The sequence below is a fragment of the Lepidochelys kempii genome, chromosome 15, assembly GCF_965140265.1.
Source record: "Lepidochelys kempii isolate rLepKem1 chromosome 15, rLepKem1.hap2, whole genome shotgun sequence".
In the NCBI taxonomy this organism is placed as follows: domain Eukaryota; kingdom Metazoa; phylum Chordata; order Testudines; family Cheloniidae; genus Lepidochelys; species Lepidochelys kempii.
In genome coordinates this window covers 13,244,930-13,480,511 of record NC_133270.1, presented here as the reverse complement: position 1 = coordinate 13,480,511, position 235,582 = coordinate 13,244,930, and the positions used below count along the sequence as shown (strand labels likewise).

The 235,582-nt window shown below is 41.5% G+C and overlaps 2 protein-coding genes and 1 long non-coding RNA gene across 6 annotated transcripts; all 3 read left to right on the top strand.

The window, feature by feature from the left end:
* The first annotated feature begins 4,155 nt into the window (after window positions 1–4,155).
* Window positions 4,156–5,900, top strand: LOC140898906 (uncharacterized). The gene is made up of 2 exons (XR_012155133.1): window positions 4,156–4,694; window positions 5,364–5,900. It is a non-coding gene; the product is annotated as an uncharacterized lncRNA (long non-coding RNA).
* Window positions 5,901–18,058: 12,158 nt separating this feature from the next.
* Window positions 18,059–21,727, top strand: DDT (D-dopachrome tautomerase). Its single transcript, XM_073312845.1, has 3 exons — window positions 18,059–18,286; window positions 18,993–19,168; window positions 20,863–21,727. The coding sequence occupies exons 1-3, from the start codon at window positions 18,179–18,181 to the stop codon at window positions 20,933–20,935; spliced, it is 357 nt and encodes a 118-aa protein (XP_073168946.1). The 5' UTR covers window positions 18,059–18,178; the 3' UTR covers window positions 20,936–21,727.
* A 7,240-nt stretch (window positions 21,728–28,967) lies between these two features.
* CABIN1 (calcineurin binding protein 1) lies at window positions 28,968–235,265 on the top strand. Of its 4 annotated transcripts, none has more exons than XM_073312661.1 (38): window positions 28,968–29,314; window positions 30,153–30,235; window positions 33,766–33,819; window positions 34,376–34,468; window positions 36,575–36,688; window positions 36,861–36,995; window positions 38,928–39,108; window positions 41,709–41,838; window positions 43,771–43,920; window positions 45,012–45,295; window positions 46,756–46,924; window positions 49,294–49,430; window positions 49,874–50,091; window positions 51,118–51,196; window positions 51,459–51,646; window positions 53,507–53,656; window positions 54,749–54,943; window positions 56,332–56,568; window positions 65,222–65,381; window positions 65,639–65,754; window positions 72,896–73,057; window positions 74,549–74,755; window positions 75,033–75,178; window positions 77,971–78,232; window positions 82,824–83,102; window positions 83,915–84,066; window positions 84,715–84,893; window positions 104,637–104,819; window positions 110,673–111,004; window positions 124,087–124,200; window positions 193,994–194,157; window positions 196,191–196,287; window positions 197,779–198,423; window positions 199,257–199,331; window positions 213,117–213,402; window positions 230,095–230,259; window positions 233,190–233,416; window positions 233,948–235,265. In XM_073312661.1, the coding sequence occupies exons 3-38, from the start codon at window positions 33,817–33,819 to the stop codon at window positions 234,089–234,091; spliced, it is 6,558 nt and encodes a 2,185-aa protein (XP_073168762.1). In that variant the 5' UTR covers window positions 28,968–29,314; window positions 30,153–30,235; window positions 33,766–33,816; the 3' UTR covers window positions 234,092–235,265. The 4 variants fall into 4 exon arrangements, with proteins under 4 accessions (XP_073168762.1, XP_073168763.1, XP_073168765.1 ...); XM_073312662.1 differs by having other exon boundaries at window positions 45,012–45,304; window positions 82,842–83,102; XM_073312664.1 differs by having other exon boundaries at window positions 28,969–29,314; window positions 82,842–83,102; window positions 84,715–84,806.
* The last annotated feature ends 317 nt before the right edge of the window (window positions 235,266–235,582 follow it).

The following is a 235,582-nucleotide window of genomic DNA, read 5'->3' as shown; positions in this document are numbered from 1 at the left end:
GTTTCCTTTGAGGATGAGGACTGATAAGTCAGATATAGAGTGATCGAATTGTGAAAAGTGTTCACCCACCATGCTACCTACACACATTAGGGCACCCCACCTTTTCCCAATTCGTAGGGCCCTTTAAATCACCCCCGAGCTACCAGCTGCAGATGCGGCTGGGAACCCTGGGGCTCGGGGGTGATTTAAAGGGCCCAGGGTTCCAGCTGCTGCTACCGCAGTTGAGCCCTGGGCCCTTTAAATCACTGAGGAGCCCTGGGGGCTCCCAGCTGCCACCACTACCCCGGGGCTCTGGGCTCTGGCAGAGCTTTAAAGGGCCTGGGGCTCCGCTTTGGTAGCGGCTGCCAGATCCCCGAGCCCTATAAATCCCAGCCTGAGCCCTGCTGCCCGAGCCCTGGGGTAGCGGCGGCCAGGCTCTGTCGGGGATGTAAAGGGCCCCGGGGCTTCAGCCGCCACTACCACCCCGGCCCTTTAAATCCACTCCGGAGCCCTGCTGCCACTAACCCAGGGCTTCGGCAGCAGGGCTCCAGTGGGGATTTAAAGGGCCCTGGGGCGGTAGCAGCGGCTGGAGCTCCAGGGCCGTTTAAATCCTCGCCAGAGCCCCCCCACCCCTACCCCAGGGTTCAGGCAGCAGGGCTCAGGCGGGGATTTAAAGGGCCGGGGCGGTAGTGGCGGCTGGAGCTCTGGGACCCTTTAAATCCCCGCCAGAGCCCCACCGCCACCGCTACCCAAGGGCTCGGGCAGCAGGGCTCAGGCGGAGATTTAAAGGACTTAGGGCTCCAGCAGCCCCTACCGCCCCGGCCCTTTAAATCCCCTCCGGAGCCCCGCCACCGCTACCCTAGGGCTTCGGCAGCAGGGCTCAGGTGGGGATTTAAAGAGCCCCGGGGGGTAGCGGTGGTTGGAGCTCCGGGGCCCTTTAAATCTCTGCCTGAGCCCTGCTGCCCAAGCCCTGGGGTAGTGGCGGCGGGGATTTAAAAGGCTGGGGCTGTAGCAGGGGCTGGAGCTCGGGGGCCCTTTAAATCCCCGCCGCCGCTACCCCAGGGCTTTAAATTGCCATCTGGGAAAGCCGGTCCCGGTACGGCGCACCAGCTCTTACTGGTACGCCGTACCAGGGCGTACCAGCTTACTTTCACCTCTGCCCGCACCCTTTCCCAGTACATAGGGCTCTGGGTGTATACTACTTCTGCAGGTTTTCAGGACCTTTTACCAGTGAAAGAGCCTTACACATAACCTCTATTTATTAACAATCACCAAAAACAGATTGTACATGCTACACATACAGTGCTCACCACTCCCAATAAGACAGATGAACGTTTCCCTGCTGGCCAGTCAGGATCAGGTCCCATCTCAGGGACTCCAGTTTCTGCACGGTGTCCTTGGCAGAGTGTTGAGGTCTGGCCGCTCTGATCTTTGGGGCTGTGCCCTGGAGTTGGTTCCCAAAGAACTTCCATTTGAACCCCAGTTTACATAGTGAAATTTGAGTCCTTTTTAGCTACACCTTAACCAATCATTATACTAAAATTTTACTAACCAATCCCAACATAGTGTAATAAAATTTTCTAACCAATCCTATCCCACCACCTTAATTAATTTACACCTAGCAAAATTAATTATACAACACACAGAAACAATTAAAGAACCAGACAGAGATCATACACACAAACCATAGGGAAATGGGGACCATAATGATAGAACAATAATGAAATGAGGATTTCACAACCAACTATTGATAAGTAGTTTCTTGTCAGACAGAATGCCATCACACTAACTTTTCATTAACCATCTTAAGATCTGTTTCTTTATCTGATGATAGTATAGTGGGGGGCCATTCGGACGGGGTCTCCTTTTTAGCAGCCTGATATTACATTGTTTTAATGTAATTTAGATGGAATGTGAGGATGTGACTTCCTGGTTCTCAGCTAATGGCTGCTGCTTGGCTGCCCTTTTAATCTGGCTGCAGACAAAGGCCTTAGGCTTTAGGCCTTACAATACGGCTGCAGACAAAGGCCTTATCCTTACAGGAAAGTGCTGTGCAGGTTCCCTTTGAGGATGAGGACTGACAGGTCAGATATAGAGTGATCGAATTGTGAAAAGTGTTCACCCACAGCTTTTATCATTTTCCTATGCGAGTTTATTCGAAAACATAGTGTTTGTCCGGTTTCAACCACATAATTGTTTTTGTGGCCTTCAGTGCACGGAATGTGGTGTACCACATGTTGTAATAGGCATGTATAGGACCCATGGATTTTGAAAGGTGTGTTGTTTGGGGGTGTTTGATCATAGTAGTAGTGGAGATAATTTCTGCAGATTTTATATGTATTGCTCTGGCGGGGTCTGGTGCCACTTTGAGTTGGTGTGTCCTGGTCTGTGGGGAGCTTACTTCTGATGAGGAGCTTGGAGAGGTTGGGAAGGTTGTTTGAAGGCCAGAAGAGGGGTTCAGGAAAGATTTCTTTCAGGATAGGGTCCCCATTGAGTATGGGTTGTAGCTGTTTGATGATACCCTGTATGGGATGGTAGGTGACAACTAGGCATTTGCAGTCAGAGAAGTTTTTATTTCTGTATTGAAGCAGTTTCTCACAGAGTATTTGGATGGCCTGTTCCATGATGGAATCTATTTCTCTGGTGGAGCACCCTTGTTTGGTGAAGGCAGTTTTGAGTGTGTTAAGGTGTATATCTCAGACTTTCTCCTTGTAGCATATTCTGTGGTATTTGAGTGCCTGGCTGTAGATAACAGATTTCTTGGTGTGTTTGGGGTGGTTAGTGGCTCAGTGAAGGTAGGTGTGGTGATCCAGGGCTTTCTCGTTTATAGTTATCTGTAGGGTTTCATTGTTGAAGCTGATCATGGTGTCCAGGAAGTTGATACTAGTGTGGGAGTGTTCCAGAGAGAGTTTAATGGATGTGTGGTGGTTGTTGAAGTTGTAGTGGAAATCTATGAGGGAGCGTGTGTCGTCTGTCCAGAGGATGAAAATATCATTGATGTATCTCAGATATATCATTGTTTTCATGGTTCATTTGTCCAGAAATTCTTCTTCAAGGTGGCCCATAAAGAGGTTGGCATATTGGGAAGCTGTCTTAGTACCCATGGCTGTTCTGATGGTTTGGACAAAATGTTAGTTATGTTAATATAAAATTGTTATGGGCGAGGATGAAATGGATGAGTTCAGCAATGTGTTGAGGGTGGATATCTGAGGATTGTCCATTATCTTGTAAATATTTGAAGTAGGCAGCTATGCCATCATTGTGAAGAATGTTGGTGTACAGTGATGTAACATCCATGGTGGCAAGGATAGCGTTCTGAGGCGGTAGTTAATGTTGCGGAGTTTGTGGAGGAAGTAGATTGTGTCCTGGAGGAAGCTGGCCCTTTGTGTGGTGAGTGATTTGAGGACTGTTTCCCAATATTCCTTCAGTGAGAGTGCCATGGCCAGATATAATGGATCTGCCTGGGTTCCCTTGTTTGTGTGTCTTGGGAAGCATGTAGAAGGTCCCTGGGGTGGGTTCTTGGGAGATGAGTTTTGTAGAGTTTCTCTTGGAGTTGTTTGGGGAAAGATTTGATGATATCCTTAAATTCCAGGGTAAGTTGTGGTGTAGGGTCTTCTTTGAGTTCTTTATAGTAGGAGGTGTCGAAGAGTTATTCGTTGGCTTCATTTGTTTATTAGAAAGTAATAACCTATTATAAACTATTTGGAAGCATGGGTTGTGACCTGAGGCACTGACAATCTGCCACTCACTCTTTTGAGTGTAAAGGGGAAAGTGTATAATTAAAAATGTGATTGTACATTAAAAAACTGCCTTTTGGCGACAAAGCAGTGAGCACGTACGCACTGCGATGTGAGTTTTGTCAGGAAAAATGCCCCATTTTGGCGACAAAATACTTCCACCCCATGAGAGACTTTTTTCTTTTCCCTTTGTTGATAATAAAGGAAAGAGCCACTGTAGACACCACACCTGTTTTAATCGCTTTATTTAGCCTCCAGGAAGTGTCCCACAATGCCCATCCTGACCATTCTTGTCAGCAGTTTGAACTCAGCTGGCCTGCAGCCAGGTAAACAACCATCCGCCCCTCCCCCTTGCAAGCCCCAAGAATTTTAAATTCCATTTCCTGCTTGCTGGTTCGGCCTGGGGAGGTCTCATCGCGTCTTCCCAGGTGACCATGGCTGGCTATCACACCAAACACTCTCCTATCTGGACCACCATGGAGCTGTTAGATCTGATCAGTATATGGGGAGAGGAGGCTGTGCAGTCCCAGCTGCACTTGACTCATGGAATTGGGATACCTATAGGCACATTTCTTGAGGCTTGTGCAAAAAGGCTGAGCGGGACACGCTGCAGCGCAGAGTGAAGATAAAGGAGCTGAGGCAGGTGTACCATAAAGCGAGGGAGGCAAACTGCTGCTCCGGTGCTGCACCTAAGACCTGCCGTTTCTCTAAGGAGCTGGAAGGTATCCTCGGTGGCAACCCCACTTCCATCACCAACAGCCCCCGGGGATACTTCAGAGGGAACAGAAGCAGCGGAAAGAGGACCTAATCCGGAGGATGAAGTTATTGATGAAGAGGTGGAGTTAGACGAGAATGTGCAGCTCCCGGTGGGGTCGCCCGGTGGGGCAGGCAGCCAGGAACTTTTCTCCCCTCCTGAGGTGCCTAGCCAGTCTCAGCAGCTGCTCTCCAGCGAGCAAGAAGCAGGAGATGAGACGCCTGGTAAGTAGCTGTGGCTTGTGTAGTGCAGAGGTAGGTTCAGGGCACAGAAATGTGGGAGGTTGGCTGTGTTTCTGTGAGCTGGATATTTCCCTGGGTAGCTGATCGGTACGGTGGAACAGGTGTTGATGCACGCCGAGCTATCGCAGGAATCCTCCAGAGAGATCTCCAGGAAAGTTTCCTGTGGGTACTCAGTAATCCTCTGCCAGAGGTTGCGTGGCAGTGCAGCTTTGTTCCTTCCCCCATTGTAGGACACTGTCCCACGCTATTCGGCAAACACTTGTGCAGGGACCAAAGTAGCACATAGGTGAGCTGCATATAGAGCAGGACGGAAGCTGCAAGCATGCAGTACATGTACCCTGGTTTCCCTGCTTACCCTCAGCAGTGACATGTCTGCTAGAATGATCCCTGCCTATGGAAAAGTTTGGGATAATTTTAGAATTAGTTCCCTGTAAAGCTGTACCACAACCCCTACAAAGTCCTTCTGTCCAGGTGCAGCCCCCTCTGGTCAACACTCAGCATGTTTTGTGTGCTTGCAGAGATGTGTGCCTGGCAAGGGTCAGTGAGAAAGTGATTGGTATATTGCAAAAGGTGCATATAAGTGAAATGTTTCAATGCTGTGCGTGAATTTAACAATCCTGCTTCTGTGCATTGTCCCCTGTGCTTCACCAGATGTGGCCTTCAGGAACACCACACACACTCTTGCCAACCATCTCCACCAGATAAGAAAGAGGCCAAAACACAGCAAAGAAGACATGTTTCGGGAGGTACTGCAGTCCTCCACTACAGAGAAAAGGGAACAAAAGGAGTGCTGGGAAGCCGAAAAGTAGGATAGAAAAGAGAATCAAGCATTTGCTAGGGACGCAACAGAGTGGATGATAAAAGTAATGGAGGAGCAAGCAGAAATGCTCACGTCTTTAATAATGCTGCAGAGTGAGCAGGTCCAGGCTCAATCTCCACTGCAGCACATGCACAATTCTTTACCAGCCCCCCTCCACTCTGCCCACACATTCCTTTCCACTTTCTGGGACTCCTCAGTTTCCTCTTCACTCCACCCCCTCACATAACTTTCACGATGATAACTGGACCTACACACAGTTGTGAGATCTGCCCTTTCCCAGTCCCTCCTTTCCCAGCAAGCATCTGTGTTTTGGTGAGTGTCACTGTGCTTTTACTTGATCAATAAAGGCAAAGTTTTATAATGGTAAATCATCTTATTTTGTTTTCTACAAATTCACATTGCAATCACTATGAGTACATGTACAGGCATTTTAATCATTTTTTTACTGGGATATGTGGCCCCAGATGTCAACATAGCCCCCTAGGGGAAAAAAATGGAATGCACCATGGAAGCAACTCTAAAAAAGATATACATTACTGCTGCTCATTGTCAAAGTGCTTCCTCAAAGCCTCCCTGATTTCAATTGCTGCCCTCTGGGCTCCTCTGACAGCCCTGGTATCTGGCCGCTCAAACTCAGCAGCCAAGCATCCTGCCTCAGCACTCCACCCCTGAGCAAACATTTCATCCTTCACAGAGATTATGCAAAGTGCAGCACACAGCTATGATCATGGGAATATTCTCCTCATTAAGGTCTGACCTGCCATAAAGGCAACATCAGCATGCTTTTAATCTGCCAAAGCACATTCAACTGTCATCTGGCACCTACTCAGCCTGTTGTTGAAACACTCCGTACTGCTGTCCAGGCGTCCTGTGTAAGGTTTCATGAGTCAGAGCTGTAAGGGGTAAACCGGGTCTCCCAGGATCACTATGGGCATTTCCACATCCCTCACTGTAATCTTGTGGTCTGGAAAGAAAGTCCTCGCTTGCAGATTTCTGTATGGCTGGTGTTCCTGAAGATGCGTGTGTCATGCACCTTTCCAGACCACCCTGCGTTCATGTCTGTGAAACTCCCATGGTGATCTACAAGCGCCTGCAACACCATGGAGAAGTGCCCCTTCCTATTGATGTACCTTGTTGCGAGGTGGTCCGGTGCTAAACCTGGAATGTGTGCCATCTGTCGCCCCTACACAGTTAGGGAAGCCCATCTCTGCACAGCCGTCCACTATTTCATGCATATTTCCCAGAGTCACAGTCCTTCGTAGCAGGATGCGATTTATTGCCCTGCACACTTGCATTAATGCAGCCCCAACTGTTGACTTCCCCACTCCAAATTGATTTGCGACTGACCGGTAGCAGTCTGGAGTCGCCAGCTTCCAGACAGTGATTGCCACAAGCTTCTCTACCGAGAAGGCAGCTCTCATTCTGGTGTCCTTGCACTGCGGGGCCAGCTCAGCATACAGTTCCAGGAAGGTGGCTTTACGCATCCGAAAGTTCAGTAGCCACTTCTCGTCATCCCACACCTGCATGACAATGCAATCCCACCATTCAGTGCTGGTTTCCCTAGCCCAAAAGTGATGGTCACCCTATGCAGCTGCTCTGTGAATGTCAAAAGCAATGTAACGTTGCTGCTATCCATATCATGCAGAATCATCTTCCTCTGCCAGTAATTTCACAATTAACTGCAGTACCAGGTGCCCTGTCCTCATGACACTTAACAGAGCATAAAGGAGAAATGCGGGATCCATCCCTTCTCATTACAGATGTTGGGGTGCACAGCAAAGAATGGCCATTGAAAAAATGGCATGAAAGAAAGTCAGAAGCCAATGGAGGGCAAGGACACAAAGCAATGCATGACAGGACATTTAGCATGATCCCAAGATGCGCCGTGATCTGCTCCGCCTTTCCACAACACCTAGCGACAGAAGGTGTCACCCTGCACTATGGGACACATACCCACAATGTATTGCTCACACTGTCGATGATGGTGCCCCCAATGCGGATGATGTGCCGCCAGAGGGGGCTAGTGTGAATAAGCTTTTCCGATTTTTATCAAGTCGACTTTTGGGTGTTGATGTAAGTGTAGTCGACAAAACTGGGTAGTGTAGACAAAACCTAAGCCAGCCCTGGTGACCCCATTCAAAGGGGATTGCAACCCACTTTGGGGTCCCGACCCACAGTTTGAAAACCTCTGCTCTAGCAGGTTAACATATCTTGTCATATCTTCTGTTTAAATGAACAAGATTTATTTTATCAGCAAACTCACCCTGGCATCTGAGAGTTAAGATGGGTTATTTCCTCTCATCTTTATTCTCAGCAATTAAGAGCTTTAGGTCAAATGATTTCCTTAGTAATACACTAGCCTTCATTGGGATTGCACTGGTATAATTTGAGGCATAAATTGGTGAACATTATGTTTATTGATGATTAAATTGATGTTTATTAATGATTTAGTTGGGGTTGGTCCTGCTTTGAGCAGAGGGTTGGACTAGATGACCTCCTGAGGTCTCTTCCAACCCTGATATTCTATGATTCTATGTTTCTATGACTATGCTGGGCTGGCAGGTAGAAAACACTATATTTTTCTTGTAAACTTTGCAAATTTGATCAGTGGTTACTGAGATACAGTAAAGATTGGGACCTTCAAGCATAATTCATTTCATTCATCCATAGAGTCATTTTTCAGAATAGCATCACTCTTCAGACAACCTGTCCTAGTCCTAACATTTTGTTATGAACTAATGAAATTCTATTGCTGATCACTCTTTGAGACAATATGAAACCCTGGATTATGCTGTCCATCAGTGCCAGTCTGCCAGGGTCATCTTTATTGATCTGGGAAAACAAACTCCAATCTCAGTAGCTGACCTGACTTTTTAAATATTTGCTATGGCAATAAGCCACCATGCTGCCTTTTCACTTTTTGTAGAGAGGATTGTTGTGCAAAAGCCAATCTATTCCAGTCTTGGACCGCAAACATGTGATTGTATGTGCAACAATGACCCCCTGTGTAGTCTGCTGAGTAATCAACCCTTGTGAATTTACATGCACTTGCGGCTGTTGACGGCTTTTTTCTTTCTGAGACGCTTTTAAAAACAGAGGTGAAGGGTCTAATAAAGGAGAGCAAAGATGTATATGCCTTGCTTTCTAGGCTGGCCTGACCTGTCATGAGGATTCTTTATCCATCCTAATACCACCTCTGGAAAAGCAAATTGAAAGTAGAAATTTCTCCCTTACTTCAGCCTACCACAACTCATTGTTATTAATTCATTCTATAAAGTTAGACATGGGTTTTTAACCTGTGTGATGTGAAAATCCCTTGCAGAAGGCAGTTGTTTAACACTGTGTGCACATCTGCTCCACTGAGGACTAGTCTGTCCCCTCATTTCCCTTCTTCCTTACTTTTGGAAAATATGTCATAAAAACATTCATCGGCCTTTATTGAAATCTCCTCCTTCTTTCCCTCCTCCAAGATCGGAGGAAACGCTCTTCCCAGTTCAGAATGGCCATTTGCGGGTAACTTTTTTCAGCGTGTTTCACTATTGCTAGCATTAACAGGAGTAAAATGACCGAGTCCCTGTGCAACGTGCTGAAAAGCTTGGCATGACTGTCAAACTGCAAAGACCCTGGCTGGACATTTTGGCTTTTTATGCTTATGTTCCTTCTTTAATTTGAAAAGCACACCTCTTGAAAACGCCCATTGACTTATTTATAACAAGGTGCCTCTAAGTGTCTGGCAGTGGCAATAGCAAAGTATTGCCACTGGTTTGACTAATCCCCATTAACGGGTTCCAAATGGGCTACACTGACAGCTCAGCTTGAGCTTCTATTGGTTTCTCCACCACTAATTATAATTCTTTTAGGGCTCAACATTCAAGAATTTAGCAACATAAACTCCCTGAAGAAAGTACCTATACTGAAGGATGGAAGCTTCACCTTCGGAGAGAGGTTAGAATGCAGAGGTAGAAACCTCACATCCTTATTGCAGTATTTACAACCGTAACACTTCTGAGCGGCATGTTTGTCTGCTGCAGTCCGCCTCTACAAGGATCCTGGGATGGTGTTTGGTCTTGCAGTGTGCTAGGACATGCCGGTAATAAGGCTGGTTTCAGATTCCCAGAGGCACTGAGAAGAGCAGGCTGGCTGAATGTTCTCCTGGGGCCCCAGATTGGAATCTCACCAAGGCGTGGGAGTGTTAATGCCAATCTGTCTCTCAGTAAAACACACCTGGAGTGTATTGAGAAAAAAGTTGTACGTGCAGGGGGCAGTGTGGCACTAGGCATTCCTTTTTCATTCAGCCTGTGACCCGCCTGAAGGGATCTTAGCACCTTTCCTGATACTAAGATTCACACAAATGTAGGTGGCTCAAGACCATAGGCGCCAACTCCATGGGTGCTGAAAAAAAAACAGTGAGTGAAGCACCCACCGGCCACGCCCCCAGTCAGCTCCTCCCCCATCCCCCCAGTGCTTCCCCTGCCGACAGGCCCCGCCAATCAGCTCCTCCCCCTCCCTCCCAGTGCCTCCTGCCCACCGAGGATCAGCTGTTCAGCAGCATGCAGGAGGTGGGGGGGAGCGATGGTGGAGTACACTCAGTGGAGGGGGCGGTATAGGGCAGAGCGGGAGTGGGAAGAGGCAGAGCAGGGGTGGGGGCTTGGCAGAAGGGGTGGAGTGGGGGTGGGGCCTGGGGTGGAATGGGGGTTGAGCACTCCCCCGGCAACCTAGAAAGATGGTGCCACTCCTCAAGACTGCAAGTGAACAGAGAGCAAAATGAGAAAGCAGTGTTTCAAGAAGCCAAGGAGAAGGGTTCCCTGAAAGCCTCATTAGAATCAGTCTGGTTCTGAGAGAGCTTTGATTTCCACAAGGCTTATCTTCTTTGCCAGGACACAATCTGCAAGTTCTAAGTTTGTTTATATTTGTGGGGTGGGGAACAAGTGGTGTATTTTTGAGAGAATGAATTCTCTGAGCCATGTCTTTGTAAGGAATGTGTGCAATATACTTTTCATAGCAACAAAAAACTGACAAAATAAAGGCCTGGTCCAATGTCTGTTGAAGTCAATGGAAGGTTTCCCATTGACTTCATTGGGAATTGGATCAGGCCCTAAAACAGCTGAGAGGGAAAAGGAAATGCAGAAAACACTACATTATACTGCATGATGATAGTTTTATAAAATATCTGTCTGTGTTAAGGTCTGTGGTTCTTAAAGTGTAAAGGTGCTGTGGGTTATCAGCAGAACAAGCAGTGCTGACCTTCTAGCTCCTGCGCTGTTCTCTGACCCCTAACATTACCACACTTTCTAAATGGAAGCGATGTAAGGAGACGAGGAGGATGTAACTGTTCTCTCCTTAGCTCACAGACCTACTGTTTCCCCTCTTATCTGGGCAGCACTGCGATTCTTCTGTACCTGAGCAGGAAGTACAACTTGCATCCAAGAGTTTTTAAAGAGTTGGCTGAGGAGCTCTCTGGACTATTGATGTTGCTTTTCAATAGGTCTTGGAGTACTGGGGAAGTGCCAGAAGACTGGAAGATAGCTAATGTGCCAGTTTCTAAAAAGGGTAAACAGGATGATCTGGGTAATTATAGGCCTGTCAGCCTGACAGCAATCAGCAAGATAATGGAGTGGCTAATCATAGAATATCAGGGTTGGAAGGGACCTCAGGAGGTCATCTAGTCCAACCCCCTGCTCAAAGCAGGACTGATCCCCGACTAAATCATCCCAGCCAGGGCTTTGTCAAGCCTGACCTTAAAAACTTCTAGGGAAGGAAATTCCATCACCTTCCTAGGTAACGCATTCCAGTGTTTCACACCCTCATAGTGAAAGTTTTTCCTAATATCCAACCTAAATCTCCCCCACTGCAACTTCAGACCATTACTCCTTGTCTGTCATCTGCTACCACTGAGAACAGTCTAGAGCCATTCTCTTTGGAACCCCCTTTCAGGTAGTTGAAAGCAGCTATCAAATCCCCCCTCATTCTTCTCTTCTGCAGACTAAACATCCTGAGTTCCCTCAGCCTCTCCTCATAAGTCATGTGTTCCAGTCCCCTAATCATTTTTGTTGTAATAAGGGACTTGATTTAGAATTAAAGGAGGGTAATGTAGTTAATGCAAATCAACATGGGTTTATTGAAAACAGGTCCTGTCAAACTAACTTGATATCTTTTATGAGATTACAAATTTGGTTGATAAAGTTAATAGTGTTGATAGGACATACTTAGACTTCTGAAAGGCCTTTGACTTGGTACCACATGACATTTTGATTAAAAAACTAGAATGATATAAAGTTAACATGGCACACATTAAATAGATTCAAAAGTGGCTAACTGATAGGTCTCAGAATATAATTGTAAATGGGGAATTGTCATTGGATGCGTGTGTCTCCAGTGACGTTCTACAAAGATCAGTTATTGGCCCTACAATGTTTAACATTTTTATTAAAGATCTGGAAGAAAACATAAAATTAGCACTGATAAAGTTTGCAGATGACACAAAAATTGGGGGAGCGGTAAATAATGAAGAGGACAGGTCCCTGATTCAGAACAATCTGGATCACTTGCCAAATGGGATGCAAGCAAATAATGTGCATTTTAATATTGCTAAATATAAATGTATAAATCTAGGAACAAAGACCATATGCCATACTTACAGGATAGGGGACTCTATCCTGGGAAGCAGTGACTCTGAAAAAGATTTGGGGTTGTGGTGGATAATCAGCTGAACATGAGCACCCAACGTGACGCTGTGGCCAAAAGAGCTAATGCAATCCTGAGATGCATAAATGGGAATCTCAGGTAGAAGTAGAGAGGTTATTTTACCTTCATATTTGGCACTGGTGTGACCACGGCCGGAATATTATGTCCAGTTCTGGAGCCCACAATTCAAGAAGGACGTTGATAAATTGGAGAGGGTTCAGAGAAGAGCCTCTAATGATAAAGGATTAGAAAATATGCCTTATAGTGATAGACTAAAAGAGCTCAATCTATTTAGCTTAACAAAGAGAAAGTTAAGGAGCAACTTGATCGCAGTCTATGAGTATCTACATAGGGAACAAATATTTAATAATAGACTCTTCAGTACAGCAGAAAAGGGTATAAAATGATGCAGTGGCTAGAAGATGAAGCTAGACAAATTCAGACTGGAAATAAGGTGTAAATTTTTGACAGTGAGTAATTAACTACTGGAACAATTTACCAAGGGTTGTGATGGATTCTTTTTAAAATCAAGATTGGATGTTTTTCTAAAAGTTATGTTCTAGGAATTATTTTGGAAAAGTTCTGTGGTCTGTGTTATATAGGAGGTCAGTCTAGATGTTCACAATGGTTCCTTCTAGCCTTAGAATCTCTGATTCTTGCCTTGTGTGCTTTGGTTTGTTGGCAGACTTCCTCCGGAGACATTCTTGCTTCTGTAGATCTCTTGTTCTGGGGACCTCCCCAGAGAGAAACCAGTTTAGCCTTTGTAGCAAGTCATGGGGCAAGATTCCCTACTTAATCCAGGCTGCCAAGTACCACTCCCCGATTTGGTCATTTGTAGTTAGTTTGAGTATTAGCAGCACTCCTGAGTTCCATACAGAGCCATGAGGGGCATTTAACGTCTTTATTTTTTTAAGTGCTCCCACATTTTTAAGTGCCTGTGTGAGGTTAAATAGCTGCATTTTGGGGGTGGTTGTCCATATGTCTTGTGACCATAACCAGCCAATTGGTGAACATACAGAAATCCATATTTAATATGTGTATATACAATATACATACACATACAAATCACTTACATGGTGCTATGATAATACAAATTATAATAAAAAACCGAGGAGTGCTTGTGGCACCTTAGAGACAAACAAATTTGTTAGTCTCTAAGGTGCCACAAATACTCCTCGGTATTTTTGCTGATACAGACTAACACGGCCACCACTCTGAAACAAATTATAATGATGATGCCATGTGGTAAACTACATGCACCTGGCTCTTTTCTCCCTCTAGTGGTCTCATGGAGAACAGCAAGATCATGCAGGAAAGCCAAGAGTCTTTGGGAGATTTGGTATGTCTCCTCTTAGAGGGTAAATTAATGAAACCAAACTTGTAGGGATCCTAGCGCTCCACTTAAATTAAAAGGTTACTTCACCTACTAAGTAGGAGCAAAAGACAGTACGAGAAGTGGACTATGAAACCTGATGCATATGCTGCCAGCATTTGATGTAAGGATATCTGAGATCCACAGATTATTCTCAGAAATGCAACAGAACAACATCCAGCTGTTTGGAGGATCCCATTAAGTCTCATTCTGATTGCTGATACTTAGAGGTACAGAGAAATAGAGGATTCATACAGCTGGGTTCCAGATTAGCTCTCCTGTAAATCTATGGAGCAAATTGTGCAGTTCCCCATTTGGTGATGACTAAATTTCATTGCATGTGTATGGAAGCTAATCCTATTCCTTCCTCCTCATGCAGATGGTGATTCCCCTATTCACAGGAAAGCCAATACCTTTACAGAAGCTGCAGGAGGCTTTGGATGAGCTGAATAATTCCCTGAAAAAGTTCACAGAGAAGTTCCTGCAGGACAGGCCCTTCATTGTGGGCAGCGAGATTTCTCTGGCAGACCTGGTGGCTATCACAGAGCTCATGCAGGTGAGTGTAGGAGTGTTGTTAGTGAATTTTCAGCATCATGAAAAACTGGTGTTGTCTATACTGCCTGAAGACCAGCATGTGGTGCTGCTGCAGTTTCCCTGGAGATGGGAAGGGGGGGGGGGTTGATGCAGCACCACATGACTGAGAAGGGAAGCAGGATTCAGCTACCTCACAAAGATGGCAGATGCTATAGAAGAGTCTGATCCAGTGTAGCTCTGCCCTGCCCCCAAATCCTATGTTTTCATTCATGTCGTTCCCTCCTCATTACAGTTTTCTATCCTTCTTGTGAAGAATTCAAATCCTAGGAAGGATAAATGAGGAGCAATGGGGAACTGATGTTTAGATTAAAATAAAGAGCCCAGCCCAAGGGGGGGCAGGCTTCCTCCCCAAGTAATTTCCCTGCTCTCAGTCTGCAAAATACCAATCAGTGACTTCACAAAATACAGCATGTAAAATGAAGTGGCTCCCATATGGATCCATCACTTGCCTGGAGTACTGTGTTACAGCACTTTCCACCTCTCCTCCAGATGCTTTACGGGGCAGCACTGCCTCCCTCCAAAGAGCAGGTCACCCTGCAGATAAACTTTTGAGAGGGCAAGAAAAACTGCTGATGCTGCAATTCTGATCTTAAATGATGATTTTGTGTTCTCTCATTGATCATGCCTTAGTGCATGTGAGAACTGTTACAGCTATTAAGCCAAACTCTCTGCTGATGTAACTTCATTAGCTTCAATGGTATTATGCTGCTGGAGAAATTGGCTCATTATCTCCTGACTTAACCTCTAGTGGCTGAGGTTTTGCAATAAGCACCACGTGAATTGCAATGAGGATGTACCTCACCCTTCAAGTCAGGCTCAGACATTTAGGTGCTGGAGCAGATTGAGGATGACACTGACACTAGTCAGCAAATTGTCTTCCTACTTGTGGCAGATACATGGTAATCCAGGGCAGGATTCTGCTGTGCACAGTTACTTGAAATGAATCCCTCTCCTTTTCACCATGTTTGGCTGTTGTGTCTTTCTCTCTTTAAAGTCCGTAGGTGCTGGTTGCAACATCTTTGAGTGCTGACCCAAATTGGTGGCATGGCGCAGCCAGGTGGAGGAAGCTGTGGGGAAGGAGCTCTTCCAAGAAGTGCATGAATGGATCCTGAATGCACAGGATTTGAGGAAAGTCCAGATTGACCCACAGATGAAGAAGGAAATGAAACCTCTGCTGCTGAAGATGCTGAAGTAGGAGGAAATGTGAAGTATTCCCTCACTGCTAGACTTTTCTGAATGTATTTCTAAATCCAACCCCCAAATTCCCCTGTTATGTGCAGTTACCCTGTGCCAAGAAGAAAGAACTTTCCACAGGTTTCACTTGAGTAGTGGAACTTTTCCGCATGTTCTGTCTTTATCCTCTAACAGTGAACCACTGAAGGGCACTTTAAAATTAGAACTTTTTTCCCTTAACCATTGCCTTTTTGTCACTTGAAGGAGACAGTGTGTGGTCCCCAGGAAATTCACCCATTACTATCTCTCACAGGGCTTCCTCGTCGCAGTCCTCTTAAATATCCTCATGCTGACTGTCAGCTTCTCTGCTCCTTGACAATTTTGAAAAACTCAAAAAGAATGCAGACTTCTAGCAGAGAGTCTTCAACCCCTTTCCACACACATGCTCTGGATTTCTCTCTGTGAAAGCTTACTAATCTCTGGGACATTTTAGCTTCTTTGGGCAGCACACGTTCTTATTTTCCTCTCGTCATCCTGTAATTGCCAGTGCCACTCTTCACAGAGAAGTGACTCATCCCTTGGGGAATTTTCTGTTCTAACCTCCTGTGCCCCATCAATCCAGGATTTTGTGCTCTTAAAATATTGCTAGAAATAATGATGCCATTGGACACCCAAAGCAGTGCACTTTCTGTGCAGTTGCATGCCCAGAATACCAGCCATCAGGTGTCTTCTATCATGGGAAGTGCCAAATCTTTTGTGCAAGTCTTGGAAATGCACTGTCTGATATGTTGTTACTGCTATAAAATAGAAATTAAAAATAGAAACAAGCATTTACTGTAGCTTATTCACACGGATAGAACAGTCTTTCAGCCAGACAAGTAACTCTGGCATTCACAGTAATGTCACTGCTTGTGCTTCCTAGACAGCTCAGCGCAGGAGTTGTGTATTTTATGTACCGATATTTTCTGAATCTGTTTAGACTATATCAGACATTTACCTCTCAGATTCATCAGCTGCCAGTGTGCGTCTTCAGAATATTGCAAAGTATACGTTCAAAATAAAAATGCAGCAGTCTTCTGTCTTTGAGTGTTTCATTATCTTTGCTTTTAGAAGATCTGGGTTTGAAATGCCGTCAACTTAAAGCAGAGCTTTGTTCCCTTCTCCTACATACACACTTTCCTTCCTTAAGAAGCTCTAGTTAGGGTTAGTGGGTTTTGTTTTGTTGTTAAATGCCCTAATCTTCTGGAAGTGTCCATTTTTACTGAGGTTTTTCCACTCAAAAGCTGTACATCATTAACTCCCCATCACAAAATTCAAACCATGGGCCAGTCTCAGATTTTGTAGCTGAACTTTTTTATAATGATAGTGTTACCCATTATCACAATTACCACTTCAGCATAAAGAGTCGGGTATGATAATATATATTATAAATAGCCACATCAGTTGGACAGTAACGTGGGAGACGTAACCTCTAAAACAGGCTTCTTGGATTTTAGCAACCACACATGGAGCAGCTGTTAGTGAAAAAGAGAATATTTTCTTCACCCCATTTCTCCATGTGGAATATCTAAATAAGACGAGATATTGAAGTGAGAAGAAGCAATGAACACATGGAAGGCAGAGAGCCCCAGCCAGCTGTAGGCCCATCAACCCCTCTATCCATCTTCCAACAAAGAGTAGAAATAATTCCCCAGTCTTTAGGGAAGGAAAAGCAATATGAAAAAGGCTGCCAAAACAAGAGAAATTAAGTATCACAATAGGTTGCATTCACGCAGTCACATGCATATTATTACAAGCACTCTGTTAGCTGGTAGGGTGTGATAAATCAGTCGTGCCATGGTGATCATGCTGCCCATCAAGACTTACTGTTACATTTCAGTGTTCAGGTTATTAGTGTGTGTATGTGTTTTATGCCTTTCCATCCCCTCACCTCTATTGTCCTTCTCAGGGCATTCAGGGTGCGAAAAATAAACATTTGTTTCCAGCAGACAAATGAAAGCCAGGGTAAACTCCACTGGCATATTTCCATTTGTGGCTTTGTTAAGGACACCCTTGATCAGGGAATTGCATGAAGCAGGTGAACTGCCTTCCTGATAAGCAATCCATATAGCCTGTTTGTATACCTTGCCTGCCAGTGTCCCAGGAAATGAAAAGAATTGAGGGTTTCCTTTTGTCTTACTCCTTTCCCTGGGGGGCATGGATCAGCGTTCACGTCATGCTCCGGGTCAGTACCTGGCCCAGGCTGGGAAAACTAATGATCCAACCAGCGGACCAAATTCAGTGATGAATCCTGGTCACATGCCACTAGAGGCACATTGCACGTATGCTAAGGCAGACTCCAAAATTCCCCTAGCAGAATCAGATTTCTCTGCCACGTGGAAATAAATCTCACAAAAATCAGGGCACCAAATCCATTGTACTATGTTTTATTGCACGATCTGGTAAACAGGACACCCAGCTTTGGAGGCTGGGGAACTGCTTTTCCTGTCCTGTCTGGGCAGGACCAGCGCTGCCTACTAGGCAGCATCACCGTGACAGCTGGCACATCCGTGGCTGTGGCAAGGTGTTCATAAAAGGCCAAAGCAAATCTTCCCCCCCATCCCCACCCCCAGTCACCGGGAGAGGAGCGAAGGTGGGCCAGGTTGCCCCTGCTCCGCTCAGGGATGGTCCCCAAGGACCAAGGGGTCAGGGCGGAGAGACAGGCAGAGGAGGGTGTCTCCAGACGCAGCCAATCGCGAGCCCCGGCGCTCGCTCCCACCCCCTGCTCTGCAGCCCGCGCCGGCCGCGCAGGGAGTGACCCAGCAGCCCGCGCTAGCCTCGGCCATGCCGTTCCTGGAGCTGGAGACCAGCCTCCCGGCCGCTCAGCTGCCCCAGGGCTTAGCCGGCAAGCTGTGCGCGGCCGCTGCGGCTATCCTGAGCAAGCCCGAGGAGGTGAGTCTCCTGCCTCGGCGTGCGCAATGCTGAGGCCTTTGGGCCGGCCGCGCTGGCTGCGTGCGCCCTTGCTGCCGGCTGCCCTGGGGGAGCAGCGGGGCCTGCGGCAGATGCGCGGAGCTTGTCCCTGGCCCCGCACCCCCTGCGGGGTATGGGCTAGATGAGAGGGGGTCCTGGTCTAGGAAAGACAGAACCACTGGTCTGGGGTCCCCCTGTGGGGGCCGTGAGCAGGTTGCGGGGGTGCCACCAAGTAGAGCCAGCCTTGGGCTCACTGGGGCCCAGGGCAGAAAGCCAAAGTCCTGCTGCATGGGGCTGAAGGCTGGGACCCTGCTCCCCGCCACCTGGGGCTGAAGTTGAAGCCTGGGCAATGTAGCTTTGCGGCGGGCCCTGCAGCATGGGGTCCCGGACAGCTGCCCTGCTTGCTACCCCCTAGTGCCGGCCCTGGCTTTTCTATGCAGAAAACTAAGTTATTGTGGCACAGGTGGGCTGTGGAGTTTTTGTAGCATGTTGGGGGGAGGTGTCTCAGAAAGAAAAAGGTTGAGAACCCCTGGACTAGGGCAAGGCAGGGTTCCCCTGGGGTGCACGGGGTGAGTGGCCCAGGGCACCAGCGCCTCCTCATGACACACACTGCTCATATCTGTGAGGCTTGTGTCCTGTGTTTCCTTCCCTCCCATGGCTGTTTCCCTGGGTGTGCCCGGCATGGCAGAGGATAAACGTCACGGTGAAGAGCGACTTGTCCATGGTGGTTGGAGGCTCCGCAGCGCCCTGCGCTCAGCTGTTCATCTCATCCATTGCAGTGGTGGGAACTGCGGAGCAGAACAGAGGGCACAGTGCCAAGTTCTTTGAGTTCCTTACCAAGGAGCTGGGGCTCGGTGCAGACAGGTGAGTGCAGTGCAGGGAGAGTAGGAGGAAGGTGTATTCAACAGGTAGAGGGGAGTTTCATACAGCGTCCCAGTGAGACCCAGCTCAGTGCTGTGGAGCTTCACTAATCAAGGTTTGTGTTTAAGTACAAATAGGGGAAGCTTACAAGAGGCCTTGGCAAGGAGGGTCTCTCCTCCAGTCCTCCTGATTTCCCCCCCCTGCCCTGTCAGTAATTTCCTGCACTCCTTAGACTGGGCATCTTCCTTCTTGCTCCTCTCCTGGCTTTCTAAGGCTGAGCCTAATTGTGAGAATGCGGGGTGAAGTCCCAGGTGTAGTCAAAGCAGAGTTACCCCCAAATGCCCTGAGAGCCTGGTGGCACATGAGCAAGGATTTCAGAGTAGAGGATTTAGAAGCAGAGCTGCATTGGAGTGAAACCAGAGAAAGAAGAGAGATGGCAATTGAATGTCATCATTGTTAGGGCTGGATGAATTGGGGGTTCCCCTATTCTGGTACTTAGCAGCTCTGACTCCACATCCCCACCATGTCACATAAAGCTTGCTACACCATTAGTCATCCTTGATCCAAATAACTCCTCAGTAGGGCTAATTACTGTCTTGGCTGTCAGAATTTATTTAGTACAGGAAAAATAAAATTTATTTTTTTATTTAAAGGCCAGACATGTCCACCATCACCCATCAGTGCCAGGTGGTAGCAAAGGGGTTAGTTTGCCTTTCAGGTGGATTTGTCAATCTTTTTTCTCTGCCCCTTTCTCTCTTGTTCTCCCATTACTCCAACAGTAGCAGAGAGAGAAAAACTCGCTCCATGTGTATTTCATAGCTCTGGGGAGAGGTGAAGTCTTATTTTTCCCTTTGTGTTTATATGGAGGAGAAATTGTCTATTGAATTATTTATGACTAGCAGAAATTTTTTTTAAAAAGTCATACAACAGAATAAGAGAGAAATATTAACTAGGTTCTAGGCCAGTTGCCTAACTGGCTGCCCCTGGAATCCTGCTGCTACTAGGTCTTGCCTCCTAGGCAGTAAGGCTGGTAAACAAAAGCTTGGTGGACATGGATGGTGGTTATACACTGGTTATTTTCAAACAGCTAAGGGGAATACAGAAACACAAATAGGGCAGATGCCTGAAATGAAAAGGCAGTGAATTCCTATGGTTTCCATGTGACTAAGGTATTTTCTACTTCTAAGAATAGCTCTAAATTCAGCATTCTGTGTAGCTGCACCAATGCTGGCACTGTTTGAGCTGCAAGGATAGCCAAGGACATCCAGGACTTTGCACTGACTGAACTGGGTGGGGCGTACTCTATTCTGACCAGGAGTAACCCCATTTAACATAAGCAGCGCAAGCCCCAGTGCAGCTTTCTCTTCTCTGTGTTTGGGGTCAGCAGGCGCTCAGATACAGCAATGAGAATTTACATATACAGCAATGAGAATTTACATATAAGTACCTTGGATAAATAGATAGTTAACAGTTTAACTTTTTGCGGGTGTGGACAGGACTTTAGAACCCGTTCACACACTGTCCCATATAAAAAAGCCTGCTCCTATTACAGTCAGAGCGTTTAAGTCCCGACCACTGAGAGCTATGTTTAATGGTGTGTTTCTGGGTTGTTGAGAGAACTTACTGGAGATAATGTTCTATTATAAAATAATAAGCTTTCCTTTCCTCCTCTGTTCTCTCCTCTTTCACACGCAAAGGATTGTTATCCGTTTTTATCCACTGGAACCTTGGCAGATTGGCAAGAAAGGAACTGTCATGACTTTCTTATGATCTCTTCAAGAAACCCATTAAAAAGAAACCCTTGCGGAGGAGGGCACAACCCAAGGATGGCCAGCTCTACCTGTTTATTTCTATGCAAGATCTGATATGTATCCTTCTGCACCTCCACTCATATAGTTCCTTTCTGTTTCTGCTTCCTATGTGCACACATCTCCAAAGCGGGGCTTACCAGCCAAACTCTTTGACAGTAACAGTTGGAGGTCTTTGTCTCACACCTGTCTTGTGGCCCAGAGACAATGCAGTTACCTATGATCTCAAACAAAACTTGAATTGTGAGCTTTGTTTAGCTGGAAGTTTGTTTTGTCATCAGCAGCGTCATGATGGCCTTCCTTATTTGGATCCAGTTAATCCAAGTTCTGTAGTCTTTTCCTTTAGCAATGAACAGTTCTTTCTTTCTGTTGCGTGACTGGCATCATTGATAACTGACAGGGGAGGTTCTCCAGTTTTGTTCAGCCCGAGGGCCGCTTTGCAAGAGAAAGACAGATCCTGTCATGTGCCAGCCTTTCCTCTTCCTTGTGAAATTCTGTTCTAGGAGTCCCTGGGCCATAGCTTGAGACTTTATGGGGTTAACTTCACCACCAGATAGAATGCTGACTGGGACCATGTCCCTGTAGACTTTTCTACACCAGAAGTCACTAAAAGTTGCTTATTAGTCTGGCAATAGGCACTAAACTAATTCATCGAAGTTAGCCTACTCGCTGCCAGTGGAGGGCAGAGAGAGTCAAGGGGACCTGAGATCTTTCACTTCCAACTTCTGTGACCATATCTTCCATGCTAAACCTCCTACCCCACCCCCATTTCTGGGAAGAGAGAATATTGGTCTGAGGGAAGAACCTTTTAACTTGTATGGGGTGGCTGGGCTAGGGCTCCTTTCTAATCTCCTGCTCTGAGCTCTGCTTCACTAGGATCATTCTCTTGCACTGGTGGATGTTCCCATGTTCAGTCTATAGACTCCTGTAGTTTAATATCAGTGTGCATATTGTGCACTGGGGTATGTGTGGAAGAGGGCTACTTATTGCAGAATCATTTCATACCCTAGGGTGTGGAGCCCAGGAAATTGTTTTAGAATCATAGAATATCATGGTTGGAAGGGACCTCAGAAGGTCATCTAGTCCAACCCCCTGCTCAAAGCAGGACTAATCCCCCATCTACCAGATCCCTAAATGGCCCCCTCAAGGATTGAACTCACAACCCTGGGTTTAGCAGGCCAAAGCTCATTTTGCTGGTTCTGGTAATTGGTTTCAATTCCTGTAACTTGCCTCCTTGTTCACAGTACTTTTCCTCAACCCTCTCACTACAGTGAGCAATATCAGAACACTTTTTCTTTTACAAATGCTTTCAGTGTTCTGTGGGTGGTGGAGAGGAGCCACGGCCTTGCTACATCTGCTGTAATGCCCATTCTCTTAGTAGGGGAGTTTTCCCCTTGGCACCCTTCTAGTTGGTCACTTTTTAACTGGATTATACACAATATTTTATTACAAAAATCCCCTCAACCCCCCTAGTTATCGTCTATGGGATTTTCTTACTTTTGCATTTCACTCAGCAGAGATAATGAAGATAGAGTTGTCAGTTTCATTTTCATTTGTAGTCACTTTTTAAGGTCCAAATCCTGCAAACATTTAGGCATATGAATAGTTGCACTGAATTCATTGGGATTACTCATGTGAATAAGTGTTTTGAGGGTCAGGATTAAATCTTTCATTTTCTGGTTCTGATGTACCACTACAGTGTTTAATTGTCAGGTATTTACAGCATTGCAAGGGAATAATTACATTTAAAAATGAACTAATTTCCTCTTTCATTGCTCACAGAATACTTTTTATTCCATTAGGTTTTGTAATTTTTTTTAAACACAATAAAAAACTGTGGGTGTCAAGTTGGAAGTGTCTTTCATTTATTCAAAAATAACTGAAACCAATTAGGTTATTCAAAAATAATTAAAACCAAATGATTTATTAATATCTGAAGCTAGTTACTACACATGCAGCATAACTTTCTTCCATTGTTGCAATATCACTGTCCTCTAAATAAAATCTGCACTAAGTGCAGATTTATGTGTTAGTGTCATGAGTTGGGTGTTTATCTGGTCAATAGAAGTTGTATCAAAATATTTTTAGTGTGTGTCGATTCACTAGATTATCGCAATACTTTCACTCTGTTTCCCTTTCTCCTTGTATCTCACTCACTCTTAAGCACAGTTGTAGATAACACAGCTATCCACGCTGCCTATGTTTATTTTTCTCATGAGATCTTTTCAATTAAATGCTTTTAAAACTAGGATAGTAAATGAAACAATTGTGTATCACTGAGCATATGACCAGTGACCTTAGAAATCCGTTTGTCATGGAAAAAAAGCTGAATTTGCATTTTTACAAAGAATCTTTAGTTTTTACTTTTTGTGAAAAAATAGAATTAAATTTTACTGCAAGTACTTGTCACTTATTCAGTGTGTGCAACCTCCTCCTCTTGTGGTTAATTTTTGAACACGCTTTATATTTACATAGCTAAACATATTCCAATAAACTGCTTCCAGCGTTTCGAGGTTATTCAAAGGCGGGGGGGCGCTTCATTTTTTAATGTATCTCAAATTTCACTTCAGCCTCCAGATGTGAGTGATTAAAGTTATGAAAATATGCCAAAAACTTTAAAAATCACCCCAAAGACTGTCTCTCCATTTGGCAAGGACAAATTTCATGTTGATGGTAATGTTCTGTCTGTACTGTATGCAGCAAGGCTGTAGATTACATCGAAGGCAGACAATTGTAGAACACATGGAAAACGATAAACATAAACTGAATGAAAACAAGACTGAAACAGCAGGTCCATCGACAACAGTAAAGAAACAATGCATTGTGACTGGATCATACCAGTGTTTTTGTGCATTTAAAAAAAACTAATTTTCTGAAAATATACCATACAGACAGAACTATTTGGTATGTGTATGAAATACAAATTGCAATGCTGTTAATTTTCTTATAATGATTGATGGCACTGGTAGGCTTCAAACTCACTTAAAAATTGTAAATATATCAAAATACTGTGTTCAACTGTTACGTATATATATTGTGGCTCGGAAAACTAAAGTTCAGCATTTCACTTTAATCATGGAAAATGTGGATTTTTATGTTTTTTATCAGAGAACTTAGGGAAGTTTACTAGGGAAAACTAGGAGCCCTCCATAACTTAAAGCTTAACTGATCCTATTACTACCCTCTCTCCTGGCAGGGGGACGGTACTGCCCATGTCCCTATGAGTGGCTCAAAAAAGTGGAGGTGAACCCTTTGTGACAATCTGAGAAAACCCAGTAACCTCAATGTTAGCATTACAGAAATGTAGCTTTAATTATGGTTTGTAAAGGACTTCCCGTCTTGGAGATGACAAGTTTTGACTTCCCTTAGGACAATCCTGTTTTTTGCCCTATGTCCCAGCTCGCCTTGCCGGCTTCCTACCACTAGTTGCTTTTAGAGGCTGTTTCTCCTTCGTTGCTTCTCCCATTAGCTGCTTCCTGGCTTTGCGTGTCTCATTGCTATAAAAGAGCAGGCACAAGAAGAGGCAGGAGCCTCCACACACTCTCCAGCTCTCAGCAGCAGCTTCACTCCATTGCCCTGGGGTGTAGAGATACACAAAGGAGTGGAAAGGGGATAGATACCATCTGGAGGAATTAAAAGTGGGGAAAGCTTGGGAAGGAGGTTGCCATGCGAAGATAGCACAAGAGAATGACTTCTGAGCTCGTTCCAACTGCTGGAGGGGATTGTAGGCAAGAGGGCTCCCTGCCCCCTAGAAGACAACAGATAAAGGGGGAGCAGGGCATATTTAGAGGAGTGGTACGTTTGTGGGAAGAAAGTCTTGGGTGTTGGCGGGAGTCTCAGTAAGTTCAGACAAGCACCTGAACTACCATTACTTTGGTTTCTCCAGTCACAGACTTTCTGTGCAATGTTGACCATCTCTTTCACACTCCCAGTATGTCTGTGACATTATATTAGTGACAAAACATCCGTACTAATGCAAAATCATAAAGCAAGCTGGGGCAGGGAACTTTCTGAGAGCTTCGTTGCTCATGGACTTTGCATCTTTTGTAAGATAGCAGTTAAAATATTAAACCAAAGTGAGTGAAGGGCTGGGACAGATTGGTTTTTCTCAGCCAGAGCCCTCTTACCATTTATTTGGCTCTGGCCAATGCAGGGGGTGGAGTGGGATCAAAGCAACTGTTATGAGTTGGTACTATAAATCACTGTAGGCTCTCCTACTCCACTAACTGCTAGTGCTGAATGTTCTCTATGATCATGTTGGCTAGGGAAACAGCCATTTAGCTCCATTTCAGAGTAGTAGCCGTGTTAGTCAGTATCCGCAAAAAGAAAAGGAGGACTTGTGGCACCTTAGAAACTAACAAATTTATTTGAGCATAAGCTTTCCTGAGCTACAGCTCAATGTTTTGGGGCTTGAGGAGGAAACTGGCATAGGGAGGTTATGCAGGCCCCTTAAATCCACAAACTGAAATAAGTATACAACCCTGCATAGTACAGTATAGAGAAACCAAAGGAAGCTGTAAGCATTTGTTTACGCTGTAACAGCCCAGTTGCTTAGATCTGTTACTCTGGGTCTAAGAAAAGCAAATGTATCAACTGCATAGTTCTCAATAGGAATTATTTAAACTTCTGTTCCCCCAAATTGTCGAGCTTTTCTTGTACACAGCTTGCCAGACATCTGATCCCCAACATCACCCAGCAAGAGATCTTTTTACAGTTTCTAAATATTTCAAGCCTTGAACGTCAAATAATTTGGCTGCTGTTTCTAAGGGTTAGTGATCTTTATTGGATTGCTCAAAATCTCTGTACTAACATGTTTGTATGTCCAAAATCTTAAACAGACTGATTTAAGGGCTCCAAGATAAATTCTGAGATTCTCAAGTCTTTGGGACAAGGATTGTGTATGTATTTAACCAGCACAAGGGGCCTGATCCTGTCGAAGACCTTTGGACACTATTGGGATATAAATATTAAATAATAACTTTTGAGTTACAAGAACAACCATGTGGGGAGATTGCTTTAAGGTGTATGAATATCCCATCCCCAATTATCAGTTTATACAATAGCTGGTGGTGGGGATAGTCTGCTTTCTTAAACCTGGAGTCAAAGATTTTGAGATAAATATGTGTACATTCTACACAAGGGGAACTATTCTTTATATCACTGAGGGTTGGAGATTTCCTTGTAGTACGAGGTGGCATGGCTGCAGACTGATATGATTCCCTGAGATTTCAACAATATAAACTAGAAAGCAATATAAGTCATCTACGAAAGCTTCCTCCATACAAGCTCTCCAAATGCATCTGAAACTTGACTTAAAACACCCCTGCTATTCCAGATCTGTCTTCTCTGCCCATCCCTGAGATGTTTCTGTAATAAGCACAAAATGGGAGACTACAATAAAATATTTTAATTTGACAAGCCAGTTTGAACTCAGACATACATGGGTGGCAAGCCAATGCACTAACCCACTGCTCATTATCTACACAGCCTTTTCCACATTGTAAACAAATGCCCATTCTACAATCAGATTTGCAATTAATATGTTTTAATTGTAAAAATAATATACAAATGAAAATACCAAACCCAGACTGATGAAACATATTAATTTCTCCTTACAATCATGTTCTTAATAGGTTTCCTACATCACCCTGCCAGCATACTTCAACACAAACCCATGACTGAGAGGGTACTTCAGTCTCCACACTTTCAGTCTTTGGGTTCCACTGCAGGTTGTCAACATGGATGCTTGGTAGACATGTCTACCAGGACTGACAGCATCAGCTTATTCCACTTTGGTGAGCAAACAGCTATCAGATGGTAACATCTGGTCACTGTAGTCCAATGATCTGCTTGACAGAGTCTCTTCATCCTATTACCAGTCCTCTACTCTCTCCAGAGTCTCCCTAAACAGATATCTTCATTCTCTAATAATTTACCAGATGATTTTATCATAAAATCATCACTTTAAGTTTAGTGAACATATTTGATACACAGCTACAAAAATGCCTTTTAGGGGAGGTTCATATTCTGAAAAAGATCAAAGATCTAGCACCAAAAAATGACTAAAGCTTTGATGTGTATGTTTCAGCTGTATGCATCCAATGAAGTGACCTGTAGCTCAGGAAAGCTTATGCTCAAATAAATTGGTTAGTCTCTAAGGTGCCACAAGTACTCCTTTTCTTTTTGCAAATACAGACTAACACGGCTGTTACTCTGAAACCTTTCAGCTCTTGTTAGACATTTGACTATAGGGTGATTCAGTGTAATGCACAAGTTATGATATGCCCTTTAGTGACCATCAGAGTAACTTGATAAATTGCTCACTTTGGTTAAAGTGATTGTAATTAACTGGACTTTGATAACTTATCAATTGTTCTTCATGTCCACAGAAACTAGGACAAGAAGTAATCAGCTTAATCTGCAGCAAGGAAGATTTAGGTTAGATATCAGGAGAAACTTTCTAACTAGAAGAGCAGTTAAACTCTGGAATACATTACCAAGGAAGGTTGTGGAATTCCTGTCAATGGAGGTTTTTAAGTACAGGTTAGACAATCACCTGTGAGGGATGGTGTAGGTATACTTGGTCCTGCCTCAGTGTGAGAAGAGTGGACTAGATGACCCCTTTCAGGTCCCATCCAGCTCTATGTTTTTTATAATTCTATAAGAACAAAGCATCATGTTTATTATTACAATCCATTTACATAGTGCTCTAACTCTACACAATACTATATACATATAGAGCAAGGGCTTGTCTTCATTGCAATGCTTAGCTTGAGATATAACTCAGGCATTACACCCAACCTGACTCCAGTTCATAGACAAAAATCTCTACCTTGAGTTAAAGTGATGCTTTAAACTTGAGCTAGCTGGTCTGTCAGGTGGTATATGCTATTAATGCGGTGTGGATGCAGCTACAGCTCAAGTTAGCACAATTTATCAGATGCTAATCCAATCACTCTTTGCTGCTATCACAATCATTCTCTGCAGGTGAAGTGTGATGCTGCAATATGGCCACTCTCCCTTGAGCTTAGCTAGCTCAAGTGGAGTAACTTGAGCCTGTAACTCAAGCTAACTGGTGAAAACTGAGCAATTGACAGGGAAAGGATTTTTACTCACACTTTTTAAAACTCTGCTTTTTGTTAGCACAGATTTAACTTAAGTAAATAACATTTTGGAGAAAGGACAGTTTTGTTAAAGATTCAACAGCTCACTTTCAGTTAAGTTGTGAGAACATACAATAAACACTGGAATGATGGGCTGGGGAAACAGGGAGGATTGTGTAGTTGTCTGTGAATACATAGAATAAAGGAGGGCAGCTGAGAAGGACTGGAAGGAAAGAAGAAAACTTCAGTGTTTGAGAAAATGAGTTTCAGATGAAGCTAGGCATCCATGACGAAATGTCAGAAACGCACCCAGAGAGAGAGGACTGAACAGACCGCTAGCACAGAGAAAAGGCAGTAGTTGAATGCATGAGCGGTAAAATCCCAGAGATGGGATATAAAAATGAACCTGATGGGCACTGGCAGAAAACAGACGGCAGCAGGAAGAAAAGCCAGGAAAGGAGATAGTGAAGGAGGGCCAGCAACATGCCGCAAGCAGCACCAGGGCCCTGGTTCAACAAAGCGCTTCGCCGCTGCTTTACGTTAGGCATGGTTATGTCCAACCCCTCAGGCAATGCCCTCAAGCTGACGTGTGGCTGCTCCAGGCCGGGGGGTGAGGACGGTGCAGGGGGACGTGGCGCGCTCTGGAGAGAGCCAGGGACACAGCACCTGGACCGATTCGGTGATTTAGACGCACGGTGACAGGAGCTCCAGCCGGGCCGGCTCTGGTCAGTCACTGGTCGAGCCCCGAGGCCGGGCGGCGGCGGCGGGGCCGCGTGACGGCCCCGTGCGCGCGCGGGACGGGCTGACAGTGACGCGGTGAGAGAGGGAGGGCGGGACGCACCCCGACGACACGAGAGAGCGGGCAGGACGAGTCATGGGACGGTGGCTCCCGAGGGCCAATGGAAGGACAGCACGGCGCGCGCTAAGGTCGTGACGGCAACGACGTGCCGCGGTGACGGCATCATGGCAGTCTCCGACAACGGGGTCCCGTGACGGCACCCGGGGGTCCCGGAAGGGGCGGGGCGGATGTGGGAGGCACAGCCCCCGGAGTGGGGGGCGTCACTGCGGGAAGCTGCTCCGCAGCCGCCTCGGCCCCGCCCGCTCCGGAGGCAGCCGGGCAATCTGTATCCAGCATCTCTATTGGCTGGGTAGGGAGCCGCAGTTCAGCCAATGAGCGGCCGTTGTATTGGCCTGCTGGGCTCCAGGGGCCTGGGAGGAGGTTGCCGTGGAGACTGCAGGTGAGGCTCCCCCCTTCCCTGTAGAACGGACTCCTCTCAGCGGCGCGTCAACCCCCCTCTCCCCGTCTTAGGCGGGCCGCTCTGCCCGCCGTTTACCCAGCCGGCCCGGGCTGCACGCCGGGCTGGGGCGTGGGGAGCTCTCTCGGGGAAGCAGCGGGGCCGGTGCCCGTGGGGGGGGGGGGAGTGCGGGCTGGTACCTGGCGCCTCTGCTGAGGGAGCGGAGGGCCCAGTGCTGCCGGACACCTGTATGGAGAGCGGGGGTGCAGCCCTGTCCCCGCCCGGATGGGGGATCGGCATTGTGCGGGGAGGAGGTGCCGTGGGGGAGCGATCTCCGTGGGCCAAGCCTTGCTTACGTTAAAGCTCCCCGGATAATTGGGGAGCCCTCTAGTTCCAGAACCCACCGACGTCCCAGTTTCCACGGAGGGGCCCCGTTCCGCCCCTCTGTCTGCAGTTGCCTCTCACAGGCCTATGGCTGGATGGAGCCTCCTGTGACGATTCTGCCGGGCTCTTGCACCCTTTACAACAGGGTTTCTCAAACACTTGGACGCTGAGCTTCTTTCAGGAAATGTAACAGATCTTCCCCCTCCCCTTGCTAAAAACCTACCCATCATCATTTATGCATCTACCTCTTCCTCTTCAGTCACTCCCTCACACCCGTGCTCTGGAAAGTGGCATTGTGTACACGATAGACCGTGAAAACGATCCCTTTAGCATGTGGTCAAAAACTAGTTTTGGAAGAATGAACTTTTCTAAAACCTAAATCTAGTAGAAACACTTTTACAACTTTTTTTAAAAAGTCACTGAAAACTGCTGACTTTAAACAAATATTTCCTTATAGCGTTTGACACCTAAACATAACTGCAATGAGAACCTACCGTGAAACTCACAAGAACAATGCAAAATGAAAATGGAGCATAAATAGTTAAGTAAATTAGAATTAGAAAATTATTTTGGTTTTAATAATCTAAGGAGCTGTGTGAAACAAGTAAATTTATTTTTGCAGTACCTGTATATGGTTTTTAAGTTGGAAGGCTTAAAGTAGCACTATTCTATTAAGTGTCTCTGTCTAGACATAAAGTTTGCAGGTGCCTAAGGCTTTGTCTTGCACATAAAATTTGCTTTAATTGTACTGGTATATTACGTATACTGGTATAGCTAAAGTGGTACAAGCCACTTTCTATGGATACAGTTATACTAGCGTTAAAATGCTTATACTGGTATAGTTTATTCCTGTAGAGTATTATTTTGCTATAAAATAACTGTGTCCGAATTAGGAATTGTACCAGTAAAAAATCATACCCCTAACTGACATAGTTATGCCAGTACAGAAACTCTGCTTTCTATTTTACTGTATTTCTCTTCTTCTGTCACCATTTGACTGTACTAGAGCTAAAAGTAACTTGACTCTTCTTTAAAAGTTTCTATTTGAGCAAAATGCAGAATTAAAATTGTTGCCATCCACATATTTTTCTTTCGCTTTGGTTGGTCTAGTCCAGGGGTCACCAACGCGGTGCCTGTGGTGCAATGGCACCCGCCGGGGCAGTTGTGTGCGCCCGCAGGACGCTGCACTGCCGAAATGCCGCAGCCGAGCGCGGCCGCCGGAGAACCGCCCACCGAAATGCCACCGAGAAGCGTTGCCGTATTTCGGTGGCGATGCTTCTTACCACTGCCGCTTTTCCCACAGAAAGGTTGGGGACCACTGGTCTAGTCTCTAGTGCAATATCAGCCAAGCTACTGAGTTCTAATCCTGTGTCTACCAATAGGGTGACCATATTTCCCAAAGGGAAAGTAGGATACCATGTGAGGCTGGCCTGAGGATCCCTGTCCCCAGGATGGGGCTGGGGTTGACAGCCCACACCCTGTTGTCGCTTGCCCACCAAACATTCCCTTGGGGGCATGCTCCACTTTTTTGTTAAAACTGGGCATTTGTCCTGTTTGTTTGCTCTTGCCCTCTGATGATCAGTTGACAAGAGCAGATGGGACAAATGCCTAGTTTTGCCAAAAAAGTCAGGACATCTGGGATAGAAGTTAAAAAGGGATCTGTCCCATCCAAAATGGGATATGTGGTCAACCTATCTATCAATGACTTGCTGTGTGAGCTTGAGCAAGTCACCATGACCCTGATTTAGTCCGGTTCTTAAGTATGTATTTAAACTTAAGCTCAAGTAAACTTAAATACTTACCTAACTTTAAGTATCTCACTGAAATAGGGCCATGGAGCCCAATGTTTTTTTCAGAGCTGGTGATAATTTAATTTGGAGTCATGGATGTTCAGTAGGTGAAAATTGGACTTTTGGTTTCATTAGCAATTTAAAAAAATTAAAAAAAAAATTGTTTAAGGTCAGTCCAAAAATGAACATTTAATTTATTTTTTAACAAATTTAAAAAAAACAACTTTTTTGGGTAAAACAAAATATTTTGTTTTGAAATAATCAAAACATTTTGTTTTGAGCATTTTAAAATGTTTTTGAATTTTTAAAAGTAAAAATAAAGGAAATTTAGAGACAAAAAGTTTCAGACTGAAAATTTTGCCCAGCTCTAGTTCTGTAACTTCTGAAAATCAGGCCTCTGTTTCCTCCATTTATAAAACGGGGAAATTACGTGCATGTCTTGCAGGGATTTTGAAGCTTTGTTAACTAATGTTTATGAAATGCTTTGAAGACGTAAAATACTTTATATTATTGTTCAATTTTCTGTATAATTTGGATGCAAGTGATAGAAGTTTTAGTTGAGGAGGGAAAATCAGTGTGTGTGAACCAACAAAATGTGATCACTTCTGAATGAGTTAAATTAAAGTAAAAACATGCTTTCTTTACACGTGAAAGTGCTCATCAATGATATCTGAATTCATTCAGCTCATAGTTCAGCACTCCCACTGCTTCCTGCTGTGGTTAATTCTGGAGTTACCTTGCTATTAATATGGTCTACAATATAAAAGACTGTTTTTAGCCTGCTGTGCACATGTCATTTTTTTGTATGTCTGCTGATGTGAGGGATTTGTCTCATGGCAGTGAACATTTAAAATAAAACATGTACAAATTCCTTTCACGTTCTTTTGCCATTACTTGCATCATACTTCAAGAATTTAATAGAATGAAAATTATAGGTTTAATTTAAATGAAAAATAACTGGTTTTAAATGTGAATACCAGTTTTCAAATTTTCTATCAATGTTAAAATTGCTAGGGATATTAACCTCCCTCCTTTCAAAATGGAGAAGTTTTTATCATAGAAGTTTAGCTTCTTTTTGTTGCCAAATATTTACTTCATAGACCTCTATGGGTATGCAGCTCTAAAGTCCTGCCTTTGCAAGAGAGATGAGAGACACTGTGTTGTCATTGGCCCACCTACACTCTGTATAGGGAACGTTTTAAAAAAAAAAAAGTGCTCCACTGATACTTGCACTAGTTCAGCTTCGTAAAAGTTAGCAACAGTAGCTGGGAGCACTAGTATAGAGGGCCTGCCAGCTTGCTTTGAATAGTAGACCAATTGGATGTGCTCTGAAAGAAGCCATGATGGCTGCCTCCTCTGACACTCAGCACCAGGACAACTTTTTCCTTGATTTCTGTCTTGTTCCACAGACTCTCGTTGTGGGAAGGGCATTGGGTTCTAGCCCCAGAAATGCATCTGTGAACAGGGATTCTGGTCTTGTGCTGCTGATACAGGGGCAGGAAGTCAGCCCTGCTCTGAGAAGGGACTTTTTCTATAATTTTAAAAAATGATGCGATGGTGCAGGTAGACTATAGCAATGCACCGCAAGGAGGCAGAATTGAGGCTACACAGGCAACTTTATCTTCGTCATTGTCTGACATTTAAAGGAGTACTTGTGGCACCTTAGAGACTAACCAATTTATTTGAGCATAAGCTTTCGTGAGCTACAGCTCACTTCATCAGTATGCATCCGATGAAGTGAGCTGTAGCTCACGAAAGCTTATGCTCAAATAAATTGGTTAGTCTTTAAGGTGCCACAAGTACTCCTTTTCTTTTTGCGAATACAGACTAACACGGCTGCTACTCTGAAATCTGACATTTAAGTGATTAATGTGGCAGCCTTAACATTCGTTTAGTGTAATGTTTTTGGATGTTCTCAAGAATATCATATCTAACGTAGGGATTATCTTTAATATTACTGTTACAGTACACATAAATCTCCAGCTGACTAATGTACCATAGTTATAAGTGCATTGCAAATATTCATTTTTTTCTAGTGTTTAAAGTCTTAAAAGCAAAAAGAAAATAAGGAACAATTGCATTTCCTTTCATCTTAATTATTTTAGAACTTTATTTACAATTGTTTTTAAGATTGTTATTGTCAATTCTCATTTATATTGTAAGGTGCTATGACGCTTGTAAAAATTTCCAATTAAATTGTTAAATAATGATTATATGTTTTTAATAATAAATGTTTTCCATTTATAGTAAATATAATTGCAATCCCTGTTTGCTCTTCAGACCTATGTGACTGGCCCTCCACCTGACTCTAGTGGGAGAATCTTTCTGAACATGGTAAGGTGGCAGTCCAGCACAAGCTGCTTATCAGACATCTTGGTGGTATGGCTCTCTGAGAGAGCAGCGAATTCTCGGTGCCACATGTTGCTTGAATCCTTTCATGTGTTTGATGTGAGAAACCAAAAACAATTTTCCATATTTCCTTATCCCAAGACTTAGCCGCTCTCTGTGGAGTGTTAATTGGCACAACTAGAACATTGCATTTTCAGTAATTATCCTTGTAGTGATTGGTAAATTAAGGAGCTTCACTGTAATCCATATGTCCATTCTACTGGCTCCAGGATTCCTAGGGATGGTTTAAATGTCCTCCCCTGCCATTAAAGGAGATTCCTTTGTCTTGCTTGTCATATTCTGCAGTTAGTGGGTTGATAAAGTAACCATTATATACTGAAGTAGTAATAATTTCTTACATTTGCAGTGCTAACCTGGGTTTTATTGTGAGATTTTCAACTAGAGAGAGAAATGATAAAAATTCTGGTGGCAAGAGTGAGATGAGGAACTGAGCCAGATATGAATTTCATGTATGTAACTGTTTCTTGATTCTCATTCTTAGATCCGAATTGCAGCATTGAATGCCAGCTCCACAATTGAGGATGAGCATGAAGGTACCTTCAAAAGTCACAAAACACAGACAAAGGAGGCTCAAGTAAGTAAAACAATTTTAATAATGTGGAAAATTGACATTGAATCTCTTCTGATATGTTCTAATCTCCCAACATTGGGTCTGTTCTCTCGTAATTTTTGGTTCTAGGGGGAAGAGCTACATTAATATTCTCATCTCCTAAACTCAGCCCTTAGCATACCATGACTCTACTGAAATGGGGTACAGTGCATCTGTGTGGCTTATTTGTGAGTAGGCTGCATTAGTTTAGGAGCTGAGTTTCCTGTCTGCTTACTGAACAGATGAAGAAATATTAGCTGTTGAAAGAGAGAAGTTGCCTGACTCTACTTTACGATACAAACTGAAGACATTTTGATAGGAATGATCTCAGTGTTTCAGCTTTGTGAATCATTCCAGTCATGTTAGTTAGGTAAACTAAGCAAAGATAATCTACGGAGGCCAAGTTCAAGGTGCTGATTTATCTGGCTGATTATATCTCATTCAGAAATATAATTATAATTCATTTAATTATAGACAACTAATCTGAGCACAGTTTGTTTCTGTATAATACTCTCCTGATTTACTAAGAATGTCTCATGGGTACAGATTATTGCAAGAGAAAACATAAAGAGTGTGTATTTTTAATTGATCTTGCAAGGCCTTACACTCAACTTGGTGGCTTTTCTCTGTTTGGATGTAATGTGATAACTTTTCAATACTGCAGCTGATCAATTTGAATGTTTCAAGAATGATCTAGGCTTCAGTAGACAGAACCTTATTGACCTTGGTGAAAATCAAAAGGAGAAAACTGGGGACAGCGGGAACCACAGGCATCTTGGTTAGCAGAAGTAGCAGATTAAACCACCTCTCTAATTGTTTATAGACCAAAGATCTTGTTGATGGCAGCTGTCAATCTTCCTTCTTCTCCAGACATCTAGAAAGACTTATGTTCAGTGTTGGAGAGGAGTCAAGGGTTGTGATACATGTAGGTACCAATGACACAGGGAAAGGTAGGAGAGAGATCCAGTCTAAATTTGGCCTCCAGGTAGGTTAGAGATTAAAATAGAGGACCTCCAGGGTGGCATGTCTCTGATATGCTATCAGAATTGAGAGCAATGGAACTGCTCATGTGGTTCTCTCAATATAAATGAGATGGTGCTGCTGGCAGGGCATTCTCTTTGAGAGATCCTTGATTTTGGAAGTCCCTTTCCTTGGTCTACCAGAGCCCAGGTTTGTTAACCACCTGAGCATGCTGCACACCCCATCCTTTTCCGCTCCTCTTTGTTTTGCCTGTTGAGGAGGCAATGAATTATTTAGCTAACATTATTGATAAATCATCATATTTATCAGATAGAAATATTTAAAAGAAAAGAACGTGTATTTATTGTTAAAACCTTAGATTTTACAGCTTCACTTAGGCCTTGTTCATACTGTTTATGAAACCATTCTAGCAGCTGCCATATTTAAGTAGAGTCGTTACTAGCAACAACTGAATTAACTTTCCTGACCAGTGTAGACTGGGTTTTTTCTATTGTAAAACTATGCTGAATACTAACCACTTTGACAGGTAGCTTTTAGTATGGTTTTATAACTAGATTCACAAAAAATATTTTACAAACTGCAAAGGTGATAGACTCCTAATAATAACAACTGCGTTTAGCCTGGTTACAACTATTGGACCCAATTCAGAAAAGCCTACCTATTCAGAGAGGGTGCTTTATTGTTCATATTAATGAAGAAATATACTTATTCCATTGAAGCCCAATGGGACTTAAGTATGTGCTTAAAGTTAAGTATGTGCATGAGTGCTTTCCTGAATAGGATTGACAGAAATGCTTTCCTGAATAATGGCCATGGTATGCACATTGTTTTAAGGCTGTATTAAACCACCTTCCCCCCCACCTCCCTTCTGCCCCCCCGGCAAATTGCTTTTGACTTCCACATATTTTCTTAAAATCTCTAATTTTATTGCAAGGATTCTCCTTGGTTGTTCTAGTATTTTTTTCTTTTATTTCTGAAGACTATTAAATAAAAAGTTAATAGAAAAATCAGTAGAGAAAATCCATTATATAAATCTTCTCTTATTTAAGTGTTACTTCTGCATAAGAGTTGTGATGATTATGTTGTTAATTTTGTTACTTTGACCCACAGGAGGCAGAAGCTTTTGCTCTGTATCACAAAGCTTTGGACCTTCAGAAACATGACCGATTTGAAGAGTCTGCCAAAGCTTACCATGAGCTGCTTGAGATTCGTCTTCTGCGAGAGGTCAGTGAAATTAGCCACATCTTTACTGCATTTTGTGCTATTCCATTGTGTCTTGGCCATGGATGACTCAAAAATGTAATGCTGGTTGTCAGTTGGCTGGTTATTTGCTGCTGTTTATCACTAGTCTAATTCCTGATGTCAAGGGTACATTTGTTTTGTTTACCATTTTCAGGCAGTTCTCTCTGGTGATGAGAAAGAAGGGTTAAAACATCCAGGCTTGATGTTAAAATATTCCACCTATAAAAATCTAGCGCAATTGGCAGCACAGCGAGATGACCTGGAGACAGCCATGGAGTTCTACTTAGAGGTACAGTACAGTCTGAGTACAATATGAGAGTCTCAATATTTACTAGTCTTGCTGAAGTAGATGTGAGAGACCCTCACCATATTTTGTATAAATGATTTGCATTAGGGCTGTCAAGTGATTAAAAAGATTAAGCGTGCGATTAAACAATAATAGAATACCATTTATTTAAATATTTTGGATGTTTTCTACATTTTCAAATATATAGATTTCAGTTACAACGCAAAATACAAAGTGTAGAGTGCTTAATTTATATTTTTCTGATTACAAATATTTGCACTGTAAAAAAACAAAAAATAATATTTTTCAATTCACCTAATACAAGTACTGTAGTGCAATCTCTTTGTCATGAAAGTTGAACTTACAAATATAGAATTAAGTACAAAAAATAACTGCATTCAAAAATAAAGCAATGGAAAACTTTAGAGCCTACAAGTCCACTCAGTCCTATTTCTTGTTCCGCCAATTGATCAGACAAACAAGTTTGTTTACATTTGCGGGAGATAATGCTGCCCGCTTCTTGTTCGTAATGTCACCTGAAAGTGAGAACAGACATTCTCATGGCACTGTTGTAGTCTGTGTCACAAGATATTTACATTGCAGATGTGCTAAAGATTCATATGTCCCTTCATGCTTCAACCACCATTCCAGAGGACATGTGTCCATGCTGATGACAGGTTCTGCTCGATAACAATCCAAAGCAGTGCAGACAGATGCATGTTCATTTTCATCTTCTGAGTCAGATGCCACCAGCAAAAGGTTTATTTTCTTTTTTGGTGGTTTGGGTTCTGTAGTTTTCGCATCGGAGTGTTGCTCTTTTAAGACTTCTGAAAGCAGGCTCTACACCTCTTCTCTGTCAAATTTTGGAAGGCACTTTAGATTCTTAAACCTTGGGTTGAGTGCTGTAGCTATCTTTAGAAATTTCACATTGGTACCTTCTTTGAGTTTTGTCAAATCTGCAGTGACAGTATTCTTAAAATGAACATGTGATGATGGGTCATCATCTAAGACTACTATAACATGAATATATAAGGCAGAACGCTGGTAAAACAGCAGGGGACATAAAATTCTCCCCCAGTGAGTTCAGTCACAAATTTAATTAACGCATTATTTTTTTAATGAGCGTCATCAGCATGGAAGCATGTCCTCTGGAATGGTGGTCGAAGCATGAAGGGGCATACGAATGTTCAGCATATCTGACACGTAAATACCTTGCAGTGCTGGCTACAAAAGTGCCATGCAAATGGCTGTTTTCATTTTCAGGTGACATTATAAATAAGAAGTGGCAGCATTATCTCCCATAAATGTAAGCAAACTTGTTTGTCTTAGCGACTGACTGAACAAGAAGTAGGACTGAATGGACTTGTAGGCTCTAAAGTTTTGTATTGTTTTGTTCTTGAGTGCAGTTATGTAACAAAAAAATTTGACATTTTTAAGTTGCACTTTCACAGTAAAGAGAGTGCACTACAGTACTTGTATGAGGTGAATTCAAAAAGCCTGTTTCTTTTATCATTTTTACAGTGCAAATACTTGTAATAAGAATAATATAAATTGAGCAGTGTACACTTTTTATTCTGTGTTGTAATAGAAATCAATATATTTGAAAATGTAGAAAAACATCCAAAAATATTTAAGCAATTTCAATTGGTATTCTGTTGTTTAACAGCGCAATTAAAACTTCGACTAATCACAAATAATTTTTGAGCTAAATGCATGAGTTAATTGTGATTAATCGACAGCCCAAATTTGCATGTATTGTGTGTATGTTTAGGTAATAAATATGGTATTACTTGCTCACCTTTTCAGTCCCAAAGAACAATAGTGTTCCATCATAAACCTCAACTCTAGCAAATACAAACTATATTAGGCAATGTGTACAGACACACACATGCATGTGTAGACATGTGTATATGGTGTGATATTTTTGTTTTCTAGGCTGTAATGTTAGACTCTACTGATGTCAACCTGTGGTATAAAATTGGTCGTGTTGCAATAAGGCTAATCCGTATGCCACTGGCACGACATGCTTTTGAAGAAGGGCTCAGATGTAATCCTGATCACTGGCCTTGTTTAGATAACCTCATCACAGTCTTGTACACGCTCAGTGACTATACAAGTAAGTACAGTTAGTTTTTGTATAATTTTTCTTAAAATATGCAATTCAAGTAAAAATCAATATGATCAGAACAGTACAGTGATGCAGTCTTTCAGACAATATCTTAAACAAGCAATGTATTGAAATTATAAGACACTAATGTGTAAGTTTTTCAAGGTAAAGTACAGTGATTTGTAACCGTTTTTAATTACAGGAAAAATCCCTATCTGCTGCTTTTATTTATTGAAAACCATCATTGTGCTCATTTATTTTTATTCAGTTCTTTTCTCTTTTAGAATTCCTATGACTTTTTTAAATAATGGAAATAAAATTAAGTTTATATCATTTTATGTTACAAGGGATCCCAAACAGAACACACAGACGAGGGGCAAGGAAACAAAAGTTCCAACCATGGATATTGAGTTGAAATGCGTTTTGTCCCCTGGTCCCCCCAAAGGATTTGCTTTTCTGTAGGAAATGTTTGAGGTGGACTATGAGCAAGATCCTTTTGGGGGAGGAATTTCTTGAATTCAGTATCCCTGGTTGGATTCATGAGTCTGGATTCAATTAAAAATTCACAGAAACAGCATTTAAATTGTTTGTTAAATAAAATAATCTTAAATATGTTGTATACATAAAAAAACATTTTTATCAAAAATGTTTTGCATTTAAAACCAGCTGATTTATTAAACAAAGGAAGTATTATCTGCAGTTAGTGACTTGAACTGATTATCTATGGTCTCTAGGTCCTTTAAGATTTTAGAAACAGGAGATCTCATTCTCTCACACCTAAGTTTTATTCATAGAGTGGAAGAGGAAAACAAGCCTTTACTGGTTTTTCAACTCCCAACTGGTTTCTTACCCTTGCATGAGCTAGTCATTGAGCTGAACTAGTTAAATAAACTGAGGAGAAGAAAATATTCGCTCTGCAGCACACTGTTTTCCTTCCTCTATAAATAGAACTACAGTACAACAGGATACTCTCTAAGCTGGTTCCATTGTAAATATTGATCAGTGTGTGGTAGTAGTTTAACTATTAAGGACCAGGTAATGCACTCCATGGAAAAATACATGTAAGGAAGTTTGTGTTGTAGCTTGTGGAGTTTCTGAGATACCTTGTCAGTAGACAGGGTTTCTGTGGCCACAAAGGGAGCAGGGGACGAGGCCCAGCACCTGTGTAAATGTCTGAAGATCTGTGAGGAAATTCCACAGAGGACCAGGGATCCATACTACTTCCTGAGCCACTCCCTTTTTTCCCAGCAGCACAGCTTCCTTAGGAGCTGCACCTTACCGCTCTACCCACCTAATGGGAAGATAAGGTGGAATGGGTTTGTGCAAAAGTTCCAGCTGATAAAGTCACCATTAATTTCTTCTGGAATTTTAGCAAAGGATGATACCGTGAAGAGCAGCTATCCTTAGACATGCTTCCCTCCAGAAGGTCACACAACTCCAAAAAACCTTTGGAGTACCAACTACATGCTGTTTCTGAGGAAATTTCTCTGTGATCTCGGAAGTTGGAAGATGTAGCATTAATTCCCCTCTCTTCTGCAATTTTAGTCCATAAGGACAGGATATCCACGTCTTCTATCCCCTCTGCCTCATGCAGCAAGAGAGATATGGCCCTGCACCAGTCTGAAGTTATGAATGGCACTCTTAAACTCTGCTTAATCAGATAAAAGGATGAAACAGCAAACATTTCAATTAAGTTCTTTTTTAATCCATACTTTTTTTTTCTGATGGGAAGATGTTTGTCTCTATGCGGAAGGACATTTAATTCTTTGGGTAATAATCTATTCTCCTCTGCCCCACAATACTTAAAAAATATCTGTAGGATTTAGAGTGAAAATATGATCTGGAGCTGTGATCTATTATACATCAGAGTGCATGCAAGAAGCTTCCCTGTAGACCTCTCTCTCACTCTCATGCATGTTCTTTGTCTTTGTTGTCATTTCTAGCAAGTTACCTCCAGGATTTGAGTATAAAACTACAATATAGTTCATAGTTATGGTTAATTATGCAGCAATTGATATAACTGTCTCTCAACTTTCAAATTCAGGTTTCATGTGGTAGATGAACCAATACAAATTAAGGTTAATAGGTGACTCCAAGGTAAATTAGAGATGTAGGGCCTGATCCCGTCGTCCTTCCTCATGAGAATAGTCTTAATGGAGTAAATGGGATTACTCCGGTGAGTAAAGAATGCAGGATATGGCCTTTCCTGCTGTAATGCAATTTGTAATGCAGTGATCATGATAAATGCTGAGGAATGGTGTAAAAACACTGAAGGATTCCTGTTTTTCAGAAATATGGGGTTTGAAACCAAAACCTGATAAATGACTTTGTTAAGCTGTTTAGCAAAGTTGTAGATTTGTTTTTAGGGGCTAAAACTTGAGAATGTGGGGTTATGATTAGGATGCCCAGGTAAGTTATTTTATTTGTATATCTATGTGTTTAACCATTTGCAGAGAGAATTACAAATCAATGATTGTCGAAATGTTTCATGTCCAGTTGAAGATTTTAACAATCTTGTTAGTAGTTTATATTTATCCCAGAAGTGGGAACTTTTGAATGATCCAAAGTGTCAAATTGCCCATAATTCTTATTTCTGTTTCCTCTATTAGCATGTTTGTATTTTATCTGCAAAGCTCTGGAGAAAGACTGCCAATACAGCAAAGGACTGGTATTGAAGGAGAAGATTTTTGATGAGCAACCTTGCCTCAGGAAAGACTCGTTAAGGATGTTCCTCAAATGGTGAATCTCATTCTTAGTCATCCTATAGTTCTTACATTAGAATTTTAGGATAGAAGTAGTTCAGAAAGCCTAGTGAGGTCCAACATTTTAAACTAATATAATTGTACCATGTAGTTTTTGTCTTCTGAATAAACCTTATTGCTGTGTTAGGTACTATTTTCCATGTTAATTACTTGTTGCAAGAAGAAAATTCTAACTTTTTCTTTGTAGTGTTCCAAAATTATTTTAATTCCCAGACTTTTTTAAATTCCCATTATTGTGTTTTGCTTTTATATATAACTATAATTGAAACATGTACATCCACCTCCCCTGTCTGTTCTTTTCAGGATTTACTTTCCTAATTGAAATCACTTCTTAATTACCACCTTTCCATGGCATTTGACTTGGGACCAGCTCTAGCTGTCCCTGAAATCAATGTAAAGACTTGCATTGACTTCAGTGAGAATTGTATATGGTTATTAGTTTTGTAAGCTTCTGTCGTATCTGAGATGCAAGAATCCTGTAAGATTATGTGAGCATTTGGATTATTTATTTCTGAAAACTGTTATTGAAACATTATGGTTGAGATTTGTTGTTTTTTATTTATTTATTGTTTATATGAAGTTTGGGGTCCCGTTGTGCTAGGCATTGTACAAACCTATAGTTAGAGACTTCCCCCTTCCTTGAAGATTTTATAATCTCAAAGGTGGGAGAAACAGTGACACAGAGAATTGAAGTGATTTACCCAAAATCACCAGCAGATCAGTAGCAGAGCCAGGTCTCCTGACTCCCCATCTAACATTGTGTCCATCAACAAAACTCAAGAAATTGAAAATTAGGATTTTAATTCAACTGTAACTCAGTCCCATTGTGCATCTGTAATATTTTATATTCCTGCGCATGTGGATAACATCATTGCCTTAATATGTGTGTGCTATGTGGATGAAGTAAAGTGGAATGTGAATCTTGGTGCACATCTATTGATTCTTTGGTCAGACATGCAAATAGAGTTTTTCACTGTATCAGCACTGTACTCTACACAGCCTGCAAATTTTGAAACATGAAGTGTGGGGGATCATCTGAAGGGATGCAGATGTGTATCACTGGCTTTCTATAGTATCCTGAGAGAGTCATTTTAAAATTTCATTTTTTAGAGCATAGCAAACTCTTGAGTGCTCAGCATCTGAACATGTGAAACTTGATTTGAAAGTTAATTTTTTGTGGACATACAGTTACAGACTCAAATAATCCTAGGTAGTTAAGGTGGAGTGTGTGTACTGGCAAAGAGCAGAAAGGCTGCCAGACCTATTTGGGCTGCTGATGCATCTTAAGGTAGAAGTTTAGTGTAGGGATGGCTTTATAGCTTGCAAGGAAGGAGCTAGCGAATCTTAAAGGAAGGACAGTCTTGTTTTTGACTTGGGCTAGATATAGAAAATAAGGGCCTGTGACGTAGACTTTTGGTTGGTTAGTTACTTAGGCCATGATTTAGCAAAGCTTTAAGCACATAAATTCAGCAAAGCATTTAATGATAATTTTTTCCCCACAGTCTGATATTTCAAAAACAATGGAATAGATATTTTTCAAACTCTCAAAAAATTCACTTCTGGACTGAAAACATGCAAGAGAATTTTCAACCCTAGATGTTATTTTTGCTGAAACTTTGAGTTGCTCAAAATGGGACCCTGGAACAAAAGGAGTTTCTCAGCCATAACAATAGCATTGCTGTAATCGATCTCACTGCTTTCCTATTCATTTCCCACTTTTTAGAAAGTGAAAGAGGAGAATCTGCCTTGAACCATCTAATTTTAGAATGAACTGTGAACAAATGTATATGTGCTTTTATATGTGATTACTGTTTTTGTACCCTACATTAGAGGAGAATCTTAAATTAATCTCTTTGATATTAAAAAAATAAAACTACCTATGTTGTCTTCCTTTCTCACCACCTCTCAGTGACATGTCGATCCATGATGTGAATGTGAGTGTAGCTGAAACAAGAGCAATCATAGATGAAGCATTGGAGCTACGTAGAAGGAGGCAGGCTCTAATGGTGCGAGAGAGAGAACCAGATCTTAAGCTTGTCCAGCCAATTCCCTTTTTCACGTAAGTCATCACTGTTTCTGTTTCGGAAAGTCATGGCCATAGTTCATTGGAATCTCTTCAGCATGTATTTTTCCTCATTACATGTATTTATTTTTTTTAAGTTTCAGTAATCCATAAGGAGTGTGGCTCTGTTCATGTTTCCAGATTAAAGTTGATACATACCAGTTAAAACATGCTGAAACAAAATTGTGGTGTGAACTAGGAACAAGTAGCTAAATTCAGGATATCTTCACAACAGAAAATTTGAAATTTTCCTGCATTGATTGGTTTGCATCTGAAATTTAAAGCTTTTTTTTAATTTATGTTTTTAATATTTTTACCATTTGGATAATGGGGATTTATAAACTAATTACTATTCTACAAAAATGTTCTATTGTGCATTTGGATAGTCTAGGAATTCTGTTAGAATACATTGTGTGTTTTAAATACATGTGTTAGAGACTTCTGTGATCTTATTTAGGGCCTGTTTCTGCCACCCTTATTTGCACTGAATAGTTTTCTCTGCAAGTAGTCCAATTTCAGAGCAAGTTACTACTAATTGTATAAAAGGCTGACAAAATCTTGCCCTTACCCATTGAGTATAATGCTAGACCTGAAAATTCATATTAAACTGGGTTAATGTTTTTGTTTTTGAGGTGCAGCAATTTCCTCTGCAATGAGTGGTTTCTCTTGGGGTGAAGCATATCGTGAGCTCCATTTTCTGTCTATTATACTTAAAGCCATTGTTGGGAACAGGAAAATTAATGACTGTGATAATGTTAATCCTACTCTTTGGTTCAACAGTATGTTCCAAATAGGAAGCAAGACCCATGAGACATTTGCTGCTGAACTGAAATCTCTAGGGGACAGGGTGCCAAAAATCGTATTCTCCAGCTTTTCTAGTTGCGTGACAGATTTTGACTCCATGAGGAATCTATTCCTCTTACACTGATAAAATCGCTTTTGATACCCTCAGTAATTCTAACCTTCTATAGAAGAACATCTTCACTGTAATTCCTACATCCTGCAGTTTTTAACTGTAATATAGAAGGTTATGTGGCAAAAGCTAATGAATAAATGGATAAAATAAGTGTTTGTGTTTTTACATGCAGGTGGAAGTGTCTAGGAGAAAGTTTACTTGCTATGTATCATCACCTGACAACATGTGAGCCTCCTCGACCTAGCCTGGGGAAGAGAATTGACCTCTCAGAGTACCAAGACCCAGTCCAGCACTTGATTCTTTCTCCTACCTCTACTCCTGTCAGTGTTATCCAGCCCAATCCTGTCAGCACTAATCCAGTGGTTACAATGAGTGACCCATTATTAACTTACACTCCAATGACACCCAATTTTTCTGGTCATAGTGAGAATTTACTGGAACCAGTAATGCCTATAGGTGAGCAAGGTACTTTAGTCTACAATTCCAGATGACACTGTTGTCTTTGCAGACATAAACGAGACTGGAAAATGTCTGTTGTCTTTAGAAATGAGTGTTTTCTAAACTGTCTTCTAGCTGATCCAATGCATTTTCAAAGTACGTATATTCCAAGTCAGAAAAAGAAAAGTTCAGTCATATAAAGCTGTGATAATCTGTAAAACAATTACTTTAAAAAAGAGAAAGCTGTCTAAATGATCTAGGAGGTACTGGATAATGATTAGCTCTGAGTTCTATCCATAATTGATTTTCTATAGCACTCATCACTGTAGTATTTAATCCCTTCTATTCTTGACTGTGCTGCTGTCTCATGCCTCAGTTTCCCCATCTGTAACATAAGGATAATAATGCCTGGGTGATATGTGGCTTAATCTGTTAATATTTGTAAAGCGTCCTGAGGCTGTCAGATGGAAGGAGCCATAAAGAAAAAAATATTATTACTATTAAATAAGATCAGCTGCTTGGCCTGTTTAATTCTCTGCCTTCATATGTACTTATTTGTTTGCAAGATGATATTCATATTCTCAGATGTTCTAAGGTATATACTGTGTAGGGAGGTGTGCGTGTGTATATCTATCTATCCTATCTATTGCTATTGTTCACAAGGCTACCAGTCTTTGGTTGATGTTTATAGGAATTTACAGGTGTTAGAGCGCTAGCCAGAGTCCTATGTTTTCCTTAAAAACCACAAAATTGTGCTGAAACTTAGAAGATTAAAAGAAAGTATATTTTAAAAAAAATCAGGTTTTCAAGCAGTCTGCTTCTTAGTTCTGACCCAGAATTTACATGCATACAAAATGTCATGAGTATCAAACTTAATTTACTTTGTATTCAAATTAAAAGAAGAAAAATTAGAATGTGAGCTATGCATTTCTTAATGAAGAGATGCAGTCATTTTTGCACGTTGTAATAGAATGAGTAGATTTGTGTAAAAATAGTAAAATCATAATGCTTGTTGTTGTCAGGGCAGTCCTCAGATTCCCCATCATGTTTGGTCCTGTAGAAATACAGTGTAGGGTTCCCTATCTGCCTTGACTCAAGTTACTACTGTGACTCTTCCTATCTGATATTTGCTATTTTTTTATGGTAACTGTTCTGTGAAACAAAACATGACTTAGGCCTAACTGTAGTTTGATCAGTGATAAATATGGTTCTGTTTAAGGGGCTACAAGGCCAACATCAAATATAAGCTTTGAAACCTGGTCACTAACCAGACTGCTGTTTAAATGATTCTGTTCCCCTTTAAGTTAAAAGGAATTTTGCCATTGTCTTAAGTAGGAACAGAACTGGGTTCTTGATGTTGCCATAGAATAAAGTAAATTTAAAATATATTTCATAAATCACCGTGATACTAAGCAACATTATCCATTGTGTGTTATTTGGCAATTTGAGTTTTGAAAACGTTTGATTCTGTTTTCTAGGTGACACAACTGTTAGTGATAAATCCAAGAAAGGGGTGAAGCGGAGGAGAATCACAGAAGATAGTGGTGAAACTGCAAAAAGGCGGTCTGCTCGAGTCCGAAACACCAAGTGTAAAAAGGAGGAGAAAGTTGACTTTCAAGAGCTGTTGGTAAAGTTTCTTCCTTCAAGGTACAGCAGACCTTCACTTGCAATGAGAGTTGTTGTCATTATGTGAAGACCACAGGCTTTTTTGTTGACCTGCTGGTTATCCACCCAGATCCTCAGAGGTACTGGACTCATGTTGCTTATTGACAGAAATGTGACTCAGTATCTTTTTATAAATTGTATTAAAACTATTAAAAATAAAACTGTAAAATCAATAAAGCAACAAGTTAATCTCAGTGGTGGATTGAATTAAATCATCAATTTAGTTAAATCATCAGATTAATACAAAATATAACCAATCCTTATACATTCTAAGGAGGTGGCTATACCATTTGGTTAGAAGTCACAACTAAAGAGTTTGACAAAAGTCCATCAGTTCTCTCATTTGAATGGTTAGGTATCTCAATATCGAAACTGAATTATTGTCTAACATCTGGGGTACAACCTCAGATCCAGTTATCAAACTTTTCCTCCTTAAAATTCAGTCTTGTGTGGTGGCTAACCTTTACCCCCTTCCCCTCCCACTCCCAAAAATGAGACACATTATAAAAATACAGACTGCTACAGAACAAGAGACATTGGACAAGTAGTCAACTTTGACCAGAAATGACGGATGACAATCTCAAATCCCTTAAGACTTCAAGACATAGAATATACTCTAATGGATAATTTTTATGAGACAGTATTTAGGACTGTTTATCTGAGGCACTTTTCTTTCAGGTGCCTTCCTTGCTTGGGTGTTATGGGTGCTCTCACACACATGCATGCACACAGCTACACTTTTCATTTCCACATCCTAAAAATAAAAAGTCTGAATTGTCTGGGTCATCTGCCAACTAATAAGAATAACAGATAAAAACAGAAAAAGGAAAAATAATGTATTAAGGTAACGGAATTTGCAAACTCCTTCAGCTCTCACAGTCTTCTGGACACTCTTAGTAGGAGCTGGAACTGTAGTCAAGGAATTAAACGATGATGTTCTGCTGGCAAAGTGCTTCTCACTAGCGGGCCTCCTTCCAGGTGGGAGTGGCCTGATTATTGATGTCATGAATTGTTCTCCTCAAGTTGTTTAGTCTTGAGGATTCTGAAATGTCAATCTTTCCTCTGGTGTCTTGGAACCCAGAAGATGAGAATTCTTGGCCTTATCCTTGATTCTTACAGTTTATAAACTTTACTTACTCTGTCTTACAGTGCCTCCCTCAAGGTCTTTGAACAAGACATGTGCGAGGCCTGCCTTGCAGCCATGTATCTTGATCCAATCAGGTTCAAATGAGGTCATCCTTAGCCTCAGTTTTAGGAAAAGTCCTGTTTAGATCAGCAATTTTAAAAATACTCAGTGTTTTACATATTACACCGACTAAGTCTATGACCCCCCCCAGACACACCCCCAAATATAAAAAAAAATCTGGATGAGACCACTTGAGGAAGTTGGTATGGTCTTATCCTGGTAAAAGGGCATTGAGATGACATTGTCATTAGTTTACAAAAATTTCAACACTAAATTCCTGTAAAAATAGCTGTTTGGAAGGGATGTTCTTCAACAACCAGTCACTCAACATTCATTCATGTGCAAAATTAAAAATAAGTTCAGATTTATGATCAGTTTCATCATATCCATTTCTCATTCTTGAAGCAAGGCAATTAGAATATTTTCCAGTTTCAGAACTGGGTTTTTATAGGTCAAACAGCTAGTCTTCTAGAATCTATGCCTTGATAGAGAAAAGTAACTTGAAAGTAAAGAAATGCTTTTTTTTTTTTAAGTTTGTCAGGTATTCTCATGTAGGTTATTTCTCTCACTGTTTTTTCTAGAGAAGAAGCAGAAGCAAGTCATAAACTTTTTTGCATAGTTAAGAAGTGGGTATGATTTACACTGTATTGGGTCTGTATGGACCCCAGTGTCATTGTCAACAAATCAGATCAGCGTTTCTCATTAAATCCGAAGGCATATTTGTTTTTACATTGATTATTGATTTGAGTGGGATGATTTCAAAAACAAAGATCCTTCTGAAAGGAAAATGTTAAGTTGCATTGCTAAAAGGGTTTGGATCTGCTCATACTTAAAATAATAATGCTGATAACACTGTTTTTTTTTTTTTTAAAAACAATTCCAAATGTTGTGGAGTAGTCTTGTCAGTTTCTGAAGCTTATTTGCTAGGATTTGCTCTTTTCTGTAGGCTGTTTCTTTCCATTTTTAGGGATAGCATGCTTGAGGCTTTTTACTCTGATGAAGTCTGGGAATAAATTTAAATTTCTGATGATGAACTCCAACTAGGATACTTCCATTGTGAAAATATACATAACACCTACACCCGGCAAGCTATTTGTTATTGAAAATAATATTCAGACTCTCTCAAGTACTGTTCTTTTACTTGTTTTCACCCCTTTTCACCCAGGCTGCGGAAACTGGATCCAGAGGAAGAGGATGATCCTTTCAATAACTATGAGGTGCAATCAGAGATCAAACAAGAGAATTTCCAGCATATTGGACCACATAGAATGTCATTTGACTCTACAACATTCATGGAATCTGGTAGGGACTTCAGCATATCCATTTTTCTACTTGTTTTCTTTTTTCCCTTATGTCTGCTTTTTTACTCCCACTTCTGTTTTTTTTCTTTTTGTGCACAAAAGAATGTTATTTTAAAGGATTTATTTTAATACATCAGTTGACTGAGCTTCACTGTATTAATAAATTATTTTTGTTTTCATTGGGCTGCTTATTTACTCTGTGTGATCTGTGTTGTGTGCATGATCTCATTTAACCATTTCAGTGTAGTCACTTTATTCTGCATAAATTCAAGGCTACTCCTGCAAAAGGAGAACCACTGTGTCATAAAGGTGTTATGGGTGTTCTTTATGCGAGATGTATGCTAAATGTCACAAAGCATTAAAAGTAGTATTCTCAGAAGCGAGGCAAGGAATTAAATGTGGTTAGTTTCAACAAACAGGTCTCTGTGCTCATCTGCTTTCCAGAGAAGCAGGATGTTCATGAATTCCTATTGGATAACCTGAACAATGGTGGCATCCTAGAACTGATGATGAGATATCTGAAAGTAATCAGCCAGAAGTTCCTGGTGAAGTGGCCACCTGGCTTGTCTGAGGTGGTCCTTAGTATCTACAATAGCTGGAGAAAGCATAGTAGTAATTTGCCCAACCCGTTACTGAGGGACTGTAGCAACCAGCACATCAAGGTAAGGAAACGCTCTATTTTTTGAGCTTCTTAATTTACCACATCCACCGTATATTACTCTGTGTGTCTTGAATGTGCTGCAGCCTCAGCTCAACCCTTAAAAGCAGAACACAAAGCTGTGTGTGCACCATTTGAGATGCAGGAGGCAGCTCCAGACACAGAGTGAAAGATCGAATTATGTGTAAGTACTGTAGGACGTAGCAATTTAATGACAGAAACAACAGTGCCAACTGCAGTGCACTCAAGTTGTGGGGGGGTTTGGTTTGGTTTTGTTTTTTGTTTTTTTTAGCCAATCAACAGTGCTGCACAGACCATAAGATTTTTGGGTACAGAGATTTTTGAACCCATGTCAGGAGCCTTCACCCTCTTCAGATGGAGCTGCAGTTACAACCCTGGTTACTGTGGAAAAAATGTAAAAATAATTTTCTCTTTAATCCACACAACCACATCTGTAAGAGCTGTAACAGAACATCCAGTGTTACTAGGAACAACTCATATCCAGTTTTGTTTTTTTTTATCCACCCATCTTTATGCAGAAAGCATTAATGAGCTGGCAAAACTAGCATATGTGTTCATTCTCCTTGATTCCTACAATTTCTTGAGTATTCATCTCAGCCTTTTGATGTTTTTTTTCAGATGTTCTAACATAAGGTATTAATGATGAAGCAACTTAAAATGGTTATATTTTAGGTTGAGGATGTTGCTCTTTTTCAAGACTGGGCCAACTGTTCCCTTCTTATCTTCTTCCCCACTAGATCGTCTTATCTTCTCATAAACAGACTTTTTTCATTCCTTTTTCCAGTTGTAAAAGGCCAGGGGAGTCTCTTTAATCCTACTGAGCATCATAGAAAGAGGGCAACCTCCTTTCCTTAGACAGAAGAAAGCCACGATGGGTGTAGGTTGGAAATGGAAATCACAAAAGAGGATTAATTAGAAAGCTTCCTTTCAAGTGATTTGTTAACTTCTTTTTACTTTCCAAACAAGGTTCTTCGTATTCTTCCCTGACCTTTTCATACCTTCATTGTAGGATATGATGCTGATGAGTCTGTCTTGCATGGAATTACAACTTGACCAATGGTTGCTGACGAAAGGGAAGAGCTCTACAGGTGAGAATTGGTTTTTCTCTGCTAGCCTATTCTTACAGTGTAAATTAAACTTGTAAGAAATTTTGTGAATCATTTATTAGAATACTGAGCTGTTACTTCTCCAGATGTAGGTCTGATCAATGGATGTGTACAACAGTTCATCTTTTTTTTTATTAGTGTTTGTGTTAGAAGGGTGAGCTGAGTGTTTGCAGCTGCTGCACATGGAACTGTTTGCATAGGGAGAATGTGATTTTATACTAAACTGTAATAAATTAATTTACAGTTTCCCCTCGAAATTGCCCTTCTGCCACTGTGAACGGAAAGTTTGGTCCTGATTTCCCAGGATCCCATTTTCTGGGGGACTTGTTGCAGCTCTCATTTGCATCCTCCCAGCGAGATCTGTTTGAGGAAGGTTGGCTGGAGTTTGTGGCTCGAGTGTATTGGCTGAAGGCTCGCTTTCTAGCACTGCAGGTTTGTTTTCATTTTGAGTTCAACAAATAGAATTTTTCACACTTAGCACAGTTTTTAAACAAATGGACTTAAGAATTATTATAAGCAGTTGAAGTGGTGGGTCTATGTTAAGTCATCAACACATTGGAGTCAAGTAATTCAGGAATAGCTTGACCTCTTTGAAGACAAAGTAGAGGTTACATTTGTCTATTTTATTTAGTTTCATTAACTGTCCCTATGAACGTTCAGTAATTAGATGCAAAGGATCTGGCCAAAATCCTTATGCATTGTACCAGAATTCAGTCATTTTGGTACATACAAGTGTTTAAAGTAGTTTGTCTTCTGTCCCCAGAAATAAATTTCAGCTGGAATTATAATGAACAGCTGCAAGACACAAATTCACTAACAGACTGAAGCCTGGATTCTAGCTCGTAGAATCTGTAATAGAAGCCCAAATAGCATGTCCAAAATGCAACTGTGCATTGAGTCAACATTTATATATTGTGATTGATTCTTTTCTTCCAATGGAGCTTGATCCTTCTGTTGACAACAGTTATTCATTTCATGTACAGATTTTCAAGCAGTTTGTCCTAGACCGATTGCTCAAGTAAACAGTCCAAAGAAAAGTTATTTATTGGATCCCAGACTTCATCATTATTTTATTTCAAGCATCGGTTTCTTAAGGCAGCGAAGAAAATGTTTACAGATTGTCTGTACTTAAGTCTAAACTTTTGAGAAGAAAAAAATGTGGGTTTGACTAATCAAACTTTAATCTTCAATTGATAACGTACTATATCAGTTGATTTCATATACACACACTGAGTAATTCATTTCCTTTTTATTTTCATATCTCAAAATCCTTCTTTAAGAAATCCATCTAATGAAAAACTGGATTGTTCCATAGAAAAATTAGTGGGGACAGAACCTTCTTCTCATTTATGAAGTATGTTTAATCATTTTATACAACTGAAGTAGAGACTCCTTTAAGTCATTTTATTTTCACTCAAAAATAAAATTTCTTTAAGTTAAAAGGATCTTCTAATTCCTTTTTCAGGTGAAGACCATTCAAAATCAACTGTCACTGCACAGTCCCAGTAACAAAGAAACATATAGACTAGACTGAAAGATAAAATTTTTATGATTATGACACACATGTAACTCCTCTGTTTCACAATAGATCTAGATATTTCAATTAAAAAAAACAAAGATGGAAGTAGAAGGATAATCTGAAACATAAATATACGTTTGGAATCAGAACCAGCTCCGCTTAAACTGAATGCAGGTTGTCCAGTCAAAATGTATTGATCATCTTTATTAAACAGACTGTCTTTATGGCTAGTGCTGTATCTCTTCAGCTTTAGTGAGTTATATTTTCTCCCTCTACAGCCTCTCTTCCTGTCCTGATCCTTCCCTTTTAGGAAAACTCAAATCTGTTTAAGATGAACAAAGTGGGTTGTTCACAGTTTTACTTTCTCTTAACTAGTTAGCTGTACATCTCAGTAATGTTACCCAAATTTATGGTTCTGGTCAGCATAAAAGGAAGACTTACTTCTGGATTTAATCTGCCTCCCTTCACTTTCAGAGAAAGGGAATGTTAGTCAATTTATACAAATAAATTTTCCTGTTATGTAACTTGAATACCTAGTGTCCGGTTTCCTCCCCTTTTCCCCCCAGTGGTGATGAAGGTAGCAGGTAGAATAGACTGGTAAACTGTTGGTGATGACTCTTTTGGTTGATATTCTGATTAGTTAAGTACCCCCCCAAATAATTTGCCTATCTCTCACTGACAGTGTACTCACAGAGTTAGTGATTCAACATTGCCTAGCTGCTTTTGAAGAATCTCAGGTAGCATTGTGTGATTTCCTCAAACTGTTTCCACAGGGTGACATGGAGCAGGCATTGGAGAATTATGACATCTGCACTGAAATGCTGCAGAGTTCCACTGCACTCCAAGCCAAAGCTGGCAATGAACACAGCATTGTGATCCGATTACCTAACCTCCATGTTGATTCTGTTGTTTCTCTAGAAGAGGTAGGGATCAGTTTGTTTGTTTGTTTGTTTGTTTGGGTTTTTTCTGTTTCTAAGTTCATCCAAAATTGAGGATTCCAGTCTACTTAGTGTGGTTTTGATACATTTCTAAAGAAGAGCTAAGTCTTGTGAGAAACTAGAGATTTTATATGTGTGCGCCATTTTCTTGTTTACATTCCGTTTTCCTTTGGGCTGTAATGTGATAATTCTGGAGGGAATCTGAGATAAAGATGCTAAGGGACACGTTCCCTTTGGGGATAAAAAACACGTTTTATGATTTAAAAACAAACAAAAAAAACTAGTGCGGCTTCTGTATCAACAGTGCTCAGAAACAATGCCGTAGCTGCAAGATTCATTTCAAAATTACTAGCACTTGCCCTGATGGAAAAGTAGCATGTATAACATCAGTAGCAGCTGTCTTAAAGTGAAGAATATTTTTACAAACCAGTTTAAAACCAATAATGATTGTGTTTTATAGTTAATTGATTTGAAAACCATCCTTCCCTTTTTCAGTTAAATGCTTTCTTTATCTATTACTGGTCCCTGCACAATTCAGTCTTGCTTAATAAATAGAATGAAAAATATTGCTATCAGGGTGCTGCATATACAGCTGTTAGTCATTAGACTAGAGCTTTGTTTCAGAGGGTTTCTTATGCTTTAATTTCACTGTTCAAATGAACTCTTGCCTTCAGCAGTCAGAATTTTCCAGTAAAACATGCAAATGAATTTATAAATAAAAAATTAGACATCATTGTTGTTTTTCTGTTACTGCTTATGGGGGAGGGCTTCAAACGCAGGCAATGCCATCTGATGATTGCTCTTTCTCATAGTTCATCAGAAAAAATGTGAGGTTTTGAGATTTATGGCTTAAATACAAAAAACGATAGTACTAATTTTTTAAAAAATTAAATACAAGTTGGGGTAAGTGATAATGGTTGGAAGCTTGTCTACTTTCTTCCTTGTCGTTTCTCTTCCTTCCAGTGCTGTAAATTTTACACATCCTACAGCTATAGTTTTGTTGTTCATAAGAAAAGTCAGTCATTTGCACATGAAGGTGAAATGTAGGTTGGATTGCACTATTTGTGACTTTTGCAGATTGACAAGAACCTCAAGTCTCTGGAGAGATGCCAATCTTTGGAGGAGATCCAGCGACTGTATGAGGCAGGGGATTACAAGGCAGTGGTGCATCTGCTTCGCCCAACCTTGTGCTTTAGTGGATATGGTAGGGCTAAACATCTGGAATTTGTTATATCTATACCAGAGAGACCAACACAGTTACTTCTGCTGCAGGTTTGTTATGTTTCTTTAAAAAATGCTGTTTAGTGAGGTTTTGAAAGCCCTGCATCTGCTTTATTTCCAAGAGCAACATAAAAAAGATTTGGAGGGTTAGTGTTAATGATGAATAGCGTTGACTCCATTTAAGAACCAAAACATGGGGCCAGTGTGTGTGTGTGTGTGTGTGTGAATCCACTCTCTATATATGTGTAGAGAGAGAGAGTGGATTCACCCAAACCTCTAAAACTGATCCAGGTTCAGTCTAGTTTGAAAACTTTAAGACTATATAAACTTGAGTGAACTTGGATCAGTTTTAGAGGTTTATTATGGATGAACCCACTTTACCAATGGCCTGCTACTAGGACTTGGAGTTTTTGTTGCCCTTGACTATTTATATGGTGGCTCCCAAGCATCCTATGCACCTGAAAGTTGTTGGCCAACTGGGTGTGAGGCAAGAAGCACTGGTGTGATAACTTCTCATTAGTCTGTCCTGCTTCATAGTCAGGTTGCTGCACCAGCTGTAACCTCCAGGGTGGCTTCACAGGATATTACAAGAGTCCAACCTAGAGGTGATAAAAGCTTAGATCACCATGGCAAGATCCTTATCTAACAGAAAAGGGTGCCAGATATTGCCCAGCCATAGATTTTTTTTTTTTTAAAAAGTTATTGATCGCTGCTGCAATCAGGAAGTACAGGATAGGAGATTAGTCTAGCAAGATCAAAAGATTATGCACTACCATGACAATTAAGGGACAGATGTCCTCTGCTGAGGGAGCAGGATGCAGTCTGTCAGTTCCTTAGTCTTTCTCTGTGCTGGCTATTTTTACTGCTAGTTTGACTAGAGTGAGCCTGGGCCAGTTGCTTTTCGTCCACATTCCTATTTTGTTGTGATCGTGGGACATCAGATCTTGTTTTCCATACTCAACAAGAAAGAATCTTAGAGCTGGGGATCATAAAAATACGTTGGGCATTGTAACCTTTATCATTGTAGAAACATAGCTTGTTTTCTAAACCAGCAATAAAATAGTAGCATGGCTCCACAGTGACTCAAACTCTGATTCTGTTGAACCTCCATACACAGCAGCATATGGCTAGAGAGCAAGAGGCTCATTGCTGCCTCTTCCCTGCAAAATAGGCTCATGTAGAGTCTCTTTGTATTCAGAGAATGGGACTCAGTGTTGCTTCCCTGATGACACTCAGTTGAGGAGCATGGGTTCTGGGGTCTCTTGTATTGTCCATTTTAATGCCACATTTAGAAACTTCATACTGAATTCTCAGTAGAGTAAACATGAGCTGCTAACTGTGTACCTTCTTCCATTCCCCTTTCCCCTTTATTGTGCTTTTATGCTTTGAAATAAACATTAGATCCATATAAAAAAAATTTTCATGTTAACATTCACTAGGATTCCCTGCTGAAACAGAAGGATTACAGACAATGTTTTGAATGCTCTGAAGTTGCCTTGAACGAAGCAATTCAGCAGATGATTAACCTGACAGTAGCGTCTGCTAAAGAAGAGTGGGTTGCTACAGTAACACAGCTGCTCATGGGGATTGATCGCTCACTGTCATCAGACAGCAGCATCCTGAAGGAATCTTCTGTAACGCTGAGCCTCATTCGACTAACAAACAACCTCATTCAGGTAACCTGTTCACCTACACTAGCAAGCAGCCACTGTGCACGACAGATCTTTTTTAGGCATGATACAGCTGCTGCCTGAATTGCCACCCACTTGCAGAGTCTCTCTTGGGTTACATTTCTGTGTGGGCTGTTTCCTTTCACACTCCTAGTTTTCACTGCAAGATGTCGGATGCATTGAGAATCTCTTCTGAAATCAGTAATGGCTGCTAATTCTGAGCACTGTGTCTGCTGAAATGAGCAAGGAATAGTAATAAGGTGGCTCAGGAAGAAGTACTGCTGGCTATGACTCTGTTTCTAGGGGCAGCACTGCAAGGTTTGGTCCAGCTGGCTGGGCGGGCCCAGTTTGTTTGTGGCACAGATCTTGCTGCATATTCGCTGCATGTGCCATTCGCATGAGGGATGGTAAGAAAGATCCTATGAACCTGAGGAACAGGGTACATACAGTCAGTTGGTGTTGTTGGTATGTTACATCATTCAGCTGAGATTCTAGTAGCTGTGGCCGCTGGTTAGTTCTTTAGATTCTTATACAGATATAGGACTTAAGTCAGAATTGGGAATCTGATGATTATGAAGGGTATTTTCATCCTCATTCCTCTTTTCCTTCCTCTTAAGGACAGAATTAAGTAAAATGATGGTTATTACCTCTTTCCAGTTTTAAAATTATGGGTAATATTTAGCCTTTTTGTAGAAGTTCTGAGATTTTGAAAACTGTTTACTTTTCTCCTGAACTTCTCATTTAAGTGCCAGAATTGTAAACTACTTTCAATATTATTTCCTCTTTAAAGACCCAAGCTTGATAATTGCTATCTGCAACATTCTGAGTGCCCTCAATTTTCATTAACTTCAGTGGGACCTGAGGTCACTGGGCACCTTGCACAATCTGACCCTAAGGTTTTAGAGCAATGTGCACAATGATGCCTGTATATATTTGTTCTTATCTGTGAAAATATTTATGGTATTACAAGAAATTTTTGCAAGAAGTGGCACTAAGGGTAAGGCTATTACAGGGAAATTGCAGGAATTTCTTGTAATACCATAAATATTTTCACAGATAAGAACAAATATATACAATTTATATGTGTAAAATATATCTCTAAGTGTAATATAATAAAATAAAGAAGGAATTTCCAGAAGTTTTAGAAACACCTGTCATTGTTTCAGTAACTGGGGCTGTTACCTTGGAGTAAGGTTAGGGCTACTGTTTTATTGATGGGGCATTGTAGTGCTCGCCAAGAGGCTCTCTCCCTTGAGGTAATTTGGGAGTGATAAATCAATTTCCCATTTTGGGTGGGGGGAAAGGAAAAATCAGAGAATTTCAAATTAGCTAGAGGTAAATTCCTTAGCAAAAAAATGGTTTTGGTTTATAGTAGAGGGTTTTCCAGAAAGTTTCTAATAGTCTCTGAATTTTCTCAATCTTACATAATTTCAAAAAATTGTCAAAATGCTAGCTTCCTATTTATTTTATGCCGAATTGATTACTTCTTTTTTTGTTTGTTTTTAATTGCTGCTTGATTGTCAGGGGGTTTATTTTTTTAGTTACTGATTAGACAGTTAAAATTGTGTAGGGGGACACACTCATTTTGAAATAGATATAGCTGTTGGAATACCTTTTATGTTACAGTGGAGTTCTCCTTCCAAGAGATTTTAATATTAGAAGCCAAGAGTTGGGTTTTATTTCTTACATTAACAAAAAATAGAGGTGATGATAATACTCTCTTATATAGATCTTTTTATCTGTAGCTCTGTGTCCTTTACAAAGGATTGTAAATATCATTACTCCCACTTTTCAGTTGGTAAAACTGAGGCACAGAGAGTTGATGTGACTTGGGGTATGTCTACACTACAAAATTAGGTCGGATTTATAGAAGTCGGTTTTGTAGAAAGCGGTTTTATACAGTTGATTGTGTGTGTCTCCACACAAGTGCTCTAAGTGCATGTAGTCAGCGGAGTGTGTCCACAGTACCGAGGCAACCGTCAACTTCCGGAGCGTTGCACTGTGGGTGGCTATCCCACAGTTCCCTCAGTCTCCGCCGCCCATTTGAATTCTGGGTAGAAATCCCAGTGCCTGATGGGGCTAAAACATTGTCGCGGGTGGTTCTGGGTACGTATCGTCAGGCCCCCGTTCCCTCCCTCCCTCCCTCTGTGAAAGCAAGGGCAGACAATCGTTTTGCGCCTTTTTTCTTGAGTTACCTGTGCAGATGCCATACCACGGCAAGCATGGAGCCCGCTCAGCTAACCATCAACGTATGTCTGCAGGGTGCTGGTAGGCATGGTACTGCATTGCTACACAGCAGCAAATTGTCTTTGGCGGCAGACAGTGCAGTGGTAGCCGTCATCGACGTAGTCCTGGGCACTCTTTTAATCGGGCACCTGGGCAAACATGCGAGTGACTCAGCCAGGTCATTTCCCTTGTTTCGACTCGTGGCGATTCAGTCCTACCAGCAGTGCACTGTGTTTTAACCTCCATCCAGCAGAAGATGATGGCTAGTCGTCATACTGCACTGTCTTCTGCTGAGCACCCAGGAGATGATGATGGCTAGCGGTTGTACTGCACAGTCTGCTGCCAGCAAGATGTATAAAGATAGCTGAAGTGGCTCAAAACAAGAAATAGACCAGATTTGTTTTGTATTCATTTTCTCCTCCCTCCCTCCTTCCCTCTGTGAAATCAACGGCCTGCTAAACCCAGTTTTGTGTTCTGTCCTTGAGGTTTTGAGTTCTATCCTTGAGGGGGCCATTCAGTTTTTTGCAAAGCCACCCCCTTTGTTGATTTTAATTCCCTGTAAGCCAACCCTGTAAGTCATGTTGTTAGTCGCCCCTCCCTCCGTCAGGGCAACGGCAGACAATCGTTCCGCGCCTTTTTTCTGTGCAGACGCCATACCACGGCAAGCATGGAGCCCGCTGAGATCACTTTGGCAGTTAGGAGCACATTAAACACCACGCGCATTATCCAGCAGTATATGCAGCACCAGAACCTGGCAAAGCGACACCGGGCGAGTATGCGACGTCAACGTGGTGACGTGAGTGATGGGGACATGGACACAGACTTCTCTCAAAGCATGGGCCCCGGAAACGTGGGCATCAAGGTGCTAATGGGGCAGGTTCGTGCCATGGAACGCCGATTCTGGGCTCGGGAAACAAGCACAGACTGGTGGGACTGCATAGTGTTGCAGGTCTGGGACAATCCCCAGTGGCTGCGAAACTTTTGCATGCGTAAGGGCATTTTCATGGAACTTTGTGACTTGCTTTCCCCTGCCCTGAGGTGCAAGAATACCAAGATGAGAGCAGCCCTCACAGTTGAGAAGCAAGTGGCAATAGCCCTGTGGAAGCTTGCAATGCCAGACAACTACCGGTCAGTCGGGAATCAATTTGGAGTGGGCAAATCTACTGTGGGGGCTGCTGTGATGCAAGTAATCAACGCAATCAAAGATCTGCTAATATCAAGGGCAGTGACCCTGGGAAATGTGCAGGTCATAGTGGATGGCTTTGCTGCAATGGGATTCCCTAACTGTGTTGGGGCCATAGGCGGAACCCATATCCCTATCTTGGCACCGGAGCACCAAGCTGGCGAGTACATAAACCGCAAGGGGTACTTTTCAATAGTGCTGCAAGCACTGGTGGATCACAAGGGACGTTTCACCAGCATCAACGTGGGATGGCTAGGAAAGGTACATGACGCTTGCATCTTCAGGAACTCTGGTCTGTTTCAAAAGCTGCAGGAAGGGACTTTATTCCCAGACCAGAAAATAACTGTTGGGGATGTTGAAATGCCTATATGTATCCTTGGGGACCCAGCCTACCCCTTCATGCCATGGCTCATGAAGCCATACACAGGCACCCTGGACATTAGTCAGGAGCTGTTCAGCTACAGGCTGAGCAAGTGCAGAATGGTGGTAGAATGTGTATTTGGACGTTTAAAAGCACGCTGGCGCAGTTTACTGACTCAGTTAGGCCTCAGCGAAACCAATATTCCCACTGTTATTACTGCTTGCTGTGCGCTCCACAGTATCTGTGAGAGTAAGGGGGAGACGTTTATGGTGGGGTGGGAGGTTGAGGCAAATCGCGTGGCTGCTTGTTTCGCACAGCCAGACATCAGGGCAGTTAGAAGAGCACAGGAGGGTGCGGTGCGCATCAGAGAAGCTTTGAAAACCAGTTTCATGACTGGCCAGCCTATGGTGTGAAAGTTCTGTTTGTTTCTCCTTGATGAAACCTACCGCCTCTTGGTTCACTCTACTTCCCTGTAGGCTAACCACCCTCCCCTCCTCGCTTCGATCACCGCTTGCAGAGGCAATAAAGTCATTGTTGCTTCCCATTCATGCATTCTTTATTCATTCATCACACAAATAGGTGGATAACTACCAAGGTAGCCCAGGAGGGGTGGTGGAGGAAGGAAGGACAAGGCCACATGCCACTTTAAAAGTTTAAAACTTTAAAACTTATTGAATGCCAGCCTTCTGTTGCTTGGGCAATCTTCTGGGGTGGAGTGGCCGGGTGGCCGGAGGCGTTCTTGGGCATCTGAGTGAGGAGGCTATGGAACTTGGGGAGGAGGGCAGTTGGTTACACAGGGGCAGTAGCTGCGGACTGTGCTCCTGGAGCTCAACCATATGCTGGAGCATATTGGTTTGATCCTCCAGCAGCCTCAGCATTGAATCCTGCCTCCTCTCATCATGCTGCCGCCACCTTTCAGCTTCAGCCCTCTCTTCAGCCCACCACTTACTCTCTTCAGCCCGCCACCTCTCCTCCCTGTCATATTGTGCTTTCCTGCACTCTGACATTGTCTGCCTCCACGCATTTGTCTGTGCTCTGTCAGTGTGGGAGGACAGCATGAACTCAGAGAACATTTCATCGTGAGTGCGTTTTTTTTTTTTCTTTCTAAGCTTCACTAGCCTCTGGGAAGGAGAAGATCCTGTGATCATTGAAACACATGCAGCTGGTAGAGAAAAAAAAAAAGAGGCAGTGGTATTTAAAAAGACACATTTTCTAGAACAATGGCTACACTCTTTCACGGTAAACCTTGCTGTTAACGTTACATACACAGCACATGTGCTTTCATTCCAAGGTCGCATTTTGCCTCCCCACACCACGTGGCTAGCCCCTCCCCCCCCACCCCCCCGGCTAACAGCGGGGAACAGTTCTGTTCAGCCACAGGCAAACAGCCCAGCAGGGATGGGCACCTCTGAATGTCCCCTTAGGCAGCCTTGGGTGGGTTTGGGGGGTACTGGCTCCAGGTCCAGGGTGAGAAACAGTTCCTGGATGTCGGGAAAACCGGTTTCTCCGCTTGCTTGCTGTGAGCTATCTACAACTTCATCATCATCATCTTCCTCATCCCCAAAACCTGCTTCTGTGTTGCCTCCATCTCCATTGAAGGAGTCAAACAACACGGCTGGGGTAGTGGTGGCTGAACACCTAAAATGGCATGCAGCTCATCATAGAAGCGGCATGTTTGGGGCTCTGACCCGGAGCGGCCGTTCGCCTCTCTGGTTTTCTGGTAGGCTTGCCTCAGCTCCTTCAGTTTCACGCGGCATTGCTTCGGGTCCCTGTTATGGCCTCTGTCCTTCATGCCCTGGGAGATTTTGACAAATGTTTTGGCATTTCGAAAACTGGAACGGAGTTCTGATAGCATGGATTCTTCTCCCCATACAGCGATCAGATCCCGTACCTCGCGTTCAGTCCATGCTGGAGCTCTTTTGCGATTCTGGGACTCCATCATGGTCACCTTTGCTGATGAGCTCTGGCCAGCGTGGTAAGCTGCAGGTGACCATGCAAACAGGAAATTGAAATTCAAAAGTTTGCGGGCCTTTTCCTGTCTACCTGGCCAGTGCATCTGAGTTGACAGTGCTGTCCAGAGCGGTCACAATAGAGCACTCTGGGATAGCTGCCGGAGGCCAATTGCGTCCACAGTACCCCAAATTCGACCCAGCAAGGCCGATTTAAGCGCTAATCCACTTGTCAGAGGTGGATTAAGGCAATCGATTTTAAGAGCCCTTTAAGGTGAAAAAAAGGGCTTCATCATTTGGACAGGTGCAGGTTTACATCGATGTAACACTGCTAAATTCGACCTAAACTCCTAGTGTAGACCAGGGCTTGCACTACTAATTTCTATCAGATTCAAGAGATTAGCCTTCCTTTCCTAGGCCTTTGTCTCTCCATTCCTGCTGAGACGTTCAGTAGGACATAAAAATCAGAATAAAATATGACAGGTTTCAGAGTAACAGCCGTGTTAATCTGTATTCGCAAAAAGAAAAGGAGTACTTGTGGCACCTTAGAGACTAACCAATTTATTTGAGCATGAGCTTTCGTGAGCTACAGCTCACTTCATCGGATGCATACTGTGGAAACTGCAAAAGACATTATATACACAGAGACCATGAAACAATACCTCCTCCCACCCCACTCTCCTGTTGGTAATAGCTTATCTAAAGTGATCATCAAGTTGGGCCATTTCCAGCACAAATCCAGGTTTTCTCACTCTCTGCTCCCCCCCTCCCTCCCCCCCCCACAAACTCACTCTCCTGCTGGTAATAGCCCATCCAAAGTGACCACTCTCCCTACAATGTGCATGATAATCAAGGTGGGCCATTTCCAGCATAAATCCAAGTTTAACCAGAATGTCAGGGGGGTGGGGAGGTAGAAAAAAGCAAGGGGAAATAGGCTACCTTGCATAATGACTTAGCCATTCCCAGTCTCTATTTAAGCCTAAATTAATAGTATCCAATTTGCAAATGAATTCCAATTCAGCAGTTTCTCGCTGGAGTCTGGATTTGAAGTTTTTTTGTTGTAAGATAGCGACCTTCATGTCTGTGATTGCGTGACCAGAGAGATTGAAGTGTTCTCCGACTGGTTTATGAATGTTATAATTCTTGACATCTGATTTGTGTCCATTTATTCTTTTACGTAGAGATTGTCCAGTTTGACCAATGTACATGGCAGAGGGGCATTGCTGGCACATGATGGCATATATCACATTGGTGGATGTGCAGGTGAACGAGCCTCTGATAGTGTGGCTGATGTTATTAGGCCCTTTGATGGTGTCCCCTGAATAGATATGTGGGCACGGTTGGCAACGGGCTTTGTTGCAAGGATAGGTTCCTGGGTTAGTGGTTCTGTTGTGTGGTATGTGGTTGTTAGTGAGTATTTGCTTCAGGTTGGGGGGCTGTCTGTAGGCAAGGACTGGCCTGTCTCCTAAGATTTGTGAGAGTGTTGGGTCATCCTTCAGGATAGGTTGTAGATCCTTAATAATGCGTTGGAGGGGTTTTAGTTGGGGGCTGAAGGTGACGGCTAGTGGCGTTCTGTTACATTTTACACATACACATTTTAAAGAGAGTGGTCACTTTGGATGGGCTATTACCAGCAGGAGAGTGAGTTTGGGGGGGGGGGGCGCGGAGGGTGAGAAAACCTGGATTTGTGCTGGAAATGGCCCAACTTGATGGTCACTTTCGATAAGCTATTACCAGCAGGAGGGTGGGGTGGGAGGAGGTATTGTTTCATGGTCTCTGTGTATATAATGTCTTCTGCAGTTTCCACAGTATGCATCCGATAAAGTGAACTGTAGCTCACGAAAGCTCATGCTCAAATAAATTGGTTAGTCTCTAAGGTGCCACAAGTACTCCTTTTCTTTTTGAGAATAAAATATAAATGTTCTGAGTTTATGGACATTGGTTCATTTTACTTTTGAGGCCAAAGGAAAAGCATAAGTTCCATAAAAACATACTATCTAAATAATATATGGAATGTGTTACTAAAGCCTATGCTTCTCTGAATATCACAGTCCTGAATAGCAACTCCACCATGTGAACTAAAAAAGGGCACTATTTTTAGTAACAGATTTGTAAAGTTGCTGTGTGGTCCTCAAGGTGTGATTTTAGTAGACACTATAGTGTAGTCAAATATGCTTCAGTAGATGAAGCTTTCAGTAGGGCTCTTCTAGCATATGTTCTGGAGAAGTAATCTCACCCTGTTGGTTAGAGGGAGAGCCATACAAATCCCTTTTCTTTGAGTTGTTGTCTTCTCTGTTTCAAGAATAGGCAATTTTTCATAGGTAAATGATACTGGTATTTCTCTACCAGACTGTCACGCACCCACCCATCCCTTATTTCTAGTCTGTTATGCATTATTCACTTGTTAACTACTATCTCTGAAATATCTCTCTTCAGGAGAATCTCTGTTCATAATTCCTAGTTGGCTCTATCTGGCTACAAGATTTTCATTGTATTTAAATTTGTTGGAACTAACTTTTGTCCAGTTTCATTCTAAGCAAGTATGTCTCACCTTCCAGGATGTAAATACATCGCTTTATAGTCATCACTAACAGGAGCCTTGATTCAGCTTCTGCTAGTGCTCAAAAATTCTGCTATTCCCTTAGTCATTTGTGCTTGTTTTAGTGTGATATTAGGACAAACATACCCAGTTAGAAAACTACCTTACAGGTAAGAAAAATGGGCTTTTCCCATATTATCAAATTCTGGAAATTGAGAGTGTCTTCTCTTTTTAGTACTTTCAGGCCCAGCCAGCACAAGAAGCAAAGCTACTTAAATTTAGATTTTTGTTTGTGTATGAATAGGATGCAGTACCTGCTGAGTCATCTGGACTTGTGTAAATTATTTTTCTAATATGTATATCTTTGTGTGTATAATGGGTATCGTATATTTCTTTATTAGATTATAGATTGCAGCATGGCAATCCAGGAGGAAGCCAAAGAGCCATATGTCTCGTCAGTGCTTCCCTGGATTATTTTGCACCGGATTATCCAGCATGAAGAAGATGCCTTCCGATCCCTTTGCTGTCAGCAGCAGCAGCTCCAAAGCCAGGGCGAGGAAGGTAATAGTTTAATTTGTCAATGTTATATGTTGTTAAACCATTGCTCCTTATCCTTTTCTTCTTTGGCATGTGTATGGGAAATGGCTAGTGTTCTTTTGTCCCTCTCACTTAGGGAGTCTCCAATCTTCATTCCCTCGCCACAGTGGACAGTCGTTCTGAGGAAAGGTTTCCTTACCAAAGCATGGAGAAATAAGTAGCTAGGTAGGTTAGCTCAGTTTTGTACTTAGGAGATATAATTACTGGCATCTTTCTTCCAGTGAGTCCTGACACACCTATGCTGCCTCCTTCCCTCATGTTACTGAACACCGCCCATGAGTACTTAGGAAGAAGATCTTGGTGTTGTAACTCAGATGGCGCCCTTCTCAAATTCTATGTGAGTATTGATGCCTAAATATTAAAAATATTTTTAAAAAAATCTGTTTTTTCTCCTGTTCCCTACCCCCATATACATGTATTGGAATGGCCATTTTATCCTAGGTAATGAAGTATTTAAGGATTGTTCTTCCCAGCTGTTGTCTATCATAACTTTTTCAGATTATCTGTCTTTCCTAAACAAACAAAACCATGTCATTTGCCTGGGATAACAGACTGTCTTATGATTACTCAGTCACTATACATTTCTTTGAAACTGTAAAGCACTGTATAAATGTTATTACTGATTTGCCTGAAAAAATTATGCTCTTGTATCAGCCTGTGTTCTCAGTGGTCAACACAAAGTTTAAATTATGCAACTTAAATTTTAATAAAGCAATGGTGGTTTCTGTAATTTTTTTTTTAAGAGAGAGGAAAAAAAGAATTAATTGAACTGAGGTTTTCTGAAGTTAGTAGAAACCATGTTAATGAATGGTATCGTCAGCATCCATCAACATTACTTGTAACCTGATGACTGATCATGATAATTTTTTTTTTTTTAATTGTGCTCTGGTCCAGATATCTGGTTCAAAGGGCACTTGTTGCTCTGCAGTGTGGGAGCAGAACCAGACCTGTCAATCACTAGCTGCAAGGGAATACCGTGACCCTGAAATTTTTATCTGCCTTTGCAGCAGCCGGTGGTTCATCCAGATCTTCGTGCTGCAGAGCTTTACTGAAACTTTGTTTCAAGTTTCTGAATAATTTTTGGCTTAGTAGTGTGTCTTATTTTGCTGCCATCTCCTTGGGCTTCTTCCCTCCTTTTGGGGGAAATTGTCCCCCAGCTCTACTTCTCCCTTTGAGGCATTTGCAGCAGCTGGCACCCCTACAGGCTTCAGGGGAGACAGCTAAACCAAGGAAAGGCAAAAGGCGAGGTCTGTATCCTTCCTCTGTTTATTGAGTGTCGCGTTAGGGAACTCAGCCAGCTCTGTGGACAAGATGCTCAGTCTGAGCAGGTTTGCCTTTGCTGCTATTCCCTGGGCATGAGGGATAGATGAGACCAGCTCTGCTGGGCAAGACACACGCATTGTCTCAGCAGCTTAGTCTAGGTGAGGTCACTTTGGTTCCCCTCCCCCAGGCAGGAAAGGAGGCAGCTAGGATTAGAAAAACCAGCTCCAAAGGTTAAGCAGCTCTCCCCCCCCCATCAACTCCATGAGGGGAGTAATGCCAGAATGGCATCATGACTTTGTCTCTAGAGCCCTCACCAGCAGCATGCTGCTGACTGCAGAATTCAGCCACTTCCTACTCCTCAGGCCATGGATGGAGGACACTGGATACAATAAGGATGCTGCTGACACCAGACAGTGTGATAAGGGACCTTCATGCCCAGCTCCCTTCCCCTGCTACTGACTCTACAACAGGCTTCCCAGGGGTTCTATACTGCGGGCTGGAGCCTCCTAGGGAAATATAGACCTGTCTGGCCCATGTGGCTCCAATGTAACAAACAGGAGTCCAGTCCATCCTGAACTCCAGGCCAGTACTGAAAGAGGGCTCATACGGGCTGGGTGGGGAGAGACAATCAACAGAGGGAGTGCTAGTCACTAAATATTTTTGAAACCGTATTTGAGCCCAGATTTGCATCTTCCTCTAAAGCAGGATCATAGGAAAAATACCCAAAAGGGAAATAAATAAATAAAATTAGTGCTGTTTTCCCTGCTCATGTTCCTGGGGTACAGCAACAGATAATCCTCAGCACCTAATTCCCTTGCTCATATTCACAGAGTTCAGCACAGCAGATCAATGCAGAAAAGACAGGACCACAGAGATGCACTGATTCCTGTGGGCATGCACACATACTTAAACGCGCACACACAGGAGGAAGTCTAACTGTCCACATCAGAATTTGAGGCTCAAAAAATAAAATGTGTATATTAAGACAAAAAAACCCAAAACACTTTCAGGTGGAGTTCTTTGAAACTATGCTAGGACTTCTGCAGCTGCCCTAGACAATTCTTTAATGATTCTAGGTTGATCTGAGGAGGAAATAGGTTTTGTTTACCTTGTCCATGCATCATTGCTTAGTGCCTACTGTCTTACTGGAAAGCTTTTCTTCATTGCATTAATGTTACAGCTAGATAGTATTATAGAATCCAGGAGTGGATTTTAAGGCACTAGTACTGCAGTATTAGTAGATGAAGGGAGGGCTGTCAGATCACTGGTGACTTTTATGATGATATATAGTGGTTTAGTTAATGCTGGGGAGAACAAGTCTCCAATAGCCAGCAGTAGAATTTTTGTCAGCAGATGCTTCCTCTTATCCAACTAGAATTTAGAAGGTGCATCGCTTACATTTAGATTAGCACCCCACATGTGTTAGTGTGCTCTGAAACAAACCCTAATTCCAATACTTGAGTCATCAAGTACTTTTAACAAAAGCCATATTTAACATTTTGTAGCTTATTACAAGTAGTCAGTAGCAGCTTTCAGAGCCAAAAAGGAGTTGAAAGGCTGAAAATCAGGAAGATATTCCAGTGTGGAAGAAAACATTAGAAGAGAAAATGGGCTTCACAAACATGCTAGACACAGGTGTGTGTTTTACACAGTATCCCATCATAGTAAATTACCACCATCTGTAGGTGAACCATCTGCTGGCACACATTGCACTGCTGGTGGCTGAAGGATATTGTGTAATAAAAAATGTTAATATGGCATTAACACATCTACTATAGCCACACTTTGAAGCATTCATTACAAAATCATTCTGGATTGTTGCTAAGAAAGACTATTATTAAAAGCTGAGTAAGGGCACGGGTTGTACTTGTCACTGTTCAAATAATTTTGTCAAGTGGGTATTTTAGTGTTTATACACTTTGCATTGTGTAGGCATGTCATGCTTTTACTACAGTTTGTGGTAATAATTTACTCCTTCCTTTCATCCTGGTCACTATTTACCTCCATTGCACACTTTTAATTTTCAAAAATTGTTAATCACATTTCCTATGACACACTCTGCTGTGATAAAGTGACTACTGTGACTCAAAGCTTCATTGAAATACATTCTAAAATTTCTCATTTCACCCTAATATATGTATTCTCAGCTTCTAAAAAGCGCTGTATGGTTTGTAGCACAGTTCTGCTAATAGGAAAGCCAGGCTGTCAGGAATCGAGGCCTGCAACAGAGCCAGTCTCTGGGCAACCTAACAAGTGCAACTGGCCATAGTAGGCTGCCTGATCGGCTACAGAGCCTTACTTGTCGGAAATGTCAGAAGACCAGCTCTTAAACCCAGCAATAGCTGCAGTTCGATGACTGCTCAAAGCATTCACCTAGGATTGTGATAGTTCCTGTGACTGCTTGTTGCCAGCTTTTGTCCCTTAATTGTTCCAGCCCTGCTTCTGCCTTGGATCCAGCCCTGCTCCAGCCTTGTCTCGCTCCAGGTAACCTGGCTCTGATCCTCTGCTCCTATTTCTGACTGTGTCTCTGCCATCTGGCCTCTGACGCCAGCTCTGACCCTAGGCTCCTATTCTTGGCTATGGACATCTGCTTTAAGTGCTGGGCCTGAGTCCTGCTCCAACCACTAGGCACGGACGTCCACATCCCATCCTTACTGCCCTACTGCTGAGTCATCAGGTCACTCATATTTTCTCTTGTATAGCAAAGGGTTTCTGATATCCCTTTTGGCACCGTTGTTTCTCTACTTTCTTGTACCCAAATGACCATTTCCTCTACAATCCAGTTTCACAGCAAAGAATAATGAAAAGCCTAGACACACAAACTAAGAAAATCTAGGCCACTACTCAATTCTTTATAAGCAGGTATGAAGTTTGCATTACAAGTACAATTTTGTTCTGTAGCCTTTCACCTCTGCTACTTGCTTTAGAGTCTCTAGGAACACAAAGACCAAGGGTAGTGACCACACATACATTCACAAGTATGAGGTCTGGTCTATTTTAGAAGTTTTATTAAAGTTACAATTAAAGTTATTACCTAAGCATATAGAAGTTCTATACAGACCTCTGCACGAGTTACAAATATAGTTACACACACCTCATTAACAATAGTGTTAGGGTCTGATGGGTCTCTTATGGATTGATCATCAGTAGAGGGATGGTTCCAGCTGGAGTGTCCCATAGGGAGTACAATTTTCCCACTCTGGGCACCCTCTTTTTATGTGTCTATATCTACATTCTGCACATGTGCATAAAAATGTGAACCCTCTTTTTCCGTATTGGTCTGATGTCCTGAAGAAACTACAGGGACCCCAATTTCTATAGATTGTGTAGGCTCTCATTATTCTCATTAGCATTGACACACAATCTGTATCATGTGGTTAAGATACATGTTGGAGACAAGATTTGCCTTTACAGTATTTTTATGATTTAAAATTAATCTTCTGGCTAATTTTTTGCAATATTACCACTTGGTACCTCTTTTCCCATAATCTAAGGGCATCGGGTTATTCTTTGGTCACTTATTTGGTCAGCATTTCTTAGCTCCAAAACCTAAAATAGCTAAGCTAAAATCTTGCAGGCCTCCGCCTATAGGCCTTGAGTTTCAGCCCTCCTTGCTTAGATTCCTAATACGTGATTATTCCCTCTACATACCAACCAATCTTGTACTTCTGTAGTCCTACAACTTAACTCTATTTAGCATACGATTATGTATAACATGTTAGTTAATTACACACAATAAATGAACAATAAACTAAAATCATTGGCTGTAGTTCCTGTTGGGGAAAAATAAAGGATCTCATCGCTTCCAGTGCTAATTCTATGGTTACCTTTCTTATTTATAGTATGATGGCATTTTGCCTTGTATTATTATTACTAGTTTCTATTGCAGTAGTGCTTAGAGCCCCATCCTGATCCCCAGACAACTTGTTGTCACTGAAAGGTCTATTTGCATTTTTTGTGAGAACAGAGGTATTAAAGAAAAGTTACCGATCATTATAAAGGAGGACTACAAATGGTGTGAGACTTATACAAAGTAGAAGCAATTCATAATGGAGAACATAATTCTTCCGTGCCTGTAACCTCCCAAAATGATTTCACTAGCAGCTTTTCTTTCTTCTTATCCCAAGTTAGTCTTTACTTAAGCTCATAGAGATGCTTATTTCCCTCATTTTTACTTCTGGTACTACAGTGCCTCTTACAGAGAAGAAATGGAGTAAAGTTTCCAACAAGCATTTGACATATTTTGAATGTAATTTCCATTATCAGTATGTATTGAAATGTGATTTATAAGATTTCAGTTCAGCGGCACCGACTTTCTAATGTGCTGGGGGTGCTCAACCCCCCCAGCTCTGCCCCAACCCTGCCTCTTCCTGCCCCACTCTGCCCCCAAGTGCACTATGCCCTCTCCCCTCCCCTCAGCGGTTTTTGCATGCTGCGGAACAGCTGATCCGTGGTGGGCAGGAGGCACTGGGAGGGAAGGGAAGGTGGTGATCTGCGGGGCAGCCAGCAGGTTGGAGATGCTGAGGGAGTGAGGTTGGAGCTGGCTGCTGGTGGTGCTCAGCACCTACCATTTTGTCCCTGTTGGTGCTCCAGCCCTGGAGTCGGCACCTATGCTTCAGTTGGTGGTTAAACCAGTCTTTCATACAGGGGCAGAATCAAAAACACAGATTACTCTTGGTGAAAATGCCTGTAAATGACACTGAAAAAATCAAGACCTTCACAAAAATGTTCCCTTTAGGGATCTTATTAAAGATCTCATAGAGCCACCTTTTTTACTCTTCAGCCTTCTATTGCAGATCTGTCCCCAAAACGTTGTAGAACTAGGTGTTATCCTTTTTAAAAAAGGGGGGGGGGAAGGCAGCTGATGGCTACCCTCTTCTCCCCATAACTGTGGAGTGAGAGCTGATCAATTGTAGCCAAGATAGGTACATTTGCAACATATATTCACACTGTGCATTTTGGGGATAATATTTGTGTAAATTTTATATGCAAAACTGACATTGCCTTTGGCCTCCTGGTAAACTATTAATGCAGCCCTTGGTATCCTAATATGTGAGCATCCTTACCTGGTACATAGTTAAAGTTTTTCTTTAGAAAAGGCTTTCCTGTTTTCCATTATTTGGCCTGCAGAATTACAGAACTTCAGGCTGTAATTGGTATTACTTTTTCAGTGAGAATCTATAAATGATTTTTTGTAGGTTCTAATGGAACTTCCAGACCTAAGGGGATTTGTAAATATGTAGCATAAACTTTGAGATCAAGCTTAGAAGCTCTTTGTCCAAATCTCAGATGATATATCCTCTTATCAGTCAAGGTTAGGTTTTCCCATCTCTAAACGTTCACTGGGAAGATGGAGAATTTTCTCTTTTAAAGAGAATTATTTCATATAACATGGCTCCTTCCCATCTGTAGTGGAGCTCACTCATCCAGAGCTGTGGATGCCTGTTGGGTTGAGATTTGGAAAGTTCTGTTAACTGATGTTTGTGAGATCTATCAAACTTTCAGTAGCCATTACAGACTCCTCTGAGGTTCAATCTTCTCAGCAATAATCCAGCTGCCTTCTTTGACCCCTAGTGTATAACTAGATCATGATATCCTACATGTGTAGTTGAAATGTGGTAGAAAAGAAGGGATTACTGTGCAAGACAACGCCCTTTTTTTTACTTGCATGAATTTCATTAATTATTGCAGGTATTCCTCCACATCCTTTGAACTGGGGCCTCTTCTTTCTCATTTTTCTGTGTCTTTGGTGGTGATATTCTTCCTGAATGTCAGGGCTGGTAAAATGTAATGCATTTGTTAGAGTAAACCACCTAAATGTGCAGAGGGAAAGGTAATGAGAGAGCTTTTCAGTGACTTTTAGAATTTGGGAACATCAAGCTGAGACACCAGTCTTCAGTAAATGAAACTGGAAGAGAACATAAGTATCACAAATACAGAAGGTAAAAGAATGGTATTAGGTTACAGTGTAATGGAAATGGACATATTGCAAGAGTGATGAGCATGCAGAGACGTGGAGAACATTTGGGTGTGAGTAACAGAGAAACATTAAAGTTGTTTTCTGCATGTTCTGTTCCATATAGGCTTTTATTCTGTGTTCCTCGCCGTAGTATCTGAGTGCCAGGGTTAGGAAAATTAAAAATAGGAAGCATTTAATTTAATGTGAAATTCAGTTATCAGACCTTGTTTGACTTACGATGCTTGTGATGTTCTAGGTGTGGGTACTGCAAAAGGAGCTTGCAGTGTCTACCTCTGAAGATACTCATCCCTACAAAGAGGAACTGGAGACAGCCCTGGAGCAGTGTTTTTACTGTTTGTACAGCTTCCCAAGCAAAAAGAGCAAAGCAAGGTACCTGGAAGAGCATTCTGTGCAGCAGGTAAGATAAGCACAGTTTACCTTTAGTGTAACACCTTAGAATGCTGAAGAACGTGGTTTTCTCCTGTGTCAATATGTTGAGCTGAATTAATGGGAAGGAGTCATAATTACTAGGGCCTTTTTTCCGGACCTGAAATTCATTTCCTTTATATATGGTGAAAACTCCCTGGATCCCTAAAATAAGTATGGAACAAGAGGGCTAGATGTTGGAAATAAAGCCAATTGTAGCTTTATCCATGCTATAAAAAAACCCCTAAACACCTAAAACACCAAACACCTGATCTTACAGTTGATGAATATGGAAAATGCAGGGTAAAGTGAAGCTGGTAAAATATTAAAATTTTTATCTTGCCAAAGCTCCGATGGAAAATATTGGTTAGTACTGATTATTAAAACTTATAAAATTCAGTTTGGGAGAAGCAGAGCTGTGTCCAATGTCCCGAAGACATTTCACTCATTGTTAGACTGTATAGCTTTACAATTTACCAAAAAACAGATGGTCATGAAACTGTCTCTTGTGTCTGGATTTTACCCAAGAAAACACTTAATAGGTTAGTGCCTCTGAAACCATAACATAATGAGCCTGTTAAGAATTTTGTAGTGCAGTCTGCTGAGTGTTAGTATTTTCTTGCTCATAGTCTGTCTGTGAATTATTCTTCTCAACCTCACCTCGTCCAATATGTATGATATGCTAGAGGGCCAAAAGAAGTGTCTCAGATAGACGATTTTGTAAGACTAATAAAAAGGAGGAGGAGATGAATGGGAAGGGCAAAGAAAGGGAAAAAATAAAAGGATTGTGGGAAAAGAGAATCCCTCCTGCTGGAAATGGCACTTCTTGTCTAAAGAAGGTGGGAGACTCTGGGTGAAATCCTGGCCCCACTGAGGTAAATAACAAAACTCCCATTGACTTCATTGAGGCTACCATTTCACCCTGTCTTCAGAAGAGCAGATTGGGGAAATATGACTCAATTAGCTTAAGATAGGAAAACTACAAACACCTGAACATTTTTTTAAAAATGAAGAAAAAAGGTGATGATGCAAGGATGTGACTGGCTATTTTATTGTTTGATTTGAAAATGCTTCCAACTCTGTAATTGCTGGGGACGCATTTGGAATTTTCCTTCTCCGTTACCGGGATTTGAGTTTCAAAATCTACAGCAAATGTAGCTCTTTCCTTCTATCTCTTCTCACATCCTCCATGTCAGTCTCCAAATCTCCTGTTTCCCAGGCAGGTCTAAGCAGACTCTCCAACTCTTCCAAGTAAAGCTATCCTTATTAAAAGCATTTGTTAAGTTACAGTTGAGAGCCTTAGCCTGTAATCACTGTGATGAACATTATATCTTAATAATGCCTTTGGGTGTTCCATTCTGGGAAGGTTGCACTGGTTTTCAGCTGATGTAATGTTTTTTTTTATCCTATTCTTAAAAAATGTCCCTAGCTTTTGACTTTGAGATAATTTCGCTCTCTCTTTCTCCCACCCTCTTCCCTTAAGGTGGATCTGATGTGGGAAGATGCGTTATTCATGTTTGAATATTTTAAGCCCAAAACCCTCCCTGAGTTTGATAGCTACAAAACCAGCACTGTATCTGCTGATCTGGCCAACCTTCTGAAGAAGATTGCTACGATTGTTCCTCGAACAGACAAGCCCATGTTAAGCCTAGATGATGTCTCTGGCTATATTGAAGGAACCTTCAGCAAGGTACAGTTAGTTGTGTTTAAAAAACTTCAAGGGAAGGAAATGGCTATATTGTTTCATTTTCACAGTAAGGGATTGTTGGCTGGTGTCTGATTTGACATTCAATGCTCACAAAAATCACATTTTAATTGGATTAGAATGGCCTTTCCAAAGCTTATAGTTTTACAAGGAAGAGGTACAATGTAGATGAATATGGATAGATTTAGGGATGTGGGGAAGTAGTATATACAGAGCTATTTTAAAATATGTTCCTGAGTCATCTAAGGTTTTCTGTGTTCAGGTACCATCTCTCCCAGAGGGTGCAGACTACTCTCCTCCAGTGGTGACTGAGCTGTATTACCTCCTGGCAGACTACCACTTCAAGAACAAAGAGCAATCTAAGGCCATTAAATTCTACATGCATGACATCTGTATTTGTCCAAACAGGTCAGTGTTGTTCATTCCCTTCAGTTTATCAGTGCTGAAATGAGGGACAAATCAGGGGTTTTGTTCTGTTTGGAAAGAAAGAAAACTTTCTGGTGTTTATTATTAGAAGTAAGTTTATCTTAAGGAGCATTTTGGGGAAAAAACCATATTAATTATTTGACATTTTCTTTTTGGTTTCTGAAATGACCAGAATTCAGAGAGAGTGGAAGAAATTGAATTATAATTAGGAAGAGCAAGAGGTATGATAACTGACTTGACTTTCTTTTCTCTTTTGCTCATTGGTTTCCCTGGGGCAGTGAGAAATGGAAACTATATGTCAGTGGTTAACTGCATAAGAAACACATACCTCTCTCGATGGATTAACTGCTTGGGCTGAGTTTTTTAAGTTCATTTAGATTTGCTGGCAGAGAGGTGCTCTAAAATGGGTCAAAATGGACAGAGCTGTATTGTTCTGATGACCACTAGTTAAACTCAAAAATATTTCTCTTGTCTGCCTTTTCAGTCTTCACCATCTCAAAGGAATTCTTTCTAAGGTGAATAAGCTTCACAGTCCCTCATTTTAAAAATTGTATTTTCTATTTTAAAATTCCTCCAAAAAATGAGCTGTAATAATCTTAAAATACCAATCGATAAACCTAGGACATGCAAATTAGGCTTTTTCCTACCAGTTTCCTTCTAATGCGATGGCAAAGGGATTGAAGTTGACTAAAACTTATTCTGAAGAGCAAAAATATTGTTAAATTAAGTCATATAACAAAGCAACAGGGAGATTGTAGGCACAGAACAAAGTTATATGTGTAAATCTGCAGTCAGAACAAACCTAGCATCAATGGTTGGTCATGGTTGAGTCTTCCAGCTTAGGAACTGGGATTTTTCAAGTGTTGAAATCTTGATTTGATGGCTTATGATAAAACGGCAGGAACATTTAATACAAAATGATGATTTTTTTGGAGGGGGAGGAGTAAAGCCTGTCAGCATTTGAGAGTGTCACTTTAAAATTCTGCTCCACAGGCTGCATTAATTTGTTACAATTAATTACCCAGCAAGGAATATCTTATATAGCAACATAGTATTTTCACCCCAGTTACTTGGCACATTATCTTTTCAAAATATCTAATTTTTAAAACCCCATGGAATGTGGGTCTTCAGATCACCTTTCAATCTGGCATGGAGTGAAGTTTTAAGTCAATGTTGGTAAGCAGAAACTTAAAAGTATTATAAATATGATTAACCATCTGGTGCTAGAATCACATTAAAAAGTAGAAGCTCTATACCATTGCTAAAATGTTTTAGCAATTTGGGTTCATCCAATATGGAGAATACCCTTGAATTTACTGTCACTTATAAGTAAGGATATGATTTAGTCACGGAGGTCATGGATTTCCTGACTTTAATGGACCTCTGTGACTTCTTCAGCTTCAGCCCCCTCCACAGGGGCTGCAGGCCAGGGCTGGAGCTGTCCTCCCCACAGCAGACAGGGCTGTCAGTCCCACTCTTGGCAGTCGGGGCCGGAACTTTTCCCCCCACAGCAGCAGGGGCAATCAATCCCCTCCTGCTGGTGATTTTTAGTAAAAGTCATGGACAGGTTGCAGGCTTTTGTTTATTGTCTGTGACCTGTCAGTGACTTTTACTGAAATAACTGTGACAAAATCTTAACCTTACTTATAAGCATAGTGCTGAATCTTGAGGTAATTCATTGCAAGGTAGCTTTTACCCTACCATAGCATGGCATGCACTCACCGCCGCAGCGCCTCCTGCTGGTTACCTCGGGAATTAGCTCTTCCAGCTCCAGAGCGCCTCCTGCTGGCTGGTGTCTTCCTACTGGTACCTGCTTCCTTTCAATCTCCACCACTGTACTTCAGGCCCCGCATTCCCACCCCAGCCCTCGGTGCCCCTTCTCTGGGGTACTGCGCCACAGCCCTGCCCCCAGACCCAGGGGTCATCCCCTTCCTGGGGAACCTCAGTCCTAAGCCCACCTCACCTCAGTGACCTACTGCCAGTCTTCATCTACCCCTTCCCTCAAGGGCAAACTGCAGTCTGAAATGGCCGTTCATCATTGGCAAGGGGGTTGGGCCTGCTGCTGCTTCCTTCCCTGGCTGCTTCCCCACAGCCCTAGTACCTCCTCCAGCCCTGAAAGCAAGGCCTCTGCCTGCGGGTTTGCCAGGCTGGTGCTTCCCTACCTCCTCCTGTCCTTCCCCAGAACTGCACTGTCCAAGGTACCCTTTTCTCTATCCAGGAGCCAGGTCCATCTCTTTCTCCAAGGCTGGAGAGAGACTGGCTACCCTTTCTGGTCTACCTTCTTTTATACTGGCTTGGCAAGCCCTGATTGGCTGCCTCCCAGCCTTTTCTGATTGGCTCCCAGCCCCCTCCAAGGGCTGGGTTTTAACCCTTTCTGAGCTGAAGCGCGGTGACTGCCCCACTACACATACATCAACATTTTCCTGGAGGGAGATTTTTTGGTTCCTACTAAGTCATGTTTCCATCAAAAAAGTATAATGATAGTAAAGACCGAGTGCCATCCAGTCCTGCCATCCAAAATGTTGTTGTGAATACCGGGCTGTCTGTTAGACAAGATTTGATCATGTTTAGAGGCTAGGATGAAAGGTGATGTGTACAGTGTCTCTCAGAATGTCACCACCGTGGGAGGATGTGCAGCGGGATTATTGTTTTGGAGAAGCCTGTGATGTAAGAAGGAAACATCTGGAGAAATAGTAAAAGGAATAATCACACTCGTGATTCAAAATGCTTTGCAGCGAGTAGTTTATTTGCCGTGTTTGTTCTTTCGTGCATAGGTTTGATTCTTGGGCTGGCATGGCGCTGGCTAGAGCAAGTCGAATTCAGGACAAATTGAACTCCAATGAACTGAAGAGCGATGGCCCCATTTGGAAGCACTCTACTCCCGTCCTCAACTGCTTTAAACGAGCCCTGGAGATCGACAGCTCCAATCTCTCTCTCTGGATAGAATATGGCACCATTTCCTATGCCCTGCACTCTTTTGCATCCCGACAGCTGAAGCAGTGGAAGTTAGAACTTCCCCCTGAAGTTGTGCAGCAGGTGGGGGTCTAAGTTAGAGCTGTGTGAACTTTTTGAAATGCATATTTAAATCTTATAATGTTTCTGATTAAAGCATTCAGTACTATTGGTGTGGAATTGCTACACTGCATGGTGACTTAGCAGCATTGCTAGTCACAGCTTCCACCCAGCTCTAGTAAAAATAAACATGTAACTTGCCAGCGTGAGCACTTTTTGAAATTTTTGTTAGTTTCTTCTCAAAATTAGTCTGTCTGAGATTTGAGCCTACTTAGACTCTTCCTCCAAAGATCACTCAAAAATGGCAGAACCAGCAGGAAAAAAGCCAAATACTTATGAATTTGTAATGAACTGCAAGTATCTACAATACATTTACTTTCCCTGTTACTAAACTTCATACAAATTACTTCAGAATAAGATGAAACACCTCTTTTTAAATAGGCAAAAGACCAGAAAATTGGGCAGCTCACATTTGTACCCACACATCATCATTTCTCTTGTGTCATAATGAGGGTTCTCTTTTTGTTACATTTGAGTTATTTACTTAAGCTCATGATCAAAACTGTTCAATGACAAACATCTCAATAGCATTTTCAAGGAAGTAATTTATGTGATAATTGACCCCTGACCAACAGCCATGCATAAATTATCTTGATTGTGAAATTTTCTGCTGATCCAAGGCAGAAAAGCAACTTTAATCTTTATAAACTTGGTCACTAGATATAGATAGTGTTGTATCCCCCTCTTTCTGACTGATACATTTATCTTCCATCCTGACTCTCAAGTATCAGATTACAGTGAAGGAATGGAAATTTGAAGGAAAAAAAAAGAAGGTGAATTGTCTCTGGTCTGTGAGCTGTTAAATACTCAACAAAATCTAAAGTTCCCCAGTATATGAATGGAAGAGAAGGTGCAATGAGAACACCTTCTCCTCTTGCCTTCTCGAAGGCTCTCGTCCATCCTGCAAAGGTTCTGAGAAAATGTGCTCTGAATCCTATTCCTCAGCATGAAGTTAAACCGTAATTACTTTTCCAGCAAAGGTAACTAAAGAATATGCCAGACAAAATATGGAAGAGGAGACTCAAAGAAACAGTACTGGTGTGAACCACTGTGTGGAATTAAAATGAACTTTCTTCCATGAGCTGAGTGGAAAAAAGGTCTTAAAATATCCTGTTGCAGACAAGTAGATAAATCACAATCTCTGGAAACAGAGAGAGACTTTTTTTTAGATAACTTTAAGCATCAGGAATCATGTAGGGATATATGGCTTAGTTGATCTTTCTAACTGAAAGTTAGATGGCTTCTCAGTGAATAAGATGAGCACCTTGAAGTGAATCAGTATAAAGAGTACTTGTCTCGCTCAGGAGCATAGTATGTCACTGGAGAGATTTGGAAATCATAGAATCACTTGCTGTGTTCAGACTGCAATAAGAGGCATGCAACGCGAGCCAATCAGAGTTTGTTTTGAATCTCTCCCCCACTTTTTTGTTGCTTTTTTGTTGCTTTTTTTTTTTTTGAATCTCTCTCCGCTTTTCCATGTAGTTTGTTCAGAGGCATATCTTCTCCTAAATCTTACTGGGGTTTTACTTGCGGAATGAGATATGAATTACTCAACTTAAGAAATGAGGCACTGTCTTAAAGACCATTGTTCCACCCAATATCGCTACAGATGAAGACCAAATGGCCATTACTTGAGTTTCTGAAGAGATCCATTAAAGTAATACTGTGAAATGGAAGGTGTTTGTGTCCTGAAAGCAGGAAAGAGTTAGGACTGCCTGATAACTTAACTGCACTGAAAGTTAATTGGTTATTTTCTAATCTTTTATATTGTCAGAATTTTAAAAATACCATTTTGTGATCACACAGTGCTAGATGTGTGAAAACCAAACTCTCAGTTAACTCAAGGTAGTGAATCATTTTCTTCAACACTTCTTGAGCTAGGCACAAAAGGAGCTGAAAATCTCATTTGGAAAACATGGGTCTTGGGAGGATCCCATGTTCAGAGAAAACGTATCTCAAGAGGCATAGTCATTCTTCTTGTCTTTTATTCAAAAGTCTCTAAGAGGCTCTAATCCTGAGTTAGGTGAACTGCAAAGAAAAATAAAAACTTGAGCTGAATTTCTGTGTTGAATGCCCCCATTAAGGAAGTTCTGAGGGATGTTCAACACAGAGTGGTGTTCGGCCGTCTTGGTAGATCTTGGTTCATGGAAGCTATCCCAGATGTCTCAATACAATTCATGGTATTTGTGATGTCACAGAATGATGCATTTTGGCATGTCTTCAGTGAATCAAGAGGTTATAAAAAGGTTCCACTAAGGTGGGGAAAGAACGTCTAAAAGGTTAATTATAACGTTGAATGTCTCCCACAACTTGGTTAGTGCGGAGCTTAACAAATAAATCTGGACTTAAATTTTTGCTTTGCAATTTGTCTTTGTATATAAAATGTTTTCTAGAGCAAATTTGCCCCAAGGGTTGGAATTCAGATTTTTGTCTTGCAGTAAAACAATCAGAAATGAACAAGGGTGTTCCCATGAAGCAAAATGAACATTATATGAGCTGTTGATAATTTGGATTATAAACAAAGTGGTGGCTGTCAGCAGCCATACTCCATAGCAACAGATGATTTACTGAAATAGCATCTCTAAACAAACATGTTTGTGGAAAATGCGCTGAGTTGATTTGAATTCATGAAGGCTAACTTCAGTGAATCTCTGTGCCTCCCAGAAAAACAAAATAAACATACAGTCAAATTTACTCATCCAGGTTCTTGCTGCTCTTTAGTGGATGCTATGAAAAGTATCTTAGCGTGTTCAGGATCTCAACTTCTCAATTCCTATTTATTCATAAAATATTAAAACTAATGGTGAAAGGTCAGACACCTAACCAAGGAGATTACACCAAATCAATTTTTCGGATCCTGTTTTTAGATTTCTTGCCTCTTCTAACGATAATTTGGGAAGGTGGTCATTGTAGAAAGGGAAAGAAATCCAGGGCTCTTTCCTAGCAAAATTGTGCCTGATTGGCATGAGTTCTCGGATACAACAGTGCCAGAATTAGTTATTTATTTATTTGCAATTTTGTAGTTAGACAGATTCATCTTTTTAGTTGGCCACATACAAATTGTGATGTAGTTATTGAGAGGTGAGAACCATAGGACATGGTGATGTTGATATTAGAGTAATTAAGAGTATAAACATTTGCTAGCACCTCTACTCCCATCTCTTCCAAAGCTCTCGAGGTGTTAGCATCCCAAATGTTAATGGGAGGAGATTAAATTACATTTTCACCTTTCTCAGTTTTGAATGTTCCCAGGTTTGAATATTTACCACCTTCCCATTCTGTATTTATATATGTAGTACCACCATAGAAGTGTGCAGAGCTTTACACACATAAGAAAAAAAGGCTCTTGACTATGTTACTGCTCTTAGTTACATTGTAACCATACAAGGTTTACTGTGGACTGCCATGTAACAGTGTGTTATTACATCTCTAAAGATTACTTGGTAATGAAATCTAAGAACTCCAGAATTAATTACCTTGAAGCCTCAAGTCATTACAGTCCATGCCATTCTTCACAATAAAAACATGCTCATTACTGTCTTGTAAACCTATCACAGTAAGGTACTTATTAAGGAATTGAATGGACAATACTTTAATTACCATTTGTAACAGAGTTATAATGTGGGTACAGACCAGCCAACTTAAGTTTCCATGCACCAAACCAGAATTTTTTTTTTTAAATGGTTTCACTCTTCTTTTTAAAATGAATGTGTTATAAAGGTATAAACCTTTGAAAAGGCTAAGCTTTCAGTGTAACAAAAGGTGAGTTAGAACAGCATGATTCTCCCTTTTAGGGATATATCGGTTTAAAAACAAACACAAAACCACTGTTGTTGTATACCAAACCATAATCAAAGGGATTCTTCTTAAATTAATTATGTAAAAGGGGACAGATGTGTTTTCTGTTCAAGTTCATAATTAATATTTAACATTATATTTAAACTCTGTAAAATAAAGCAACACGTTTCCAGACAGTACTTAAGACGCTGTCATTACTTTATATTCTTAAATATTTTTTAGTTCATCCTCGGGGAAGGCTAACCTTAATTTATGCTGTTTCATTTTGTAAAAATCAATACTGCTGCCCTGCTTATGAGGCTCAAAATCAGATTCTTACCAACTATTATAAAATGTATTTTTTGTGAATTCTAATGGCCTGTGTTCTAGTAGACTATTAGTTGCAGAGTTAGGTAAATATCCTTAATTCTTATTTTTAAATATATGTGTTGAGAGAATTGCTTACAATGATGGAAAAGAAACAGAATCACTGTCTGTTAATTTCTCCACAAGTGTTTTACATTTATACATTTTTTTTCCTTACCACTTTATTTGAGTCATTAATGTGAGAAGGCCTTTAACCGAATGAAACACAGATTCATATGCACCACATTTTATGAGTTTTCAGAAGCCATTTGGGTAGTTGGATACATTTTATATGCTCTGCCATTAAATCCAAAGGATTTTTAAATAACCTATTGCTTTTGTGAACTTTCATATGCAGCAGAATAAATTTCAACATTGTTCATCCCAGCTAAGGGTGAACTCATGTTTTCAGCATCTTGTCCCATTGCAGATGGAAGAGCGTCGAGACAGCATGTTGGAGACAGCCAAACTCTGCTTTACTTCGGCATCTCGCTGTGAGGGAGATGGAGATGAAGAGGAGTGGCTTATTCACTACATGCTGGGAAAGATTGCAGAGAAGCAAAAGCAGTCTCCAGCTGTCTATCTGCTTCATTACAAACAGGCAGGTCACTACCTCCATGAAGAAGCTGCCAGGTATCCAAAGAAGATTCACTACCATAACCCACCAGAACTGGCCATGGAGGCATTAGAGGTAAAATGGAAAAACACACACAAAAGCTTGGTGCCAGGTCTACTTACTAAACTGAATCAGAATTTAACAGCTGTTACCATGTTTTCAGTGTGTTGAAAATGTTGCCACACACGCATAGTTTAACCAGTAGACACCATTTTCTGTTTTTAAACCTCTGTGTTTTAAAATTTTGTTTTTTTCTCCCATTAGTTGAAATAACGATAATCATTATTATTAGAGTAGTGGCAATAGATGTGCATTGTACTTTCGAGATGGAAATATATTCAAGGCAAAAACCAGGAATCAAATGGAATTCCTAAATGCTTGCATTATAAAGCCAGTTTATAGGTATGGTACTGGTATCAGATAATGCTATTATTTATCACTTATTTAATAAGAGTCAAATTCACTTTACCCACATAAAACTCATCAGTCAGACTTTGAGGTTGAAATATAGGTGATTGGGGTGAAATCCATCCCCTCGCCCAGAGGCAGGGCATGAGCCCATGGGCTGATGTAGTAGTCACAGACCCTCTGCATCCATGGTGCAGCTTGTTAAGGACATTGGCTGTAGTATGTATCCAATGACCTCCTCCCATGTCTGTCCTCATTGCTTCATTCCATTGCCTGGAGGGAGCACATTTTTGTTCTGAAAACCTGTGCCGTTTACTTGACTGGGATGAACAGGAAATGTCCTGATGGGGTACATGTGACAGCAAATAACTTGCTCTGCAAATCTCAGAAATTTTTGTAGAGCAGGGCCTACTTCTTGGAACTAGTTTCAGAATTCTGAGCTCTCTCCTGATTTAATGGACTGTGTTTTGTTTTCCTAGGTTTACTTCCGGCTTCATGCCTCTATTCTGAAACTTGTGGGGAAGCCAGACTCTGGGGTGGATGCGGAGATATTACTTACTTTCATGAAGGAGGCTTCTGAGGGACCATTTGCCAGGGGTGAAGAGAAGAACACTCCAAAAGTTACAGAAAAGTGAGTGCTAACTTCCAGAAAATACTCTGAAAACATGCTTTTTCCACAACAAGTAGGCTTTTAATGTAAAGATTATTATTTGTGTAGACATCTACATAGATTCAAAACAGGTGTGCCACAAACTATTACAGTAACAATGAATGTGCTGTAAACCAACAGAAGTCCCAAATTGTTAAGACTTTAACTCACTCTTATGACATCTAGTGTTCCACATCATAGAACTTACATTATTGATTTTTCTGAGATCTCTGCAATATATAGGCACAATGTAAGGAGGAAGGTTAACAAGAGACGGGGACAAGCTCATCTTTGGATACACTGGTGAAACCATTATTTTTGATTAATTAGCAGATGCTTTACTTAAAAATCCAGCTTAATTTATTGACAGGAGCCCTCTAGCTTTGGTTTGTTAATGGCTATAAAGTAAGATGTCTTGACACAAACCATTGATGGGGATCCAGTTTGCCCTTTTTCATTTCTTTCCTGTGTCTTATGGTGAAAATCCATCTTGTTGATGTTGCTCATAGATTTGATTATATACAGAAGATAATGATGCAAGAGGAGCAGTCTGTTTCCATTTAATTTACATAGACACTGACTATGCTAATACTCTTCCTTTTCATTTTTGTCTTCTTCCCATCTACCCAGGGAAAAGACTTGCATGATTGATGAAGACTCTCACTCTTCTGCTGGAACAGTACCAGGCCCTGGGACTTCCCTCCCCTCATCCTCTGGTCCAGGTCTGACATCCCCACCTTACACAGCCACTCCAGTTGACCACGATTACGTCAAATGTAAAAAACCCCGTCAGCAGGCAACGCCGGATGGTACAGTCCCTGTTCTCAATACTGCCAGCACAGGGAGGTGCTTTAATCATGGGGGGCTTGACCTGGGAAGATCAATCTGCTCATTTCAAGGAGGGTGATGGGTCTGTGGTAACACGGGCAATATTGCTGCTCATTAACTTCATAAATTCACAGTGGTCAGAGCTTTAAATAAAACATTCAAGGTCGTCACCTCCCACCCAAACTAAATGGGAATGGGAGTGGGATGGAGTATGTGGCTATTAAATGGTCCTTCAGTAATGTGGCATATCTCTAGAGCCAATCATGTACTACTTGAGCTTATGAGGAAAGACTTGGGTTTAATTGATACCTGAGGTTGTACCATTTCAGTGCTTCCTTGACTTGGTGAGAATCTGAGCAGTTCAGTTAACTTTTTGTGATGTTCCATCCAAAAAAATCTCACCAGAGTTTATCCCATTTGGAATGAGGCAGGTGGCGACTGTCTGAATATATTGCTTATCAGCACAAGGTGATTTGCATGGTGGTCTAATAGACTTCATCTTTTAATTTTTTCTTTATTATTTACAACAACTGGCTAGCAGCACATTTCTGTGGATCATAAAATAACAGCTGATTGGTTTAGAAAGAAAAGTAGTAGGGCAGTGTAGTGGTGTCGTTGCAATACAAATTAATAGAAATCTACTATTTAGGAAACCTGACACTATCTTTTGGCAGGCAATTTTGTTTCAACATCACCACACTGGTGACCAGCTTAGCTATCTGTCCCTCTAGATTTGTGGCTACCAACATTCATGAATAAAGTACATATTCTGCAGAGTGCTTCTGCAGGTGAATGTTGATGGATTACAGCATCCTCCTTGAGGAACTGCTCTTCCTGATCTGAACTTATTTCTTTTGGGTGGGCTGCTTCCATGCCTGTCAACATTTCAAAAATATTTAAACCATAAAAATGTGACCCAATTTTGAAACCAGTAGCTAAATGTCCAGTACCCGACAAGGTGTATTTGTTTGCTTTTCTTCCCTACTAATAAATAACTTCTCGATTAAAACCAGCAGAGGGTTTTTGCATTTCCTTCACTAACCTGAATATTTAAAAGTTTGTTTTATCCAAACCTTCATTTCAGTATGCAGTAATTCATTCACGGTTTTAACAGAGAGACGGACAGAGAGTGTGTGTGTGTGTGTGTGTGTGTAATATGTATGTACATACACACGCACATTAGTGTGAATGAGTTGTATATAGGTAGGCACTTATACTGCTTTAGCTGCTCTGTGTCCTTTCTCTACCAGTCGTGTGTGTGTGTGTATATAAGTAAAATATAAATGAGAGAGAGAATAGGGATAAAGATTTAGGGCCTGATCCAAAGCCTATTAAAATCAATGGGAGTCTTTGCATTGACTTCAGTGGGCTTTGGATCAGATCAGACTCATACAGGATGTGCCTGGAAAGCAAGAAGTTTCTTTATGTAGCTAGTATGCTTTGGAAATCATTGGACAGTCACCTCTATTTGTTGGCAGGTACATTATTTACTTCTCTGTTGTCAGCCACATTCATTAGCAGATAGTTTTTGCCCTGTTAGTCAAAGATTCTTCTCGAATAATTCTGCTGTTACTTGGATGTGGGGCCAGTCATGACCTGCTTTTTTCCCCCCACTCGTTGTGGAGACTGACATTGCAAACGAAAAATGTAAAAAAAATTAAAAAGTATCCTAAAATAATATGCACTGTGCGATCCAATTCTCTGTCAGACTTCATATGCATAGGCCCTACAGCTTGCTGAAATGTTTTGTGGAGACAAATGAGTTGTTGCAGTTCATGTCATGAGTGCATTCACTCACAAGAAGGTATAATGGGTGATGGCATACTAATTTCCTGATGGGAGGAAGGTGGGCTACTTAGCAAAACCAAAAGGTGCAAGCTAAGGAGCTGCTACATCCATCAGGGCTGAAGCAGCAATTATAGGAGCTGCAAGCCTGGCATAGCATAGCTGTTGTCACAGCTATAGAGATTGTCAATTTGTAGAAGAAGCCAAGTTAGGGTGACCTCTTGGAAGGTAGAGTGTGACTATTACAGGTAGAATTGCAAAGCACTGCACCAATCATAATGCCTTATAAATTGCTGGCAAAGCCAAACTACAGCAGCAGCACACTGAAGAGCCCCAGGAAATTAAAATGTTTGCCTAGGGCTGCTGTTGCAGATGGAGGAGTGCTAACAGGTTGGGAAGCTCAGAAGTGACTCACCTTTGTGTGTGTGTGTGTGTGTGTATTACTAATATTGCATTGCTTTGCATTAATTTGCATAATACTTTTGTTAAAATATGTACTTTTTAAAGTAAAGTGCTACTGACATCTTTAACGCAACCTAATTGCCGCAGAAGTGTGGTGTCTGCATTTCCATTATACTGTTCCTAAAAATAGTCAATTGCTTTCTTTTTTTTTTTTTTTTAACTTACTACTTTGGGGAAACTTTTTGCTATTCTGACACCAGTTGAAATGGCCCACACTGGCATTGTTTGTGAATGAAATAGTTTGGCCCAAATTCAGTTCAGTTATCTACCCTAATTGTCTTAGTATTTTTATGTACTTTTTACCATGGCACCTGATAAAGGACAATAATATAAGTGACTACAATAGATCCCCCACACAAAAATCCCCTCTGCCTGAATTGCCAAAAGCGAACTTAGTAAATAACTCAGCAATGGTCCATAGTCAAACAAATGCTTTACCCAAGATATCTTGTACTGTACCCTGAGGTCAGCAAACTGGCTGACTTCTAGAGAGAGTGAGTTCATCCACAGACAGGAGCCCTTCACTGAAAATCACTGGACTCCAATCCTCAAGTGTGCACCTCTACACAGCTAAAATGTAAAGGGCAAGCATTTATTTTCAGGTGATGTAGCTGTAATGTCCATATAGTACTATGTAGTGTAGTTGTATCCATTTTGGTCCCAATATATTGGCGAGATAAGGTGCGTGAAATCATATATTTTAGTGGACCAACTTCTGTTGGTGAGAGAGACAAGCTTGCACCTTATCTCTCTCATATTGTACTATAACTGTCCAGCATATTTCTATATCTGTGAAAAGATGGACACGAAATTTGGAAATGACTGCTATAGTGTAGACCGTTTTGAATCCCTTTTGCATTGGTTTAGAATATCATGCTTTAGACAAACTGGAAAATATAGAGCAATAAAAGCTTGTAGAGTAGTACAGTACTTTACTGTACAGTACAGTACATACATTTCTAGCCCTGTCTCCCTATGGCAGCTGCTGACCTGCATCTTTCCTTCAGGAGGCAAGAAATATAGCTGAGCTGCAGCTAGTGTTTGCTGGCAGTTGTGCATGCACAAAACAGGTGGCTGCTTCTCTGTGCTCTTTCTTACTCATTCACCAGGCAACATCTCCTTTTCCCCTTTGTTGTGTTAGCCCAGTCTCTCCTTTTCCCTCCCCTTCACATTGCTGGTTTTGTAACCCAACAGAGTAAAAATCTGAATTTAACAGTGGATGAACCAAATGTAGACCTCTGTTGTTTACTATTTTAAAATAGCAGTCTGGGATTAAATAGGACATTTGCCTCACCTAGGATATCACTATGATTAACTTACCCAGCTAGAGGGCCAACTTTCTACTGAATGCACAGTGATTAAGCCGTGGATATGTGCAGCTCTTCACAGAGAGACGGGGAGAAAATACAGACTCTCAACAGTTACAGTCTCAATGTATTCAGCTAATCCCTGTTTTAAATATTGAAGTTAATTCAGAAAGAGAAAAAATAAAAGGTGTATCTAAATAAAAACAGTTATCCAAATAAGAAATCTAGTTCCCAGAGAGAGAACTGAAAAGTTTGTCCTTTTGCTGTGGCATCTGTCTTTTGAATATGTTGATGTTCAGCTATGTATGTATCTATCAATGAAGTGTTGTGAGACAGTGCAGAAAATGCATGGAATGCCCATTGCTACTGTAATGCTGAAACATTATATTATTGTTGTCTTTACCCTTGTCATTTACTGCCTTCTGTTCAATTATATGTGATTATCCTTTTTTTATGTTTATCTTTGCTTGACTGCTTTTGCAACCAATATTGCCCGTGCTGCCCCTAACCTTTATACAGTTCTGTTCCCTAGACATTTTCTTCCTGCTTTTACCTGTCACGGCTTGCTTCAATAATTGGCAAAAACTGCATGTTAAGCTCACTGGGAAAGGCTACTTGCTTCGTGCTGTGGGAGGAGTCCCACTTCATAATCCGCTGGTCCTGTGATTCTGCAAATGATGTAGAGGTGTGCAGTTTCTGTGAGAGTGGGATTCTCAAGATATTGATGAGTCAAAGGTGATCCATGAGGATATTGTGCATCAACTTGTCACTGGTGCCAAGAATTTAGTGAGACTCAAAGAGAGCGGACATTTAGATGGATAACCAGAATATCCAGAGTTATAACAGTTAATACAAACAGAGTTTTGGAAGGGATACAAAATCCTCATGCATCAGAGTTTAAACCAATCTCTCACTATTAGAGATTAGAATGAAACCTTCATGGCGGGAGATAATTGTACATTTGACTACTGTTGTGATTTGCACCTGCCTCTGTGGCATCTGGAACTGGATGCTCTTGGAGACAGGACATTGGACTAATGGATCCAGGATGGCAATTGCTATTATCCTGCTTTTTTATCCTTTCTGTAATTTAATCTATTTAGCGCCCCTATTTTAATGGGGTTGAATGAGGAAAAAATCTGAAATTGATATTCAGTATAAAAATTTATAAGAAGAACCTGACCAGATAAATGGAATGTTGATGAGCCTCTGTGCTCTGAGATTGTTGATGGTAGAAGTATAGCAGTTGTTAGAGTTACTAGTTACTAACATGTATCTAATGATTTGATGAAACTAGACCCAATCCAGGATTACATCTTTGACTCATTTTGTAAGGGAAGTCCCTTCTGTACGTGGAGAGAGACACTCTGCCTCAAGTGGTGAAGCTGCTCCAGTGCAAAACTCAACTTTTTATCTTTTTCTTTTAAAAAAAAAAAAAAATTAATTACATGAAAGTGCATTTTGATTCCAGATTTGTGTAGTGTCAACTATTATGGCTGGGGTCTATTTCAAGAATCACAGTGGTATGAGGCCAAGTAATCCCAAATGTTTCGACTGCATACCATTGAAGATAAACGTGTGTGTAAGCTAGAGTTCTTTGAGTGATGGTCACTAAGTGTATTCCAGTCGAGGTGCATATGTGTTCCATGCACCTGAGATGGGCAGATTTTTTGCTTGTGCTGCGCCTTTCTCCTCCTCCCACTCTGAACCAAGGGCATAAGGGGTGGTGCAGACCTACCACTTTTCCAGTTCCTTTCTACTGCATGTGGTCTGAGACAGAACTTCTCTAGTGTCCGTAGCTTTAGCTAGTGTTCCTGTTCAAAAAAATCAGATGCTGTTAAGTTTTAGCAGTTTTAGATAGTGTAGTTAAAGTAGTTCAGAGGTCTGGGGGCACCCCCACACAAACACCTCTCCCCCCATATGGGGGTGCCCTGTATGCCCAAGATCCCAGGGTGTGCAAGTCCTATCCCTGGGTCTTCCTGGTCACCGACTTCCACACTGCATGCCTCTATTGCCTTGGGGAAGCTCATAATCCTTCTAAGTGTAGTATCTGCCCTTGCTTTCCTTGCTGAACCCATCAGTCTCATGAATTCAGGCTTTCAAGATTCCTGATGGACAATTGTGTGAGACTTCAGTCTTATTCTGGCCCATCACACTCTTCTGCACATCAGACAGAAGCATTGAGAAGCACCCCTTTGATCATGGTGGTCTCCGCCTCCAGGGCTGCTCAGGGCAGAGTTAAGGACTCTTCCAAACAGAGACATGAGGAGGGTAAAAGCAAACACTCTCACAAGACACGTGCGAAATCTCCTGCCAAGTCCTCACCGAAAAAGAAGACCTCCTTGCTGACAACTTCTAGGTCAGTAAGACCCCACACCTTGATATGGATGTGTCTGGAACTCCTAAGGAGCATGGTACTGGTTCCTTGACAGGGAGAATCAAGAGTCCCCCAAAACAGTTGATAGCCAAAGGGACAGACCTATCTCTGGTAGTGACAATGGAAAGAAGAACATGGACACATCCTACACTGATGGTACCAGCATGAAGAGATAAGAAATCATTGTTACTGAAAACCACTGTCCTTCTGAAACCAGCACTGCTAAGGGACAGAAACTGGGTCCACTCTCCATCAACAGACTAGATACTCTATCCCGGAGGACCTTACTATCTTTGCAGATCTGGAATCGCTGATACTGTCAGATCCGGTCCTAACCACGGACCTCCTGACACCATCACTTCACCACTCTCCTGTACTATCAGCCAACCAATACATAATGAGACCTGGTACTGATGGCGCCACCCATCAACATAGAGGCCTTATTTTCTTCCACTTAGTCTAGAATTAGCGGGAGAGCTTCACCAGCTTTAAGGAGGCAGGAAGTCAGCCCTGACAGAGTCTCCAAAATATCATGGGTGCCTTCATATTCTCATAGGAAGGACTGCCCACCTCAGGACCAATGGTACCCTCCTCTCTGGAATCCACCCCATTACCTCTATTATCCCTCGCACTAGCCTTATTAGTGTCCCTGAGATCCGTCTTTGTGACTCCCAAATTTTTGAGATCTCAATGAGAGGCAAGGCAGGATTGCCACCTGGGAAAGAACCTCAACTTAATCAGGAACACTCTGAAGAAGAGGAGAAACCCATATAGCTGGAATCATTCACCCTGGTGGGATGATTATCATTGTCCTCATCAGATGAGGTGATCACACAATCACCATCACCACCTGACTATAGGCAGTTCCAAGACCACCTTGGGAGAATTGCAGACACGCTGCAGATACCTCTGCATAAAATGCAGGACATCACTCATGAGCTGATAGATATCTTCCAAAGAGCTGGTCCGAGGAAGGAGGCACTGCCTATTAATGAAGCCATTTTAGAACCAACCAGAATGGTCTGGAATACTCCAGCTACTTGTGCTGTCATTCTGAAAAGAGCAGAGAAGAAATATTTTGTACCATTGAAAGAGATGGAATACTTACTTACTTTTCATACTCCGAACTCTGTAGTGTTGCAGGCTGCCACCAAAAGTGACAAGCAGCATCAAACCAGATTTACACCCACAGGTAAGGAGGCCAAATGTGTAGACCTCTTTTGAAGAAAGAACTTCACTTTGGTGAGTGTACAGTTTCATTTAGTGAAATAGAACCAAGCTTTAAAGTTGAAATATGGTTGTATTAATTAATTAGCCTCCTAGTCAATGGCAGCATCTATAATTATGAGAAGGGATTCATGGCTCCAATCCTCCATATTTACCAAAGAAGTCCAATCTACTGTGCCTCTGGATCTGCCTCTTGAGAGAAATAACCCATTCAGCATGAAAAAAGATAAATTTGTTACATACCCTTAAAGACCCATGAGCAATTCTTCACCCTCTGGGTATCTATACCCTGGGGCCACAGAGGAAGTATCTTAAACCTCAGTCTTACAGGCAGCGTCCAGCCCCATAACCATTCTACCATCAAAGGATTTATGAGTTCCTAGCAAACACCAAAGATTACAACCCAGTAAGCAGAACTTCTCCTCTTCATTCTCCTTCCAGCCCTAGCCTCCCACCAGGAAATCCTTTTCATGGGGCTTTCAGAAGCCAAGAATCAGGCCTCTGACACATACACAGGACTCCTGCACCCTATTTGAAGGTCATCTAGTTCACTTTTTCTCAGCATGGCACCGAATAACGTCAAACAGATGGGTTCTAGAGGTTATCACTACTAGTGATATGACAGAGTTCCTGTCTGTTCTCCCTTCAGAATCCCCTTCCATGTCCCTCTTCAGTGACCCCTCTCAGAAGAAGATGCTCAGAAAGGAAGTAGAGTCCTGCTCCATCTGTAAGCCATGGAACTGATACTGCTTCAGCACAAGGGAAAATATTCTACTCAAGATATTTCCTCTTCTCCAAGATGAATATACCAAGATTAAAAACTAGGAACAATATAATCCACAAACTAGTTTGGACCAGTTGGGGAACAGATGCTCACACTTTGTAGACAGCCACCTTGGTCTCCATCTTAAGAACATAAGAACGACGTACTGGGTCAGACCTATGGTCCATCTAGCCCAGTGTCCTGTCTTCCAGCAGTGGCCGGTGCCGGATGCTTCAGAGGGAATGAACAGAACAGGGCAGTTACCAAGTGATCCATTCCCTGTCATCCAGTCCCAGCTCCTGGTTGTCAGAGGCTTAGGGAAACCCACAGCATGGGGTTGCATCCCTAATCATCTTAGCTAATAGCCACTGATGGACCTATCCTCATGAACTTATCTAATTCTCTTTTGAACAGTTATTCGTTTGACTTTCATAGCATTCCCTGGCAATGAGTTCTCCACGGGTTGAATGTAGATTCAATGAAGAAGTACTTCATTATATTTATTTTAAACCTGCTGCCTATTAATTTCATTGGGTCAACCCGGTTCTTTTGTTACATGAAGAGTTAAATAACGCTTCCTTATTCAATTTGTTCATACTATTAATGATTTTATAGACCTCTAATATATTCCCCCTTAGTCGTTGTCTCTCTTCTAAGATGAACAGTTCCAGTGTTTTTAATCTCTCCTCATATGGAAGCTGTTCCATACTCCTGATCATTTTTGTTGCCCTTCTCTGTACTTTTTCCAATTCTAATCTATTTTTTTGAGATGGGGCAGCAAACAGAACTGCAAACATTATTCAAGGTGTGGGCATACACTGTGGATTTATATAGGGGAATTATGAACTTTTCCATCGTATTACCTAACTCTTTCCTATGGGATCCTAACATTCTGTTCATTTTGGTGTTTGTTTTGTTTTGTTTTGTTTGTTTGTTTGACTGCTTCTGCACATACAGCAAATGTTCTAGGAGAACTATCCACGATGACACCAAGATCTCTTTCTTGAGTGGTAATAGCTAATTTAGACCCCATCATTCTGTATGTATAATTGGGATTATGTTTTTCAGTGAGCATTACTTTGCATTTAGCAACATTGAATTTCATCTGCCATTTTGTTGCCCAATCACCCCGTTGTGTGAAATCGCTTAGTTAAATAGAAAGCTGATTGCAAAGAGTTACAATCTTGAGTAATTTTGCTTTCTCGGCAGTTGAATATCTGGCTTCCTGTCTTCACCCATATTTTACTATTACTACTGAAGAGAAGCAGCAGTAATACAAGGGTACAATCATGCAATAACACTCATCTATGGTGATCTCAAAACTCCTCCAAAATGCTGCCTTTGGTCCAGGAATCTTTTCTGGTTAGTTGCCAAGCTCTCAAAACCTTGGGACTATCAGCAAAAACCAAGTGGTGCAGAGGCTTTGGGGAAAGTAATGGAGGTAAAGAATCAAGGCCTGATCACAGATCCTATAGACCAGCCATCTAGCTTCACCATGGCACAAAAGCTTTGGATCACAGCAGACCACATCAGAATTTCAAACAGATGTTTGTAATTACCACTACTCAAATGGAAAATGAAGTATAGCCTGATATGTGAATGTGGAGAAGACAGCCAAACCAGGGAACAAACTAGTGAACCACTGCCCTCTAAGATCTTTCTCTGAAGGGAAAGCCTTGATTTATTCCAGGTCACCTGAAGCCACAGAGCAAATGACAGACTTGGATGTTGACCTTTTAATGTTGCTTTTCAGGTTGACATACAAAAGAAAAAGAATCCTCAAGAAGAAAGTAGGCTGGAGGCCCATACTAGATTTCAGACAGCTGAATGCCTTCATCTGCCTCCTGTGGTTCAGATGATCACCCTGGCCTCTATATTTCCCTCTCTAAACAAACGCGACTGGTTCACAGCTCCTGATTTAAAGAATGCTTATTTCCACACCAACATCCACCTAGCACACAGGAGGTTCCTTCAGTGCACCCTCTGTTTGGACCATTACCAGTACGGCGTGATCCCCTTCTGTCTTTTGATGGTGCGATGAGTGTTCACAAAGGTGACACTGGTAGTGGCAGCACTTTTGAATGATCAGGGCACGCCGCTATTATTCCGGTACCTTGAAGTGCTGGCGACTCCTGGGGAAGCTGTACCGAGACGTTCAGAGGGCAGTCCTATCTTTAGTCCAAGTCCTATGTTCATTAGGACTCCAAGTAAATAAAGAAAAGTCCATTTTAGCTCCTGTGCAGATTATACATTTTATTAGAACAACCCTGGATTCGATCAGAGCCAAAGTATACCTGCCTCTGGACAGATTCCAAGCTATGAAGGAGCTCATCATCAGCTTCAACTGTGCCCTCAGACAACAGTATGATGCTGTCTCTTCCTCCTACATCACATGTCCTCTTATATGTATGTGACACTCTTTGAGACTTCATCTCTGATATCTACATGTGTGGTTGTGGACAAAGCAGTCTCATGTCCCCACAGTGTTCTGACTTAGCTTATCTGGTAGGAAAACAGATTAACTGTGTGTGTGTGTGTGTGGTAGTGGGGTCTCTTCGTCCCTCCCCAACCCATGAAAAGATGGGTCACAGACACCTCCGTACTAGGCTGGGGAGGCCATCTGAATGAACATGTAGCACAGGGTAGTGGTACCCAACAAGAATCACAGTTACACATCAACCTCCTAGTTCTGCAGTCTGCATGAAGCCTTCACACGATTTCTACCACTTATTCAGACCCTACATGTTCAGATCATGTTAGACAACAGGGCAGCAGTTTATTATATCAATAAATAGGCAGGAGCAAGATCCAGCCTTCTTTGCATAGGATCTGTCAGTGCCCTCCTTCCCCTCTGCTGAAAATACTTCCAAAGGTTATTTGTGGTACAAAAGGAACTGGAGGGGTAGTAAGTTTTCACCACCCCTTATGCTCTCAGTTTGGAGCATGAGGAGAAGGATGCAGACCTGGATCAAGGGACATTGCTAGCAAAAATTTCTGGTCTTCAGAAATGGAGCGCACACATACCTCAAATGGAATACACATAGGGGCCACATATCTCAAAGAACTCCAGTTACTGCCAAGGTAAGTAAAAATACTATATTCCACATGCAGTAAATCTGTGAAACCACAGCCTTTGAACAACTATCCTTATGGAGTGGGAAAGACTGAGTCTGACACTTTTGATAAATGTCATCAGTTGCCACTCCATAAATATGATTGTTCAAAGGTTTTTCTTTACTTTAAAATGGAATGGAATACATATGTCACATACCAGAAAAGCTTTGTGTACCGCTCACCTGTGTTTAAGGCTCTTAGTTTTAGCACCTTTTTCTACTGCTATCTGAATGTCTACCCCAGTTGAAAGATCTTATAACTACTAGAACCCATGCCCTTCCTTCCGATGTCCAGGATAGTATTCTAAAGAGGAAGTTGTATGTTTTACCCTTTCTTCTCTTTGAACCTGGTATCTTCCCACAGATATAGCTACACCTAGGACCTTCTCCCCATTCTCTCTCATCTCAAAAAAGAGTTTCATGGGGTGGAGTGTGGGGAATCTGTCAATCAAGTTGAATAGCAACTTCATTGATAAAAACTAAATACCTCATTAATACAACTGTAAAAAGGCTTTACTTTCTTACTTTTCTCAGTTACTTACTACTTCCTTTGCAAGGACCTTCACAGTTTCATAATGCAAAACAGATTCTGCCAGTCAACATGCTATTCTAAGAGGTTTACTACATTATACTTATGCCTTTGCATGTAGCCTCTTGTCCAGTGCTATTGTATACTTGCTATTTCAGGCCAGTCTCACATTTTTACACACCATTGCCCTCTTCTTTTTTCATTCCTGCCATGCTAGTGAACATCCACAGTTCAGATGACAAGGTATATTCCATATGTATACTGGTATATGTAAAGAGTTCACATCAATGGAATAGAGTGTTGACATAGAATAATGATCTCCTGGTCCTAAAGAAGTGCTGAGACAAAGAGAGACACTGATCCTTTTTCAAAGTTACATTAAAACATCTTTTTTTCCAAATAACTGATAGGCACACACAAGTGTTTTTATTTGGATATTAGTGAAATAGAGTGGCAATGGCTTCCTGTGCTATTATAGAATAGCACTATTCTACTTTGGTTTATGGATCAGCCTTGTGAACTTCAGTCAATCAGAAACTAGATTAGCCTTGGCATACTTTTAAGAAGAGAACTGAGATCTAATAGAAGTTCTAGTTCTTTAAAATGTCATAGGTAAATACTTTCTCTTCTGCCACCTGAATGACTAAAAAGGGTCTTCACCAGATACAATGGAATGGAAATTACTGCAGTGTTTATGAAACCTCCCTTCCCTTCCTTGCAGTCTATGAACAGTGTTAATTCCTAAGTTTGAAACTTGTCTGTAAAGGGTCCATCTGCATTAATTTTTCAAATCCTGAAATTATCTTTCTAGCAAGACCTATATTCAGATATGTTTCTGTAACAATACGTAAACAGGACAAAAGGCACTTTTCCTTTCTGCTTGTCCCTCCTGCACACTGGGGCTCAATGTCCGAAGATATGAGGAGAGAATTCTTTGCTGGAGCAAAGCAGAATTTTTAAATATTATTTTTATATGTAAATGTACATCTGAAGTCAACTGTAAAAGTTTAACACAACTTTGAGGTCTGCTGAATTCCTCTACTAAACAGCTGTGTTCACTAAGCAATATACGGTGTCCTCTGAGAAAACATAAATTAATTTTAACTGGTGGTGTGTGGAAATAATACACTTATAAATTTTCACTCAATACTCTTTTTCATTTTGTGACCCAGATAGTTTTGGAGTTTTTGTAAAAATGTCTAAGAAATGGCCATTTTCATATTGAAAACAGATGAAATTTTAAAAATTGCATATTTTTGTTAAAGTTTGAGGTTCCTCTCATTGTAAAATGGTCATATTTTCAAGTAAAAAACAAAGTTTACAACTTTCCTATTTGAAGTTATTTTACATTTGGGAAAAGGAAAGGGCTTGTTAGTTTTTGTGTTTTGAAACAAAAATTACTTTTTTACTGAGGTAAAATTTTATTTTAACTTTTTTACATCCTTCTAGTCTTAACCAACCAATTATTTTTCTTTTGTTTCTGGAGGATAATAGTAAACAGAAATCTTAACCCTTCTGGTATGTGTGATATCCCAAAATTATGCACTTTAAGATGTCTCTAGTGTTGCGAGATTAGAGGATTTTCATGGAAGAATAATTGTCCTGGATTCTTCATTTGCAACACGGCGGACATCTCTCTGTTTCCTCTCCTTAGCCTCCTCCTTTGGACTCTGATTCAACAAAGCACGTAATTATGATTGGGATTTAGTCAAATTTAGTGGGACTGTTCACAAGCTTGAAGTTAAATACATGTATGTTTGCAGGATTGGGGCCTGGGTCTTTACCAAACACTGCTTGCTCTCTGATGTTTCTACTGTATAACTGAAATCTTCTCTCTGTCCCTCACTTGCTCTTGATTCACATTTTTAATGTTTCCTGCCCAACTGTACGAATTAGACATTTAAAAGAGTTCTTATAATAAAGTTTAGATTTGTGCGCACAATTCTGCAGTACTTACCAGAGCTGCAGAATATATGGCGCATTGGCAATTGTTCTCTTCCTCTGCTGGATTCCAACCACAAGGCTCCCCTCTTTTAACAGAATGTATTAAATTACCACAAGCAGTAGATAACAAAAATTTATCTCAGCTTTTATTATAGAAACATAATATCAATAAAAAGACACAGCCGTTTTAAACTTCAGTCTTCAAGACCTGGGCGTGTGTTTGTCACATATCTTGCCTCAAATAGGCAGAAATTCTGTTCCTTTCAACGTTTCTTCTCATTCACCTCGTCACTCCTGAAATGTCTCAGTGTAGAATTACCCTTTTCCCAGTACGCTTTTCTAATAGGTGGCCTTTTAAATTTGGTGAAATTTGACCATTTGGCAGTCGGGTGATGCTTGCTGCATATCTCTCCCTTTCAGCTGGTAAGTGTTCTGATTATGCTTTCCTTTTCTCATACCACTGAAGAGAGGACACCGCTCACACTCCCCTTTGCTCTCTTCTCTTAACCCATCAATTTAAATTCTTAATTCTAATCCTTAAATAACTTATTTTGCCCCTTTCTACATTTCTGCTCTCCTCCTCTGGCACACACTCTCTAAATGTCTTCAAACGCTTTTTTCTAAGGTTGGTACCTTCACTTTTACTACCCCCATGCCAGGAATTGGCTCCCTCTTCTTGTTTACCTAGACTCCCTTTCCTCCTTCAAATCCCTCTCTAAAGTGCAGTTCTACTCCAAAAGGTGAATATGTAAAAAGACACCTTCATACTCCGCAGATCTGCTCCCTTTGTCATGTCTACTGAGTTTAGTGACAATGGGTAAGATTTTCTAAAGTACCTAAGTGACTTAGGCACCTGAGACGCAGTGATTTCTCTCCCACCCCCCATTGACTTTTAAAATTTTACCCTATAAATTTTTATGGTCTTGTACTACTGTTAGTGCTGCAGAGACACTACAGTTGTTAGGATGTGAGTTGGATTCCATTCCTTTGCATGCTCATCAACAAATTGATTCTTTCCTGTCAGTTACACCTGTGCAAACATATTGAAGGCATTTGGTGTGATTCTTTGCTAAGTCTCTTCGAGGCACAGCCCAGAACTCACAACCTTGGAAGTGGGAGGGCAAAGGTGACTTTACCCCACCTTTTCATCCTCCAATTCTGGGCTGCTGAGAGGACTGTAATGGTCCTGTAGGATAACATTGGGATCCCCAGGGGCTGCTTTAAATAGAATCCCCATAATGACCCCATCCTCGGCATACTCCCTTCACCAGGCCTTACAGTGGGGACTACACAATTGTGTGTACATTGACTGTAGCAAAGGAGAGAATCTCTCACATTGAGTTTGTGCAAGTGTTGCTGAAAGCATAATTTGGAGTTCTATAGGTGTCAAGAGTGCTTAATTTGGGACCTTCACCGCTGGTGCTGGTGGATGAAATAGAAAGAACACAGCTTGATTCGCAGATTCTAGGCTGAGTTTGCGGGACTGGCAGTCAGACAGCATGCCTTTGCTTGTAAACTGAGCACATTTGATATAGAAGTTATTGGAACAATAAAGAAGTAGCTTTACAATGCCACATATGCTTTACATAGTCACTTCTAAAGTTGTTTGAGAAATGGAAAAAATATTCATGAAAAATGTATCCCTTCCTATCAGAAAAATCCTGAAACTTTTCAGTCAGCTCTAGTCATTTCTCAGAATAAAACTGCATTTTAAAGCTCATGTATTGTTATTACAGTTGTGCCAAAAATGTATTAGGTACTGTACAAACATACAGGAATGTACAACTCCTGCTCTGAAGATCTTCTAGTCTAAGCTTTCAGGGGTCTTTCCAACCCTTAATAGTAATCCCCTTTCCTAAACTACTAGGCCATATGTTACCTTTTTTCTTTCTTAGCTCTTAAGACTTTTTTGGCAGGGAATGTTTGTAAATTTCTAGATAAACGTAAAGCACTGTATATGTTTTAATTATTTCTTAATAATCAAAGCTAATATAGTCTTGACACCAGTCTCTCTCTCTGGGCTCCTGCTCACACTCTCAAACTGAACCATGCAGATGGCTAGTCTGGCAGTCTGACATCACAGTAAACTCTCATGGAAGGATCACAGTCCAGAACCTGAAATTGTTCCTGGCATGGGAGAACTGAGAAAGTGATTCGCTTGTCTTTTCTGGGGGGGAGAGAGTTCCTGGTGTTGCTCTCTAGCAGTCATCTCTGCTTGATTAGAGGAGTGACACTGATAGGCTGCAAAGAGAGCCATGTACAGCCCTTCTTGACAGTGGGACAGTTGCAGCAATAGGAGGCATTTGAGGGTAGGTAAAGAAGTAAAAGGAAGTGGGGGGAAATGGGGATTCCTGGAAGACTCCCCCTTCCCAAAATTATCCATACAGTCAGTGCTGAGTTGTCTAGTTTCATGGTTTCTCCTATCAGTAATGCATGCCTGTTTCCATAGCACTGTCCTACAGATTTTAATTACTGCTAAGGTAGTTCACTTACATCATGACTCACAACACCCTGTCCAGAAGAACTCTAAGTCTGGAGTCCTTTTATTCGTAACTAATGTAGTGTCTTTGGAGAGGCCTAATTTTGGAACCCCTCGCTCTTGTTCCCATTGTTATTTGCAGTGCAGGTTCAAAGTGTGTCCAGTTTAGGAACTTCTTCAGATGGCGGCTGAATCTTGATGCACTAACGTATATGTTTTAAGGTATTTTGAGCAGAGAATATCTGTAATGTGTGAATATTAGCACTTCCCAGCCTCTGAATTACTATTAGTTGAATCCTGGCAACAACCTAATAATCTCAGACTCTCATTTTACAACTTTTATGCTGAATTTCAATAGCAGCTGGGGGTGGAGTGCATTGAATATGTAAGTTTTTTCATTTCTATTCAGACCACCCCTTATCTTATCCTAGTGTCACCTTGGTGTGTACTCCAAAGTAATGCACACCACCATGTAATATATTAATGGTCAAAGCAAGTGAAGGAAAATAGCCATGCTCACATGCCCTCTACACAGTAACCCTCTCTTCTGTGGTTGCTTTGGAGCCCATGAAAAAGAAATGATGACACCATATTTACCCATATCTTCTACTTAGCAGTCTTGATTTATTTAAATATTAAAAAAATCAAGTGCCAATCTTTCTAAACATTTTTTGGAAATGTACACTGAAAATGAGGAAGTTGACTCAGAAGAAATCATTAAAAATGTCTTAGATGCAACAGTACAAAACATCCTCTTTCTCCCCTTCCCCCCTCTCCCCCCAAAAAAGAAGCTTGGTCTACACTTGCTTTACTTCTGAAAAAATTTCTGTTGTTGCAGCCCACCATCTCAGCTCCATCAGCAGAAGCAATGTTGAGAGTCATTGGATGGATGTTTGTGTTTTTACCACTATGTTGTGTGCTCAGAGCAGGGTTAGATGATGATGTGGTTGAAATATTGGGTATCTGTCTAGCTAGTGTAGGAATAGCCCAAAGAGAGAGTGGCACATACACTCATGCATACCTACATATGTACACTTCTTTTTAGCAGAAACTTCAAGCTGGGATTGCTAGTTAGGATTTGAAAAGGAAGACTTCACGTTTGCTCCCTTGGGATGAAAAACTTCATTGATAAGCGGGTATTTGAAATATAACATGCTGGCTCAGAGCATCTGAGCATCATTTTTTATGCTGAGAGAGGTTAGTTAATTTCCTAGTAACTGATGTAGCCCTCACAAACTCACTGTACACCAGCCATTCTTGATTCCCATTCCAACATTTTGACTTTTTATCTGTCACAGGCTGAACATCAAAACTAACTTCAGTGCTTATGGGATAATGAAACATTTATAGTCTCGCAACTGCTGTATTTTTGCATCTTCAGTCTTCTAACTCAACCTCTAACCTGCTTCTGAAGCAGATGCCTGAGTTTCTACCATTTAAAAAAAAAATCTGTCAGATGAATTGCTGTAAATGTGGAGTGTGTTGGTTGTCTATATCAGGGTTTTTGTTGTTGGTGCTGTCATTCAACCAGTCTTTCTGGATGTTACAAAACTGCTAAGAACCACTGTGGACAAGAGAAAATATCTTTTATTTTATCCCCCAAAACTTTGCAATCAATTTCCAAACCTTGGAAGTTTAAAACATAACTTCTTTCCCCCCTGACACCGACCAGGCGTTCAGCTATATCCACATATATCAAAGAACATTTTTAAAGCTCTACAAATGAGTCATGAAAGTTTGACTGACCTCCGTTCAGAATCTTTCCTCTCCCATTCTTTTGTAATGATATCATTTCTATATAAAGTCTGTCATCACTAACAAACTGTAAAACTTTCTATTAGGAAGCCAGGAATGCCCTCCCCCAGTTCCTTTTTCCAGGTGCAGTTTCATAGGACCTATTCACTGGATAGACAGGTTTTCTTCATGTGCCAAATGAAAAACCCGTAGATTGAATCAAATTGCATTATAATCTTTCTGGAATCAAAACTAGTAATACCTGTACTATAAGTTGAGGTCTGGGGAGAGGGTTTATCTGGTTAAGACAAATCCATAAGGAGCGTCTCAGCACTCTATTTGTACTGTGTAATTTGTACAGAAAGGGAAGGAGTTATTTATACTGTCAGCTCCTCTCTGTTGAACCTCTCTGTTGGTGAGCATTTTTCATTTTATTCTTGATCATATCATGAATAAGAATACAGAGAGACTGCATTGGTCTTCAGTGTCAGATACGTGTCAGCCTTTCTGCATGCTGTTAGTTGTATGCAGCTTTTTTATCAGTTGAACTAATCCTGTCCCTGGTAAAGGGACTAAATTCATCCATGGGCTTTAGATATAGAGAGAGATCTGTCTGCTAGGATTTCACATCAGATATTGAATTTTGCTGGTGGAAAATTGTAGAAAAACGTGTTTTTTCCCATCTGAGGAAGAAAATATGTATCTTTTTCTGTAGTTGTGTTGTAGTTTTAGAGCCTGCACATGGATGGGCTGTTCCAGTTCCAATCATGAAGATATGCTAGGTTGTCTCTGCCAAACCCTGACATAGTGACTAAGGATATATTAGACTGGTCTCAGAGGTATCTGAGAAGTTTTCACTTGTTCCTTTATTCTAGGGTACAGTTTTTATCCCACTGTAATCACCACCTTTTACAACTGTTTCATGTGCTGAAACAACTATGGCTGAAAGGGCTAACAACCCCCTCCAAACTGTAAAGCAGTCAACAGGTGCGATACATTACTCTAATCAGCTGTACCCACCAAAACTGAATCACTTCCCTCACACTTCTATCTGCTAGCCATTGCTTTATTTGTGCAAGGGCTTACCAGGGCAGAGCCCTGGCACCTCTAGTCTTGGCAGTTCATAGCCCTGGCTCCCTTGGGTTTGCCACATCAGTTATCAAAGTAAAAAAATTGCTTGTGCCCCTGCACCTCTTTCATTACTAATTAAGGTTTGCTGCTAGCCTGAAGTCCAGGAATCTTGATGTCTATCTCAAACCGAAATCTTAGCAAGATGCTAAGCAGATGACCGTTCCGTGGACTGTATCAAACTCTTGTCAAGTGGATGATGTCAGTGATCATTCTGTTAGGTCTTTTGCATCTCTAATTACATTGATCTTCTCTCCTTTGCAAGAACTGCTTCCAAAAATTCTTAGAAATCTTGATGTTCAAGGTCTTTCCCTAGCAAATGAGTTCTGGTGGACTCAGATTTTTACCTAGTGTACCAAAGTTATCCCACCTTCCTTTTGAGATGCCACAAGTGGCACAATAAAACTGCTGAATGTTATGAGTGTAAAGAGTTGGCTACATTCTGTCCTAAAGGTGACTGCTTATCAGGGTTATGCATCAACTCCCTTGTACGAGGTTTCTAACGTGCTGAGATATCCCAGGAAATCATTCGAAAAATGAAATCTACATGAATACTTAACAACTGCTTATGAAAGAAAACAATTACATATTCAGTTCTTGGAAAAAACAGGTGAGGAGATGAACATAGCAATAAATTGTAGAAGACAGATTACAAGAAAATAAATTTATCTTTTAGACAATAGGCACATTGGTTGGCATAGGTCCATGTGTTACAATAGAGAAAGTTTACAAAATGGTTGAAATCATTATGCTACTTAGATTGAGGAGAAAGCACTAACGCATGGTTTAAGATGGAGGTCTGTTTGGTCCTAATGTCTCCTGTGGTGTGGATGAAGTAGCACATTCATTCTTTACCTCGTTCTCCTTTTTTTGCAGAAAGGAGTCAGGACAGCACAGCAGTGGTGCTCTCTGATTCTAGCTCCACACAGGACATCTTTAATGAACCTGCCAGTTCTCAAGACAGTTCGAGGAAGCCTTACTCAGAGAAGAGGATTTCCACTTCCTGTTCAGATGTGATGGCATCCTGCAAAGAAACTCTAGGATCTGAAGACGAAAGAGGTAATCATTTTATTATGTAACTCACAGCAGCTTGTGTGATGATGATGACTAGGGCTGTCAAGTGATTAAAAAAATTAATCACAATTAAAAATATTTATCGCGATTAATTGCACTGTTAATAATAGAATACCATTTATTTAAATATTTTTGGATGTTTTCTACATTTTCAAATATATTGATTTCAATAACAACACAGAATGCCAAGTGTACAGTGCACACTTTATATTTATTTTTGATTACAAGTATTTGCACTGTAAAAATACAAAATAGTATTTTTCAGTTCACCTAATACAGTACTGTAGTGCAATCTCTTTATCATGAAAGTTGAACGTACAAATGCAGCATTATGTCCAAAAAACCTACATTCAAAAATAAACAATGTAAAATTTTAGAGCCTTTAAGTCCTCTGTCCTACTTCTTGTTCAGCCAATTGCTCAGACAAACAAGCTTGTTTACGTTTGCTGGAGATAATGCTGCCCGCTTCTTGTTTACAATGTCACCTAAAAGTGAGAACAGGTGTTCTCATGACACTGTTGTAGCTGGCGTTGCAAGATATTTATGTGACAGATGCGGTAAAGATTCATATGTCCCTTCATGCTTCAACCACCATTCCAGGGGACATGCGTCCATGATGATGGGTTCTGCTCAATATCAATCCCAAGCAATGCGGACTGACGCATGTTCATTTTCATTATCTGAGTCAGATGCCACCAGCAGAAGGTTGATTTTCTTTTTTTGTGGTTCAGGTTCTGTAGTTTCCGCATCGGAGTATTGCTCTTTTAAGACTTCTGAAAGCAGGCTCCACACCTCATCCCTCTCAGATTTTGGAAGGCTCTTCAGATTTTTAAACCTTGGGTTGAGTGCTGTAGCTATCTTTAGAAATATCATATTGGTACCTTCTTTGCGTTTTGTCAGATCTGCAGTGAAAGTTTTTTTTAAAATGAACATGTGCTAGGTCATCATCCGAGGCTACAATAAAATGAAATATATGGGAGAATATGGGGACATACAATTCTCCCCCCAATGAGTTCAGTCACAAATTTAATTAATGCGTTATTTTTTTAACGAGCGTCATCAGCATGGAAGCATTTCCTCTGAAATTACTCTGCACAGAATTGATGTCCCCTGCAAATTTCTAGGCTTCCCCACAGAAAAATGACTTTCTGTCAGGGAAGCAAAGGGAAGCTGCAAGAGCAGTCACACACCACTCCCTAGCAGCTCAGGTACATTGTTTCAGGCACCCGGAGTAACCAACAGAGAGGTAAATCACCACAGGGCTGGAGACACCCTAACCAGTGTCTCCTACCCTGAGCTGGGATCAGCTGCTAGTCCTGGGGGGAGGGATAGCTCAGTGGTTTGAGCATTGGCCTGCTAAACCCAGGGTTGTGAGTTCAATCCTTGAGGGGGGCCATTTAGGGATCTGGGGCAAAAACTGGGGATGGGTCCTGCTTCGAGCAGGGGGTTGGACTAGATGACCTCCAGAGGTTCCTTCAACCCTGATATTCTATGATTCTGGCTGGGCTGGAGTCAGGAGGGGATGGGACTTACTCTTCCGTTGCAAGGAGTGGCTGGGTCTGTGTCAGACCCACACCCAGAAACCTCCCCCAACTGCAGGAAGTTCAGCATCCTCCCCTGCTTCCTGCCCCCATCACTCCTCAGCTGTGGAGGGAGAGGTCACTGTATGGGAAGATGCTCCCCCCATCCTCTCAATCCCCATGCAGCCAGACCTTCCATACCCAGACTCTCCTGCCAACCCTCACCCCATACACCCAGAACACCCCTAGCACTCCATACCTGAACCCTGCCCACTGAACCTCAACCCCTGCATCTGGAGCCACCCTGCCTCCTGACCCCCACCCCTGCAGCCCAGACCACTGCCACTCTGCTCCCGGCACTCAAACCCCCACCCTGATGAGCCTCACCCCCCCCCCCATCCAGAGACCCCACATCTAGACATCCATGTCACTGATCCCCAACTAACTGCACCCAGACCCCCACCCCACCCCACCACACTCCCCTTGCATCTAGACTCCCCCGCTGAGTTCCAACCCCCTTCACCTGGAAGCTGCTGTAGAGTCCCATTGTCCCTGAATCTGGAACCCCCTCAACAAGCCTCTATGCATCCAGATCCCTCCACAATCTGCCTGCATCCAGACTGTCCCACACAGAACTCTCTCACCCCACACTTGTATCCCCCCACACTGAGCCCCTTCACACTTGGATCCTGCCTGGTTGAGCCTGCCTGCCCCACACCTGGTGTGCCTGGCACAGAGGGGCAAGGCAGGGCCCCAGGATGTTTCTGGGGCAGGCCCTGGTCTTGTGCTGGGGCAATGTCAGGTGCAGCCTCACCACTTAGTCCGTGTCCCAGGGGTGGGGGTGGGGAGGCTGCAGGGTGGTCTCTGAGCTTCATGCAGCCAATGGCCTGTGCTCCCCACTGCCATGCTGGAGCCCCTGTATTTATTTATTGACAAATAAAACTGGCAGAATTTTAAAATATTGTGCGCAGAATTTTAAATTTTTTGGTGTAGAATGCCCTCAGGAGTATGGAATGGTGGCCGAAGCATGAAGGGACATACGAATGTTTAGCAAATCTGGCACATAAATACCTTGCAATGCCGGCTACAAAAGTGCCATGCAAATGCCTGTTCTTACTTTCTGGTGACATTGTAAATAAGAAGAGGGCAGCATTGTCTCCCATAAGTGTAAACAAACTTGTTTGTCTTAGCAATTGGCTGAACAAGAAGTAGGACTGTGTGGATTTGTAGGCTCTGAAGTTTTACATTGTTTTGATTTTGATTGCAGTTATGTAACAAACAAACAAACAAAAATCTACATTTGTAAATTGCACTTTCACAATAAAGAGATTGCACTACAGTATTTGTATGAGGTGAATTGAAAAATACTATTTCTTATGTTGATCATTTTTACAGTGCAGATATTTGTAATCAAAAATAATATACACTTTGATTTCAATTACAACACAAAAAGAAAAGGAGTACTTGTGGCACCTTAGAGACTAACCAATTTATTTGAGCATAAGCTTTTGTGATGCATCCGATGAAGTGAGCTGTAGCTCACGAAAGCTTATGCTCAAATAAATTGGTTAGTCTCTAAGGTGCCACAAGTGCTCCTTTTCTTTTTGCAAATACAGACTAACACGACTGATACTCTGAAACCTGTCAATTACAACACAGAATACAATATATATGAAAATGTAGAAAAACATCCAAAATATTTAATACATTTCAATTGGTATTCTATTGTGCGATTAAAATTGGGATTAATCACGATTAATTTTTTGAGTTAATTGCAAGTTAACTGCAATTAATCGATAGCTCTAGTGATGACATTAAAATGTTTTGTCCAGCATGCAGAAGTATTGGAAAGATGTTGAGCTATGCTTTTGAACTTTTGTTGGATGCCAGTGGGGTGTATATGTATAGTTTGTGTTTTTTAAAAATGTGTATATATAAACTTTATATTTATATCACCCATGTGGTTGTGATACCACTGACATAAGTGATAGAACCCTCTCATAACCTGCAGAATAATGTGGTAAATCAATTTTTATCATGGTCTTTTGACTTCCTCACCTGTACTCTGGCTTCTAATATTTCAAAGTCCTGAGCAGTTGAAGGAGCTGTTATTGTAAAACAATCACAAACAAAAATTTTTCTCTCTTTTGCCCATACTTAATCCTGGGCTAGTGATAGCTTATTATTCAATATCTTGCGAATCATAAATACTGGAATTGAAAGCTTATTCACAATGGAGAACTTGAAACCACCTTCTGCCATCCTTTTCCCATGGAATACAGCGGTTATTTGAGCTCCAATAGATCATTTGATATCAGATGTTATATATGGAAAAGTGATTTTAAATAATTTTAGATCTTCCAAAATCTATTAGTTAGAATTTCTCTCTCCATCTGAAGCCTGTATAGTTGAATTCGGTGCTGCGGGAGCTGGGCTTTACAAGTAGAGGGATATGAAAAACAAAACCAATACATTAGTTTAAAACTCTCTAAAAGTTAATGTTTTTTTTCTGTAAAATGTGAGGGTGTAGCATAAATATTATTGGCGTGTAATTTGTTCACCTTTGTGAGTAATGCTGCCATCCAAACTTAGGCTCATAAAACTTTCCTATCACATCACACCATTGTTTAGTCTCTCCTTCCATAATATCATATTTTATGGATCCACAAAATTTGATGCTTAGCAGGTCCTGATCCATTCCCTTATTCTCATTGGAGAGAAATGTACAGTAAACGTTTATTTCAACATTGTATGTATCATTGATATTTTGATAACTTGTTTTCTTCTTTTGAATTATGCTTTTTCTTAGGGTTTGTCTAAACTAGGGAAACTTGCGCCAGAGTGACTATACCAGATGTGGGCAAACTATGGCCTACCCAGCCCATAAGCTCCCGGCCAGGGAGGCTAGCCCCTGGCCCCTCCCCTCCTGTCCCCCTGTCCGTCGCCGCTGTAAATTAATATAAGATTTGATAACATTATTTTGTAATATGTAATATGACCCAGTATTAGAGGCGGGGTGTATGTTTTGTACTTCCACTTCTAACTACACCCATTGCTTACAACACAACACAAACCCACAATTCAAAAATAATTCAAAAATATTTGAATTAGCTTTCCTACAATTAATTTAAAAAAGCCTATTTTGAGGGAAGGGACATAAACGTTTGCTTTGGATACTTTAAAAAAAATTAAAACAAATTTTAAGTCCCCCAGATGCTATGGGTATAAATACAAAATAACATCAGCGAAGCATGTAAAAGAGTTTTGCTCGTGTTAATTTTGACAGCTTTTTTCCTCTGCTTCTGGGATGATTAAGGCATTGGAATGACTGAAACTTTTTGAGTTGAGAATTAAAACATTCTGGTATTACTGAAACATTGTATGAATATGCTGTAGCTTGAAAAATCTAACACTTTTTAAGTTAAAAATTTTAAAAGGTCTTCCTCAAACTTGGGATGGCTCAGACGCATCAAGTGTGCTAACAATTCTAGGTCAGAAGGTGCTGATTGTAAAATATTTAATGGTTTAAAAAATTAAATAGAAATATTTTCCCCAGCCTTCAGAAGTTTCTGAAAAACATAGTACATCCTGCTGGAATACTGTGTCCATGTCTAGTGTCAACACATTCAAAAGGCTGTTGAAAAATTGGAGAGGGTTCAGACAAGAGCTTCAAGAATGATTCACAGTGAGGAAAACACACCTGAAAGAGAGACTTAAACTCAGTTTATTTAGCTAATCAAAGAGAAGGTTAAGAGGCGATTTGATCATGGACTATAAATAGCTACATCAAGTGATAGTAACTGATATGAGAGGGCTCATTATTCTAGCAGAGGGCTGTAACAAGATTCAGTGGTTGAAAGCTGAAAAAATGTTAATTGCAATAGGTTGCAAATTTTTAACAGTGAAGGTAATTAACCTTTGCAACAGGTGACAAGGGATATTGTAGAGTCAGCATTATCTGATAAATGAAGATTTATCTTGTAAAAATGTTGGCCTGGTTGAACCACAAATTATTGGACTTAATGGAGAAATCCCTGGCCTGTGTTATTCAGGAAGTCAGATTAGGTGATCATAATAGACCCTTCTGCCCCTAGAGCCTGTGACTCTAAAGTTGCCTTCCTCTTGATAGATGGTTATATATATGTTTCTCTAGGAGCTTGAAGGTGTCTTGTTCATTGAACATGTAGAACAGAACAGTCACACGTATATTGGGAAGTTCTGGAATTATTCTGAATGTAGTTTAATGGAGAAAAAGTTTTAAGTTTTTCAGTATACATCGGTTCTAAAACACAAATGCTGAACCTTTGTTCATTTGTAGGAAAGTCAGAAGAACCCTTGGAGAACTCTGAATCTTATCATGCAGCTGAGCATAGTGTCCAGAAAGTTCTTTTAGATGCCCAAGTATCATCTGGCATCCCTATCAAGGCTACAGTTCCCCCACCTTCACAGTGGGACTGTAAGAAGAAAGCTGAATCTTGTGGAGACGCATCTGAGTTTCCCCAGTGTCTTCCAGCAGATCTTGAAGAGCAACGCAAATTCCTGACAGAACAATGCATCACCTCCTTCCGTTTGTGTCTGAGCCGTTTCCCCCAGCACTATAAGAGCCTCTACAGACTGGCCTTTCTGTATGCGTACAGCAAAACACACAAGGTAAGACATAGCACTGGCACAATGACTGGCCAGCTGTGTTTAAAACTATTTATTTCTTATAAATATAAAAAGAATTATATCTTACCTGTAACTAAATAAGTGGACTGAGCAAATGGTTAGGAACTCCTCAGTGTTGACATGGACCTGCTGTGTGACCTTGATCAATTCACTTAGCCTTTGTGGCACCTCAGATTCCTCATCTGTAAAATGAGGATAATAATGCTTACCCACATCCAGGGCATAGGGAAGATTAGTAAATTGGATCTAAATTTTAAAAAGTACATGTGCAGAATTGGACAACTACATTTGCATGCATATGTATGGTATGCACAAACCAGTTGATGCACATACACATGCTGAGAGATCTGAATGCAAAAAGATATACTTTGCGTGCACACTTTTTAAATTTTAGGACTTTGTGTTTATGCAGCTTTTTGAAAAATAAAAGCAGTAGATTTATTAATAGATACTTACTGATACTAGAAGATTACACATCCTTAATATATTAAAACAAGAGGAGCTGTGTTCCAGAAGGTCCCCTCAGTATGGTAAGAATTAGTTCTCTTCCCAACTCCCTCAGTTTCTGGCTTGTGGCATCTCGGGGGCCAGATGTAAGATCACTATCAGATAGAAGACCAGGTTTGGTCTCTGACTCTTGTGCTGCCTTGTCTTGGGAGTACTGCAGAGGTTGTGTTCTCCTTTGGGGATAGGGAAATCTTGTCTTCCTCAACAGTGATATTTTCTAATCAGTCAAGAATAGTTTTAACAGAGCTCTGAGAGGAGCACAGTTCCTCCTTACTGAAGCATTTTTATGGAATGATTTGGAAAGGGGAAGGTTATATAAGCTAAATATGAAGACAGAAACATTACCTCTGCCTCCCTTCACACAGCTGAAAAAGTTCAAGATTTTGTAACCGAACACATTCTTCCTATCTTATAGGAATGCATGTTTTCTCTAATGGCATTCACTAGACGGGTAGGGTAGTCAGACCGTGGCTATATGGATGTAGGATCCTAGCTATCACTAAGTGAAGGTCAAAATAAGAATTAAGGCTTGACGGAAATTTCTTTTCCCCACTTGATACTAAACCCAAATTGCTGTGCTAGGGTATTGCGTTTCTAAATCTCCTGCTCCTGTAATCTGTCATTACTTCCCCCTGAGTAGACCAGTTACTGGCTGTTAGAAATCACTGAGTGAAAGTCACTCAAGGATCCTACTGCAATTCCAAAGCAGACTGACGCACAGGCCTGTGGTCTTGGTTTAAACGGGGCAGAAAATGTCTTGGTCGCTGTGTTGGAATTAGTGCACATTTGGCCTGAGAGAAGCAGAACTTTCCTCCTCCAGCATGACCTAAATGTGTTCTTCATGGTTGAATTACTGTGAAAGGACTTTAACTGTCATGAGTTATCTCTTTCTCTGTTTTGAACTGTAAACCTCCTTTATTTTAGATTTAGCATGTTTATTTTGCACCCAAAACAAGTATGTTTTGCAGAGAACTGTCTCCCACATAATCAAGCAGCATACAAAATGTATTGAGCATTGATCTTTGCAACTATGGATGTTTTGAATAACTCTTGCATGTTGTAGCTTCTTTTTTTACGAATTTGGTGCTCATGAAAATTATAGATGGATAATTCTAGCCTAGACTGAGGCAAAATGCACTACAGTCAGGTTCTGCGAAAGTTTCTTTGTCACAGTTCTGTAGTCCACCTGAGTTTTGGCCTGCAACACCACTGCTATTCTAGCCCTGGGCCTTTCTTGAGCAGCAACCGCCTATCATGCCAGCTTGTAAAGTAAGTTGTAAAGTATCCATGAGTAATAAGTTGAAACTACCAAACTTATTTCTCTGTTGGTCAAAATCAGCATTTGAACCCAAGTCTCTTGATTTGAAAGCCTAGTGCAATGACACACTGTACTACCTTACCCCCCTAGTATTCCTTCCCCACCTACACCGTACCTTCTATTAATTGAATTTCCACTATGCATTCTAATAGCAGTGAGGGTAATGGAAAAGATAATGGCAAAGAAATGGAAAAGAAAATTATACTGCTGATCATAATTATCGACCTAACTGCACCTCCAATAACTTATGGCTTCTTGAGCATGCCCCCTCTACCCCTCAAGCTGTCACCTTTTTCTTGTGATGGAAACACACATTTCTCCCAATCTCAGACTAGGTGATTCTGATGGCAGTTCCCTGTGTCTCAACTGTGATCACCTTACCAGGTCTGACTTGGGCTCAAACCTGTAGTTTTGTTCCCAGTGACAATGGGGATTAGTGACCAAACAGCTTCCTTAAAGCAAAATCTTTATTTAGAACAAAAGCATTTCAGAGGAAACACATCTTAACAACAATAAAGCATACTGTCTGCATAGCTAGTTCTTCTCTAAGGCTTGCCATTCCCTAGATCTGGGAGACCCATTTCCTTCATACTGCTCCACTTGGAAGCCAACAGCTGTCTCCCTTGTCTTTTTTGTGTGTACCTATGTATTCTCATCTGGGAAGCCACTGTATTGCCTTTATGTACAGTTCCCATTGAATTCAAGTATTATAGGCATGTAATAAATGTTCAGCTAATCCCAAGACAAATTAGATCAATGCATTCACACAGGAAAGTCTTATAACCCAATATAGGATAAGTTTCCCTCATTGCTCTGGTCATATACAGTGTTCATGTCATTATTACATATATGTATTCATAGATTAATATATAGCAATTTCTACAGTGTTCATAATCTTATTACATGTGAGCTCAATTTCTGTCATACTGTAGTACAAAAATATTAACAGCACAAAAGACGCCAAATTGATCTGTAACATGTATTACGAATCAAGTGGAATGTGTCCAGCATTCAGACTGGCTATAAAGTAGTCATTTTCTAGCAAAACATGACCAGTTTTTAAACACAGGCAGTTTTGAAAATATTTTCACACTGTTTGTATATGACAGCCATTAATTTCTTCATAAAAATCCAATCATTAAGAGCAGCAATGGATTTTCACAATCTGTCATTACTGTTGCTGACAAACTGGTTGTATCATCTTCCAGTAAGAAAGCCTGTCTATCTTCAAAGCAGTTAGTCAGAGGGTAGCATATCCTTGCCTGAGGAACTCCTCACAAAACGTTTTCTTAATGTTTTTCCCTTCTTTTTTTCTTTCTTTCTTTCTCTCACAAACTAACTATTTATATGCACTTAGTTATTCATTATGTTTGGCTATTGGCTGGGCAGTAGATAGCATAGAAGAGAGAGGATGGGTACAGTAGTCTAAATATCGTGTCAAATACCTGTCTTTCCTGAAAGCCATAGGGTTAAATCTCATCTTTGCCAGTTCCTCCCTTCCTCATTTCTAGTAGATAGGTTAATTTCTGTGCAGTCTATAGAGGGTTATATATATTTTTTACATTTGGTGCATAATTAACTGTCACTCAACTTCCCAAAAAACTTCTATTACTTTCTGCTATTATGACAGGTTTCAGAGTAGCAGCCGTGTTAGTCTGTATTCGCAAAAAGAAAAGGAGTACTAGTGGCACCTTAGAGACTAACCAATAGCTATAGCTCACGAAAGCTTATGCTCAGATAAATTGGTTAGTCTCTAAGGTGCCACTAGTACTCCTTTTCTTTCTGCTATTATGATTGCTTATACCACAGAATTTCCAGAGGACAGAATTTTCTGTCTTGGACCATTGATTCATATTCTTTTAAACAGTTGCTGCCTCTGGTTAGGTAGTGCCAAAGAGTTAAGATATCTGTCTGTCTATTATGCCCTTTGTGGGAGTTTTACCCATAAATAAATTTAGAAAGTAAAATATATCTGAGCATATGTAGTAACAACTGGACTGAGAAGGATACTTAGATACTTAGAATAAGGAAAAGTTATTTACTTGTTCCCATAATATAAGAACTAGGAGCCACGAAATGAAATTAATGGGCAGCAGGTTTAAAACAAATAAAAGGAAGTTCTTCTTCACTCAGCGCACTGTCAACCTGTGGAACTCCTTGCCTGAGGAGGTTGTGAAGGCTAGGACTATAACAGGGTTTAAAAGAGAACTGGATAAATTTATGGAGATTAAGTCCATTAATGGCTATTAGCCAGGATGGGTAAGGACTGGTGTCCCTAGCCTCTGTTTGTCAGAGGATGGAGATGGATGGTGGGAGAGAGATCACTTGACCATTACCTGTTAGGTTCACGCCCTCTGGGGCACCCGGCATTGGCTACTGTCGGTAGACAGGCAACTGGGTTGAATGGACCTTGGTCTGACCCAGTATGGCCATTCTTATGTTCTTATACCATGGTGACAAGCGTGGTCTGAGAACCTTGATAAATAGATTAGGTACAGGTGGGTTGCTGTGTGGCTTGAATAGATTTCTGGTGAGGTTTCAGAGAGCTAAGCGTAATTTTAAATTGCATAAAATCTTGTTGTGAAGTTCAGCATTTGTGTCCATTGCCAAAAATTTGCATGAAGAACCAAGGAGGGCCAAAATTCATGGCTGGCCAGAAGAGACGATTGTCTAGCCTCCACAGTGCATAGAAAAGTAAGTTTCTCATGCACTGGTTCTTTTCACCCTTTTCTGTCATGTCTCTGTACCATTGATTTTGCTGAATCAGGATGTTGGTAAAGGGACAAGCTTTTTTACCAAGTCCTTTTCAGGATCTGTTCTACATTTTATTTGGCCAGACACTCCACTTTCCACCTCAAAATGTTGCCTCAAAATGTTGGTGGTTATTTTCATCTCATGTTGTCATCGAAGCTAATCTGTGTTTAGCTGCTAAATTTTGTTAGATGGGACTTTCATACTGGTGGTGGGGGGAATATAAAAGTGAATTTTCAAAAGCTATTTTTTCTCTACAAACTTGACTGCCAGTTTTATTCCCCCACTAAACCTGCTTCTCTGCCTTGCAGTGAAGTCCTAATGCTTCCTTTGTGACTTCCATCTTTTACCACAAAAATGAAGGCAATGCCACAATTTGATCTTTATAACTTAATCCAGGGTGAAATAGGAAGGACAAGATAGGCAGAGAAAAAGTCAAGGCTTTGTTCACAAATACGGATAGCAAGTACTACCTAAAATAAAGTGAAAGTGAATAGTTCTCTTATGTTGTGGGGGTCAGTCCAGGCAGGGGTATAATATCCTCCTACCCATAGGCAGTCAGGAAGTGTTTTAAAAAAAAAAAAAAAAAAAAAGTTGTGTATGTATAAAATGTTTTAGGCATATCTTTCTTATAATGTCTTTCCCAGGAGATGCTTTTTTTCCTGTCCTTAGGTTTTTTTTAATTTATTAATGCTCATACATTATCTATCCTTAACAAGAACCCTTAACAATTTTTAACACCTGTTTGCCATTAGGAGAATGTAATATGAGCCGTAGTTACATCAGGCCGCCACCGGACATGGTATAAAATGCATGAGTAGTAATTTAAAGCCAGAATCTTTGATAAAGTGATCCACTACTGAGTTGTTCATCATCACCGACTTTGTATTTAACAGACAAATTAGTTTGTGGAAGTAGGAAGTTTTGACAGTTTTCAGGAACTTTGTAGTACAAATCCAGTAATACACCAATATTACAGCTGCTCTGGGTCTAGCTTTCAACAGCTTCAGGGACTACTCTTTGCTACATTCCTGCTGCAAGATGACATCACAACTGTGGAATCAAAAAAGCACTTTGAGCTAGTTGCCTTGGAATTCTGTCAAATACTGTGTATAAAGGACATACATCAAATATTAGGAACAAATTCTGACAATGTAAACTTGCATAGCTCAAGGCTGCAGTTGATTCACATTCCACTTTGAAATCTAATAACCTTGGAACACTTTGGAACAGATGTTGCATGGCTGGTCTACATTAGTATCCCAATTATGTTGGCAAAAGTGTGTTTATATGTCATTGTAGCTAATAAGTTGCTAACAGTTTCTCTGATCAGTGCTGTTCTTTAAAACTCTTTCCAACACAAACAGTACAGCTCAGAGAAATTGTTAGTATCCCATTAGTAATAATCATGTATATTTGCTGCATCGTCATATGTTAGGTCAGTGGTACTAATTTGTTTAAAATGTCTCCCTCCAGGATCTTTCACTTCTACTCTATCCCCCTGCATCTTTTACATCTATGCAGCAGCTTTAGTCCTTGATAAGAGAGAAGCTGCTAAATAAAATGGAGCTATACAGAAGTTATTCATAAAGATGACAAACTGGACTGCCACCTGTTTGCAAACGGCAACTTATTCTCTTACCTGTTCAGAGCTAGTATTTCCATTAGCAATGGAAGCTAATTTTAAAATATCTATTGTATGGCCTATGCGTTTAGATCAAACAATGTAACATCACTTTTCCTAATATAATGCACTTGCCAAGCCTGGCATATTGGCCGATCTCAGCCCATAACAACAGTACTAGGGATCCAATAAAATCCATCAGATAGGTTATATTGGTGCTTCTCATGGTTTTCTCCCAATTTCTCTTTCCAAAAAAGCCCCCAAACAAGCCCACACAACACATCAACCTACTGCATGAAATACATAGTGGAAATCTTCACAAACAAATAATCAATAAGGAGGAAATGTTTATAGACCAAAAAAAGGTAGATTATGTTTTTAAAATAGCAAGGTGCATTGGAGATGAGGTCTTGTAAAATACATAGCTTTGATGCAAAGTAAAATGTTGTTGTTCACTTGGGGAACTAGAATTTTCCTATTAAATATGCCTTCTATTCTGAGTACATTCAAAAGTTCTAAAGAACCTTCAGACTACTCAGCAGTCTGTTACCTGCCACCACATATATACACATTATACCCTTCCATATCAAATAATATCTTGAAGAGCGAAACATAGTTTGTTTTAGGGCTGTCAAGCGATTAAAAAAATTGATCTCGATTAATCGCACTGGTAAACAATAACAGAATACTGTTTATTTAAATATTTTTGGATGTTTTCTACATTTTCAAATATATTGATTTCAGTTACAACACAGAATACAATATATATGAAAGTGTAGAAAAACATGCAAAATATTTAATAAATTTTAATTGGTATTCTGTTTAACACTGTGATTAAAACTGCGATTAATCACAATTAATTTTTTTAATCGCGATTAATTTTTTTTGAGTTAATAGCGTGAGTTAACCGCGATTAATCAACAGCCCTAGTTTGTTTATATACCGCTTAAGTTTTAAATATGTAAAAAGGAATAGAATATAATCCTTAGTCTTAATTTGTTGCATTATTTGGATATTAATTTATGGCAAATTTCAAATGTGAAAAATGGCTGCCTGGCGCTCCTGAAAGCCTGGTATTAAAATTAAAAAATATAACTACAGTAAGAATGTTTTCAAATCTGTACGCCATCGGAGGATCAGAACCGTGTATGGCTCTGGGAGACATTGGAATGCACCTGCACAAACACTGCCACTGCTTTAAAATCAACATGGCTGCATGTTCTCCCATAATGGAGGAGGGTCAACTCCAGGCTTCCTTAACAAAATCAAACTTGAAAAAATGTTTTCTACAATGAAGAGCAACATTTGAAAGTGTTGTTAGAGCATCTACATTGATGCTAACCCTGCAGTGTTCTCAATGAGAGCTTTCTAGGTCTTCTCTTGGCCGTATGCTGAAGGAGGAGTTGGGGGCTTGGCTCTGAGGAGTATTAGTTCTTGTAACTAGTAAAAGTGATATTTTTGGGTGAGTATCATAATTTTTAACTAATTACAAGCATTGGCAGTGAAACAGATATTTAAAAATATTTGGGAGGGGTAGGAAGTAGCAGATCATTTTATGCAACTCACAGCCACACTTCCTGTGGTTCCTTCCCTTGTGGAAAGGTGGCTTTTGACACCTTGGAGTTAAGAGGTATCCACTTCTGAGGTGACTCAGATTTCTAGCAAGATGATCTTTATGGTAGTCTTCTTTTCCATCTTAGTAATATAGGAAAACAGTTCTGCAAGGGACTGTAACCTGTCAAAAGGAAAGGAGTACTTGTGGCACCTTAGAGACTAACCAATTTATTTGAGCATGAGCTTTCGTGAGCTACAGCTCACTAGAGACTAACCAATTTATTTGAGCATGAGCTTTCGTGAGCTACAGCTCACTTCATCGATGAAGTGAGCTGTAGCTCACGAAAGCTCATGCTCAAATAAATTGGTTAGTCTCTAAGGTGCCACAAGTACTCCTTTCCTTTTTGCGAATACAGACTAACACGGCTGTTACTCTGAAACCTGTAACCTGTCAGTTAGTCTGCCTTTGAATCTTGGAGTGGTGAGGGAGTGGGAGGTGGTTGTTGAACTGGAAACAGCTCTTTATAATTGGTCTGAGTCACAGTTAAATCCAGTGCTTCAGACTGGTAAGAATAAATCCCTTTTGCTTTGTCCTGAATCCCTTCTTCCGCTCCTAATGACTCCAGTTTAAAAGGTAAGCAGAGCAGAGTCTTTGAAACCAATGAGTTCAGATCCACTCAAGTGTATTTACTGGGAATTACTGATTATCCTGATTTAAGGATAAGGACAGTGTAACATCTCTAACTTCACCCTTTACTCTCATTACATACAGTTGTGTGAAGATTACAGAAAAATGGCATTATTTGTCTGGATGACCTTTTTTGCTTTTGGCTAGATCATCGTCATCACTTTGCAAAATATGTGGATTTCCCTAGGAATAATATATTCAGTGTACATATATCATACACTACTTGAGCAGCACGAGAGCATGCCACTACAGTTACAGCTCTGTCAAACTATCTGGTGTAAATCCTGGTTTCAGGAATATATCTGTAAGACACCTCCTAAGAGTCATTCAGGCCTGGGATTTTATATATAAGGTTACAGCCGTGTGATGGTGGCTTTTCTGTTTTTGTTTGTTAAACATATTAGATTGAGGGGTTTTTTTTACTGTAAGTAAAAATCCACACGGCCATGTGTGTTGAGATGCCCTGAGATTGCATGTCACTTTCATACACCTCAGATCATCACAGATTGGATTGAAACGGATGCATGCAAGCAAAGCAGAAAGTACAATATTTAAACACTTGGCTTTTTTTGGCCTTATTTAGCCTTGAACTTTGTGTCTTTCCAGGAGCAATGTGAAGCACTAACCACTGAAACATGGGTTGCCCCATTGTTCTGTTGTTTGATAGACTGGCAATTCTGGTTCACTGCTTTTACAGACTCGGCCATTTGTGAGCGAGTCTTTTTGCTGCCAGAATATTTTTGAAGTGTAATATAATACAGCAGTCTTCTTACATTCTCTGCTAGGTAGCCAAATGCTGGTGTCTTGTTCTTTAGAGGAAGCCAGTCTTTTGATGTGCATGTAACCCAGTGTAGTTTCAATGTATAAATCAATAGAGAGCTGACATTGCAAAGTGACAGTTTGGGCTTGGAGGATGTAGACTGGTCTATTAGGGAAAATAAAATCTATGATGGGCATTGCCAGCATTTAGAGTAAGTAGAAGTGGAGTTTAAGATCAGACTTGAAAGCACCTACTTTACTATGGTGGCTGGTGCTATTAAATACCAGAGATAGAAAAACAGGCCGATATATCTGAAAGGGAGAGCCCAGAGTTGAAATGGACAGGAAACACTAGGTTTGTTGTTTTCCTGCTCCATTCACAGCTTTTTGCATTTGATGTGTGTGAACAGTGTAAAAAGTATTCATGTGCCTGCTTCTTGAGAGATGTGAAGAGCTGATTGTAATAATTGTCACTTGTGCTGTATGCTGACTTCATTCAGAACAGAATGGTCAGACACCACACAAACTAAACCTTGGGTGTAGTTATTGTTCACATGGCTTATCCTCTGTTTCACTACCAAAAGCAGTAAATGAACTGTTCTTTTTGGAATTTCCATATTGTGAGATAGATCTCAATCTTGTGCGGCTAAGGAGAGGAATAATGTAAGGGGGCCCTCTGTGAGGCCCTCAGCCCCTGATTTTGGGGGCATCTGGGTGCTGGGAAGTCCCTGGCGTAGATCAGAGCTACCTGAGACTACTGCCAGTAGCCCCAGAGGCCGTTGTCACCTGGGGATTGCCCAGGCATAAAGCAACCTTATCCCCAGCTCCTTTTTTCTGGCCATGATTCCTTTATCAGGAAATGTGGGAGAGACATAGAAGGTGACCTGGGAGCCAGTATAGTGGCTCAGTGTCAGCCCAGGATCCCCTAAATTGTGGGAACTCTCAAGTGACCAGTTATGTTGACTTTAGTATTGTTTTGCACCACCATAGCAGTGCAAAGCAATCTTAATGCAGGGCAGAATCTGGCCATAAATGTTGTCTTTCACAGTTCATTGGAAAGCCAGGAGTTGTTCTGTAAAGCATATATTGTGAGATATGCTGCCATCAATTATTTTAGGTTCTACAAGAGTAAATTTTAAGACAAGATTCACACAATCGCAACACCTTAAAAATTACTGTGTCCTGAAACATCAGACACTGTGATCAGATAATAGCATTGCTGCGTGACTGATATGTTATAGAAACCTTCAGATGAAATTTGCAAGAGAGAGGCTTTAAAAGAAAAGGTACCTTCTCTCTGATCATATTCTAAATGTAATTATGGTATATCCACCTCAATATGACAATCAGCCTAGTCCATAATGATAAATTGCTGCACTTTTATAAATTTTCTGTTAGCAATGCAACTTTAAGACTAATCCTTCACCATGCTGAAATCAATGATTGTTTTGCCTTTTTTTCAGTAAAAGCAGGAGCAGGCCCTTTTTTGCATAGCTTTTTTTATATCTTTGGTTTTCTACTGTCTGTAACTTAAAAGGTTTTACAGATTTAGATCATAAAAGTCAGTGAGTGGTTATGGTATAAATTGCAGAAAACAGTGCTATGGAGAGAGAGCATGGTGAGTCAAAGCATTTTATTTTCCAGTCATAACACCAGTGAACCTTTTATTATTCATATGTCTCTGTGGTAATAAATGTGTGTATTAGTCCTCATAAAAGCCAGAAAATGCCTAATGGTATTTGTAAAGTAACATGCATTTATCTCATACTCAAGGTAAGCTCATCAAATTCTGTCCAGTGTCAGATGCTGTAATTACAGAGGCCCAATATCTGTTTCTCCCTAATTTCTAACAATCTTTCTAGTTTATCTGGAAGTGTTTTGACCCCTAGCAGCAGCTGATTGGCATTTCCAACATTATGCTTTGTTACACTTGATTCTAGAAACAGTAAGTAACCTGTCCAGAGGTGAGACTCCAATTCTGAAAAGACACGGTGGGTTTCTGCATGACTACTATAACTGAAGGACTGAAAAAGTTTGCAACTAGATAGGGTTTATATATGAGTTATGCATATTTCAGCAAACACTCACAGGATGGAAAGGAAAATCAGCAGAGAAATAAGGTAAACATCAGTCTAGAAAAAATCAATAATGTTCACAGAAGATAAAGCAAGAGGAGAAAGGTTAAGGTGGTATCATAACCAGAATACAGTTTCAGGACGTACATGGGTTAATCAGATTTATGGTTTATAGATGCAGCTCCCAGGTCCATAGAAAGAACACCACAGGCAGGTTATAGCATTGTCACTTGCCTCTCAAGAGATATCAGTGCATTCTCTTCCTTGTTCTCTGCCTTTTGTTTGCTCTACAGCTTTAGTGCTCTGGGGAAAAAACAACCCAGTGCTCAATGCTAAAGAGATCATGGAATGATTGAAGGAAAAAGTAGAAGTAAACCAGAGATTTAGCCTGTCAGTGAAACTTTACAATTAATAATTGTCCCTTCTGTTAGTACTCCTGGGTGGCAGGTTTGCTCAGGGCCAACAGCTGCTGTTCTTCTGACCAAAATAAAGCCTTGATAAAAGCTTTCATATTCATATATTCATGTCAGGCATTGAGTTCTCTTGAACCATATTTTTTTCTTCCTTAGGAGACTGATCCTGCAAGATCTTACTCTAGGAATATTTCTTATTCTCACATGTTAAATGTTTCTGTGTAAATCAGATATGACTGGTGCTTGCCAGACCAGGCCCTAATTTCTTAATTTATAAAGCCAATTTATGGCTTATCTACACATAAAAGGTGTATTCCTTTAACTATACTGGTATAGCTAAGGTGTTACAACATACCTAGTGTGGGAACAGTTATACCAGTATAAAGTTGCGTATAGCAGTATAGCTTATTCCCATAGGGAAAAAGGGGGAATAAACAACATTCATTTAAGGCACCTTTATACTGATATGAATGTGCCCACACTAGTGGTTGTACTGGTATAATTATTTCAGTTAAAAAAAAAAAAACTATCCGAAATAGTAACAACAGTTAAAAAAGAAAATCTATCCATAGACCAGGCTTTAGTTGACAGAGCAATGGTGAGCTTTCTTGCCATCTGAAAGATGAACATTTCATTCTCTCACTTGGTCTCTCATTTTTAGGGCTGACAGGGTTTGCAAGTGTAGTCATTGAAGTATGGTGATTAGGCACACAGACACACATCCTAGGCAACCAAAAAAAGGGCTGACGGGTAAACTGCTATATATTCAAGGGATCTGGCTAGCTGTTTAGTATTTATGGACAAGAAATTGGTATTAGAAATCAGTGACTTTTTGTTCTGAGTTTGGTTGCTATCTAATCCTTTTATATTGTTAATGAAATTATGACAATTATTCCATAAAAAATACATATAGTCATTTTTTTAAAAAACAGGTAGAAAATGTGTGTACAACTCAGGCTGCTCTAAGTGACAGGAAATGGAAACAGATTTCAGTGGCATTGAGGAAGCACAAAAATGAGTCTAAGTCAGCGCAAACTATGAGGGTTTGAGACTGAATTTGAAGCTTTAGGGGGATTTAGTAATCCTCTGCCTAGTGCCAGGGCCAGTCAGTCTTAGGGCTTGTGCTGTTAAACCACCGTGTTTTCTGTGTAAGGGTTTTTTGGGGGAGATGGGATAATCTCACCTCTGAATTACATTATTGCCCAAAATGCACAAATATTAGCTGACCTGACTCTGGCTGCCATTAGACAGATTTCTCTGGAAAAATTATAACTGGTAATGTATAAATAAAAGCAAGAGAATGTTTTGTACTTTTACCTGCATTAACAAACCGTTCCTGTCTCCTACTCATTTTCTTTCTTGCTTGCTTCTGTAGAACCTCCAGTGGGCCCGAGATGTGTTGCTAGGCAGCAGTATCCCATGGCAGCAACTGAAGCACATGCCAGCACAGGGTCTCTTCTGTGAGAGGAACAAGACTAATTTCTTCAATGTAAGTTAATACTGTTGACAAACATACCACTACTTGGACATTTTAACACCTGCTTCCCATATGGAAGGTTTGTTGAGAGAGAATGTTGGGGGAATTCAACAAGAGAGGGTTGAAGGGGCGACACAGAAGGCAAAGAAGTTGGATTTGTACTACAGCAAAATTTACCAGTATTGTCCCATCTAAGAGGATGCATGCATAGTGCTTATTCCTTATAAGCTTGAGAAGCTATCATCTTACAGTATTAACATGAATGGGGGGCGGGAGAATCAATGGCTTACCATCATGTGATGGTCACTAAATGCTGCTGGGATGAAAACTGTTTAAAATTCTAATTCTGTTCATTTCTGCATGTGCTCTCTCTCTCTCGGGTAAGTCCTTTTGCACTTTTTGGAACAACCAAAAATAGTACTATTTGTTCAAAGGATTTTTGAGGTTGGTGGGGAGTACTGAAGTACTGTATCTAAATGTGAGCTACTTTATCAGCAAGAACAGAAGTTCTAGGTAATCTCATGAAGCCCAGTCTCTAGCAGAGTCTCACTGTATGGCAAACTAGCTGTCTATACATATGTAGCCAAGGAGTCTTTCAGGCCATTACAATGCTCAATGTTTGTTATCGCTGTTTAATATTATTATTTCCTGTATGAAACAGTTTTCTCATAAGAATTGATTTCTGGTTTGCATCTGTTTAAAACAAACAAAAAGGCCTCTTCTGAAGACCATTTGGTGTTTTGTGCATTTTGTTCTGAGTAGTCCTCCTGCACAAATTTCTTTTGATGTATAGTATACGCTCTTCTCCCACTGTAATCTACTGGAAGAACATTAAATGAAATTTCAGGTGTTTCAAAACTGTATCATGGACCAATCCTAAATTCTATCTCCCTCTCTGCTCCTGAAGAGAGGTTTTTGTTATAAAGACTGCCATGTCTGGGAGGGTGTAGACTTAGTAGTTGTGATGTAGTTGGTGAGCATGTGCCTCTGTGCCATGCTAGTCTCCTGAGTGCCTGCCTGCTTTTCCTACAAAAATCTTGCTCTGTAAATGCTTAATCCTATAAACTGTTGAACACTCTGGCTCTGATCTAGCAAATAGAATCATAGAAATGTAGGGCTGGAAGGGACCTCAAGAAGTCATTTAGTCCATCTGCCTGCACTGAAGCAGGACCAAGTATATCTAGACTATCCCTGACAGGTGTTTGTCTAACCTGTTTTTAAAAACCTCCAAAGACTGGGATTCCACAACCTCCTTTGGAAGCCTATTCCAGTGGTTAACTAGCCTTCTAATTAGAAAGTTTTTCCTAATACCTGATCTAAATCTCCCTTTCTTCAGATGAAGCTGATCATTTCGTGTTCTACCTCCAGTGGACATGGAAAACAGTCCTCTTTATAATAGCCTTAAACCCATTTAAAGACTGTTATCAGGTCCCCCCCTCAGGCTTCCTTTCTCAAGATTAAACATGCCCAGTGTTTTTAACCTATCCTTATAGGTCAGGTTTTCTAAGCCTTTTATCGTTTTTGTAGTTCTCATCTGGATTCTCTCCAGTTTGTTGGCATCTTTCTTAAAGTGTGGTGCCCAGAACTGGACACAGTACTCCCGCTGAGGCCTTACCAGTGCCGAGTAGAGCAGGACAATTACCTCCCGTGTTTTACATACAACACTCCGTTATCTAAGTCATTAATTAAAATATTGAATAGTACCAAACCCAAGATAGACTCCTATGGGACCCCACTAGATACATACTCCCAGTTTGGCAGCGAAACATAGATAACTGGTTGAAAAACTGTACTTAAAAGAATAGGTATGTACCCATCTTACAGTGATTTAAATTAGACCACATTTCCCTACTTTGCTTATCAAAATGTTATTGGGACTATGTCAAAAGCCTTACTAAAATCAAGATATATCATATTTATAGCTTTCCCCCATCCACTAGGCCACTAACCCTGTCAAAGGAAATTAGGTTGGTTTGGCATGATTTGTTCTTGACAAATCCATAGTGGCTATTACTTATTACCTTACTATCCTCTAGGTCCTTAGAAACTGATTGCTTAATAATTTGTTTCAGTATCTTTCCAGTTATCGAAGTTAGGCTAACTTATCTGTAATTCCCCAGGTCCTCTTTGTTCCCCTTTTTAAAGATATGTACTATGTTTGCCCTTCTCCAGACTTCAGGGACCTTACTCGTGCTCCTTTTGCTCTCAGAGATAATCGCTCACGGTTCTACATTTGCTTCAGCTAGTTCCTTAAGTACCCTAAGATTAATATCATCAGCCCTTTCTGACTTAAATGCATCAAATTTTATTAAATATTTTTTAATTTGTTCTTTCCCTGTTCTGGCTTGTGTTCCTTCCTTCTTTTGTTAATGTTACTTTTGCTAAGTATCTGGTCATAATTAACCTCTTTAGTGAAGACTGAAGCAAAAGAGGCATTAAATATTTCATTCTTCTTGCTTCATGCTTAGCTTTAATCACATGAGTGTTCCTAAAGAAGTCAATTGGACTGTTCATATGCTTAAAGTTAACCATGTTCACTGGTGGATCAGAAGCAGAGCATTCAGCACCTTGCAGATCAAATCCCAATGGGTGCACTAAACAGACTGGAAGAGCCAGTCAGGAGGGAACTGTGCAATTTGTGTGAGAATTGATTTCTACTTAAAAACAGGGATTTACTGTATAAAGAGGTGAGTGGTCCACCTAATTTAGTATCTAGTTTTTGAATGCCAGTGTGAGATACTTCAAAGGTAGGTATAAACCCTCATAATTCCCTAATTGTATGGTGCTGTGCCATGTGAGGGAAATTTCTTCCTCACCCCCTGATGAGGCTCTGTTTATGCCCTGAAGAATGAGAAATGATAGCCTTGTTAATTTTATCCTAGATATTATACATTTACATATTTAGTAAATTTTTAAAATTACAAAAATAAGTTCCCACAGTTTAGGATGTTCATACATTATTAACAACTTAAACGTTATAAGAAGAAAAATAAGAATATAGTCTCCAAAAGAAAGCTATGCTCCAATTCAACACAACTCTCAAAAAGTAGCATTAGAAAAGTGATGATCCTTGTCCAAAGGACAACAGACTCCACTAAAGCTTTGCTTCTGCTGTTGGTGTGCCTATGCCAGTTAAGAGCCCTCATTTAGGATCCTGTCTTCAACCATGAGAGATTTAAATCTAGGGACTCTTAACTCAAGTGCCCCAGCGTCTCTCAAATGCCATGATGGCACGCTAGGGTGGGGTGTGTCTTGGAGAGCTATAATGTGAGCCATTTAGGGGTTTATAGATCAGTGCTAACACCCTAACACCTACATGCAAATAAAAAGTTAATACTATTATTAATATAGGCATAATATTAATCTTGGTGCTAACTCCGCATAACAGGCTGACAGTGCGTTCTGCACCATCTGTATCTTTCTAGTCCTCTTCAGGGGGATTACCATATAGAGCAAATTGCAGTAATCCAGCATAGAAGACACGCAATCATGGACCACAGTGGCAAGATCCAGATCCAAGAGAAATGGTTATAGTTACTTTGATATAGATGAAAAAAGACACCAGTGGCACCTGAGATTCCAAGAGTGAATAATGTTCAAAGAACCTCCAAATTGTGAATCATTTGTAAAACTCCCTCCATAATTGAAATAAGAATCACCCCTCCCACCATACCCTAAAAATCAAACCCTCTTCTCACTAGCATGACATCCATCTTGTCTAGGTTAAGCTTCCGCCCTCAGCCAACTTTCTATCTTGGCCAAGCACTAGGAAAGCAAAGGTGCTGCATTCTCTGGGTCTGGCAAAAAGGAGATACAGAGCTGCATGCCATCTACCACGTACTGATATCTTTACAGCCCACTATCCTCCTTAATAGCAGCACATATATGTTGAATAGGACAAGGTGGAAACAAAATAGAATTTTGCAGAACCCCATAAAAATAGGCAGTTTTCCAAAGCTTCTCTCACACGAACTTTATTCATATGTCAAATATTTTTAATCTTACTGAACTCAGTAATATCCTGCAGCAGTGATTTCCACAGGTTAATAGTGTTGCTTACCGTATTTACTTGTATCCACTTAAAGTGTATGCCCTTGACATAGCGTGCTCTTTTGTTCTCATCATAGGAAAGATTAAAATGAATGCCTGAGTGAGTTTCTCCATATGATTCACTGTTTAGATACCATTTCCTTCCAACGTGAATAGTCCTACTGTTTTTAATCTGTTCTCATATGGAAGAGTCAGAGCTGCTGAAATTGTAGCTGATCTAATTTTACATATACAAACAACCATCGTGTGAGAATGAGAGCTAGCAGCTCAGAGATTTTAGTAGGGACCTTGCCAACCTGCTCTTCCAGACATTTTATAAATCATGCATATTCCTGGTGGAATTATTTATGAAATGAGTGAGAGCAGTATATGAAAAGGAATAAACAGGGTAGTGCTGTCTCCTATTAAATTTTACTGCAGGACTACAAGTCTGAATCTCAGGATGTCCTGTTCTGTTACCTAATTCGTTAGCCCTTGAGCAGCTGTGAGTGAGATCTCTTTGTATTATGCTCTGCTGCCTTGAGGAACAGCAAGTAAGCTTTGTTTGCTTAGCCTTGATGTCACCTCACTGACATTAGACTGAGCTTCAAGGTACTTAAAATTCAGGATTCTAAATCTGAAGGAAATATGCTTCTTTGAGTTGATACAGATGTGTATTCCACTTAAGTGTGAGCACACCCCGTGCACTGGAGCTGGAAAAATTTGCCTAGCAGTACCTGTAGAGGGGCAGCTCTCATGCTGTAGCCCCTCCCCTGACTATATTCGGCACCGCTGCCCCAACCCTCCGTCAGTTCCTTCTTACCATTTGTGGCTGGAATCAGAACTCTATGTGCTTTAATCCCACATCTCTCTCAATTAGTGTTTCCTGTTTTACAGTTGTTGTACATAGTTAGTAGTGCCTTTGTGTACTGTTAGCTAAGTTTTCCCAGTGATGCCTGCACCAGGGTTTAAACATTGTCCTTCATGTGGGGAAGCAATCCCCAACAGCAATTCCCCACGTGGTGCTTACTGTGTCTTGGTGAGGCCCATGTTAGAGGGTGCTGTGCAATCTGCAGGTCATTTTAAAAAGCAGACTCAAGTGGCTGGAGACCTTCCTTTAAAGCAGCACCTATTTGAGCAGCCCATGTGGCTTACTTTGGTACTGAGGCCCTCATCTGGTCGGAGGTCACCCTCGGGTTCTGAGAGTGCTCTGGCTTCACGTTCTGGAGCAAAAGTCTCTCCCATGAAGTGGAGTCATTCCTCATTGTGTACGCCAAGGAAGAGGTTGCATAAGACTAATTGTGAAGGTCCCAGGTCCTGTGGCGACACTCCCACCTCCCCCAGAAGGAGCATGGATCAGCACCGGGTCAATGCCGACATGCAGGATGGCACAGGTACCTGTAACACTGCCCCGGTACTGATAGGGGGGGTTAGAAACCCTGTACCATTGACTCCAGTTCTGGCTTCTGGGTGTGCATTGAGTCTGGTACCCATGAAGGACTGTTCCTTCATTGGTGGCATGTCAGGTGGCTACAGACCGCTGCCTTTCAGTCCCGACCTCTCCTTTGGTCCTGGACTTTGCCAGGACTACATCATCTGTAGACTAGTTGGCTGATTCGGTTGAGTCTGTCAGCACCAGATCGTAATGTTCCCCTCCGGCAAGTCATGGAATTGGGGCTTGTATTAGGATTGGTATGGGACACCTTTGTACCACCACAGTTGGTAATGCAAATGTTGCTATCGCAGTTCTCACTGCCATCGGACATGTCGATACTGTTCCTGACTTCAGGGTTGACTTCATTCCCACTGGTGTGCTCAGCACTGACGGTACCACTTCTACTTTGTTTAGTTAATTTTGTATATTTGCCTATATTATATTATATTACATTATATTATATTTTTTTACTTATAGTGTCTACAGAAAGGTTTCTATAGTAACTAAGTCAGAGATTAATCCACAGGGAGGAGAGGAGGAGCATTTTCTTTATATAGCAGGCAGCTTTTTCAATTCAGATTCTATGCCACTATTAATAATAAAAAAAAAATTTCAGCTCAGTGCACAGAAGATAGTATTCACCAACATGTGGATGGCTGGTAACTACATTTCTTAAGTCTGAATGGAAAGGAGCACTATGAGGGGTTGAGCTCCGTGTATCAGCAGCTGCCCATACCACGCAGTCTGATGTCCAGGATTTGCAGTTTCACTGTATATCCCTCACAGCATTAGTAAGTTTAGGGACTGAAAAGGCTTGCAAATGTTCAAGGTAAATGCTCATAACATTTTACAAAAATGATTTCATGCTGTTTTTCACAAGTCTGAATTTCACAATAAAATTCATTAGCCCAAAATATCTTTACATATTGGCTTACAAATGTCTAGTTTGAAATATTGGGGGGGGGGGTTATATTCAAAATTTAAGAACCCTGATAGCCATCTTTGACAATTTTTACTTGGGAGGAAAAGACAGGAATAAAGCACTGTATACACACATACAATGTACTATGCATAGGGAGACAGGTATACCAAGTCATGTGGGGATGGAAGCTGCCAAGGACTTCAGCACTCTTTCTATCTCCAAAAGTGACACAAAAATGTTACTGGGTTTTGTGTCCCCAAGGTTTCCCATTCTTCCTTCCATACTCTGGCAAAGCAGAGCCAAGCATAGGCATCAGCCTTCATAGGGCAGCAGCTGTCTGATCATTCCGGCATTCTGAGAGGGAGCAGGTGATGGCTCAGATTAGTGATTTTTTTTTTCGTTGCTTTGGGACTGTTCACGCTAAGTATGATTGGGCATTGGCACACTGTGAATTGGCCCTGCAGGACTGAGAGTTCTGGCTGCTATGCAGTCAAAGAATGAAGTCCTCTATGTGTTGGTGCTCTATGTGTACAGGATGCTCGTGGGGGCAGAATTAGTCAACATAGGCCCTCTGCTGTTGCTCTGCCAGTCGTGGGGTTTCTCTGGCCCTGCTACTGGTCCTGCCTGCTCTTACAGTTCTGTAAGGAAGCAGTTGGTTCTGAAGAGGGGATCTAGTAAGGAACCATGTGACTTTGGACTGGAATTTTGAGTAACCAGAGCTGGACACATGAATTTGAGGCTGATGGCATTATGATTGTTGTTTTATATGGTTGGGCAGCAGGGAAGCCAGCCCTGTTCCCACCAGCATTCCACAAAGTACCCAAAGCATTATTGACTCACATGGTTCTAGAGACAGGGTGTTGAACATACAGCTGCAGGCTGGCTCCAGCCCTCATGATATATTTATTAAAGTCAGATTCTCCAGAATCTAAACTTTCATTAAAAAAAAAAAAAGTTAATTTCTAGACCGTATGGCTGCAGAGATAACCTTTTAAATGTGAACTGAGTGAGTGATGTAGATATTTGCCTGAGTCTGCAGACAGCTGAAATGATGACTGTGATGTGAACTGTCCTGTCACCTATTAATCTGAAAGGAATATCAACTTTAAATGACACTTGGGTCAATATTAGCTATTTAGTCACCAGTATAATGGGGAAGAGGCTGAGAATGAAGCTTGCAATATATAGTTTATAAAAAGACTTGCTGCAGGAAGCGCACAGTGTGGAAGGGGATGCTGAATGCTCCGAGATCAGACCCAGGAAGGTCGAAGCTGTGTAAGCTTCTTGCCCTGGTGACAGTGAAGGCATGTTACCTCAAAGTCCTGACTGGCTCCATATGGAGTAGTTCCAGAGCATCGCCCAGTGACTCCATGACAATGACACCTGAATCTGGGACAGTTCCTCAGATATGTCACCTAAAAAGAATGGCTCAGGTTTGGAAATCTCCCTCACATCCTCAGCCGTGAAAACCGATGCAAAGAAGTCATTTAGTTTCTCCGCAATGGCCTTATCGTCCTTGCGTGCTCCTTTAGCATCTCGATCATCCAGTGGCCCCAGTGTTTGTTTAGCAGGCTTCCTGCTTCTGATGTACAGTACTTAAAAAAAAAATTTTGCTATTACTTTTTAGTCGGTGGTTCTTCACATTTTTTTTTGGACTTCCTAATTTTTTTACATTTCATTTGCCAGAGTTTTTGCTCCTTTCTATTTTCCTCACTAGGATTTAACTTCCACTTTTTAAAGGATTCCTTTTTGCCTCTCACTGCTCTTTTACTGCTTCTTTTACTTTGTTGTTTAGCCACGGTGGCACTTTTTGGTTCTCTTACTATGTTTTTTAATTTGGGATATAAATTTAAGTTGAGCCTCTATTATGGTGTCTTTAAAAAGTTTCCATGCAGCTTACAGGGATTTCACTTTTGGCAATGTACCTTTTTAATTTCTGTTCAACTAACTTCCTCATTTTTGTGTAGTTCCTCCTTCTGAAATTAAATGCTACAGTGTTGGGCTGCTGTGGTGTTTTCCCCGCCACTGGGATGTTAAATATAATTATATTATGGTCACTATTACCAAGTGGTCCAGCTATATTCACTTCTTGGACCAGATCCTGTGCTTCACTTAGGACTAAATCAAGAATTGCTTCTTCTCTTGTAGGTTCCAGGACTAGCTGCTCCAAGAAGCAGTTGTTTAAGGTGTCAAGAAACTTTATCTTTGCACTTTATCCGTCCTGCTGTGACATGTACCCAGTCAGTATTGGGATAGTTGAAGTCCCCCATTATTACTGAATTTTTTATTTGTATAGCCTCTCTAATCTCCCTGAGCATTTCACAGTCACTATCACCATCCTGGTTATGTGGTCGTAATATATCCCTACTGCTATATTCTTCTTATTAGAGCATGGAATTACTATCCATAGAGATTCAATGGTACAGTTTGGTTCCTTTAAGATTTTTACTTCATTTGATTCTATGCTTTCTTTCACATATAATGCCACTCCCCCACCAGCACGACCTGTTCTGTCCATCCAATATCTTTGGTTCTCTGGTATTACAGTGTCCCATTGATTATCCTCATTCCACCAAGTTTCTGTGATGTCTGTTAGATCAATATCTTCATTTAATATGAGGCACTCTAGTTCACCCATCTTTATTATTTAGACTTTTAGCATTTGTATATAAGCATTTTAAAAACATGTCACTTTTTAGCTGTCTGCCATTATCTGATGTAATTGAATGGGACTCTTTTGCATTTGACTGTTTCTCATCAGATCCTACCCATATTTTATCATCTTCCATCCTCTCCTCCTTACTAGGACATAGAGAATCTCCATTAATAGATCCTCCCCTAAGGGATGTCTCTGTCCAAACCACGTGCAACTCTGCATCTGTCTGCTTTCCGCCAGCCCTTAGTTTAAAAACTGCTCTACGACCTTCTCAATTTTAAGGGCCAGCATTCTGGTTCCATTTTGGTTTAGGTGGAGCCCATCCTTCCTGAAAAGGCTCCCCCTTTCCCAAAAGTTTCCCCAGTTCCCAATAAATCGAAACCCCTCCTCCCTACACCGTCATCTCATCTGTGCATTGAGACCGTGCAGTTCTGCCTTTCTGACTAGCTCTGCACGTGGAACTGGAAGCGTTTCAGAGAATGCTACCATGGAGGTCCTGGACTTTAATCTCTTACCTCACAGCCTAAATTTGGCTTCCAGGAGCTCTCTCCTATCCTTCCCGATGTCATTGGTACCTACATGTACCACGACCACTGGCTCCTCCCCAGCACTACACATACATCTATCTAAATGTCTTGAGAGATCCGCAACCTTTTCACCAGACAGGCAAGTCACCATGTGGTTCTCCCAGTCATTGCAAACCCAGCTATCTATGTTTCTAATGATCGAATCCCCCATTACTAATACCTGTAATGATATGTCATTTTACAAATGTACAGTGAATAAATTCTATAGTTTGTCTTTGCCAGCTGTGAACAGAGGATATCAGTAGAAGGAAAAGAAATTAAATGGTGTGGCGTCTGTGTCACTTTAAGGAGAAACTGTTGAGCAGTTTACATTTAAACTACTTCAAATTCCCTCCTTTAAAAATTTAACCTAATGGGACACCTTCAAATTCTGAAAAATGATAGTTTCACTGTGACTAGAATTTTGAAGATAATAATGTGTGATAGGTCTTGGTCTTTTTAAAATATATATACTTTTATTTTAATATTAGATTTGTATGCCCACTCTCTACCTGACAGACAAGTTCTCTACTCTTCCTACTAAGTGAGCTACTTATTCTGGTTTACAGCAGAAGTGAACTATGGCAATGATTTTCTCAGAACCTTGTTGGCATCAGTGGAACTGGTGCATAAGCAAAGAAAACAATAAAAAGAACCACATTAATCTTTCCATATTTTTAAATTAACATTTGCCAGAAATAGTGTATTTTTAAGCTTTTATTTGGGTGTTTTTAAAAAGAGAATTAAGAAAAAACAAGCAAGTTTTAACTTTTTTTTTTTTTTTTTAAGTAGCTGGCATCAGCATTCTTCTTTCCCCTATAAACTCTTCTAGCCTTTGTCTGAAACCCCTAACATAAGAGTTACTCATTTGTTAAATTCTATAGCATCAGATGTGAGCGCAGGCAGGCATGTGGCTGTGTATGAATGGAGAGGAAGTGAGTAACTTTGCTAGGTGAAACTTCATTGACTTTAAATATGCTTGGCTTTTTTTACTCCTTTTTATGAGGATGATGGCAGTATTCCCTGTGGAAAGGGAATTTAATGGATGCACAGTCAGATTCTAACAACATAAGAATGGTCATACTGGGCCAGACCAATGGTTCATCTAATATCTAATGGTTCAGCCTAATATCCTGTTTTCTGAGAGTGGGCAGTACCAGATGCTTCAGAAGGAATGACCAGCACAGGACAATTTTGATTGATTCATCCCCTGTCATCTAGTGCCAGCTTTTGGAAGTCAAAGGCTTAGGGATCATGGGGTGGCATCCCTGCCACCTTTGCCTTTGTACATTGATGCACCTTTCTTCCATGAACTTATCTGAGGACTGTTCACTGCAAAGCAATTTTCTTCCGTCCATTTCTAAACAGAAGTACTTTTTTCTCTTTGTGAATTTAGGTTGAGATGTTTTCACTAGCTATATGTTGGTTTTAAGAGGATTCTAAGAGAGTAATCAATGTAATTCAATGTCATTTCCACTACGCATTCTGTGTGTATTGTAACTGTGAGAATGCTTTTGAGGCAGACTTGAGCTTCTGTCTGAGCTTGCATTGAAGGGAACTGCAAAGCCACAGCCAGTTTAGTATTCTTTTATTTTGTGCTCAGAATTTATCGGCAAGATTTTTCAACCTTGCACCTTGTCGCTGTAAGAACTGGTTCTATTTTGGGGGCTAAAGGAGCTGATCCTTAGCAAGTAGATGCAAAAAACATCCACGATTGGGCAGATTGTATTACCTTTGTGAAATCCTGACATGACCTGGGGCTGCAACTGGGACTATATCCCAATTTACTGGGCAAATAGGTCATTTATTGGAATTTTCAGCCTTTGAAAGAGAAGAGGACCTGTATTGAAAAAGTATTTTCCTTTATTAAAGCAGCATATGCCATCAGAAATATTCCTGGCACTGCCAGATCTTGGCTGAATGTTTTAAGCACCTGCCACAAATAAATATTGTCTAGTGTGAGGGAGCCTGGGAGACTATGTGGGCAGAAGAAAGCATAATGATCCAAGACAGGATTGTTCTGCTCACAGTACTTTGGGAGTATGTATGTATCATAATGTGAAGGGCCTAGAGATGAGTGAATTTTTATTTAATGGCTTTAAGATGATGTGACTGGTCATATGGTGAAAATTAAGATGGAGGAAAGAGGAGATGTGACAGAGCAGAATATATTTTGTTATTGTGAAGTAGTCAGAGAGCCTTTTTGTGGGTGGATGCGTTACACATGTAAACATTGAAGCAGAAATACGCCTCATGAGTGGAAGTGCACTGGCTTTGGCAGCATTGCTGAAATTAAGAGAATAAAAAGTTTGACAGTTGTGTTGTGTGTGATTGTTTCATACTCTTTGGCTCCTGAGGAGAAGGTGGGAATTCCTGCCATAATATGCATACATTTTGCAGCTTGTATGATAACTAGTAGTTGGAGCTCCAAAGGGTTAACAAATCAATCAGATAACTTTGTGAGCCTCTTGGAAAGGGGATTGGGGAAGGTGTAGGAAGAGAGGAACAGAGAAAGAGTCCACTTGTGGTCAGCATTATACATTTACTCGTATGAGTCACTAAATTGGTTACATCCTCTCATTCAGCAAGGAAGTTCCAAGTACAGCTTGAGTGAGAAATGGCTCATTTCCAATATTTTCATGGCCATACTAATTTGCAGTACTTCTGTCAGTGCTACCACTCAGCAGGTGTGTGCACACACCTCCTTTCAACAGACAGTTTCACAAACTTGGCTTTTGTGGATTTGCTTTATTTTTCTGTAGTTCAAAGGAAGCAAGCTGAGAAAAACAAACTCCTTCTACGTTAAACCTTTCCTAACAGGTTATTCAGAATGAATTGGGGTAGTTGGCTATTTTGCTTTTATTTGCTGTTGAGGTTTGCTGACACAGAATAGAAATTAGAGATGGAAGGTCCTCTTGGGGTATATTGTTAAGATCTTTGCCAGTGAAGGCGAAGTATCTCTTAAGAATTTTGTCCAGTCTAATTTTAAATAAACTGATGGGAATTCCTCTAATTCCCTTGGAAGACTATTTGTCTGATTGAGCTCACTGAAACAATTTTTCCTGATAGTCAACCTAAATTTTCCATGGCTTTCAGTTACACTTGTTTGGACAAGCGAGTATGGACAGAGACATCTAAATCTACACACAAAACTGTCACTCTGTCATCTCTTTGGTTCATTGGTCTACTGAAGCATTTGCTCTGACAGTCCACAAAGAGATAGTGTAAACCATCTGCTCTGTGAGAGCCTGGATTGTATTCAGATTGTTTGGATTGATATGTGACTTCTGAGTTGCTTCATCGTTTGCATTAGTGACTTGCTGCTTTGCATTGCGAAATCTGTTTCAGATTTACTAATCTAAGTACTGCAGAAATATGGTTTAGGGGAATGCTTATTCACAATTCTCTATTTTTCTTATGTGTTCATTGTTTGAGATCAGAAGGAGCCTGGATAGTGGCTAAAATGGATTCTGCTTACACATACACAGTGCATTCCTTCTGACAGAATGTACCAAAAAATGTGCAGTGAAATCATAGAATCGTAGGACTGGAAGGGACCTTGAGAGGTCTTCTAGTCCAGTTCCCTGCACTCATGGCAGGAGTAAATATTATCTAGACCATCCCAAACAGGGGTTTCTCTAACCTGCTCTTAAAATCTCCAGCGATGGAGATGCCACAACCTCCCTAGGCAATTTATTCCTGTGCTTAATCACCCTGACATGAAGTTTTTCCTAATGTCCACCCTAAACTGGCCTTGCTGCAATTGAAGCCCATTGCTTCTTTTCCTATCCTCAGACGTTAAGGAGAACCATTTTTCTCCCTCGTCCTTGTAACAACCTTTTATGTACTCAAAAACTGTTATCATGTCCCCTCTCAATCTTCTCTTTTCCAGACTAAACAAGACCAGTTTTTTAAATCTTTCCTTATAGGTCCTGTTTTCTAGACCTTTAGTCATTTTTGTTGCTCTTGTCTGGACTTTCTCCAATTTGGCCTCATCTTTCCTGAAATGTACACATACAAAATGTGCTGGACACAATACTCCAGTTGAGGCCTAATCAGTGTGGAGTAGAGCAGAAGAATTACTTCTCATGTCTTGCTTACAGTACTCCTGCTAAAACATCCCAGAATGATGTTTGCTTTTTTTGAAACAGTGTTACACTGTTCATTCATATTTAGCTTGTGATCCACCAGGACCCCCCAGACACAGGCAGTGTCTTCCTCCGGGCCTTGGGACTGCTCTGCTCTGCCCCAGGCCCTGCCCCCATCCAACTCCATCCCCCAAGCTCCCACCCCGTCCCGTCTCTTCACGCCTTTACTCCGCCCCTGCCCCACCTCTTCACGCCCAGTTACAACCCTCCCCCGAATGTGCCCCATCTCCGCTCCTCCCGTTTCCCCCAGTGCCTCCTGCATGCCGTGGAACAGCTGATTGCAGGAGGCACTGGGGGGGAGGGAAGGGGAGGAGTTGATCGGCAGGGCCTCTGGCAGATGGGAGGTACTGTTGGGGGAGGGAGGGAGCTGGCTGCCGGTGTGTGCTAAGCACCAACTATTTTTTTTCCATGGGTGCTCCAGGGCTCAAGCACCCACGGAGTTGGCGCCTATGCCCCCGGATCCCTTTCTACAGTACTCCATTTTAGGTGGTCATTTCCCATTTTGTATGTGTACAGCTGATTGTTCCTTCCTAAGTGGAGTACTTTGCATTTGTCCTTACTGAATTTCATCCTATTTATTTCAGACCATTTCTCCAGTTTGTCCAGATCATTTTGAATTTTAAGCCTATCTTCCAAAGCACTTGGAACCCTCCCAGCTTGGTATCATCCGCAAACTTTATAATTGTACTGTACTCTCTATGCCAGGGGTCTCCCAACTTTATGAGATGAGGGCCATATTAGATTTTTGAAGGGGCTTTGCAGGCCAAAGCGACTGGGAAAAGAAATTAAATATATGCAAAATTGTTAAAAAAAACACTACTCTGCTGTGTCAGTGTTGCATTAAATTAGAAATCAGGCTCCCCTTTTTGGGTCTGCTCTGCCCCGTGCCTGCTCCCTTCTCCCTGTGCCTGCTCGGCTGAAGAAAATGACAAAGGATTGAAAGTTTGGCTGTACTTTGGTAAGAGAAGCTCCAGGTTCCCATTGTTGGTTGGGACTGTTTGGTTCTATTACTGCTGTAGTTAAAATTTAACCATTGTGAAATTGTTAATTTCCATCTTCTTTACTCCATTTATTGGAGATGTAATCAAGCATCTGGCTTGTATTTTTACTCTAAGGCAGGGGTCCGTGCCTGCTCGGCTGCAGCAACGACTCTCCCCTAAGTTGGCTCCCATTTTGGGGGGACACTGGCTCCCGGAGGCACTCACTCCTCTGCACAGCTCAGCTGTGCTGCCGTCCCGCGTGAGCTGCTGCCGGCAGTCCCTCCCCCTGCCTGCTCGGCGCACCTACTCAGCTGTTCACTTCTCCGCTGTTGGTTGGTTGGAGGGCTGGACAAATGGAAGCCCCGGGCTGGATGCGGCCTGCGGGCCGTAGTTTGGAGACCCCTGCTAAATCATGGATGAAGATATTGAACAGAACGAGACCCAGAACTGGTCCCTGCGGGACCCCACTTGATATGCCCTTCCAGCTTGTCTGTGAACCAATGATAACTACTCTCTGGGAATGGTTTTCCAACTAGTTATGCACCCACCTTATAGTACCTCCATCTAGGTTGTATTTCCTCTAATTTCTACTTTTCCCTAGAAGTGTGTTAAGTTTTGTTTGTGTGTGTGTTGCTGTACTGTACTTGGCACTGGTGAGGCATCAGCTGGAGTACTTGTCCAGTTTTGGGCACCACACTTTTAAGAAAATTATGAACAAATCGGATAGAATCCAGAGGAGAGCAACAAAAATAAGAGGCTTAGAAAGCATGACCTGTAAGGAAAGAGTTGGGCATGTTTAGTCCAGAGACGAGAAAACTGAGGGGGGACATTAGTCTTTACATATGTAAAAGGTTTTCATAAAGAGTGTGGTGATCAACTGGTCTCCATGTACCCTGAGGGTAAGAGTAGTAGTAATTGGCTTAGTTTGCAGCAAGGGATATTTAGGTCACATGTTAGGAAAAACTAACTATCCTTATAGTTAAGCACTAGAACAGGTTACCTAGATAGGTCAGGAAATGCCATCATTGGAGGTTTTTAAGAACAGGTTAGACACACACCTGTCAGGGATGGTCTAGTTAGATCTAATCCTGCCCCAGCACAGGTGGATAGGCTAAAATGATCCATTGAGGTCTTTTCCAGCCCTGCATTTCTGTGATATCAATGTGTAGGGTAGATGGACACACTATATACAATATATGGTCATGAAAGCCAATGTATTTTATACATTGTTTCAAATCCATGGTATAATATTCAGCTGCAACTGAATTCAATGGGAGCTGTGCTTTGAACAGATAAAATGCTATATTATGTTAAATATTCCAAAAAAGCAGGTCCTATGTGTCTCTAACTGGACACCCAAAACTATTGCATTTTTTTAACCTTAATCTTGCTGTGCCTTAGTTTGCCATCTGTAAAATAGGTATAATATGTATCCCCTTCTAGGGAGGTAAATAGCATTTAAAAAAGTAATTGTTTATTAAAATTGTATGGGTTAACTGTTTAACTGTTAACGAGTTCACAATGACTCTACCCCACATATATATTATCTTTGTCAAGTGCCTTTACTAACAACAAAAACAGACAGTCTTATGTGTAAAACCCACTTTTTTGTTTAACCTTTTACATTGTATCCCTGAGGCGCCAAAAACACAAAAGGTCCTATTAGAATTTCAACTCTACTGCTGATTTTTGTTAAGAAAAATTAACATGTTTACATGCTCTGGTTTCAGTCTTGTATGCAGCCGATTAACAGGAAGGCCAGCATTGGAAAACACACTTTCTGCAGGCACAGATGATCCTGGAATGCACAGGTAACTCTTTGCCAGTTTTCCAAGCCTTGGAAAACGCTGTGCATTGATCTTCCACCACTCCCAATGGACTGCATTTCAATGAAGGTCAAGGCTCCTTGAAGTAATTTTCCAGTTCATTTTCTACTGCATTCTCCTCATTCTCCTTTTTGGTATAATCTTCATCTGAATGCATCATTACAGCACTCTTCTCAGTTTCACACATTTTTTGGTGCTGGCTGTATCGGCTCATCCAGTTCAGCACTTCTTGGTTCAGCCCTAGCACTTGGAGGTTCTTCTATTTCTAACATCGATGCAAGTTGCAGAAGCTTTGATTTAGCAGCAATCTGGACACAGCCTGCCAGACCCCATTTTTCCACCGTAGCGTTTAATTTTTCAGCAAGGATTTCCACTGTATGTAGTTCTGCCATACTTTTGGTTTATAGAACTGCGGATCAAAGCTCCCAATTTTCAATATAATGGCAAGTGAGTCATGTACTTTCTGTAGTTAATGCTGTCCAGCAGTCAGCGGTGAAAGCTACTTTAACGGCGTTCTCCAGTTTTTCCCAGACAGACCTCACACAGTCTTCATAGCACTTCTCTAGTTGCGAGGTTATAGTCTGTCGCACAGGCACACAGTATTCTGGTTCTACAAAACTCATCAATGCACAGAAACGTGTACCTCCAACAACACTTACAGATAGCATATCTGTAGTGATCATGGTGCACAACAACTCTTAGTTTTTCATCACATTGTGTGTGCCATTTTCATGAACTGCCAGAAACAAACGTTATCAGTGTTTGATTTTTTTGCCGCCTTTTTCACACGAAACAGAGGGATGCTTCAGCTTCAAATGGTTCAGCATTGCTCTGCTGCTGTTTACATACCTCAGCTGTGTATTACACAGTTTACATTTAACAGTGTCATCTGTTGTTTTTGTGAAATGATTTCAGGCATTACTTCTTTTCGATCGCTCCATCTTCGCTATGGACCAGTAGTTACCAAAAATCACGATAACCTACATGATATTGTTTGAAGGTTTAATGCTACCAAAGTGTGACATCAGTTCCATATGGTCAGCAATGGTCCTGACAATGTGGAACCTAGTTCCGCGCACTCTATGAAATGGCATTGCTGCAGCATTTTTAATGTGCACATTAAACGTTAACTGAATACATTACCGGTAAGACCGATGCTTATCGGTGAACCGGTTAACATTTTACATCCCTGCCCCCTTCTCTCACAGGAATGCCATGAAAATAAATTCATTAATGTTTGTGAAGCACTCCGATACTATAGTGATGAGCACACCATAGAAAAGCATATGAGGAAATGTAATAATTCTGGCTTCAGAGTAGATTTTGGATAGTGTGTAGTAAATGAGGCATGGAGCCACACTCTAAACAAGAAGAAATCAAAATATTGGATAGTTTGTTTGTTTGTTGCGCTCTGTCCATCCTGTGCACTGAACCGGGTATGGGTCCTGTAGAAAAAATAGCATGTGATCATGTAAATAAAGACTATCATCATAGTGCATACACACAAGGGAGCTGAATAAAGTTGCACTTAAAAATTCAGAAATGCCACTACTGAAGTGCTTGACTTTGGAACCTTAATGTTCTTTTAATGTAGAGTTTTTTGTGTGTAGTTATACATGACATGCACAAAAACATATACCCTTACCATTTATCTCCTTCAATGTTCAAAGGTTTTAATGTGAGTGCTATGTAAGAGCTTTGAGATAAAGTATCCTTCTATTTACCAGACTGTAAAATCCAGTGGTTCCCAACAGAACCCCCCTAGAAGAACTTGTCTGAGAAAACACTTTCTCTTCAGTACAAGATAAAAAAACTAGTAATTGGAACTGTTTCATAGACACAAACATTAAAGCAAGAATGCTCTGAATACCTCATTAACTGAAGTACTGGCAAGGGAATAAAATTTAAAATGACAGTTTCTCTCTAGCAAGACTAAAAGCTGAGGTTTCCCCACCTGTAATGCAGTTGCTGTTCCAACAGGCTTAAGAGAGGATCGTTTGGTTGTTTTTTTGGTTGTCGGGGTGTTTTTTTGGGGTTTGCCTTAACCTGGCAGCCCCATGCTAATGGATGGCTGTGTTAAAATTTCCTTAGCTAACTGAAGATTTTAATTCTGATCATTTTTCTTTTGATTTCACACTCCTCCCCACAGAAACCAACAATGAAAAATGTTTTATAAGATGATAAAACTAACAATACATGGGTTTCAAGACTGAAACATTTTTTACTTTAAAAAACATTAAGAACATACTTTTGCAATTTTGTAGTATCTTTCATCTCAGGATCTCAAAATGTATTACAAATAGTAAAAAGAAAAGGAGGACTTGTGGCACCTTAGAGACTAACCAATTTATTAGAGCATAAGCTTTCGTGAGCTACAGCTCACTTCCTCAGATGCATATCGTGGAAACTGCAGCAGGCTTTTTACTCTGAAACCTACAAATAGTAAGTAATCAAAGAAATCCTGTCAAATCCAATTAGGCCCAAAATTTAGATTTTGTAAAAATAAGGTTTCACGGAATTAAATGTCAAATAAATATTTTCTGGTTTGTTTTTTAATTCCATTGGCAACAGCTTTCTGTGAATAAATAATTGCTATCCTACATTGTTTGCAACCTAAACACTGCAGCATAAAATGAGTATAAACAAAAGTGACCTGACTAAGCTCTTTTCATTATCCAAGCTGAAAAACTTGTAAAAAAATAGACAATAAAAAAATTTAGAATCTTTCAGTTATAATATTCTGATGTGTTACCTGTCATAGAGGTAAGAAGCTTTTGGTTTTGAATTTTTTTTAACTTGGAAATGCCCCTTTAAGCCCCATAACAATTCTGTAAAGTGTAAGGCACATTCATAGCAGCATAGCCATTTTATAGCAAGGTATGCAGAGGCACAGAGATTAAGATCAGTATTTTCAAAGCTGACTAGTGATTTTGGGTTCCTTGGTGTTTGGATATCTAACCTGAGATACCCAAAAGGGTCGGTACTCAGCACTTCCTGAAAATCAGGAAAACTTTAAGGTTTCTCAGGAATTAGACACTGAACTTCACTATTCACTTTTGAAAATATTGACCTCAGTGTCTAAAGCTCTGGCAGCAAGTGACTTTTAGAACTAGGAATCGGTGTGTTCAAACCATTAGTTCCAGTTTCACAGTCCCTCCCTTTTCAAGGAAGAAAATGTATCTCCTCCACCATTTTTAGAGTGGTGTATGTTTGCTGCTTTGGGTTTTAGCTTTTATATTCACTTTTACAAAATGAAATTCACCAGCCAATGCAAGTACATGATGGGTTACATTTTAAACTTTGTCTGCTTCCTTCAGGTGCTTTTGCAATTGTTATGTGAAGCTGTTTCCATCTTACTCTTGCAATAGCCACCTCTAATAACAATAGCACAGAGGGATCCTAGAAATGTTTCACAGTCCTGTAACAGCTCTGCGGCCCTTGAGCACAATGGTTCCATATCCCAGGGAGAAAACATCACTTTCTCCAATTAAAAAATGATAGAAAAATATATCTTTATTGCGTTGGCATCCACATGAGACAGGTTTTTCCAGGCTGTGAGTTCTTCTCCTGCAGAGATGAAAGGAGGAGCTATGCAGGAAACTAGCTCAGATTTACTCCCACCTTCAAGGAAAATATGAAAGTATGTGTCCATCAGTAGAGAGCATGGAAGAGTCCTCTAATTAAAGTTTGGGGAAGGGAGTGAAGAAGACATCTCTTCTAAGTTAAAGATGTCAGAAAAAGTTTGAATTTTAATGGAAAAGGAAATATGTAACCCCTAGCTGGTAGTTAGCTAGAGAAATCCTGAAGAAGAACTGTACAGAGTTAAAAGAAAAGGAGTACTTGTGGCACCTTAGAGTCTAACAAATTTATTTGAGCACAAGCTTTCATGAGCTACAGCTCACTTCATCGGATGCATCAGAGTTAAGAGGTTCAAACCCCAATAGGATTATTACAAATGATTCTTTTTATAAACTATATATTGCATGTAAATTTCTCTAGAAGTGGGTGTCATAGCTGATCCTAATTCTTATATATCTGCCCTTTCATGTGACTGGCTGGTCTTCCGTAACTAAGTCTCAGCAGAAGACAATAACAGGATGATGTGATCCTGCCTCTTCTTGAAATCGTAGTGTGCCTTTAACAGTTCCTTTGATATTATTACTGTGATGAGCACTATAAAGCAACCTAAGACAATCTGTTCTTTTCTAACCACTGATGGTGAAGGAACTCTCCATAGGAAGTTCAGAAAAACTTAGGTCCTGTGTTAGGACTAAATGAACTTCTTTAGAAGGAAGTTAGAAGATAGGTTTACAAAAGCTAAAAATAATAGGTCACGCTTCATTCCTTTGGCTCCATTGTTCAATCCTCAGCCGTTTCCCAACACAAAGGAGGAAAAAGAAAGCCACTTACCCAGAAAAGAATCTATACTTTAGCTTTGGCTTCAAGGGGCACCCAGTATTCCCAGAGTCAGGTCACCAGACCTCACTACAAGCAGAGGAAGAAGGGTCCAGATGTTCCAACTGGAGAAAAGTTAACGGCCTTTGCTTGCCTCAGACACATGGATTATCAATGTTGTAAAACTGGACTATGGAGTTCGGTGTAAAAAAAATCCTTCAAACTGACTCTTTCATGAATGCTCTTGAGACCTTCAACATTAGGATGAGAAACTTTAGGGAATTCAGTCCAAACCTGCAACTCAGAAACCTCAGAAATACTGTGTGGCAAAAACATGTGAATGAATCCATGCCACCCAGCAAAGGAAGGAAGGGGTTTTATTCTGGGTAATTCGAAGTGCCCAAAAATGTAGGAGACCCGAGGCCCAGTCTGAATCTCAGAAAACTCAATTACTGTCTGATAGAAGAAATACTGCAAATGATATCTCTTGAAACAAACTGATCTCATCTAGATGATGATAATGGGATGCGCACTCTGGCCCCTAAGGAAATGTTTATGGATGATGAGGGTACATCTAAACTGCCAGCTCTATATCAAATTTCTTAGAGTACACTATCAGTGCAGAGCATAGCCTTTTGAGCTGGTATCAGCATGGCATGTGTTTACAAAATGTTTTTGTAGCTGTAGCATTTCTAGAAAGAAATGGAGTTCATTGAACCATATCTGGATGATTGGCTGGAGCAAAACAGTACTTCAGAAGGGAATGTGACATTGCTGCAAAGTCACCAAGTTTATCTTAAACTACCCCAAAATCTCATTTTGTTCTCTAAAGACAATTGGAATATGTAGAAACCCTATTGGACACAATTTGCCCCAAAGTCTTCCCTCTTCTGGAAATAATCCATGAATCTTAGTGCAGTGCTTGAAAATTACTTGACACCTAGTAGCCAAAGGACTACATCTAATATCCAGAGGTAGATATGACATATTTGTTGGTAGAGGACCCCCACCCTTAAAGTCCAGGGTTAACATACCAGTGAACAGTCCCCTTACCTCTCCCAGCTGCTTAGAAGGGAGAAAATGTTAAGATTTGTTTCAGGGAGCTTTACCTAGACGTCGCTTGTGGATTCCATTCTTATCAGTTTTTTGGATATTAAAAGATTTGATAAATTTTACGCTCTGCCCCCTCTGGCTACATGCGTCTGAGGAGAGGTTCCCATTACTCTGCGTCTTCCTCAGTCTCCATTTTTGGGGTCCTCCATCTTCGTGAATAACTCCAATGCTTGCTTCTCAGAGCTTTTGGAAGCATCAACAGCGTGAAGTGGATATGATTTCTGACAGTTTTGCTGCTGCCCATAGGGTTCAGAAAAAGAGCAAAGAAACTGACCACCAGAGTCTTGTTAATTTCACTCAGGTGCTTGGCAAATCTATTATATGAAAAGTTCCTTCAGTTACTGCTGCCTCTGGCAAATTATACAGCCCTTGGAATATCCATCAGCTTGTCATTTCTTTGACCCTGGATCAATAGGTCATTCTGTATTAAACTGTAACAAAAGGGTAGTCTGGCTGCATCTCTGTTTCCTAAGCAGACCTCCAATGTCAGGGTCAAGTTAGGTCACATTCAGTCTGTGGAATGTCAAGTATCATAGTGTGACACTTCAAGGGTTGCTTCATTGTTGCTCATTTTAAACTTCCTTTTTCTATTTCCTCACTCAGAATAAACAGAAAATAATAAAATTGTAACCTTTCTCTAAAACCGTTCCCAGCCTTTTCACTTGAGAATCACTTAAAACTATTTTATCAATGCTTGAAGCATAAACCTCAGTTAAATAGAAAGGTCTGTGTAAATTCTGTTCGATTACACCAATGTGGCACTTTGGGGGTTCACACAGAACAGTCGGGGGTTGTCACTGCCTTCCTTGTAACCCTGGATGCTTCTTGCTATGCATCTGTGACTCAGAGCCCTGACAGCAGCAGCCTGCTCAGAGTACAGTGACCTCACCCTGGCTTCCACCAGCTTGATTACTCCTTGCAAAATAACACCAGCAGCCCCTCCAGACCCACATCTACTCAGAACCATCTACTTTGCAGTGCTCAACCTCTCTTGCTGTGGCACTCACAAAACCTTTTCAAGATCACTGCTTTTTTAAAAGAGGTAGTACACAGCACCAGCCTGTTAGTTTGGCGAAGGATTTTACTCTTCAGTTTGAAACACTGCTCTGAGATGGTATTGTAATAAAACAAGATTAAGTTTATTGACAAAGAGCAGGTATTTAAGTGATAACAAATAGAAGGAATTGAGATGGAAATAGTTACAAAAAACAAAAATAAAAATATGTTTCTAAGACTAAAATCTAACTTAACAAACTAGAGCCTTTTGTTCAAAGTAGTTTACTCACCACAGTTGTTCTTCCAGCATCACTGGCCAGTTCTTCACCAAGATCCAACACAGAGCTCAGAGCACTTGGTTTCTTTGTTTCTTCAGGTGAAGGATGCCAAAGTGGCTTTCTCCCTCTGCTTACATCCTCAAAGTTTATCCTTGTTTTCAAAGTCAAGGAGTCTGTCTTTCTGTGTTCACTAGGGAGCTGACACCATGTTAATTTTTGCAGTCTCCTTCCCCTCCCCGCCCCCCCATCGAATTAGTTAAGTTGGTATTTCCCCTACTGTGTAGTTTGATTTTGTTTACCTTTTATGTAAAGATACTTCCATCATCTGTTTTTGCTCAGTTTACATTGGAGACAAATTCAAGCAGGCTGGACCACATTTTTCTGTTTAGGACGGTATACCTTTAGCCCTACCTGCCAAACACATTTTAGGAACATATTTCCAGCACATGTTTATGATTTTTTATATATCACCTGTACATACACCACGCAATAATATTAATGCCCAGAGTATTACCAGTTTGCATATGTTACCTTACATGACACCTTTTAGATAGTTTATGAGTTGGGGCACACTGAGCTGGTCAGGCCAGCTGAGACTCACTGAGAGATAACAGGGAACCTCTTGCCCTCTGGCACTGGGGTGCTCTAAGGGAAGTGGTCCCCAAACTTTTCAGGGTCAGCCCCCTCCACTCCCCCGGGAGCCAGGGCTGGGAGCGGGGCGTGACGCAGACAGAGGTAAGGGGGCCAAGGCTGGGGCTGCAGCTGGGGGTGGGTCTCAGGCTGGGGTCAGGAATGGAGCCAGGGGCCGAGGTTGGAGCTGGAGCCATTGCCGGGGCTGGAGCAGATCTGGAGGTGGAGATGGGCTGGGTGGTGCTCCCTTCCTGCCCCCAGTGGGGGCTGGCCTGGGCCTACCACACACCCCAAATGTTCCTCCATGACCCTCTAGGGGGACAGCATGTCCCACAGTTTGAGGACCACTGTCTTAGGGTCATACATAGCCAGCTTCAGGTTAGTTCCCAGCCAGACTTGCAGAGTAGCCACATGGAATTTTCCAAGGCATCATTAAGTAGACTCTCTGTACTGTGTTGTATTTCCAGGATTGCCTTTCAGTTACAGAATCTGTTCCAATTATTTTATTGGTTTAGTGATTTGTCTGTGCTTTTTTACATTATTGTGTTTCTATTTTGGAGAAGCTTATCAATCAAGTGATATGTTGTATATTTTTCTTTTTGGGAGCCTGATGTTCCATCGTCCTACAAAAAGAAAAGGAGTATTTGTGGCACCTTAGAGACTAACCAGTTTATTTGAGCATAAGCTTTTGTGAGCTACAGCTCACTTCATCGGATGCGTACTGTGGAAAGTGTAGAAGATCTTATTATATACACACAAAAAGCATGAAAAAATACCTCCTCCCACCCCACTCTCCTGCACCTGGTAATAGCTTATCTAAAGTGATCACTCTCCTTACAATGTGTATGATAATCAAGGTGGGCCATTTCCAGCACAAATCCAGGTTTTCTCACCCCCCCCCTTTTTTTGTGTGTGTGTGGGGAAAAAAGAATTTTAGTTATAAGCTAGGGACGCATCAACTAGAAGTAACGGAGGAGGAAAAGGACCTTGGAGTATTGGTTGATCATAGGATGACTATGAGCTGCCAATGTGATATGGCTGTGAAAAAAGCTAATGTCGTCTTGGGATGCATCAGGAGAGGTATTTCCAGTAGGGATAAGGAGGTTTTAGTACCGTTATATAAGGCACTGGTGAGACCTCACCTGGAATACTGTGTGCAGTTTTGGTCTCCCATGTTTAAGAAGGATGAATTCAAACTGGAACAGGTACAGAGAAGGGCTACTAGGATGATCCGAGGAATGGAAAACTTGTCTTATGAAAGGAGACTCAGGGAGCTTGGCTTGTTTAGCCTAACTAAAAGAAGGTTGAGGGGAGATATGATTGCTCTCTATAAATATATCAGAGGGATAAATACCAGAGAGGGAGAGGAATTATTTAAACTCAGTACCAATGTGGACACAAGAACAAATGGATATAAACTGGCCACTAGGAAATTTAGATTAGAAATTAGACGAAGGTTTCTAACCATCAGAGGAGTGAAGTTTTGGAATAGCCTTCCGAGGGAAGTAGTGGGGGCAAAAGATCTATCTTGCTTTAAGATTAAACTCGATAAGTTTATGGAGGAGATGGTATGATGGGATAACATGGTTTTGGTAATTAAATATTCATGGTAAATAGGCCCAATGGCCTGTGATGGGTTTTTAGATGGGGTAAGATCCAAGTTACCCGGGAAAGAATTTTCTGTAGTATCTGGCTGATGAATCTTGCCCATATGCTCAGGGTTTAGCTGATCGCCATATTTGGGGTCGGGAAGGAATTTTCCTCCAGGGCAGATTGGAAGGCCCTGGAGGTTTTTCGCCTTCCTCTGTAGCATGGGGCACGGGTCACTTGCTGGAGGATTCTCTGCTCCTTGAGGTCTTCAAACTACAATTTGAGGACTTCAATAGCACAGATATAGGTGTGAGGTCTTTTTTAGGAGTGGTGGGTGAAATTCTGTGGCCTGCATTGTGCAGGAGGTCAGACTAGATGATCATAATGGTCCCTTCTGACCTAAATATCTATGAATCTATGAATAATCCATTAGAGGCACTGTGGGTCCCCAGGATTCCAGACAAGGGCAGGCATGGGCTGTCCTGCTGATGGTTAAAATTCGGCTATGGGATTCCCACTATTCCCATACAAAGGGTGCAGATCCAGGTGTTTGCCAACCAGGAGACAAAATCCCTCCCCCAACTCTCTGACATGCATGTGGAATGTGCATGTAATGCCGTCTTTCAGAATGGTGTAGCCTGCATTCCCCCATGTACCCATTCATCTCTGTGGGCCCATTGGAGGGATAGGGACAGGGCTAATCCCTACTTACCCCCTTCGGGACAATTTACCCATGGTTGTTCCTGGCCATTGCCTGGAGTGCACAGTATGGAAGGAAGACTTCTTGCACTCTGCATTGCCATCTGTTGTTGAATGGAGCTGTCTCATGGCAACTGGAGGGTGGCAGCTGTGCTCCAGAATCTGTTTCCAGCTAAAAGAAATTAATCCTCTAGCTACATGGTTCTGAAGATCTTCAAAATGTGAATTGAGTATAAACTGTGAAGTCTGCAGGCAACCTGCTGTAATAGTTCTGAGAAACATGAATTGCTCCATTCATCCTAGTGTGATGTCAACTTGGAAGCCTAGTGATCAACACTGAAATAGTTAACAATGTTGGCATTTTAATGATGATTAAAGTGCATGAAGTATAGAAAAAACAGGACATTCTGAATATGTGACCAGTCAAGTATTATTATAATTTATTACTATTGTAGTGACATTAAAGACCCCAGTTGGAGATCAGGACCCCATTATACTACAGACTGTACAGAAAAATAACACACAGTTCCCAGAGAGCTCACAATCTAGGATTTAGACAATACCCAACTGGCAAATCAACTAATAAAGGATGGGGGAAAAGAGGGAGGAGAAAGTATACAGACATATTTGGTAAATTAGTAACTACAGTGGTATCAGTAGTGCCCCCCTTTCAATAATCCTTGCTAGTGCTCACAGGCAGCATATTCTGGGCACAGCATTGCTGTGGCAGTGTAAGTAGAAACACCATTTACATGTAGTCCTATTTTGGGGGGGTTGTTTTGGTACTGTCCTTTCAGTGTGTCACTCTTCTCTCTTCTAACTCTGGCAGGTTGCTGCATGTTTTTTTGTAAATAATAGAGTTGGAATAAAATTTCCTGACTCTGTATGTTCTAAAATTGATAAGCTAAAGCAGTAGAGAAGGAAAATGTTTTTTTTCCTGAAAAACTTCCATCTGAAACCTGCCTCCAATGGTTGTCTGAAGCTGACAGAATGAAAGACCCACCAGGAGACTAGTCTGAATCTGAAGTTCTTTAAATATTCAGGCAGCAAGGTGAAGATGGCACGGTGATATGCTACAGATTTCTGTTCTGATTCTACTTCTATCATCTCTACCTTTTGACCATATTCCTCTGCTTATTTTCCCATTTGCCATTGGGTCCTTTTTCTTGTTCCCTTTGTCCTTTAATGAGCACATTTTAAATGCAGTATATAGACAAATAATTAGGCACCTGAATATTGGAGGTTCTATCGGTAAAAGAGACAGCACACTGAGCATGTGCAATTACCAAAATAATGACTTCATCCTTAGAAATAGCTGCTTTTTAACAAGATTCTGTGATAGTTTCATGGCATTTATCAAATAATGTTGTAAAACAATGCTGAACTGGCTGAAATAATAATCACTTTGATGCAGAAGTTGTGGTTTCCAAATACTAAACACCAGTTGCCATAAGAAATTAAATTATCACCAGTACTGAATGGGCATACCAATAATAGGGCCAGGTATTAAAAGGTTACCTCTCCATTACAGGCCCAAATCTGGCTTTTGCTGGCTCTGCTAGTACATCTTCATCCTTGAGACCCAAAGGGAACATAATGGAAACAGAGAACTTCTGGATCTGCATATCTTGGTGACTCATTTAAGTGGCAAAGAATAAAAACTTGTAGATGAATTTAAGGTATTAGAGTGCAGACTGAATAAAAAGGACAGCCATTTCTTCAAAGCTCAAAATCAGTGCAGACTTCACTAAGAACTGCATTTGTTGTTTTCTGAGCTGTTTCTGTTTCCACTTCCACCACCTTTTAAACTATATCCTCTGTTCTTTGCTGTCACCACACAGGCTACCTGTGACTTTTAGCTCAAAGGCAGGTGTCCTTTTTTTAAGGAGCCATAGTGCTCCATTTTAGATCGCAGCAACCCTTTTTCTCTGCTAGCCAAGCACTTTACTTTCTTGGGTCATTTCTACAGCTGTCCCCAAGCTGCTCACCTTATTTTAGTAGGACTCAAACCCTCCTATACTTCTAGGATCCAATCCTGCAAGGTGCGCTGCTCAGCAGGACTGAACTTGTAGTGTGTCTCAATACTGATAAAGGGAGAAATTGGGCTGGAAGTTACTTCTATCAGAATATAAAATGTGCCATGCTGGATCAGAGCATTGGCCTCTGGCAGTAACCACCACCTGATGCTTCAGAAGGAAGGTGAAAAAGCCCCTTATTAACCAAGCCAGCTGTGCTGTGGGGATAGGAGCGGGGATTTTTTTGAACTCCTACTGGTGATCAGTTATTCCCCTGAATCTTGAGATTTGATTAGCTTTATCTCTAAAAGAAAACAAGAACCTCTTACTACTTTAAAACAAAAGATCACATCATGTCTTTTTAATGGAAGAAGAGTTCATGTTGTACCTGTAGTGAATGTCTGCTGACCTGAAGAAATTCCATTGAAAGTAGGAAAGTTTATCATATCCATGACTTTCATAAGCTATTCCATAACCAACAGACATGTTCTGCTTATGTGTATAAAGTCTGTCTCCTTATCGCCTTAGTGCAGAGAGGTGTGGAGATCTCATCTTTCTGAACTTTCATATTTTAACCCAGAAATTTCATCAGGAAATCCCAATGCAGAAGGGTTAAAAGTGCTAAGAATCTAAAATAGGTTTGCTCTGGCTCCTGCTATTGTGGACCTGGAGATTGAGGGCTAGAGTTCAAATCTCAGCAGGCGATTCTGGCTCACTAAGACATTCCATATTCTTTCTTATATGGCTATTGATTTAAAGGATGCAGAATGCTAAACCCAAAAAAGAAAGCTATTTGAATAAGAGATGATTTTAAAGAAAGCAGTATCCAAAAAACCATGAGTGGGACTTGAGAGAAGAATGGCGTTTGAGGGATTACAAGTTTCCTGTGTCGTATGCAGGTATTAACAGTTGCACTATTCTTTCAGTTCAGAGAAGTGTTTGTTGAACTGAGGGTGTTTACTTTAAATTTTTGGTTTTAAGCCAGCTGTTGTTAGAGCCCTATTGCTGACCCTGGGAGTGTTTAAAGTTCTTTGTAATTATCTTGTTTTCTCCGCCCCCCCATCATTTCCCCCACACTTTTGTCTTTCTATATTGCAGTTGACAAGCCTCAAAAGCAGCAGCTCTGTCTATCTAAGCTGTTTAACTGAGGCCTCTCATCTCTGTAGTATCTGAGCACCTCCCAAGTAATTAAAAATTAAAAAATAACAAAAGGGATCTCTCTTTCCTTCCCAGCCTGCCAGAAGAGTAAGGAAAGGGATCCCAAATGCAGTATTAAGTGAGAATCAGTGTAAAGGCCTCAAATACTATATAGGCTTATGCTTCAGGTCCCAGTGGTAGAAAGGTTCGTTTAGAAGTACAGTGGCACAAGCCGTCCACAGCCTGTTTCAGCAGGGAGCATGGAGCCAGTTGGAGAGGGATCAAAGTCAGTCAGGAGATGTGATGAGTCAGTGCATCCCTGGTAACAATACCAATGCCTGTCCCCACAGGCATAGTGGCTGCCATTTGCACATCACTGAAGCTTCTGTATTTCATAGAATCATAGAATATCAGGGTTGGAAGGGACCCCAGAAGGTCATCTAGTCCAACCCCCTGCTCAAAGCAGGACCAATTCCCAGTTAAATCATCCCAGCCAGGGCTTTGTCAAGCCTGACCTTAAAAACCTCTAAGGAAGGAGATTCTACCACCTCCCTAGGTAACGCATTCCAGTGTTTCACCACCCTCTTAGTGAAAAAGTTTTTCCTAATATCCAGTCTAAACCTCCCCCACTGCAACTTGAGACCATTACTCCTCGTTCTGTCATCTGCTACCATTGAGAACAGTCTAGAGCCATCCTCTTTGGAACCCCCTTTCAGGTAGTTGAAAGCAGCTATCAAATCCCCCCTCATTCTTCTCTTCTGCAGGCTAAACAATCCCAGCTCCCTCAGCCTCTCCTCATAACTCATGTGTTCCAGTCCCCTAATCATTTTTGTTGCCCTTCGCTGGACTCTCTCCAATTTATCCACATCCTTCTTGAAGTGTGGGGCCCAAAACTGGACACAGTACTCCAGATGAGGCCTCACCAATGTCGAATAGAGGGGAACGATCACGTCCCTCGATCTGCTCGCTATGCCCCTACTTATACATCCCAAAATGCCATTGGCCTTCTTGGCAACAAGGGCACACTGCTGACTCATATCCAGCTTCTCGTCCACTGTCACCCCTAGGTCCTTTTCCGCAGAACTGCTGCCTAGCCATTCGGTCCCTAGTCTGTAGCTGTGCATTGGGTTCTTCCGTCCTAAGTGCAGGACCCTGCACTTATCCTTATTGAACCTCATCAGATTCCTTTTGGCCCAATCTTCCAATTGGTCTAGGTCCTTCTGTATCCTATCCCTCCCCTCCAGCATATCTACCACTCCTCCCAGTTTAGTATCATCCGCAAATTTGCTGAGAGTGCAATCCACACCATCCTCCAGATCATTTATGAAGATATTGAATAAAACCGGCCCCAGGACCGACCCTTGGGGCACTCCACTTGATACCGGCTGCCAACTAGACATGGAGCCATTGATCACTACCCGTTGAGCCCGACAATCTAGCCAGCTTTCTACCCACCTTATAGTGCATTCATCCAGCCCATACTTCCTTAACTTGGTGACAAGAATACTATGGGAGACCGTGTCAAAAGCTTTGCTAAAGTCAAGAAACAATACATCCACTGCTTTCCCTTCATCCACAGAACCAGTAATCTCATCATAAAAGGTGATTAGATTAGTCAGGCATGACCTTCCCTTGGTGAATCCATGCTGGCTGTTCCTGATCACTTTCCTCTCATGCAAGTGCTTCAGGATTGATTCTTTGAGGACCTGCTCCATGATTTTTCCAGGAACTGAGGTGAGGCTGACTGGCCTGTAGTTCCCAGGATCTTCCTTCTTCCCTTTTTTAAAGATTGGCACTACATTAGCCTTTTTCCAGTCATCCGGGACTTCCCCGGTTCGCCACGAGTTTTCAAAGATAATGGCCAGTGGCTCTGCAATCACAGCCGCCAATTCCTTCAGCACTCTCGGATGCAACTCGTCCGGCCCCATGGACTTGTGCATGTCCAGCTTTTCTAAATAGTCCCTAACCGCCTCTATCTCCACAGAGGGCTGGCCATCTCTTCCGCATTTTGTGATGCCCAGCGCAGCAGTCTGAGAGCTGACCTTGTTAGTGAAAACAGAGGCAAAAAAAGCATTGAGTACATTAGCTTTTTCCACATCCTCTGTCACTAGGTTGCCTCCCTCATTCAGTAAGGGGCCCACACATTCCTTGGCTTTCTTCTTGTTGCCAACATACCTGAAGAAACCCTTCTTGTTACTCTTGACATCTCTGGCTAGCTGCAGCTCCAGGTGCGATTTGGCCCTCCTGATAACATTCCTACATGCCCGAGCAATATTTTTATACTCTTCCCTGGTCATATGTCCAACCTTCCACTTCTTGTAAGCTTCTTTTTTATGTTTAAGATCCGCTAGGATTTCACCATTAAGCCAAGTTGGTCGCCTGCCATATTTACTATTCTTTCGACTCATCGGGATGGTTTGTCCCTGTAACCTCAACAGGGATTCCTTGAAATACAGCCAGCTCTCCTGGACTCCTTTCCCCTTCAAGTTAGTCCCCCAGGGGATCCTGGCCATCCGTTCCCTGAGGGAGTCGAAGTCTGCTTTCCTGAAGTCCAGGGTCCGTATCCTGCTGCTTACCTTTGTTCCCTGCGTCAGGATCCTGAACTCAACCAACTCATGGTCACTGCCTCCCAGATTCCCATCCACTTTTGCTTCCCCCACTAATTCTACCCGGTTTGTGAGCAGCAGGTCAAGAAAAGCACCCCCCCTAGTTGGCTCCTCTAGCACTTGCGCCAGGAAATTGTCCCCTACGCTTTCCAAAAACTTCCTGGATTGTCTATGCACCGCTGTATTGCTCTCCCAGCAGATATCAGGAAAATTAAAGTCACCCATGAGAATCAGGGCATGCGATCTAGTAGCTTCCGTGAGCTGCCGGAAGAAAGCCTCATCCACCTCATCCCCCTGGTCCGGTGGTCTATAGCAGACTCCCACCACTACATCACTCTTGTTGCACACACTTCTAAACTTAATCCAGAGACACTCAGGTTTTTCTGCAGTTTCGTACCGGAGCTCTGAGCAGTCATACTGCTCCCTTACATACAGTGCTACTCCCCCACCTTTTCTGCCCTGCCTGTCCTTCCTGAACAGTTTATAACCATCCATGACAGTACTCCAGTCATACGAGTTATCCCACCAAGTCTCTGTTATTCCGATCACGTCATAGTTCCTTGACATCACCAGGACCTCCAGTTCTCCCTGCTTGTTTCCAAGGCTTTGTGCATTTGTATATAAGCACTTGAGATAACCTGTTGATCGCCCCTCATTGCCAGTATGAGGCAGGAGCCCTCCCCTCACAGACATTGCTGCCTGTGCTTCCTCCCGGTATCCCGCTTTCCCACTTACCTCAGGGCTTTGGTCTCCTTCCCCCGGTGAACCTAGTTTAAAGCCCTCCTCACTAGGTTAGCCAGCCTGCTGGCAAAGATGCTCTTCCCTCTCTTCGTAAGATGGAGCCCGTCTCTACCCAGCACTCCTCCTTCATGGAACACCATCCCATGGTCAAAGAAACCAAAGCCTTTTATATCATATATCTTGGTCAGTGACACCAGATATTCTGACTGGCTACAAAGGCAGTAATAGAGGACTAATTTAGTTTGCATGACCCAGTCTCAGCCAGTTGGATTTTGTTTGGAATTCCAGTGGTGCAACACACATGCACGTAACTCAAGTATGACCCTAGGACCTCTTCATGCCAAGTGATAGAGGGCACAGAGTTACATAACGGTTACAATGATCCCATAGGTCTGATACCTACATACTAGTCTCCCAAAGAATATCATGTAAGGACTCTAATGAAAGCCTGTGGCGCAACAGTCATCATAATCACTATGAGATGTATGTTCAGAAAATATGTGGGGAGGGGTGTGTGTGTGTGTGTGTGTGTGTACACACACACACACACATACTAAAAATTATGTTCATAAAATGAGAGTTCAAACAGGTCCTCAAAAGGTGATCCCTATACTCTTGTCAGGCAGGGGGGAAGAGATGCGTCTTTCTCTCTCTCTCTCTCTCTGGGTGGTCATATGCAAATCGAGTATTGTATGGTTCCCAGTGGAGGCCCATTTACAGTCTGAACAGAATGCTAATCAAGAGTTTGCAGGGTCTGCGGGAAAAAATAAAACCAGCTGGGGGTATCCAGTTTAGGACTGAGACAATGAACTTTTGGAACTATATCTGGCGTACATATGAGCCTTCAGTCTGTGAGGTGAGGTTACCGGGGGATTGATCTTGTGAAAGGGGGATCTCAGCCAAACTGGTTGAAAACACTGGGAAAAGGGTAAGCTATCTGGTAGGAGATAGACGAAAGCCTTGTGAGTTAAGTTTAGGCTTTAGAAAACGTTATGATTCTGTTTTATATGTAACTATTTGTTTCCAGTATTCTTACTTTCTGTCACTTGAATCTCTGTTCTTTGATGATAAACTTATTCTTGTTTTCATACATAGACGACCTGTGCCTCCTGACAGTGGGGAGGGGGAGCACAACCCCAGAAATAACAGCTCGAGGCACACAAGTCCGTCCCTGGCAGCCCCTCCCAGAAAGCAGCAGCCCCTCAGTGCAGCTCCCAGATTTTCCTCTGCTTCTCCCAGCAGAGTTAAAGCAGCAGACATTCCTGCAGCTCTGCCTTTCCAGGCTGGGTCCGCAGGGAGGGGGCATTGTGACTCCGCATGTCCCCCCCTCCCCACGTGTCACACCTCTGTGTGTGTGTGTACATTTTTAAGTGCCGTGTGTTAAGTAGAGTGATGATCCTCAGTTAAAACAAGTAAGAGGCTGTGTACTATTCCTTTGGGAGTGGAATCTGAGTTCTGTGACTGCTCAGTGGAACATGAGTTGGGCATTCCAGAGGGACACTCAGAGAGTTTGGGGGTTGGTGTGTACCTATCGCTTGCCTGCAGAGGGCCAGCAGAACCCGCAAGGGCTGAGAGGGCTAATTGTGCTGCCTATGGCCAAGGTTTTCGGGCAACTGACCCTTGGCAGGTACAGACAGGGTATGCTCACTCTAAGTGCAGGTGGTAGGTAGCAAGGTGCCACACAACCCTAGAAAGAATCACAACAAGCAAGGAAGGGAAATTTCATTACAAATAAGCAAAATGCTAATTGAGAAAAAAGATGGGAGGCTTTTGGTACTAGATCAATGGGAGGATCATTTGTGAGGAGCACGCCATAGTGTTAAACTTTAGGCAGATAGTGTTTGCCTTGTATAATTTGAGTGAGTGAATGACCTTTGCCAAAAATACTTCTCCTGTTTAAAAAAAAAAATCATCAGTGTATAGTAAGTATCCCAGTGAATAAGATAGGAAATCAAACTCTTAGAGTATATGTAAAAAACAAATGTATGATGTAAGTTTCTCCATCTGTAAAGTGGGGATAATGATATTTGCTCTGTTGTAAAGCTCTGTGAGACCTACAGAAGAAAAGTGCTATGTAAGAGTGAGGGTATTATTATATTAGTCTTAGTAGTGATAATCATTCATATTTACTTATTACCAACATTTAAAGTCACATATGTTGTTTTTATGGCACCATAACTGTTCACCACAATAGGTAAAATGTATTAATTAGAAAAGAAAATCTTTGCACCTCCAAGCTTACAATATAAAGGCAAAAAGCCTCTGCAGCATTTCTATATGACATAATTTCCAGTTTCTTGAGCACCCAATCCCTAGGCTATTAATTTTTAAATGTTTTAAGGTGTGTTTAACTCCAGGTACAGCAACCATTTAATTTGCATAAATAAATGACAACTCAGTAGGAACAAACTCCAGTGCAACAGAGAGAACAGAGGCTCTACGAATAAACCAGTAGATTGCCGTTTTTAATCAGAAAGAAGCTCAAGTACATTAAATACATAGAAAGTAAATACATATTTTGGATCTGTATGTAAAACATATGTTTATGCTAAGCAGTCTAAAGATTAAAGGTTAACAGATTTTTGGGGTGGACTGCCAGAGTTGCTCTGTCATAAGTGCAGAATGGGCAATTGTCTCCAGTATAGCAAGATATTGGAGGCAACAAAATGTGTGGTGTTTATTTATGGCAGAGTGCTATGAACTTTCTAAAGAAAAAAGGAAAGAACGGTTCCTGCTCCAAGAAATGCACAATCTAAAGAGAGTCCGACCAACAGGACAATTTGGTATGGGCACAACATGTAAAGAAGCTAACTTTTAAAAAAGATAAATAAAGTGTATAAACCAGTCCCAGCTATTCTTCAAATGTGCCATTATCAGCTGGTTAGTTTCATGTAGGTATCATGTCAGGAATAGATTCCAAGTGTGGAGAGGGTAATGACCTTGGAGATCACATCAGGAAGGGTATTCAGTACAGTGCATAGGGATTAACATAGAAGAAGGCACAGATATATATCTTAAAAGCTGTCTTAAATGGGCAGACAAGGCTGGCATCCTTGGCAGAACTGAAGGGGCAACACAAACGAAGATAAGGATGAAGAAAAGGAGTACTTGTGGCACCTTAGATGTCCTTAGGCACCTTAGGATGTCCGATGAAGTGAGCTGTAGCTCACAAAAGCTTATGCTCAAATAAATTGGTTAGTCTCTAAGGTGCCACAAGTACTCGTTTTCTTTTTGCGAATACAGACTAACATGGCTGCTACTCTGAAACCTGAAGATAAGGATGGATAAGTAAGGAGGGGCAGACATATGCAGGGTTTTTAATATGACAAAAACTTAGACTTGGGAAATGGGAAGCTAGTGGAGGGATTCAAAGATGCTGGAAACTGGAATGTGGTTAAAATGACTGGAAGGAGGATGATTTTATCTGTTGAATTTTGTAGGGACAGGAGGGGGCAATATGGGCATCAAGCAGTAAGTAAACCTGTTTCAGTAAGCAAGATAAATTTTGAGTGCCTGAACCAAGAGGCTTAACTATAGAGAGAAAGAAAAGGAAAGTTCTAGGCTGTCTACACTACCACTTATGTCAGCAAAACGTATGTCGCTCAGGGGTGTGAAAATACACCCCCCCAGCAACATTATTTATATCGACAGAAGAGCTAGTGTAGACAGCATCTCCCGTCGACATAGCTACCGCTGCTCGTTAGGAGTGGTTTAATTATGTCGACAGAAGAGCTCTCTTCCTTTGGCATAGAGTGGCTGCTGGAGAGATCTTACAGTGGTGCAGCTGCATCAGTACAGCTGTGCTGCTGTAAGCTCTCTAGTTTAAACGTAGTGATGTTGAGGAAGAGGGAGAACTTCAGCACAGCTTGAATATCTGGAGCAAGGCATCAGGAGAAGCTAAAGCTAAAAGCAGGTTACAGGCATGGGTAAAGGGAAGATGGTGATGTTGGTGGCAGTGACAGACTGATGGGAGTAGAGAGGCACTGGAGAGAAGATGAAGAGTTTGGTTTGGGCTGTGTTAAACATGAGCTGTGAGTGAGACACCCAGGTAGGGATGAGGGAGTTAGAGATGCAGGATTGGATTGATGGAGAAAAAGTCATGAGTGGACAAGTAAATTTGTGAGTTGTCAGCATAAATATGGTAATTTATGCGGTCACTCACAGTAAGATGTAAAGATGAGGGGGAACCCTTCATTTCCTGCACAGACAGTGGGAGAGAAGAAAAGGAGGACTCACCAAACAAGATGCTAAAGGAATGGACAGAGAGGTAGAAGACCAGGCTATTACAGTATTGCAGAAGCCCTGGATTGATAAAGGAGGGGGTGACTGACATTGTCAAAACCAGAAGGATGGGGAGGGAGTATAAACCCTGCAATTGGGTGATTCTCATCTCCTTGGTGAGAGTAGTTACCGTGGAGTGAAGGGAGAGGAAGCCCGCTTGGAGGGCATCAAGAATGCAGTTGGAAGAAATCTGGCAATGGTTTTAATTGGCTCTTTCCATACGTTTAGAGGTGAAGAGAAATGGACCACTCTTAGAGGGTTAGGCTGGGTCAAGGGATATTTTGGGAGGGATGGGGGACAGATAACTGTTAAGTATCAGTATGGGCATACCTGTGGGGGTGAATGCATACTCATTTGCTACAGGGCAGCAGACCCCTTGGAGCTGGCCCTGAGTAATATTCTGGTCTAATATCCTCTGCTTTAATATTAGGAAGAATGTTTATGCTTGGCAAGCAGGTCTCTACAGCTCGTGCCATTTGCACATTCTTTCTCTGGCCACCTTAAAACAAGTGTTGCAAAAAACCATGCAGCAGGAAATCTAAGGTATGTGGTTTCCAGAGGCTGATCTACTCCCATGTAGAGAGGAAGTATGTGAAAAGTAGGGGAGGGGGAGTACAGGAAAGAGACGGGCGGTTAACACCAGGGTACGAGGCTGTGTTTGTCAGTGCAGTTTCTTTTCTTTGTTGTTGTTGTGTTGTCTTGGATCACTCTGAGTTCCAGTTGTACGCTCTGCTTGTGCAGTCAGGTGGGTTGGATTTGTTTAGTGCATTTTATGTGGGTGGATGAGTGGGTGGATTTAAAGTCCCACCTGATTGGCCGCCTTCAACCTCAGGGCGGCCTTAAAAAAAAAAAAAAACCCACCGAGAGAGAAACACGGTGGCTCTCACACACACTAACGAAAGCTGGAGGAGTCCGGGGTCGGGGGGGGGGAGAGAGCGAGCGCAGGGGTGCGTGGGTGTGTGATGGAGGGCTCGGAAAGAGAGAGCCGAGTGTCTGTCAGAGGCTTGCTGTCTCTCCTAGCCGCTTCTCGCTCCCTGCAAACACCGGGATTGGCAAGCCCCCTCTGCGGGCCTGGGGGATTTTAATGAACTTTCTAATTGCAGTATGGCTGACTGTACACGCGGGTGAAGTAAAACCCAGCTCTGGAGGTGCCCTTTCCCTTTGTAATGGTGAGTTACCTGCCCAGACGCAGGGCTTTGGCTGGGCTGTCCTGCTGGAGTGCTTTTATTTTGAAGGCTATAAATAGCACTTATTAAGGGGGAGGGGAAATGGAGCGAATCCTTTGTATGGCAGCAATTCATTAGGGCAGGAGAACCGCCGCTGGGGCTTTTCCTTTCCCCGATTGTTATGTTCCTTCGCCTGAACTTGTTGTGAAGGTGACAACGAAGAGGCTGCAGCGAAACTTACCCACGAGGGGGAGGGGAAGAGAGGCTGAGAGCCAGGCAGAGTCATTGTATCGAAATGGTGTTTATGTGCCGCTGCGAGTATGAAGGGGAAAATGTGTCCTGTTCCTTAGCGAGAGAATATGTTTGTGCTTCTGGTTTTAGCCTGAATGTTTTGCTATTTACGTATGCCTGTGTTAGAGACAGAAGGAGACGTGGGGAACTGCTGTTCAGAACAGGGAGAGATGTTTGGTTAGAAAATGAGAGGAGAAGAGAAATGTAGTATCTGATCTGCCCTCTCATGGGGGCCTATAACCTGCAGTAGGAGAGGAAGAGACTTTATGCTTTGCTAACGTCTTTTCCATCTCTTTATGACCCTCTAATGTAAATAACTACTAGCTTATTTACATTTCAGGTTTCTTACCCCATCTTTGTTCTAGTTGCCTCTGGTTATTAATACCTTCCCTCTTCTAGCTATTCATTACCTGTGGATGTGGCAGGGAATCCCTCCTCTTAAAAAGCTGGGAGAAGGGATGGGGGAAGGGAGATCTATGTGTGCCCTGAAGATTTCTCCACAGTACTATGTGCAGGCAGCCAGCGGCATAAAGAGGCAGGGAGTGCTCTGATGACATTTGTTGTGATGGCTGGGAAGCACTTGTTTCAGTAGTTCCATATATGTTCTGTTAAAGGCTTTAGCAGAGCCTTGCTTGCTACACAGAGATCTTTTCTACAAAGGGATGGGAGAGTGGGAAATCAAGAATTAAGTTTGGGTGGGGAGTGGTTTGTTTTTGTTTTTTCCGAGTAGGATGAATTATTTAGCGCCATCATTTTCAATTCAGACCTGGAGCTTAGAATGGGAGGTCTTCACGTCTGGAAGAAGAGACGCAGTGTGCCCTGTAAAACAATGTCTGGCACAGAGCAACCCAGCTGTGATCTCTAGTGTGCACTCTGCTGTTTTGACTGTGACTGTCATGCTCAGACTGGAGATTCCCCCTTTTTAACAGTGACCTAACACTGTCATCCAGCATCTGTTTTGCACAAAGTACTGACCTGTAGCAGTCACAGTTTCAGTCATCTGAAAGGAATGAGGATAAGAGGATTCCAGTTTAATTAGCAATTAGCTAAAATCAGCTAGCTTTGTCTGGTCATATGTTTACAATTTTTGATCTTTCTCTTGTAGGTCTTAATTGCAATAAATTCTAATGTTGTAAAAGAAGAAAGTGCTACCGGCTATTTTGGCTTCAGCATCTTCATGTTGCTAATTTTTTGATACGGTGTTTGGTGTGTTTGCTTACTGGTACTGCAAGATGTGTATCTGCTGTGGATATTTAACTTAAAGCAGAACCCTACGTTAGAGCATCTGTTTCCGAACATCTTTATCACCCTGGAGTCTGGAAGATGTGCCTTTTTTATTGGGGGCATATTGAAGCTGACATCCTGAACTGTTTTAGTTAGGGTTCAGAGTAGCCTCAACAGTATGTTCCAATTAGGAATAATCAGTTGAGGGGTTGTTTTTACCTTTTCCAAGGGACAGTAAAATACTGAGAGTTGAGCACTCCCCCACTCATACACACATTTAAGTACTCTGTCAGTTGACATGCATACAGTTCCGATCTGACAGTATCCCAGAAATCAAACAGCAGCAGACAGTATGCTCTCTCCTGCTTAGCCAACTGAGTCACTGTCATGCCCTGTGCCAGATGAAGCCATTGTAAAATCACTGCTGGCTGAATTTTGAAAATCCCTTGTGTATACTGTGCATTGCATTATTGTAATTAGGATAATTCAAGCATAACTACTTTGCAGTACCTTTCTCTCCAGTATTGCCAAACAGTAGTTAACTTTAGCTAGATGGCTAGGCAGTCCTCATTGTTTACATGAGTTGTGCATTTTCACCAAATCCCCTAATTGGATAAAAAGCCTTTTGTTAACTCCAAGTTATGGACAAAGCCCTGGAAAAGCAAATAAATGGGAACAATGTCAGGGCATGATTTTTCTTTTATTTTAGTAGGTCTGATAAAGTAGCTGAAAAATGGAGGGACGAGCGCAATAAATAACTCTCGTGTAGCGAACTTTGTTTTCAGCTGTAGTAATTGCAGTAGAGTCAAAGAATTATATATTGTGAGGTTAGTGATGGGATGTATAGCCATTAGTAGAAGCAACATTGTTTGCTTTGTGTAGGAGTCAAGATTTCTGTTTAGAGCAAGGGCGGCCAAACATTTTGGCCCAAGGGCCACATCGCGGTTGCGCAACTGTATGGCGGGCCGGGTAGGGAAGGCTGTGCCTCCCCAAACAGCCTGGACCCCACATTCTATCCACCCCCTCCCACTTCCTGCCACCCCCTATCCAACCCCCCTGCTACCCGTCCCCTGACCACCCCCATCCAACCGCTCCCTGTCCCCTGACTGTCCCCCGGGACACCCTGCCCCTTACCGTGCCGCTCAGAGCAGCAGGAACTTGCAGCTATGCTACTGCCCTGCTGCGCTGAGGCTGTGGGGGAGGGGGAAGAGTGGGAGAGGGGCCGGGGGCTAGCCTCCCGAGCCTGGAGCTCAGGAGCCAGGCAGGACGGTCCCGCAGGCCAGTTTGCCAACCTCTGGTTTAGAGCCTTGACTTGCTTGACAGGAAAGGGAAATGTTCTATAGACATTTCAGTAGCAAGTGGAGAAGGAGGTAAAAGAAATGCTTTAATAGCCACCTATCCCTTCTGAAAAGTACATTTGGTGAGCTTGGAATGTACAAAATTCTGTAGAGATTTTTAGCTCTTGGAGGGGATTATGCCTCTGTGTAGACTTAACTCCTCTCTAACAGTGGTTACCCCGTGTGTGTCTTTCTTATTCCTAATCGCTAATGTGTAGGTATTTGTTTCTCATTATCTATCTTGTATAAGCCTCTTCCTCCTCCTCCTTCTGTCTGTTCCTGCTAACAGTTTATAATCCAGGATGCACATCACCAATCTTCTAACAGATTTTGAAACCTCAGACAGAACTCTGACCTTCAAATATGGATAAACTTATCTGTGAACAAATGTGCATGTTTAATAATTTGGCAATAAAGAAGAGGAATAGAAAGCCCTAGTCACAGACTCCTGACAAAGATTCTGACTCAAGATTAAAAGGCTTTTCCACTAACCTCTGTCCTCATTTCCCCTTCTGTTGAAACACAAGAATAGGAGGAAATTTATTTATAATTTACTATCAATTCAACTGTCCAATAATTCTACACTGATGAAAGGGATTCATATTCCACTATATCCCCCCCATCCCCACCCCACATGCCTGTGAATACCCTGCACACTGGCCATGGGATAGGTCCTCCTCATTCCCTTCCAGAAACCCTATGTCAAAAATCAGTGGCTCTAATGTTGGATAGCCAAGTTTTGATTTGTTTACATATTGCTTGTTATTAATAACACTTTTTATAGTTTGTGGTCCTGCTGAATAATACAATGCATTCATTTTTATTTAAAAAAAAAATTAAACTCCAAAAAGAAAGAAATAAAAATAACCCTGATGCCAGTTCCCGCAACCCCCCTCCCCCCAAAAAAAGAATCCTCTATGTTTGTAAATCATATCACAATTTCTTTGGTGAAATCTGTTTGGCATGCTCCAAGGCCCCAACCTGCTACCAAACTTAGCAGTGAACTGCAAAAATAACTCTGTCTTATGGTTTTGGAGGCTGGGGTGTTCACATGCTATTTTATGGGTGACTTCCTTAGTGAGTACTCTGATGGTAACCTGCTGGAATGATTAGTTTTGTTTGGGGCCTGTCAGTGCTATAGCTATTTACCAAGGTCAGAGCTGGTTGCAACATGGCCATCTCCTGACCCAGTTACCTAGGGTGACCAGATGTCCTGACTTTATAGGGACAGTCCCGATTTTGGGGTCTTTTTCTTATATTGGCTCCTATTATCTTCCACCCCCTGTCCTAATTTTTCACTCTTGCTGTCTGGTCACCCTACTATTACCATAATGTTAAAAGTTTTAGCGTAGACAGGATCTAACAGTGTCCACACAGTACCAGCTCCAAGCTTTGTCAAGAGACAGGGAAGAACTATTTTTTTCATGCCTGCCCCCTCGGTCAAGAGAAACTGCATGCCTACAGGGATTGGACTGAGTGAGGAGGAAAGAGCCCCAAAGAGATGCTCCCCGTCCAATTTTCAAAAATTAAAGGGCAACAGCTCTACAAGAGCACTGCAAATCCTTGGAAATAAGAGCAGCCCATAGATGGTATAATGGTATATCTCAGCCAAAGGGTTAAATTACAGGGAGAGATGTTCTTATGCAGGCAAAATGTTAGTCAAGTTGGAATTAAGCCAGAACACCAGCACCTGTGCAGTTTGTAACTGTTTCTAAGGGTACATCTACAGTATGAAATTATTTCAAAATTATTCTATTTGAATTTTTAGAAGCGATTTTATACATTCGGTCTTGTGTGTCCCCGCTAAGCATGTGAATTTGGCGGAGTGCGTCCACAGTACCAAGGCTAGCATCGAATGTCGGAGCGGTGCACTGTGGGTAGCTATCCCACAGCTCCCGCAATCCCCACTGCCCATTGGAATTCTGGGATAAGCTCCTAGTGCATGATGGGGCAAAAACATTCTCGCAGGTGTTTCTGGGTGTGTGTCGTCAGTCACTCCTCCCTCCGTGAAAGCTACGGCAGACAATCATTTGGCATGCCGTGCAGACGCCATACCTCTTTCAGCAGATGGTGCAGTACGGTGCGCCGCTGCTCTCCTGCTACTGTGAATCCAACTCGCATTTCCTCTTGTCTTCCTATGTAATCTCTATAATATCTACTCTTTCTCTTCCTCACTGACCGCTTCCGCTGCCAACTCTGCTTGGCCATCGTGAACCGAGCAGCACAGCTTCTACTGCAAACCCTGCTCTCATGCTCTTGCCGTGCTACCAAGCCTCTCCATGTTGTCTGTCCTGGGCTCCCGCTTCCTTGAAAGCTACAGAAGACAACCATTTCCCACCTTTTTTCGGCTATCATGAACCAAACAGCACTCTTCCGCTGCCACTCTGCTCTCCTACGTTTCACGCCATTTTTCCAGGATTACCCGTGCCGGCGCCATAGCACAGCAAACATGGAACCCACTCGGATCTCTGCTGCAGTTTTCACCATTGTAAATACCTTGCTCGTTATCCAGCAGTACCTGCAAAACCGGGCGAGGAAGCGACAACAGCACAATTATGATACTGATGGGGACATGGATGCAGGCATTCCTAGAAGCAGGGCATGTGGTGATTGGGAGATCATGGTGGCGTTGGACCAGGTTCATTCTGTGGAACGCCAATTCTGAGCCCAGGAAAAAAGCACAGACTGGTGGGACTGCATAGTGTTGCAGGTATGGGATGATTCCCAGTGGCTGCGAAACTTTCATATGCGTAGGGCCACTTTCATGGAACTTTGTGACTTGCTGTCCCCTGCCCTGCAACGCAAAGACACCAAAATGAGAGCAGCCCTCATGGTTGAGAAGCGAGTGGCCATAGCCCTGTGGAAGCTTGCAACTCCCGACAACTACTGGTCAGTCAGGAATCAGTTTGGAGTGGGCAAATCTACTGTGGGGGCTGTTGTGCTGCAAGTAGCTAACGCAGTCATTGACCAGTGACTATGGGAAACGTGCAGACCACTGTGGATGGCTTTAATGTGCTGGGGTTCCCTAACTGTGGCGGGGCGATTAAACAGAATGCATATCCCTATCTTGGCCCCGGCACACCGGGGCGGCCAGTACATAAACCACAAGGGTATTTTTCCATGGTGCTGCAAGCATTGGTGGAGCACAAGAGACATTTCACCGACATCAATGTGGGATGGCCAGGAAAGGTGCATGACACTCGCATCTTCAGGAACTCTGGTCTGTTTGAACAGCTGCAGGAAGGGGCTTACTTCCCAGACCAGAAAATTACAGTTGGGGATGTTGAAATGCCTATAGTTCTCCTTGGGGATCCAGCCTACCCCTTAATGCCGTGGCTCATGAAGCTGTACACAGGCACCCTGGACAGTAGTAAGGAGCAGTTCAACTATAGGCTGAGCAAGTGCAGAATCGTCGTAGAATGCGCTTTTGGATGTTTGAAAGTGCGCTGGTGCAGTTTATTGACTCGGTTAGAACTCAGTACAACCAATATTCCAATTGTAATTGCTACTTGTTGTTGTGTGCTCCACAATATCTGTGAGAGTAAGGGGGAGACATTTATGGCAGGGTGGGAGGTTGAGGCAACTTGCCTTGCAGACAATATTGCACAGCCCGACAACAGGGCGATTAGAAGAGTGCAGCAGGGCGCGCTGCGCATCAGAGAAGCTTTAAAAGCCTGTTTCATGACTGGCCAGGGTATGGTGTGACAGTTGTGTTTGTTTCTCTTGAAGTTAGCTACCCCTATATATATATATATATATATATATATATGTGTGTGTATATATGTATATGTATATGTATATGTATATGTATATGTATATATATATGTATATGTATATATGTCACAGTTGTTTAAAAACATTCTTTATTATTTATTGCACAACACATTGAGAAAAATGAGAAGGTAGACCAGCGGGGGGAGGATTCGGTTATGGAGGAGGAGGGAAGGACAAGTCCAGAAACCAAATCAAAATTTTATCATATGCCAGCCTTCTGGTGCTTGTGCAATCCTCTGGGGTTGAGTGTGTGTGTCCCCATAGCCTCCCCTCGTGTTCTTGGGCGTCTGGCTGAGGACGCTGTGGAACTTGGGGAGGAGGGAGGGCGGTTATACAGGGGTTGCAGCAGCAGTCTGTGGTCTTGCTGCCTTTCCCGCATTAGATCCACCATACAGCAGAGCCTGTCTGTTTGCTCCCCCATGAGCTTAAGCATAGCATCCTGCCTGCTCTCATCGTGTGCGTCCTTCCTCTCTTCATGTTCATTGAACCCTTTACGGGACTCTGCAATTGTTTGCCTGCACACATTCAGCTGGGCCCTATCATTGCTGGAGGACTGCATGAGCTCAGCAAACATGTCGTCCTGAGTTCGTTTTTTTTCCGTCTTCTAATCTGGACCAGCCTCTGGGACGGAGTAGATAGGGGTGTTGAAACATTTGCTCCTGTGGGAGGAGGAAAAGGGAGGGTAGTATTTTAAAAGATGCATTTTAGAGAACAAAGGGGACACACTTTCTCAGTGAAACAAGCAATTCATAGTACACAGCACATGTTCTTTCTGTACAAGGTCGCATTTTGTCTCTTATACTGAAGTGCCTGCCACTTTGGTGTGAGTAAGCCATCACACACGGCCAGGCAACAGAATTCAGCTTGCAGGCAGCCATGGTAAGCCCTAGGGGCACGCAGGGTTCTGCTTCTTCCACATTCATTTAAATGCTTTCAAACTGCCGGGCCCCCTTTCCCATAGCAAGCAATGCCTGGTGGATTTGCCATATAAAAGGAGGGCCTGCGGGCTCTCTGCGATGATCGTTTCACACAACCCCCGCACCCACCACATGGCTCCGATGAGGCTCTGAGCAGGGATGAGCCCTTTAAACTAAATGCGAACAGCCCAGTGCGGCTGGGTTTCCCCCCACCCTCACCACATGGCTCCGATCAGGCTCTCCCTCACCAGAAGTGTCTTCTCCAGGGTCATGGTCCAGGAGCCCGCCTTGGGAGTGGGGGGAGGCTATTAGATCCAGTGTTAAGAATAGTTCCTGGCACTTGCCGCCTGTGCACTGTCGTCGTCGTCATCCTCCTCCAATAAATCTTCCTCCTTGCTCCGTACAACTCTCGCCTTGCAGGTGTCCACGGACAGTGGTGGGGTAGTGGTGTCGTCGCCCCTCATAATTGCATGCAGCTCACGGTAGAAGCGATATGTATGGGGCTATGACCCAGAGTGCCCATTGACCTCCCTGGCTTTTTGGTACGCTTGCCTGAGCTCCTTGATTTTTGTACAACACTGCTCCGTGTCCCTGGAGTAGCCTCTTTCCGTCATGGCCCTGGAGTCTTTAGCGTACGTATTTGCATTTGTTTCTTTGGAACTTTAGTTCTGCCATAAAAGATTCATCTCCCCAACATGCAATGAGATCCAGTACCTCCCGTTTGGACTATGCTGGAGCTCGTCTACAAATCCAGGACTGCGTGGTTTCTTGTGATGGTGGACTCTGCATGGTCACCTGTGATGGTGGACTGTGCTGATGGTCACCTGTGCTGATGAGCTCACCACGGTGACCAAACAGGAAATGAAATTCAAAAGTTCCCGGGGCTTTTACTGCCTACCTGGCTAGTGCATCGGTGTTGACAGTGTTGTCCAGAGCGGACAAGGGAGCATTCTGGGATAGCTCCCGGAGGCCAATAATGTCGAATTGCGTCCACAGTACCTGTAACCCGGAACTGCAATCTCTATTTTAGTGGTACTCCACTTGCTGAGCTGGAGTACAGAAACCGAATTAAAGAGCCCTTTGAATCGAAAAAAACAGTTTGGTCATGAGACAGTTTTATTTCAAATTAACTCAGCTAATTCTGAAATAACCTCGTACTGTAGACCAGGCCTCAGTGCTGATAATTTGATTGAGTTTAGTTATCAGATGCTCTGTGACATTGTTGTGGAGGATGCAGTATAAATGTTTTTCTTTCATGAAAACTGCCATAGAAGCTACTCAGGACCTCTGTTTTGTGTTTTATCCAAGGGGTAAGACCTCCTCCAGTGCAATCCATAATGTGTTGCTGTGACATTCCTTTAGTACTGATTCAAGAATCAGTGACTGAATGATTATCGCTTTCTACAGCACATGAATTTTCCTTTGAGGTCTCCCATACAAGTACTGACTTGACCCAACCCTATTTGGCTTCCGATATCTGATGGGATCGGAGCCCAACTTGGTGATACGTTTATATAAGCATACAGAAGAGATGAAAACTGTAACATCACCTGAAATGCTTTCTTTGTTTTCTCAGACCTTCATAATCTTGCGCTTCTTTAACTTTCAGAGTAGCAGCCGTGTTAGTCTGTATCTGCAAAAAGATGTATTCTATGCATCTGATGAAGTGGGCTGTAGCCCACAAAAGCTTATGCTCAAATAAATTTGTTAGTCTCTAAGGTGCCACAAGTACTCCTGTTCTCTTTAACTTTGTGTCTTAGAGTGTTCACTGTTATGCAGAGGATGTTCTGTAAATTTAGGGGTTCAAAGCTGGCCTGGCCATACAGGCTCCAATATAGGGATTCAGGATATTGGCAGATGGGGGGGAAGAGCATTTACCTTAGAAAGAACATTTTGTTTGATCAGAGGGGAGGGGTGTGAAAATGGCACACCAAAAACCCTACCTGGAAAGCTTCTGTAAAAGATGACTCTTCTAGGCATTCTGGCAACAGTACACAGGAATTTCTTAGTCATTTCACTGGTAAAATTTTCTTTGTCTGTTACAGCCTGTGTACTATATTAAGTAGCTCAAATAGCGTGTCAAAAACTCAGATATTCAAGGTAATAAAATATGCATTTGACAGTTTCTTCAAATCACATGTGTTGGAACACTTTCTGATCCACTAGATTGACTATTATAACAGGAAGAGGTACTCCCTAATAGTGCAATACTTACATTGCAGTGTTTGAGGATGAGGGGTTTTGCATCATTCAAAGGTTCAAATTAAAAATTCACTTTAGCTCTCAATGAATAATACTGTTCTTCATGCTGATAAGTACTTCTTTTACCTCTAGTATAATAGCACTGAGACTGGATGGTTTCAGTGAAATATGTCTAGATATGATGGTGACATGCACCTTTATATAAAGCTAAATTTATAATAAGTCAATATATTTATTACTATATTGTTAATATATTATAAATGATCATTGCTGCTATTAATTATAATTAATATATTAATGCATAAATTAATCAAGCATTTTCTATTAATTGATCTGATCAAATCCACCTGAACATGAGCTGATTTTTTTGCAAAAAAAACAATTCTTCCCTTTCTTTCTTTACAGGTAATTGTGTCTTCCAAATGATGCTGGAAGCAAATTGACCCCAACATTCCAAATTTGGAATGTTCATGCTATTATCTTAAGGCATCTGTCCTCAATAAGCAGAGCAAATAATGCAGTATTGTGTGGTGGTTTTGAGATCTAGATTAAAGTTCTTTAGGAACTAGGCTGAGGCAAAAAATATATTTCACTTGGGACTTAATTTACATTTCAGCCTGTGTCCCAGGCAAAAGTCCAGTTCATTAATCCACTAATTGTTGGTTAGATTGCAACCTGTAGGGAGGAGGGGATATGCGACTAGGTGATGAGAAGAGAAGGAGCAAAGATGCATGACCCTGAATGGCACTGTGTCTCCCTCCACTGCATGTTTCTGTGGAACCACCAGTTTCCTTCCATGCCCCTGTGGTGGCTTTTAATGTAGATAGATATGGGACTAGATTGCATATATGGTTTCAGTGTAGTCTGGCAGCCCAAGCTTCCCTTCATGGCTCCCTTTGTGGCCAGTGCAGCCACAAGAATGTGACCCTCCCCATGTCACCAGGGGAGTCCCCACTTCCACTGTCAAGAGCACTGTAGTCTTCTGTAGACATGGAGGAATGGGGTGGGAGAGCCATCAAATCCGGGTTTTTTTGTTGTTTTTTTTTTTAAATTCCTGCTTGCTTTTTGTTCATTCCTTCCTAACTTCCTCCAGTGTTGTGACAGCAGATTAATCCAGCACCTACAACTTGATGTCTTGGTCTAGAGTTAATGATACCTGCTGAATTGCATGGATTTACCATTTGCTACACTAACTCCAGAATCACTCTGCAAAACATCTTTTTCTCCTGATTTTCTCAGCTTATGGGTTCATTGCTGTAAGTGCAGCATAATCATACTGCCCTGTCTTCTTTCAACTGCCTTCACTACTTCTCAGGTGAAAGATCAGAGGCAGATACAGCAGTACAACTGGAAACTCTTTGTTGGCACATTCTTTGTGGTTGCTATATTTTGTTGGGGTGGTTTTAGTTTTAGTTTTTTCCCCTGATATACCATTAAAAAAAACCCTTTCTTACTGTCCTTAAGTCTGCTGGCTATAGATTTCTCCTTATGTCCTTTTGCTTTCCTTGTCCATTTTCTCCCATTCTCTAGGTACTGGATTATAGTTATTACTACCAGTTTCCTCTTTCTTCCATTTTTTATGTATGTGGGATGGTGGAGGGGAGTGTTATTTTTTTATAGCCACCTTTACTTCCCCTCCAAGCCCAGCTGTGTTTTTAACCAGTGTGGCTCCCTTTCACAACTGTGGGATTGTGTGCTTTTTGGGCATGTAGTAAAATGTTCTTAAACAATTTCCAATTATCATTCACATTTTCTGTTTAAATTATTCTCTCAATGAATTTGACTCCTCATTGTTTTCAGCTTGGTGGAATTGGTCTTGTAAAGCAACAAGTGTATATGTTACTGGTTTGGACTTTATTCTGTTTACACATAAGAAATGTGATCAAGTCATGATCACTTGTACCTAAGTGACCCACCATTATTCCTCAGGCAAAAGATTCACATGGTGGGCTAAACTTCAACAGATTTGGACTGTGAGACCAACGGGATAACTGAATTTCAGTGCATATGGCCATGAATTAAAAACACCCTGCTCCTTGAGTGATTGTCTACATGAATTCCATTTTTGGTGTAAAAGTGTCCCCTGGGTCCCCATGCACCCAAGGACATAAAGGGCAGATGGGGCTCAAACTAGACTCCTTGTGGCTTTTTGTTTTATAAAAGGGTCATGAGAATATTGCCTTACACTTAAATATTATCAGAATGAGTTTCCAACTATATACGAACATGTTAGATCCAGCTAGCTGCATTAGAGCTCATTCTGGCAATCTTTGCTGCCTGTTTGAAAAATGTCCTTGTGATGAATTCGGAGCTACTCTAAGAAATTAATAACAGTCTACGTTGACCTGGTTATTGAGATGTTTATATTTTGAATATAATAGGTTATCTTAATAAGGGGGTGGAGGAAGCAGGAAAGCAAAAATGGCTCAAGATAAGCCAGGATAAGAAAAGGACCAGGATTTCAAAAGAACGATAGCAGAAATTAAACTCTCTCATTCGGGGGGGGGGTAGTTTTGGGGGGAACCAGGCTGAGAGACGGAACCATCTGGGGTGTCTGAAGAAGTTAGGCTATCATGGTTATCAAGGGATAGTAAGTCTGTAGTGTTTTTAAGTCTTGTGTTTTAAAATCCTTTTTTTCTACAGGGCTTTTCCCCATGGTTTAAAATAAACAATATTTTTATGTTAAGAAAGATGTTTTGTCATGGTATACCAGTCAGACTGCTAAAGAGAGGAACAGCAAGTGTCTGAACTCATTTGAACTTTTAGGGTGAGAGTACTGGGTAACGTAGCCCAGGGCCCTGTCTAAGAATGTGAGAATTGTGGAAATCCATCCTGGGATAGGTAAAGGCACAAGGCCTGACACCTGAGAGGTTGCATTCAGAATGACCAGAAAGTGGACAGAAGTGCAGCTAGCCCTGTTACTGTGACAAGTCCCTATTTTTGAAATTTGTGGGACAGCTACATGAAGCTCAATCACATTTACAAGAAACTATTTGGCAGAGGCTACCAGATCAGATTCTGTTTTGGTAGCGACTGTCCTGCAGTCATTGGTTAAGAAGAACTTCTAGTACCCATCTGTATGCAAACAGCCAACTGCTTATTAGTCACTAAGAGTGGAATCTATGGTAAATAACATTTTCTTCAAGTGATTATCCACCTAAAGTACTAGTTCTTTGAAATGGGTTGTGGAATCCATGTGGACAACCCATCTTCCTCTTCTGGAATTCTGTATTGGCCAAGGGATAGTTTATGCCCGTGGGTGGGGGTGCATGAGAAAGCTTGGGGTACATGCATTAGGTAGCCCTAATGGACCCTGCTGGTCAACAAATCTATAAGAAGCCTAAAGCCTTGGCAAGAGCTGGCATGTGGCCTACCAGTGCACAACAATAAGGTAAGTAACTATTCTTTTTGAGATGTTCAAATCTAGGGACAATGAGTGAGTGCATGTCAGCTGATCTTGGCTGTCTCAGCCTCCCTTTGCGAAAGAGTTGGTCTGTTGTAGCTAGAACCCAGACAATATAATAATTGCTGTGAACACCTTTAATTGCACTCAGAAGTGAATAAGAAGTCTTTGGAGCACCAGTATAATATGCTCCCTGTGGCTAACACTGCAAAGCAAGCAGGCTTTTACATTCTCTGTCACCTCCACGGTAAGCAGTTTTCAATGGCAGACTAGTATAGAGCATACTACAGCAATCCAATTTGATGATGACAGGTGTGGAAAATGTCCATATTAAATATAGAGTGATGTTAGAGAGACAAAGTGTGTGAGGTAATATCTTTTATTGGATCAAATTCTGTTGGTGAAAGAGACCAAGCTTTCAGGCTTACACAGAGCTGCTCTTTAGGTTTGGGAAAGGTACTCTGTGTACCTGAGAGAGTCTGTTTACCTTTCCCAGACTTGAAGAAGAACTCTGTATAAGCTTGAAAATTGCATATGTTAGAATTATTTTGTAGGGAGTAAAGACTAGCTGCATAGCAAATATGTTGCTATGTTGTGATTGAAATCAGTTTTGCATAACTGAATTTGTGTCATATCAACTGATTTCATCCATCCTTCTCATGAGGTCTCAGTGTGCATGTTGTGTTGCTTGTATGACATGCACAGGACTGCGATATTACTAGATTCATGCAGAATGAAGAGTACATGCTTTTCCCCCATTATATGACTTCCAATTTGTCTTAAGGCCTAACCTATAGTAGAATAGATTTGCTGGTATAGTTGTACCACTAAAAGAAAAGGAGTACTTGTGGCACCTTAGAGACTAACCAATTTATTTGAGCATAAGCTTTCATGAGCATCCAGTGAACTGAGCTGTATACAGTGAATACAGACTAACACGGCTGTTACTCTGAAACTTGTACCACTAAAACACTCTTAGAGGATATGTTACTTGTATAACTGCCCCTATGCTAGGGCTTTTACTTGTATAAAAATTTAATTTAAAACATCATATGCTGGCAAAAATCTTTGATATTGTCCTGCCCTAAAAGGTAGAAGGAAACAGCTCAGAGATAACTTTGTATCAAGGAGTCACAGCCTGTAGAAAAGAATCAAATTGCACAAGAATATGTTGTTTAGCAGTCTTAATCCATAATTCATCCTCTGTTTGAGGAGGTGTTTACCAGTTGCCAAAAAGAAAACATTGCATATACAAGAGAGAAAGTTGTACAGTCTTGTCACACTATTTTATATGTATACATCTTCTCATTTCCCACTCCCCCATCCCAAATGGAAGTGAGGGGGAATGGTGCAAGGAACCAAGGATTAGACACAGTAGTGGTCCCTGTATTCCTCTAAGCACAGGGACTACTTCTTAAGGCTCTCAAGAGGTTAGCCACCTCACACACGCGTTGGCCTGTGGCACTGACCTGATGAACTAGTGGGGAGCAGTCTGCACCATCCAGAGAATGGTGTAGTGTGCATACTGCTCCTGTGTTCCCTAAAGTTCTAGGAGGGATTATGCCTGCCTGAGGCATGATCCGCCTGAGGCACGATCCTCCTGAGGCAGTGCATCTCTACCACCTCCTGCGCTGGTCAGTGTCTTCCAGGCACGTTCTCACTCCAGGTGAACAGTTTGACAGGACTAGATATGTTTGTTCTGTGAGTGCTACATTTAGTTGCACATGCACCCCTGCACCTTTGATTGGAGATTCCAGGACCTGATGAAGCAGGTTGCTAACACTCTGCAAATTCCCCTAGAAGAAGTCCAGGATTCCCATCACAAGCTGCAGCACACTTCTTCCTCAGCACAGGTGGCACTGCCATTAATGAAGCCCTCCTTCATTAATGAAGTCTGGCATACTCCATCATGTGCCTCCCTACATTCTGAAGGGCTGATGTTTAAAAGAAAAAAAATAAAACAGAAACTATTTCTTGGTCAGGGATTCTGAGTCTTTATTTTCTCATCCAGCACCAAACTCTCTGGTCGTAAATGCAGTTAATGAAAGGGGCAGGTTGCATACTCAAAAAGCCACCCCTTACAATAAGGACCAGATGCATCTGGACCTGTTTGATCACACGAGCTATTCATCAGCAGCACTTCAGTTCAGAATAGCTGCCCACCAGGTGCTGATGTCAAAATATGACTACCTGAACTACGAGAAGTTTAATGCTTTTATTGACCATTTGCCACAGGAACATTGAGAATAGTTCAGTGCCATAATAAAGAAGGGTCAGCTTTTGGCTAAAACTTCACGGCAGACTTCACTTAGTGCAGTAGACACTGCAGCTATGTCTACTTCCTCAACAGTAGCGATGAGGTGAGCTTCCTGGTTTTAGTTCAGATTTCCACAGGTGGTGCAATCAACTGTGGAAGATTTACCTTTCAGTGGCCAGAAGCTGTTTGCAGATTCCATGGACAACTCTCTTCATACCATAAAGAACTGAAGGGCAACAATTAGGTCATTAGGGATAGAGAGGTCTCCAAACAAATAGAAATATAGCAGGTCTCAATTGGCACAAAGATCCCACCTGGCTCAATTTTCTACCTTCCGTAGGCTACTGGAACCACTGGCTAAGAGGTCAAGGTTTGCAAAGAAAAAGCCTGCAACTACCTCAGGTGCTTTATCCCAGCCTGCAACATTGTCTAAATGCCAGTTTTGATGGTTTGATTGAGAATCCAGACTACCCAATGACCTGGTTTTATCAGCTGCACAAGACAGCCCCCATTCCTCAATTTGGACACTGCCTCTTTCTCTTTCATCAAGCTGGGAGCCCATAAGATCAAACAAATGGGTAGTGGAGGCTGTTACTTCAGGTTATACAATCCAATTTCCTTCCACCCTGCCCTTTCAACTTCCTTCCCTGTCACTCTTCAGGGACCTTTTTTACGGACAGTTGCTAACATAGGAGATCTCATCACTCCTAAGTCTAGGACCCCCTAGAGCCAGTCCCGCTTCAACACAGGGGGAAAGGGTTCTATTCAAGATATGTTCTCATACCCAAGGGAAAATGAGGGTTGGAGGCCAATATTAGGCATGTCAGATATCTAAAATTCAGAATGGAGTCCCTAGCGGCTACAGTTCCCTCCCTGGAATTAATGGACTGGTTTGCGACCCTTGACCTCAAAGATGACTACTGCCACATAGCGATTCATCCTTCTCGCAAAAGATTTCTTCATTTCACTTTCAATCACAGTCATTACCAGGACCAAATCCTACCCTTTGGCCTGTCATCCACCCCAAGGTTGTTCTCAAAAATCATGGTGGTCATAGCTGCCTACCTCTGTTGTCTAGGAATAAGTCTTTTCTCTACCTTGACAATTGGCTCCTCAAGGGTCAGTTGTATCAGGAGGTATGGTTGGCAGTTCAAACAGCTTTACTATTCTGAAGTCTAGGCATGCAGATAAATCTTGAGAAATTAATCTTGACCACTGTGACGCTGACAGATCAGGTGCCAGCTCTTACCAAGGCCCCGAGACCTCAGCTGAACACTGACTAATACAGAGCCAGAAGAGTACCCAGAAGTCAACTACTACAGGACAGGCCCAACAAAGAAAATAACAGAATGCCAATAGCGGTCACCTTCAGCCCCCAACTAAAAACTCTGCAGCGCATCATCAAAGATCTACAACCTATCCTGAAAAATTATCCCTCACTCTCGCAGATCTTGGGAGACAGACCAGTTCTCGCTTACAGACAGCCCCCCACCTGAAGCAACCTCACAACAAAAACACTAACCCAGGAACCTGTCCTTGCAACAAAGCCCGATGCCAACTCTGTCCACATATTTATTCGAGTGGCACCATCATAGGACCTAATCACATTAGCCATGCAATCAGGGGCTCGTTCACCTGCACATCTACCAATTTGATATATGCCATGATTTGCCAGCAATGCCCCTCTGCCATGTACATTGGCCAAACCGGACAGTCTCTACGTAAAAGAATAAATGGACACAAATCTGACATCAGGAATCATAACATTCAAAAACCGGTAGGAGAACACTTCAACCTCTCTGGCCACTCAGTAACAGATTTAAAGGTGGCATTTTTGCAATGGAAAAGCTTCAAAAACAGACTCCAGTGAGAAACTGCTGAGCTTGAATTAATATGCAAACTAGATACCGTTAACTTGGGTTTGAATAGAGACTGGGAGTGGCTGGGTCATTACACATATTGAATCTATTTGCCCATGTTAAGTATCCTCACACCCTCTTGTCAACTGTCTAAATGGGCCATCTTGATTATCACTACAAAAGTTTTTTTTCTCCTGCCGATACTGGCTCATCTTAATTAATTAGCCTCTTACGTCACCTTTTCATGTTCTCTGTGTGTGTGTGTGTGTGTATATATATACACATCTATCTTCTTACTGTATGCTCCATTCTATGCAATCTGATGAAGTGGGCTGTAGCCCACGAAAGCTTATGCTCAAATTAATTTTTTAGTCTGTAAGGTGCCACAAGTACTCCTGTTCTTTTTGCGGATACAGACTAAGACGGCTGTTACTCTGAAACCTATGTGGCTCACCTGTGTATTAGTATTGTTAAAATAGATATTAAGTTTATAAGCATGTGTTTAGTTTTTATGAAACGCTTGTAGGATGCTGAATGTATCAATCTCACTTATAATATCTGTACCACATGTTATAAGGTGACATTAAGTGTTTGCATTGTAATCCTTTGTGATTGTGTAAGTAATCAAACAGGAAAGAAGCACTAATTAATGTAAAATGCAGGCTTCCTACAGAAGGTGTTAGGTCCTGCCCATCAAGAAGACCCATTGAAACCAAATGAGCCATTGTGGAACATCACATAACAAAGACTTTGTTAACTGGATTCCTTTCTCCCTCTCCCCACATCGGTCCCATGGAATGAAGAGGAGACATGCATGTAAACTCATCACGTCAGCTTGAACTTTGTGGGAAGGGAGATAAAAATCTCTAACAAGAAGGAACTGTCTTTATTCTGCTTGGAATCTGAGGGGCAAGGGTTACTAAGTGTAAGCAAAAGATCCCCAGTGCTTGGCATGAGCTACCTCGAAGGACATATAGAGCTTGCTTATTATAGAAACTTCTATTACCTTTTGAAAACTAAGACTGTAACTCATTTGTGTGTGTGTGTTTACCTGCTTTAACCTTGTAAATAACTCTCATTTTTCTTAGTTAATAAATCTTTAGTTACTTTATTATGGGATTGGCTACAAGTTTTGTCTTTAGTGTAAGATATAGGGTGCAGTTGACCTGGCGTAAATGACTGGTCCTGTGAAACTGGGAGTAACCTGAATATTGCTGTGATTTTTGTTATAAGGGACCATCTATCACAAAGGTAAGCGTGCCTAGGTGGCGAGATAGTCCCTTTGGATACTCCAGTCTGTACTCTGTGGTTAGGCTGTTAAAGTGCCGGAGGAGTTTTCACTTAATACTTCGTTGGAGAAATCTAAGTATAGAATTGACAACCAATGTGGGGGGTGTGCCTGCTTCTTAACAGTCTACCCTATGGTTGATACTCATGCTCTTGAGCCACTTGACAACCCCAATACAACAATTATTCTTTATAAGAGTTCATCTGGATTCGATAATGGGTGGAGCTTATCTCCCTCGGACAGGTTTCTTGCTCTAAAGAATCTTATACAGAGTGCAGTTCAGCCCTCAAGTTCCAGCAAGGACGTGTCTGCAACTTCTGGGACACATGGCAGCTTGTGTTTTTATGACACAAAATGCCAGATTTCATCTTTGATGTCTCCAGGAATAGGTCGGATTGTTTATGTACCCAACAAGCACGTACGTGTACCCAGACAGGTCCTACAGTCACTTACCTAGTGGATTAATCCATCCAAAGTTTGTTCAGGAATCCTGTTCAGCCAGAATCCCCATACAATCATATTAACGTCAGACGCTTCCCTCTTGGGATGGAGAGCAAGTTTGATCCCTCACACTGTCTAAGGCAAATGGTCACAACAGGAACAGCACGTGCACATCAATCTGTTGGAATTAAGGGCAGTCAGAAATGCTTGCCTCCGCTTTCTTCCCCTAGTCAAAAACAAGTCCATCAGGATCATGACCGACAACATAGCATGCATGTATTAATCATCAAAGTGGAGCGCATTCCCCTTCAATCTGCACCAAAGTGATAAAGCTTTGGAACTGCTACATAGCCAATCGGATGGTGGTTTCGGCTTCTTACCTCTTGAGTGTACAAAACACCATGCCAGGTGACCTGAACAGATATTTCTCCCTAAATTACAAATGGGAGTTGGACTCAAGTCTTCAACAAAGTATTCCTATCTTGGGGATTTCCAGACATCGACCTTCTTGCCATAGCAGCCAACACAAAGTGCAAGAAATTCTGTTCCAGATGGGGGCTCGATCCCCGATCTGAAGATGTTTTCCTAATTACATGGATTAAGGGTATTTTTAATGCATATTCTCCAACTCCATTGCTCTTAAAGTTCCTTATCAAGATTAGACAGAACCAGGCCAAAGTCTTGGCCAAGTTGGTGCAATCAAAATGACAAGTTTGGTTTCCTTACCCCATCTATCTCACCTCTTGCCATCCATAGCAGCTCCTGATCAAACCTTGATTGTTGTCTCAGGATGCAGATTGGAAGCTCCATTTGAATGTCCTGTAACTAGAAGCCTGATTCTGCAATGGTTCTTGGGACTAGAAACCACATGTTCATCAGAAGTACAAAAGATACTGATAAATAGCAGAAAGGAATTTACTAGGCATACTTGCCTTCAAAAATGGCGAAATATAACACATTTCATATAACCAGCACCATTTTTCTCCTGTCCAGTTGTCTCTTTCCTTAATCTTGGTTTACCTGTTGGAAATAAAAAAATCCGGCCTTTCTATGAGTTCCATCAAGGTTCATTTAGCGGAAATAACAGCTTTCCAAGCGTTGTTAGAAGGCTGCTCAGTATTCACTCATCCAACCACACTGAGAATTCTTCAGAGGATTTATCAATCTTTTTCGTCAGATTGGAGCCCCTGCTCCACTTTTGGATTTCAACCTGGTTCTTAACCTCTCATGAAACAGCCCTTTGAGCCACTGATTACATGCTTGCTGCTACATCCGTCTATGAAGATTGCCTTTTTGGTGGCCTTCACTTCTGCAGAAATGGTTAGGGAGATGGAGGCTTTAATGGCAGATGCTCCCTTTCCTTCCATCCCCAAGGAGAAAATATCTTTGCGACCTCATCCAAAATTCTTATCTAAGCTGTCCTCTGAATTTCCTATCAACCAAACTGTTCATCTTCCTTTTTTTCCTTCTTCTTCTTAGTGGCATCAGTCTATACAGGAGTTGGCTCTACATACTCTAGATGGGGGTTCTCAACCTTTTTCTGTGGCCCACCTGTGCTACAGCAACTGTTTTTCTGCATAACCAGTAGATTAAAAGCCAGGGCTGGTGTTAGGGGGTAGCAAGCAGGGCAATTACCCAGGGTCCCAAGCCACTGGGGGCCCCGTGAAGCTAAATTGCTCAGGTTTTGGCTTCAGCCCCACATGGCAGAGCTTGGGCTTTGGCTTTCTGCCTTGGGCCCCAGTGAGTCTAACACCAGCCTTGCTCTCTGGTTTATTTTGGAGGACTCCCTGAAACCTGCTCGCAGCCCCACAGGGGGCCCTGGACCCCTGATTGAGAATCTCTGCTCTAGATGTTGAGAGCCTGTTAGCCTTTTACTTGGGCAGAATGAGGCCTCTCAGGAAGACACCCCCCCCCCAAAATGCTTTGTTTCCACTGAAGATAGGTCTACAGGAATGCCTGTCTCCTCTCAAAGGCTTTCTAAAGGGATCTCTGGATGCATTATTGCCTTTTATGGGTTCCCTGAGGTTCGACCTACCCAAGAGTGACTGCACACTCTACTAGATCACATTCTAATCTGTAGCCCTACTCAAAGATGTTCCAGTTGCTGAAAACTACAGGACTGCAATATGGTCCTCAGTGCCCACAATTTCCATGTGCTGTGGCTTAATTCATGCAGCAAGATTAGAAGCTGCAATAGGCAACGCAGTTCTTTCTTCAGCGATGGACTCTGTTCTGAAGCTGCCACCTCTTTAAAGGGGTACTGCTAGGGAGTCACCTAAAGTGGCGCACCCACAGGGACATTGCTTGAAGGAGAGATTACTCCCTTTGTGCAGTAACTGGAGTTCTTCAAGATGTGTCCCTCAGTGGGTGTTCTGCTCCCCGCCCTCCTCCACTCTGCTTTGGAGCCGCCTCTGTGGGCTTTGTGGTGGAGAAGGAACGGAGGGTGGTCCGCCTATGCAGCCCTACGTAGCCTCGGTATGGGGCATGAGAATCTGTAGGACTTGTGCATAGGCAAAACATACATTGCTACCAAAAAATTCTGACCAAAAGCACATGGGTGTATATGGACCTAAAGAGGAGCGGCCATAGGGACAGCACTTGAAGTTACAGCACAAGTTGAATTATTTTTCCTTTCCTCCTCCCCCTGGTCTTTGTTCTACAGCAGCCACTGAGCAGAATGGCTGCATTGTCCCCGTCCCTTACTGATCGAGTGCATTTCCATGAAAAGAGTATATTTTAGTATTTCCGCTGAGATCCTTGTGAAATTTCACAAGGATGTTGGAACATTTTGGGTAAAAACTCCAGCCTCCTGCTTCTGTGAGCAAAATACACCTAGATCTCAACTGTGGCAAATGACCAAAGCCAGTATTCACGAAGGCTACCAGCAGACTTCAGTTTGTGTTTCACTAATTTTGCCTGAACCCTTAGCTCATCATCTTAACAAGGCATTTCTAGTTTTAGATAATTGCTTATTCAGGAGGAAATGACTGTTCATCTTTTCTTACCCTTTTCCCCCCACTGTCTGATCTCTCTTTCTCTCTCACATTCTTTGAATAGATAGTTTGGATGTGCTTTTCATGTGGTAAAAACCAATCTAACTCCATGTAAACAGTGTGTTCAGCTTTGTAAAATTATGTTAATTCTAGGAAGTGAAAATATTAAATTTAAAACTCATGTTAAAAAATTGCTGTTGTTTGGAACAGAGAAGCTCAAAATGTAGGTTCTCTGCCCTCTTTCCTTACTATTTCCTTCCCACAGACACTTTAATGTGGGAGCAGGCTGAGCATTTTTTTCACACCTCCGTTTTGGTCCGGCAGCTCTTCTGCAGAATTAATGCTACTGGGCTATGCATAATCCTGACCTTCTAAATGCTGAGAGTAAAAGTACAAGAGTAGCAGTGTTTACACATGTAGATATGGATGTACTGCTTGTGATCTGAGGTAGGATATGGAATGGTAGTCCAGTTCTCCTGTGAGTTCTTAAAAAGGAAATGCAAGGAAGAGGGGCAATTAGCTGTGTCCTCTCTTCCCCTGCCACAGGCTGATCAAATGCCGTGTTTTGTTTCATGACACTTTTGATGTTCTCTCACTCTTCCATATCAGGAAGATAAATGGAAAATTGGAAGAATTTTTCTAAACATTCTAGAGGGGTTGGCAAGCCTTCTCTGAGTCATTAACCAGAGAAAACAAGAGAGTCCTTACAAAAACAAAACACAAACACCAGGGGGGTGGGGTGTAAAACTTCATATAATATGTTTTTAATATACACACTAGAATTGTTTCAGCTTTTTCTCTGCCTTTGCTGCACCCACCTGTATTTCCATATTACAAAAAGTGGTTCTGGTTTGCAAAATAGATGAAGAGGAATAGGAGCAAATGGAAGAGGAGAATCAAAAGAGAGAGAAGCAGTAGATGAATTATGAAAGAGCTTGTCATAAATATAAAGGGAAGGGTAAACACCTTTAAATCCCTCCTGGCCAGAGGAAAAACCCTTTCACCTGTAAAGGGTTAAGAAGCTAGGATAACCTCGCTGGCACCTGACCAAAATGACCAATGAGGAGACAAGATACTTTCAAAGCTGGGGGGGGAGAAACAAAGGTTCTCTCTGTCTGTGTGATGCTTTTGCCGGGAACAGAAAAGGAGTGGAGTCTTGGAACTTAGTAAATAATCTAGTTAGATATGCGTTAGTTTCTGTTTTGTTTAAATGGCTGATAAAATAAGTTGTGCTGAATGTAATGTATATTCCTGTTAGTGTCTTTTTGTAACTTAAGGGTTTGCCTAGAGGGATTCTCTATGTTTTGAATCTGATTACCCTGTAAAGTATTTACCATCCTGATTTTACAGAGGTGATTCTTTTACTTTTTCTTCAGTTAAAATTCTTTTTAAGAACCTGATCGCTTTTTCATTGTTCTTAAGATCCAAGGGTTTGAGTCTGTGTTCACCTATGCAAATTGGTGAGGATTTTTATCAAGCCTTCCTCAGGAAAGGGGCTGTAGAGTTTGGGGAGGATTTTGAGGGGAAAGACGTTTCCAAGCAGGCTCTTTCCCTGTTATATATTTGTTAGATGCGTGGTGGTGGCAGCAATGAAGTCCAAGGGCAAAAGGTAAAATAGTTTGTACCTTGGGGAAGCTTTAACCTAAGCTGGTAAAAATAAGCTTAGGGGGGTTTCATGCAGGTCCCCACATCTGTACTCTAGGGTTCAGAGTGGGGAAAGAACCTTGACAGAGCTAAAAGGAAAGATGACTATAAGAAAAGCTTGCTGCAGGAGACAATGCAACTGGAAGAAAGGATTAGAGAGAAATGTTACTTTATCAAGAAAGATTAGGTGTTACCAGAGATTCTGAACTTGAGGACTCTGCTCTCCAAGCCAGCAGGAATTTATCACTCTTGGAGCAAGCTCACTGATGTCTTCAAGACCAACACTATATGGAGTAATGCCATTAACAAGGATTAAGGATACTTCTATTTATTACCCTATATTGCACTTTGTTGGCTGCAGGAAGTGGGTTGAGCTAGAGAAGGAAAAATACAGCCAGTCATTTAATCCACAGAGCTCAAACCTGACTCCTTTACTTTCCAGACCCTGAATCCAAGGTCTTATCTTAATCTAGATCAGGGGTGGGCAAACTACGGTCCGTGGGCCACATCCGGCCCACCAGCACATTTAATCTGGCCCTTGAGCTCCCACTGGGGAACAGCGTCAAGGGCCACTCCACGCATGTGTTGCAGCTACCAGAAGCAGTGTCATGTCCCCCCTCCAGCTCCTACGTTTAGAGGCAGCCAGGGGGCACTGCCCCCACAGCTCCCATTGGCTGGGAATTGCGGCCAGTGGGAGCTGCAGGGGCGGCAACTGCAGGCAGAACAGCGCGCAGAGCCGCCTGGCCACACTTCTGCATAGGAGCTGGAGGAGGGACATGCCGGTGCTTCTGGGAGCTGCTTGAACTAGGCGCCACCCAGAGCCTACACCCCTCCCGCACCCCAACCCCCTGCCCCAGCTCAGAGCCCCCTCCACACCCTGAACTCCTCTTTTCTGGCCCCACCCCGGAGCCCGCACCCCCAGCCGGAACCCTCACCCCCTCCTGAACCCCAGCCCCAATTTCATGAGCATTCATGGCCCACCATACAATTTCCATACCCAGAAATGGCCCTCGGGCCAAAATGTTTGCCCACCCCTAGTCTGGATCATGTTGAAAGTCTTACTGTAAAAAGATGCCATGGGGGGCAAGAGGGGGGGTTGTGGAAACTTCATGCCAGAAGTAGATTTTTAAAAGTAGCTTTAGGATATGAATATCCACAGAGATGACCCACACTTTTCATAATTGGACAGGGGCATCTTTAATGCAACCAGAGGCCACTCCTTTTGGTTAAGAGAGTTCAGTTCCTGACTTTAAGCTGCTATGTAATAAAGAACAGTGTAGATCTGGATTGTTGCAATATTAGTCAATGGCTTCCCTCCACCTAGAGTTTGCTATATTGTTATGGACTTTTGATTAGTCCAAGGACAGCGTGCTTTCATTGGCAAGGATATTATGCAGGTTGACTAATATTCGTCTGTTCTTTTGCCCCCAATGTTGTGTCTGTATGTTCTTATAATTGTGGGTGGGGTGGGGGGATTGCCACTCTTTTGTGCACTCTCTGGGTCTTCACAAGATTTCCACTTGCCTGGAGATTAATCCCAGGCATCATCAAGAGTCCCAGATGGGGAACAGAGCCTTCTAGTTGAGGATAAGAGAAGTGCTTAGTGAAACAGGTGGCTGTAAACAAATAGTGTAAAACAGAAATGAGAAAGGGAAATGAATACCAGAAAATATGTAGACCTGAAAAAGAACTTTGTGCAAGTTTGACAACTTGTCTCTCTCGCCAACAGAATTTGGTTCGATACAAGGTATTACCTCATCCACCTTGTCTAAGGAAATATGTATGCTTTTCCCTCTGGATGCTGCTGTAGGTTTTATTAGCTGACATGGCTTTGAGTTTAATCTTTCTATTTCATCCACATCTCTTAAAAGCTTTGAATATGATTTCTTTTTCTTCTTTCCTGCTCCTTCTCAACTGAGCACTTTCTGAAAATACTAGAAGTAACTTCTGGATAGAGGATGTTAGTTAAGACGGTATGAGAGATGGAAATGTGAAGAACAAGTTTCCTTGCTCACCCATACAAAATCTGCAGGGCCAGGGGTTGATATTCAGAAGGAATATTGTCCCTTGCTAGAAAAGGACAGATGTGGGAAGAAAGAGCATCCTTTCTACTTTTCCTATACTCTGGAATCGTATGCTGAAACAGAACAGATTTTCAATTTCTGATGCCAGCATCAAACAGCTTGTCATTATCTGTTTTAGCTGCTTCCATTTTAGGTGAGTTTGGGCTCTCAGTTTGCTTTGTTTAGTTAATAGTTTTATTGTGTCTTAGTTTGTATCATAAATAACTTAAGAAAAATATCTCCCAGAACTGTGGTCAGAGAGCCTGTTTGACTCAGGAGTCCAGTATGTTTCCCTCCTACCTGATATGTATGATCTCCTCTGTGGGCCAGTGCTGGGAAAGGGCCATGACCCTATCTCTGCCCCCTTTTGGAGTGATTTGCACTCTTGAGAGGTTCAGGGAGGAAGCAGGAGAGACGACCCTAATGAAATTTGAAGCGCCCTGACTTTGTTATAGTTATAGTGTAATTGTTCCGGGGATTGCTTTTCACAACTGGATAGGAACATCTTGAGTGTGACCAGGGCCACTCCTTTCATTTAAGAGCTATTGCCAAGAACAGAAATCCTATAGCTAATCCAGTAACTTGCATACTGAGAAGGTTGCCTTGTGCCCAGAATACTCAAATACTTAATCTGTTGGAGTGCTTTTGTATAGTGTCAGTAGAAAGCCACAGAAGCCTCATTTTGTTGAGGACTGTCAGCTTTTTCTCCCCAAAGAGATATTCCTAAACCCTAGGGAATCCCTTCCCTTCAAAAAATGCTCAGATAAGCAGCATGGAGCAGTTAGCACTCCCAGCCTATCTGTTTTCAGAATGGCTGAGATGGGCACAATGGATACTTTCCAAATCCTGTCTAGAAGCCTTCGTGTACCCTGCATTAAGCTGGAACTGAAGACTGCAGCAAGGTCCTCCCTCTTGCTTCCGTGCTGAATTCTGCAGCAAATAGAAATTCTGCAGCAGCTTGAAATAAATGTGAAAATGAATAATGCAATCAATACAGTATTCTTTGTTGTATTTATTTTGATGTAAATTTCAGTTTATTTTATGTTGTCCTCAGATTTTCACTGAGCTGCAGATTTTTATTAACAATGCAAAACAGAATTGTAAAATTCGTTGGGGGATGCAGAGTATTAGTTTATGGAGGTTTGGAGTTCTGGGGCCCTGGAGGCATTTGAAGCTTTTTAAAGCTTCTCGCTCCTTCTCTTGGTTTCATATAAGCAGCTCGGTTGGCTGTAGCAGAAGGGGAGGAGAGCCTTAAGGCTGAAAGAATGGTGGCCAGCACACACAAGCTGTGCAACAGAGTGGTGTTTTGAACATAAATTCCATTCAGTGACTGACTGGGTGGGAGAACCTCTGCCAAGTGGCCTGGATAGTGATTATAAGTAATAGAAACCCTGAAGAGGACTCCAAATGTTGTCAGTCTGTGCTGGGTCTAAAATGTCTGCACTGTTAAGTATGAGTACATTAAAGGGGATATTTGGTTAAAAAATTTACTTTTCAAATGATGTGAAAACATAATGATACATCAGTCAGACTGAGTAAACTTTTCCTGTCTGTTCCCCAGTTAGTTCCATGGCAGCTCCAGCAAGTGTATCTATATGGTGTGTTTTGTTCTAGTTAAGAGTTCCAGATTCTTTGACTGCTGAGATTAGCAGATTTTTTTTATTGCAGTTCTTGTGTTCTGAATTGAGAAATATATTTTCCCTGGAGATAGATGACAGCCAGTGAAGGCTTGGCTAGATCCTTCTTTATGTATATGTGTGGGATTCTTCTGGGAGTACTCTGGATGAGGATGTATCTTTAACTCAACTCAGATTGGGAGATTGAGGAGGATTCAGGTTCAGCTGGAGGCCCTGGTAGGATTCAGGTTGACTATTTAAACATCTGGTGTTTTTTCATGTCACAATGCAAAAGGACAGTTGAGGGAAAGCAAGCAAGGTAGTTGGTTCTTAACGGCAAATTCCTTTATGCTTTACGATTGGGTCTGAAGACCAGATGAGTAGATAGCATAGGGGAGTAGTCATGGTTAATTAAGTGCACTTGTATAAAGCTGTATAGTTCATTGCAAGACTATGAAAAGTCAGTGCAAGAACTGATGAGGAAGCTTCCCTTTAAATCTCTTTCTTCATCCTGTAATTGTAGAACATTGAAAGGAGATGAGTTTACAGGTAAGTGGCACCTGGATTATTTTCTTCAGCACAGTAGCATCTGTATGTATGTAGGTAAGATTACGCAAAGTACATGAATAATTAATTTTTTTTTCTTGTTTAGTACCAAAATATGGTAATACCATAACTGTAGAAATGTAACACTGTAAACTGTGCTCAGTTGACCTTGAGCATTCTGGAGGCTTGAAGTGCGTGGAGGTGAGCCTTTCTCCACAAGCGGCTAAATGCTGCCTGAAAGTTATTTCCCCAATAGTAATTTTGGTTAGATGATTTGATATCATAACCTGTTGCAAGATAGTTTACTGAGTGGTAATCCTGCCGCACACTTTAGTTTTCAAACAAAGCGTGCTTGGAGACCTGTAAAATGATCATCCTCTAACTTTCCGGATGATACTCAGTGTGTGTGGGAAAGTAGTTAAAATGTTTACTGGGCAGATGGGAAGAAGCTGGAGGAAAGCATTGTCAGCTGATTTCTGGTGTCATGTCCTAAAGTTTGCTCTGAGCGAGCTACATAATGCAAGTGAAAGATGAGGTAGAGAGTTGTGGACTCTGTCAGAACAAACCAGGAGATTACATAGTTAGCTGCTTTCCATTCGAACGATTCATTTATAAATGAACAATAAATTGACTTGTAGGGCTGCATCAGCTGGGAAGACTGTTTTTATCTACTTGTGTGTTGCCATCGTTGAGGTCAACTAATCTTTTGAGGATTTGGTGGGAACCAGTTTGATGACTTTGCTTCTTTGTGTATCCTCTTTAGAATTGGTGCATCCAGGTGCAGCCAAGAAGCATAGTCACAGGACTTTAATATTTTTAAAATATTTACAACCAAGAGACCTTTCCCTCTACCGTCTTATTTTGTGCATTCAGAAAGCTTTCAATGCAATTTTGCACTTTTAATCTACAAGGTCAATAAGTGTTAGATAGTGAGCTGCTTGATAAAGCTGTGCTATCAAACCTAGAGGATGCTTGTGAAAAGTAACAGTTGTGGGTGGAGGGAAGTGACAGTAGTGCCACAAAGGTCAGTTTCAGAACAATTATAGTTACTATTCTGTGTATATAGAATAAATAAACTGTAATAAAGAGATTAAGTTTGCTGATAAAGTTGGAAGAAGCAGAAGGAAGAATGGGGAAGTGTTGATATAAAAAAGGATGGCTGGAAAAAAGAGTACTGTGGAAAGCAAGAGAATCATAGAATCATAGAATATCAGGGTTGGAAGGGACCCCAGAAGGTCATCTAGTCCAACCCCCTGCTCGAAGCAGGACCAATTCCCAGTTAAATCATCCCAGCCAGGGCTTTGTCAAGCCTGACCTTAAAAACCTCTAAGGAAGGAGATTCTACCACCTCCCTAGGTAACGCATTCCAGTATTTCACCACCCTCTTAGTGAAAAAGTTTTTCCTAATATCCAATCTAAACCTCCCCCACTGCAACTTGAGCCCATTACTCCTCGTTCTGTCATCTGCTACCATTGAGAACAGTCTAGAGCCATCCTCTTTGGAACCCCCTTTCAGGTAGTTGAAAGCAGCTATCAAATCCCCCCTCATTCTTCTCTTCTGCAGGCTAAACAATCCCAGCTCCCTCAGCCTCTCCTCATAAGTCATGTGTTCCAGACCCCTAATCATTTTTGTTGCCCTTCGCTGGACTCTCTCCAATTTATTCACATCCTTCTTGAAGTGTGGGGCCCAAAACTGGACACAGTACTCCAGATGAGGCCTCACCAATGTCGAATAGAGGGGAACGATCACGTCCCTCGATCTGCTCGCTATGCCCCTACTTATACATCCCAAAATGCCATTGGCCTTCTTGGCAACAAGGGCACACTGCTGACTCATATCCAGCTTCTCGTCCACTGTCACCCCTAGGTCCTTTTCCGCAGAACTGCTGCCTAGCCATTCGGTCCCTAGTCTGTAGCGGTGCATTGTATTCTTCCATCCTAAGTGCAGGACTCTGCACTTATCCTTATTGAACCTCATCAGATTTCTTTTGGCCCAATCCTCCAATTTGTCTAGGTCCTTCTGTATCCTATCCCTCCCCTCCAGCGTATCTACCACTCCTCCCAGTTTAGTATCATCCGCAAATTTGCTGAGAGTGCAATCCACACCATCCTCCAGATCATTTATGAAGATATTGAACAAAACCGGCCCCAGGACCGACCCTTGGGGCACTCCACTTGATACCGGCTGCCAACTAGACATGGAGCCAGTGATCACTACCCGTTGAGCCCGACAATCTAGCCAGCTTTCTACCCACCTTATAGTGCATTCATCCAGCCCATACTTCCTTAACTTGCTGACAAGAATACTGTGGGAGACCGTGTCAAAAGCTTTGCTAAAGTCAAGAAACAGAAGGAAAAGTCTGCAGAACAACCTCTGTGCGTTATGCATAGCTCGGGTCAGTGCTTCTCTTTTGAAAACATGGAAAGTTGGCCCCCAAATAGGGGGAAAAATATAAGAGGTTTACAAATGTCTAAATAAATTATATGGGGTGGCACTGCAAATTCACCAAAAAGGAGTAGGAGGCAGACCTACCGTGGACAGGCTTTTTACATAGCTGGTTTTGATGTTCAGCTCTTCATGTGTTCTTCACTTCTGCCTTGTAATAAATTCTAAAGAACTTTGCTCACATTTAGAGTACAGCTAAAATTAGCAAAACAAGACCTTTAAACAAGAATGAAAGATTCAATATTTGTACATCTTGCTCTCTGGACAAGTTTGGAAAGCAGGGTTCACTCTTTAGCAGGTATTCTCAAATCAATGAGATTCTTCCTACAACCTTATTAAATGGCATGAGGATTCCATTCTGCAGATGTACCCCTGGAGAATTTCTGTCATTGAACAAGGGAAATAGTGGGAGAGTTGGTATTGGTATAGCAACAGTAGTATTTGTTATTCAGATGGCCCCAGTCCAGACAGTCAGTGATCTCTGCCACCACTACTGATGTATGGATATTATTTGAACATAATTTTTAAAATCTGGTTAACATCCATCTTAAACATATTTTATTAATATTGGGGGAAAAGTCCCCTCAGATTTGTTAAGCATTGCAAAATCCATGCTGACTAGTCATAATTTAATTATAACTGTCCAATTGTCGCCAGTGTCTTCCCAAAGATTCCTTTGGCTCCCAAGATTTAGTTAGTGTTCAGGATGTGAGCACAAGTGTGTTTAAAATTTGCCAGTGGGGAAATTGAACTGTAAGGAATCCCATTATTTGTACCAGACCAAAGGTTGGTTGCTCCATGGCTAATGCTTGGCAACCTCCAAACAGGTGACGCCTTTATGCTAACAATCTATTTGAAGATACACTCCTACAATAGCTGGCTGACAGTTGCGAGTATCTGAATTAGATCAGGAAAATTTTATTCATGCATTCAAGGATAGGCTAACTTGTCTTGTTTGATAATGGGATTTGGTTTCTGTAACACCAAAACACTAAAACCTTTGAACTTAGTGAGGTTCAGAAAAACCCCTCATAATAATTAACCTTCTCTTGCCTTTTTCAGGAATTCGTTGGCAAATATATCTAAGGTGCGTACTGTGGCTTCTGTAAGACTCTGTTCCTTATCCAAATTTCCTTATTTAAAGAACCATTGCATTAGTTCATTCATTGTACCCCGTCTCATACTGAAACAGTATCCAGAGAACACAGAGGAACCTGGTCCATATTTTTAGTTTTCTATTCTGTCTTTTACCATGGATCCATCTTTAGAGGCTGCTTCTCTTCATTTCTTTGCAGGGAATCTGGCGAATCCCCGTGGATGAAATCGACCGCCCGGGCAGCTTTGCATCTCATATGAACCGCTCCATTGTCTTGCTGCTGAATGTGCTGTCTCAGCTCAAGGATTACAACACCCTGCTGAAAGTCTCCTCCATGCTGCAGAGGACACCTGATCAGGGAAAGTGAGGCCATAAGTTTAGTCTTCATTTAACAAACCTTTTCTTTCCATTTTGAATATTCCCCCATCCCCCCATTTTTCTGTCTCTTTGGGAAAATACTTAACTGCTTTAAAAAATAAAAACAAAACCCTGATCTATAACACCATAAATTATATTTCTGTTGAAGGAAGAACATATTTCAAGAGAGTGAATTAATATGGTTCTGAGGAATTTTGACGATGCTTAAAAATGGTACTGAGGCCTATGACTCTAGGGGTCAGATTCTTATCCCTACTAGAGCTGCTTTACACTCCTCCAGCACAAAGCAGCCAGTGAGCTGGCTTACCTGACCTGAGGATTCCTCTTATATGAGGAGAATCATAGGTGTCATAGAGGCACCATAGTAGCATACACCGCCCCTTTCCTCACCTCTGACACAGGAGGCATGTTCAGGAGTTGAGGCTCAGGCACTCCTGTGTCCCTGCAATTTCTGAGTGACTGACTAGCCTCTAACTGGCTGATGGCAACTGCCACCATATAGGAGTTGATCTAATTACAGGAGTGATCTAATTTTAATTACATTAATTTTATTTGAACGAGTGTCATTTTAATGTCAGCTGCATATATAGGTAGAAAGGCCAGAATCTAAATATTGCAGGGTAAATTAAAAACACAGTAAAATTCCAGTTGGTTACTGAGAAGGAAATATGTACAGGATGAAGTTTTTAAGAAATTGAAATTAAGGTGGATGGCAACAGGCTGTAGTGGCTGGAAGCATTACACAGCTCACTGTGTGAGACCCTGTGAGTTTGCATATGGTGCAGTACATTCATGTATATGTGATCACATGTTCAGCAAAGTTGCAGCCAAAAATATGTTAATTTTTAGCATATCAAAAGTACTGGAGGACAGAAAGCTTTAAATTTATACCAGGCCAGTCCATGCTGTTTTCAAAATACAGCATAATCATTTACAGTTCTAAACTGAAGTTTAGAGTATTCTCAACTTATCTAAAATATGGTCCGCTTGTGCCAACCAGAGCAAGCTATAGCCATGTGAGGCGTCTGTAACTGAAAATATTGGGGTATATATAGCATGTACCAATTACATTTGATATTTTTTGTTTTACTAAAGAGGGTTTTTCTTTATGACTTTAACTTAATTCAAATAAACTGTCAGTTGTAATAAATCAGAAAATTGTCATCTATTCAGTAATCATTCATTTGAAAAAACAAAACAGAAAAAGGTTTGATTAGGTAAATACTATAAAAATACACATTACAGTTGGTGCATTTCTGACTAAATGTAGTTTCTGCATTTGTAGCCAGTTCTGGTTAGAAATAGTCAACTTTGAGGCTGAAATGCTGTTTTTCATTACCGTGGATGGGTGAAGCTGGTTGCTGAGAACACTTTCTCTAAAAACTGTTTCTTTTAAAGTGAAATACACAATTATGAATTGCAACTCAGTGAGGCTTCTGTGGCACTTAATGTAAATAATTAGGATTTAATGTAAATAATCAATAGGAATTATATGCGTTAATTCACTAGCTTTTTAACTCTAGAAATCTGGATTCAAAGGCAACTTGGAACACAAGTCAAAATAATCTACTGATCCTCCCTTTAGCCTCAAATGGACGCTTATCCATGTTCCAAAAACCACCTCACAATTCAGCATAATTGACATCCTCTGCTCAGGGGAAGTCCAGATTTTGACTAACAGAGTTGTTGTAGGCCAGAATTTGAGGGATATTGAAAGAGTTGTATGGGAAAATTTGTACACCATTTTCCCACATTTTTCACACCTATAGATAATAGTATCAGCGTCTTGCCAGTACAAATACCCCTCTCCACAAAGTGCCTCTCAAACTTGGGAGGGGTATGGGGGAAGTTTGAAGCAATTTAGTGTAGAAGTGTAAATTTTTGCTGGCTTTTTTTCCTGCAACATCTGTTCTAAATGGGTTTTATCTTTTTTAGAAAGTTTACATTTATTCTTGTTTTTAAAACCCTAGAACTTTTTGATGCTTAATTTGCTTTCTCATCTTCTCATTGTGGCATAGAAAGTACTTACGGGATGCAGATCGCCAAGTTCTTGCACAAAGAGCCTTTGTTCTCACAGTGAAAGTATTGGAGGACACACTTAACGAGCTGACAGAGGTAAGAAAGCATCTGTGCAACTGCCCAGAAAATTTCAGTGTTGCAGTACAGTTGTGGCCTATTGCTCAGTGCTGAAAACCAGAGACATTCATGAAGAGTGGGTATAATTCTGCTTTTCCTTAAACTTGTGGAAGTCGGAAATAACTGCTCTTACCCCCACGTAATTCCATTAGTGTGAAAACAATGCTAGTGAGCAGAATCTGGCCCAGGATCTTTCGTTAACATGACCTGAGGCTCTGCTAGCAGAATAAACCTAGACTCTGTAGGTCTGGATTTGTTTCTTTAATACTTTTTCTTCAGAGCCACATGCATGTTATGTTGGTATCATTCAGATTCCAGTCATGTTGTGAAACGAATAAAAGAATAGCCATATGTCTCATGTCTCTCTGAAAAAGAGCTAAGCGGCTGAATCAGTGAGCATCCAACATTCCATATTGTTTGCAAGTTAAATCAGTATCAGGGCTTGTCTGCATGGCAAGTTCTATGTGGCAAGCCAGGGTGCCAATCTACAGCACATCAGCTTTTCGGTGGTAATATCCCATGTGGACACTGACACAGTGCAATGAAAATCCTAGAGTAGAGCGCTCCAAGCTGCATTCCGGTTGCAATGTAGCAGTGTCCACAGTGATGTTACTGTGCAGCAAGCTAGTGTGCTGTAGATTCACATCCTGGCTTGTCATGCAGTAATTTGCTGTGTAGATAAGTCCTGGAACTTGGAAGCATATTAGGCAAACAAATCAAGGGAAGAGCTCTGGCCTAAGGATTTGTTTGGTTAAGAAGAGTACAAGCTCATAAACTTACTGAAAACAAGTTTGAAGGAGTTGGCCCTTTCATGTACTGCAGTTCTTCCATCTGGGTGTAGTAAGAATGCCAGCAATAGCAGGTTAGACCAGCTGTGGCCTGAAAGAGGGGAAGGTGTCCTCTGGTGACATTCCAAAGGCAGATTTCACTACAGCAAAGCTACGACATTCAAATGTTAGATCAGAGTCCATGATACTTTTCAAGCTTCTAACCATAAGAGAAGGTTATGTCTTAGAAACCAAAATGAAGATTATGAAATTGATGTTCGTGTTTAGGTGCCAAAAGAAATGTTGTGGTTGCAGTACGATGGGGGAAATTTCTAGCTATTCTAGACCCTGATTTTACCTAATCAAATATATGGCATAGACTGAAGCCACAAAAGGAAATGTAAGGTTAAAATAAACCTGCCATAGCAATTTTGATCCAGTTTGTGCTATTGGTTCAACTGTGATCTTTTCCTCAGAATATTATAACCAGTCTTAAAGCTAGTGACTTGAGTTAATTTTAACCGATTTTTTTTTAAAGGACTAAGCAAGAATGAATACTAAATAAACTCATTCTCTTTAGCACCAAAGACCGTAACACAACAATGGTCCTTATTGTCAGCCTTCGTGTTACCTGTAGTTAGCTTTTCAAACACTAAGCTGCTTCTGATTCAGTGTTAATTAAAAAGGATGCTCTTTTTTTAAGGTATCAGAAGATCAAGGTTCCAAATCTTGTAGCCTTGCAGTAGGAAAGATGACAACAGACGTCTCCAACAAAGCTAGTGCTGAAGAAGGGAAGGAGGTTCTTCCCAAAAAGCCAGGCTTCTCTGATGGAGCAGTATGTGGTACTGAGAATGGAGTAAAAGAAGTGACCCAGAGACAAACCCTCAATGCTATGGACACATTGGAACAAGAGGATAAGAATGACAAGGAGATGAAAGAGGGCCGCAGGCCTGGCTCAGTTGAGCCCATGGATTTTGATGGATATTCCAAAGACCCTGAAAAAATTGATTCTTCCTTTAAACATACTGAGCCAGATCGTGTTCAGTCTGGCAGGAACTCAAAGGACAAAACCCCTGAAAGCAGGACTGCAGAACTCTCCCTGGAGGAGTTAAGTATCAGCTCAAAACAGCAACAACAGCAGGCAGCTAAAGGAACAGTTCAGGCAGCACCTGTGGAGGAAGCTGTCCAGAGAGCAAACAGAAAGAGGAAGTTAATAGATGATGCAGAGTCTGGGAAAACTCTGTTACTGGATGCCTACCGGGTGTGGCAACAAGGTCAGAAGGTCATGGCCTATGACCTGGGCAGGATTGAGAAGATCATGTCAGAAACATACATGCTGATTAAACAGGCAAGTGATTTTACTATCAGTTCTACTTTCTCTGTAGATTTTGGGCAAACAGCTTCCTGTGTTACCTGAAGAAGAGCTCTGTGTCTCTCTCAAAAGCTTGTCTCTCTCATCAGTAGAAATTGGTCCAATAAAAGATATTACCTCACCCACCTTGTCTCTCTTTTACCATTGCCATTTTATGAATCAGGTGGCAGGGAGTGAATATTAATCAAAATATGTCGTCTATGTTAGGAACATAAATCCCTAATGCATCCTTACTTCGGAGCTCTTAATTTTTTGGAGTTGCATCATGTCCTATCTATAAGGTAAAGTATATTAAAACAACTGCTTTTTAACAAACATTTCTGATTTATGATCTTGCCAGAGAGGGTGCAAGGGGAACTTTTTTTTTTTTTTTTTTGCTTCCTTGGTCAGTAAGGTTCACTGATAGTAGATGCAGTTGGGTAATAGGGAGAGTGGGCCTTCAGCACTTCCCTGCTTAAAATTTTGCAATGGCTTTGTTAGCATAGAGTCTGAATCTGCCTATTGCACTGGTGACAGTTTAATCAGTCAGCTTAAACCAGAGAGCAACAGTGAACACCATATCCAACAAAATATAAAAGGCGCCACATATTTCAGATGGCCTCGTACCATCCCACCAAACTGCCTCTGGGCAAGGGGGCACTTTGCTACAGAGCCTCTTGCCAGAACAAGGGCATTGTTTGCAAGAAGCAAAGTCATACCCACACTGTGTTGGAACTCAAAGGACTGCTTCTGCTCCACTGAAATCAGTGATAGATTTCCTGCCAGTTACTAAATCATACTGGCTTCATCAAGTGTCCTTCTTTATTCAGGTGGATGAGGAAGTGGCCCTGGAACAGGCAGTCAAGTTCTGTCAGGTACATATGGGAGCCTCAACACAGAAACAGGTAAGCACTAAACCGTTCTTTCTTCCCTTTACCATCATCAACACTGTTATTTTATGGTCTGATAGTTTAGCAGACAAGTGTCTGTAAGCCACATAAGAAACATCTACTTCCTCTTAGCATTGTTTTTGAGGAACAGGTATAATTGGAGATCGGGGGAGGAGGCTTCACATTTTGAATGTTTAATCAAGTGTTTGTTGCTAAGGATAATTCAATTCTTATTTGTTTCTTAACCCTTGTCACATTTTCTTTTTCGTTGTCCATTGGCTGAAATGTATTTATCTAACCCTTTATACTCTTTCCCCTCATCAGTTTTTATGATATCAGTCATTACAAAGGCTGTTGCAGGATTATGATTACCTGTAATCTGTTGCACAATTGAGTTGAGCTGATCTAAGATGAGAGATGTAGGTAGCTAACAGTGGAAATCAGAGTGATTTCCATACCTTTACAATGACTCCTCTATCTAAATCTTCGCAACCTTTGGACCAGCAGCAACAGATCCGAACGTATTGCTACATGTAAAGGTCTCGTTTTTCATGGTCACCCAGCATCTCTGTGGTTTCTGGGTTTCTACTCCAAGCAACAGCTGTGGAACCTGAAGGGAGATGGTTATTTACCTGCCCTTGGAGAGAGACCTAAAGCCAGGAAGAAATAGCAAACGGGTCAGTAGGTGTGTCCTATGGTGATTCATATTGCTGGCAAACCATAGAGTTGACAAAACCACAGGATTTTATGGTTCCTCGCATCAGCACACATGGATTAAGAGCAGAAACAGTGACTCAAAGTCCAACTAGAGAAAGTAAAATACATCTTGGAAAAATCCCAGTGCGTTTACTCAATAGCCATTACTCAGCTGCCTTATACGTTCTTTCAAAATATAAAAATCTAGCTATATTGTAGATTGACAGCCCTCAAAAATGTATTTACAATAAAACCAAATTTGTTTGAAATATTTAGAGTCCAAGTTAGAAACTTTTTATTGCTTTAGTATGATATCAAGTGGTGGAGATATTTTAAAATTGTAAAACTAGATACAAAAAGTGCTGCTGGCTGAGATTTTCTGCACCAAAAATGTAGAACTGTGCATACATACTGAGCAAAATTCAGCCATGACTTAAATATAATATATTCATCATTCATAAGAACTCTAAAAAATGGATGAAAGTGGTAAAGTTGAGTATTTTGTATTAGTTTGGTACTTAATGGGGGGGGCAAAATGAGTATAATTTTACGCACCAAGGAGTCTGGAGCAGGAAAAGAACTAAGAAGAGGATGAAAGGTAAGCTGGAGGGCTGCTTTCTCCTACACTTTCCCATTTAGTTGCTTTTCTTGCTACAATCCACACACATCTCCTAGATCGGTAAGCTGCACTCATTTTCACATCTACTGAATACCTAATCAGTACAAGTTACATCACCTGTTTTGCAGTCTACTTAGACCACCTGTTAAAGTTGCTGATTTTGACCCAGAGACTTCCATTGTGGGTTCATCTACTTAGTCTCCTTACCTTTATGGCCAATTTTATGTGCGTGCTTGTATGTCACAAGCTATAAAGACAAATTCCCCTGTTCTAAATAACTTTGAGACCCCTAGTTGTTAATTTCTTTCATCTATTCCACCAGTTTTGCTTATGATGCTGCCAAGGTATGTGAAGTGTCAGACCTCTTGTATGTCAATCCCAGAATGGTCCCTTAGCATATATGCTAACTATTTTTGCTAAACTATCTGTTTGATCTTGTATTTAGCTGTGGCACTCTAAGTACCTTTCCCAGACCTGAGAAAGAGCTCTGTGTATCTCAAAAGCTTGCTCTCTCACCAACAGAAGTTGGTCCAGTAAAAGGTATTACCTCCCCTAATCCCAGAAAGTGTTATTGGGGTTGATTCTCAAGGTTTTAGTTTTCTTAGTGTTGATTTTCAGCCCGAGTAACATATGTCTGGAGATGGTTTGTTTTAGCTTGCATATCTTTGTGGGTATGGAACAGCAAGCTGATGTTATCTGCAAAGTCAAGGTCTTCTAGTTTCTGTGTGAAAGTCCGTTGCAAACCCCTGGGCTGTTTGTGGTTTTTCTCATGACCGAGTCTGTTACTAGTAGGAAAGTCATCTGTGACATAAGATGTACTTGTCTGATGCTGGTAGTTACCTTGAATGGCTTAGTCAGTTTGCTGCTATGTAATTCTTTGCATGTTCTATTTTCATAAAAGCTTTTGAAGAATAATCACAGATTTCTGGGAGATTCCATAGTGACGCAGCAATTTCCAGTAAACAGTTCTATCCACTGTGTCAAAGGCTTTTTAGAAATCTATGAAATTCATGTAGAGCAACGACTACAATTCGATCAACAGTTCTGTGATGATACGTGGGGTTACTGTTTGATCTTTGCATTACAGCCAGAATAACATCAAACTGCACTCTCTCTCAAGAAGGCCACAAAGCTGTCACAATAGGAATGGGGATAAAGGTCTTTCTGATGAATGAATGGCTAACATGAAGGCAGGAGGGCTTCTGTGTCATTCATTTAGGGCTCTCACTAATTCTGATTCCTCAAAATAAATGTTTTGCTGTCCTTGAGATGGGACTTTTCCTATAACTTAAGTAATTTCTTCTTAGCCCTAGGCAAGATAACCAGAAATTCGCTTCTAGAATTAGTGTTAATCTGTAAAAAAGAGAGGTCAGACACTAGAAGACAACTGAGCATACTGCACTTCTACAGTCACACCACTTGAGGATCTTTAAACCTTGGCTTCTATTCAATTTTTTTTAATTAATCATTCCTTAGATGTAAAGTGCCATAACCTAAATTAGAAAAATGAAGACCTGAAGCATTAGGATTACAGCAGCACTCATTAATTAAAATCCCTTTTCTTGTCTTGATAGAAGTTTGCCCTCTTCTGCTTGGTAGTTGTATTAGAAACACACCTTTTATTGTGCAGGTGCACTTGTAAAGTTAGCATGTCAAACAGTGCCTCCGAGTACAATTGGTTTAAGGGCTTAGACCATTTGTCTTCACCTAGACCAACTTAATTTTTTTTTTCAGTATGGGAGTTTTGGTGAAGATACTGGTTTAATCTTTTATGCTGTAAGAATTCTTCCCATTCTGCTGATACACAATACTCCCTAAAAGTATATAATCTTAGAAGTGATAGTAGTGGATTTTCATTATTGGCATTATTAGCATTTATTAAAACAATTTTGTTATATTCACAAATGAACTCTTTCCTTCTCCTAGAAATATAAGCAGACAAGAGAAGTAGGAGCAAATAGTCCAGTGGGCTAAATGTTACACTTCTCATATAGTTACAAGGATGCTACATTTTATGTTCTATATCCAAGTTGTTAATGGTGTATTTTGCAATGCAGCTTCATATAAGAACCAATTTGACAAGCTCTTGAGAACTAATTTGATTTCTTGAAGGAAGGAGGTAGAAAGAGGTGCAAGAGTCTCTCTTGATTTGATTTTTAGTGGAAGATCTTGGTCTCCATATTGACCCCATCAGGTAGCCAGTAACATTTTCCTGTTAAAACTACACAAATGACTACAAATAGTGCAAGTGGCAATACAGTGGGGACTTTTTCTCTTCCCATATAATCTACTCTTTAACTTGTTTCTTTATAAAGAAATCTGGGATCAGAAGGCAAATCATGTCTTTATTTTTCCTTTAAAACAAATAATTTTATAGTCATCACACTGATTTGTGACCTGGATTGTAAAACTAATATGCTGAGTAGTGAATTTCTTAAAACAAACCATGCTTTTGTTCAGAGTACATTGATTTAAATCATGATTTAAATCACCAAGTGGAAAGCCTTGATTTAAATCGTAAATTTTAATCAACTTTTCCATTTGTACTTCAGTTATTTTCTAAAGAAAGGTGCACACTCGGTTGTTATAACCATTAAAATATGTTGATTTACAACTAAACAGGGCATTTACACTAGATGTGATACATCTTTTTGGTGTCTACAAACCAAATATAAGAAATTATATAGGTCAGAATATAAGAATATATACTATATATATAATACCAGAATATAAGAAATTATATAGGTCAGTATTTTCAGATTCTTATTAACTGTACATTTTTAGTGTGTTAGAAAATGGTGAATGATATATTGCTTATTTACAAGCTTCTTGTTTGTGATTTGTGTGAAGCCTCATTGGGATGGTAACTGGAATTTAATTAATCACATAAAATGGCATATCAAATTTATCTTTATTAAACAAAACAACCTTAAATGTTTTGAATACATAAACTTCTCTTATCAAAACATGTTTCACATTTACAGCTAAATGATTTATTAAACTGAGGGACTAATTGTAGTCAGTGAATTTAACTGATTATTTCAGATCAGCCTGGGAAAATATTCAAATATACCTAAGTGAAAGTGACTGGAGTTTATGTTGCTAGTTTTGCCTAGCTCTTGAAATGAGACAATCTCTTAAATTAGACTGTCCTGTTATGCTATATTTATTAAGCTTGACCTCAAAAGTTAGATGTTTTTTCCTTAATTCTTTCTTTATATAGAAAAGCAGCCTTTAACTCAAAGTTTTATAGAGGCTCACGGATTCAGCATATTTATTTTTATTTAAATGTTTTAAAAGATTATAATATGTTTTGTAAAACAGGTTTAATTTTAAAAAGAGAAACTTATAATTTAAATGACAAAATTTAAAAAATCTGATGTAAATAAAACATTTTTTTATTTTTCTTTCAAAAACAGTTGATTTTTATCCATCCTGCTATTGTTCCATACTGGAAATAACTTGCCGCTAAGTAGAGTTTTGAGAAGATTAGCATGACTAACTGAGTTATATAAGGAGAGTGATCACTTTAGATAAGCTATTACCAGCAGGAGAGTGGGGTGGGAGGAGGTATTGTTTCATGGTCTCTGTGTATATAATGTCTTCTGCAGTTTCCACAGTATGCATCCGATGAAGTGAGCTGTAGCTCACGAAAGCTAATGCTCAAATAAATTGGTTAGTCTCTAAGGTGCTACAAGTACTCCTTTTCTTTTTGCAAATACAGACTAACACGGCTGTTACTCTGAAACCTGAGTTATATTAGTTTTAGGATGCTAAGATTCTGGGAATGTGATTACTTTGCCACCAGATCCTCTAGCGAGGTCATTCATTATTCAGTCATGTAGCTAAAGTTTGAGATGGGAGAATGTCAAGGTTCCTCCCCCACTCTGAACTCTAGGGTACAGATGTGGGGACCTGCATGAAAAACCTCCTAAGCTTATCTTTACCAGCTTAGGTCAAAACTTCCCCAAGGTACAAAATATTCCACCCGTCGTCCTTGGATTGGCCGCTACCACCACCAAACTAATACTGGTTACTGGGGAAGAGCTGTTTGGACGCGTCTTTCCCCCCAAAATACTTCCCAAAACCTTGCACCCCACTTCCTGGACAAGGTTTGGTAAAAAGCCTCACCAATTTGCCTAGGTGACTACAGACCCAGACCCTTGGATCTTAAGAACAATGAACAATCCTCCCAACACTTGCACCCCCCCTTTCCTGGGAAATGTTGGATAAAAAGCCTCACCAATTTGCATAGGTGACCACAGACCCAAACCTTTGGATCTGAGAACAATGAAAAAGCATTCAGTTTCTTACAAGAAGACTTTTAATAAAAATAGAAGTAAATAGAAATAAAGAAATCCCCCCTGTAAAATCAGGATGGTAGATATCTTACAGGGTAATTAGATTCAAAAACATAGAGAACCCCTCTAGGCAAAACCTTAAGTTACAAAAAAGATACACAGACAGAAATAGTTATTCTATTCAGCACAATTCTTTTCTCAGCCATTTTAAAGAAATCATAATCTAACACATACCTAGCTAGATTACTTACTAAAAGTTCTAAGACTCCATTCCTGGTCTATCCCCGGCAGAAACCCGCATATAGACAGACACACAGACCCTTTGTTTCTCTCCCTCCTCCCAGCTTTTGAAAGTATCTTGTCTCCTCATTGGTCATTTTGGTCAGGTGCCAGCGAGGTTACCTTTAGCTTCTTAACCCTTTACAGGTGAGAGGAGCTTTCCCCTGGCCAGGAGGGATTTCAAAGGGGTTTACCCTTCCCTTTATATTTATGACAGAGAACAACAAATTTAGTCTTGAAAACAACTATTAGAGCAGATTTGATATCCGAGTACACTGGAACAAAACTGGTTCTCCTAATAAGTCATTTCTAATAAAACTTTACTTTCTAATTTAACATATGCCTTTCTTCAAAGCCTTCTAGGAACTCCCTTTTGGGAAGGTGGAAATCTAAATTTTAGAGATTACTCAACCCTGTAGTCTGTTTGACTCTCTTCTGCTGGGGATATGATCTTGAGTAGCATGGAGATAACATATTATTGCTAGTACAAAGCCATGAATTAATATGCAGGCACTAGAATATTTACTCTAAGGGACATCTGTCTGGTTCCAATAGAGTGAATCCTGCTTTATCTCAAACCAGCAAATATTCACCTCCTGTAAACAAATGGTGCTATTGTGTAAAACAGCAGGAGCCCAAGGAGAGAGGGCTATGTTACTGGAGGGTTTGGATGGGAAAATAGACTTACAAGGTTTGTGATTTTTCTGTTTTTATCAGTTTTTAACAAGCCAATATCTTGGTTTTTTCCTTTTATGACCACAGGTAGCACAGATTTTATGGTCTATGATGACCAGTTAAAATAATGTTTTTGGATGGATTCCATGTGGTGGTGGCAAAAATCATGGCTCTGCAATATATAACCTATTATCTGTTAACAAGAGCTTTGCAAGCTTTCTCCTTGAGCCAGTCTCAAAATCAAATCAGTCACTCAAATTGTACTATCAATGGATTTACAATTGGTAAATCGTCATGTTAGAGTTTATATTCAAAGTGGCTTTTTAAGTTTTGCTTGGAACAGAAGAAATTGTCGTGCAGGGGCAAAGCAGAATGTGAACTGAAATGGTAGGTTTGTAAACATTTTTTTCTTCAGGGAGAAAACTGATGAGAGGATATTGTTTGATCTGGTTTGGATGTCCAGATTTTCTTTTCATATTCCCACATTTTTACGTTGTTGATCTGTAAAAGAAACTGTTAAAAGCCCTTTCTCGGGGGTGGGGAGAAATAAGTGAAACATTAAATAATTAGAAAATAAGCATCTCTTGTTCTGCCTCATATGGTTCCCCCCCCTCCTTTGTTCTGCCCACTTGCTGCTAATTTTCATCTCCTCATTTTCTTTTCTTTCTGCACATCAAGACGTCAGAGACTGCTTATGGAGCTGAAAGTGTTTTTCCTGAGTTGTCTATAGATTTTATTTAATGCAGCAGAGAGACAACAAGAAAAAGGGAAAGAAGAAGGTGGGAAAAGGGGGACAAAAAGACAAGTTTTTTAGATCTCACTCCTACCAAAGAGTGACCATTTTGTTCACTGTTGCATTCACCAGTTACCATGGCATCCCCCTCTCACTTTATACTGGAGGTGTTCTCTCAGCGTAATTAACAGCTCTCCTCTCTCAGCCTGCAGCTGAAAACAATTGTTTAAATGAACAAGAAGGAAAGAAAAAAACCACTTTTTTCCTTTTTAATTTATTAATATTTTTCACCTTACCATTTTACCTCTCTTGATCTGATAATTCTGTTTGCATATCAGAGCGTCGTTGGAATATGTAGTAGGCCGCCTACTCAGAATGGGAGACCACATCTTTGAATGCATGCATTACATGAAGGAGTTGGCTCGGCTGGAATACAATTCAGATGACTGTGTGTATGTTATAATTTGCCCTTTACAAAATGTTAGTTATAGAGTTTCAGGCCACAAAGGACAACTAGATCATCTAGTCTGACCTTCTGTATATCCCAGGCCACCAGCACCCACACACTAAACCCAAGTTGGGGGGCCATGTTGAAGTTGATATATGGTTCTTCAAGATATGGAGTACAGTACCATATTATGGGCATCACTGCTAGTTCTAAAGGTACATTGGAAAAAGCTTAGACAGAAGTCTTGTGTCAAATATCACTTTTTATCACTTGTTGTCTCAACACTGAAGTGCCCTACAGAAAAACTGCAAGGAATTTTTTACTGAGCTTATACTCCAGGAGAAGGTTATTCCTCTATCTCTACTGCTTTCTTCCCTTTAAGGCTAGGTCAGTAACTGCTTTTCTGCCTCTTCTGTGCCTTTATATTTTCTTCCTGTATAAGAAGGGTTTCTCCATAGATCCTCCAGTTCCCATGAGGCCTAAGGATTTTTTTTGAAGAGGAGGGGGTTAACGCCTCTAGAGTCCAAAGAAAGTATAGAAAAGAAAGAAAAGAGTAATCTGTTGATGGCTATAGAAGCATAGAAAGAGTCTTAGACACCTAGCTACATATAGCCCAAAAAGAGATCTCACCATCTGCACAGCCATATACCTTTATTTATTCAGTTAGGTTTCAGCCTGATCCCATACCAAAGGGCACCTTTGCTTTAAAGCTCTTTTGATATATGTATAAAAACACAAAGAACATAGGATATGACCAAAGCAGATATACTTCTTTCTATTATACATCATTTGATCACCAGTCATGTGACCAGTACAGCATAAAAGCCTCAGGCTTTGCTGGTTCTGTCTATATGCTGTGGTAGAGATGAGGCGAAAGCAGAGTTCCTGCATACTCTTCTCTTTAACAGGTGAGGACCTACAGGAAATCCCAGCCCCTAGTGGGGAAACTAGAGGTTTTCCACCAAAATGATCGGAGGGGGAATGAGAGGAGAGATAATTTTCCTCCTTCTGTACCAGTTCCTCATAGACACCAGTTCCCTCTGAAACTTGCTACCTTTATCATGGAAAAAAGCATGAAGCCTCTTCACGTTGTAAAACACATTTACATTAATTTTAAAGGCAGTGAGAATGGGAAAGTTTACATCCTGCCATGGATTGGGAGAGAATAGTCAGAGCTTTGACTCTATGTACCACAACAAAGTACAGTAGAACATTCTCCTCATAGAAGCCACATCAAACATTGTTATGCAGACAAAACTACACAGGGTCGTTTCAGGGGACAAGACAAGATGTCACATTTATTATAATAACACAATTTGATTTATGACCAATAACTAATATCTAATACCTATGTACGTGTGCACACACACACATTATATATGTTCTGCAGCTGCTGTATAGTTACCAGTCCTGAATGTAGCTTGAGTTCATGGCTTGGGTTCGTAGCTTGTGGCGGCTAACTGGCCAGGAAAGCTGGGCACAAGGAAGGGCTGGGTCTCTCTTGGGCATGCACGAATGCCCTTGCATGTTGGCAGCAGAATGTTACCCTCCAAAGTCTTCCATCTCATCCATAGTTTTTTATAGGCTTTAGTTTGAATCCAGAGTTTATAGGTCTTGCTGTGTCACGCTGTGTCTGGGTTCAGTGTGATTGATCACCCGTCAGTTGCAGACATGACTTTCAGCCTAGGACCTGGCTTTGATGTTTCTTCAATTGTATTTTTGTTCTTTTCTTTTTAGGGTGGACTCTTCTTGCTTTGTCAGGGCTGTTGTCTGCATCTTCAGCCGTTGGTGTTTACGCTTTATTTCATCAGGACAGGCTGGGGCTGGAGGTTGATTCCATCATCCATACATACCTCATTCACACATCTAAACTAAACTAATAAGGTCACAGCAGGGTTTGCAAAAATGAAGGTTGCAGCAAGCTTTTACAAAATGTAGTGAGCATTTTAAAATGGAGTTTGGGACAAGTTAAAATGGAGTTTGAGTTACAATATAGACAAGTATATGAATGACAAAAAGTGAGCAGAAGTTACAATGTTGAAACAATGTAAGTTTCAGCAATTTAAGCAGCAATTGGATTGAAAGTGAAACTCAGTTAGCCAGTTATTGGGGTAACCAGTTTATGAATGAATGTTATTTCATTCATAAAACTTTGCTTATGAAGTTATATTAATAAAGTGAACAATTAAAAACAATGTCATTGATCAGTTCTACAACATGGGTAGAAGCTTGACACTAATTCTCAGTTTTCTACTGAAGATGAATGGGGAGGGGAGGAAATAATCAAGCCCCAGAAAGACATGGAATGCATTCATCCACGCAGAACATCATACCCCCTCCTGATTTAAAAAAAAATGTGCTGTAGAAAACTGGTCCTCCTTCTGGTGCCCTTCTCAGTGTCTTGTCTTTACCGTGCCTGGTTATGATCAGCAGTATGATCATAGATAGAATAGATAGGTATGCATTAGTTCTGATGCACTTAAGTCAGTTTCTCTACTATGTATCTTCCGGGTCTGTTTCTCACGCAAAGTGTAATAGTCCTGTGTTTTTGCTGCTAGGCAATCACCTGCATGACATTAAAATACATGTGGCCCCATAGACCTTGACAAGTATTACTGCTAGTGGGATCATGCACACCTGCTTTGCATGTAAGTTGGCATCAGTGGCTGATATAGAAGTGTCACAACTCTTGTCTTCACACTAAAAACTAAATATTTTCAAAAGAGGTAATCCTTCACACCGATTATAATTCTTCCTCAGTTATTTTTGATACTATTCCAGCTTCCTTGACTTCAATAAAATGTCATATAAATTTCAGCCTCTCTCAAGAGGGCAACAGTGGAATTGCAGTGGGGGAAGGATATAGTGATAAGGCCAGGATTCTTTTCTGTGTACTGTGGGAGATTTTTTGTTTTAGGACAGTCTCCTTACCCCCACTTTCACCATCAAAGAAAGTTATCAAGGTTATGTTCACCTGCTAACATCTCTGTTTCATTGGAGAAGGGGATCTGATTTTCTCTATCTCGAGAATCACTAAGACAGCCCTTCACCAGTTTACATTTGGAAAGTTTTCTTAACAGCCATTAAGATGAGAAAATTCTTTCAAGTAAAACCTTAAATCACATTGAAACTAATGGAGCTATCAGATTAGTACCAGTACAGGATAATGCCATGTGCTGATGCATTATTACCCCTACTTTGCACACATGCACGTTAATGAGCAATGGGTGAACCTCAGGGAGGGTAGCACCTAGCCTGGCCTGCCCTTTCTGCCTGAGGCCCCTCCTCGCCCGCTGAAGGCCAGAGTGGGCCCCCAGCCCCAGACCTCCCGAGTGCCAGGAAGGCGGCGTGCCCCCTCCCAGAGCACCAGGCAGGCAGCACGGCCCCCACCCAGCCGCGGAGCTCCAGGCAGCGCCCTTCCTGCCCCAACCCTGGAGCTCAGGACAGCTTCCAGTGCCCCAGAGCGCCAGGTGGAGTCCTTAGCCCCAGGATGGCCCCCATTAGCCCCAGCCTGGGGCCCTGGACACGGGGGAAGAGCCCCCTGCAGCACAGTGCCGGGAAGCAGGAGTGGGCCTGGGGGCAGAGCCATGCAGGGCTGTTTGGGGGGGCTCTGCCCTCCCCAGCCTTTAATACTCACTGCCCATGTGCACATATCTACTAAAGTTCAGATTTATTACAAAAAACTATTGCCCTGTAAAGTAACCAATCGTTGGATGGAATACCTAAATCCTTTCCAATTCGCACACCCATAGTTTCCATTATACACTAACAATTGGAATCTTGGTTTTGTTCATGCCCAAGCACTCTGTCAGCTTCAGTCAGGACAGTGGCTGCAATATTTAAGTGAAACATATGTTGCACAGTGCTGGCCACGTACACATGAAATATGTTTTTGTTTATGCCACCATTGGATGCCAACATCCTCCTTAGAATGCAACCCTGGCAGTCTTAGGCTGCCAAGGAAAAGTATTAGACAGACCTTGAAATTTTACATGAACGAACAACTTGAAAAACACTGGGCCAAATATATTCCTGTTGACTTCAGATTTAGTAGGTATGAATTTGGCCTTTTATACATGCATGGATTATGTCAGTCAAAGCTCTGTCCCCGCCCTACACACCCATTCATCTGCAATTAAAAACCTTACTATATTCAGCTTTCACAGTGGTTTCCTTCAAGCTCCAATTAAGTGTTATATGGGAATCTGACAGTGACTCCTCTTTCATGTACCTTTCTCTTTCTGTTTCTTCTTGCCTCACCATCTGTTTTCTCCTTTACCTCTTGTATGTCCCCAAATCTTGCCTTTTCCTTCTCTCTGACCTTTCTATTCATGCACTCCTTTTCCCACCAGTCATATAAGCTGCGTGTCTCCTACAATCCATTTACTAATTTAGTCCCTACCTGTCCTCTTTTTTTGTCACTCCTCCATTCTCATTCCTCTCTCTGTGCTCACTACCTATATAAATGTAAGGGTTTTTTTATTACTAATAGTGTGCCTGGATTTTTTAATATTTGGATAACTTTGACTGTCAATAGCATCTTCAGTTGTCTATACTAGTTTCAGAATTTAGGACATTATGTATGCAGGAAATTTGTCTTCTGTGTACAGAATCTCATAAATTAGGTGCGTTATGAGTTTTTACATCCTCTAAACCATCAGAAACTGGACATTGCTAGAGGCACAATAGATCTTATCTGATCCAGTATGGCAATTATGACGTAAAAACAGCTTTTTTAAAATTAATTGGCAGTGAGATTTTAACCATATCCATTAAATACTGCGACTGATTAAATATACGCACTAATAACACAGAAGTGACTTTAGAAGTTATACTACACGAAGTATAAATAGGTCCAAGAGCGCTCTCCAGTATTGAATTTTAAATGTATTAAATATTACAGATATTCTGGTACAAATTCACTCCAGATTCTGTCAGTGGAGTTCAACCCCTGCTTCTCACACCATTGTAGCAAATCTGTAGACACCTAGGACACCATGGTCCCTTAGAACATTGGTAGCAAAGATAGAACTTTGATCTTCTTGCTCCAAAGGCACAGGCCCTACTGCATGAACTGGGCATAAATCTCCTTTTACTTTAGTGGTTTAGGGCCTATGAGACTGACAGGTGAGCAGCTTGGAGTCTGTCTAGCCAGTTCATTACCACTTAATCTGAATTAATGAAGATTATTAAGAACACAAAGGTAGTCTGTAGCATTAAAGACCAGAATATCTATTGGTATGGAATGTGGGAGGGGTTTTATTTTATTTGAGCTGTCTTTCCCTTCCTTGGTGAATTTAAATCACACTTCCACCTCTTGGTTACGTAACTAGTAGCAATGCTTCAGATTCTTAGTTGTGCCCTTGGGACGAGAGCCCAGCTGTTAGTATTGATATTTTATCCTCCATATTAAGGTCCAAAGGCAAGAGTGCTTCCAGATCAGTCATTTCAAGCATTATTCACTCGCTGCCACAATTGATAATCACTTAGAATAAGCACATTTTTATTATTTTACAAATATAAATACTCTCTTATCTCCTCGTTTCTTTTGTTCTCTTTCATAGCCTTACATACAGTATTTTCTTTTAATAATTTGGGGTTTTGAAGCTCAATTCTTCCCAAAGCACTAACTATCTGCTAGATTAAACCCAGAGTTTGCCAGCAATTCTTTCTAATTGAAAGAGCTTCTTTCTATTCATAGGAGTTTGGAACATTCCTGAATTTCATCCTGTTTAATAATAAAGTTCCGCTGAGTATATTATGCTTAAGGAGCTTTCTATACAAAGCAGCTCAATTAGAGCACTATAACTGTGAATATGAATAAGTACTCCAGGTGGTGCTTTGATAAATGAACTGTAAAGTATGGAAGATAAATACTCACCTGGGGGAAAGATTTTATTATTATGTTTAGTATATATGTGCACAAGAGAGATGCTATTTTTTTGCATTATGCAAGTGACCACAATACTTGCAGTTTCCATTCAATAAGGTTACACATATGAGCTCAGTAGGCCATATTTTCTCACCATCTTTCCTTTTTTTAATGTAGTCCATAGGGGAAACGCCAACAACCCCAAAGCATATAAAGGACAATAAAGAGAGCTTCTTTCCAGCAACACTGCCTCCTACACCAGTAAATCCAGACACTGTGACTTCTGAAAACCTCCTAAAACTGAACGACCTTCATTCCAAACCCAAGCCAGCATCCTCTTCCTCCTCTTCCTCTTCCTCCGCATCTTCTTCAGTGCCCCCACCGCACACACCACACAAGGACATCGAGCCACACCAACGCCAGAGTGCAGAGACTGCTCCCAGCATGTCTTACATTGCGCATGGTAAGTCTGCACCTAACAAAATGTCTTGACAGTCTCTAGTTGACTTGCCCAAGGGCACATAGTAAGTAAGTCAGAATTCTGCCACAAGTTATATTTTTTAATCGCTAGACCATATGCAAAAGAACACAAGAGGCCACACAAACTGAGATTTGTCTCTGGTTCTGAAAGGGACATATATATTACTGGAACTGATCAAAGAGTTGTCCTCAGTGTACATGTAAAATATAAAAGTGCTATAGCTTATTGAAAAGGAGGGTTTCTAACTCTGCTGTGGTATAAAATAGATATTTATTTTTTCAATAGTTGACTTAAAGAAATAGTGGTGGTTTAAAATTGCTTAGAAGTTTGAAAAGTTAGACATAATACCAGTGGAGATGGATTAGTCGGCAATGTGTATGTGAAGTAGTCAAAGGGGCATGATTAATGTAACTTATTATATGGGTATCACTGCCACGTGTTTGTGTGTATGTGTGTGTAGAAATCCCAAACTTGTACAGTAGTGTACTAATAACTTTTTTGTAGGGTAGCATCATCTTTATGCCACAGAGAAACTATTTTATAAGATATATTCATCAGATATGCTATTGATATAAATATTTCTGCTCTGGAAAATGGAGGGTTGACTTAGTTACAATGAGCCATGGTAACTACAGAATGATAGTTGTATGAGGCAGAATAAACAGTGGCTGAGAGGACTGGAATGTTAGAATTACAATATTTGTAGCCCTAATGTAGTTAGATGAGGACACAGGGTGCAGATAAGAAGGTCAAAGATGCAAAATACATACAGTTTAGAGTCCCTGGTTGGCATGAGAACATGACTTATTTGGGACCATTTTATATAGTTGGTCCTAGACAGACAACCAAGATCAGAGAATTTAATGAGTCTTATCACCCTTGCATTTTTGGTCACAGGCCAGCCACAGCGTGGCCAGTAGGCAAAGGGAGTGTGATGGGCTCGCACCCTCAGTATTACTAACCTCCACAGAGGGCATGAAGTAAGGCTGAACCAGCCCAAGCCTGCTCTGTACTGGCCAGCAGAGCCTAGTTGTGCTCATGTGTGGAAGCGTAATGATGCACCCACTTAAAAGATGGCAGAATTCTTGCTGAAGTGTACGCTACGGAGCTCCAGGAGGAATTCTGTCTGAACCAACCACAATTCTTCCTGTGGCTTCTGTTAACAGCCTAGCCCCTTCCAGCTATACAGACACCCAATGTGGGACTGTGCCTTAAAGGCATAATCTGGCCCTGAAGGTTTGTGACTTTTATATGAAATATATACAGTGCAACCTCAATGATCCAAAATTATCATCTGAAACAAGATCATGTCATTTGATGTCTGTTAATTATATTGAAAATTCCCACAATTATTCAAAATTCTTTAGTCCTCTCTTGCACTCAGATAATCAAAATTGTAGTTAATCAAAAAACTGTAGAGCAGGGTTGAACAAACTTTTTGGCCGGAGGGCCACATCGGGGAATAGAAATTGTACGGTGGGCCATGAATGCTCACAAAATTGGGGTTAGGGTGTGGGAGGGGGGGAGGGCTCTGATTGGGGGTGTGTGCTCTGGGGTGGGGCTGGGGGATGAGAGGTTTGGGGTGTAGGACGATGCTCTGGGCTGGGATGTAGGGGTTTGGAGAGCAGGAGGGGTATCAGGACTGGGGCAGGGGGTTGGAGCGTGGGCAGAGGCTCAGGGGTTCAGGCTCCAAGTGACACTTACCTCAAGCGGCTCCCGGAAGCAGTGGCATGTCCCTTCTCCAGCTCCTACGTGTGGAGCGGCCCCCGACCCTGCTAGAGCGCCGGAGTGGGGCCATGCAGCTGCTTCCAGGAGCTCATGATGGGGCTCCCAACCCTGCGCCCCAGAGTGGGGCCAAGCCCCAGCGCCCTAGCTGAAGTGCCAGAGTGGGGCCATGCCGCATGGTGTGGCCCCTGACCCGGTGCCGCGGCTGGAGCGCCGGAACCCACTCCCCAGCGGGAACTGATGAGCTGGCTTAAAAGGTTCGCCGGCCAAGTTTGCCCACCCTATTGTAGAGTATGAATGTTTCACAAATGAATATTTACATTATGGGCATAATGGTCAAAAGTGCCTAAATTCTTTTTTTAGAAGTGACTTGGCCCCTGTATATCTAAAGAAAATAATCAAACTATTTTCAGATAATATTAAAAGCCAGAGAGAAATCTACACAAGCCTGGTATGTTTACTGTTAAGAATGAAACCTCATATATCCATCCAGGCATTGTAGAATGGAGCAAATCAGAATAGTGTTAAGGTAGTGCCAAGCTATTGGAGGCATCATCATCAATACTTTATGAGCTAGTCTCAAACTGGTTTGTTTGAAACAAATTTTGCTTTGTGACTGAGTATCTTTGTATAGTTTATGCGCACATACCTACTGTACATGGTTTTTTTTCCTTATGTAATCAGTCTTGGCAGCTAAATGCAGATAATCTTCTGAATACATCAGCAACAAAGAGCAAACCAGGGAGAAATCAATTTTCCCAACGAGCTAATCTCTCAGAGAGTACAGGATTAAATTGAAATTTAACATCCGCCACTAATAGTCATTTTATAATCACCTCACATTCCTTCTCCACAAATTTTGTAGTGGGGAGGGAGAAAATGTTGCAGTCAGATTTGTCCAGAAATGGAATTATATGGTATTATCATGGGATGTCTTTCCAGGCTTGTTCAGCAGGGAATAATTCAGGTCCATCCCTGGAGGAGGAAAAGAATGAAGCCTCTGCCTTTTAAAGTTGTTGTGATCTCACTGAGCAGAGAGGTAGGAATGACAATGCAGGTTAGCGCTCCCGTGTGCCATTGCTTTACACATAAAACTCATAAGCATTTCTGATCTACTTTCCTCTCTCTAATTTTCCAAGCCATCCTGCAGTGGCAGAAACATTTATTTTAATCTTTTGACTCTCTAGGCCTTTTAGGGATTTGTGAGGCTTCTGATGGCTTCTTTCATGGTTTCTGTACATCTTCTGGTGGTGGGAGAGGGGTGGGTTAGCTACCAAAATTATTGCCCTGAAGTCTCCTGTCTGAAGATCAAGAGGCTTTCTCTGTACATCTCTCATTTCAGTGCTGAGTGCATGTATCATTTCTGGCTGTCTGGATCTCAGACACACCTGACAAGATGTTTCTCTAGCTGAGAGTGACACCAATTACTGTCCTTTGCTTCTTTTTTCTTTCTACTCCTCCCTCTAGCCACACCCACACTTTTTAAAGAATGATTGCTAAATTCATAAGTTTTACCCTTTTTTTCCTCTTTTCCTCCGTTATTTCTCCTTTTCTATGTAAAGTCTCTCCTCTGCCTCATTTTCCAAGTAATCTTTTTATTCTTCACCCTTTTTCCTTCCTGCCTTTCCTTTTAATTGCCACTTTAATACCCCCACCATGTCTGTTTGTCCATCACGGAGGATTCCCTGTCCCCAAGTATTAACTACTGTAATTCTTCATGACTTCATAAAGGAATTACACAACCATTTTCCAAGCAGTGTTGGTGTTCTGCCAGTCATTCCCCATGTCAACATTTTAATGAGATCTTGCGACTGGTATACAGCACCTAGTACAGAAACTACAGGACGATGAAATCCAGTGATCAGGTGCTAATGACAGCATGGAAACTTCCAACATTTAGGTATAAATTCACATGGGGCTGCCAGCCTTTTTAGCTCAGCATAGAATTGACTCCGGGGAGAGCTGTAAAATAGGTCAAGTAGGTTAAACCCTCTCCAGCTCTGTCACACAATTCCAATAGCTGTACTATTCTATCGCTCTGAAAATCTTACTAGTATGGTTGGTTTTTTCCCCAGATGGTATCCTTTTTTTTCCCCATTTCTTAATCCAGTGATGATTATTAGAAGGAGTGGTCAGGAAAACACTAACATGGATCCAGGCAAGGAGGTGAAAGTGAGGATTTCCATATCTGGATTTATTCAGAAGTGAGGATGACTTTGCTTGAAGCCAGTTTATTGCGCTTGATCTGCATGTAAAATGAACGGAGGGGGAAATGGGATCCTGTCCCGCTAAATAAATGCTAAGATTTTTAAAGGGCATTAAAATGTAAGGTTAAGATTTTAACTGGTGAAAATCTGCTGTTTTATTATGAGTCTTTTGACATGCCTTCTGCCCTCCCTCCCTGTCCCCTCATCCCAACCTGCCCCCAACACACATCCACACCCCTTCCCAGGAGCAGGAGATCACTGACAATTGTATTCTGGTCTCGATTCCTTCACAAAGGAGTCACAGTGCAGTATATGGAGGAGAGCTGGGTCCCCCTGGTGAGACTAGAGCAGAATGCACTAAGGACTTTAAGATTTAATTACGTGCCTTCAGCTGCCTTATTTTTACCTCTACCTTAGTTACTGCCTGTTATGGTGATAGTACTCAGTGGTACAGATCATTATCGCTTTTGACTTCCAAATACATGAAATTGTTTTAGTTTGCCATGATGCATTCTTCCTGAAACTTGTAAATGACCCCTTTACTCACATGCAAAACAGATTTTTATGAAATATTGAAGCTGTGCTATAACCCTTCCAAAACTAGGAAATTCAGAGTTAAGACAAATACTCCACCCTTAGTTCTTTCTGTAGTGTCTAAGTATTGCAACATACATACTGTATAAATATCCTTCTTTGATCCCAGATATTTGGGCCCAGTTTGATCCCAGATATGTAGTGGTGATTCTGGAAGTACTTAAGCTTTATATCTGTTGAAATATAGTAAATGAGATGCAGCGATGGTTGAAGAAGGCTACATAGGGCCCGGGAGGTTGAGTGACAATATGATGATAACTATAGAGAAGGAACTGGCACTAGATTTGATTCAGCATGAGAAATAATTGACAGTGTCATGGGGTCATCCACCACTCTGGCACCATCTGCTGGGTGTTTCAGGAATTAGCTCAGTCCCAGCAGGTGCACCCTGTTGTGGTGGTTGCTCTTCCCTCCCTGCTTCCACCTGCAGACCCATTACGGTTCCTTTCTCTTGGCATCTGCTTCATGGCACAGCCAGGCGGTGTCACCATCCGGTTCCCCTTCCGGGGTGGGGGGAAGGGGCCCAGGCCTGCCCACTACTCTGGGCCCCGGCCCAGGGATCCTGCAAACAGAAACTTCCTGCTGCCTCTTCCTTCCAGCTCACTGTCTCTATTCCTTGCGCCACTTTCCCGTAGCCTCAGTTCCTTCTGCTCCTGCCTCTGGCTCCAGCTCCTTTGCTCTCTTCCCAGGGCCTCGAGTCTGTAAATCCTGGCAGCCTGCCAGGAAGCCAGTCTTCTCCTTGCAGCAGATTCTCTCACTCTGGTCTGCTGATCCAGCCTTATGGGCTGGCTGGGCCCTGATCAGCTGATCCAGCTTTCACCCTAATTGTCTGCAGCTTCTGCCCTAATTGGCTGTTTCCCCTGCAACCACACCTTTGGTTGCCTGCCACTCAGCCTCGCTAGACTGATTTTAATCCTCGCAGAGCCAGTGCGGGTTGGGCGCCCCGTCACAGGCAGGAATAGTAATCTCAAGAGCAGAAGCTCAAAATAAAGGTGGTTGTAGGATGGGAGGTCTTTGACACATGTTAATACAGCATTTAATATGGCAGGGTGTGGAATTTTGCTGCCCCACTTCAGAGACATAGCAGGATCATGCTAAGATGGTTTCACTTATATCTCTGAGACAATACCCAGAGAGTCACAATGGGCACTTGCTCTTCCATCTCCAGAGTTCTCAGAGGGATCCCACCTCCATTTTTCATGTCTTTTTTTTCAATCCAAATCTATATAAAGCAACAAGGAGAGATTGTGAAACAGCATGGACTAAAATGCCAGATGTTTACAGAAGACACCCAGCTGTATGTCTCCTTCACATCAGATACAAATAGCACAGTTTCCCAGCTGTCCTCAACTTGCTTGAGTTCAGCAGTTGGATGCACAGCAGCTGATTGAATCTGAAGCCTGAAAAGACTGAGGTGATGCAAATAGAGTGGGAAGTACTTCAGAGAACTCACCAACTCTCTTAACCTTACCTTCCATTGAGGGCATCTGCCTTCATATTAATACAGTACACAGTGTAAATGTTCACTTTGACTCCTCACTGTTTCTGAATACCTGAATAGCTACAGCCACCCAAAATCCCCTTTTTCCATCTATGGCTGATTAGATGGCACCCCCTTCTGTTTTGTTTGGACTTAGCCACAGTGATCCACAGCGACTTCTGGGTTTGCTTATTGTAATTTTCTGTAACCAGGGACAAAATGCCAACCTTTGTAAAAGCTACTTTTAGTTCAGAGCATAGCAGTCCATCTGCTCTCCAACACAGAATGCCAAGATCACATGACCCCATTTCTCATTCTCTTCTCTGAATGCTGAATTAAAGTCAAGGTTTCAGTCCTTGTTTCAAAGCCATCCTTGGGACAGGACCAAGTTAACTTGGGGACTTCCTAACCCTGTGTGATCAATTATCTGCATCGACAGCTATATTCCACTGGAAAATGGAACTGTCAGACCTAAGAATGGTACCTGGTTGCAAAGAAGATGGAGCTTTCTTAGTGACTGGCCAAAAAAACTGAAACTTGCTCCTTGTCTTCCTTCTGAGTGAAATGCAAAACCTAAGCCTTCCCACAGCATCATGTTTTTAAAAAAAACATTTTTCTTGCATGCCTTCTGGTTTTTAGGGACTTTTTTTCCTTTATTTCTTTTTTTAAAATGTGATATTATTTTGGGTAAGCTCTACAAAAGAGATGGGTTTGGCATTTCATTCTGAAGCTGCTGAGGTTCATGGTTAACAAGATCTCTTCCAGGAGTGAGTTTCAGCTTTGTAGGCAATCCCATCTTAAATCTTTCTATTTTTATAACTCCTTATGTCTTTTCTTTGTTGTCTTGTCCCCCTCACTCACTTCCATTTTCCATCTCTCCCTCCCTTATTTCCGTTTTTTCTCTTGACCCTTTACTGTTTTTTCTGAGCATTCGTCTCCATTTTTCACAAGGTTTTCTGAAATAGGGCAAGCACTGTGGTATCTGTTAGTTGTAGTGTACTCCAGGGTGAGATTTTACAGTAGATGGATTTGCTAGCAGGAATAAATCAGACAGCTTCTGAGCCAGTCACAAGTAGTCTGTGTTTACTCTTTCTAATCTCTTGCTGTACCCACCTCCTAAGCTTGGCCTTGGTATACTCACTTCCCCTTGTCTCATCCATTAAGATCCATGCCTTTCATGTAGGTTTTTTTCCTCTCTTCACCACAGGTGCACTCTGAGAACAGCCTCACTTTTGAATGTCAGTGGGGTTTTTCCTGTTTGTGAAGGATCTCTTAATTCCCTCTTGCCTCACATTCAGACAGCACAAACTGATCACCTGATTCGCAAAAAGAAAAGGAGTACTTGTGGCACCTTAGAGACTAACCAATTTATTTGAGCATAAGCTTTTGTGAGCTACAGCTCACTTCATCGGATGCATTCAGTGGAAAATACAGTGAGGAGATTTATATACACACAGAACATCAAAAAATGGGTGTTTATCATGCACACTGTAAGGAGAGTGAGCTTAAGATGAGCTATTACCAGCAGGAGAGTCGGGGGGGGGAAGAAAACCTTTTTGTGGCTGACTTAGAACAACGCTTCCTCAGCTCTCGTCCCCTAATGCCCCTACTCTACTTGCGCTATATTGATGACATCTTCATCATCTGGACCCATGGAAAAGAAGCCCTTGAGGAATTCCACCAGTATTTCAACAATTTCCATCCCACCATCAATCTCAGCCTGGACCAATCCACACAAGAGATCCACTTCCTGGACAATACGGTGCTAATAAGCGATGGTCACATAAACACCACCCTATACCGGAAACCTACTGACGCCTATTCCTACCTACATGCCTCCAGCTTTCACCCAGACCAGACCACACGATCCATTGTCTACAGCCAAGCTCTATGATACAACCGCATTTGCTCCAACCCCTCAGACAGAGACAAACACCTACAGGATCTCTATCAAGCATTCTTACAACTACAATACCCACCTGCTGAAGTGAAGAAACAGATTGACAGAGCCAGAAGAGTACCCAGAAGTCACCTACTACAGGACAGGCCCAACAAAGAAAATAACAGAACGCCACTAGCCGTCACCTTCAGCCCCCTACTAAAACCTCTCCAACGCATCATCAAGGATCTACAACCTATCCTGAAGGACGACCCATCACTCTCACAAATCTTGGGAGACAGGCCAGTCCTTGCCTACAGACAGCCCCCCAACCTGAAGCAAATACTACCAGCAACCACACACCACACAACAGAACCACTAACCCAGGAACCTATCGTTGAAACAAAGCCTGTTGCCAACTGTGCCCACATATCTATTCAGGGGACACCATCATAGGGCCTAATCACATCAGCCACACTATCAGAGGCTCGTTCACCTGCACATCTACCAATGTGATATATGCCATCATGTGCCAGCAATGCCCCTCTGCCATGTACATTGGTCAAACTGGACAGTCGCTACGTAAAAGAATAAATGGACACAAATCGGATGTCAAGAATTTTAACATTCATAAACCAGTCGGAGAACACTTCAATCTCTCTGGTCACTCGATTCCTGACCTAAAAGTGGCTATTCTTCAACCAAAAAAACTTCAAAAACAGACTCCAAGGAGAGACTGCTGAATTGGAATTAATTTGCAAATTGGATACAATTAACTTGAATAGAGACTGGGAGTGGTTGAGTCTTTACACAAGGTAAAACTATTTCCCCATATTTATTCCCCCCCTCTCAGACGTTCTTGTTAACTGCTGGAAATGACCCTGATTATCACTACAAAAGGTTTTCTCTCCCCTCCCCCCCCCACTGTCCTGCTGGTAATAGCTCATCTTAAATGATCACTCTCCTTACAGTGTGCATGATAAACACCCATTTTTTCATGTTCTGTGTGTATATAAATCTCCTCACTGTATTTTCCACTGAATACATCCGATGAAGTGAGCTATAGCTCACGAAAGCTTATGCTCAAATAAATTGGTTAGTCTCTAAGGTGCCACAAGTACTCCTTTTCTTTTTGCGAATACAGACTAACACGGCTGCTACTCTGAAACCTGATCGCTTGATTGGATATGTTCTCTCCCTCCTCCTACTCCTCACGATATACCTATTTGGAGTACAGCAAATTTGAGTTAGCCAGCTAGCATGATACGTTAATGCCAAAAACATTTCAGTCCATGTAGTGGCTTTACTGCCTTTCTTTTTCTGATAGCTACCATTTGAATTCCACTTGTATGATATATATTACAAACTGTGTCTCCAGAATCCTTTGATAAAATTAAACCTGTGTATGAGATCTGTTATGTGTATGTATACATACAATTAAAGCAACAAAGATAGACGTACAGTATACTAAATTGTGATGATAGATATTGGGATGTATCTTGCTGAGACAGGGTGATGATCTAAGAGGAGTGGGTAGTGAGACATTTCATATGGACTTCTGACTGTACATACATTTCAGATTTATACTATGGGCTAAATTTTCAGTTGTTGGCCACCTCTTTTTTGTGTGCAAAATTGCAAACATGCAAGTACGCTAGTCTTTGCATGCACCCTTTAAATGGTGTAACACCCTTGTTAATTGAAATGTTAGTAATTGCACCCACAAAATCCATTGAGGTCAATGGTGTTTTTGAGTGCAAATGCTAACTCTTACATTCACATTGCTGTTATACTGTTGCAAATGAAATAACAACTGTGCACATGCAAGTGATAGAAATTTTAGTAGGCGTGATCGCCTGCAAGTGCGCCTCTTAACCATAGTGAAGGCTGAATAGAGGCCTAGCTGAAAATCTACTCCACAGCTATTGCATAACTTATTTATACAATGCTTTTTTTAACCACTCATCGATCTAATGGTAGCTTTCACTAACCTCTACTGTGTTTAACTGGCTCGGGGGACAAGAAAGGATTAAATATTGTCAGAGAAGGGAGAGACTTGTGGCTTTTTCCAGGCAGCTATTACATTCAGAGAACATAACGGCCATTCTGGGTCAGACCAAGTGGCCAATGCCAGGTGCCCCAGAGGGAATGAACAGAACAGATATTCATCAAGTGATCCATCTCCTATTGCCCAATTCCAGCTTCTGGCAAATAGAGACTAGGGACACCATCCCTGCCCATCCTGGCTAATCGCCATTGAGGGACCTATCCAACAGATTAACGTACATCAAATTCATCAGCAATGGACTACAAATGAAAAACTGCTGCTGTACTCTAGTAGAGCTGAGTACAATGTTGTTCTCCCCAAGTTATTAACTACTGCCGAGTCAAGTCAAGTTTTAGTTAAGACGCAAAAATCAGTTAGCTTACTGTTTTTTAAATGGCATTGTAAAGAAATCATGGAACTGGACACCAAACTTTAGTCTTCAAAAAATATTTAAAAACAGATTTAAAAGTTTAATAAAAGAAAAGGTATTTGGGGAACAAAACGTTCTTTTTTAGGATTTCCCCTTCCCCCATGTGCATCTGAGTTTCTAAGTATTCAGAGACCTAGATATAGATACTCTCACCTTTCCATTAGCGTGCAGTATTCTCTTCATGATGGTATCTGAGCATCTTTCATTCAGTCAGGTCACAGAACTTTGTTCCAAAACTTTTTACCTTGTTCCAGGTTTCTCCAAAAGGAATTTTTATCACTGTGGCTTTGTGCTTCATTGTTGGATCTAGTTTCTTGCACGCTGCACTTCTGTTCAGATACTCATTACTTGTCATTTTGGTCACCGTCTGTGCACTGATCTCCATCACAGTGGTTTTAAGCCCTCTTTTTGCTTCCACATGCAACATTTTTTTTCTCTTCATCTGTTCCAATATAACTTTCTCCACTCTGTGTATTTAAGTGGGTCTTCGTGCTAAAGACCTAGACTCCTAGAGATACAAAAGCCCTATTAAGTCATCTAATCCATTTCCCTGCAGGTACAATATTGTTCCCTTTAGAGAAGCAGCATAGACTAAACTAAGCACAATACCGTCAGCCAGAAATACCAAAATGCTAATCCTACCTCTGTGACTTATTTGCTGTCTGGTCTTGGACATGTTCCTTTACTCTCTGTGGAGCACTTAACTCTTTTCCCTTTTATAGGCATGGAGCTCTCCTCTCCTCTCTTCAGGCTGAGGGTAGGCAGGATGCAGAAAGATTTTCTATAGTGTCCACATCCTTAAACACTAGCACAGCTCTTTGAAGACTCACTGAGCACTTCCCCCACCACCACCTTTTTTTTTTTTTTTTTTTTGGAAGAGGTGGAAATGGGGGCATGGAGTTCAGAGCAGAGGCTTTGTCCCCATGTCTATGCACCATCTGAAAAATGGGGATAGCAATACTTACCTACTTTGCATGGTGAATTAAGCTTCGATTCTGTAACCCTTTGCTCGAGCTGAGAGTGGTACTTGCATGCAATTAAACCCATTGAGGTCACTGAGACTAATTATGTGAGTGCTATTCAGTACAAGCAAAGATTGCAGAATTGGGTCTTCACTGTGTCTAAAGTGTTTTTATGATATAAAAGTGCTATAGGACTACTTAATAGTATTATAGTTTCTAGTGTTTCCTTTCATAACACAATACTTGAAGGGTTTTTTGTATTGTCTACTTAAGCATTTGATACTCTTGGCCGTGGGGTTTCTCCCAGTCATGCCTTTTGGAAACCCAGGTATGAATCTGTTTTGGAGTTCGAGTTCAGAGCTCAGCTCTTTCATCTTTCCTATGATGAGATGATATTTTGCTCTTTCTCTCCCTCTCTTTTAGTCCTTAATATGCCTTTATGTGTGTATATATTAATAGTTGCCTCCTTGAACAGCTGGAAAGCATTTGCTTAAGGTGTTAGTCTCATTATCCAGTTTGTTTTGTCAGTTTTTGTGAATAAATAAAGGCAGGTGTTTGATTCTGATTAACATTATAGTGTTGGTCTCTTGTAATACCTGACGGTACAAGGAAATCAAATGACACTGTACAGAGCACAAGGAGAGCAGGGCAGCAATTTATCACTTACAGCCCCTCTGCTTGTAAACTTTCTGTGCATCTGTAAAATGCAGGGAGAATATTTGCCATTTTTTCATTGTATACATGTTAGATTAGCAAAATAATGTGTCGTATTTGTATATATGATGCTCACTGGAAGTGTATAATATATATATCTACAGTTGTGTATATATGTATGTAATGAGTTCTCTGTATAAAGAGAGGCAGTGAGAGAGAATGTTAACTATAATGAAGTCATGAACCCAGGCGCCCGCTATAGGCATCTGCAAACACTGGTTACCCTGGCAACAAGTGGAAAGAGGTTGGAGAGGAAAGCTGGAGTAGGTTGTTGCACTGAATTGTTTTCAGCTTGTTTCCTCCTCACTAAAGCAGGGAGATGCTGAAAGGTATGATGTGCCTCTTTCTATTGTGTATGTTATATTATGTATAATAGAGCGCTGTTGGGAAGGGGTACGCAAAAATTTTATCTTATTCAGCTCCATTTTGCTCGGACAGACATGAACTTTTCTGTTTAAATATTAACATAAATGTTCTGTGTTGCAAATCTGTGTTTTCCCATTGTGCTTACAGTTCACAAGTTGCACTACAGTGTTTGAGTGCCAAATAAATCTCTGTACTGTATCTGTCCCATCTTCTGCCCAGGGATGGGTGGCTATTGCATCTCCTCTTAATGTCTTCGAAAACTGATTTTATTTTGAAGCTGGGTTTATAGAACTAACGTTTGAAAATGTACCAGGCTTGTACCAGTACTGTGTAATATAGAAAGATCTAGTTGAACAGGACTAAAAATGAGCTTCTGAACACCTCTAGACTGTGCTGTATCGATTTCCTTGTGCTGTTGTGCTGATGCAGAATATTGTAGCTCATGACTTAGTGGAGTCCTTGCCTCCCTGGGGAAAGTTTTTATAAGAAGAACTAGGACATTATGTTCATCGGGGCTGTAACAGTGTCTTCCACAAAGGCAAGTACCGTGATATTTTCTTCAGAATCTGTTTTAAGTGGATAGGAGAAAATTGAATTGCGTGTGTGTCTTTTTTTGTTTATCCTACAGTCTCTTGCTTTTTCTGTCTGTTCAAGGAGAAGAAATGTAGTGAATAACTCCACATTATATTGAAGTATCATTGGTACAAATTATGACAGGGACATTTGTATATGTATGTGTACACACCTGCGTGCAGTGAGACCACAGGTTAAGTGAATTGTTCTTAGTATTTTGTTTGTAAATTCAGTTTTTAAACTTAGAAAAAAAGATGTCTCTCTCAAGTAACCATGGCACAACACATCATAGTCACAAGAGAATAAAGAATCTCAGCCAATATAGGGGCATAATTCAGTCACTGGGCATTTAACACCTCTGAGAGTCGAGTTATTGATTGATTAACTTGACATTGACTCCTTGTTCTGGTTGTCTGGAGCATTCATTACAATATTATATTAGAAATCGCTGTTTCCAGAAAGGTCTCAATAAAAATTCATATTTAGAGTTATCAGATTTATGTCCTTTCATTTGTATTCTCTTAAGAGTGAAAGGGAGCTGACAAATTAAATCTAATTTTATTCAAGTGAAATCTGATCTTATTCTGTAAAACTAGATATACAAGACATTTTCAAAAGAAATTAATAAAGCAGATTATTGAATATGGGATGGGTACACTGATAGACTATGTATATTTCAAGCTAGCACCATTAGGCTAAAATTTGATTGCTCAGAAGACCCAATCAATCAAGTCACGTGACACAATCTAGTTAGACTCAAAACATAGCAAATCAGTCCAAACAATGAAATACCTTATAATCAAACAAAGCAAATAATCAGCATTAAAGGATAAGTATTCAGTCATTAAGCAATAACACAAATCACAGCTCTTAATGTGAATGAGTGGTAAACTTAAATTAGTTGCTGACTTATTAAGCCCCTGATATGGCTTAGCAGTCAGTTACATGCGATTTCTTCTTAGGATACAGTTTAGTTACAGGATTTACAGCACACTCATATGTAGTATTTTATCTAATGAAAGGAACAGTAGATGGCAAACCTAGGTGAATAAAGACCACTTTATGCTTATCCCAAATTTTTAAAATCTGTCATCTGAGATGTTGCAGCAGCAAGGTGGGATTTGATAGCCTGTCTGTTGTACAGTATAATCCCTCAAAATTGTCATTGTTCTCCTGCTTCTCTTTTGGGGAGGCTGGGCTGTTCCTTCCTCTCTACCTCAGAGTCAGAAGAATTTTTTTTGCAATCATTTGATTCTGGAAGTCTACAGTGTCTAGCCCACAGCTTATCCTCAGAGGCCAGCAGCATAGAGGGCATTCGTCCTGTCTTCAGTCCACTTCAGGGCTGTTGTTCTTTTGGTACACAGCCTCTGGTACTCTTGCTTATTGTTAAACCACACTTACACCTGGTGTAGAGAGAATCCAAGTTAGGAAGTTTGGGAAATAGTAACACAGATGTCTCTCTAACTCTGTTTCTTAAACTAAAAAAGCTGAATTGTGTTTCTTCAGGATCCCTGTAGCTTAAACACTCCATTTTGGTATTGTTTCAGGTTCTTCTTATCTGTTCACACAAAGCGTATTTATATTTGACTGTTATCAAATATATTTTTTTTATCTTTGTCATAGGATATATGTTACCTTTGTTATAATGTTATATGTGCTGCCATACAGGATAAGGTACAGAAGAAGAGCTCTGTGTAACTCAAATGCTTGTCAGTCTCACACCAACAGCAGTTGGTCCAATAAAAGATATTACCTCACCCACCTTATCTCTCTAATATCCTGGGACCAACAACACTGCACAGAGTACGATGCAGGAAGGAATATGGAGTAGAGTGCTGAAATGAGTGAACATATTCCTCTTTTTCAGACCTTTCTGCTTTATGGTTGACGATGAGTGGAGCATCACAGAATACATTCTGACTGTGTTTCACCTGATATCTGAACATTCATATGATGGAATTGTTATAGAATTTTCTGCCTGCAAACTCGTTGATTCTCAGGCTTATACAGACTAGCAGGCATAAGTTTAGGTGACATTTCTTTTTTTCACCAATTAGCATTTGCAAGTGCAATAATTTCATCACCACCCGGCTTGATAAACTTATTCTCACAAACTGTGTTCAAGAAATTTAGGAAATGTAACTCCTTGAAGAATTCTACCTAGATACGGAATCCCAGGTAGCTAGGTATTCCTTTTAATAGAGTTGGCAGGTTGTTCTTCAGCCATAAAACCTTCCTTTCAAACTCCTGCTGCAAAGGCAAGAATCAAGCAGCAGAACCTCAGTGTAACAGATTGTGAGATCTTAGCTACATTGGATGGAGATGGAAAAGTGATTTTCTCATTGCAAAAATACTGTTTTCTCCATAAATGTGGCAAGTTGAAATAGATGTTCCTTGGATAGTAACCATTATCAGTTAGTGAATCTAAGAAAGCTCACAGCTAGCTATTTCAGCCTGTCCTTTCCAGAAAGGACTATGATCAGGGTCTCATGGTAGTCAGTGAAAATTATACTACTCATGTCAAACATGCAGTCCTGGCCTTGGAATCTATATTTACATTCAGTAAAATATTTTTCTAATATAAATTAGCGTGGGTATGTGTGGGGGTTGGGAAGAGAGAAAGAGAGTGTGCAAACCAGTACACACACTATAAGGATTTGAGCTGTACGTGTATATACTTTTGAATGCCAGACTCTGGGAATTTCACAATGCGTTGATCTAAAAAAACGCATTAGTAAAACTACAGTAGATATGTCATAGATTCGTAGATTCATAGATATTAAGGTCAGAAGGGACCATTATGATCATCTAGTCTGACCTCCTGCACAACACAGGCCACAGAATCTCTCTCACCCACCCACTCCTGCAAAAAACCTGTCACCTATGTCTGGGCTATTGAAGTCCTCAAATCATGGTTTAAAGACTTCAGGGAGCAGAGAATCCTCCAGCAAGTGCCCCGTGCCCCATGCTACAGAGGAAGGCGAAAAATCTTCAGGGTCTCTTCCAATCTGCCCTGGAGGAAAATTCCTTCCCGACCCCAAATATGGCGATCCGCTAAACCCGGAGCATATGGGCAAGATTGACCATGTCGCTAAAGTTTGAGCATTTAACTATAATTCTTCGTCTCCAAATAGGATAAGCCAAGCTGCTGCTTCCACTGTGTCTAGATACTCATAATAAATAAACCTTATAGCTTGCTTTAAGGAGGTTTTTAATATAGTATCTATCTTTTGTCACCAATAATCAGATATAAATCTCTTGGATCAGTGCTGGCATGGCACTCCAGCCAACTATTATATCTCTGAATTGTCTGTGTAACGGTGCTTATGACAGGAGTTCCAATCCCCAGGTCTCAGAGGTTGGTGATCACATATACACGTTTAGGGAATTCACTTGGTACATGGATGTGCCTTTGCATATGCGAGAATTATTTATCGCACAGTGTTCCATCCAACTTTTAAAAATGCTATGTTTTTAAAGGCTTCATGAAAATCTGTGCTTTAATTGATGGTACCAAGTGTCAGAATTGTAATATTGCCACTTTAAATTCCCAGTATTTAATTTTCAATCATGGTGTTGTTGAATAGTGGCAGAGTAATGAAATGCCCACCAGTTATAAGATACACACAAAATAATTAGAATTAAGAAAGGGATCAGAAAAATCTCTTAATCTGTGAATTATCTTTTGTTAATGAAGAGGAGGAGGAGCTGGAAGGACCTTTGGAAGGGCTTGGATTTCAGCAGCAAGAGTCCCGACTTTGCCAACAGATGAAAATGGCTACTGTTGCTCCGTCAGCTGAGGCTGCATGCTGGCAAGTGGAATCAGTGACCAGCACAAGCTCAGGACATATCTGTACCCAAGGTAAGAATGTTCCATTCTCCATAGAAGCCAAATGGTCTTTCTTTTGGTTTAATTTGTGAAAGTTTGTTTTAATGAGCAATAAATCCATCTGTAGCAATCTTGTACCCAGCAGGGGCTATGCTTTCCCCAGCCTTCTCTCCATGCCTTCAGTCTTCCAGATTTTATGGACATTCATGGCAATGGCCCAGCTTCCTGGAGAAGTACCTTATAATTCTTCAGTGGCAATTCTCTTTGGCATATGACTTGCATGCTGAATACCCGTGGCAGCATAGCCAAACACAAAGCACCATTGTACCTGGCCCTTACTCTGTAGTCTGTACTGCTTTTAAAATAATAGTCAGTTTAAAAAGTAAAAAGCTTACTGAGATCACCTAAGATCTGCAGTATACCAAATCCAGAGGAGCTTACATGTCTAATCCTTTTGTCACTGCATCAGTTAGGCACTTTCCTAACAGGATTCCTCCACTGTCCCAGATAAATCGGATACAATTTGAAAGCAAAATCGGAAATTCACATTTATTACCTTTATTTTTTCCATGACTCTTCTCTTCTAATTAAACAGCTGGAGTACCTGCCTCGTGGAAAAAGATTTTCAGCAAAATTCAAAGAGAGATTGGACATTTATGTGGATAACAAGAATATTCATAGTTATAACAGTTAATGCTTTTTTTAAAAAAAGGTTTTGGAAGGAATATAAAGCCTCATGCTTCAGGGGTTAAGCCTGTCTCTCTAACTGTTAGGGATTGGGGTAGGGACTGACTTCTTGTTCTGTGTTTGTACAGCACTGAGCACTTTGGGGTGCTGGTCCGTGATTAGGGCTCCTAGGTGCTATAGTAATACAAATATAAATAATAAGATGATACCTACATGGGAATCAGATTATCCTGCGTTTGCCTATTGTAGTGTTTCTTGCACCTTCCTCTGAAGCATCTGGCACTGTCCTCACTTGGAGACAAAATACTATGCTATAGAAGGACCTCAGGTCTGACTGAGAGTGGCAGATCTGATGATCCTCTGCAGTATTAAGGAGACACCAAATTCAGTTTTACATCATTTTATAGGTGATGATGTGTCTGCTTTCCTGTCAGGCATTCGTAAGTGGAGTTCCATTTGGCTCTGATTAAATAGCCCTGCCTAATCCCAATAAAACTGCCCTGGCTTTACAGGTTTCTAGAGCTGAAAGTGTTTAGTTTGAAGAGCAGGAGGTTGGAGTACCTCTTGTTATTGTACCCCTTACAGAGGCTCACATTGTGGGATCAGACTTGCATAATTTGATTTTATTGGTTTGTTGTTTTTGATGGAGTGTTTTTTGTCATCGTTCCATATAGAACGAGTAGCAGTATGGCTGAGAAATCTCTATTGGTCTCTCTCCTCTCTATGGACTAAATAGGTCAGCTAAGAGACAATGTCTTGTACTGATCATTATTACAGAAATATTATTTTAATTTGTATTACTGTAGCTCCTAGGAGTTCTAATCATAGATCAGGGCCCCACAGTGCCTAAGTGCTATGCAAGCACACAACAAAAAGATAGTTTGTACTCCAAAGAGCTTACAGTCTAAGCGTAAGAGAAGACAACAGTTGGATACAGACAAGACAGATGGGGAGAGTACAAAGAAACAGTGAGACAGGAAGATAATGTAGCTGTGCAGATGTTTACAGGGAGCTCCTCCTAAGCGGAAGAGGCAAAATGGAATAAGGTGCTTGTTTGAACAAGCAGACAATGGATGCGGGCACCACTGGCTGATTTGAGGTGGGAGTCAACACCTCAACAGTGAATGAGAGATGATAGGTTGCACAGGGTAGACCATGGGAGTGGTCTTGACAGGCAGCTTAAGTTTGATGCAATAGAGAAGAAGGAGCCTGTGGAGGGCTTCAAAGAGAGGAATGACATGATCAAAGTGATGGTCTAGGACGGGGTGGACAAACTTTTTGGCCCGAGGGCCACATTGGCTTTGCGAAACTGTATGGAGGGCCGGGTAGGGAAGGCTGTGCCTCCCCAAAGAACCTGGCCCCTGCCCCCTCTCTGCCCCCTCCCACTTCCCGCCCCCCTCAGAACCCCTGACCTATCCAACACTCCTTGTCCCCTGACTACCCACTCCCAGGACCCTGGCCCCTAACCACCCTCCAGTATCCCAGCCCCTATCCAACCCCCCCTTCTCCCTGTCCCCTGACTGCCCCAAACCCTATCCACACCCCCACCCCTAACTGCCCCCCGGTACCCCACCCCCATCCAACCTCCCTGTCCACTGACTACCCCGACCTCTATTCACACCCCTGCCCCTAGATAGGCCCCCCCGGGACTCCTACACCTATCCAACTCCTCCTGCTTCCTGTCCCCTGACTGCCCCCTGGAACCCCTTGCCCCTTATCCAACCCCCTCCTTAACATGCTGCTCAGAGCAGCAAAGCCCTGCTGCCTGGCCAGAGCCAGTCATGCGGCCAGAGCACTGGTGGTGCATCACGCTGAGGCTGCAGGGGAGGGGGAACAGCAGGGGTGAGCCTCCCTGGCTGGGAGTTCAGGGGCTGGGCAGGATGGCCCGCAGGCCATAGTTTGCCCACCTCTCGTCTAGGAAAAGTAATTTTGCAGTGGCATTTTGAATGGATGTGAGTAGGGCAAGATTACATTTGCCAAGTATTGTACTTGTCAAGGAAAGCTTGAGATATTGTGTGTCTCAAGAAATGTCACTGCCTTTTTGCTGTTACCTAGAGCATGAACTGCAGAATCCTGAATCGGTTTCTAGCACTTTGCATCTCCTCCTGCTCTTCCATTTCCTTTTCCATTTCTGAGTCTTCATACAAAAATCTTTGCAGTGAAATATATGACTGGCTCAGATGATTTCTTTTTAACTAAGATATTGTTTTCTATCCTGTGACATATGTAAGCATGGAAAACCCCTGAAGTTCTCTTCCTGATTCTTTTCTCCTCAGCCTCCAGTTCCAAGCCAGAAGTCAGTTCCAATTCACATTCCTTGGGAAGCCAGCAGAACAAAGCAGACAGCACCAGAGTAAAAACCCGCATTCTGCCCACTATGCCAAAGCTTTTTATCCCTTCATCTATCACCAAATTTCCACCTGAGATCACTGTCACCCCACCAACACCAACCTTACTTTCTCCAAAGGGCAGCATTTCAGAAGAGACAAAGCAAAAATTAAAGGTAATTCAAGAAAAAGGTCATGTTTGGGTTTTACCTTAATTCTCCCTTTAAAATGAGATTTTTCATGTCATTGGAACAACTTCTCCTGTCCCCAGCTCATCACAGGAGATGAGGTATGATGGTATGAGGCCCTAGCTGCTCCCAAGTGGAGTTACTTTAAGGATTAGTGAAGTGTAGGCTGTAGGTGAGCTCATAGATATCATGGTCCCAGTGCTTGCAGGAGTTCATAGCTACTGCAGTCCTAGCAGTAGTCATGAAAAAGGACGAAGTAGAAATGCAGTCTGATTGGGATATCCCAGCTGTTCCAGTCTGTGTCTTATTATAGAGAGAACTTCAGGAGTACTGGCTGTGAGGAAGCTTACTGATGATTCAGTATTATGGAGCCGCAAGCTGGGACACACAAAGTTTTACAAATAAGGAGACTCATACATGTTGAGGAATAGCAGACATTTGTCTTTGAGCCCTGTGATCGTGGGTTTATTCTAACTATTCAGCAATATATTTCTCTTTTTTCTTTTTTCTTTGGGTCAGTCTGCTATTTTGTCTGCTCAGTCTGCAGCAAATGTAAAGAAGGAGAGTCTTTGTCAGCCAGCATTGGAGATCTTAGAAACCTCAAGCCAAGAGTCCTCACTGGAGAGTGATACTGATGAAGATGACGACTACATGGACATATAAATAGATTGCAGTGGTCATCACCAACAACACCAACCATATAACCATTCTTCTGTTGCCAGCATCTCTGCCAGACAGTACATCTTGCTCTTCGTTGGCATTGTCCTCCAATTAATCTTCATCAGCATTTTGTCATTCACCTCCATTATCTTCACCACCATCACTGCCTCTGTATTGCCTTCAAAAACTTCTCCATTCTACCTATCATGGTGCTTGATGGAAAGAATGATTGGTCACCAGCCAGTTAATTCATCTGGACCAAAACACCACCTTTAAACTCCAGTAAAGCCAGTCTTGTGAGCTGCAAGCATTTCTTTCTACTTGCTCTTGCTTCTCCAAACCAGATCCTTGGGAGCCATTCCAGTGGCTTTTTCTTTAAACCTTCCCTTTAGCTGTCTTTTAGCATTTCTCCCTAGTTGACTTTTCCTCCAGATAATTTAGCAGCCCAGGCTCCTGCTCTGTGTTTCCAGCATCTCCAGCAAAGATGAGTGGAGGGAAGAAGTTGGCAAACCAGCAAAGGTTTCTCCTGCCATCACTGATTTCCTATGCCTTCTGGAGAGAATTGGTGAGTGTTTGGCTTCTTGGCACAGCCACAGGACATGTCAGAAGTTGGCTGGATGACAGATAACCAGGAAGTTGGGTTTCCAATGTGGGCAGAAGTTTTGTCCCTCCCAAATTGTGCTCATTTCACCCTTAAGTGTTAAGTCTAATAAAATATTATTTACCTGAATGTTGGCTCAAAGAACTGGACTGAAGACACATCTTCCAGCATTGTCTTATGGTCCCTTCTCTTCTAATTGCCTTGGACAAGCATTTTGGGCCAGGGGCTAGATGATATTTTTATGGTGATATTGGGGAATGTTATAGATTTCAATACCATTTCAGTCTGTTTTTTACAGAATGACACGAAAAGGTGTTTTTTATCTATCTGAAGAGGGATTGCTCACAGTTATTTATATGGGAAAATAATGGTAACAAACAGCATCTTTTTCTACTGAATGTTAACTTTGTAAAATAATGAATGCAAACCATGCAAAAAATATATACATGCCACATATATAATATGCATACAGCTTGCCATGTTAGATTGCTCTTTGTGTTTGGGGGGAGGTGTGTTTTTGTGCAGTGCGGAGCTTTGTATAAACATTTTTTCTAATAAAGTTAAAATGTACTCACAGTTGCCTCTCTTAACTGCTAGTTGGAAAGAGCAGGACATCTGTTCATCCTCCCATGATTCTGGAAACAGGTGCCCTTTGTGGTTAGAGGAGGGATGCGGGGGGGGGATCCATTATTTTGTAAAGACTGGCCACAAATCCATCTTAAATACACCTGGTCTCACATCTCCATCTCCTCAAGAACTGACCAAGGCCAGTTCAGACAATGTTGCCAAACATGCAGCCACAGGAAACCCTGCTACAAAATCCATTCTAAAATTTTTTCATGACATATCTGGGATATTATTTGTATTATTGTAACACCGAAGAGCCCTCTTAA

Excerpts from the sequence above, each read along its gene's own strand:
- DDT (XM_073312845.1), top strand. The coding sequence starts at position 18,179 with ATGCCGTTCCTGGAGCTGGAGACCAGCCTCCCGGCCGCTCAGCTGCCC. Across the intron at positions 18,287-18,992 it reads TCCTGAGCAAGCCCGAGGAG|AGGATAAACGTCACGGTGAA; the intron begins GTGAGTCTCCTG and ends CCGGCATGGCAG. Across the intron at positions 19,169-20,862 it reads CTGGGGCTCGGTGCAGACAG|GATTGTTATCCGTTTTTATC; the intron begins GTGAGTGCAGTG and ends TCACACGCAAAG.
- CABIN1 (XM_073312661.1), top strand. Across the intron at positions 36,996-38,927 it reads CCATGGAGTTCTACTTAGAG|GCTGTAATGTTAGACTCTAC; the intron begins GTACAGTACAGT and ends TTTGTTTTCTAG. Across the intron at positions 53,657-54,748 it reads CTGTTGTTTCTCTAGAAGAG|ATTGACAAGAACCTCAAGTC; the intron begins GTAGGGATCAGT and ends TGACTTTTGCAG.